Here is a 288,358-nt window from a genome sequence, read left to right on the forward strand (position 1 = left end):
GAATTTTGTCTCCTCTTTTGGTTGGAGGAAAATGGCTTACAAACTAGTGAGAATGTCTCAGTATGTCAAAACCCCTGAATATATTTAAAATAATTTGTGGTTTCAAAGAAATGTATTCTACTTGGTGGCTCTTAAAGTTATTTGAGAATTAGACTGCTTCATCCTCTAAATGTTTGCAAGGACTAGGGATGGGCCAGGCTGAAACTGGAAGGTGGGCGTCAAGGACTCCATCTGAACCTGCCCTTTAGGTGGTAGGGACCCAACTACTCAAAGCCATTGTGTGTTTCCTCTTAGGTTTGAACCATCAGGAGGATGGAGTTGGGAGTGGGAACAAGGGCTCTGATACAGGCACAGGTGTTGTAAACAATAGGCTTAGCATTTGGTGGTTTTGTAGTGGGTCCAAAATCCTGTTTGCCCAAGCTTAAAGTCCTTTCAGTAGCTATGTCTTAAAGAGCTTAAATTAGTTTTGATATTTGGATTCCTTCTGGATTATTACTGTTTTTCTGACACTTGGAGAATACTTTGAATTCTAGTGCCTTAAGTTTTCTTGTGTTACTCTCATTTAGCATTTCACTTGAGCCTTAATATAACTGGACATTGCTTTATGTCAGAGTAAATCTAAATGCAAGTAGACATCTTTAATAGTTACCTACTCGGTTTTGAAAAACTGGTCTACAAGTTTTCTAGCATCCTGTCCAATTTTCATTCTTTTAAATCATTAATACTATATTGCAGAGATAAGTGGATCAAAGCAACTAATTTAAATATTTTAAATTTATAACACATTGTACAGTTTGCTTGGTAAAATATTTATGTTCCTAAATAGTAGTTAGTTGTAACTAGCAGTACTCTAAGAAAATTCTCAATACCTGGATTTTAAAACTTAGGATCGCAAGCTGCTAGCTATGATTAACTCACAGCTGAGACACACAAATGAAATTTGTTAAATACCCTTCATTAGCTAGCAGGGAGGGAGCAGTCTGAAAACATACAAACAGCAAAACAATCAATTTGTGGTACCGATATTTCCAGAGTAAGAAGAAAGTCTTAGTGAGATATCTGTGGTGCATTCTAACGTTAGTGCTTCAGAATTTTCTTAGCTGTATTAAGTGAGTTTAAAACTTATGTTTTCGGTCTACTTGAGCTGCATTAATTTGGTTTAAATGTTTGTAAAGATAGTGCATGGCAGGCTTGTGCGATTTCTGCATGTCTTAAAAACAGAAGCTTCAAATCTTACCAAGGACAAAGTCTCAAATGAATCCTTAAATGACAGGGTGGTAGGGTGGTGGTTTGTGTGTGTGTGAGTGTGTGTGTGTGTGTGTGTGAGTGTGTTAGAGGGGCAGGTGGGAGTTGGTGAGAACAGGGGAGCAGCGATCGCAGGCAGCTGTGGGCACCCTCCTATTCCCTCTAAACTTTATGGCTTTCAATTTATCAGTCTCAGAAGGATGAAGAGTTGAGTCTCTCCTGATAGCATTTGAAGCTGTGGTTCCACAGAGGATTTAGCACTGTAGTTGCAGGGAGTCTAGGTATTTCAAATCTGAGGCTTAAAAAACTAAGCCATCCCCTCCGGCTTTTGCACTGATGCTGTGAAATCCATTTGAGAAACATGCCCATGTTTTGCTACTTGTTCAAAGCTGTAAGCGTGACTTGGCATTGAAATAATAATTCTTTTTTTTCAAATCTCCCCACTGAACTATTACCTGGGTTATCTAAATACAGGCTATTTGTTTGATTGGCATTTGCTGCTGTCAGTTCCACAACTGTAAGTAATGATTTTTGCGGAGGTTCCAGCATTATGGCACCTGTTTTTCATTTCAATCCATTTCTACTTTAATCCAGGAACACTTGATTTTACTACCTGGTTATACATTCTTGATGTTATTAGAATCATTATATTGAAATAACTGTCATCTTATTACTCCTAAATGAGAAAATAGAGCATTCTTTCTGAATAATTTTCCTGGGTCATGCCTCTAAACCATTTGTCAAATCAGTAGCAGATTGAAATCAAACTTTTTTGACTTTTTAACCTTTAAAAATAATATCAGTGAGTTATAAAGACCAAGATGACATAGAATAATGTTAGCTTGTTAAGTGATTTTTTTCTTCTAAAAATAAATTATGAACAATATTTCCAACTGGTAATTGTAATATGAGGCCACTGCTATAATGAAGTTTTCATAACAAAGATGTGGTAGATCATTTATGTTGTGGACCTTGCTTTTTATAACGATTGTTTATAATATCATGTCTTTATGAATATGATCCATTATAATAATAAAGGCCTGGAGCAATAGAACCAACTTCATGAAACCTTCCTCCATTTTAAAAATCACTTTGACATTGTGAATTAGTGCCATGCTTTATTTTAGTAAGTAAATTCAACAATGAAAGTAAAACTCTAGACTAAAGATAACTTATAAGTAATCCGTTTAAAGTTTCATTTGGTTTATCCTGATTTAAATAAAAAAATGTTCTAGTAATGAACATATTCTGTGTTAGCTTTGCAAATAATTTGTTATTTTTAGTGGGTCATATAAAGATTGAAAAGGAAAGATTGTGACAGCTGTTTTTCCATTTTTTTTAGAAAAGCTTGGGTGTTCTCTAAATGTCTTACTGAAAATAACATTTTGTTATATCTTTTTTGTTGTAAAATCTTGGTATTATAGTACTGTTCAACTTGCTTCCACAGTGCAGATCTATGAGTACAGGACACCAATTGAACCCCTTTCTCTCCCCTTGTCACCTTCTTACTATTTATCCCAAAGTTATCACAGTGGAAATATTTATTCAATTCACTGTGATAAGCTTAAATTTCTGATATATAAACTTCTGATATATATAACTTCTTTGCATGCCATTAAAATGCATGTTTTATTTATTTTTTAATATATTTTTATTTTGAATTTTGAATTATGTGGTACAATTTTACATAGGCTGGGTTTCGCCCCAAACTCCCACCCCCGACAGATTTTCCCCATTTTACTGCAATGGTGTAGTCCTTCATAAGGAGTCATAATTTTTTCAGTGTCTTATTTAAGTGTACCCCAATATTGCTGCTACAGGCAATGTCAGACAGTCCAGCATCCCATTGTCTACACATGTCCAAGAGTTTCACTGGGAACCCATCTTTTGTCTGGAAGGAGGGATGTTTTTTATTTCAGTTTTGTTTATTTCAAATAATTTCTTTTGTCGAATTCATCACTGGCTCATGGATGACACAGTGGCATGCTTTTTCCCAAGAGACTTTTGTGTTTCCTTTTTGTCACTCGTGTTGGTTACTCTGTGGGGCGTTTTTTCATGGTGCTGTAATTTGTTGTTGTTGTGACTATTCTAACTCATACCAGTTGTTGACTTTGTTTCATGGCTTCTCAATTATGGAAGTGTATAGTGATGGAGGACTGGAGTCTATCATATACAGATGTGGGGGTATAAAATGCATGCTTTTAAATACATTTTTATTGCAACAAAAGTTCCAGTTTTTGGAGGACTTTATATACAATACTAATATTGAGCGAGAACACAAATATTTCCCACATACAGCACTCCACTGTGGATGTAGCAGATGAAAGGATGATTGATGTCCCAGGGTGAATGGAGTAGAACAAAAAAATTTCCTCATACCACTGGGTATCACAGGTAATTTAAAACATTTACTTCCTGATTTTTTTCATATAGTATTTTGAAGGATAATTAAATAATTGGACTTGTGAAAACGAAACTGCAGGTAGCAAGTGATTACTGGCTCCACTTCCTGAACGTAGGATAGCATCCCTATTCCCCAGTGTTGCAACATTATTGCACAAAGGGCATTGATTACAAGAAGGTTCACTTGTTGTCCTCAGTCCTGTGGGTTTTAACACATGGAGAGTAGCCTGTGTCCACCTCTACTGTTTTACAGAGGATTTTCACTGCCCCCGAGTCCTCTTTGCTCTGCCCTCTCGGCCTTTCCCTTCCAGGGCCACTGGCAACTCCTAATTTGTTACTCACTCCAGAGAGTTGCCTATTCCAGAATGTCCTGCAGTTTAAATCATGATCTGTAACCATTTCATTGGCTTACATCACTTAGTATTATATTTAATTTTTTTCTGTACCTTTTCTTGATAGTTCATCGCAGTGCTTAATAATACTCCATTATCTAGATGTACCACAGCACATTTATCCTCTCATTGAATTAATATGATAGCATAATTATGGAGAAATTAAAATAGTATTCTGCCAGATTGTGAATGAAGGTCATTGTTAGGGATTCAAGACTCCTGCAGAGCCCAGGTTGATAATCAGAATTAGCTGTTATACTGAAAAATCAGGTTCTGATAATGATCTCCAAAATTGGGGCATCAGGCAATTTGAGCAATTTGAGCAGTTTAATTCTGAGTGACATCCTTCTTAATGTCCTACAGATTTTCTGCTATACAACATTGAGTAACTGAACCCATTGGCTTTCACTTGCATACTAAAGGCCTTCTGGCACTCAAATTCAGATGCCCTGATTTCTAGATGGCCTTCGAAGTAAAGACAGATCACAAAAACTTAAACTTTTGGGACTTCCTAGACTACTGGTTGTAATAAACCCAGATCTGAAATTTTGTTTTAGATCTTAAGTGGTTTTTAGTTACACATAACAAAAATTTGTGATTTAAAATTAATAGGAATTCTCTGTTTTTGTACCAGACAAGAAGTTGAAAGCTGCTGGCACTAAATCAGTAGTTCCAAATTCAGAAGTTTTTGTTACTTTATGATATCAAGACAGCTACCATTGCTGCAGACATTTCTATACAACTTAAGGGCAGGGAATGGAAGAAAACCTGTTCTCAGCCACATCTTTCCTTGTTTATCAGAAAAAACAAAAATGTTCGCAGGCACTCCCTGAAGAATACTGCTTTATTCTTGTTGGTTGGAATGATGTCGCTTGACCTTTTCAGTAAAGCTTACAACACTCACAGCATGTTCTTGTGTTTCCTTCTTTGCTTTGTTTTGTCTTTGGACTTCACGTCTGGATCAACATGGTATGTAACGGGAAGGCACAGGCGGAAGTGGGAGCTCAAGTTGTTAGGTGATTTTGAACATTTGAGATATATGTAAATTCTTAGAAACTTTTAAAAGAACTTTGGACTTCATTGGAGTGTAAATTTGGAGTGTAAACCAATGCTATTTAGATTTCAGGGATCAAAGAAGCCCTATTCAACATCAGAATTATGACTGTGGTGCTCAGTGGGAGTCTGAAAGGAAAATGGCAGCACTCCCTCTGGGATAAAAAGATGGTTATTTTTGAGAATAAGAGATTAAAGGAATTGGAGGAATTAATGCCTGATAATCTTGATCTTCTCAGGAATAGTAAAAGTCACCTGCCAAGATTGCAGCAGGCTTGGAATGGAATTGGTGACTAGAAATGGGTTTGGAATTTTTGAAGATTTATTATGCAGTTTCATAAAAATGGGCAATCATTGAGCAGAAACGGGTGTGGAATACTAGAGAATATGCATGTGAGATCAGACTGCCTGATATTGTTGAATCCTACTTACTTACAGTCTTGTTTTTCTCAAGCATCATTTTAAAGCGTCTAATTTATAACATTAAAAGTGGGAATTATTCCCTGTTGCTGATGGGAAATTTATTAGTATTGCTGATAATGGCACAGTTCCTATGGAGCCTTGAAAAAATAAGGATTTTGTAATAAATGATAGCAGTGTTTTCCTCCAACTGCCGACTGCTATATTCTAGACTTCAGAGGAATGTTTAATCACCAGCTTGGGGAAGGGGATCTTGGTTAGCATGATCTTTGCTTTAGAAACTCACAAGTGTCACCTTCCCTTTTCCTTTGTTTCCTTTCCTCTTTCTTTCTTTTCTCTCTCCCTGCTCTTACTTAATCTCATCTCTTCAAAATATATTTTGATTGCATGCAAGGCATCAGCAATGTTTTTGTGTGCTACAAATAGAGTAGTAAACAAATCAGACACAATTCCTACTCTGATGGCACTTACCTAAACAACCAAGCAAACGTGTCAGGTGTTTTAGAGTAGTAGATGCCATGGAGGAAAATGGGATTCTCATGATGAAGAAGTGGGAAGAGGTTACAAAGCATGCAACTATGGGATGTGCAATGACTTAACGTGGTGCAAGAGAGGAGTTACGTCTGGCACTTACATTTGAGTAACTGTCTTACAGAATGTGAATATGCAATTTTTAGGAAGTGGGATAAGGATACTCTTGGCTTTGGGCTCATCGTGATGTTTGTGTGATTTAATTACCATTGGTTTCTAACATGTTTGTAAAGGGTAAACGCTTACATTGCTCACAATGTTCTCATGAGTAAACTCCCCAGAATGATTACTGTGATGAAGTAGCTATGTGAAATTATGGCTAGTGTGCAATTACTGTCTTTGTTCTAGGAAGAGAGTGATCATGTTGACCAAGCATTAATTTTTAAGTGATCTGGAGGTAGAGAGCAAAATGGTAAGGAATGTTAGACATTCTCCTCAACTCTTTTCTGTTGAGTGCACCCACTGAATCCCAGTCTTTCTACTCCTTCACTCTAAGTTGTTTCTCTGATCACTGTGTAAAGGCTCATTTACCTGACTGATCTTCATCCCTTGAGGTCAGACTGCTCAGAAGGAGTAGGTTTGTTGCCCCTGTTTTGTCAGCTTTGTAAGGGTTCATTGTGTGAGTTTGTCCAATTACAGGGGTCAAAACTAGGAAATCTATGTAACTCTTATGTGAGGGAATGGTGGTCTCTGCTTTAGCCTTTATGTTAATTACAACAGTGGTCTTCAGGTCTCTGCATACCCTTCCTTGTTTTATATTTCAGTTTAATCAGACCCCTGGTGATGAGAACTTTTTATTGAGTCTTTTAGAAAAACTAACAGCAATAATAGTCACACCATTTTGGGGTGCAGATCTTATAGCCAAGGAGGTGAAGCTCTTGCTTGGAATGCCTGCATCTGTTCTCAGACTGCTGGCTCAAGTCTTGGCTCCTTGGCTTGTGCTCTAACTTCCTGATACTGCACCTGGGAAGCTGAAGGTGACAGCTCAATTGCTGCCACCATGTGTAACAACTAAGACTTGGATGTACTTTCTTTTCCCAAGCTTCACCTGGGCCCAGCCAGCTATTGTGGTCGTTTGTGAACTAGCAAATGGGAAATTTCTGTTTATCGCTCCATATTTCCAGTAAATAAATAAATCATAAATAGTCACATAACCTTCTGTTTGATAGCAGTTTATAGAGCATATTCACACATGTAGTGTTGTCTATGGCACTCAGTTTACAGGTGAAAAATTGAAATTTGAATGTTGAGTGACATGGTTAATTTCAGCAATGAGATACCATACCTAATTTCTATAGTGGTCTCATGTTCATAACTGCTTTGGATAGTTATATTATGGATAATTTTGTTTGTATCACTGGGGTAATACATACATTTATCAGAATTTGAAGAGAAACATAGGCAGCACCCTCTGTCAAATTATGAAAATAGGAAACTCGCTACAACATATTCTATTAAAACCTTGAACATTTGTTCACACATCTCACTTTTGAAACTTGTTAATTTTTCAGTCATGTTTGAAATGTATTCAATATATTTTCCTTGAGTTGCCCTTCATATAGCTTTATTATTATTTAAAGTGCTAGATTTTGATGTTAACTTTGTTATGTTTGGTGACCTGATGATATTTGTGACGCTAAGAAAAAATGAGTAGTAATATCCTGGTACTGTTGAAGAATTTCTATAGGAGCTGCATTCTACCAAGTACCTTTTAATTTGTCTGTCTTGGCACAATGCAATATCTATTAATTATCACAAAGTTTTAGAAGTCTCCTGCTTCACAGTGGAAACTGTGTTGCGCTTATTTTTTATGGGAAGGGAAGATCTACATGTGAGTACCCAGGAGAGTCATTATGGACAGATAGTAGTATAATGCGATGGCACTGGAATGTTTCCATGTGGCAATAAACTGTTATCTCCAGCCAAGACCCATCAACAGAAATAGAAGGAATGTGAATTAGCTGTTGAGGCTGTGCAGTTACTATTAAGAGCAACTGTGCAATCTAGTTTTTCAAGACCCATGCTACCCAAACACATTTTTCTACATTACATAATGTTATCATTTAAATATTGTCATTCAAATGTGAAGACCAGCTGTGCATATCAGGACACAGCTGTTGGGTTGAGGTGCGAATAAGCCATCTGGCACTTGGTTCTGGATGGTTAAATTCCAGCCAGGGATTTAACTTCATATCCAGCTGTGATAAAGTAAATTGAAGGCTGCATATTATTCCTCTGAAATCACTCCTTTGGGATATTTCTCAGAAATAAATTTTAAGCAGAGGTGTCATTGATTGGTTTTACACTTTCAATTATACCATTTGCCAAAATAAAATCAAACAAAAAAAAAACTGGTCAGGCATTTCATTTTCTTTGTATGAAAGAAAATAAAATGGTTAAAGACAATGAAGCTTTTCAGTCTTCTTCAAATTATATGTGTACAGGGACAATCTGGCCAAATTGCCTAGCTTCCCACATTGTAAACAAAAGAAAGATAAGGTGATGGACAAAGGCTGAGTAAGAAAACAAAGGTGGCAATTAGCCTGACTTCCAGAATGATCCATGTCTGTAAGTGTGTGAAATAGGAGAGAGAAGCCAAAGCATTTTTCACCTCTGTAGTCATCTTTGTACTTAGCCACACCCTTCCTCCAATCCAGGTGTTTTCAAGGGGAGGATCTTAAAACACTGCCCTGACCTTTTGTACATGTTGCTAAACATGGAATCTTTAAAGAATTCAAAGGCCTTGAAATGTTAGTCTATTCCATGCTATTCAGACATCTTTATGCATAAATGCTTATGTTGTTGGACTAATCTGATTGTCAAGCACTCTCAGAGAAAGTCTGTTACAATAACAGTATTTAGTGAATAATGTTATAGACATCTAAAGCAAATAACATTGGGATACATTCATGAATGGGTAGACTTATGTTAGCTGAAGAATCATTTAGTGAAGGTAAAATCACTATTCTTTAAGACTGTTTTATTCTGTGGTTTCTAATTGGAAAAACAATGTTGTTACGTCTATACAGAACTTTCTTCCAGGAGCAGCAATAAATAAATTAAATAAGAAGTGGAATGTGGGTGTGTGGTTGTACAGTATAGACATCTGTCATTTTCTTTTCAAATTGTGGAGAAATTTTTGCAGGGAAACTGTATAAGGAGACTGAATACAGTGATAAGCTTTGTAATTCAATGTAATTCAGTGATTTACATTTTAAAATTTTATTTGTGGAAATATTTAAATATATTTGGTTTTGATAATAGGAGTTGAGGTTCATGAGTTGTTTCTAAAGACTTGAGGGATTTAGAATAAACTAGTGAATGTATATTAGAAAAGCTTAGAGGAGAATGTAATTGTGGTTTGGGGATAGAAGAATTTTGCAAAGTGTTTCAGAACTCATATCAGGATTATGTGCAGATTCAAAATTTCTCCAATAATTTGAAGATTGTATTAATAGTTTGGAAATAAAATACAGCTACTGCTTAAATTCTGTTTGTGTAAATACTCTCTACCCAATTCCCAGGACCCAATGGAGCTGATAGAAACAACTGAAGCATAGAAGGGCTGTCTTTCGCATATGGAAAGTATAAGACAAAAATGAGAAGTAAAAAGAAAACTTGCAAGATTCTGAAGTTTTCAGATGTACTTATTTATTTGAATGTTATAGTTAACAGAGAAGGAACAGGGGGCAAAAGAGAGAAAGATTGAGAGATCTTTTATCTGTTGGTGTACTCCTCAGTTAGCTTCAGTGGCCCAGGCTGGGCACTAAGAGCCAGTCACTTCCTCTGGTTGTTTCTCCAGGGGCCCCAAGAACTTAGGCCATTCCCTGCTGCCTGCTGTGCCCAGGCACACCACAGGGATGGAGAGTAGAGTATCCAGGACTCAATCCAGCACCCATGTGGGATGCTAGCTCTGCAAACCATGGCTTAATTTACTGCTCCACAGTGCCAGCCCCTAGATGCTAAATGTACAATGTTTCTAGAGGCATACTGCATCTCTCCTTTTCTCTTCAGGTTTTCACTGTGGACAGTAATGTTTTAGAATCATTCTTTACATGTTCGTTTACCTTGAATACATTAATGATAATTTTATTCAATGACTTTAAAAATAACACTAATAGGATGGTGTATGCCTTTGTACCTAGACAGAAAATTAAAAATCATGGCTATGTGTTCTTCCAGATTTTATTATTTGATCTAGAAAATTAATTTTATTCAAGTCCCTGTGCTTCTGAAAACTTTCCAAGGATGGGAAGAACTCATTTCTTAAACAGAAAAAGATGCATGGGGAAAGTATAAGGAACATTATTTTTCAGTGACTTTATCCATTCAGTTTGTGTGGGGTCTGTTTTCATTGAAGATGGGAGATGAGTAAGAGTGTTATAAATAAGTGAATTTTAAGCAGATTTGAAAATAGATACTTGTGTAATTTCTATCACATATTTTCTGACTGTGGGAGAATAATGGGAATTGGTAGAGGTTACTCAAGTAAATTAGGTGTTGTATTGCAGGTCAGGGCAAAGAAGCAGACCTTACCTAATAAGAAGGGATTTGTTGTTGCTTTCTCCCTTCCTTCTCTCTGACTCTCTCTCTCTCTCTTTCTCTTTCTCTCTTCTCCCTTCCCCCTCTATCCCTCCCTTTCCCTCTTCCTCCCTCTGTTTCTTTTTTTTTTATCTGTCTTGATTCAGGCCTGAGTTTTAGTTTCCAACAGGAAGTTTATTAGGAGCCTGTGCTATAGATGGTGTGTAAATATGTCAGTATGTTATATATACAACAACGTCATAATTGCTACCATTTATCGTGTGCTTACTGTGAGCCCAGCATTCTGTTAAATGTTTAATGTGGTAATTTATTTATTCCATTCAACTCTACTAACATCCATAATTTGTACTCAAGGAAAAGAAATCCACGGAGATTAAGTAATCCAGATCCTTGAGGTTTCTAAGTCCAATAGCCAGATATATAAACTTGTGATATTTGATTTTGGAAGCATTCTTTTCCTCTATATTGCCTATACATTATGTTGCCGATATTATTTGAATGTAATCTTATAAAGAACTAGGTATCAAAATAGACCAACATGCAAACACATATGCAGCCTGCTGTTGTCCCAGCTCTCGCTGGTGGGTGCTACGGCTCGGCCCTGCCCAGTCTGCTCCAGTTTCTAGCTAATGCAACTAGTAAGTGTGATAGTCTAGCCCACATGACTCGCACTCCATCCTGGCTCCTGTACATGCTCCCTCAGAAGTCACTCCTTACCTGCCACATGCTCCCTTAGTGGTCCCACACATCTCCTATCTCCTTCCTCTTACCAATCCACAGTTCTGTGCCCAGGCATTCTTGCATTCCCCAGCCCAGCTTTCTAAAGCTGAACCTCCTGCTGGGGTAGCATGCTGGCCTAGAGCTCTGTGTGCCCACCAGGGTCCCAAGCTCCAGACAAATATGCTCACCTGGGACCCTATCCCTCCACACCCCAAGACCCAGGCCCCATCAAAGTTCCCTAAGCCCGGTCTACCAGCATACCATGCCAACATGTTAACCTAGGTCTCTCCCCTCTCCTGTTCAACCTTGCCTGGGATCAAGGACACAGGGAAATCCTCATGCTCACTCCACCTGCCTGGGCCTGAGCCCCCACATCCCAGCAGACTCCCAGAACTCCATCCCTCAGACCACCCACAATCCCATATCCCCATGCCCACACAAGTCCACTGCCCTCCCTATGGGTACAGAAAGGTAGCCTTTACATTGCACTTTTAATTCATTATATAGTATTAGGTGAAATTCTTTTTTTTCTGAAGATTGTATTTATTTTATTGGAAAGGCAGATCTACAGAGGTTAGGAGATGGAGAGAAAGATCCTTTTCTCACTGGTTGACCCTCCAAGTAGCCACAACAGCTAGGAGCAAGGAACTTCATCGGAGTCTCCCACGTGGGTGCAGGGTCCCAAGGCTTTGAGCTATGCTCTTCTGCTTTCCCGGGCTTTAAGTAGGGAGTTGGATGAAAGGTAGAGCAGCAGGGACACAATCTGGTGCCTGCATGGGATCCAGGATCATTCAAGGCAAGGTTTAGCCACTGTGCCACCAACTGGGTCCATGAAGTCAAATTCTAAATCAGTGTTGGTTAGGTAATCATAAATTACACTATTTATGGGTCAGAATGTTCTAGCCCAGAACTTACTGTAGGTTAAGGAAAACATTCTTCCTAAGAAAGATTGTGCTTATTAAGATAAAAATTTGTTATAATTTATACTCATCTCTGAATAAAAATTTCTCTATCCCTCTTTATGTATGTCTTTCTGCCTTTCAAGTAAAATGAAAATAAACTTAAAAAAATTTTATAAAGAAAAATGGCATACTCTGAAGTTTATAATCATACTATTGCAAGACTAATAAATACAGAGTTAGTGAAATAGAGCGATGCTTGGAGCTATTTTAAGACAAAAGCAAGAAGTGATCTGGTATTTTAAGCAATAAGGGATTTACTATAGTAGATTAAGTGTTGACAGTTGCTTACGTATGAGTTTATAGTAGCGCAAAAATGGAAAGTTTTTAAAGATTGAAAATTGTGAGAGAAAACTGAAAGTTGCCCTAAATGTAAAGACCAAATCTTACTTTGGTTACACGCTCCTGAAGTCTTCCTTGTCCGAGTGACAAGGCAGTCGGCTGTGGGCGGCACTGGATGCCTTGGGAAAGAGGGTGGTGATTTCCTGCCTTAAGAGATCCTGTTTTGTTTTTGCTTAGTAGAGGCCCTTTAAATTAGGAATCATCTACTCATTATTTAAAGTCACATAGCAGAAATGTATAAAAAAAAGTTAAGCAGTACACCCAGACCATTTTCCCTAGCTAATTCTGTTAGCAAATTTTAATGACTCTATGTCAGTTGACATATTTTAAATTCAGGGAGCATTTGTTTATTTTTGAGAAAGTTAAAGCTGTCTTTAATGGTAGGTGATTTCAGAGAATTATGGTAGAAACGCAAAGTAAGCTTGGACATAGAATTAAAAGAGCTTGTAACAACCAGTTTAGCTTTTTGCTAGTTTGTTAATACTCTGCAGACTATTATGGATATTATTCTGAAACCATATGAAACAACGGAGTTCCTTAGCAATTAGTATTATTATAGAATATGAAGTGGGGGAGTGGACTTCCATTTTTGTTCCAGATCCTTACCATGCATAAAGAGAGGAATTCTTAATGCTGGGATATAGAAAAGAAATTTTATTCTGAAGCTGAGAGAGCACAGGAAAATGAGTTGTTCCACTGAGAGATGCCCATCGTGAGTGGGCAGTGATCCTGAGGAAGAAAAGGGGTTGGGTGGGTGGAGTGGAGAGCAGGGCTCTCATTGCCTCCTCCCATCATGGTGTCCAGTGCCAGAGAGCTTCCCAGGTGTCAGCATCTGTTAAGATGTTGAAAGTGTGATGGCTTTTGCGTGACCCCTGCCTCCCAGGACCCTGATGAAAGAGATGCATCTTGGAAATGAGGGATTGAAAAGTTGGAGGATAAATTACACTTTGGGTAGGGGCTTGTGCCAAACAGCTACCTAGCTGCCTGCTTAGTACATACCAAATCCAGCCAAGAACTCTGCTTTTAATGAGCATTTTCAAAGTATTTACTGAAATAGGAGTAGAACATTTAAGACGTTTTAAAATGCTTGGCTTCTCTTTTCTGTTTATGCCAAATTGAAGCCTCATTTTGCCTGTTATATTGTTTTCTCCAGTGTAATTGAAAGAACACAAATATATTTTCACATATTTTTATTTAATTACTACTGCATTATCACAAGAAATATGTAAGAGTTTGGTACATTCTCTGTTAAGTTTGATAATGAATACTTTCAAAAATTTATGTTGCAAATCAGTATTGCATTTCTATAATACTTTAAATTGAATATTTATAAGTTTATAGGCTTATATCAATATTTCTGTTAGAAAACAAATCCCTAAATCCAAATAAAACCTGTCTAGAATGGGAGTCTGTTTATAACATATGGAGTGCTGATAACATTTCATTTGGGAGTTTTAATTCTCAATAGGAGACATGCATGAAATATACATTAATGGCAGAGAGAGAGAGGGAGAGAGATGACATCTGCTTTCACGTATTTCTGCAACACTTCTAAGCAATCCGATGCAGATCCTATCTGTTTCCTTCCTCACGGTCCCAGGGGAGTCTTTGCTACAGTGGTTCTCTCTAACTGACTCTGTTGCACCTATTCCAGCTTACACCATACTTCACAGATCTACATTCTGTCTGGATTTTTCATTTTTTTCTCTTTTTCCCTGCTATGAGAACTTTCAGTCTGTCAATCAGTTAACTGAAGAAATCAAGGCCATGAAAGAGAATGATGGGTTATTCTTATCGAGATGTGTTCATCTTGTTCAGTATGAAACACGTGGTTTAAGTTAAATAATAACCAAATTTACACTCTTTTATCTTTGGTATTATTGCATATTCATTTTATTTTGTGAAACCAATATGGACCTTGTGAACCATTATTTATGAAAAAGTTAAGAGAAACAAAGTGAGAGTTGAAAATATTTGTTAATTGGAATTTCAGGTTCTCTTTTGATCAGCAATTCTAACTCAGTTTTGTGAAAACAAAACATGTTTTTGTTAAGGTTATAAAAACGGTATTTTATTCTGCTTGTCTTTTGTGTTACTAGAGACTAATGATTCAGAAAATATTTTATTTCCATTTAGCTATAGCAAGTATTGGTAATATAAAGTTGAAAGGAATGCAACACTATCTGAAGATGCCCGCATCTCAAATCTGAGTACCTGGAGTAAGTTTTGGCTCCAATTCCTGATTCCAGTTTCCTGCTGACATGGGCTGCAGGGGACAGTAAGTGATGGTTCAAGCAGTTAGCCTCCTGTTATCCTATGGGAGACCTGGATGAAGTTCCCAGCTCTTGGCTTTGGTCTGTCCTGGGACAACTATTATAGGAATTTGGACAACGAGTCAGGAGATAAGAGTCTCTGTCTCTTACGTAGTAATTATGATAACAATAGCAATGTTGGATTTTCTTTTTTCCTTTCCAAAAAAGATAGGCAGTGACAAGAGCTAAAGCATCTTCATTTGAAAAATAGAGTTTTAATTGAAGGACATCATTTTCTTGTCCTAAAATGCAAAACTGCCTTTTCAAATATAATCCCATGTAGATGAATGAAAAGTTGTAATAGAAATTTACATATTAATAGTAGTTTTATTTATATAATTAAAGTAAAACTGGCAGTATTAAGTTATACAATACTACTGGACACATCAACAACATGAATTTTGCTTGGCTGTAGCAGTTGCTAATGATTGCTTTGCTTCATATGAATATGCTTCTAATTAAATTCATTTAGGAGAGAAAATACTCCACCAACCAATTGATACTAGTTCCATAAACTTATTTGTTACTATATATTTTAACTTAAAAGAACTAGGCAATTATTGTCAATGTACACAGACAATGCTGTGTGTTAATATGTACAAAAGGTGGCAGTTAAATATTTTGTTGTTAATACTAGTAATAGTCACACTAATAGATCACATTTTGCTGTGAGACCTTGGATGTTATTTGCTTATTTCCTATTCTATAAAATTATGCTGTGCACAGGTGGTAAACTGGCAATGAAATGGTAGTTTTGTTTGAAGATCCATTAGTTGAATTTATATACATGATTTAAATACAATACATTTAATACTTTTTGTTTTTCTGTTCAACAAAAGTTCATCTTTTAGCCAATGTTTCATGTGATCCAGTCAGGATTTCCCTTGTTCCTTCATCTTAGGAAAGAGTTTATATTCAAGAATTAGAGTGTTAGGACTTTGGTCAAGGGTGCTGAGCAGAGCAGATCTGAATTTAAGTGTTTGCCCAAACACTGGCTACTGAGATTAACTGTGCATCAAGTGACTAGTCTTCACCTTCTAGGTCATCTCTGAGACATGTCAAATATCCTTGGACATTCAGAAGTCCTGAGGCTGCTTGGGGCTCTCTCTGTGAAGACTCTGTTCCCCTATTTCTGCTGCAGGCATGCTGCAGTGTCAGGTTCTCTCCACCTAAGTGGACTCAGGAACACACTAAAATTTCTGACTCCACAAATCTAACAGGCAGCTTATGTGTTAAACATGATGGATTATGGATTCAATTTATAGAACATGTTTAGAAACAGAAACATAAGTGCTATTCAATTTATCAAATTTCTACCATTTTGCAAAACTCATTCCATTTTTTTGGGTGGAGGGATAGAAAAGAGGACTAAAGGGATGAGAGTGATGGTTTGAAGTTAATAGCCTGAGCCTGGATTACAGGATTCCTGAACATTGACCAGTAGACGTTAAGATCACTGAACTAAAGAAGGAATTGTAAGAGGGGAGGGGCTATAAGAATACCATGTGGTATTTAGTGCTGTGCAATGAGCAGGACCTATGATTGCTCCAGACTGAAAATATTTGTGGGGTATTCAAAGCGAGAGACCATTTCTTGTAAGTGAATCAGCTAAAGAAAAGAGAACAGACGCAGAGGTATTTCATTTAGGCTTGGAAGGTTGGATGGGATATTAAAGATAAGTTTTACAAAGAAAAACTTTTTACTCGATGTTCCTCTTATTTTTAATCCTCAAGTTTAATAAGCAGAACAGTGTTTTGGTAGTGGAAAGCTTGTAGATGTGAAATCGTCCTGCCAGTGAGAAGCTGAATAACTGTAGAAAATCAATCTTTGCTTGTCTGTAAAAATAGTAATAGCCCCTGTCTAATGGGGCTGAAAAGATCAAATACTGAATCATACATGAAGCACCAAAATTACAGGTCCTAAGATTTTGTAGCAATACAACAAATGCTATATCCTTTTCTTTCTCCCTTTTATGTCAGTGGCTTCACTGTGAAGTTTTTTTAGGATATACTGAGTTATTGACTAAAATTCTCTTGAGAAATTTGATTTTCTAAATAACTACCTCATAAAGAGAATTAGCATTTACATGGAAATACCTGTAAGATTCAAGAATCTTATTAAGCTTTGATATCCAACCCAAATTCATGTAATCAAAAACCAAAACAAAATAGCTGGTGATATCTAGAGACCAAAGAAAAAAGCCTGTTTCATTTTTTTTTAAACTGCCAACTTCAATAGAGAGTGGTTTAAAAAGGTGGTACTTATGCAGAATTAACATACAAGATTTTTCAAGTAGTTCCATTTACAGGGACACAATGTTTTTCTCCAAATTAATCTCTCAAAAATTAGGTCACATGTTAAAAATCCATTCACCCTAATTAGGCTTTGATAACATCTAATTGACAGCTAATTACCCTTGTTAGGTGTTTTCTGTTTTTATTGTGTGAAAGTTTATTTCATCTGAAGAAAAGTCAGGTCGCTCTTCTGGATTTCAAATACAGTACATTGTGAGTTTGGGGAACAGGGAAGCAAACACAACTAGCTATTCCCTGCTATAGGCCAAAGTTGGAAGTACAGAATTCACAAATGTGACTACATTTTTTTTTTTCTTTTTTTTTCTGCACTGAAGTAGAAAATGGTTTCCAGCCTCAGGAGACTATGGATGGTTTGGGGTGAGGAAATGTCAAACAAAAAATGCACTGCAAACCAAAAGAAAGTCAAAATTCTGGCTCATAAAAGGCAATCTGATTTTTTTTTTTTTGCTTATAATTTTCAGCGGCATTTTAGTGTCATTTATGATAAATCGAAATGACCCTTGATTAGCCCTAAAGATATTTCTAATAGAGCAAATAATCACATTCATAAGTAAATTGCTCATTAATGATGTCTCCACAGTACCACTGAGAATGAGCCAAGACATGTATTAAATCAAAAAGAAAATCGTGTCTGGACTGATTTTTGACTTGGTTGTTTACCTAACTAATTCACACCTTTTCTCCTGAGCATGGTTTCTTTTGACAGTACTAGACATCCATCTTACTTTGTGCTACTTAAACAGGGAGAGATAAGGACAGAGACTGAGTAAGAGAGAAGAAAATGCATCTTTTATCCTCTGCTTCTCAAAATGCCTTCAATAGCTAGGAGGCAGGAATTACAGCTTGGTCTTCCATGTCAGTAGCAGGGCCCAAGTCCTGGCCATTACCACAGGCTCCTGAGATGTATTAGCTGGAAGCTGCACCAGAAGCAGGGCAACTGGTAGTCAAACCGATGCTCCGATAGATTATACAAATATCCCAAGGGGCACCTTAATATGCAACATGGTGATACCAACCCATCTTGGGTTGTTTGAATTGATCTCTGTATTAATACACTTTTTCAACAAAGTATGGGCAGTGTTTTGGTGCAGGGAAATGGGTACAATGTTATTGTTTATGAGCACTAAGAGGGGTCATTAATCTTTGCTTAAATATTTTTCTACTGATTTTACCTGTTTGTTATCCTGATACTATTCTGATTCTCTTTTCTTGTTTGAGAGTGTAGACTCGGGAGTTATTTCCTGATGTGTGTTTATTAGCACTTCCTATTCTGTCTGCTCTTACGTGGCATTCTTTTCAGTTGTTTTTGTTGTTCCTGCTTTGTTTATTCAGATTGTGTCTTCTTCCTAATTAACAATAAACTTGAAACTTTTGGTGATTGTAATTTGTGAGACTATGGTTACTGTAACTATTAGTTATTTTAACACAACTCTATAATGTTTTACTTTAATAGAAATATTCCATTGAAATTTGTCATTAGACTTAGCCACTTAATTATTTATAAATTTTGTTTTTCCTGAATACTAAAATTTTTATGCTATTTTCTTACAGTGGTGTTGTCTATTGTTTGGTCTACATGTCTTTTCTTCTTTACTTGTTATAAAATACTGATTATTTTTATGTTAACAAAGTAGAGCTTTTGGACTCAACTGTTATTAGGTGGGCCAGCTTCTAAGAGGGGTTTTGCATTTCCAAGTGGCTGGATGAAAATAAAGAGGAAGTCTTATTTTGTGACATGCAAAAAATAGATGAAATGAAAACAATGTTTTAAATTTTATTGGAATGCAGCGAAGCTAGTGCATTTTCATATGATCTGTGGCTAATTCTGTGCAAAACAGTGTGGAGCTGAATAGTTGTGACAGAGACTGTGTGTCCTGATGAGCCTGAAATATTTACCATCAATCCTTTCCAGAAAGAGTTTATAGAATCTTCATCTTTTACAACCATATCTTATATAGGGAATACTTTCCAAAGCCTCTAGGACAGTTAGGTAAAATGTACATTAAATTGGAAGTCATTATTAATTTCACTGTTTAGACAATTGAAGCAATACAGGCAACACAGGATTGGAAAATTTTTTTTAGAATTTTATTAGAATCCAAGAGTTGTCATTGACTATTCTCATAGTATTTGTGGATTGAGATTAGCACTCGCTATAGGATAGTCTATATAAAGGTAACCCAGCCTTTGAAAATCTGAAAAGATTGGGAAGGTGAATAAATTTGAAGAACATTAAGAATTTCTTGCTGGAAAATGAAACCACTTAAGAAAATTCAAAAATCAGTTTTAAGAATAAGCAATGTCAAAGTGTAAGGATTTTACTGATGTAAAATGAGCTATGTGAATTATATAAATAAAAAATATTGATTCAAAACTAGCAAATATCTTTTTTATAACCTTATGTCTTACTATAAAATTTAATTTCTTCTCTATGGATAGAAAGAGCTGTATGTAAAATGAAAACAATACTTGCACACACACACACAAAAAAACCCAGAAACTTTAAATGCATCTTTGGAAAAGAGTAGAATTTTTCTGACAATGTTGGACACCAAAAATGTATGCAAAAATTGAAGCAAAAATAAGACATTTCTTATCCTTGCCTCCTTATCCTGATTTTATTATGATGAGGCACCAACAAAAATACTGGTAATTAGAGAAGGTCACTTATTAGAAAAGTGAAATTCCTTAGCAGCCCTGTAGCTGTTCAACTAATTTTGAATATCAGATTGTACTTTAAAATGCTTATTATAAACTTGCAAGAGATTTTACAGTCAGAATATTTCCCTGAAAAGAATATGCAAAATTTAATAAGCAGTATTTGCTAAGAAATATATAAAGTATCTTCAGAAGTGATGTATAACTTATGTGTCATTTAGACTGTATGCTCTGAAGTCCCTAAATTAAAACCGTTATTGAAAGATGGATTTAAATAACATTCACATAGTAGGTTAATGTTGTAGTGAACATGAAATTTTGCAATGAATTTCTTGGTATGTTTGGTTTAAGACACAACATACCTTTGTATTAAATGTCAGTGCTTGAAACAGCAATGAACTTGAATGGTCTTTTCAGATCTGCCCAATAATTTTGCAAGTGAAGACACTCAAAGTTAGCCTAAATGTTTTATTACCTTTATATTCTCGTTGCCAAAGCAAATGAGAGCTCAAGCCTTCATTTGTGCAATATAGAAAAAAAAAATAGAAAGGCACTGCAGCTTTTAATAAATTTTTAGAGTTTGTTAGCATTTGCACGTTGTTATTGCTTAAATGCTTATTTATGACTTACGCATTTCTACTGTTTCAATTGAGCAATTTCAGAAGAGAAATATGAAAGAGGGAGAGCACTGGGTCAAAGGCATTTGTACATTGATATTACATCATACTCATTTTTCTGCAACTATTATAAAATATTTTTGAACGTAGAACTCTCCAGGGTTTAAGGTGTAGTCACTGTGATTGCTTACAACCTCTTAAAACACTAACTTTTCTGTTGTGACATGATGAGCAAAAAAGAAAGCGTTCCTGAGAAAGATAGGAAAACATAAGAGAAATCTTATTTAGCCTAGTATAAGGAATGAAATGTTTAATCAATTTTGGAAGTGTAAACCTGTGTTGATAATAGAAAAAGTCCCTGTTTATCTTTATTGGAAAAGTACAAAATTTCTGAATAGTTGGGTCAAATCCCAAAATAGTGTGTGACTTTATAATAGGAAATGAAAACCATCTATTGTATTCTAACCATGTGTTCGGGCTAAAAGGCAATGTTAACTGGATTTCCTGAATCCAGCCTAGGAACTTTGATATCCTTCTGTGCCATGTGAGGACTTAGAAGCCTCTGTACAATATTAAGCTGCCTAGGGAGGATCATTCTGTCTTTTATCAGACCGGGTTGCCCCTTATCCAGTTTTGTTCCTATTAGCTTCTGTTGCAACTCTCTCTGGTAAAGGGACAAAAGTTAGATATTCTTTATGCTGTATCACTTTTACAATGATGTGGTGCTCTCTGTGCCTATTTCAGGAATAAATAGATAGTATGGGCCAAGAAAAGAGTAAGAATAGTATTGTGAAGTTGACCTAGCTATTAGAGAGCATTTTTCACTGTTAGCTTGGAAGAGCATCTGCTTCAATATCCTACGATATTGGAGGTCTGGTTTTGGTGGCCTCACACATCCTGAAATATATTTTTGGTAATATGAAAAAAAAATGCATGCTTAAATCCCTAAAGCTCTATGCCTTATGATTTTCATCCCTCCTCAGCCCCCATTAGAAAACTAAAATGATAGCTATTGTCTTATCTGTGCACAAGGTGTAAATGTTAATTGATGGCTGTGCTTCCTGAATTACATTTGGTCTGTTGGGGGAAACGTATACAATCACTTCAGTAATAGAATGAGTTAGGATGTAATGTCACAGATAGTGAAACTTCATGCTTTTGTGAAATGTGTCTTGGATTATTGTAATTGCCAACGGATCTCCTTCAGATATCCCACTGGAAAAGGAAAAGATAGCTTGTACAAGTGTGCAACCCCTGAGACTTTAAGCATGCAGAGTCTGGTCAACTTATGCTTCTACTCAGATTCAGGCTCTGGCTACCAGTTAGGTATTGGATTGATTGTAAAAGGTCCTGGAGATGTGTTTTTTGAAACACTGCGTGAATCCAAATGAGTTTTAGGTTCCCTATTGTCCAAGACCAATTTTGTTCAACTGTAAAAATGTTGGATTTTCATTTGCTCAAAACTACTATTATAAATCACTATGCCCGATAGCTTTTTCAAGCAGTTTTGGAATATGTTTTTTTTTCCCCATACAGAGTACAGAGTCAGTATCAGAGCTACCATGGAATTTAGGTCAAGACTGAAGTGACTTGTATAATTTGCCTTTTTTTTTTCAATAGCCCCGAGTTATTGCTGTATCTTCTGAATGTATTTGCTATGATTTCCAAAAATTCCTTCACAATTTAGCATTCTGATATTTTGGAATTCTGTTTAAAATGGACACAGTTGCTAAGATCTTGCTTAAAAGCATAGTAATTTATATGCATGCTCTGTTTATGCATGGCAAAATCAAAGCTGCAACTCCCACAGGTTTCGTGTTGGTGAAAGAGATAAAGAACATCCTGCATTTTCTTTATAATCTGGCTTCTATTGTATAGGATACTTTAATAGAATATTTCAGATATGGTTTTCATAGTAAATTTCCAAATTATCAAATTTGTGCTCATCTTATTTAAAACTAAGTTACAAAATGAACTTCTATTTGGAAATTGGAATAGTGACAAAGGCATTTATTTCAGAATGTGGTTTCTTTCTTTACTGATATTTTCCTATTTTAATTTTTAAAAATGTTTTTCTGGCATCTAGATGGGTACTTGTTACATATGTTGTCAGTATAATTACACAATTTTTCCATCTTGCTTATTGGTTTATTTGGCAGTTTTACTCCAGTTATGTCACTGGTATTGTCCATTTTAAGGAAAGGACATGGTATGAGTGACTCACTGCTTTAGTTTTATACCTCCCTGAGCATGCAATAGTCCTTAGTAATAAAAAAAAAATAGGCCTTATAGATTAAGAAATAGAAACAACATTAGGAATTGAAAAATGCTGTATGTCACTTGGACTTTTTTGCAATCTCTTTAAACTGACAGATAAAATTACTGTGTACATATTTACTGTGTACAACATATGTACAAATACTGTTGTGTTTTTTTTTTTCTTTATCTTGGCAGCACAGAGAGAGAGAGAGCTGCTATACAGTGGTTCACTCTCCTCATGCCTGCAGCAGCTGTAGGGCTAAAACTGGAAGTTGGGAGCTGGCACTTCACTCCGGGTTTCCCACAGAGTGGCAGGCATATTACTTGAGCCACTGCTGCTGTGACTTAAGGTCTGAACTAGAAGAAAGCTGGAATCGGAAGGTAGGGCCTATACCTGAACCCAGGTACTCGTGTAAGACAGGTGTCACAACTAATGTCTTAACTGCAACACTAAATGCCTGCCCCCTTATAGTTTTGAGGTACATTGAATGCACGTTATAGGATGATCAATACAGCTAACGTGTTAACTCACATAATTATCCTTTTTTGTTGAGCACACTTTGCATTGATTCTGTTAGTGTGATTTTAAGAAACAGCATATTAAGTATATTCACCATGTTTTATGCTTCTTAAATTTACTTCTATCTGAAATTTCATGTCCTTTCACCAAATTCTCCCCCTCCTTTGTTCATGATTTAATTTGTGACATGGTTATTCAAGAATGTGAGTATTAAAAGAAATGTAAAAGTACTTTGTAAGCTATCAAATTATTTTATAGTACTAGTTATTTATAGGGTTCATCTAGTGGGGAAAATGTTTTCTTGACAGAAATCAAACTATTTGCAACCGGTTTTAGTATTTTGAGGCATGGAAGTTCTTCCAAAAGCTGACCTCCCTGCTTGCCTTTCTTTTTCTTTGGCTATAAATTGTTTTCCATTTTTAAGCTTAGTATTCTCCCTTTTGTATCTATAATTTTGTTTCATAAAATTATTAGTATCAAACAATGCATGTATATGATCCCTATGTGGTGTTTTAAAAATCAGATGATAAAATTCTTAAGTATATGCAAAAATACAACAATAAATATTCAAAGTAAAGATATGCATTATGAAGGTTCTATTTCACTCTGGAAGCTCTCAGTAATAAAAATAAATGCTATGTTTCTGAGCAGTCACAAAATATATTGGCAATTTGGGGATTAATACACAACTTATTTGTATGTTTTTCTGCAATGTTTCATTACTGTACAGAAAATAAGCACTGACTTATGAATCCTAGTAGGTTTGGGAGCTATTTCTGATACTTGCTTTTAAGGTTTCCCTGGGAAGGAAGGCTTGAAATTCAAATGCCTGAACATAAAGATATATTATCAGATAGAATGGACTGCTATGATCCAATCTCATTCCCTTATTGGTTCTTCTTTGTTCCTGCTGTTTTGTGGGATGGCTCTCTCTGAAAAGGAAGGCAGCTTTTCACGGGGGCTATTGTGCATGAATTCCTTTAATTCTGTGAGCCAAATTATTTTGCAGGTTCAAGTAGACCAATTAACCTGGTCTCAGGATCAGAACCATAGAACATCTTTTTGCTTGAGCTGCTTTTTTTTTTAAGATTATTTATTTATTTATTTATTTATTTATTTATTGGAAAGTCAAGATATACAGAGAGGAGAAGAGACAGAGAGGAAGATCTTCCGTCCGAAGATTCACTCCCCAAGTGAGCGCAATGGTCCATGCTATGCCGATCCGAGCCAGGATCCAGGAACTTCTGGGTATCCTCCCAGGCCACAAGCAGGGAGCTGGATGGGGAGTGGAGCTGCAGGGATTAGAACCGGCGTCCATATGTGATCCTGGTGCATTCAAGGCTAGGACTTTTGCCACTAGGCTATGCTTCCGGGCCCACTTGAACTGTTTTAAACTCACAAACTTCTTGTTTATTGCTTCACTGTTTTCTTCCTGATCTTTTTACTGTGGAAGCTTTCTTTTTCCTATCATAGTCAAACTTATGTGTATTAATTTTTTCAAAAGGGACATTTGCTCACAAGGATAATTATCTCCGCTATGAACCACAGGTGTTTGTTGATCCAGTGCGACTCTCGCTCTACTTGACAGTGATTTTGTTTTAAATGTAACCAGACCAGTTTATTTAACTTTAAAAAGAGAATGCAGAAGGCTTTGTGTGACTGTTAGCAGCAATAATATGCTATTAAAACTTTTAGATGGGCTACCAGTATTCCCAAATTACTTCCAGTAACCAATGATTGCTTTTTTTTTCAAACTAGCTATTAATTTTTTTCCTGCATCCTTAATACAAAATGAAAGGAAAAAAGTCTAGAAAATTTACACATATAAATGTGGCTGTAAGGGGCTTGGAGGAGTGCATGCTGTGACCTAATATGGGCTATGAACCTTGGGAGTGTCCTCAGTCTTTGGGAAGGCCTGGAGTCAAGTGCCCAAAGGCATGTGCACAAATGGCCCCCTCAGAATGCTGCTTAGATGGCAGGCTCTACCACAGTGTTTCCCTGCCCACTCCCCTGTGTGCTTGCTTTTATCCTTGGCAAACAAGTGTAATGCATGACCTAGAAAAATAATGCAAGTTCATGAAAACTAGGAAGTGCTTTAGGAATACTGCCTTGCTCATTTCAGCTGCTGTACTCTGTAAACTGTATCTCTCTAACCAGAAGACCAAGTGTCCTGGTAGCCAAAATATTCCCAGGTTTGTGTGTTCTTGAAGGTTATTTAGAGACCTGGATGTAAGAAAAGCTGACAATAAACTTTTATGCCTTGGGCTCATGATACTTGGTCCCCTCTGTCTTTTTAATAAAATGGAGTGCCCTTGCATCCCAAGTCCTAAGGTCTGAAAAGATCCACACGTAGGTCGTTTTGTAGACTAAATGTGAGATTGTCAGAATGATCTTTAGGATATTTCATTTTGTGTAGAGTGAATTATCCATAATTCTGCCAATGTCCTATGCTGTAAGTCGGTATTGTTGTTTTGTTTGGTGTTTTTAATTAGACTGGTGCTCTGAATGCTGATTCTCAGTATTGTTTTAAACAAATATTTCCTGAGCCTGTGACATATGGTAGATACTGTCACAGAAGAGGTTTACATTTTCTTCCTTTGATTCAAGAATCTCATAAACTAGCCAATAATTTGATCAGAATATTTCAGTTGTTAGTCTTCTATCTGGGGATACATTCCTAAATAATAGTGAAATTAACCACTCTAAGAAGCAGGGTGACATCATAGTTAGAAGCTTGAACTCTAGTTTTAATGCTTTCTAATGCTAGATATTGATAAAATTGTTTCATCATCCTGATGTCTGTTTCTTCCTCCACAAAACAATTAAGAATCTACCTCATAAAGTTGTTGTAGGATTTAAAGAATTAGTTTTTGTACTTAAAAAGTGCCTAGAATCCAATAACTTAAACATAGTTTGCTTATGCCAAGTACAAATATTTCATTAGGGTTGCATGGTTTATTAGTCTTTGTTGTGATGTGACAGTAACTCTAATATCTGGCAGCCTAGAACAACACGCTTATTTTGTGTGTTCTGGCAGGTCTGGCATCTGTTGTCAGCTGTTTGTCTCTGACTTTGGGTCACATAGGAGGAAATAAGCTGTAAACTGGGGTGTTAGAGGAAGATTTTAGATTGACCTCTAGGACTATCGACATGTCTCTTGTAGTCACAAGCTTGTACCATAGAAACATCAGTTCCATGGTACGAGGACCCCCCTTCCTAGCCAATTTTATAAGGTGTTAGAGTGTTTGTTTTAGTTTGAAGAATGAAGTAAATAAGGGAACCAAAATAGAAGGAAAAATTTTTATGAGAAGTAGTTCATCCCATCACTTAGATTGGTATTTGACCATTTAGAAGCAATCACCAGGTCTGAGCTATGCTAGCAGGGAAGGGATTTATAGAAAGGCCCAACTTCCAATAGGTGGTTTTCACTGAGGACTATCTTTGGAGAAACAAACTGTAAAGATGATCAAATTTTACCTTATTGGTGCTGTTAAGCTACATTTACAGTTTCCCTATATGAATAGAGAAACAGAAGCCTTTTATAATCACCATAGATCTGACACTGTTTTTGAGTGTATTTCGTGTGATCACCTACTCATTTTCTCACATGTGAGATATGTTGTAATATTCCATTGTTTTGCTTTGAGAGGTACAAAGACCACTGAGGACTTCAAGGGCATTAGGTAGATGGGTCAGGGTTAGACTTTAACAACAGTTATTTTTTTCTGATTTTTTGTGTGTGGTTTGCCATGTGGATTTTGTTCTTATTCTGAGTTGTGTACTTTCATTAGAAGAGTTAGTAAAGACCATGACTTTTTAGAGGAAATCTCAGACTCCAAATACAGTGCTTCCTTTGTATTCAAGGCTCCTGCTGAATTTATATGAATAATCAGCCTGTATCATCCAATATAAAGAATGAATCAGTATTCTAAGACAAGGAGTGCTTTGATTTTATGTGGTCCTGAGGTGTATGCTATTTACTGTTTTGCCCAGATCAGTTCAATCAAACACGTAATAGAGGTTTTTGTTGCCAATTAACTAAGTTGTGTAGACTTAGAAAATGTCTCCTTGAACCACACGCTTTATGTGCAGGATTTGTGAAGTGTATTTGGAAGAGAAAACAATTTTGTTCTTTATGGTTTTCAATTAGAATTCCTGTGCTTACATTGTGCATGACCTCTTTTAAAACCTTAATTTGAATGAAGAATAAAGAATTCAGCATTCTTTAGCAAGGTCCATTCCAGCCACAACGATTCTCAATTTGATATTTCAAAAAGGTGCAGAGCTGTTCTGAATTGTAATTAGAGCGGCATTGAACTTTTGTTCTTTGGTAATGTGAATGGTAAGGCACAATCTCCTAACGTCATTGTAACAACACAACAAAAAGATGTTTCTTTTGATGAACAGAAGAAGTAGAGAAACACTCTTAAGAGATCTATTGGTTACTTTATAAAGCCTACCTTGTAAGTGTATTTTTGTTTAAAGAATTATTTTTGGTATTTTTGATTAGGCTACCTGCATACCCAGATTCTCATCATAATTATTCCTATTATCTGTGGTCTCTTAGTTATTACATTCTCTTTATTTAATCTTCACTCTATCTCTCCTGCTAACCTTTTCTATTCTGCCTTTCCCGCTTCCGATGGCTCCTTTACTTAGACGTGGAAAGCAAAGTAGAAAGTTTCTTCTGGTTATACCATTTCCTCAGGGAACTTAGCTATGATATTTTAGAACACTTCCTTATAATGTTATATGTTTTGTTTATTTACCAGGGGAGTGCTGGCTGTGATTGATGGAGGAAAGGGCCGGATAGTGAGTGAGCAAGAGCGAGTGAGCAAGTGAGCGAGAGTGCTTTCATCTACTAGTTCACTGCTCAGATGGTTGCAACATTTGAGGCGAGGCCAAACTAGACTTAAACCAAGAGCCCAGAACTTGGTCTGGGTCTCCTATATGGGTGATAGTGACCAAAGTATGTGAACCATGATATGTAGACTTCCAGTTTGCTCATCAGCCTGGGAACTGAGCCTCAACTCAAACCAAGGTACGATCCAAAATGCAGGTGTTTGACTTCCATCAACTGCACTAAATGCCTGCCCTGGGAGCAAAGTCAGAAAGAAATTTCTACTATCTTTGCTACAACTTCTACTCTGTCCTCACTTTTTTCTTTTCTTCTTCTTTTTCTTTTTTTTGTAAAGATTTATTTATTTTTATTACAAAGTCAGATATACAGAGAGGAGGAGAGACAGAGAGGAAGATTTTCCGTCCGATAATTTACTCCCCAAGTGACTGCAACGGCCAGTGCTGTGCAGATCTGAAGACGGGAACCCGGAACCTCTTCCAGGTCTCCCACGCGGGTGCAGGGTCCCAAGACCTTGGGCCGTCCTTGACTGCTTTTCTGGGCCACAGGTAGGGAGCTGGTTGGGAAGTGGAGCTGCCGGGATAGAACTGGCGCCCATATGGGATCCCAGTGCGTTCAAGGCGAGGACTTGAGCTGCTAGGCCATGCTGTGATTGAATGACTGACTACTGTTGAAATGTAATATCGTCAGCAGCCAACAATTCTCCTTTTTAGAAGTAGGTTCTTTCAGTTTCATTTTATTTTGTAGCTCTATAGTGCACTAGGATAGTGCCTATGTTTTCCTAACTGGGACATCTGTATCTCATTTGTTAATTTGAGCCCTTAAGAAGGTGGAAAGAAAGTAGTTCAAGGTGGTTTCTTCTGTAAGGAATTTAGACCTAAAAGTTCCAATGCATCATTGTACTCACACTCATGAAACAGAATTTAATCCTGTCACTCTATTTAGATGCTATGGAAAAGTGTAACTTTTTAGCTTTAGTTAAAATATTATATGCTAAACAAATAATGAGGCCATTTTATTAATGTGAAGAGGAAGATAATTCATTTTGGGAAGCATAAACACGGAATTAATGTTGACTGGCTCAGAGTACATGACCACTTGGCTTCTCACGCCTGGCATTCAGTCTGCCAAATCCCTGTGTGAATGTTGCATCTACTTCTAAAAAGGAGAATTGTTTGCTGCTGACAATATTACATTTCAACAGTAGTCATTCAATCACGGTTTCCTGTTTTCTTCTAGGGGTTTGCCATTGGCTCCACCAGGTACCTCCATTAACTGTAATATTTAAATATTAAGTGGCCCATTAATTTGTAAGACATAAGGGGCAAAAGTTTTTGCTGAAACTTTATCAATTATAAAAACCTCATATTTCTTGGATCCCACTGAAGACTGGTAAACTTATAGATTGCTTGATAATTTGTAGAAAGTTGCCAAGATTTCTTGAAGGTTGCCTGCCAAATTCAAAGAGGACTATCAAGTGTCATTTATTCTTCGTGGTCCTAAGCAGTGCAAGGCCCAGGAAAGGACCTTTCATTTTGGAAGATACAATGTAATGGTTTCCTTTGAGCGCTGATGTTCATGAGGTTTATCTTGAACCTTTTCATGTGCGTGTCGAAACTACTAGGTTGATTACTTCTACTTAGTGTGAACATTCACTTATAATCAGTACAATAGTGCAACTTGTTTCAATATGGAATAATGACACCGTCAATTCTGTAAACTAAATTATGACCCAAAGGTTGAAGTAACACAGAAGGTTGACATACTACGTAAGGCTGGCATAAGACAAGAGGGTGGAAGAAGGTCTATGCTAAATGAAAAGCTATTCTGGTGTTTTCTCCCTATTATGATGAAGAAAAGAAAATATTTTTAGTCTCAGAGCTTTTAATTTGCTTTGTTACAAGACTATTTTGTTCAGCTTCAACTTGAGTAAATATTGTTTAAGCTCTTATTAATCAATTGTGCTCCTATAAGTCTTATTGATTTCCTATACAGATCCAAAGGAAAATGGAAAAGGGCAAATGGAATAGATCAAAACCCTTTTATTATTATAGTTTTGAATGGTGACACTAGTTTAGATTCCCACCACAGATTCAGTGCTTCTTCAGGTTTTCTCTTATGAAGGAAGGAGAATGCTGTAGTCTCTTGGTTGATCTGTGCTACAATAGTAGGGGTTGCTCCGTGCATCTGTAAGCAAATGTAGGAATTTTGCCAGTAACTGAGTTGATCTATCAGATCCTGAGGAAAGTAGAATGGGCCCCCCACGAGATACACTCAGCATCCATACCGAGTTATATACCATGTTAATATTTCAGATCTCTAGAGATTAGTTGAGCCAGTATCCTAAAGGTTTCCCACAAGTCTGATTTTCTCTTTACCAATACTCAGCCATACTAGTAAATAGCCACTCTTTAGGTCCTGGTGTGGTAGCCTAGTGGCTAAAGTCCTTGCCTTGCTTGAGCTGGGATACCATATGGGTGCTAGTTCTTGTCCTGGCAGCCCCGTTTCCCATCCAGCTCCCTGCTTGTGGTGTGGGAAAGCAGTAGAGGATGGTCCAAGGCCTAGGGACCCTACACTCTTATGGGAGAGCTGGAACAAGCTCCTCGCTCCTGGCTTCAGCTGGACGCAGCTCCAGCTGTTGCAGTCACTTGGGGAGTAAATCATCAGTTGAAAGATTTTCCTCTCTGTGTCTCTTCCTCCCTGTATAGCTGACTTTCCAATAAAAATAAATAAATCTTTTTAAAAAATTAGCCACTGTTTCTTGGGAAAGGCCTGAAGGAAGAATTATATAATGTAGTTTGTTCTTGCAAGCTGTTCATTCTTGTTCTTTCAGGGGCTTTGGATTTGTGTGTATTTATTGAGATTTTATAACTGATTGAAGAGGCATGTTGAGGTTATTCAGTGTATATTTGCAAAACATAAATTTTTGCATATGTAATTTAGACCATTTTGGAACTCTTAATTAATCAGACGCTATCAACAAATCCTGTTGTGCCAGTTTATATACACTTACTACTATGATTCTGCTGTTATTGTAAAAGATCCATCTCCCTCTGACATTTAAGTGTTACTATATTGCCTCACCTGTCTCCAAGATGTGTTTTCCCACTGGTATCCAGGAATGTACTTTAATGAAGGTTCCGCTACATTTTTCTTTAGGTAGACATTTTCAAAAATGCTTAGATTTCCTATTAACAATGTGTTTCCCAGTGTCTTGAAGAAAGGACCAGCTTCAAAGAAAAAACAAAACCGTATGTTATTGGATCACACATGACTATTTTGTAAAATGATTTGTTCTCCCTATTGTGTTTTTTAAGTGATTAAAAAAATAACATCTCAGCTTTTTTTTGGGAGGAGGGGGTGTTTGTCTTCTTACTCATTTAAAAATTTTTTTTCTTTTGAATTTAATGGTCTGATTTCATAGAGTCCAGGATTTCCACCCCCAACCTCTCCCCACTCCAACTGATTTTTTCCTCACATCGTTTCAGTAGTATAGTCCTTCATAAGGAGTCTGTTATTTAAGTGTGCCCCAACATTGCTGGTACAGACAATGTCAGACAGTCCAGTATCCCCCTGTCTACTGATGTCCAACAGTTTCATTGGGAGTCCATCTTTGATGTGGAAGCAGGGATGCATATTACATTGTATCTGATATGGTAGTCTGTATTACTTCATCACTACACATTTCCTTATATGGAACGCCTTGAAATTAGGTCAGCAACCAGTATGAATTTCATTCATCTTACAAGGTTCACTGCTGCATTGTGAAATATTTCGTGCTGTTTTCTTATCTAAGTGTGATATTCTCAAAGTTTTTTTGCAACACATGGTTTTCTATAACATATCATTAATGAATTCAGTGATTAGGAAATTCAACTTATTTTGTATTTACCGTGTCCAAGGGAACCTTTTCATTCTTTGAAGCAGCTTGCAATTTTGTACATGACCGACATGTACATAGGTAATGTCAAGGCAGTGGTTTTGAGTTACTAGAGTTAACGGTTTGGAATTTTAGAAGAACTCTTAGAATTTAAGAGCTCAAAAGACAGATTATTTAACTCCAATTATTTGACTAATTTATAAAAATATTCTGAAGTCAGCAAGGTGAAGTACAGAAGGATGGAATACTATACATAATACTTGGTGAGGAATATGTACTTCAGAGTCGTTGTCGGGGAGAGATGCTGAAAAAGTAGGTCCTTGAAGCATAGGATTCCAGGAAAGGCAATGGCACGCGAGGACACCAGAACACTGTGTGTGATAGGGTGGGGAGCTTGGGCATACTTGTATTTTTGAGAAGTTCTAAGCAGATTTTAAATCTAGATAATTCATCCTGGTAGTAAGTGAGATGACAGTTTGGAGGAAAGGAGCCAATTAAAAGTGCATTACCATCAGGTAACAGAAAGATTAGGAATAATAAAAGCAGATGGGAAAGAAGAAAAGTGTGAGAGTTGTTTGTTAGGACCATTTAAACAGTTTCATGATCGGAATATAGTGAGGGAAAGAGAGGAGGGAGCCAAGTCCTCAGGGTTTGACAAATGCGACAGTGAAGAGGACAGTGTTCGAGGACATGACCTAGATCTGAAATTGTGTGAAGGTAAATGCTGGCATCATTTGTTTGCGATATGGCTATTGCTGATTATGCTTTGATTTTTTCCATTTATTTTTATTACTTATCACCATCTGAAGTGAAAGCTTGAACGCAAAACTGAATCTGTATTTATGTAACAGCTGTTTGTCACTTTATTTGCTATAGATAGCTAGAACTCTTAATGAAGACAGTATCCATAATTGTTTTAAGGTTTATTTTTACTATGAAGGCAGACTTAGAGAAGGAGAGACAGATCTTTATCTGCTGATTCACTCCCCAAGTGGCCGCACAGCGCTGGATCTGAGTTGATCAGGAGCCAGGAGCTGCTTCTAGGTCTCCCGTGCGGGTGCAGGGTCCCAAGGCTTTGGGCTGTACTTTACTGCTTTCCCAGGCTATAAGCAAGGAGCTGAATGTGGAAGCAGAGCAGCTGGGCCATGGAAGGTGCCTGTATGGGATCCTGGTGTATGCAAGGCAAGGACTTTATCCACTGGGTTACTGCACTGGACCCAGCAAACATAATTTTAAAAGTAAAAGAGAAAAGGTCAAAAAGAAAGAAGGAAAGAAAAAGGAAATATAAAACTTGCATGTTGAAATACAATTACTTGAGTCTATTGCTTTCAACAAAATGTTAGAATCGGTGTATATTATAATGTGAAAAAAGCAGATACTTGATTGGGTAATACAAGTTAATTTGAAAGAAAAGTCCATTAATTTCCGCCCTCACTTGTTTTTATGTTTGAAGGACTTATGCTATTCCTGAATGCAGATTGATTTCTTTGTTCTGACGGAGGAATGAGGGAAGGCATGCTGCAGTGGGTTCTGGAATTCTGGGATCTGTCACTGCCTTGTCATAAAGTAGCTAGGATTATATAATTTAATATCTTCATAAAAATAAATGCATAAGGACCCGGCGCGGTGGCTCAGTGGTTAAGGTCCTCGCCTTGCACACCCGGGATCACATATGGGCGCAAGTTCTATCCCGGCAGCCCCGCTTCCCTTCCAGCTCCCTGCCTGTGGCCTGGGAAAGCAGACGAGGACAGCCCAAAGCTTTGGGACCCTGCACCCGTGTGGGAGATCTGGAAGAGGCTCCTGGCTTCAATCGGCATAATATCGGCCGTTGTGGCTCACTTGGGGAGTGAATCATGGGACGGAACTTCTTCCTCTCTGTCTCTCCTCTCTGTATATCCTCCTTTCCAATAAAAAAAAAAAATCTTTAAAAAAAATAAATGTATAATTTATATCTTCTACATTCTATATCTGTTGAAGAACATTTTGATTAATATGTCCTAAGCTTTCTTCTTAATTTTTTAAAATTGCTTTTGTAAAAATGTTCTGAAATTTATAATCTTTTTTCATTATGACTGAAATATTTGCCTTGTTCAGAAAAGCTTGATGAAAGAAGGGCATGGAAGTATTGTATGGTTGCTCATGAAATGCCTAAATCAATTGCTAATATAAAATTATGCAATATTATTTATGGTTCTAAAAGGAATAAGTTTAATTTCCACCTATGCTAATCTTCAAGGACTGTTAGAAATAAAGAATGCTGAACCTCCATTAAGAATCTCTTGAGGCATTTCCATTCATAGGTTAAATGGTTAAGAGTCTACAAATAATAATGTACCCATCAACTTCTGGGGATAAAATGAAGTAAAATGAATTGCTAGCTAAATGTAATTAGAAAGCATTTTACAAGGTGGGTGTTTTGTAAATGCATGTTCATAAATAAATTCATAAAATTCAAGATTCTTGGTTTGCTTTTTATTCTATTGCATTCAATATTTTTATTATTAATGTTTATTTTCAGCATCTCATAGTTGCATCTGCCTTTAACAGAATGGCAATATAGCAAGAGCCCTGTAGATACTTTAGTCATTAGCATCTGAAGAATTAGCATCAATGTCTGCAGAGGCCAGTGTTCCTCACATTTGGCTTCCTACCCATTGCAACCTTAAATTGGACATTGACAAAATTAATTTTTAGTTGATTTAACTCTACATTTGGATTTTACTCTACATACTCTTTTAATGCTAATTAAAAGTTTTTGAAAAAAGGAAAAAAATTTTTCTAGAGGAAAATTAAATGCATTGAATGAGAGCAGTACTCATACAATGATTTTTCACAGCACATTACAATTATGGAATTTATAAAGTCTGCTGGCTATAGTGTCTTTGAGAATTCATGGAACTGTGCAATAACCAGTTTAGAAGTGAATATAGGGAAACGATGATACAGATCAGGTTTTGTGAGTTTTTTTTAATAGAGTTCCATGTATAATTCCCCACAGACTTGAGTATAAATGAAGAAATAGGTCATTCACAAAAGTTAAATTCAGTGGGGGTACTGATTTGTGAACTTATGTTTAGTTCCTAAATAACTTTCCTCTTTCCAGACCACCGTGTCCTTGAAAAGTTAATTTTGTTTTATCTCTCGTTATTGAAGGCTTCGCATGACAATGGAAGTTGAAAGCTTCCCAGGTAAAGATCTTTCAAAGAATAAGGGACTCATGATAGGGAAGGATAAAAGTCAACAGTTTATACCACTCGATGGCTTTTAAGATTTTCATCAAATGCATCCCCTGCAGTTGAATCTTACTAGAGAAGCTTCCCAGCAGAGTTAAAATCATAAAACAATGACAATGTTACCTTTGTTTCTCTGAGCTTTCAGACAGGAAAGACAGCAACGGAACTGTGTATCAACTTACTTTCTTCCTCTTTTGGTGTTGAATAAAGATCTCTTACCCTAAGGTATATGGCATTAGCTACAATTTAAGCAAAAGAGACTCAATTTTTATCAGAAAAATACAGCATTCTAGGACTGTTTGTATGTTATGTATTTTCAAATGACTGTATTTATTTAGTCAAGGACAAAATCTTCCAAAACACACAAAAATGGGATTTATTGTAATTTTAGAAGTAAATATTAACATGTAGAATTTGGTTTTTTTTTAAACTGCATGGAATTTGACTTTTAGAATTGTACGTATGAACTATATTGAATGTGTGAATAACCATATATGAAAAATAATTTAAAATGTATATATTTTGGCAGTGATCATGGTGTATTTAAATATAAGCATTGTAAAAATTCATTGGGGTATATTCTTCTTATTTCTAGGATGATGCTCGTCCGTAAGCTCACACTGGCCGTCACTTCTCAGACTACCCTGTGTAAGTAAAATAAAATTTCCGTTCCTTCTTGGTGGTAGAGGACATGTTCCTTTTTGAAGATAAAGGTTTATAGGGATGTCTATGGATGTCTTCAAGATGCACAGTAAGTTTGGGGTTAAGAACGTTAAGACCTACATTGTAGTTGTGTCACCAGAAAAACACAGATGTTGTTCAAGACTTGCTTTCTGTGATACAGCAAGCTAATACAAGCTGAATTGAATTCTTTACTATTTCTTGAATATGAATTTTGATGTTGAATTGCCTCTTGGAGATTAAATTTTGAAAGTTCTGTATTGTTGATACTAAAGCACCCTGTCATTAGGTTCATTGGCACAGACTATGCTAAACTGGTTAAGTTGTAACTGGGTTAATTACATTTTGTTTCCTTAAATGTTTCTGGGCTTTATATATTTTTTAAATTCATCTGTCATCATGTACTTAATGACATTGAACATCTGTTCCATTTCATTTTTTTAAAGTTTCTAAATTGTAGCAGTTGTGTTAGTTTCTGTGTAAGTGGTTTTGATAAGAACTAAATTTTAAATTTTGCTCATTTATATATTCCCTGTAAAATGAATTAATATATTCAAGCAAATATACTCTGTAGTTGTAATAATTCTTGAGGCTGCACTTAAACTTTGATAAAGAATGAAAACAGTGTCCTTGGCATAGGTGGTGCAGGAGTTAAAAATCTGGTATTCTATGTTGAATATTTTGAATATAAGGCAGTTAAAACAACAGCAGGTGGAAGACTGTTTTGGCCTCTTTTCAGTTCCTTAAATGAGGAGATGAAATTCCTATGTGAACCAAAAGGAATGACATTCTTATCCTCAAGGACAAAGAGTGGAGGTGGAAAGAATTCTGTTCAGACCTCATTAAAAGAGATCATCTTTTAAGACTTGCACTAATTTTCTTCTTCTTAACTTCCATTATTTATCAGATTCACAGTGGAAGTAAATGACTCTAACAGCTACTTTGGGTCTTCATTTTCTTATGAGGGTTCCTATGCTATGCAAAACTGTATGGACTAAATGTTTTTCTTCTATTTTATATCAGTTAATTCTTGAGTCAAGCTGGGATCCTAAATGGACAGGTGGAATTTTTTTCTTCTCTGCTGCATTAAAGTACAGTCATTTTCTAGTACCCATTGGAGATTGCTTCTAGGACCCCTATTCCACCACTGACCAAAATCCAAGGATGCTTAAGACCCTTGTATGAAAAGATGTAGTATTTATGTATGACTTATACTCATCCTTCTTTATTTCTTAAATCATTTTATGTTGCTTGTGATACTGCAATGCAAAGGCTATGCAAACAGTTGCTGTACTGCATAGTTTAGGGAAGAGTAATAAGGAAAATGTGTATAAATTTTAGTACATACACAATTCTGCTCCCCCTCCTACCCATCAGTGTTTTCAAGCTGTAGTTGGATAAACCTATGAATTTTTGGAGATTTACTTATTTATTTGAAAGCCAGGATCAGATAGTGAAGAGACAAAGACCTTTCATCCACTTGTTCACTATACAGAAGGCTGCAAAAGCTGGGGGTCTTCAGCTGAGCCTTTCATTGGATAGCAGAACCACACACTTTCATACTATCACCACCTGCTTTCCCTAAACTATCACTATGGAGCTTCATCAGAAAGTTAGAGACATGAACCACAGTAGAGTAGTTGAGACAAGAACCAGAGCCCATAGAGATGCCTGTGCTGCAGGTTGCAGGCTTTATAGTGCCAGCTCCGTTGCAGGAAATCACAGGGCTTTGACAGGAAAAGACAACAACAACCTTATTTCTTGGCTCACACGAAAGAATTTTCATACAGACAGCACTGAAGTTGTTCAATGTGCAAAGCAAGATTTATTTAAGAAAGTGAGAGAGAGGTCTCCTGCTCTTGTGACAGCAGCCCAGGTCTCCAAAGGAGGAAAGACCCAAGAAAACGGTGGAAGTGGTGTCTTTATTTACTAATTGGCATCAAACTGGTAGACTGTCCCATTCCAACATGCATGGAAGAGGGGAGAAGCCCGATCAGCTGTGTTCATGGGTTCTTAGCAGTGATCATCCGTTTAACTAAGAGAGCTCTGTGAATCATTCAATGAACCAAGCTTATGTCCATGCGCAATACAAATGACCCAATCAGCTGTAGTGGCATGGAAATCAAATACCTTGTTTAAACATCGTGCACTTTAAACTATCCAAGCAGCAAGAGTTACATCCCACCTAGTAGGGAAAAAGCAGAACCAGCAAACAGGTCCTTCCCATTCCATTTGCAGAAAACAGTTTGGGGGCAATCAGCTTACTGCCTGAGCTGTAAGAAGAAAGCAAGATCTCATCTTGGGATGAGATGATATCTTGTGATAAGCACTCTCACTTCCCCTTCAGAACTTTCCAAGAACATAAGATCACAGCAAGGTCAGGTAATGGACATGTCCTAGAAATGTTCAAAAGAACTAGCCTTAGTGTCTCCATTTTCTGTTTTCTGGGCTGTACAACTCTAAGTGATGGGAATTGATACTACGATTTTGTCCTTTGTTCTCCCACAGTGGAATTGAGAGGCAAAACTAGGGAGAACATGCTATTGGAATGGTAAAATTGGGTAGAAGCAAGACTTATACTTTAAAAGGTAACTTCACCAGGAGCCAGAGATCCTAACTGCCTCTTAGCCCATCTGACTTTTCACAGTTCCACTGCTTAGGCTTATAAACCTTCCTTAGATAATTCACTTAAATAGATCTGATCTTTAGCTGATCACTTAAACTTTTTATTGCACCTTCACTGAGAAGTGGGAGTTGAGATGCACTAGGGCATTACTACCAAATCTCTGTTAGCTCTCTAGTCACACACAAAATGATAAAATTATGTAATACTTGTGAAGTAAATATAGCAAAATGTTAGTCTTAAATCTGCTTGGCACTAGTCCTTTAAGAACTTAGTCTGGATTACATTATGTTAAAAGCCATAGAATCATCTCATCTCATCTCTCCTACCCATACTGTCAAGTCATCTGCAGGGTGAACCTGTACGTGTTGTTGAATTTCACTTATTATTCTTTGAAAGTGTAAAGATATGCATCAAAATATTTTCTGAAATCAACAAATTTCTAGTGTGCAAAGCATTGAATATATCAGAGGAGCTGATGTGGTAAGTTGGTTTAATTCCTCCATTTGCAATGCCAGCATCCCATATGGGCTTCTGTTTGTGTCCTGGCTGCTCTACTTCCAATCCAACTTTGGCTGTAATGATACATTTTAAATAAATAAAAATGAATCTTAGAGAATAAAGTATACCATGAAGAAATACAAATATATTAAATCTATATATGGTTGGTTAACTCTTCCTATACAGTTCTATATTATTTCAAATATTCTAAAATGAAAAATGTGAAGAAAATTGACACATGGTATCTGGTATGAAAGTATGTGGAAACAAGTTGGCCATCTTTTAAATTTATGACATAAGAAAAATATAAAAGTAACATCTGCTTCAAGCATGTGGCTTCAAGGCACAGTTGATACCTGCTTTCGCAGCAGCATCACTGCCTCGAAGCCCTAAGTGGCAATGATGTAGCCCAGGTGCAGCTGCCCTGTTGCTCCAGAGGCAGAGTACCTAGCCAGGTACGTGTGAGCCCGATGTTTGGGTCCCTCTCAGAAACGTGAAATACTCTCCAGGATTGCCAGACAGGGGTGGTTTTTAAAAAAGAAAGTGTATGTGAGGCAAACATGAGCAGAGAAAATACTAGTGGAATTTAAATGATAATGGTTAATACTAGTAATTATTGTGGCACCTGTCACTGACATTCTGAATTAATTTTAAGTGGCATCTGTCACATTCTGAATTAATTGTCACCGGAAATGAAAAGGAACCTGTTTGATTCATAGTATGCTACTCCAAGGAAGATGAAATGATGCATTTTTTTTGTTTTTATTTTTATTTTTATTTATTTATTTATTTTTATTGTTATTAACATTGTATTATGTGATACAGTTCTATAGGCACTGGGGATTCCCCCCACCCCTCCCATACCCCTCCCCCCTTAGTGGATTCCTCCACCTTGCTGCATAACCACAGTTCAAGTTCAGTTGAGATTCCTTCATTGCAAGCATATACCTAGCATAAAGTCCAGCGTCTTATTGTCCAGATAAGTTCAGTGGCCTCTTGGGGAGACCTTCTCTGGTCTGAAGGTAGAGCTAACAGAGTAAAGTTCCGGTCAGTTAAAAGCCCCAACAAAACCTCAGTATCAATATACAACATTATGGAATTAATTGACATAGTATTGAGTAAACAATATGTTAAAAATAATGCAAGTTCCATTCTTCAAAACATCTGGGTTGAGACAGTATCAATGACAGGTTCAAAAAATAACAAACAACCAAACAAAAAATTACAGGTTAAATCAAGGCAAACATGTGGTATCTAATCTTTTGGGATTCGCTCATTTCCCTTAGCATTATAGTTTCCAGTTGTGCCCATTTAGCCACAAAGAACTGCATTTTGTTTTTTTTTTAATAGCTGAGTAGTATTCCATGGAGTAGATGAACCAAAGCTTTCTTATCCAATCTTCTGCTGATGGGCATTTCGGTTGCTTCCATGTTTTTGCAATTACTGATTGTGCTGCAATGAACATAGGGATGCATGTTGGTTTGTCGTGAAACAGGTGTTTTGGATATATTCCTAGGAGTGCTATTGCTGGGTCATATGGTATGCAGATTTTGAGTTGTTTGAGTGTTCTCCAGACTGATTTCCATAAAGGCTGTACCAATTTGCAGCTCCACCAGCAGTGGAGTAGGGTTCCCTTTTCCCCGCATCCTCGCCAGCAAGCGTCGTTGGTGTTCTTGTTTATGTGGGCCAATCTTACTGGTGTTAGGTGGTACCTCATCGATGTTTTAATTTGGATTTCCCTTATTGCCAGGGAACTGGAGTGAAATGGTAGTTAAAGATGTGTTTGAGGGCCCAGCGTGATAGCATAGTGGTTAAAGTCTTCACCTTGCACGCACCGGGATTTCATATGGGCACTGGTTCTAATCCTGGCAGCTCCACTTCCCATCCACCTCCGTGCTTGTGGCCTGGGAAAGCAGTCGAGGATGGCCTAAAACCTTGGGACCCTGCAGCCGCAAGGGAGACCTGGCTCCTGGCTTTGGATTGGCTCAGCTCCAGCTGTTGCAGCCGCTTGGGGAGTGAATCATCGGATGGAAGATCTTCCTTTCTGTCTCTCCTCCTCTCTGTATATCTGACTTTCCATAAAAAAAAATGTGTTTGAGAGGCAAAGAGAAAAGGAAGGTGAGGAAGAATGAGGGAGAAACAGAGAGCAAGCACACTCCCATCTGCTGGTTCTCTTCGCAAATGTTCCCAAAGGCTAGGCCTGCTCCAGAGCCAGAGGCAGGACTGAATCAGTCTTTTTTTTTTTTTTTTTTTTAAAGATTTGTTTATTTTTATTGGAAAGTCATATTTACAGAGAGAAGGAGAGAAAGAAAGATCTTGCAAGTGGTTGCAACGGTTGAATCTGAGCCATTCTAATTCAAGGAGCCAGGAGCTTCCTCTAGGTCTCACAAATGCAAAGGGTGCAGAGTCCCAAGGCTTTGGGCCAATGTCCACTGCTCTCCCAGGCCACAAGCAGCGAGTGGGATGGGAAGTGGAGCAGCAGGGATAAGAATCCCACCCAGCATGTGGAAAGTGAGGATTTAGCCACTGAGCCATCCCTCCAGACCTGAATTAGTCTTTTGTGTCCATGGTAACAAGCCAGACACTTGAGCCATTACTGCTGCTTCCCCAGAGGCAGTCATTGAACCTGAGCACTCCACCTGGGATTTGAGTGTCTTAACCACCACACTGAATGAGCCTCTCTCGGGAGTTGCATATGTCAGAACAGTCAAGTGCAGATATTCTCAAGTGCAAATATCATAGTTTGGGTTGCCTAAACAGTACACATTTACGTACTGTAATGCTGAGGTGTGAGAAGTCTGAGATTAAGGTGTCGGCATGATTGGTTCCTTGTGAGGGCCTTCTTCCAGGTTGCAGATTGCTGTCCTCTCATTATATTCACTCATTCTGCTTTGGAACAGGATGAGAAGGCGCTCCTGAGATCCCTTTTTCAAAGTACGGATCTCATTTCTGATCGAATTACCTCCCAAATATCTTGTGCCCTAACATGAGATTGGTACAGAGGTTACGTTTTCTGCATGCCATATCAGTTATTGAGTCCAAGTGTTGGTTCTGACCCTGGATTCAGCTTCTTGTGTTGTGCGCTCTGACAGGCTGCAGGTGGTGGCTCTGTAGGGTTTGTACCAACTACATTGGCTTCCAGCTCTTGACTTTGACCTGCTTCGGCTTTGACCACAATCATATTTTGGTAAATAAATGAGTAGATAGAAGATTACTCTCTGTCTCCTGGTGTTTCAAATAAACCAAAAAAAAAATTATAAAAGCCTCAAATTAATTTAAAATTTGATAAGATATATACATGCTAGTTATGAGGGGCACATTCAGTCCATCATACGCTGAATGTTTTAATAGGATGTTTTAGATGTTATTTAGACCCTCTTTGTTCTGGTATGAGGTGTTATTCCTTTATTGTTCAGTAGCTTGCTTTCAGGAATTTTCAACAATTTAAAGCAAATTAATTTTTAGTAAAGTAACTGGCAAAGTAAGACTAGTTACTATGCAAGATAGATTACTTGAGTTTTAAAGAACAGAAGTAATAAGAGAAATTGTGCCATAGAGATATTGTACATAAATATCTGGTTATATTAAATATTAAACTCTGATTTTATCTGTCAAGGGCAATGAGAATAAAAGTACTGAATTTGCTGTGGGCTGCTACTAAAGAGTCATGCTGTTATATATGAAAAGCTAGAATAATGGAAAGCTACACAGCAGAACATGAACCAACTTGAAACCGTCAGGGACCTGATCATAGGTATATAAGATAATTGATTTTTTAAAATGTGTTTCATTGAAACCATTTACTGATTTTTGTAGTAACTCGGAGCTCTTTAAATACCTGTGAGAATTTTGTTTTCAGACAAGATTTCTATTAACTTTAATATATAAGCTTATATGTTTGAATGAACCAGATAGAAGGAATTTAAACAAATGTTATAACTACAGAGAAACCATTTTGGCTTGGTTCCTCTGTGTGTGTGTGTGTGTGTGTGAGAGAGAGAGAGAGAGAGAGAGAGAGAGAGAGAGAAAGAGAGAAAGAGAAACAGCTAGAGAGAAGGGTTATGAGTATTGGTTAAATCATGGTGTTCATAAAGTGTTAAAGTTGTAAAACCACAAGGGACATTGACTATAACTCATGATCTAAATCCTTTTCAAGCTCTAATATTGGATAAGACTTCTTGAAGCAAAGTGATAATCAGTTACAAAGTGGAATAACGTGGCAGGTGCACATAAGAAATACACTTAAGGATAGAGTTAGAACAGCAAAATGCAGTACTTTTGTGTTACAGATGTTTTTATAGATTGAATTTGCAAAGTGAAAATAATTGTCTAAACAAGGCACTTATAAGTATACAGGAAGACAGAATAATGTATTTATAAGCCTACTTATTTGAAAGGGAGAGTTAGAGATACGGAGAAAAGAGAATTTTTCCATCTGCTTGTTCAGTCCATGAGTGGCCACAACAACCAGGGCTGGACCAGATGAATCCAAGAACCAAGAGCTTTTTCTTTCTAGGTTTCTCATATGGGTAGCAGGGGCCCAAGCACTTGAGCCACCTTCTACTGCTGTCCAGGAAGCTAGATGGAAGGAAGAGCAGTGGAACCATCAGCCAGTGCTCGTATTGGATGGCGGCATTGCAGGTGGCAATGTTGTGTTGAAACTCCAGCCCTAGATACATGTAATTTTATTTAAGATTGCAGACATTTTTACATTCTTATATTATGTAACACTGGATGATGAGGCCAGATGCAACTGAATTTATGATTCTATTGAATACCATCTGTGAGTTAACTGTAATATAACATTTAAACTTTCTAATGCGTTCCAAATAGTCTTAAAATGTTCAGATAGAAACTCTGACTACATTTTATGGAAATAGGTTCCATTGTAATGACCCTGCTGTCAGTCAGCAGTGACATGAATTGTGTGTGTGTTGCAAAGAATCCTTTCAGGTTACGTTCCCCTGGGAATGGAGAAGATGAGATGTAGTTGTTAGCACTTCTGGGAAAACTCTGATATGGAGAATACTGCTATTGTTGGGAAGAGGTGAACATGATGATATAATTAGGGTAACCCAAGCAACAAGAACCCTTTAGTAACTATTTCTTAAATTGCATGCATACATCGAGAAGTGATGCACAGGATGTTTTAAACAAGTAGGTAAGAGTAGGTTTTTGGCTTAGCCTGGGTTAGAATGCCAGAGTTGTCTGGATTCCACACTGGAGTAACAGCGTTGAGCTTCCATTTCTGCCTCCTGTCTCCAGCTTCTAACCAAATTGCATGCTGAGAGATATGGTGATGGCTCAAGTCGTTGTGTTCCTGCCACCTCTGTAATAGGATTGGGTTGAATATGCAGCTCCTGACTTCAGAATGACCAGTCCTACCATCTTTAGGAATTTGCTGATAACCTGGCAGATGAGACGTTTTTCTCTCTATGCCCGCCTCCCTATCAAGTAAATAAGTGCATTAAAAAGAAATGGGTAAAAACAGTATTTCCTACTGGAAAATTAATATCACCAGGAGGTTTTAGAGGAAAAACTGATTCTTAAAATGAGTACTATTCTGTACTAGAATGTAGCATTTGTCTAACATATAGCCATTAATACAGACTTGAAAGAAACTTAATAGTTGTCGTGGCACCACTTTTCCACTTGTTCCTTTCATTCCTGTGGGTGAACAAGTCAATCTCCTTTACTCTTAAAGGGATTTGGCTGAAACCTTTGAGAAGCACTGAAATGCTACTTCACTAAATTTTTCAATAGTCCAGATAAGCTGATTTTTTTTTCAGAGTTGTGAAAACAGAGACCTGAGATTTTAAGCGGCTTGCTGGGCTTCAGAGCCAAGCGTCCTCCTTTAGTGCTTCTCTGAGAGGCTGCCTCCCTACAATTTAAAGGGGGTTTTCATTTCCATGCTTTGTTTAGATATCATATCCACTTAGCATGGGTGTTGCAATCATTCCCACTTTACCAAACGTTGGGCATGGGTAGAGGGGAGAAACTGCACTGCAATTATAATGCGACTGATTCACACAGGATGAGTGTCAGAGCTGTAATCAGCCCAAGGTCCTTGCATTCCAGAACCGGGGTTTTTCTGTTTTGTGCTTTATGATGCAGTCAGATATAACAGAATGGTGGACAGCTTTGTAACACTCACTTTAGAGACATAGCCCTTTTCAACGGAGCAGATGAATTTTGTACTGGTGGTCATATTTGCATTTTTCCTAGCTCTTTTGACTAGTATAGAAGTTCAATTCTCCAGGCAAGTCCAGTGACAAAGAGGTTTGTTCGTCCATTTAGCAGCTGATATGAGAATTACCCTTATTTACTCCTATGGAATCAGAACGCGATACTGATGGCCTAAGATAGGTAATTTCTTTTTGCATTCATAAGCCTCTCAGACTGTCATTATGACTGTCATTTGTTGAGAAAATTGAGTTTTATAGGAGTTAAATTGTAAACATTTGTGTATCTAATAAATCTAGTAAAGCTTGAAATCTAATAAGATGGAGTAGAAGTCTCTAATGCAAATATCATCTTCTTTTTACTATATAATATTTGTCTCATAACATCTGGTAAAATCTATTATTCTGCCTTGCTTGGTTCTCACAGATGTTCCTGAAACAGATGCAATATCCTTACTAATTCAGCTACTGCCAGGCAATGTGGGACACCCTTTTTTCCTTACTCCTGGGATAATTTTTTTCTCTGAGGGGAGAATTTTTCAGTTAAATCAACTTACTCATGAGTAATTTACCACTTTCTTTCCTGTCTTCTCTTTTCAGCCTAATTGTCTGTGGTATTTGAAAATGGCAGGATATCTTTCCAAGTATTAATTCCAGTAAGTCTCTGTGGTGCTCAGGCAACAGACCCAAAGGTAGAACGAGGAAGGCATTGGGGCACTGAATAATTTCTAGTGACCTAACACTACAACACACAGTGTATGAATTGTTGATGGCTTCCCGAGTTTGTATATGCTAGTCATTGACTGAACTTCAGAGAGTATAGATACTGCAAAGGAAGGATCAGGTCCACTGTATTCTGTTTAAGTGGCTTGTCAAAGGATATAAACCAGGATTACCATATTTTTTTCAACACTTTATTCTCACTAGAGAGATAATTTGATTTCAAGATAGCTATAGAAAAAATCTATAGTGCTTGTGTGTTTCAGATTTTGTGGCAACTTGTTTAGTAAGATAATTCACCAGTTCTGAACTGAAACCACTTGAGCAGCGCTCTTGGAGCACGCCCTGCATTGCGGACCATGGGACGGCTGGGAGGCCTGGTGGAGCTTCTCCCTTTGTCTCCCCCTTCCCTCGGATACAGCAAGGAGAAAGAATATGGACACAATGTTCTTACCCACCTTCCTGTAGCCCTAGACCCTTGGTGCCCTAATCAACTATGTAAAAATCATCAAAATAATAATAAAAATAATTGATTTTATGCATTTGTGAACTAGTGAGTGACTGCTGTGATGATGAGGCATTTAGTGAAGTGTCAGTTTTCATCAACCAACCAGTACTGTTACCACATTTCCGTTGTGTGTGGGAATGGAGTGGTGTAATGGCAATCTGCATGTGGACAGACTTCTGTCCTCTTTCATATTTCCAGTTCAAATTGACAACGACAAATAAGTGAATAGATAAAGATCATATTACTATATAAGTGCCAAAAGAGTAAAATAGACAACAAATGTACTGAGATATCTATATTTGATAATAATAGCAACCACATGGAGAATCATGTTTCATTCAGGTTTCAGAATAACTCTGAGGTACACTGTTGTGTTTATACTTGTTTTTACCACTGCGGACAAAAAGGCATGGAAAAATTAAAATAGCTTTCGCAAGGTCATGATAGTGCACATGTTGCAGTGTGAATGTGAATTCAGGGAGTCTGTCTGGCTTAAGGTTTCATTACGTCTGTTCTCCAATGTCTCTCCATGAGACATAGCAGAGATGGTCACATGTCTAATGAAAAGATTCAGTTTATTGTCACAGCATATGTTTTACAAACATTATATAAATGATAATTTAGTTTTGAAACATTGCTTTTTTTTCTTTTGTCGATTTCCATAAAGCAATCTATTCAAATTCTAAGAACATTTTCACTAGGAGATTTATCATTATCAGAAACACAGTTGTTAGAACAGATTGTCTTTACTTCAACCTAACTTATCTGAGACAGAACACTTTTTTTCTAATTTGTGTAAAATGCTGTTATTGAAAAATTTATCCTCATATTACTCATTTTCTTATTTCTTCATTTGCTCTGTGCTTGTATTTTTGTTAACTTTATATTGTAACCACTCATGTTTTAAAAAGTGATATTATAGAAGTGTTTTGGGGGCCTGGCACGATGGCCTAGCGGCTAAAGTCCTTGCCTTGCACATGCCTGGATCCCATATGGGCACCAGTTCTAATCCTGGCAGCTCCACTTCCCATCCAGTTTCCTGCTTGTGGTGTGGGAAAGCAGTCGAGGACGGCCCAAAGCCCTGGGACCCTGCACCCGCGTGGGAGACCCGGAAGAATTTCCTTGCTCCTGGCGTTAGATTGGTGCAGCACTGGCCATTGCAGTCACTTGGAGAGTGAATCATTGAACAGAAGACATTCCTCTCTGTCTCTCCTCCTCTCTGTATATCTAACTTTGCGATAAAAATAAAAAAAAAAACATAAAAAGTGTTTTTTACTTTTTTCTGCTAGATTAGAAATACTGGTTTGAGCATTGAGAGCTGCACCAGACGTCTAACAGATAGGTAGCAACGCTTTGATTGACACCAACGTAATGCTCCCTAAGGAGCTCTCTGTAGCTTTTGTCACAAGGAGCAATCTCTCTCTGATTTGTGATCTCTTGTGGCTAGCAAAGTGATGGGAACCTGGACCCCTCTGATGTACTCTTAAATGTACCATGTCATTCCTCAGTGCCCTTGTAACTGTAACTTATTCAGAGAAAACATGCAAGAATATCCTAAATGTTATGCTGGACTGAAAAAGTTGCCAGGCATTTGTGGCACAGTTGCAGGAGATAGCTTTGGATCATCTCACTCTATTTTAGGGTAAACAAAAGCTTCAGGATTTCCTGGACCTTTAGGCATGAAGCAGCAGACTCCTGTTGTGTATGTGTTCCTCTTGTGGAGATTTGAAGATGCTGTGTTCTGGTAGACGATTGAGAGAAGCCAAAATTTTCTAGTATTTTTTTTTTAATCCAGTGCAAGCAAAAAGCCTTTAGGACATTTTAAGAAATTATTTATTTGAAAGGTTTTAGAGAGAAGGTTTTTCAATCCACTAGTTGACTCTCCAAATATCTGCAATGGCCAGAGCTGATGTAAAGCTGGGAACTAGGATCTTTTTCCAGGTCTCGCATGTGAGTGCAGGAACCCAAGGACTTGAGTCATCCTCTACTGCTTTCCCAGGCCATTAGCAGAGAGCTTGAGTGGCAGTAGAACAGCCAAGACATGAAGTGATCCCATATGGCTGCTGGTGCCACAAGGCAGAGGATTAGCCTACTACACTTCTGTGCTGGTCATGGAGGTATTTATTTTTTAAAATGCAGACTATGTATATGGGTGGAGTACTACTCAGCCATAAAAATGAAATCCTGTCTTTTGTAGCAAAATGGATGCAATTAGAGACCATTAGGCTTACTGAAATAAGTTATGTGAAAAAAGACAAGTATGTTTTCTCAGATTTGTGGTAGCTAATACTATAGTTCAAAAAATGTAATGTGTTTGAGTGAAATTGACATCTTGAGATATGATTTTTATTTATAACCCTTGTCTATACTTATCCTGAATAATTGTATTTGTTGAATTCTTTATTTTATGGAAGATTAAGCCTGTGATTATCAAGTAAATTAAAAAATGTTATCAGAAGACTTGAAAGAAAAGGAACGAAGGATGAGGCAGGAAAGGAAGTATTCTAATGGACTTTAAATTGTATATATGAAATACATGAAATCTGTTCTCTGTTTATAATTTTTAAAAATGAAAGATAAGAGGTTGAAAAAGCACGTTTCAGTCTCCAACAGTCTCCAGCTGAGTAAAAATAGAACTCTTGTACTCACACATAATGTCATGCCACTGTGATGGAGTTTGCTTCATTTTTTTAAAAGATTTATTTATTCAGTATTTATTTATTGGAAAGTCAGATATATAGAGAGGAGGAGAGACAAAGAGGAAGATCTTCCATTCAATGTTTCACTCCCCAAGTGAGCACAACGGCCAGTGCTGTGCCGATCCCAAGCCAGGATCCAGGAACTTCTGGTTATCCCACACGGGTGAAGGGTCCCAAGGCTTTGGGCCATCCTTGACTGCTTTCCCAGGCCAGAAGCAGGGAGCTGGATGGGAAGTGGAGCTGCTGGGATTAGAACTGGTGCCCATATGGGATCCCGGTGCGTTCAAGGCGAGGACTTGAGCTGCTAGGCCATGCTGCTGGGCCCGAGTTTGCTTCCTTTTACCACACTTTGGGCCAAAATCATCTACCTACCTCATACTAGCATCTGGTGGATCTCAGAAAGAATAGTAGTAAATCAATGAGGAGTAAGTGGGAGCAGGAATCTACGTCTTGGCACAAGAAATGCTTGCACAAGCCTAGAACTGATTTCTCCTAGGAGTAATAACAGGTGTCATAAATTCAATAATACATTAGTCCCCACCTTCGCAAAAAGAATGATTGATCTATTTAGTATATGAAACTACAGGTCAGTCTCCTCTAATGGAGGATTTAACTTAGAAATTGTTATGTCTCTGTTTCTCTTCAAGAGAAAAATATTATATCTGTATTTGGAAATGTCCACTGGTTGAAAGGAATGGGAATCCTTCTGACTTCTTGGTTATGTTTGGAGCCTTCTGGACTCAGCAGGGCTGTCCTGTCACAGTGCTGCAATAGCCACTGTTTTCCTGTGCAGTGGTTTGTGAAGTTTGTGCTATTCCATTGTTTCGCTCCTACTTTGTTTTTCTACCAATTGTAACACATTGATGATTTTTCCCTTTACTTTTTACTAAATACTTGAGAAGTCAGCACATTACGAGTGTACAGTGTACTGATGATGCTCTGCTTCTCTTCGTCCTCTTTTAATGTTTGCTTTGATGGTCTCCTGAGATCAGGAGTCAAGTGTATTGGAACAATAACTCAGTGATGTCTATTAGTAAGCCAGCCTGCTGGGATGATTTCCACCTACATTTAACCAGTAATGGTTCTAAATGTTATGTGCCCGTGTAGTCTTAGACCTCCTTTTAATTATTGTATTAAGTTGCAAATTCGGGTATGATTTGGTAAATACTGACATGTGTGGCAGTGTGTTTACTGTCCTTAAATAATCAGCTCTGTCATCATTTCCTATATTTCTAGCAGTCTCTGTAGTTGTTTATATTTTTCTTAAGGAATGTTTTCCCATGCATTTGTGGTTCCTTTGTTTACACAATGCTAAGATGTCTTTATCATGGGTGAGGATAGATGGGTAAGGGATGGTTTTAACTAGTATACTAGGTGTACTTGTATGGGTGTGGGGATTTAGTATTTTTTAATGAATCTCACCTAATATCATTAGTTCCCATGCCTGGTGAACAAAAACACATTTATTTCTTGAGTGTAGAATATATGTCTTGGTTGAGTCTTTTTTTTTTTTAAGGAAAGTAAATGCAGAATTGGAGATCAGCATAGGTATATTGCTTGATGTTAGCATAAAACATTGCATTTTTGTTAATTGTGCAAGGCAGATGTAGTTCAAGGTTTAGGCACCAGAGGAGTAAGAGACATGGATGTGGACTCCTGGGGTGCTGGCTGCCTCCTGCCACTGTTCAAATGGGCATTTCCCTGTGCTGGTGGCAGTCCACCTGGGTCAGTGGATGGGTAAGAAAATGAAGATTGTACTCCAAACCTCTAGGTACGAAAAGATTTTTTTTTTGTTTGGTGGTGTTTTTCTTTTTTTTATTTTGTTTTTCCACTTTTGGTTCTTTTGCATTTTGCTATATAATTGTTAATATGGTAGGCTACAAACATGACATGCAGGCTACAGGCATGACATGCAATGAGCAGGTGACAAACCATTGAGAAAGTGTTCAAAAACTCCTGTTTGCTAACAAGCTTCTGAATGTATTGCTGTGGTCTACAAAAACGCCTGGACAGGGTGGCAAGATGTCATATCAGCTTTCAGAGCTGTAAAGTTGATGTCTCTCTGGGCTTTGAAACTTTTTCTTCTGTAGCTTATTTTAGTTTTGTTGAATCAAATAAACAAAATGATTTTTTATGGGAAAAAAATTCCAACACTGGCAATTGTAAGCACAGACTTTGAGGAAAATGGCAAAATGTGCGTTAAACTTGTAGACTGGTTTTTTCGGGAATCCATTTGGTGATTTTTGTAAGTACCTGACACTAACAGCTGTGCAGATCATTTCATACTGTTGTGTTCTTCCCAAATACTTCATTGTTGTTCCCAATTAAGTAACTGATTTTGAGAATTAACTCATACTGTGGAAAGTCTTGACAGAGATTTAAGTGTCAGACATCTCTTTATGTACAGGCCAGAGAGTTAGCTTAAGGAAAGGATTATTCCTAATTCAGACAGTATACTGTAAGGGTTTAATATATGTACATGGAAAGAGCTTTTTAAGAATAAGAAGGCAGAAACTTAACAGGAATATATGAAGAAAGCGAAAGAGAATGTCTAAAGATGGCTCTGGTGACAACTACTATATATGGGACTTCCAAAACCTCGTGGGCAATTAAGACTGGAAAAGGTATTTCTAAACACTCAACTGGACATTTTATAAGTTTTTTTTATTTTAAAAAAGATATACTGAAGTTTAAAGAAAGTGCCAGTAATTATGCTAGCCGCTTAAGAGTTAAAAAAGAGCACCACGATTCCTGCCCTCATACAGTTGAAAAATATATAATGGGAATAATGTATTAAAGCCAGCAATTACAGCGTGCCATTTCAGAAAAAAAAAAACTGTCAAGAAAAACGCAATAAAGAGCGTAACTATTTGTCAAATATTTGTTTCCCTTGTGTAGGATTGGTATTTCTTTTTTTCTCTTTCTGTTAGTTTACTGTCTAAAACAGCATAAGAGATGACTGATTTTTCATGTGTTACACTAGACCACTGCAGAGAGCAGAACTAGTTCAGAATGTTACAGGTCCACGGTAAAGGGCCATCAGAGATTATTTTGGTGTCAGTGAAGTGGGTGTCTGGTGAATTTTAGCAATCCGTTGGTGAAGAAGCTTAAGATCCAGTGAGGCCGGTTGTAGTTACTAGCAGTCAAACAAGCTGCACAAGTGTCCCCATGTCCAGCATTTTTTTTCTCCTTTTGCCTATCACTGGTACATGAGTCAGCAGTTTGATTCCTCTTTGGTGCATCAGTCTGTGTATTCACTTTTTCCCTTTGGTTCATCTGGCATGAATCTGTATGATCTGTCAAAATTAGAAAAAGAATATAGAATAATAGGAATAATTAAGGATAATTTACTGCAGTTGTATTAGAGCAAAGAAAGTGTGTAATGAATACATATTTTTAGAAGCTCTGAAGAAGATGAATGAAGCAGATTGAAAACCAGGAACACAAAATTGAATGTGATTTGTCAGTGAGGTTGCATATGACACGTGATGTAGTAGTGATTGAACAAGTTTCCCTCATTGCAAAAGCAGATCACACCTCCTGTGTAATCTATATTTAAATCTTTTAGGAATCATGGTACAAATATACCTATCCCTAATTGTTCAATTGTCAACCTACACAGTGTATACACTGGAGCTGTCACACTGATCCATGGGCAACAGCTGAGCTGCAAACCCAGACACGGAGAGCCAAACTCAAAGCTGAAAAGGAAACTGAGGTCTGGGTAGAAAAGAGTATGAAACCAGGTAGACGTCAAATATGTATCCTTTCTTGGAAGCTGAGGACCACATGGAGTTTGTAGATCAACATGGAGCAGTCTGTAAATTAAAGAAATCTTTAGTGAGGAGAGTCTACTGAAGAAGGAAACATAAGATAGGATTCCTAATTAACTCCTCACTCTTGCAAGAGTCAAAACTCCATATTTGGGCTGAGGGTAGTCGAAATGTTGGAAGCTCTGGGAAAGTATGAGAATGTTAGACCCTCATTAATTAGGTTTAACTTCAATCTCTCAGGAGCGAGATGAGTAGGAACATAATCTGTTCACCCAGGCATTGGATGGAAAAAATGAATCAAAACATAAAAGTCAGCTTCTGCTTCTACTAAGTTGTTTTTCAGAAATATTTCATAACATTAGGTCTACTTATTTTAATTCCCATTGACTATTTAGTTTAAAAGGCATGTTTGTTACAGTAATCATGTTTCATGTGTCCAAGTGTGAAGCACTATATGTAAGTTTTCCATTCTTTGAGACTTGGGTTATTATTTCCCTAGTAGGATGAGACACATGAACTTATTAATTGAAATTTACACTGATATAATCTGATAGATTTTTTTGAAAAACTGAAATATTTCTCTCTTCAATTGAGTGTATGTATGTATATGCAAATGTATAACTCCTTTATTTCAAATTTTGTAGCCTTTCTTCAGAGCAGCTTGGCATAGGAGAGTTGTTTTGCCTCTCAATTGAGGCCTGCTCAACACTTCTATAAACAGCTATTAAAAGAATGGTTATCATTTCATGCATTAAATCACCAGAAATTAGATCATACCTTGACGTGGAGACTGTAATAAGCAAACATTGCCTGTTTAATTGACAGAAAAATAGCACTTGCATCCTGAAATATTCGGCTGTTGGACCTGAAGGTTGTGAGTGCTTCCTCATGTTGGGAAATAAAACGATGAAATAAGAGCACATGGAATGTTATGCAATTCCCTATGCTGGCCTGGCCAGAATACAATGATACTTGAATCACAGAGCAGCTGCCCAACTCATTCTAAGCAGACCTCATTCTGGTGTGGAAAAAGCATCTTTTCTCTTGCTTAATGATGATTTGAAGATAAATTATTAAAGCAATCTCTATGATATAGTTTTATTTACAGCTTAGCCTCAGATTAGAATGTATTTCATATGAGAGATCATAGCTATGGCTAACCTAAAGTGCTCAATAGCTGATGGCTATAATTTTCCTTAGACAATCTCAATATATAATGCATTTGAGTTTTCCTTGTCCACTAAACTGGATTTAGCATGCATTTTAATAGCTACTGTATCTTCAGCCAATCTCTGAACTCATGTTTTGTAGTGTTGAGACGGATTTGAGTCTACACTTTCTGGTAGGTATAGCTAAGTAGAGGCAGATGCATGTGTAAACATCTCTCATGATCTAACGTTGTCTGTCCTGGATTCCATTGCCATGATCAAATGTCAGAGCAATGCAACTGTACATGCTATTCAATTTTTAAAATATTTTCTCACCTATAAAAATACTGCTTATTCCCATATAAGAAGGTTGGACTCATTCTATCACTTAATATAAAATAAAACCAATAGTTGTAATTCATATTTCGATGTGAGGCTTATATTTTGTGATTACAGTCACCTGAAATGAAGGAAGGGGGCATATTTATCCTGATTTTTGTTCCCATTAGTGTACTCATTCCTCACTATTTATGCCCCACGTAGTTGTCTCATTATTACAGCTGTTCTATTTCTGTCTTTAGCCACAACTGACCTCTGATTAAAGTAACTGCTCACTTAATTCAACATTTCCAATCCTTCAGAGCTATCTTTCGTAAGCTATCTTTTTAAATGAAAATGAAAAGCTAATATAGATTCTCTTCATTTTAAGAAAATTTAAGTAAAATTGTGACAGTGCTTCATCATCTTGGCTTATTGTGTGTTGTCTTTCATTGTAAATTATGCTATTAAAAGCCAGTCATTAAAATCTACTTCCCCAGGTTTTTTTTTTTCCCTCTGGTGGGGGTGCGTGAAGCCATTCCCTGTCCTACAACAGTTTGTGGTTTCTGGGTAAAGAAATTGCATATATTGCACTAAATATTGAATATAAAGAAGCTTCATTTGCCACTACAGATATGTTTCTCATTGCTGTTTCTAAATTACTGTTGCTTTTTGGATGTGGGAGAATGTCTTCCTTTGTCAAAGTGGCAATGGGAGGCACAAGTGACAATCCCTTTTCCTTAAGATTTGGGACTGCACAAAGCTGTCAGTTTTAAAAATGACACTGTGGCACAGACTTCTTTAAGGTGGTGCCTTTCATTTTTGACTCCTGCTGTTCCTGACAGTTGAAATGGCAGCAGGAGGTAGAAACTAAAGTAAGTTCTCTTGGCATTTGCCCTTAGGTAGAAATTAATAATAGACGAAGCAGGCTTGTGCTTAAAAACAGTTAGTGTCAGATGTCACGCAATGGAATGTGACCAATCCCCTAATGAGATGACCCAAACTGTCCATAATTTTCCAAAGATAGACTTCATTCTCAGACTTGCTTGCAATGTTAATCTGTGTTCTTATACTTGGGGAGCATTTGATATGTTCTAGAATATTATGTTCTACTCAAGAGCTATGCCACAAATTGCAACTGTATTTCTCACTACCCTCAATTACTGGGCTGCCTTGAATGTGGTAAATTGTTCATTGTGTGTGTGAGAGAGAGAGAGAGTAATTTTACTTTAACTGTGCTCTGATTTCTGATGAATTGATAGTTACATTTTTTCCTCATAATGTGATGCATATGTGATGCAAATAGCTCTGCTTATTTCAATCTAAATATGAACTCAATGGCTTTTCAGATTTATTAGAGCTATGAACTCTGAGCTGACCAGTTTATTTATGTGTTGTTGGATTTTATTGTCTCTTTCCTTTGTTTGAATCCTACCAGTTGTGCACCCTCAGCTGCTTTGTATAACATTTTCAATTCCTTTCTTTGTGGTTGGATGCTATATTCCCAATGCTTGGGATATGGGCATACAATAGAATTTAAATGATCCTCTCCCAAACCCAACTTTGCTAGCTGAATTCCCATGTTCAGCTCTGGGAATAAGCCAGGCCACTTAGCAATGTGGTTATGTATGAGATATACATTCTGTCTTTTTGCACAATAAATTTTCATATCAATTCCTCTGGTACCTGAAAAATGCCTTAGCAAGTACTTTAAATGCTTACAGAATATCAGCTCCCCCCTGTTTTCGCACAAGATGATGTATATTGATTTATTTATCATTTCCTTAGCTTCATTTTATAATCTGTTTACCTTTCCCAAATGCCTTTTGCTCAGACTTGATTGTTTCTTGTTTCTTCATACTTAACTATTTTGGTCCATTTTATTCAGGACATTTTCCTTGCTACATGAGCCTTCTAACTCTTTGGCAAGGTTCATTGTGCTTTAACAATTCCATTTGCTTTCCTTTTATATAGATTATTGATTGCATACTTAAATACTTTGAGTAATGTTCTAGAGTTTGTTTTATGTGCACTTTTTATCCATTTAATGTTTGTTGATGTTGATAGTTTAGACTTCCTGTTATTTTCCTAATATGTCATAAACATTAATAATAATTTAAATATAGATTGCTCATTTAATAAAACTTATGTTAAGAAATGCTTTCCATCATTCCTAAAAGTTACTGATACATTGTTATCTTTTACATTTAGAATATATTACCTGGGATATTTTGGTTCCTAGGAATACATTGATACACTGAGTCTCACTTCATTAAAATATCTTTCATCGTCTTTAAAAAAATTTCTCATCACTTTACATCTGCATCTTTGTTGACATATAAGAAAAAGAAATTTCAGTATTAGCTTTAAAATTAAAGCTGCAAAAATTTTTGGTGCAACAGGTGACATGGGGAATTTTGGCAAGTTTAGATTCCCTGGGTTTTATAGAAGATTTACAGATGTGAATTTCCTGATAAGCACCCCCAAACCCTGTATTTAAATCAACCTCCATTGAAGATCTTAGCTGACTCAGACTGTCAGCATTAGTTCTCCACATACATTTGAGAGCCATTTTTTGTTTGTTTGTTTTGTTTTAAGTTGGTGCTGTATGTGAATTTGAGGAGGGATAAAATAGTGGCAGAATATCTGCTTGTATTTTTGAGGAAATCGATTATGATAATTCATTTGGTTTTTAGTCTGGCCATTAGTACTGTTATTTGAAGGCAAGAATTACAGCTTGTTTACCACTATGTCCTTGTACCAGGTCTGCTTGACACATGGGAACATGCCACCTCTAACTGTTAAATGTAGCAGCTGTCTAAATTGTTTCTTTTCAGTGAACATGGATTTATGAGAACCTGTACAACAAGTGTGAAGGCAGTTTCTTTTAAAATAAATTATTTAATAATAAAAAGATGGAGAGAGGGAAAGAGAGAAGCACCTCTCTAGATAAACAGAAGCAAAGAGAAGAAAAGAGATTATAAATTGGTAGAGGAATAGGTACATGCTTGAAGCATTTGGGGAATGATTTTGAAAACATGAAAAGTTGATGAATAACAGCCAGTTGTCTTCTCAGGTTACTTAAAGTATCTCCGTGTGCTGGATATTTCAGAAAGGTACAGCCTAGAGTAGGATAGCCCTTCTCAAGGCTAATATCTTTTCATCCATTATTTCTCAATATGGACTTTGTTATGAGAAAGACTCCTTATTTGTTTCCATAAGGAGATATGGCACTAAAAGGTGCATGCAAAAAAGAAGCATTGTAGAATGGGCAATCATTTAGTTTTGTAGTTCTTGGGCCAGTAAGTAGGATTTTAGAGTGTGTGTGTTAGAGAGAGGGAAGCAGAATTAGAGTCCTGTTGGTTACTGCTTTGGTACTTCTATATCTTGATTGATGATTGATACAGGATATACGTGTGTGTGTGTATATATATATATATATATATATATATATAATAAATTGGTGATTTACTAGTTTATAGTGCAGAATGCTTTGGCAGATGTAATTCCTTCAGCATTTAAATGCTTCCCAAATTTAAAAATTATTTAAAAATGCAAATATGCTGTTATATTAACATTTGGAAATGTTAACATTATATTAAACTGTTATATTAACATTTGGAAAATATATATTGAATATAAAAATTATTTCAGTTATTACAAATTAGACTCACTGAAACTTATAGTTTATCAACATACAAATGTGTAATCTGTCAAGTAGAAATGATGTGAATAAAAACTATTACACACTCAAGGAAACCTTGAGTTTGCCATATGTTTTATTGACTCTTGTGTAAGTGGTAACATTCCTCATTTCTGTTTTCTCTCTTTGGCTATTTGGTGATGGATTAACTCATTGTCTTTTTGAATCAGAAAATTCTAATGCTGAAAATCATAATTGTTAGGGAGAATGTTCTACAATTTGAGGAAAATTATTTTTCTGAATGTAAATTCTGTTGTAATAGGTACCTGGATTCTGAGTCACCTAATTCTGCTGGGAAACTATACTTATAGATAAAAAGACGAGTCTTAAAATATTGACAACAGCCATCCTGTTTCTCCTGTACTCCATTATCCATCCCCCAAATACTGCATTTCTTCAGCCATTAGTACAAGAGATCCTTATCACAAGTTCTGAAGATATTTATTGCTCCCCTTCTAATTTATAGATCTCTTTAAAGGTATAACAAGAACAAGATCTGACACACCACGTGGAGTATTAGAGATTGAGTGTGTGAGGATTATTCTTCCTATTTGCTTCAGTTACTACAGCATGGCATTTCATTGGCATTTTCAGAAACTGAACCAGGCAATGGGAATCATACAAATCCACTGGGATTTTTTCACATCATCTGTTAATAAATTGGGGTTTAGCTTTCCTTTTCCTACACAACAGGTTTCTGGAAAACTACATGACTTTGTATTTATTTGTTAATGGTTTACAGATTGCTATTTTAAAGTAAATATTGTATAACTTCAATTTCATAGACTTCTAAGCTGTGTTTATAAATTAGCCTTAGGGATAAATGAAAATTTCTTTTTCCACTTAGTTTATTGCATTCATTGGGATTACACATTGGTATAGTTTTGTAACCATGTAACAATCTCTTACTTGTTTTAAATATGTCAAAGTGAAATAGATCACTAATGAGTTTTTATGTAAATTATTCATTCATACAAGTTTTCTGTTCCATTCGTGTTACTTCCAAGGAAAATAATCTGCTAAAATGAAAACTACTTTAAAATATTAAACATCATAAATAATAAAATGAATTATAAATGACAAATTATGTTAAATACTGTATGAAGTATAAAAACAGGCAAAAACGAATGGTGATGTTTGAAGGTAGGTAAGTGGTACCCATGGGCTGGCAGGCGCTAACTGGAAGGTGAGCAGGGACTGTTTCTGGAATGCTGATGGTGTTTGTTCCTTCATCTAAGAACTAGATGTGTATACTTTTGGGGGGCACATAGTTTTGCACATCCATTATACCTTGGTAGATTAAAATGAACACTGGGAATGATAATCCTGCTTCTTGAAGACATCGAATTTATTCAGTGTATTTGAAGAGGCAGGGTCTATCCTCAGATTATCACGTGCCAGAAGCATTGAGTGTACAAGTCTGTCATGTTCTTCGTTACGTTTTAGAGAAGTATTGTGGAATTTCTGTAGTTTTGCCTTTGCTGAAGTATTACACACACACACACACACACACACACACACACACACAGATATAAATAACAAGGGAGGTTCTGTCCTTTGCACAGTTTTCAAATTGATTGCTATTGGTAGAACTCAGTTTTTATGGAAAGCTGGTTAGAATTGTGCAGCGAGGTCTCGTTACTCCCCCTCCCACCACTGGTTCATGGCAGGGAGTATATTCCTTTTTTGCATAACTGGCTAAAGATTCTTAAATTTCTTTATTCTAATGGCTGTGGGCCTTGCCTGGAACTTTCATATATCTATTAAAATTTGCTGAAAGTGACAGAATTTGCTCATTAAAAGCAGTTTATTGCTGCATTTCTTCAAGATTTTAGACTAAGCTATAATTAATAGTAAATCAAAGAAGATGGAGAGAGTAGATCCTGGTGACTTGGAGGTGCAGATCAAGAAATAGATGCAATGGAAGAAGCAGAAAGTATTGAAATAAAAAGCAAAGTACAGCATGAAGAATTAAGGAAGGAATAATGATAAAAGGAGAGACAATCTGGTAAAGTGATTACACTCTTCATCCTACCCCCAGCCACCTTGAGTCCTGGCATCATCTCCATTTCCTCCTCTCACTTTAAAAAAAAAATTGTGTATTCTTGTATGAAACTCAGATTTATGGAAAAAGAGGCAGAGAGACCTTCCATCTGCTGGTTTACTCACCAAATGACTGCAACAGCCAGAGCTGAGCAGATCTAAAGTCAGGATTCACACATGCAGGTCCAGAGGCCTAAGGACTTGAGCCATGCTGCAGTGCTTTCCCAGTTCGTATGCAGGGAGCTGGATTGCAAGTGCAGCTGCAGGAACACAAGCCAGCACGTATGTGGGATACCAGTGCAGACCGAGGATTAGCTTGGTATGCCCCCACACCAGCCCCCGTTTCCTCCTTTCTCGTTCTAAAATGATTGGACTCTTGTAACAGACAAATTCCCTACCTTCTTTCACCACCATATCCTTGTTTTCTTTTTTCTTCCTTACTATTTTAATTCTTGTAAGAGACATGTTTTGAGGCCCGTTTACTCTGCTTGGCCATGAGGCTCCCAGGCAAACAGTACATGCAGGTCCTTCTTGCCTGTTAAAGACTGGTTCCTAGGGCAGATCTTTCTGGAGGTATGATCATCATGTCCCAGAATTCTGAGTCAGCTTCCTGTTCCTTTTGGGATGAGCCAATTGCACCAATTAATACTACTTTTTAAAATGCACAAACTTCTGAAAAACTAGGTTTGGATAAGTAAGACATGTACTACATTCCGGAAAGCAGTGAAAACATAAAAGCCACACCAACTATTCTGAAAAGTAATTGTGGGAATCATTAGTTGAGAGACCTCATGGGTCTTAGTTTAACTTTTTAAGTGTTAGAATGTTTAGCTTTTCTTTAATGTGTGACATTTGCAAGTCTAGATAGCCTTAAATTTCCAGCAACAAAATTTCCTTTGGATGAAAAACTTAGGCAGAAGACTGTCTCGTGGGATCAAGTAGAGTTAAAAACTATTCACAAATAACTTTTAGAGTACAAATAAACTGACAAACAGTACTATGTGTCTTACATAGCAACTGTACATGTGCCCACAGTGCAATAGTGGATTTCCCTAGGTTCCCCAGCATCAGCACTAGCTTACTTTTAAAAGCAAGGCTGAGCTCTTTGGGAGCACATTACTTCTTCTTAATTGTTTTTTTCTGCTATCTCAGGATATCCCATGCGATGTCCTGACTGCATTAGAGACCTGGGCAACTACGCTCCATTCATCATCATCAGAGTAAAAAGAAATCTACACATTACAGCCAGTTGAATGTGTTTCTTTGTTTCTTTTTTATGTTGCAGTTTAAATCAAAGTCAAAGTGGTATATTTTCACTATGCTTTTAGGTCTGTAAAATTTCTACCAATGTCTAAATAATTTTCTGTTACCATTTTATAGTCATCTTTATTCCATGATAATGAATGGGCATAAACAATAAATAAAAACATACAACAAATAAAAATAAAAATAGCATAGTATTATAGTGAAAGATTTAATTTTATGCAATTCAATGTTACCTCTTAACTATTCTTTTTACATGATAGTTTGATGCAGTTTACCAGTGGAGTGACAGATAAATATTCTTTTGATAAGTTATAGGAACTTTTAAGTCAATGTAGGTAAATGTATATATTAATGCATGCCTATTGGAAGGAAGAAGCTCTGTTCTCTGTAAACTTCTAGTGCTATGAATGAGGCTATGTAACAGTTCCCTTTCTCACTTAGCAAGAAAAATATAAGGAAACACACAATTTTTAAAAATTTTGTTTTATTGAAAACACCGATCAAATTTACAGAGAGACAAAGATCTTGCATCCACTAGTTCATTCCTCAAATAGCTACAATGGCTGGAGCTGAGTTGATCCAAAGCCAGGATGGGTCCCCCACATGGGAATAGGTTCCAAAGGCTTTGGGCCATCCTTTACTGCTCCCAGGCCATGAGTGGGAGCTGGATGTGGAGTCGAGCAGCTGGGACACGCACTGTCACCCATGTGGGATCTTGGAGCATGTAAGGTGAAGATTTAGCCATTAAGACATTAAACCGATACCTGGAAATACAAAATTTAGTGATTAATTAAATAACATAAATGTATTTAAGGAAGGCATAAGAGAAGAGCCATGAGGAGTGGAGATTTGATCCAGTATTGTTTGATTACATCTAGTTTAATGGAAAAAGAGGAATGTCATTTTTTTTAAAAGATTTATTTTTATAATTTTTTGATTGGAAAGGCGGATATACAGAGAGGAAGATCTTCCGTCCGATGATTCACTCCCCAAGTGACTGCAACGGTCCGATGCTATGCCGATCCGAAGCCAGGAGCCTCTTCCGGGTCTCCCACGCGGGTGCAGGGTCCCAAAGCTTTGGGCTGTCCTCGACTGCTTTCCCAGGCCACAGGCAGGGAGCTGGAAGGGAAGCGGGGCTGCTGGGATTAGAACCGGCGCCCATATGGGATCCCGGACGTGCTAGGCGAGGACCTTAACCACTTGCGCCGGGCCCCGAGGAATGTCATTTTTAGCAAGCCCTAAAAATCTGAGACTGAATGTGAAGCAAAAGGCTGTGTGAGAATAGCAATTGAATATGTTCAGTTACTGTAGCATATTGAGTTGAATTAACAAATATGATGAAATGATTTTTTTTAAAAAAACTTGATTATAAAGGTTTATAGATGCCAAAAAATTAGAGGTAGACAAGGACATGAGCAATTATTATGTATTATAAATCATAGGAAGTATTTATGAGTGCTATTTATCATGCATGCAAAGTGCTATTCTAAATTTGAGTTTTTATAGTTTACATAAACTCAGAGCAACCCTAGTGAATGGGAATCATGCTTTTTGTTTTAAAAGCAAAACAATTGAGACACAGAGAAGTCGCACCCTGTTTTACACAAGTGATATGTGGACAAATCATGTTTTAAACTTGGTCAATTTAGCTATCAGGTGCTTCTGTTCAAATACAGTGCCTTGCAACATAGAAAGCCCTCTAGATCTGAAAATGTATGTGACTTGATGAAAATAGGTGTTATTGCTTCTCTTCAAATTGATATACCATGTGTAAGAGCTACAGGTATGTTAACTGCAGTTGAAACTTCTACTTATTTGAAAGCACAATATCACCTTGACACTTTCAATAGCAATAAAAGGAAAACTATCTGGTATTGTTTCAAACAATAATTATAAGTAGCAATTATGTGTGCCAACTATAATGGGATATGTTGAAGACTAACAAGAGAACTTTATAATGGTTAAATATTTTATTCATAATTCTACATTTGCCTATATATACTTTGATTACTGAGCTACTGATATTTCTTCTATAGTAGATCTCCGTTTAATTCAATTTATTATGAACTCAGCTTAACCATTCTTTATGCTTAATACCCCATGAGGAAAACCATGAATTTCACCTTCCTGTCATAAAGAGTCGCCCATTCTGAATTCTGAGTAGATTCTCAAGTAATCAGGAAATTGAGTGTTGTCACACCATTGCTATCTTGACAGTAGACATAAAGGGGTGTATTTATACCATAGATACAGTTCATCATTGCCCTACTTCCACTTTATGAGATTTAAAACATTTTTTGTTGTTGTTGTTGTTTTAGAAAAGAGGGAAAGAAATCAAGAGGGAGAGTCAGAGTTCCTACCTTGCAGTTGAATGGCCAGGGCCAGGGCCAGGGCCTTGAGGCAGACGCACACAATAGTTATTACTTCTAGGTTCTTTTAGAGTTCCTTATCTGGAAATGTTTCACAAAGTAACACATAGATTTTCTACTCATGTATTGATTTTGTAAGTGCTCGAGAAGTAACTGGGTCCCAACTTGATAATGAGAGGCACATTGGCTTCATGTAGAAGTGAAGAGCCACACATATGGAAAGTAGAAGCATAGAAAGCATTGCTTCTCTTCAGTTGTGTTTGCGTGGAACTTTTGGAAAAGCAAGTATTGGCTTCTTGACAGTCAAGAAATAGCATCACATTCTACAAATTAGTGGGTTTATTTTTGCCTTTTTTTTTAACCTGACAGATGGGGATAATAATTTTTGTCAAGGTGATAGGTTTCAGATTATTTGAAGATTGGGTTACCAAGCTATGTGTCTATTCAATTCTTTTTCTGGATACTTTACTGCCATTAGAATTCTGAGCCCAATATTGTTTTTGTAAAGCCTAAAAGTGGACTTTTCTCTTTATAATAAAATTTTTATTTACATGGAAAGTAAACATGAAGCCGCATGAAAGATACTCCAGTAGTCAAGTTTTGCTTAAATTTGTTAATGCTCAAAGGTCCAATTCTCCCAATCAGTTCTGTTATTTATTATTTAATCAGTACACTGTATCTGTTGAACATTTGTTAAACTTTTTGGCACCTATTATCCTCAAATATAGTGTAATGTTTGTAGACTGTCTTACAGTGTTGGATGACTACAGATAATCTATTGTTTATCATCTCTTTGTCTAATCACCTTTTCTTTATTATTTTTAGAATCTTTAAATTTGAAGCTGTTTGTACCACTTTTTGATTAGTTCTGTGGCTTCAGTACTGTAAAATCTCTCATTTTCTATTTGTTCCTTTAGTTTTTTTTCTACCTGAAGCCCCATGTCAAGTTGATAACCTTCCAAAAGCTTCCCAGTCCACATTTTCTGCATTAGAATACCATTTTCCACTCTGAGTTCAGACATAGCTTATCCCTCTCTTCCTTGATTATTCTTGTTTGTACCTGTAAACCCTGTGGCACTGATTACAGTGGTGCTTTGTGCTTTTGTGTTTTCTATGCATCTTTCTTTTTTTACCCTACAAAATCCTTGGTATGGGAAGCAGTGTGTTATAACTCTTCATAGATTTCATGACATCAAACAGAATTTTATGCACCTGGTTCCTCTCAAAGAACAACCACCATACCATGAACTAAAATTCACGATTCTTTCATTAGTACTTAGGATAGGACCCTGCACATGTGAATATTTAAGAAATATTCTTTCTTTCATTTCTTACCTTGTAATTGTGATATGTGCAAATACTGCTACCTCTGCAGTAACTTTGATCCATTTCTGGGCTTGAACAAATTCTCATGAAAATTACTAAAACAATCTTTTTTTGTTTAAACTGTATCCTTGGAAAATTCATACGCATTTAGTTTCTGCCTCTTAGCAACTTAAAATATGACTATATTCAGACAGGCGATACCTCAATAGTTATTACAGGCTTAGTGAAGTAGAAATTGGCTTAACCTTCGATGCCACACTGGCCCCAGTAAATACAATCTTAACTATCTAATTAAACAACTTTTAGCTCGAGCATTTAGGATCTTACTATATTTACAATGTATTAGTTAGAATACAGTTGTGCTGCTAAATGCCTTTACAGTGAAGAGCTGTATCATTTCTGAGTGTTTACAAGCACGTGTGTATTAACCCAAGTAGTAACTGATGAGCATTTTCCTTGTGAGAGAAGAACATACGTTCATATACATTGTCAACTGTCCTGGGTCACTTGAGTCCCTTTGTATACCTCAGTCAGTGGGTCTTGAATTATGTTGTTAAACTAATGAGGCAAATTGGCTGTGTTGTCCAATGCTGATGAATGCTCTAAATATGTGTTTAATAGAGCATTTTCCTTTTTAATTACCATATTTTCCTTCAAAATTGGAGCTGCAAAACCAAGGACACTCTTTCAATGTCATTTCTGTGATTTGAGACTGTTGCTGTTACTGACTTTAAATTTTGTTTCCCAAGGGGGCTGCAGAACCATTGCCTTTGCACATTGTGAACATCTAATCAGTTATAATATGCTAATAAGTTTTAATATGGTGTGGCTTTGTTTTTATAAGCACAAAACTTATTGTAAATGTCAGGATAATTCAGATCTTAATATATCCCCTGTAGTGATACATTAATAAGGGCCAGAAGAGCAAGTACTATAGGTGGTTATTTCTTAATGGACAAGAATCATTTTGCTATTTGATTTGGAGATTAAATCCAAGAGAGACATAAATTGCCAGCATTTTTTTTAAGATTTCATTTATTTTTATTGGAAAGTCAGATATATAGAGAGAGGAGAGACAAAGAGGAAGATCTTGCATCTGATGATTCACTCTCCAAGCAGCCACATGTCTGGAACTGAGCCATTCGGAAGCCAGGAGCCCTTCTTTTGGGTCTCCACATGGGTGTAGAGTCCCAAAGCTTTGGAACATCCTCTACTGCTTTCCCAGGGCACAAGCAGGGAGCTAACTGCCAACATTTTAATTTTAGAACATCATATTTGTTTTTCAATAGCCAGAGAGAACGTCCTTTGAAAATCTGATTTATTAATCCACCAAGAACAAGACTTTTTTTTTGAAGTGTGTGATTATTAAATTAACAAATATATTATAGCCATCACTAAGTTATAATTGTATAATATCATCTCAAAGGAAGCTTTGAACTCACTAATTTATCACCACTGCTTTTCACCTCAAAAAACTGAAGTCAAAGAGTTAAGTTGTTTTGAACTACACCTAGACCGTGTCTAGGATCCTATTAATGTCAAAGCCCAGTTTTAATTTGGGGGTGAGGGTGGGGAGATGTTTATACTAGTTGTAATGACAATTTAAAGAAAGGAAGATCTCTCTAGTTGGTGCAATTTCTTTTGTTCACGTAATGCAAGTAATCCAGTATTTACATTTGTGAGTCTGCATGAATCAGCCTACAAGACAGTTGGATCACTAAATCTTAACCAAGATGGACGTTAGAGCAAAGTGTAACTCCATGTTAACCACATTGTCACAAATGCCGAATTTTCTTACAACTTACTAGTTCTCATTGTGTCCGTCCCATATTTTCCTTTTGTAGTTATCCACTGGTGGTTGTGAAGGTTGAGTCCATATCTTGGTCTTGTAACTAAGGCTGCACTGAATATGACAGAGCAAATAGAGTCTTCAGCATCCAATTTCCTGTCCTTTTGAGATTTGCCCAACGTGGAAATGTCACAGTTCCGGTTTTAGTGCTACGAGAACTTCCCTACAGAATGGTTGTACTAATTTCCACCTCTACCAACAATGTGTAAGGGTTCTTTTTTCTGGGCCAGGCATGATGATCTATCAGCTAAAGTCCTTGCCTTGAACATGCCGGGATCCCATATGGGCGCTGGTTCTAATCCCAGCAGCTCCACATCCCATCCAGCTCCCTGCTTGTGGCCTGGAAAAGCAGTCGAAGACGGCCCAAAGCATTGAGACCCTGCACCCGTGTGGGAGACCTGGAAAAAACTGCTTGCTCCTGGCATTTGGATCAGCGCAGCACCAGCCTTTGTGGTCATGTGGGGAGTCAATCATTGAACAAAAGATCTTCCTCTCTTTCTCTCATCCTCTCTGTATATCTTACTTTGCAACACAAATAAATGAATCTTTAAAAAAAGTTTTTTTCTTATTTTTCATTGTGATATATAAACCAGCATAATCATCATATGTGTGCATGTACATATGTGTAATTCTGCTTAATTTTAGAAAATAAAATTTAGCTGACAATCTAGGTGTGACAAAATTAAATTTTTATTTTTGTATTACCACCAGGAGTCAGCACAGCTCAGCAATTCAATGATTATTCATTATTTGATTTTTAATTCATGTGACAAATGGGTAATTTTTCACCAAAATCATCCTATTGAAGAAGTTGTCAAACCCCTCTCGTGTTTCTGTACTGTTACTTCACCGCACTTGTCTTTTATCAAATGTGTTGGAACTATGATTTAGTGATCCTAAGAACCATGGCTTCAAAGAGCGGAGAGGAGTCCAGATATGGACCGCTGTCTCCATCACCAGATACACAATATCCTGGTTAATGGAACCTATTCTGCCTTCTGTCTTCATTTCACATAGTTGATGCAGCTAACCTCACAGAAAATAATTCACTTTTCAGGTGGCATTTGGCATGAAGAGCCCAGGTTTTCCCATGAGTTGTGAGATTTGGGGTTGTTGGCCTCAATCTGTGTTGGCCTCAATGTTGTAGCATGTCAAGTAGGGGAGATGTGTGAAATATTTTTCTCCTTGTGATATCTTTACTGAGGTAGTATACTGTGCTTCTGAGAAAGAACTGGCAAGAAAAACGTGAAATTTCCTAAAGCAATGAGACTGACAGAAAATCTTCATGCTTCTCCGTAGTCTGACTCCAATAGGAGAAAGGAATGACGGAGTCAAAATACATTAGTTCACAGAGAAGGCACAGATTTCTAAGACCAGGAATGATCAAGCCAGAATACAAACTCGGGGTTTGCACCTCACATTGAGTGTCAGCATCTCCAGAATGCCCTTCAGATCTGTAGATTTTGAGGTACTTTGATGGAAGATTATTTCTGATATTTAGAAAACTGGTAGGCTGTCTCCAGGAGATTTGTAGCTGCTGTGATTGACAACTCGTTTCAGATACATTTTTTTTTTTCATTTCTCTGGTTAGGTGTGAGTATATATCAATGAATTGCTGAGAGCTATAGAATAAAAGTGAGATTTCTCTACTTGTGTGATCTCTCAAGATTTTAAAGGAATCATGTGTAAAACAAATTGACTAAGTATAAGAGTTTTAAGTGAAGTGTTTTTATAAAACGTGCACAACAGAAACTTGAGAATTAAACTAGAGGTATTTTATATTGTATTTTTAAAATTTATATATTTTTCTTGGAAAGGCAGATTTATAGAGAAAAAGGAGAACCAGAGAAAAATCTCCCATCTGCTGGTTCACTCCCAAGTGGCTGATATGTCTGGAGCTAAGCCGATCTGATCTGAAGCTAGGAGCCAGGACTTCTTCCAGGTCTCCCACACGGTTGCAAGATATCAAAGCTTTGGGCCATCTTCCACTGATTTCCAGGTCACAGCTAGGGAGCTGGAAGAGATATGAAGGGAACTGCTGGAATATGAACCAGCACCCATGTGGGGTCCTGATGCGTGCAAGATAAGGATTTTAGCTACCAGGCTACCAACCCATGTCTTTAAAAGTGAATGTCTGGGGCCTGGCGGCGTGGCCTAGTGGCTCAAGTCCTCACCTTGAACACGCCTGGATGGGTGCTGGTTCCAATCCCAGCAGCTCCACTTCCTATCCAGCTCCCTGCCTGTGGCCTGGGAAAGCAGTCAAGGACGGCCCAAAGCCTTGGGACCCTGCACCTGCGTGGGATAACCAGAAGAAATTCCTGGATCCTGGCTTGGGATCGGCACAGCACCAGCCGTTGTGCTCACTTGGGAAGTGAATCATGGGACAGAAGATCTTCCTCTCTCTCCTCCTCTCTGTATATCCGACTTGGTAAAGAAAATAAACAAATCTTAAAAAATAAAAGTGAATGTGTGTTAGTTTTAGTATAGGGAAACAACAGCAAATCATTGATTTTTTTTTATTGTCTGTTCTAAAACTGATTTATTAAAGCCAGCAGGTGTTTGTTTTTTTCTGATACAACTCAGATGGGATGAAGTTATGCGTACCTCATGTCAATCCTGTATTAATCATTACTTATATGCATGGAACTTTCTTTACATTATTACCATTGTTGTTTTCAGCAAGTATATTGGAATATTAATGTTCTGGACCACAATGTTAAGACATGTTTCCTGATTTAACTAAAGATTGTAAAAGTACTACCTTTCAAGCTGAACTCATATGTTTTAATATTTTCAGCGCTTGTTTTCATGAAAATGAATATATAAAAAAATGAAGAACCAGAGGCCCAAATCCTTTCTATTTCCATGAGGAATGTTTGCATTTCATTAAAGAAAGAGATTTTTCCATTGAAGTACGGTAGTGTTTTTTTTTTTTTTTAAGATTTATTTTTATTATTTTTTCATTGGAAAGGCGGATATACAGAGAGGAGAGACAGAGAGGAAGATCTTCCGTCCGATGATTCACTCCCCAAGTGAGCACAACGGGCCGATACTATGCCGATCCCAAGCCAGGAGCCTCTTCCGGGTCTCCCACGCGGGTGCAGGTTCCCAAAGCTTTGGGCCGTCCTCGACTGCTTTCCCAGGCCACAAGCAGGGAGCTGGAAGGGAAGCGGGGCTGCCGGGATTAGAACCGGCGCCCATATGGGATCCCGGACGTGCAAGGCGAGGACCTTAACCACTTGCGCCATCACGCCGGGCCCGAAGTTCGGTAGTGTTTTTAACAAGCAGTCAAAAGACGAAACTTTTCTGTTTCTTTGCCACTGATCTTCGAAGACTAAATATTTACAAAAATATAATTGCCAACATTTCCTTATCGGTTTCTCACTGTGTAAAGGTAGAGGTGATTATACAGTGATTTTTTTTTTTTTTTAGTGTGATTTTGAAGACTCCAAAATTGTGTTTTTTTCCATTGGCATAGAGCATCCTGTTGATGATGTTTGCTTTGGCTTTCCTATCTTGGCCAGCGAACCAGAGCTCTGCCAGCGGGGAAGTGTATTACAGTGCTTCTCTGGCAGGGCCACACAGCTCCTTTGGGAGAATTAACTCATGGTTATCAAAAAGATAAAAGATCAATGGGGAAAAATGCACAGTCTCATGCAAATCAAATGCATAGTACAGAAAATGCTGGTTTTAATGTTAGATGCTTGATTAGGTTTGCAAATGAGCAAATCAGAAGGAACAATGTGACAATTCTCATTTTTTTTCATTGTGTAAGACTTTAAATCTACTCCTTTTTTATCCCTTTTGAAATCATTCAGTGCCTTAGTTCAGCAAGATTTATTATAGAGTCGTTCTTCAACAGCTAAATGATGAGATATGTTGTTATGGAAAATGTAATAGAGCACCGTTTGTTTAAACATGCAACCTGTTGCAGAACATATGTTGGATCTTGATCTTAAAACCCATGGCAAATGAGCACTGATATACAAAACTCTCATGATATATTAGCTTGTTTTTGTTTTTTGGTGGCAAGAAATTTAAGGCAGAATTCAGATCTCAGGAAGTTCAGGTGGTAGCAAGTGTATAACACCGGAAAATAAGCCAATATTCGTTTTTTAGGGTGAGTTTGTACATTTGTTTCTTGCAAATTCCTTGTACTATTGTGGTAATATTTGTTGTGTACAGCTTGAAATCTTCTAATTAAAGAACAAATCCCCTCTGTTCTACCTAACAAAACAAGGGAACAAGTAAGATCCTCCCCCCACCGCGGATTTGGTCCTGGGACTGCTTTCTGATGCTTACTGCCACCTGCTGCTGTCTCCCCAAGCAGGCTGGAAGCTGGCTGGCTTTCTGCTGCTGGACCTCTTCAAAATCATGCTTTTGTTCTTCTGTCCCATATCCAAATGCCTGGATTTTGCTATCTCTTGTTTCTTCCCACCCCTTGAAACCTGACAAAATTGGTGTCTATTTGGAACTTTGAGTTTTGAATGTTCCTTTTTGTATTTTCTTGATGTGCATCATGTACACAGAGTGCTTTACTCAAATGACAATCCTTTCTATGGAAGTAACAGCACAAGCAAGGGTTTGGGGACTAGCAATGTATTTAACGCTGAAAGCTGCAAGTCAAAAAGATTTTTTTCTGCCAATGAATGTGAATTTTGCTATAATCTGACTCCCAGTTTTATTCATTAACTGGCAGAACATTTTCAATGATTTTGTGTTACATGTGTATGAACGTAAAGTGAAGAAACACTGGAGAAGTAACAGAGCCTCAAAAGTCTTCATGAGTGTTTATGGAACATCCCGGGAAGCTCTTCTAAGACAACATGCCTGCAAAGGCAGGTATGATGCGTTATTAAAGCTCCTTTCTTCTTTGGTTAAAAATCTCTGTGGACTTCTGTTTTCAGGAGGTCCACAAAGATTTTTTTTAATGATGTGTGTCATTTGTCAATTTTAACATTTTCTCATATCACACCATAAAAGATTCAAAGTATAGCACTCAGTTTTGATTTAAACCACTTAATAATGGAATTATAAGGAAAAGACTTCATTTTTTATTTTCTAAAGGTTTTACTAAAATTATAAAACTGAAACAGGTACAATTTAATATATTTTTAACCAAACATCCAAAATGTTATTTAATATATGAGTAAAAAATTGTGGCATATTAGATTCTTTTCATTTTTTTAAATCATTATGGAACTTCTCAATACTTGTGACATTTCAAGTATTTACAAGGTGTATGTATCTGCTGATTTGTACGTGATAATTCTAAAAGAATGTGTGGTTGTCACAACCCTTGTGTAGCACCTTTAAAAAAACTGGAATATTTCAAATATGTTTTAGTGTTTGGTGATCTTTGGATGGTTGGGTTATACATAGGCAGTAAAATTGTTTTCTGTTAGAAAACTTAGAGGTCCAAATTTTTTTCTCACTTACGTAGACATTCCTGTAAGCAGAGATCCGTATGCTGGTAAATTGTTAAAAATCCATCTCCACTTCTAGTAGATAATGGAGATGAGGTTATTTGAATAATTCCAGTAATTGTTTACTTTCAAAGATGCTATTTGGGCAACTGACACCTCTGTTATCATTTGTCACAATATTTAGCTTTAAGCATATGTTATGAAAATTAAAAGTCTTCCCAGGTTTAAGTTACTACCTTTGCAGATTCATTGTGTAGAAACTAGATGATAATTTTTAAATCGGCCTAGGGTCACATTTTGCTTTTAAAATTAATTTGTAGGATAACACATTTAAATGTAAAATTAAGAGAAACTACAATGGTGCCTAACAAGGAGTAAAAGTCAGTCACTACTTTATTTAAAGGAAAGTAGAAAACATAATGATAAAATTCCTTAGGAAAACCACACAAGTTAACATCTTATTCTCCCCAAGTAGCATGATCTCTTTAAAAGCTCTCATCTCATTTTCAAAAGGAAATAGAAAATCAATGAAAACATCAACAAGTAAAGTAAGCCAGGTGCTTCAAAGAGGAAATAGAAAATCAATAAAACATCCACCAAAGTTAAGTACTATGGTAATATTTGTAAGGGAAATTAATACACATTAGGAGGGAAAGTAGGTGTGTATGTGCATGTGTAGAATCACTTACCCAAACATTATAGAAAAGTTAATTCTTCAGAGAGTTCATGCTATGATGCCTTTCTTGGTTTGTTATTGAAGTCAAGAAGGGTTGTAGCATCATGGGACAACTAGTGATAGGACATATTACTGCAATTTAATTATATGCATTCCTACTGATCCTTCTCATTCTGTACTTTGGATTGAGGTTCAATCAAAAACTAGATAGAAGATGCTGAAATCTAGAAATTAATTCTCAATTTTTCAAGACTCAGACCCATTCTGACATGTTACATGTGTATTTTTTTTCTGTTTAGTCATAGTATAAATCTTACCACTCCTTTATCTAAATATTTAAAGGACACAATGCTAGCTTCCTAGATTTCACTTATTTATAGAACTAGCTTAATATATGAATGAGAACCTAATTCCTTTTGAATAAGTTTTAATCTACATAATTTATAAAGACTTTTAAATTACCTCTAGATATTTTTAAATAGTAAATCCTTTAGAATTATTAAATCACATTCTAAGTTTAATACGGTTAGGATTTTGTTACTTTGAAACTACAGAATAGACAAAAAAAATTTTACCATGAAAACATTCTTAATTCCCAATTCAATCAAGAGAGTGTGAGATACTAAGAAGATTAATTTGCCATTTAAGTAAGTTTTAAAGTCACATGCCATTTTCAGATGAACTGTGTTTTAAAGGTTTCTGCATGAGTAAAAACTGTGAGGACATTGCACTGGGTTTCTACATGTCCAAAATCCAGTTTTCTCTGTTAACTCATTACTATATAACTTTTTAACCAATGGGCAGATATTGACACATTATAATTTAAATCTTTCCAATTTTTAAATTTTTAACTAAAATCCGTTTCATATCCCCAGATTCCATCCAAGATACAACATTAGAGTTGCCACCATACCTTAACTTTCTGAAGATTACTGGTTAATTTTATAGATTGCCTCTCCATATAGATTATCTAGCGATTTTTCTCATGATTAAAATGACAAAAATTAAAATGAGATTAAACATAATTTGGAAGGAAATAAACAAAAAGTACACATTTCTGCCCCTGTCATTACTTTGCATCTTCCCACAGATATTTTTATTTTGCCAGTCAGATCCTATTTAAACTAGTCTGTGAAAGTTCATTTCTTTTCTGACCCAGTAATTATTTAACTTGTTAGATTTTTTTTCTATGTGAGCATTTTCTAACAACAAATTCAACATTTGAGTTGCTACTTCAATAAACATTGATTTCTACTTGGCTGTAACTAGATGTCTTCTCCTTCTGAGAGTCCTGATGATGGAGTGTCCTCCCTGGGGCTAATGCTGTTCTCATGATAGCAGGTGGAAAACAAGACAGGCTGAGCCCAGTGCAATCACATTTAAAGCTTTCTCTTGGTTGCAAAAGATGTGGTGTGTACTCTCATCCTAATGGACAAAGTCTTAAATCAGTGAGCCAGACTGGGCTGTATCCTGTAGGAGGCACAGGGATGTTAAGTGAAAATGGTTAGGAATGTAAATATAGGTTAAAGGAAATGAGAGAGAAGTTGGAAACAATTATCCAGCCTCTCAAACTTTGAACACTTAAGTTCCAGTGTTAAGTTCAGCTGCACATGTCAGAAAAACAATAAAAAGTGGCTCAAAAATGGTGTAAGTTTACTTTTGTGTAAAAAAAAAAACCCAATTAGAGGGTGCCTGATCGGGATAAAACTCTACAATGGTGAAGCCTAAAGCTCTATGCTGTTTCTCATTTGTATTGACTTAAGAGAGTTCTTGACAATTGTACGGAAAAAGTGATGAGAAGGTACCACACTAGGTATTTTCCAAAGGAGGATACTGCTGAATAAGTTTCCTTTACAGGTTTTGAACAAGAACACATAGACAGGTTAGAGAGTTTGGCATATGTAATCTTTAACCTTTGTGTCTCTGTGCCCAGCAACATTTTTCATTATGTGCAGAACGAGGAATGAAAATGCACGAGACTTGGAGTAAATTTATTTGAAGTAAATATAATCCAGAGTCTAGAGAAAAATAAATACCCACATGAAAGGCAAGAACAGCTAAATTTTTTTTTTCAAAAAGTAATGATTGACTATGATCCAAAATGCAGTGAATCTGCACAGACTTTGAACAGAGGAGATGCATAGTTGGAGAATGTAATAAAATTTGCATTTTTGAAGGAAGTGGTTTCAGGGAGATTTTCAAAACAGCTACAGTTGTTTTTTCTGTTAAATTTGTGACTCATCTGAGAAACCCTAAGTTAAAATAAAGTGGTCATAACCTCCTTTCAGTTCTTCTTAAGAGCCTTGATTTTTATTTAAGTAATTTCCTGTGTCATTTTAATCAAATTGTTTAAAAGGAATCTTTAAGAATCCTGAGGTATGCTTAACTATTCAAATATTTTCTGAACAAATTAATGGACTTGCAAATCAGGTGAGAGGGAGAGTTAAGCTGAAAACTGCATTATATGCTGTGTAAACCTGGAGAATGAAAAGGCACTGTGTACAAGACATGGACTTCGAGCAGTGAATGAGAATACATCTTCTAGTAGAAAATATAAATGCATGTTGGTTTAGAAACAATGGTAGCATATCAGAGCATAATGGGAATTTTATGTTCAATCTCACTTATTGTATTTTATTTATCAGGACAGTCATACTACATATACTTATGGCTGATTTTTACAAGTGGTATTAATGATAGAGCCTATCTTAGGAGTGCTCAGACGTATTTTTAAAGGGTATGTGTGGAGGGATACACGTGTTCAAATCATATACTGGATTTTACATTATGCTTGAGAATGGCATGCAATTTCAGATGGTGAATATGAAGTCACTGCTTTTTATTTAGTTGGTTTTTGAAAAAAAAAAGGTGTGATTACTGGATGCATTCAAGCAGTTATCGAGTAACTTATTGAGTTATTGTTTATTTTGTAATGTTTTCTTTCTTATTTTTATTTTGAGTCTGGTCTTCTTTTAGTTTATGATGTGTGGGCAGAACATGTCAGCATTTTATACCAAGGGAACCAACTATGACCTTTAGGAGTACAGAAGGAATCAAGGGAAACCTATGCTATAAACATTTGATAACATCATACCACAACTTAGTGAATATTTTCATGCTTGTGTAATATGAAAATATAGCATTGGGACCATGGTTAAAAAGTTGAAAACCACAAAAGTTGAGGACAATATGGCCTTGTAAATGCCTGCACTAGTGTTTCGTGAGGCATTTGGTTCTACTTCTTTAGAATTGGGGCTTATTTAAACTGTTGTTATATGGTGTGTATCGTAGAAAGACTAAAAACCAATTACTTAATATTTCAAATCACCATACAGTTTAAGAAGCTTTTTTAAAAATTTATGAGTTCAAATAAAACATTATTATGCTAAATAGTTTTATAGAAGCAATGTTAAAAACTCAAGTTCTGTGTTTTAGAGTCTGAATGAGTCCTTTTCACCTGGATGTGCTTTAGGAAAATTTCCTTGCCCCCACCCCCTTTTTTTTCTGCTTCTCTGACAAAGGTGTAGAAAAATAGGCTGCCTCCTCCCCTTTTCTTTAAAACCTGTGCTCAGGAAAATGAGCCTTTCTCTGTGCCTTTGTTTTTGCAGTTATTAACAGCAGAAGCTTGTTAGGTGTACAACACATAGTGTTGTTCCAAATCCCTTCTCCAAACATCTCTATTTGCCAAATGGCTTTGACTTTGCAAAAACATTACATTGCTGAGGGGGAAAAAATGCCCACTATTTATCTTTCCCAAGCTTTTGTTTGAGAGGCAGATGCTTAGAGTAATGGTCAGGGACATTTGTTGTTGAAGACTTTGCCATCTTCCATGCAGCCCACAGATTGTCACCGTTTGCCAGAATGCCAGCACAAGACTAGCTTCCTTTGACAGCAGGAAGAGCTCTTTGGCTCACAGTTCTCTTCTAAACTTTAGTAAAACTTAAGACTAATTTTTTCCCTGTCTCACTAAAGCTTGTGGTGACATGCTGAGTTAATAATCTATAGACGATGATCTGATGATCTGCTTTTCCATCAGGCTTGTTATCCAAACTTTAACACTGTCCTCCCCACCCCACGTTGGAAATCTGCTTGATAAGTTTTCCCAGGGAGGTTTCCTAACTACCCTCCTACAGGTTACCATCATCATTGCTTATACACTTGCACAACTCCCTCACAGCACATTGACTATATTTGGAAGAACTAATTGGTGGTTCTGGTGTCTTTGTTAGGAAAAAGCGACACTTTCTGAAGTTAATAAATCTCTTCAGCTACAGTCTTTTATCTGATGTACCAAAACATTGTTTGAACAGATATGCTCTCAGTAGTAGTGACAGTTCGTTTCTGCTTCTCCACCATCAACAGCCTAGCAGAGAAGATGGTTGGAGAAGCTCCTTAAAGGCATAGAATTTATTTTGTGAATAATGGTAGAAAGTTGCTTTGCTAAACAATAAGTCAAATTGGGTCATGTCAGCATTTCTTTTTTTTTTTTTTAATACTTATCTGAAAGAGTCTGAGTGGGGGAAGGCAGAGAATGCATCAGGGAGCAGAAAACACAAGGACTAGGGTGAGAGCAAGGGCAGAGTGAGAGGCTATCTTCCATCCCCAGGGTGAAGTCAGAAATCTGGAGCTTCTTCCAGGCCTTTGCTGCAGGTACCAGATCTATTCTAAAATTCTGTTTATCCCCATTTTAAGTGTTAAAACATACATGCTTTTTCACGGAAAAAAAACCAGAATAGAATAAATTTAATCCATTGTAAATAGTGCAACAATGAGGAGATGACTAGGGGAGGCACCAATCTCTCCCTTTTCCAGGGTCCTTAATTTCTGTTCTCAAGTTCCCCTCATAAAAATGGAGGTAATAAATGTAGGTTGATAACTTTTAGACTTTCATAAGGAATTTGAATGCTAATACTACTACTTATTACTATTCTCATTTATATATATATTGTAATTATGCTACAATTTGGGAGTTTTGTTTTTTTTTTAAATTCAGAGCAAATTTAAGCAATAGTAGAAAATATTAAGTGATCTAGTTTTTTGCCATTTTTAACTTAATAATCAGCCAAATATAATTCAGATTTTTTCAATTATCAAAAATGCATTACCATATGAAACCTGTCTATGGAACAAAATCTGAAGATGGAATTTATGTGTCAGGTATACATAGTTAACTCAGTAAAATGTAGAAAACAGTTATAGCAGTTCACATAAGCATAACTAATGACAATTTGGAATAGCAACATTTTACTGGTAATTTTTGTGGATATATTTCTAAAATATTAAAAAGTAAAAATTCTGAAGTTGAAGTGGGATTATCAAATTTAAAATACGGAAATCTGAAAAATATATTTATTTGAAAAATTTGTTAATTACATTGTTCACTAAGCAAAAAGTTGGTGATTTTTTTTTCTATTCCAGGTATTGAATAAGCTTTAAGTGTCATTTCTTTCGTTATTCTTACACCATTACAGCATGTCACAATTCAAAAAATGTTAAAGTTCACTGAAGGAAAGGCACAGATAGAGAGGTGTAATGGCCCATTTGTTTTAAGAGAGTACACTAAGCATTTTAAGTGTTTTATTGTATCTTTAAAAATTAAACTTTTGTAGTGCATGACAAGATGTTAAGAGTTAGAACATATACTATTCAACTCACTAGAGATTTATGACTCAGCTTGTTACTTATTTCTGGTGAGTCAAAAACTTGTATTTTGAGCTTATCACTTGTTTGGACTCCTAAACAAATGATTTTTTAATCTTCATGGGCCTTATGAGTATTTCATATATTATAAATGATTTGTTCTGAAGTACTATTATTGAACCAAATCACAATGTTCCCCATGTGCATTCTTTGCTAATATAAATGAAATTGTAAAAATCATTTTAGTTCTTGGTTGTTGAAGTTGAAACTAAAGAAGAAAACACAGATTATGGACTTGAAATAATCTAAATGTATAAATATGAAATTGCAAGCTTAGATCTTACTGAATTTTTTTTTTTAAAAAAAAAAGAACCTTAGAACTTTCTTTTGGAATGAGCCAGATAGTAAGTATTTTAAGGTTTACAGGATATGTGTACTTAAGGTGATTGTAATAGCGCGAAATCTGACATTGATGATACACAAATGAACAAAGATATGTTCCAATACAACTCAATTTTCCTAACAGTGAAACTATTTGGGAATTGAGAGAGATAGCTTGTTACCGTTTTATTTAAAATTTACATTGAGAGGGTAGGCAGTTACATTGTTGGTGTCAATCTGTCTTTGTTGATAAGCCATGAATGTCAAGACTGAGATCAGTTTACTGTTGTGAAGGCAGAAGCTGCTTGTTCCTGAACTCTGTTTTAAGGAAGTAGATTATACTCTGCCTACTTTCTCAGTTAGACAAAGTTCTTGAGGCACTTGCAGTCCAAATTGTACTTCTTCCTGCATCAATTCTTCATCCAGTTCTTTGTCTTGTCATAGCATGTATGGAAAAGGGTAATATTTATGTAACATACTTTTATAACTTGATAATGATGATCGCTCATGTGGTGGCGATCTCCAATAGAACTCTGACTTCTGAGTCCCGAACACTATATATCTCCAGGGTGCTCTTTGGGCTCAAAAACTGTAATTGGAAGATTTGTTCTAGAAAGTAATGAGGGACGTTTTCAAATAATTGGTTATAAAATCTGCTGAAATTTTGAGTTTTGTCTGGAAAATGTGAAGACTTCTGCCTACATACTCCCTCCCATTTATTTTCTGTCTGGTTGTTATGGGTTTGAATCCCATTAAGCTTTCCAGGAAAACAAGCATTCTGTACATTCTCCAGGAATTCCTATAGACTCCTGGGAGGACACGAAATGTTATGTTGAGATAGGCACTGCAATTTGATGTTATTCTAGGTTGTCATTCTAGTTTGCCTTCAAGAGCTTAAGTGGTTTTAAACTGTTGATTTAAATCTATTGAGTATCTCTTTCCATTGTAATGAAACTAGGAAAAATGTTTTCTATGATGTTAATCAGTAACATTTATATGTTATATCCACCTTCTAAAATCTGAGATAAGGCTATTTATCTGGAGTCTTCCTGGTCTTGTGAGCCTCAGTCTCTAGAGAACTGTCATATGTTAGTAAAGCAGTAAAGTCAATGAGCTCAGCATGTACTGGAGGAAAATGGTATCCCTAAAACATGAAAAAAAATGTATAGTAGCATTTTAGTTCACTAACACTGAGGAATCGTGTCACTCATATGAACAATATATGCTGTGGAAACTGCCAGAGTTTCAGCGGCTTGGGAAGTAGGAGTGTTTCTCACGAACATTCTAGCCAGTTGATTGAAGTGATGGTGGACTCCTGTCGGAGGTGCTCTGCTCCATGCCCTGAAGGAAGCGGCTTCTGGGTCTTGAAGCCTTTCACAGATGAGGGAAGAGGAAATAAAGTATTAGGTCTGAAGTTTGTATATTCTAAAATTACAATTCTTTGACTAGGGACACACTTACATGGCCCTCTACAAGCATACACTGAGATATATAATCTATATATTTGCACAAAGTAAAAAGAAGCAGGACTTGGGGAAAAGACAACAAAACAGGTTTCTCATGGCGCTGCAGTTTGTGGAGACATGTATTTCCTGCAGTGTACAAGATTACTTTCTCATAATCAAGGAGAAACACAAGGAAATATATACATAGACATCACAATAAAGTCACAGAGTTGATAAAACACTATTATTGGGAATAAAACTAAGCTTGGGTCTTAAGACTACAATTGCATTTGTCGCTGAAATTCAGGACAACAAATATAGGATGCTGTGGATAAAATTGTATTAGATTTTACAGATACATTATTTGTATCAGATGCCAAACCTCTGAATTTTAAAGAAAAGATCTGTAATAGGTCAAATGAAAATGGTTTTAAAGAGAACGTAATGATGAATAGATATGTATTTGATTGTTTAGTGTCCTGATATAATGCATACACATGCACAGACATATCCCTTAGTCTCCTTCTTAGGCTTTCAAACCCAATACGCACATGAAACGTTCTTACACATTTTCTTTCTTTCTTGACTGTAGTATTTATGATATGTGATATACTGGGACCTTTTAATATAAGGCTATCAGGGACATTTTGAGAATTACACATAGAAGCAGTGAAATAGTGTTCCTTTTTTTTAAAAAAAGTTAAACTGTGAGTTAAACTGTTGAGCTGCTTTTTGTAATCTTGTTGCTTACATAAAACAAAAACGGTATAACCAAATAGGGACAGTTAAATGACCCATCATTTATCTAATTACATTTTTTAAAAAAAGATTTTTTAAATTTTTGTTGGAAAGGAAGATTTTACAGAGAGGATAGACAGGGAGTAAGATCTTCCAGCTGTTGATTCACTCCCTAAAGGGCTGTAATGGCCAGAGCTGAGCTGATCTGAAACCAAGAGCCAGGAGCTTCTTCCTGGTCTCCTAAGTGGGTGCCAGTCCCTAGAACCAAGGTCATCCTCTGCTGCTTTCCTAGGCTATACAAAAATAACTGGATTGAAAGTAGAGCAACTGGGACATTAACCAGCACCCATATGGAATGCTGGTGCTAACAGGTGAAGGATTAGCTTGCTGCAACCTCACCTTCCCCCACCCATCACTTCCTTAACAGTATTTTGTATTTATGGCACATCTGGTAGTCATACAATTATTACATTTCTCAATCTAAAACATGAGTTCTAAGCTCATTTGTTTTATCTGTTGCCATGTGTTTGAATCATTTTCTAGGGAAAAGATGTTATCACTGAGGTACATGGAGTATAACTGTGCATTACATAGCTTTTAATAATCTGTGAATCTATTTTATGATATATTAATAGCAAAGGTTATCAGACAATATATTCATGTTCCTTTCCAGAATAGTATTCATAAGTCTCTCTCAAATTGATTTCTAACATAGTTTTTATTTGTTGGTATAATACAATGCTTACTGGAGTTTCACAATGCAGAGATAGCTCAAACAATGAGAAGAAGGAAGAAAAGGACAGAGGTGAGAGAGAGAGAGAGAATGAATGAATGGAATTTCATCCTCTGGTCATTCCCCAAATGTTCTAACAAGTAAGGATGGTGAAGCCAGGCCAAAACCCAGACTCAAAAATAGATCTGCCATGTGGGCAGTAGGAATACCAGTATTTAAGTTATACATATAACTTATGTATGTACATTTTAATTAATTTATTTAAATATATATTTAATTTTTATTTTGAATTTTAAAATTTTGTGGTACAATTTTGGAGAGACTGGGATTCTCCACCATCACCAAAACACCACTCCCCTGACTGATTTTCCCCGTGTTGTTACAATAGTACAGTCCTTTGTAAGGAGTCATGATTCCATCAGTCTGTTATGTAAGTGTGCCCCAACATTGCTGGTACAGACAATGTCAGACAATCCAGCATCCCATTGTCTACATATGTCCAACAATTTCATTGGGAGTCCATCTTTGATGTGGAAGCAGGGATGCATATTGTATTATATCCCCACATCTGGGTATGGTAGTCTGTATTACTCCATCACTATACTTTCTCTTAACTGAAAAGCCACATAATAAGGTCAACAACCGGCATGAATTAGAGCAACATTACATATCTAATTCGAAGGAATGAATCCATGATTATTTTACCCAGTACTATTTGTTTAACCATCACAAGAAATTAGTCATCTTTTTGTTCATAGAACAGTGAAGTTACTTCAACTTTACCTTGATTTAACTAGACCTATGTGATGACAAGTTTTCCTCACCAAAGTGACATATTTGTAAAGAAGATAAACTCAGCAATCTGTTACTGCACACTGAATCAACTCCTATATGATACTTAGTATTTATTATTACACTTAATTTCAAATGCGTTTTGAAAAAAGCACAAACCCTTAATTCCTTTTGAAGTCTTCCCAAATCCTTTTGAAAACATAGTCATAAAAGTAAACATATAAACTCACTATTGAATTATACTTTTACTTCCCAATTATACTACTTGAGTTATATGCTAAGGAAAATTTTACCTTAAAAGCAGATCTTTGTTTGTCATTCAGTTGTACATTGTGCCATTCATTTTTGTATGAATGCAAATGAATCTACATAAAGACCAAGAACATCTTTACAGAGGATACTTCTCCAAAAGTTTACCAGAAATGTGTACATAAGCAGGAAGAAGGCCCGAAGTCTTTGTTTTCACTATGTACTTTCAGGATAATTTGTCGCAGTTTTCACTTTTTTTTTTTTCCTTAAAAGTCTGTCTGCTTCCATTTTCTCTTGCCTTGTGCAATAGTGAAATTCTGAATTCTGGCATTGTTGCTGCTGTACACTGTGAAATATAATTTTCAGTCTTGGAAGGGCCAGATTTGTGATGTAGAAGGGAAAGCTGCCTCCCATGGTACTAGCATCTTACTTGGGTGCTGGCTCATGTGCTGAATGCTCCACTTCTCATTCATTTCCCTGATAAAATGGCCTGGGTAAAGCAATCAGAGATGGCTAAAGTTCTCGGGATCCTGCCACCCATGTGGGAGACCTGAAAGAAGCTCCTGACTCTTGCTTCATCTTGGATCAGTCCTGGCCATTTCAGCCGTCTGGAGAGTAAACCAGCAAATGGAAGATTTCTATCTCAGTCTTTGCCTTTCTTTGTGTAACTCTGTATGTCAAATTAAATAATTCTAAGAATTTTCAATCTTTCAATCTGAAATTAGTATAGTTGGCTAACCCAGCTTTATGGTTTTTTAAAAACAGAATAGTACAGTGTAGAATAGAATTGAATGTAACACAATAGGAAATACCAGTACACAGCAATATAATAAGGCTATATATCATTTCCTTAATTACTTCAATCATTTAATAGCTGTAAAATATAGGTAACATGGAGTCAGAAAAAAATATTGCTATAGATTTAGGATTCTTAACAAAAACTTATGATAAAATCTTTAGGGTTTTCATAGTCTTATAAATATTGTTAGAACCTGTACTTGTATGTATATTTGTGTGTCATGAATATATAATGAATATTAATATATCAAATGCACATTGTATACATATATATAATATGCATACATATATTTATATGTAGTTTGTTTTTAGGGGCAGAGCCATGGCTAGTGGAACACTTTCTAATTGGACTTGCAACTCTTAAATTTAGGAGCTTCAGCTCTAAAAGGAGATATTTTGATGAGAAAAGTCTATGCATCAGGAATTGTCAAATTGCATCCAGTTTACTTTTGGCCATCCTCTCATATCAAGGAAGATTTTATTAGCTTATTTCTGTTGATTACAACTATTAAAAGGTGAATGGATTCATTAGGTTATAGGAGAACATTTCTTCTTGATAGATAATTCCTTCTTTGTGACTGACAATTCACTTAATAAGAGTACTATTGGGTTATCTTTCATGTCTAGGTCATATAAATTTGATTGAGATGAACAGTTTTATAATGAATACTCATTTATATAAGGTTTGGGCTGCTAAACATAATTGTAATTGAATTCACAGGCGATTTTATCTGGTATTTACAGACACCTAGAGAAGGAAAGATTATTATCTAGAGAAAGATAATGCAGGCTTACTGAGTTTAAGGGATACATTCTACCAATTTAAAGACAAATCCAGAAAGCTATGTATTTCTTTAGAAAATTCATTTACTTGAAAGGCTGGCAAAGGACATAGAAATCTTCCATCTCCTGTTTCACTGTTCAAATGGTCACATCAGGGGCGAAACCAGAGCCAGGAGCTTCATCTGTGTCTCCTGTGTGGGTGGCAGGGGCCCTAGTACTTGGACCATTCACTGCTGCTTTCCCAGGCATATTGACAGTCATCTGGATGAAAGTGGAGCCACCATGACTCAGATTGGCACCCGGTGTTGCAATAAGCAACTTACTAATTGTGCACTGTGCATGCCACTGAATCTGAATGTTCTGAATGTAAGTGTAATGTGTTTCTTTGGATCCATGTATACCGAGCTATTTCTAAGGAAGCTTTTCCTGAATTGTGACGAGCATGCTATCTTATGCTCCATGTTTGCACTGTTGGGCCAGGAGGAGGCTCATTATACTTCCTGTAGCAACTTCAAGTGATCTCTTATGTATTGTCTACACTGGTATACAATTGAATGTGAAATGTTCCTCTACTAAGCATTCACTATGGTTCAAAGCAAGCCAGCAGAAATTGTTACCCAAAATGGCACTTATTAACAGGAAGGCAGGTGTAGCAAATTGTGTTTGTGTCATCTTTCTATGGAAATGAAAGCAATTTTCTCTATCGTGTTTGTATATGAACTGATATATGAAGCTGTGTAATTTTCTTTTGATGGTATAATTTCTGTTTCACTATAATGTCACTTATTTCACTATGATGAGATAAAGTTCCAAAATGCTATAAAAATTTATGTGTATGTGCATCTAGTTCTGATATATGATCATCATATTCAGGAATTCTGCTAAATGTAGATACACAGTTTTTTTTTGTTTTGAGTGATGGAGAGATGGAGGAGAGGAACAGGTAGGTAGATGGAAATCTTCCATCTCCTGATTTACTGTCTACATAACGACAATGGACAGGGATGAGTCAGGCCAAATTCAGGAGACAGAAACTTTCTGGGCCTTTTACATGGATGGCAGGGACCTGCATTTAAGAAATCTGCTGCTTTCACAGGCAAGGGCACTGGGTCGAAAGTGGAAGCAGCTGGGACTTCAGCCAGTGTTCAGGCTGGATGCTGTCCTCACAGGCAGTGCTTTATTCACGAAACTGTAACTCAGGAGTCATGTATTTTAAGACACTGGTTGAACAAGAATACTTACAAAGTATATATAATGTGACTATAATATATATCATGATGGTATTATGTGGAAGTGAATTATGTGGAGTACAGAAGTAGGTTTTGGTCTGTATGACTGGATAACTTTGAAATGCCACGCAACCTTATATCTTTAGATCTGAGATTTACTCATTTGTAGAGAATATACAACTTTTTGCTAAAACCACTCACAGGAATATATATAAATACTAAATAAGATATTATATAAGCACTTTGGAAACTATGAGTGTAGTTATATATGTGTATTTTACTTACATGCTACATTTTTGATAATTCTACATTCCTGTGTAAACTTTGAATTATTTTGCTGTGCAGAATTTTAAATCACAAATTTTATAATGTGAAATTAAAATACACAAATAAAAATTCCTGATAATTTTTTATTACCTTTGATATTATAACACAGTTTCATAGGCCATGGGATTACCCCAACTCCTCCCTGTACCTGCCTCCATGGTGGATTTCTCCACCTAGTTACAGTATTACAGTTCAAATCCAATCATAATTCTTTCATTGCAAGCATATACTTTGCATAGTGTCCAGCATCTTATTGTTCAGATAAATTCAACAGTTTCTTGGGGAGACCATCTCTGGTCTGAAAACACAGCTGGCAGAATATCATCCTGACCAATTAAAAGCCACAACATAACATCAACAACTGTTCACAACCTTATGGAGTTAAATGACATGGTATTGAGTGACCAATATGTTAGAAAATGCAAGGTCTTAACCACATCCTGTGATTACTTCATTGACTTTCTATTTTAGTTTATACACAACTGGCTGCTATACACCTTAAAATGGCTATAGGGTACTATTCAGCTGTCTCACGTCTATTTTCATTTTTATATTTAGTAGTTTATAGTGTTGAAGCATAATTTTTACTGAGCTTGGTGGATTTTGGGATAGTCCATGCTGGCTTATAACTCTAACAAGGCATATGTCAACAGTTGAGGCGCAGAACAGTTTTACGAAGGGAGTGCAGAGAAGTCTTCAATATTTTAATGAGGAGTAACTTATGTTCGTGTCCTATCTAGTAAGGTATATGTGAGTCCAGGCTAACCGTTTCCTGTTTTCTACTAAGCTTTCCTTGTTCTCTATCTAATTTTTTTGGAGGGATGGGCTTCGGAGCAACCTTGATGGTCATTGCAAGAGAGGATGGGGATCCAAAGTTGAAACTAAGTAAGGACCAGAGAAAACTCCTCTCCCTATTCCCGAAGGAAGTGTACTGTTCTGTTTCTGAGGACCACTCGGGGCTCCTGGCTGTTGTTGTGATGACATTGGCCCCTGTGGGGTAGGATTTGGGCTTCTTTCATCCCATGTGGGAGATCCAAATGGGAGTGGATGACCTCAGAGTTATCAGTCTCTGAGGGCACTCCAATTCTCCGTGGTCTCCTTGGCGGTCGGGATATAGTCGTTGGTGCCCATGCTGATAGTCCTTGGTGTGAATCCGGAAGTCTCCAGGGTTGGGATATAAGCCACCTCCTGTCTACCTGCTCTACTCTAGGCGCCCCTTCTCTGTGCACATGACCTCCTGTTAAAAGGTTGTCAGGATTGCTCTTGATTGCCCCCGTACATCTTTATAGTTTTGCTATTGTTTGATGCTGATTTGAGTCTGTTGTCTATAAGTTGCCTGTTATGTTCTTATAGGTTATACTTCACTTTGAATTATTTTGCCGTGCAGAATTTTAACTCACAAATTTTATAATGTGAAATTAAAATACACAAATAAAACTTCCTGATAATTTTAAAAAATCACCAGGAGCAGTAAATTGTTACTTATTCTGTGGAGCTGTTTTCTAAAAATGTCCTGAAGATGGCACAATAAGTACATTTTGATGCAGACATTATTATAAGAAGTGATTCTAAGAAAAATTTGTTAGAAGTTAAAGTACTAAAATTAAAACAAGTCTTTCCTAAGTTTGTAAAAGAGAAATTTTGAGCCTTTTAACCAATGCCCATTGTTTTAATGTGCTGAAGTCATTTGTTTTATTGTGCCTTAAGGAGTACTATAAACAGGTAGTTAGTCAGAAAACAGATATACTTAGATGTTACTGACAAATGTCAGGTTAGTTTATGTTGCATAATTTTAGCAATAGATTTATCCTTGCAGTGGTGAAACACATGATAAGCTCATCTGTTATCTTCCATATAATGTACAATCTACATCTAAATGCCAAGTTTTTAAAGATGCTTTATGAGAATAAGGGCTGGCAGAAGAGGAGATTAATTGACCAATATCTGTTGTATTAAAGCATAAGTATGGTAAAGCCTATTAGAGAAAAATATTGACAGGCTCCATTATTTCTGTGAGTTCATAATACAAGATTCAAAATAGATATCTGTATTCTTCTTGTGGTATATTCTGCAGAGCTGAACTAGAATTCATGAAAATATAGCTAGTAGAAAAATAGATTCCTTGGGAAGGACATGAGTGTAAACTATAAGTAGAAAATTAGATTCATTGGAAAGAACATGAATGTAAGTATATATATATATATATATATATGTTTATATTTATTTGAATATCTGAAGTCATGATTCCCACCTATATTTTCTCATCACTTGCATATTCATTACTAAGTGTATACAGTGTTACCTCTACATACGTAAGAGTGTAAGATCTAAATAAAATCAATAATGTATGTATATGCATATAGATGTCATATTACAAGTTAATGTATGTACATTTATTATGAAGTTACATTTAACTCATAGAATGTTGAATAAATAAAAAAATGTTTTTCTAAGTTATGAGTAATTGAAGACAGATTTGTTCTTTCCATAGGCGTTAGCAAATTGTCTCTCATTAGAAAAGAATTTCCCTCTTGGTCATTGACAAATAAACTTTAGTCTCAAGCCTATTATTTGATGAAATTAGAATTCAGTGGTTTATTACTGTGTTCTGACATCACTGGGATACTGTAGCAGTATTGGAGGTTTTGATAGCTAATTATAAATTTGGTCTGTGCAAATAACCCAAGACCTCAAAAAAGTGTAACATCAATAGTGCTATTATTTTGGCAATCACTAAGTCTTATAGCAAAGTCTGTATGATTTCAGATAAGATAGATTATTTAAAAAGCAAACTGACTGGCAGTTAAGGCATGTAGAACTTATCAGTTGGTAAATTAGGAACTGAACATTTTACCATATACCTCCACATTTTCGTACTATGATTTCTTATTTATATAAGATGATATTTGCTTATTTAAATTTCTAATAGACCATTTGTGTTCTCAGTTCTTAGTCAAACTGGCATCTACTTTTAGAAGATTATAATTGCGATGCTTACAAAGGAGCTGTCATTAGTTATCAAGGAAGCAATAGGTGGTTCAAAAATGTGTAAATGCTTATTAACTTGATTGTCACTAATGTCTTGCTTTGAGCTATACAGGTTAGACAGAAAATGTGCACTTAAAAATATCAAGTTGCAAATTCCTAAATATGTTGCATTGCTTCTGTTGAAAATGATTTAAAAAGTATTCATAGGTACGTTTAGCTGAGTAATATTTTTTGCTGCATTTTCATTGGTTGTCTGTTTCCTGAAACTTTTATTTTAAATACGTGGAGTAAAGCTGATGAAAAAATGAACCAAGCAAAAAATAAAGAGGAAAAGTAGGGAATTCAAAGCTTACATTCTACTTTTAAGTTAATCTGAGAGAATCTCAGCGTTGACTTTAATATTGCTTTCGATTCATAATGTCCTTTTACACAGTAGTCACTTTGTAAACCTGTCAAAGCTGTAATGCTTCTCTACCTTGATATAGCATGGAGTGCAGACATTGCAGTGGATTGATTAGTCTCATCTTTCAAAGCAGTCACAAACATGCCATAATGTATTTAAAATGTTCTGAGAGCCACAGTCTCACATGATCATCACATTGTATCTGTATTACAATGGAAGGATTTCTGTTCATAAATGAAGTGTTTTGACTAAATTGTCAAATTATAAAGAGTTGTTGAAGTAACAGAGGATCATTGCGATGGTGGTATTGCAATTACTTGGTGTTTTGTTGGTTGGATAGACTTTGAAATGTGATTTCTCTGTGTTCCAGAGGTGATGGTATTGAATTATATATCTACATAGTTATTCTCAATAAAGTCATGTGCATTTATTCTTAAACATTTAATGATCTAAATCAATAATATGTAGATACCAAACCTGAAAGATGTGATGCTGAAGACTACATTAGTAATCATAAGAGAATAGAGCGAGTGCAGAGTTGTGTAAATAGCATAGTTATTGCAGCTGTGAAACCTTCATGTACTTTATTAAATCATTATGTTACTAACTGTCCTCTAAAGGGGTAGATTCTACTTAGCCCTGGGTGAGGTACTATAAATCCCCAATTTATAAGGCTTCACTGCATTTGAGGCACAACAAACTGCAGTTTTGACTCCCTTAGCCATTAGTTTCTTATTGAGATGTGCATACATGGGTAAAGCCATGTTTGAGTTTTAATTTGAAATTTGAATGAATATTGAACAGTTAATAACTGGCACACATTTACGATACAAAATCATCCCTTGATTCAATTCTAATTTGCAGTGCTGTTTTTTTTTACTGTCCCTCACACAAGTATGTACAAATATGGGAAAGAAACACATGGGTCTAAATAATATTGATTATTTTCACTATTATGCTGAATAGTCATATTTGAGTATAAATCAGTTATTCTCTGCAGTTTGAAAGATTGCTTTAGAATCCCATGTTCTGATTCCATCATTCTAGAAAGTAAGTTATGCCTGATTTCTGAATAATTTAGAGGGAAGTTGCTACCTTTTCCTACTGGTGCTCAAATGAGCAATTCTGTTTATCAAATTTCTGAATTTTTTCTGATGTCACCAATTTCTTAAATTGGACTTAAGGAAACTTATGAAACCTGAGTAGCTAGTGGAAATCATGTCTCCCAGCTAAAATACTTTGAAAGGGTCCTACTTGTTTTTGAAAGTATGGGAAATAACAAATCCCAGGAAGTCCTAAAGAAGCTTAGTGTGGAAAGGCCTGGTACGCTAGGTTAGACTCCCAGGAAAATTTCACATGTTACTAGAGATCTTAAAAGAAAAAAAAATCTCATTGTTAACAACATCAGTACCCACCTGTTGCTTGTCATATATACCAAAGACACTCAGAGATAAGAGGTACAGTTTTACCTGTGTACAGCTATATTTAACTTCCAAGGATATTTCAAAGGGCTATGCTTAGACAGACTCAGGCTCTGAGGGTTTAACAGTGTCTAAAATGAATATTTTCAGTTTGTCCTACAAACTTTTGTTCTTATCTAAATGGTAATAAGTAAATTGCATTGAAATGTACTATTTTTTAAATGTACTATATTTTTTAAAACCCAGGCACTTTAAGAGAAAGAGGAAATTATTTAAATCTGAGGGTTAAAAGTAGAAGATGATCTCTAAATTCATTTCAGATTACATGAAAATCTAGGTATAAAATAATGAGCACAAGTGAAATTTTCTCAAGGGAAGTAAATAATCAGTATCCTCCTATCCTATAATCAGCAAATCACATGGGTGAGAAAAAAATCTACCTGGCCTAAAGCACCTTCTTGCTTCATTGCTTGTAAGGAAAAATAAGTTCCATGTTGCTCAAAGTTTTAGGGTCATGTTGTTAGAAATGTGTAATTCTATTTTTATGAACAAATTAATTAACTTTAAGTCAGCATAGTTATTTAAATGGGTTATCTGCATACTGGGCAAAGCTTATGTCTTTTCATTAGCTTCTTTGCAGTTGAACCAAAGTATAAGCTATAGCATGTGACATGGATGGTGTAGAATTTTTAGGAGGCCCTTGACAAAGCACACAGGTTCAACAGCATTGAACAGAGTAGATTAGGCACGACTGAGCAAACCTTAGCCCACAAGTAAAACTAGAAACCAGGAGGGAGCAGAGGTCATGCCGAGCTAGGCTCTTGTACCTGCTGGTCTGTGGGAGCCTGGGACGCTAAGCCACAGTGTCTAAGGCAGAGTTCGGGACAGGGGAGGGGTTGTGCCAAGCTGAGTCAGAGCATCCATTGGCAGGCATGTGATCTATGCCTGGGAACGGACCCAGTTGGGGAGCAAAGGGGACAACCCTAGCTGGGCTGAGGTTCCCACCAAGAGGCGCGTGGCCTGGAAGGGGGCTGCGTTCTGATCTGGAAACAGTTGTAGTCTCCCTTGGCACAAGTGTGGACTGGGATTGGATGCACCGAACCGGGCCGGACCCCGACTCCCCCTGGTGTTCTGGAGGACCAGGGCAGATGTGGGATGGACTAGGCAGGGTCTCAAACCCCTACTGAGCCATGTGTGAGCCATACGTGGGTATGGACAAACCATGGCTGGGCTGGAACATCCAACAGCAAGAACCAGATTCGGTTGAAGGCCAGTCAGGAAAAGCCACAGTTCCTGCTATGACAGGAGGTGGACTGAGTAGGGTTGGCTCATGGACCCACTGGTAAGCGTGAAACCTGGCATTGGGAGAGGTTCTGATGGAGGAGCCTGGGCAACTCCTCTGGCAGGACACAGACCCAGCAGGTAAACGCAAGAAACATGATAGGAAACAGCCCAGAAAAGGCCATGGAAACCTACCCACTGGCATACAGTTGGCAGACGTGGGGGCAAGACCAGGCTGAATCTGTCCACATCATCCACTGGCAAATCCAGGCACCAGTGTGGGTCGACCCAGGGTCGGTCGCAACAAAGACTAGTGCACATTATGGAATGCCGAGGTGAGGTTGCCTGTACCAGAAGGGACCGCAGCGCCCAACCAGCCTGAGAACAAGCAAGGAAGTGGGCAGAGCTGGCAGGGGAATAAGGGAGGGTTCGTTTGCTGGACAGCTACTTCCGCAGGAGAGCATGGGCTGGGATGGGGGCAGACCAGACTAGGCAGAGCTACCACACCTGTGCGCCTCATGTGGACTAGATCAGGGAAAAGCCAGGCTGGGCAGATTATTCCTACTGGTGCAAACAAAATTAAAGTGGGCGAGGTTTGTTTGGGCAGCATCAACTGGAATCTGGGAGTGGGAGAGGCCTGGGAGGGAAATAGTGGGCTCATCCCTATTGGGTTACCACTTCCACGGGAGGACATAAAACTAAGACAGCGGCTGGGGTGGAATGGGATGTGGGACAGACTGGATTACTGCTACACTTACTGGCAAACCAGGGTAGGGGGTGGGCCTGGTTGGGGTTATTGTGGGTCGCTCCAACCTAGGCTACAGCTCCCGCTGGTTTATGTGAGGGCCAAGTATGTGCTGGGCAGAACCAGACTGGACTGCAACACCCATTGGCTCCAGTGGAAGACGGGAGTGAAAACAGAACCAACCCAGGAATTGCAACCACCAGCTGATTGGAGCGATGGACGTAAGAAGAAAACTGAATTCTATAGTTCTTTACCTTTTTAATTTTTATTCAAGCTCTTTGACATCTTCTCGGTTGTTGTAAATAATGCCTTTAGAAGTTGATGAATGAGAATAGTCCTTACTTCCTTGTGACTAGGAGGCATGTATAGTTTATGAATCATTTTCCCTAACACATGACTCTTTGGGATCATTCACAACTGATGTTTTTTATGATCAGGAAAATCAAAACCCCATGTTCTGCTTGTGTTGAGCGTTCTCTTTGTCCTCAGAATTTAACCATTTATTTTCAGGAAGCCAGTGTTCAGGTAGGATCCAATACCTGTTTCAATGTAAGGAAAGGTATAAAAATTCATTTTGTTGCATGAAATACATTTCCCCATGAGCCAAGGAAACTGCAGGATCTTCTTCAGATTTAGTTTCTCATTCCCCCGCCTGATACACAGTAACTCAACAGAACTCATCACCTTAGAATTCCTCCTGTGCTTCGTTTGGGATGTCATCGTCTGAACTGAGTAAATTCACTTCAAATTCTACATTAAGCTCATCTGATATGAAATCTCACTCCTCCAATTGCCTGAATGTTCACATAAATCATTAACATGATCCAGAAAGGATGGAGTCTCTGTCAGTTCACTGTTGTTACTTCTCTCACAGCCATCTCCCTTACTACATAATCTGGCTTTCATCAAAGGAAAGGAAGTCTGACCAGGCTAGTGGCAGTTCCTTTGCCATTCCCCAGATGATTCATCTTTAGATGAAGTAGATGGCAAAGAAACTGGATGATAATGAGGATGGAAGGTAGTTCCCAGACAGGATCCTTTTACTCTCTCCCACCCTCAAGGGCACATCAGCTCTCATTCACAAATGTGACTGTCTGACATTTCCTGAGTAGCAGCTATCGCCATGTTTCTGTACATTATGGTTTTTCCTTTATTATCCCCTAGAGAAGCTGAGCACTTCAAGCATGTCCTGAAGCTCATTTGAACAATGCGGAATATATTGTTTCTGCTTATTAAAGCTTTTTTATACAAAAAGATAAAATTCTGACCTTTTCCATGGGTCAATTTGTGCTCTGATACAACTTTTTAAATTCTTTTTACAAATTGTTGTATTTGTTGGAATGGCAGAGTTAGAGGGGGAAAGAGAAATAGAGAACCTTTACCCACTGGTTTACTCCTCCAGACAACTAAAATTGGGCCAGTCTGCAGCCAGCAGCAAGGAGCTTCTGAGTCTGCACATGAGCGCAGGGGCCCAAGCACTTGGGTCATCTGCTAGTGCTTTCTCAGGTGGATTAGCAGCAGGCTGGACAGGAAGTCAAGCAGCTAGGGCATAAACTGGCACCCAAATAGGTGGCAGCTCTGCTCACTGGTCCACAGTGTAGGTCCTAATGTTAACAACTTCTAAAGCAATTGTTTTGGATTGGGCAGTGACTCTTGTTTTTAAGGTGAATTTCTGGTATAGAAATCTTCAGGATGTCTGTCAGAGGAGGCAATCCAACACTTAGATTCAGTTTTGTGTTCCTTCTTCATTTCCAACTTCACAGGGCTGCATAAGCACCCTTGGAGCAAGACTCATTGATAACTGTGATATGCACTCATCTGTTCTAGAAATGCAAATCTTTAATATCATGCTTTTCTAAAATATTTGTGGTGCTCACACAAAGTTATGTATTAAAGTCTTTTAAGACATTTGAAGAGAACCAAGATGGCAGAACAGGGGAAGGACACGTTTACACAGTAGCCATGCTAATGATTTAGATGTGATGTTATATGAAGTGGCTGTATGCAATACAACTAAAGATTTCTTGTAGATTTAATGTATGGTTTTTTGAATGGAGTTTGGGGTTCTTCAAGCAGCCATTATCAGTAGACACACAGGAAATTTTAGTTATTTGAAAGAGAAGAGAGATGAATGGAGGGAGAGAAGAAGGGAGTGAGGATGGAAGAGGAGAGAAAGAGAGAGAAAGAGAGAGCGAGATTGAGATTTTATCTGCAGGTTCATCCTGTATTTGACCACAACAACCAGGGTTAGGGTAGGCTAAAGCCAGAAGCCAGAAACTGCTTTTGGGTCTCCCACGTGGATACAGGGTCCCAAGTACTTGGGTCATTCTCTTACTGCTTTCCCGGGCTGTTAGCAGGGAGCTGGATTGAAAGTGGAGAGACTGGGACAGGAACTGGAAATCTGGGATGCTGGCATCACAGGCAACAGTTTAAACTGATATATCACAATGCCGGCTTTGTAATATTGTAATATTTGTAATGGTAAGCTTTGTATTATTTTGCTTAAATAATCAGTGTTACCCTAAGTGAAGCTCTGACAACATCAGTGTTATATCCTTGCAAGAACTAGAAAGCAGGAGTGGAAAGAAAGGGCATCCTACATTTGTGGCAATGTCAGAATGCTCAGTAAGTGGGTTCAGGTTTCAGATTTAGAGATGGTTTCTTTTCTTTGTAAAGATTCTGGAACGCTTTCAACTGCCTCTAGTAAAATTACCCAGATGGTATTTATAGATTTCCAAATATTCATAATACACTCAGAAGGGGCAGTTTCTAGCATAGATGGTCCCCTACCCAAACTTATGTCATTGGTGGTTTGAATGTGTGTTGCTGTGAATAGTGAGGACTCTGCTGGGCTGTTTACTCCTGGCCTCTTTTGTCAGTCCTTCCAATGCATGTTTCAATCAAATGCTGCCTGAATCTTCCTCAAACATAGCCCCTTTCATGGCTCATTATGGGCGATAGTTTCTTTAGATCTAACCAATACAAAACATTTAACTTAATCTATTTCCTTTTTTGTTAGAAGAAAATGAAGAGTAAAACTTCCAGCACAGCCAAGTAATTATTGCCCAGCTGTTGTTTCAAGTAGTATCTCTTCCATTTCATTAAATTTGTTAAGTTCCTAGGCTAGGTTTTATTTCTCAATGACTATTTTTGAGTGTATTTTATGATGTATGCCATCTTGCATCCCTGTAAAAAGAAGTGAAATGTAATTCTTAAACAAACAGATCTCAGGATTTTGCTAAAGAACTTTCCTGGTTTTCTACTGCGTTAGTTCTAAGTTTTGCTGTGTGATTTCCAAGATTCTCTGCTCTACCTCTTTAAATCTTTCCTGTGATTTCTCAAAATGTACTCTGCACTCCAGTTAGACCCATTTCCTTAGGGTTCTCCGAAGCTGTCATGCTCATTCTTACCTCACTCTCCCCACAGCCCATCATCTTGCTTTTAATGTATTGTTTTTCTCCCGACTCCAAATAAATGCCAGTCCCTGTCTCTTTTTACACATCCACCTTCTTTTGAAAACGCAATCTAATTCTTTTTAAAGCTCTTTTATTAAAATTAGGTTTCAGTTTCTGCATTATTGAAAAAGAAGCACTTAAGTAATAGACTGATGGAATCATGACTCCTTATGGACTGTATTATTGTAATATGGAGAAAATCAGCTGGCCGTGGGATTTTGGTGGTGATGGGGGAACCCTAGACCCTATGGAATTGTACCATAAAATTAAAAAAAAAAAAAAGTGAGCTTTCAGGGCAACATTGTGGCACAATGAATGAAAAAACCTTTTGCAGTCGCAGCAGCCATATGAGCACACACACACACACAAAAGGAAATATCAAACAAGCAACTTAAATCTTGATATATTTTCCATCAATGCCTTAACTACATGATAAATTCTATTAGAGTTTGTGTCTTATAATTCATATGTTTTCCAACAATGTCTAATATGAAAATGAGGATTTCTATTTTGTGTTAAAGATTTGACTTTTGATAATTCATTTTATAATAGATTTTTAAATGTCATGTCTTTTAGCTTAGGTTAAATGAGAGAAGTAGTGATCACCTATGTTCCGTTTTATTTTTTAACTTTCTCTAGTTTGACAGACAGATACAAACTGAAGTTATCCGCCTTCTGCTTAACTTGGAATATTCTCAACAGAGCTGGGAGCTGGCTAGGCCAGGCCAAAGCAAGCAGCGTGGAGCTCAGTCTGGGTCTGCTGCTGGAGACACAGGGATCCAACCTCCTGAGCCATCTCTTGCTGCCTCTCTGGGTCTATCTAGGAAGGAACTAATTGAGAGTAAAAATCGGACTTGAACCCAGGCACCTCAATATCAGATATTCAGTTGAATTAATGCCTGTGTTTCATTCTGCTTCCATTGTCTTGCCCTGCATCCTGCTTGGTATAATGGACTATGAGTAGACATAATATGTCACTTTCAGCAGACATGAGCTGCATTGTCTCTCCTAACATCCTTCCTGTGATTTTTGGATGCTTATCTTCCTGATGATAGAGTTGCAGGATCAAACAGGATTTGTATTAGATTTCAGAGAAGCAAAAATTTTACCTTTTTCTTTTTATTTTTTAGCAGTGGAAACTCAGTTTGTCTCTGATAGATACTAAATTTTATTATTCTCAGGAGGATGAGTTTAGAGATTATTTTATAGGCTTCATATAAGTTTTTTTTTTGCCTTTTTGCTTTATATAATCTTAAAGGATTGTTTCAGAGATTTGTATTAATAAAGACCTCAAGAAGCCTGCAGTGTACTTAAAAACCACTTCAAATTAAATAAAAACTGTTCATGTCTGTAGCAAAAGGCACATTTTAATGACTTTCTCTTAATGCTGGCTTTGACTGTATTTTAACATTGAACATAGTTTATTATTTCTGAATCTATTGGAAAGCTGTAATCTTAGTTGGAAATATTATTTGGGGTTGGTCATAGATTTTAATGCTAGAGTTTGGGATTATAATTATTCAAGGCTCTTTTCAAAGCTAAGAAAATGTGGCTCAAAGATCTTGTCTCATTTTAAGTTGTGATAAAGGATAACAGAAATATAAAAATATTCTAAATTTCAAAAAAAGTTTAAGATTATGTAGCATAATCTGTATAATGAAAAAAATGTGGATGAGGTGAGGAGAAAGTTAAATATGATATTCCATAACTCCATTATTTACTCAAGCTATATATTCCCTTTTTAATAGCCAAAATAAAGAACATTCAAAATATTTTGGAATAAGCCCTGCTTTTGTAGGCTTCTCATTTTCAAAAACAATTTTAAATATGAAGTTTTTTGGCAATAACCACAAGTACATGTGGTCATAGTAGGCTTATTGAGAAGTGTTACTAAATGTGAACTGACTAAACATTTTAGACTTATTTTTGTGTGTTAAAAATGCAAAGTTTAATTATGAGAATAAACTTACCCATCTAATAATTTAAAAATGTAGATGCGATCTTAAGGGATGCCTGTTCTGTCATATACTGCTGGAAGGAATGTATTCTTCATGGAAGTGATTGAATGCCCTATCACATGTGTATCAAGATACCCAAATATGTTTTTTTTTATAATCTCATTTTGCAAGCTCTATGTAAAGGAAATAAGCAAGCAAATATCACTAATAAATTTTATAGTGCCTACAGTGCAAGGCATGAGTTGGCATACCATGGTCTGTTTTGATGATGGCATATTTTGCAGTAATCATATAATTTTTGAAAGGATTAAAATATTTTATGTGGGAGTGTATTTTTAAGACCAAATCAAAAAGAATGCAGCTACATACACTTAGTGATTTTCATTTGATTAAAAAGATAGGAATTTCATTGAGATGACATAATGTTAATAAAAATAATCAAAAATATATGAAAATACTAAAAGCAGTCATGGACTTACTCATGATTTTTAAAATTTACGTATTTCTGCAGGAAGGAATTTCTACATGTGGAAATGAAAAATAGAGAAAGACATGTTGAAAGTAATATTAAAATAGGCAGTGATTGTGTTGGTCAGTGGACATTTCTAAATTCTGTTGAATCATTGAACCTGTTAGATTGTCTTACTGTGCCTGAAGTTGTTGTTACCTAAGCAAAGCACAACGCAGATCTTTCATCTTAGTTTTCCCCATTAGATTCTAGTTTTCTGTCTCTTTCAGTAATGCGCTTAATCTTTAGGCATAGTGCAAGGCATGCAAATGGCACTGGGTGAATGTTTGTGGATTGCTCAGTGTTTACAGTTAACTCATGATGGCGTGTGCCTGCAAAGGGAAGAGCGTTCTTGTGGCAGGTTACATTAAGTTCTTGGTGTGATTTTTGTTCTGAAGTTCTAAATATCTCTGTCAAGATAGTTTAGAAGCTGTATATTTGTATACACATGTACATTGGCTCATGTCAGAATTTTGTATAATTAAATCATGCATGAAAAGGAAGTTATAATTCAAAGATATTTTCACTGATAATTCTGAGCTTCTACTCAGTCCGATTATCTAAATTGAAACTTTCAAAAACAAATGTTAATTGTAGTATTTAACAAATTTTACCACCTATTTTGAATCAGTTATAAGGTACATTGATACTAAACTTCCCAACTCAAATTATAACAATGTTTCAAAATTTATTTGATAAGACTACTCATTAATTTGTGTGAGAAAGATGGTTGTCATGGTAATAGCTTAAAATGAACTGAAACGCAATCCTGGTCACATTTACTAAAGCAAGTGAATCTGCTCTATTGCAGTGTATTTTCCTAGTTTAAATATATCTGAAGTAAGACATAAAAGGAATTAAAATATACATTTAGGAGTATTTCACTATATAAATACAAAGATAGTTTTGAAAATCCCCAAACTTTGAGACTCAGTCTGGTTAGCATATTCAAATATTCACATCACTGATATTTCATAAAATACACAATTTTATACAGAATTATTCAAGGTAGTATGACTGGGCTTTAGTGTGATTTTTCAAGTTTGAGATAATAAAATGGCTGAGATGTCTAGAGAAAAATCTAGACAGGTAAGATTACTTCTATAGACAAAGTTTCTTTGAATTGCTACTCAAGTAGTTTGGCTTGTTTTAGCTTGCCATTGATAACAATTAGATGACAGAATGCATGTACTTTCATGATAGAATTTCAAATGCTAAAAATAATAAAGATAATACCTGATCTTCAGTAATTTTATTATTTTATATTCAGATAATTTTGAAATCTGAAGTTCCTGCTGGGAAACAATTTTCCCATGCTGAATGGATCATTGAAAAGTCCATTTACTATAACAAAATGCTTGTTTTGAATGTGTGTATATATATGTATACACATTCACATATATATGCATTATTTAATTGATAAAATTTGAAAACATGAAGCATATTTCTTTATCTCTGCTACACAGGTTTTTTTTGATACTTCTGTATTTAATATTTGGCAAAAGTCATCTATAAACTTTTCATGTAAGGAAATAATATGTCTATCAAAACTGTTTACTTGAACATTTAATGATATTATCACTCTCTTGAGAAAATAAATTCAACCACACCTTAGGATTCATCTGTTTTGGAGCTGAATCTGCTAAGCAAATCAGCCTTAGTTAGCAAAATACGTGCATATTTTAACTGCTGCATAAAACACAAATGCACATGTATTTTAAATGAATACAATCCTTTAATGCTACAGTAGCATACCAATTACCAAGTTCCAAAAAATTATGAGTAAAAATAAAATTGTGAACCAAAAGTCACTTACATTTTTTAAAAGAAAATATTTATTCACTTTTATTGGAAAGGCAGATTGACAGATAGGAGGAAAATGGAGAGACATCTTAAATCTGCTTATTCACTTTCCAAACGACCGTAAGAGCCAGAGCTGTGCCAATCCGAAGCTGGGAGCCTTTTCTGGATCTCCCAATGGATATAGGGTCCCAAGCACTTGTGCCAACCTCTGCTGCTCTCCCAGGCCATGTGCAGAGAACTGGATCAGAAGTGGAATACCCAGGATATGAGCTGGTGCCCGTTAGGGATGCTGGCAGAGGATTAACCTGCTGAATCACAGCACAAATACCCTGTCATTTGCATTTTAATTATAAGAAAATTTAAATATCAACAATACACCTTTGCATATGGTAATGGAAGATATTTTGATATTTTAAAGCAAGTACCTAAAATCCCAACATATTATTTACATATAATCTTATCCACATGACAAAATAAATAATTCTAGTACTAAGTAAGTGTAAGTTCATTGGATGACATGAAATTGGTAATATTTAGTAATATCCAGGGAACTGGCTCAGTTCCTTGTGTCTGGCATCTCATGTTTCATGTGGAAACATAGGACATGTGTTGCAACACTGGCACCCATATGAACACTGGTTCAAGTGCTGGCTACTTCATATTAGATCTAGCCTCCCTACTCAGGTATATAGGAAAGCAATGGAAAAACCCCAAGTACATGGGCATATGCCACTTATTTGGGATATACCAGAATGGAGTTCCAGGATTCTGACTTTGGCCTGGCCAAGTCCTGGTTGTTGTGGCCATTTGGTGAGTGAACTAGAAAGTGGAAGAAGTTAATGCATTCATTCACCCCCATCTCTCTCCCTTTCCATCTCTCTCCCTCTCCTTGTCTCCCACTCTGTCTTTATAGGTTTGCATTTCAAAATAATAAGTCTTTGGAAAGTATTGAAATGGAGGGATTAGGAAGGAGGAGAAAGAGAAATAGTATATATGGATGTGAGAGAGAAAGAGACAAAACTTTCAGGTTCACAGGTTCACTCCTGAGATGCCTACACTATATCCTGGACTGCTTGGCTGAAGCCAGGAGCTGAGAATTCAGTGAAAGAATTCTACATGGGAGGCAGGAATTCAACCACTTGACCCATCACTGTTGCCTCCCAGAGTATGCACTGGCCACAAGCTGAGATTCAGGAGCCTGACCTGGGTGTCAAATCCAGGTGCTCAGATATTTCACAAAGACATCTTAACTTTTAGGCTAAATATCTGCTTCCATCATGTGTTCAGTTTTTATCTGAAATATTTCACAAAGTACCTGAGAAAGTATTAGAGGGTTTTTCTATTTGTTATTTAAAGAATGAATAACTACTTACAATCAGTGTAATTATCAGCAACAGCTGAATGCATTTATTCTGACAATACACACTCACCTCCACCAATACATGCACATATTTCCACTTGTATCTTTGTTCTTGTTATTACAAAATTTTGAGATGTAATATTCATTAACATTAGTATTCTGTGTGGGTGGTAAAAATCCTAACTATCCTTGAATAACTAGAAAAAAAATGACTTCTTTCAGCAAAACATACATATTGAAAATCACACATTATCTCCTTTGCATATCTGTACAGTTGACATATTCACTCAGATTCCTAAGTTCTGTTTAGTCGGTAAATTTAAAAGGTTGAAACATTCTGTTTCATGACAGTTTATCTGTATTTTATGAAGAATGCAAACTGAGGTTTGCATGACTATTTCAGACTTGATTCATTTGTTTTATTTTAAAGAAGGTGATTTCTTTTTAATATCTCAGTACTTGCCCTGGATTCAGTATTTAATAATACTTTAGTATACCATTGAAAATAATAGAATGTGATGAAAATATGGAAATGCACACAAATTAATATATTTTGGGGATGTTTCAGAGTATTAATAAAACATGACTGGTTTTATATAGATTATTCCAAATTGCTTTCTTAAATGTTTTGAATTACTTACATTTGTTTCAATTTTAACCACTGAAGAAATACATATCCATGGGTTGTTAGAAACTGTGGCAGGTTTATCTATCGTATGCCTTATTTTAATGTGAACACAGAAAGCCATAGAGGTTATTATTTTTTCCCTTTGGAGATAAAGCAGTTGGGTAATGGATAACAAACCACCTGTCCTCTGTTTAGACAATGTCCCCTTGTTGCTTTGTGTTCAAAGAAGCCCTCCTGGTACCCATTGCCATGTTCTGTGTTGTAAGTTAATAAAGTTACAGTCTAATGGTCTTTTTGACTAAAGTACACTTCTGAGGCTCTTTTACCCAAAGGGTGCACACTATTAGTAAAGTCATTCCCAGGCCTCCTTTGATATTTTGCCTTTCTGTCCTTTCATGTAAATGAATTGTAAGAACAGTGATATTAACTGTTCACTTCCAATGATGATTCCAATGCATTCTGTTTGGCAGGCAGAATTAATAACTGCAAGCCAGGTCCTGTTATGTTTATTAATTCTGCAAAAAGAAAACAAAACATCAAATCTCATTTTATTAATGAGTTTTAATGTATAATTAATTATGTTTAATGTGTGATTAATTACAGAATTAATTGTAATACTTTTGAGCTTTACTCTATTTTTTATCTTTTCCTTGACATGTTCTTACTGTGGAATAGAAATTTATTCTATAGGCAGAATATTCATGTTTCAATTATGTTATCAGTTAAATAAATAATTGAATTTTCATGTTCGTTTTTCTCCGTAATTTACCTAAATTTGTTAATTCCTCGTGGTTTACAAGGAGTCATTAATAGTTTACTGAATTTGTCTTATCTAATTTTAATCTGATTCTTATTTACTCATAACTGCTAAATGTATCCAACTCTTATCACTGAGAAAATGCTGAAGAATGACACAGCCAAATTTAGTGTACAGTTTTATACAATCTGCTTTTCTTGCATTTCTTCTTAAAATTACTTAAAATCTTAATATTTTATAGTTATTCAATTGATCGTGAACAAGGGTAGTGATTATAAGGTGGTTTCATTTTTTTTTTCCCTTTTAGGACACATTTCTAGGTAGGCAATATTCATCTTTTATTAAATGACTTTTTAAATTAGCATTCCTTCCATTTGGGATCTAGTTGGCATTTCTTCACTTTGTTTTCATGATCCATTTCATAATTACATTCCATGTACTCTATTCCTCTAGGATATTAACTACTACTTAGAATATAAAATAAGGATTATGTATTAATTGTATACTAAACTCCTGTGTTTGCCACTGAAAAATAGCTTGATATTCACTCATGAAAATATTTCTTATTCCAGTTTTGAATATTACCTATATAGTTCTGACAATATAGGTTTCTTGCATTTAATTTTTACTGTTTTTTTTCCCAAAGATTTATTTATTTAGTGGAAAGTCAGATATACAGAGAGGAGGAGAGACAGAGAGGATCTTCCATCTGATGAGTCATTCCACAAGTGAGCGCAATGGCTGGTGCTGTGCCAATCCCAAGCCAGGAGCCAGGAGCCTCCTCCAGGTCTCCCATGAGGGTTCAGGGTCCCAAGGCTTTGGGCCATCCTCGACTGCTTTCCCAGGCCACAGGCAGGGAGCTGGATGGGAAGTGGAGCTGCCGGGATTAGAACCAGCTCCCATATGAGATACCGACTTTCAAGGCGAGGACTTTAGCCACTAGGCCACGCCGCCAGGCCTGATTTTTACTGTTTACTACAGATTCTCCCCTCCAATATAGGATCTATGACACTTTGGAGGTGGATGGAAAGCCCTTCTGATCTGTTCTCCATCTGCTCTCATCCTGTCAGGCTCTCAGAGATTGCATAAATCACAGGACTTCACATTGTTTTGCTCCTAATCTTTATGTAACAATTACCTAATTTCCTTCCTTTTCCATGCTAAGAGCCACATTATGAACTGCTAATGCCTTATCAAAAGTTTGAACTTCATCTAGAGACTCCTTAACCAATGCGCATTGCTCTGCTTTGGTGTTTGCTTTTTAACTCAGGGATGAAAGCTTTCTCTTGACTAATAAACTTTCTGAACTTGAATGTGCAAAACTAATAAAGGTGAGATTATTCTCTTTGTTCTTTTTGACATGCAGCATTCTTATGCTAATGGTTCATTCATTATTGGTTCTTCTTTATTTTGGGAACTGTTGTATTCTATAAGAGAAAATGTATCTTCATAAGAAGTTGCCTAATTCTGCATCATTGTATAAATGAACACTTCAACAATAAAAAGGAAGAATTTCCCTTTCTTGTGTTGGTAAATAGTTATATCTTTACAGTGAAGATTTTGGCGAACACGTAACAATGAGATGGTATCTGAGAGCAGTCAAAATCCTGAATTGTCAGGATGGGAACACGTCTTCTAAAAAAGCTTCCAAAGTTATTCCAGCTCTTGGCTATCGTGCCTGAGAGCTTTGGTAGCTCTCATAGCCTATATATCATATATTTGTCCTAATTTCATGTTGTCTTGACTCTTTTCATATGTGTTAGATTTACTTTCTGTAGTAAATGATTGGTATTTTAAGGAGAGGTTGTGTCATTATTTGTACGTTCCCTAAGTTAATTTGTTAAATACAAGATTCAATTTGTTAGTTACTAAATAAATCACCATAATTGTTAAAGAATTATTTTTTTATTTATATTTATATTTTTTGTGTTTTTTAAAAGATTTATTTATTTTTATTGGAAAGGTGGATATACAGAGATGAGGAGAGACAGAAAGATTTTCCTTCCAATTTTTCACTCCCCCAGCGGCCGAAATGGCTGGAGCTAAGCTAATCTGAAGCCAGGAGCCAGGAGCTCTTTCATGTCTCCCACACGAGTGCAGGTCCCAAGGCTTTAGGGCATCCTCGACTGCTTTCCCAGGCCACCCTCGACTGCTTTCCCAGGCCACAGGCAGGGAGCTGGATGGAAAGCAGAGCCGCTGGGATTAGAACTGGTGCTCATATGGAATCCCAGTGTATTCAAGGTGAGGATTTTAATCATTATGCTATCACACCGGGCCCTAAAGATTTAACTTTTAGCAATTCCCTAAAGGCAAAAATGCATATTAATTTAAAACTTAATTTTTACAGATTAAAGGATCCATACAAATTAAATGAACTTTGAACCATCACATGACAAATTTTTTGTGTAGCTTTCGTGAAATATTTAATATTTTCTTCATTATTCATCTCTTTATTGATGCATCAGTAGAAATTCTTTTCCGTTTAAAATCTTACTTAAATATGTACTTAAACATGACTTTGGCACATTTAAAACATGGAACCAAAAAGTACTCCTTTTTCATGTAACAGCAGCATTTATTTAATTGATTTCTACAGTGATGGTATTGATATATAATTTAGAATTTATAACCAAATATTACAAGGAATTAAAACAAAATGTTGCCTTAAATATATTTCTATGAATTTTACAAATCCTCCATATCGGTAAACAATGCAATAACTAGCTTGTCTAACAGCCTATCTTTTGTTTGTTTTGCAAGCAGATCCATGTGCTGTTTGCAAACACTGAGTGAACATTTCAATGAAGAGTTAAAGGCTGTAATTTAAAATATAAACTAAGTTTTGTGCCCTCATGGAAAATGCAAGTGCGCACTGTACCAACATAAACCTCACGGAAATGCCCTCTTGCCTGGCTCGCCGTTTGTCCTCTCACGTCACCTTTTCACTGAATTCAATGCCATGCCTTAATACTGCAGTTAGACACTAAGCAATGATCTTTTGTTCATTAACTAGACCCCTTGATGTTCAGCACTCATTTACACAATGTCAATACGCTTCTTCCAGTTCTTTTTGCTCTTTCAAACAAACTATGACCTTTAATTGAAAGGAGAAAATTAGTTGTAATATTGTAGCGAGAGATATCTAATGGGATTTGGATTTACCAGAAAATGTAGTGGCTGAGAAAGCCGGAGCTAGGGGAGAAATTAGAAATGCACAGAACAAATGTGACAAGTGCACCGTATTTATAATAGTTACTAAGTCTACATAAACAATAGATGAATAATGCCTGAATAGAGCAGTCATTGTCTTCTATCTGATTCTGACCGTCAAGGACTGACAGTAAGCAGCTTGTGTGTAATGCTGAGTGGCTTTTCACACTCCTTTTCTTGCTGATATCATGCTGTTGGTGACTAATTGTAAAATGCTATGGATTCCTTACATTTGTTCGTACAAAAATGTAAAGGATACAAGTTGTGCTGATTCACACTTTGGTTTATTTTTCCCAAACCTTTACAGACTCCCATTGTTCTGCTTCTGGACCCAGTGAAATTATTTTTTTAAAACTAGGCTAGTTAAAAAAAATTGTCCTTTTCTGTCAACATGAAGATTAAATGGTGTTACTACATGAAGAGACTGACACAGACAGTGATAATAAAAAGATAAAAAGGAGTAGAATCATTGCATGTGAATCACTCTCAACTTACCTCATTTTTTAGGGACAAAAAAGACAGCTTGCCTTTTCCCATTTTCTGCTCTCACAATACAAATGAAGGCAGATGACAAAAGTGAGATCAAGTAATTTACAATTGGGAAAATGATTTTGAGTTGCTTTTCACATCAATAAAAGCTTTGGGGGTTATTGGTTCTGAACAGCAAAACAGAGAACACACAAATAGAGCAGACCTGTTTTTGATAATATTTACAAATGTTGTGTCTCCATGAAGCCTATCCTAACTTTCCTAGGCAGAATAAATAATATAGAAATCAATTTTAATGAAAGAATTTTAGCCTAATATCTGATGATCTGAAAGATCTTGACATGTCAGTTACTGAATATTTGAAATAAAAATCACCTGAAAATACTGAAATGCATGATCATTATATATTTCATTCATCTATTGAATCATGACAAAACACTCCAAAGTTAGTATTATAAAATGTCAACCCCTTCATTGTGCTTAGACCTTTTGATTTAGGAAGAATTTCTTTTCTAATGTTCAAGACCTCACCTGGGAAGTCTTGATTGGCTGAACGTTTGTCAGGGTTGGCTCATGTGCAAGTCACGTCACCTATAATGTAGGTTCTTGGCCTGGGACTGTCAGAGAACTTACTCCTTTGCAATGATTGTTGGGATTCCCACAGGATGGCTGCTGGCTTTAAGGCACTGTAATCTGAGAAGAAAGACTCCAACAGCAAATATTCCTACAAAGAAGAAAGGTGGTTAGTGTAGGGAGACAGCTGCTGACCCACTGATAACGGGGTGAACGTGTGTATTTCCGGTAGACCATAGCTAGAATGTTTAACATGGTGTTGGAATTGAAGGACTTTAAAAGAAAGGAACTTGGGCCCGGCGCAGTGGCGCAAGTGGTTAAGGGTCCTCGCCTTGCACGCCCGGGATCCCATATGGGCGCCGGTTCTAATCCCAGCAGCCCTGCTTCCCTTCCAACTCCCTGCCTGTGGCCTGGGAAAGCAGTCGAGGACGGCCCAAAGCTTTGGGACCCTGCACCCGCGTGGGAGACCCGGAAGAGGCTCCTGGCTTTGGATCGGCATAGTATTGGCCCATTGCGCTCACTTGGGGAGTGAATCATTGGACGGAAGATCTTCCTCTCTGTCTCTCCTCTCTGTATATCCGCCTTTTCAATGAAAAAATAATAAAAATAAATCTTTAAAAGAAAGGAACTTTTCAAGGAAACTGCATCAAAAAAAGTCAAGGAGTGTGTTCAAGCTCTGGGATAGACATTGAGTGATTGGATCAGCAGGTGACAGATTACAGCGACGGACATCACTGAGGAATCTATAACAGCAAAAACAATAATTTGATATTACAACTTACTTCAGATTACAAAAAAATGTTTTACATTAGAACAGAGAATGGTGTTTAGATAGTAGGCTGAAAAGGATGTTTATACTACGCACACACACACAGAGTTCTTTTTATTGGCCAGAATGGTAAGAAAAAATGTGAAAGCTGCATAGTATTTATGCAGGAATAAATAAGAAAAGTTCAAAAAATGAAAAGAGCAATGGTAAGCAAAAATGTATAGTTCCGGTTTGTATTTGCCTGACAAATCTGCTTCAAGTCAATTAGAAAGGATAGAAATACCAAAAAAGTGACTGAAAATTATGTGTAAAGATGTTCTGCTTTTTAACTAATCAGAAAAATGCAAAATAAAAATAAAATATTCTTACCCATTGAATTTGAAATGAAGTACTCATTCATTTGGTAATCAGAATGTGGAAAAATAATTGAATCTATAGCTTACAGGCTTGTACAACCTTTCTAGAGGAAACTATATTACATAATATATATTACATAATATACATATATTAGCAGGTTTTACAATTGCTTTTATCTTAAATGTTACAGTTCTTTGTTGCTATATTCCAGGAAAATATAACCCCCAGTTCCAAGCAGGAATATATCTGAGTATGTTTGTGGTATTAGGGAACTAGAAGCAACTTAGGTAAAAGCAAGTTCTTTGTTTTTACAATTGTATCTGATAGCCAAAGAATATATGTAACATTTATCATCATAAACTATAAGGCCTGCCCTGAAACTCTTTCCTGTACCCTGAGACTATCGCCCACCTTAACAATTCATCAAGGAAAAGATTGGAATAGACACTTCCTTGGACAAAGAATTTTTTGAAGGTTGGGTACTCCTGTTTACGCCAGGTGAGGAGAGCTTTTTGAAAATATCTTGATAATATTGACATGTATTCACTGTGCTTCTCTAGGCATCTTGACTTTTATGGTGCCTGACTCAGGTGTAAGTCACAACTTAGTTGTTTATTGTCACCGAATAAAAGCAAAATGGGTGACTTAAATGCAATGGTATATTTTACCATCATGTCTGAGCCTGAAAACCTAATATTAACTGAAAATATGAAACAAAAGTATTTGTAACACAATATTATTTTTAAGTACTTTTACAAAACATTATTTTTGTTTTGAAAAGAAATCTTATCGCAAAAAAAAGAGATAATCTCAAAACGAGATCAAACACCCATTACAATGAGAGATGATGGAGATAAAAATCAGGGAAGATTATAAGAGTTCTAAGATAAAAGGAAAAATAAATTTAACTTTTGAGATTGATAATGCATCTTGTAGCTTAGATAAAATGTTCAAGTCATTGGAAATGTGATAAAAATCAAATGAAATTATCCCTGTGCATATGCAGATTTCACATCTGTAGGTTTCCCTGATTAGAAACCATGGATAGAAAATAGTAGAAAAAAGTCTGGGTGTGCAGATGTTTCTGCTTGTCATTATTTGAACAATGTAGTATAACAACTATATGGCACTCACGTTGTTTCGGAATATAGAAATACCTAGAGACAACCTAAGTTTCCTGAGAGGATTCATGTAAATCAGAGGCAGATGCTGCCACGTGCATGTAACAAACTTTAGAAGCCCTGGCCTTTACTGCCAGTTCAGCTTTCTTGGGACCATTGTTGCCCAAATGAGGAGACAGCCATGCATTAGGAAAATTGATCATAGAATTGTAGACTGTTTAGTATTTTTAATTGGTATTTTCTGTGTATGACTTCTAAGAAAAGTATTTCGACCTAATATTTCTGGCTAATTTATGGTGAAAGCAATTTCTTTGTATTTATTGTGGTGTTAGATATCCAAAGAACATATGAAACATTTACTGTCATAAACTGTACCACGAGTCTGCTATTCTGTATTTGTAACGCTAGTGTATATTTTTACTATGTGAAACTAAAGCATTCCGAATATAGGTCAGATTTACCACTATTAACATTCTTTTGTTTTTTTTTTTTAATTTCCAAGAGGTTGTAACTTTGGCAGTGGCTTTTGTGCACAATCCATAATGATTCAGCTTTCCCTCCCATTCTCTGTTTCATTATTGTTGTCTGAATCATTCATTTGCAAATATTAAGAAAAAATTTCCAATATATGGTACTGGGAATACTATACAATATTCTTTATTATTTCTTGCCTTTGAAGCCGCAAAAGATTTTGGCCTTTACCTGATAGGAACTCTGACTGTGTTACTCATTAATATGGAGAAATACTGATTGTGAAGGTAGTACAGCATAGGGCTAGGGACCCTCCGGGATATCCCACTAAGTAATTAAAAATGAGTTTTATAAATGTGTGAGTGATACTTCTTATCTAAAATCCAAATTTAGGGCCTGGCATGGTAGCCTAGTGGCTAAAGTCTTCCATTAACCAGGATACAATATGGACAAGGGTACCTGTCCTGAATGCTCCACTTTCCTCCCAGTTCCCTGCCTGTGGCCTGGGCAAGCGGTCAAGGAAAGCCCAAAGCCTTGGGACCCTGTACCCATTTGGAAGACCTGGAAGAAGCTCCTTGCTCCTGGGTTTGAATCAGTTTAGCTTTGGCCACTGGTGCTTCCTGGGGAGTGAACCAGTGGATGAAAGATTAATTTTCTGTGTCTCCTTCTCTCTGTACATCTACCTTTCCAATAAGAAAACAAACATTTTTAAAAAATCCAAATATAACTGGCTGTTAAATTTATTTCCAAAGGATCAGTCTCATTGTATAATGATCCAATTAATATGCTACAGTATCCACAGAAGTAGCTAATAGTCTTATTGGTTTGTGATATTTATTACTAACAAAGCAATAAATAATATCAGGTGACCAGTAGCTAACAATATTTGTTTTTGATAAAACCTACAATTATTCTTGTTTCTTTTCTCAGAGAAGAAGGGAGATGTGATATTTTACTGAATTTAGCTTTCATTGAGGAGTTCTTTTAGGAATAACAGATTTCACTTAGACCTTTCTGCTGCTGTTTTATGTTTCTATAAGATAATTTTTAAATAGCAGGAAAATACAATTTGTTTTTCCTCATTAGTTGATCTGCTTAACATTCTGTCAGTCTTGAATTCTTACAGATTATCCAGATATGACTGGTATATTTTGGCATCTGATTTCCCAATATCTTTGTTGGTTTTTAATATTGATATATATTGTTTCTTCCTTTCTGTCATTTCGGAGCTTCAAAATACCAGCTTGTGGTATGTCCTTTGTATATTATGAATTAAAATATTTAGCATTCCTTAAAATATCAAGTTATCCATGATTCGTCTTCTGTTAAAATTAAATCAACATAACACTATGAGCGTAGTCTTATTTTGTCTTCACCCAAGTATTTGACGATATAAATCAGCGTAGTAGGTATTCTTTCATGTTGCTAGCACAAATAATTGGCTTTCAAATGATTTTTAGTTGTAATTATAACAATAGTTCTACTTCTCCTGATATTTTTCCCCAGGTATTCTATTTTTATCCTGACATTTTTGTCCATCCTATGAATTTCATCATGGGGAAGAAACAGCAGTTTGTCTTAGAGCAGCTCAATTTCGATCTCCAGGTGACAAGCTGATATTTCTTTCCTTTGAAGAAGCTTTTAATATGATGGGTTAAATGTCAAGGAAAGAAAATCTCATCATATATTGGACCTTGCTAACCTCATTTCTCTTAATATTAATGACATATTGACACTTGCTTTTTTTAAAAAAAGTTCTTTTATATTTTAAGGTATAAAGATTAAAAAGTGCTTTTATCAAAGGAACTTGACCCTTAATACAAGTCATTTATTGTGTTAACAACATACTCATATATTTTAAATATGAAAGAAACCATCAGTTTAAAGATATTTACTCACCTTTAGCTATACTGTTAGTTTAAAAAATTCTGTCATAGCCTCTAGCATTTTACTTTTAAATATTTAATCTATTACAAAAAACATGGAGCAAACAGACTAGTAGAGCTGGAATAAAAAATAACTTTATTAGATAAAAGAAAGTGAGTTTTATACAGGAACATTTAAAAGTGATTTATCAAATGTTACTGGTTTCTTAAGATTCCATACAGTGTTTTGAAGATATGAATACTTAAATGTTGAGAAAATACAATGTTATAGTGTTTGTGTTCTGCCTATTCACCTAAAACTGTTACTTATACAAGAATTACTAAATTTAGTAAGCTTCTTATGAAGCCTGAAATGTCATTTTTCTCTGCATATTTTTACAAGCACGTAGGACACAAAATCAGGTGCTGCAACAAATACGATTTGTGACATTCATATAACTTTATTCATTTATTTATTTGGAAAAAGAGAGTGAAAGAGTGTGAACTTTGACTCACTGCTCCAGCCTAGACATCTACTATAAACATGGTTCAGGGAACTGCGTATCAGGAACCCAAGCACTGCAGCCATCACTGCTATGTCCCAGGGTCCCTATTATCAGGAGCTCCAGTAGATGGGAGCGAATCATGGAGCCTGGAGTGGAACACAGGCCGAAAGCTCATCCCTCACAAAGCTGTAAAGGGGGAAGTTGAAAGGCTTTTAGCCCATTATTTTAGCTTACAGCACTCTATCATTTTTCCAGTTTCTCTTAAAAACAGATTCACACAGAGACAGACAAATTATGAATACAATTTAAATGTCTAATATTTTCAGTATGGTATCCACTACTATTTAGATTTAAATTTTAATGAACTGAATTTTTAAAAACCCATTTTAAAAACCATTTTGTGTTGGTTAGCTTAAGGTCTTCTAAATGTACAAATGAAACACCAGCATACATTAAGCAGTAATCATTCCATAAAGGAAATAAATTTCTTGGAAAACAAAATTTCTCGGCTATTTTGTAAATGAATTTTTTGTGAATCATTTTTCTTGATTTGTGCAAAGGCAGGCTTTTTTTTTTAAATGCCTTTAAACTTTTACATCTGAATAATCTTTCTTTATCCTGTGTTATTTTGTAATTGCGTGAGAAGTCTGACATTTTAAAGAATCCTTTGAAGGAATTAACTTTTCCTAATCTGAAAAATTCTTCGTAATAAAGGCCATGGTGATTTCCATTTCAGCAGGATATTTATTACATTAAAACACAAGGGGCACAATTTACAAAGCCAGCATGATATAGTAGGTGTCATTTTAAAATGAGTAAGTACTTTAATCAAAAGTTATCCTAAATCAAGTTAATTCTCGATCAAAGTAAATAAGTTTGTCTCTATGAGGAAGAGTTGGAGTGTGGCTTAGAGGTCCTGATTGCAGAGTAAGCACCCCATCTGTGGTCCCAAATCTACATCCAGCTTTCAATGCCATTATAGCAGTGAGCTATGGGAAACCAGCTTTTACGAGCCCTGACTTGTCCCATTTGATGATTTTTATGATGTAAAATACTCACAGCACAGCCAGTTTTATGTTGCCAACAGTTTAGCAAGCAGCTCACAAAACTCCCATAGACTCTGTTCAGTCTGAATGACTTTAGCACAACCAATAGCCCCTGCCTCTGTAATAAAGAGGCAAATTTTGAATGAAGGGAAGTAGATTCTATAAAACCTAAGAACATATGGAAATTTGGCCTGCCACTATCCTCTAGCCTGATTTTACTGTATGATATTCTCAACGAAGTAGATCCATTTTTTATTCAAATGTGGTTGCTACTAAATATGGTTAAAATGTTTTGCTCTTAAATTTTGTTGCATGATAGGAATCCTAAAGGAAAAATTGAAGTATTGTTTCATTTTTCCTCCCATTCAATTTGATATCCTTCTTCTCCCAGCAATCTTACGTCAAACTGGTTGGTGATTATTATTTGATCATTATGATGAAAATCAGCATAATGACCCTTCCTGTATGATCACACCAAAAATGTACAACATTAGGATTTTGCTCTCATAATAAAGGAGATGCTTCAAGACTCACCTGATCTTAACATTAAATGTCTATCAAAACAAACAGGATAGTACTAGTTATAAAAGTTAAGATTAGTGTGTTATTTATTACAGATGCTTTCCAAATTCCATTTACCAGTGTTCAGTATTCCAAATTTTTCTGTGCACAAAGCCGTGTAGAAAGCTTATTCAGTTTTCTAGGCCTCATCTCCAGACATCCTGAAGAGCTGGTTTAAGAAAAGGTTCAGGAGAGCCCGCTTTTTTGCAGCCATGCTATGGAATTTTGAGTTTAGTATTCTTAAAAAGTAGAATTCAGACTTAAGAAAATTACTGATTTTATCTTTATTAATTTCATTTCCCTAAACACTTCATAATTTTCTGTGTCTTAGGAACTTTATATCGCTTTGAATATACTTCCTAAAATCCTCTTCTGTTAAATTCTGATTGCATTTCAATTCATCCTTTATAATGAATTTTGTTAAACCTCTGTTGATCGACCCGTGAGTAAATTTACTTCTCTTTTTGCTGTGGACATGTACCATGGTGCACACTTAGTCTTCATGTGTTAAGCTCACATACCCTTTTGTTTTGTTTTGATCTCGTCCTGCTGACTTCTGGGTACAGGGATTGTGTTCACTTTGTGTTTCCTATCAGCAACTCATTAAATATGTTGAATGGATGACTGAACAAATCAGCTTACCTGCTACAGAAACTGCCTCACTGAGTTCTGCTTTATTGTGAGGTTCTTAAGCCGTGAAAAACATCCTTGTGCATATTTTAAAGACACAGCTATTGCAAAAGTCACCGTGATGTTTGTACATGTTCTTTGTATAAGGACTTATGGATAAACCCCTCTGTGAAAAGATGTATTCCTCTTAAGATAGCTGCAGCATCATGAACTCAGAGCTCTGCATACTCAGGTGTGGGTTTGAGTTCAGATAGTTTGTCGAAAATGCCTGTGCATCAGTATCCTTACCTGTTAAGTGGGGCTGTTCTCATAACTATGACTTAAATTGATTGAATTAACACATGTAAATCAGCAAGAATTAAAAAGCTATGGATTTGGGTTACTATTTTCAAAGATTTTGAAGCTTGCATTTTTTTACATTTTTATCTTCTAGTCTTATAGAACATCTGAAAATAGTGTTAATATCCATCACGGTAACTGACATCATTAGTATAATTATTTTCTTCCACTTCTTCATATTTTATTATATTTATCTTATGATATGCCTGCATATATTCCTTGAACTTTGTTTTAAATTGTCTTGAATATCTTGCAGGGCATGTAGAGAAAGAGTTATACTTACTCCTCCATATCTGTAGGTTTTACGTGCTTGAATTTAACCAGAAGTGACATATATTTTTGGTTGCTTTTCAGAATAATTTTTAGTTGCTATCATGTATTATAAGTGGGTGAGCTTAATAAATAATCATAAATAAAAGAAGCGTTAACAGAGTCCATGCATTTTTAACATCTTATGTTATTACCAATGCAACACCTAGAAAAGTACAGATAGCAGATTAATAGGTTATATAATATAATACATTTGGAAATGTCATCAATAGGTCATGAATCAATAAGCTAATAAAAATATTGTTTCATGGGCAATGAAAACAGATCACACATCCAAAAAACTTTCAGTATATTAAAGAACTTCAGTAAGACTAATTGTTAGAAAAGAGAACATAAGCCTCTAATTTTCATTTTCCATTTTTAAAAGATTGATTTAAAAGATTGATTTATTTTTATTGATTTATTTTTTATTTTTATTTTTATATATATATACAGAGAGAGAGAGAGAGAGAGAGGAGGAGAGACAGAGAGGAAGATCTTTCGTCTGGTAATTCATTCTCCAAGTGACCACAACGGCCGGTGCTGCACTGATCCGAAGACAGGAGCCAGGAACTTCCTCCAGGTCTCCCATGCTGATGCAGGATCCCAAAGCTTTGGGCTGTCATTGACTGCTTTCCCAGGTCACAAGCAGGGAGCTAGATGGGAAGCGGGGCTGCTGGGACTAGAACTAGTGCTCACATGGGATCCTGGTGTGTTCAAGGTGAGGAATACAGCCACTAGACCACGGCGCCGGGCCCAATTTTCCATAATTTTTGTTGATGAACTTTCAATCATTGCTTCAAGCACCCTGATACTAACAGTGTTCTTGTTATGTTTCCTGAAATTGCCTTCTAGGCCATCTTTAGAAATGGGACAGCTAGTGGACTGAATATAGGCTTAGTTGATGTATAAATAGGTCCAATTGTTTAACAAGAGAATTTTGCACTATAAAATAGAATATGTGAATGAACTTAGGCCATTAGACAAAAGGAATCAGGGAAAGAAACAAAAAATTGTATTGATTATCAACCAAATGGTTCTACATTGAATATTTTAAACAGAGTTATGTATTATTTAGCTAGAGGTGGATTCCCTTGTTGGACAAACTGGAAATCATCAGAAGATATCTAGAATGAAAGCTTATGGTATCAATTCTCTGTCTAATTAGATACTTTCCTTGCAATATGACTATTGGTTATGGGACATAACAGTGTCAGGTGTGGATTAACAGGCTCTGGATACTTTCAGATTGCCCAACTCTAGGACTGAGTGTGTTAATCATGCCAGCACTTAAGATGGTGAAATAACATGTACCAGGAAAACTGTCTTTGAGGAAATGCTGAAAATATTCCAAATCAACATTTTATCCACATTTATTCCACCTATATTAACACCCCCAATAAATTTCTAAACAGTTTGTTCTCAAGAAGTTGTAATTTGAGAGCTATTATTGATTTTGATGAATCTGTATCCATTCTTATTCATTACCACATTATTGTACAAATCTTGGTCACTGATTTGTTCATTTATCATGGCAGAACCTTACCAGCTCTTTCCTAGGTTGTATTTATAATTCTTAAGGATAATGTTATTTTTGTGAAGTGAATAATATGCTTGTATCTTCTTAGACATCTGGGATCTTATCTTTCCTCGGTGAGTCTTTAAATGTAAGAGGCAATGACACTGAGATTTAATCGGTAGTTTCTGAGTGCTCTAGAGAAGATTTTATCATATCTAGTATTACTTGCAAGCATGTAGCTTGACAAAGTAGTCCCATACGTGTTAAGCTACTGTGTGCAGTTGCTTGGCTGTCAGTGTTGAAATTCATGTGAGCTCTGTGAGAACACTTAATTCCTTTTAAGAGGAGCAAACCAAAGGTAATTTAAAATCTGGTGTTCAGGATTCTCCCTTCTATTTACTTGTTTATGTCAAAGTAGTGGTTAATTTCTTTTGGAAGCCTTGTACGCTACTGTACAATCTTAGTGTGTTCAGATGTTAGAAAGCGTTGTAGAGGATTGGGTGAGATTGGGAACGAGGTGTTAGAGCTAGATATTTTGCATTTAGAATGTTTGCCTTGTGGTTGCTTGTATGAGCACATTTATGTTGTGGAAGTCTGTTCAAATTGGTGAAACGTAGACACAAGAGTACCTGTGCCTCGCATACTTCAAACATGAGCTGCAATGATTGCATTTGTTAATGCAGAAAGCACTTTGAGTGATTTGTAGCATTCGGTGGGCAATATAAATGTTGATGTTTGTTGAAATATGTAAAGGCTTCACAAAACTGAAAAAAATAGAATTGATAATATTTGTTTCATAATGTGGGGACTTATTGCACATACTGCAGGCAGGAGGGGGTGAGCAGGTCAGGTGGGGGATGACTGAGGCTGCCAGTAACACAAATCTTCCTGAAACTTCTGGAGTACAGCCTCATATGTAATAATATTAGAATAGATTCCCTAATATGTACATATATACATTCCTAAAGCATGGTATTTTAGTTTTGTTGTGTGTTGCTGCTTATCCTGCATATTTCCATATGTATTGCAGACATTTAGGAGCTAACTAAAAAATTAATGAGTACACTTCTCATAAAAATATAAACAGAATACATGCTAATATGTTGTCTGATTACTGATTAAGGAGAGAACCAATAAGATATTAAAACTGATTTAAAGGAAAATCCAGAAAGTACACAGGTTCCCAGAAGGAATGGGTAAATACATTTTCTTGTTCATACAACATATTTAGAGATGTATGTGTGTATGTTTATGTAAGATAATACATTTCTATATTAACTATCATTTTTCTTGAATTTTTGCTATTCTATATACATTATTTAATTTTTCTTGTCCTCAGTCTCAGGGGTCCCTCTAGTGGGGATCAGGGCTCGAGGTGTGACATCCACACCTAGAAGAATTGAAATACAGGGCATGCAAAGATGAGATGAACCAATGCACATTTTATTGAATTTTACTGGGCAACTTACACTATAATTCTTGCAGGGCAAACAGGTAGATAAGGGTTACTAGCTAACTAAACAATAGCATACAAGCTACTCTAACTATAGATCATAAGGGATTTGGAAAACTATCACCCAGTCTCAGGCAACAGGATAAGTAAACATGAGTTATAGGAACCAATATCAGTAAACAAACAGATCTAACTAGAAAAGAAATCTAACAGAACTTTGCCCTCCGATACGTTCAGCCCACAGTCACTAAAGCAGGAAGATGATAGGATGGTGGGATGCCTCACACCTCTCCAGGCAGGTTTTGTCAACAAAGTGGGCCCCAATCTCAGCAGAAACCCTGCCTTCTGTTGTATTCTCAATCTGCTGAGTACGTCTGAGATTGAGTGTTCTTGGACATTGGGTGGTCTGGTTTTTAGGGGCAAAACCTTCAACACTCAGGATCCTTAGAAACCTCATTGTAAATTTGTCCTCATTTTTGTTTTGCGTAGAATAATTGCAAGACTGGGGGAAGTTATTCTTTCGTTAATCTGGGTTCCTGCAGCGTAGTTTATTCCTTGCTAGTTCTTCTGTTTACAAATTTACCTGCTCTCCTTTTATTCCCTACTAATCTGTCAAATACTTTGCATTTGCCAGCAGTTGCATTCTCTATGGAAATTTAGTTTTTCTTTACATTTTCATTAATTTCATGTGTAAATCTTGTTTTTCTATTCTCAGAAAATATTAAAAAAACACAACTAAATTATCCTATTGTTGCTGTATTTTTGGTCTGGCCAATATGCTAAGATAAATTGTTGAACCCCTGCAGGCCATACCAAATGGCCCTTTAGCAATTTTCTAAGTCATAAATTTCTTGAACTCCCATGTAGTCTCTATCGTTGATACATCTTGACAGATGAAGTTGCAACAGATTTGAGGCCTAATTAGCATTTTTGGTATTATAGAATTGAGCAAGACCTCGTTCTATACAATTGAATGAGTAATTCAAGGAATTAAGCAGAAAAGACTGGCTTTATAGACAGACAAGCAATGAGTGAAGAAGAAACGCATTAAAAAACAGATTGATCATTTCAAGCTTTCTTTTCCTTGAAGATTTTCCTTAATATGCTGACTAGAACTGGTCCCTTTGGAGACTTGGCTATAGACTTTTTCTACCGATTTCTTGGTAGGTCAGACAAACTCTTCTTGACTCAGTGACAAGGATCTTTAGAACCAATGACTGGTTTGGTCTGTTGGCCTTGTGCTGGGACTCAGTTCAGACCGTAAGATACTATAGATTTTATTTAGTACACAGAAGCAGTATCTTTTTTTTTTTCTGCTTTTTCTAGTGATCTTTGAAAGATGGCTTAACACAGTTTTATTACTCATTATCATTGCTTTAATTATGTATTCCTATAATTCTTTTGTGAATGTGATTAAGTGTCCTCTTTTCTCATTATTGTTCTCTGCTACAAATTCTAAAATCTGCATCAGCTGATTGCTTTTTTCATCACTACAATTTAAAATCACCTCTTGACTATGCTCATCATTCACTGAAATTAGTTCAAAGCCCCCTCCTTGGATTAATGACTTTTCCTTACATTGTTCTGTGCTCTCCTTTCCTTGGGAGATAAATAGGTAAGTAGCCCATCTCATAGTCATCAAATCATGAGATTAGGAGATAATACTGGAGGTTATTTAGAGTTGATCCCCTAGTTCCAGATGGGAGGGAGGATACTAAAACTTTTCCATTCTGATGGTTGTATCTTCACAAGGAGATTTGGGAACATCTTATGTGAATAAATTTATTTCCATGCTATGGTGCACAGTTTTTGAAAGTGCAGGTTCAATTAACAGCTACAAATTCAAGTAAGTTTAAATTACATTACTGCCAATTATCCTTTGCTGATACGTGCCCAAGGGGAATAATAACCAGAAAATTAGCATGTTGAAACTTTCATTCATATACAAATCAAATTCCAGCAAGATGTCTCCTCCAAGGATAAAAAAACAAAGCATGTATTCTTCGTTAGCTTTGTAGGACAACTGATTCAATGAGGTCCATTGAAAGAAAAAAAAAATTCTTTACTGCCTAAAATTTTGTATTTGTTTCATAATAGTATTGAATACTAAGAAGATATATATTGTTTTAGATTTGTCATGAGTTTTCTATATACTTAAAACTTATAATAATTTATTTGCTTATGACATCTACAGAACAATTTCCTGACTAACCATCTTTCTTCTATTTTATGATATCTCACACTAAATTGAATGTAGATTAAAAGCAATTAAAAATAAACAGAACAATGTAATGTATTAATTAATATTACCAAGCAGTCTCACAGCTGCTGCTTCTGAGTTTTTATTAGTGCTTCTCCTGCAATATATATCATATCCTGTTCACCTACCAATGCTTTATGACTTACATGAACTGTCACCTTCTCCAGGAAGTTTTCCTTCATTCTCTGAATTTTTTTGGCAAATCTGTCAAACTGAACTGTCTCTTGACCCATTGTGTATACTTCTCAGTGCACTTGTAGTTAGGATGGCTTGTCTGTAGGTCAGAATGCTCCTCTGAGTTGTGAAACCTTTAGTGTGTTAAGAATTATTCTCAGATGATTGACAATACATCAAACATTTGATGAGTAGAATTGAATTTGACTAAATATAATTTTTTGTTATTCTCAAAATACCATTAGTCCGGTAAAACCAACATTGAGTATGAGAAAAAGCAGCATACAGAGCATATTGATTTATTTTTTAAAGATTTATTTTTATTATTTTTTTACTGGAAAGGCAGATATACAGAGAGGAGAGACAGAGAGGAAGATCCTCCATCCGATGATTCACTCCCCAAGTGAGCACAATGGCCGATACTATGCTGATACTATGCCGATCCAAAGCCAGGAGCCTCTTCCGGGTCTCCCACGCGGGTGCAGGGTCCCAAACCTTTGGGCTGTCCTGGACTGCTTTCCCGGGCCACAGGCAGGGAGCTGGAAGGGAAGCGGGGCTGCCGGGATAGAACCGGCGCTCATATGGGATCCCGGGAGTGCAAGGCGGGGCCCGCAGAGCATATTGATTTTAAAAACAAAGAGCAATAACAAAGTAAACAGAAGCAAAAATTATTAAAATAAATGAATTTGTTAACTCCTTTGTGAACTGTTACAAATTTTTGAAAAAGCATTTAGTTATTCATTTGCTGGGAAAGTTGAGTGAGAAAGGAAAAAGAAAGATCTTTGATCTGCTGTTTCACTCCCTAAATGCACACAGCAGAAGGGGTTGGGCCAAATCAGCATGTAGGCAGGAACTTTGGATCTCCTCTGTGGATGACAGGAACCCAGATACTTGAGCCAACATTTGCTGTTTCCCAGGCAAATTAGCTAGAAGCTGAGTTGGTGGAAGTATGATCAGTTTTGTTTTTTGTTCAGTGAACCTCTCATTGTCAAAGGAGCTGAGCTGTATTTACATACTGGTTATACGCTGGCTTTTTTTTGGTTCCACCAGTTAAATTTTTGTTTGAGAAACACCCATGTTCACAACACGAAATCTTTGGCCCATGTACAATCATATCTTAAAAATATCAGATTTTGAAAAGTCAGTGATCAAACCTAAAGCAGAAAGCTAGGAAACTCTCAGAAAATGGAAAAAACCAAGAGAATTTTAAAATTGAGACATCAGAAGGAAACTCAGTGAAGAGGGATATCAACATGATTCATGTAAGACCTTAATAGAGAGTGAGAGTGGGATAACTGATTCTCCGGCAAAGCTTGGAGCAACAGGGTGAAGATTAGATTCAGACATTGTATAGGGTATCAAAATCCCATTTAGATTTAGGCCGGGAGGAGTATGGATATAGTGTCTGGACAGAGCATAATGTTTGATGGAAGGGATATGGCTCTCTCTTCCTGCCGGACCTCAGGCGGGGCTGAGACCTGATGATCCTCCAGTAAACGTGCTTCGACAATGCTACTCCACAATGGCAAGGTTCCATCCCTTGGTAATGTGACCCCTGCTTTTCCCTTCAATTCCTCGTACTTTTAAAAAAAAGTGAGAAGTGAATTTTAGTGATAGAATGATTATAAAATTACTCTTAAATTAAAACCGCAACCATAAAAGTATCAAGTGCCACTAAGAATAAATATTGAGGAAGATTAGCAAACTATAATAGGAAAACAAGCAGAACCCGAAATACACAGAAAGTGTGAATAAATGTCTAACTATGCAGGTAATGTGGGCTGGAATTCAGAAGCTGCATTTGACTCCAGTGTGTGGTTCTCCTCTAAAAATAAGTGTGAAATTATAATCAGTAAGGAAGTGAGCAGCATCTTTGAGACCGGCATTAGAGTTTAACATAAAAAGAATGCAAAAAAACCTGAAGAAATTTAAAAGGAGTATCACAGTGACATTCAAAGGATTTGGTCAGTTTGGGACACTTTACCTAGAGATGATCAAGTGAAGGTTTCCAGAAATTTGAAATCTGTTTTGGAAAATAAGACAGTTATGAAACAACATAAACTATAGGTAGTCATTCCTAAATTTGTGAGGTTTAAACCTATAGCTTAGTATCATTTCAGAAGTCAGGCTCCATGGATTACGATACAAGTTGCCTTATAGGAGGAGGGATTTAACCTAATGTAAGACATGTACATAAATTTTAGATGGAGGCTGAGGAGTAGTGTGTATTGGACTATTACACATAAGAAATAAGGACAAATGTAAACATTTAATTTGGCATGGTGATTGTGCTGTTGGATATTTTCCAGTTGTTTTTGGTGATATGTAAAATGCTACAGCAGGTGAGGGGAAGAAACTTTTTGTCTCATTTGTCTTTCTTCCATTGTTACAAGAGTTCTGGTTACCTCTGATTAAGTAAAGAATTCTATTTCCCAGAGTATTTTGTATTGGTTTGAAAGTAATTAATCCTAATATTCAGGACTCAAAAATATTCTAATTTCATGGTAAATGATTGGTTTTTGATGTGGAATAAGGGTGGCAGTCTTTTAAAAGTTATTAATATTTTCAACATTTTGTAGATTCTTTCTTTTAATTAAGAAGCTCACCAGACATTTTTTAATACTGTCCCCTAACTAGGTCCCTTATGTCTCTGAATTGCTTGTATTGTGTGGGGAATCATCTAATACAAGCTTATTAGACAACTGAGCAATGTAGAAATTCCCCACTAGACCTTTCCGTAAGGTTTAATCAACCAGGTAAGACCCTGATGAGGCTGGCAATTAGACTTTCTGTTTTTTTAAAATGGAGATGCTGAGTTTCAAAATAGTAAGATGCTATTTAAATACAATGATGACAAAATAGGAGGTGCTATCACAGTTACAAATAAAAATCCCACCCACGCCATCCTTGTTCATTAGAGTGCTTTGCTGAATTTTAGCATTAATTTACCTCTGATTGCTATTAAGAATATAGCCTGATTTAATATTGTCATGTGTAAGGGAATGGTAATTATGGTGCTAACAGATATTGCACTGGATCAATTCAATGGTTTTTTAACATAACTTATCTTAAAAAGAGAAAGAGAGATCCAGATAGATCTTTCATTCCGATTTACATCCTAAATGCTTACGACTGCAGTGCCTGAGCAAGACATAAAGCAGGAACCAGAAGCTCCATCCTGGTAATCCTTGTGGGTGGCCGGGACCCTAGTACTGAAGCCATCACTGCTGTCTCCCAGGAAGTGTATGTAGGAAGGTTTGTTTGAAGTACAGCAGCCAGGCTTTCTGAATTGGTATTCTGAAAAAAGACACCGGCTTTGGTGATGGCTTATTGTGCCACATGATATAGCCTCGTTTTAAAAACTATCTCTAGACATAATTAACATTTCTTTCTTCTTTTTAAAAATGTGCATTAAATGTGTTTACATACATAAGTGGTCTTCAGTAAGTTCATAAAAATGTGTATTATTTCTTTGCGAACTTTTTTTTTCATGATAATTACATGGTTGATCGGGGGCGGGGGGGGATCAAGGGTTAGGGATATTTGGGTGAAATCATTATTTCCAAATTCACTGTTTCTTGTATCTGGGAGAAGAGGAGAAATAAAGGGGGATGCCACAGCTGGCTTCCCAAATGTCCCGTTTCTGAGGGATGGGGAACTGCCACCAAAGGTCCCGGTGTGTGCCTGTTGTGAGGGTTCTGCACAAGTGATTTGGATACTGAAATGTTGTCGATTTCACCATTCAAAGAATGATACAGCTCTCCCAATGACCATTGGCTAATATGATCAACCTCAAGTCTGTATTCACTTTGAAATCTGCCTGTGTATATAAGTGTACAAAAGGCACATGTAAATATCTGTTATAAATGTGCATGAACATAATAAAATTCAAAACATATAGATATTTATTCATCAGATATATATGTGGCAAGTGTAAAGCCAAATACTAACTAAAATATTAAAGCAACAGAAGACATTTTCCCCTTTGCTTTATTAGGGCTTTTACTTTAGAAACCTGGTGCTATCCCTTCTCGGCCTTTTGGCTAAGATCACGTGTAGAAAACTGGTGCTAGTATGTTAATTCCTCCTCTCTCTGAAGTTACATAAATCCTAAAATGATTTTAAAAGTTTTATTTATTTCAGAGGCAGAACAGAAATGCTCCATCTGCTACTTGATTCCTGTCCACATGCCTACGATGGCTGGGCTAAGCCCGAGCCAAGATCCTTGATCATGTTGTAGGTCTGTCCTAGAGCTGTCAGGAATCCAATTACATAATCGATAATCATTATCCCCCAGGATCTGCACTGGCAAGAAGCTGGAGCCAGAAGCAAACCAAGGCACTCCAGTGTGGGCCAATGGCATTCCAATCAGTGTCTGTAATTTTTTATGTAAAATGTTGTGAAAGCTACATAAGCCTTTGAGAGCCTTTTACAACTCAGGAATGTTGTTCTGGAGCACCTAGAATTCATTTCTTGGAAGTATAATTGTTAAGGAACACAGCTACCTTATTTCCCGGTTCCTAGGCAAGGATAGAAGGCTGTTTTTAGGCACATCTCACTCCCCATTGAAAGACTGCATCTTGCCCTAAAGATATGATGCATTTATATCTGTTGGGCACAACCAATTAGAAAAACACTTATAATTACCCAAAACTGTCAAGTGAGTTAAGAATGAACTATTTGACAAATGGTGCTGTCAAGAACTCTTTGTTGAAGATTATTTTGTTTTCTTGCAAGCATATTTGATGGCTCGTATCTGTCTTTGATAAAGGAGGAGCTTTGTGGTCTTTTAGGCAGTTTCATTCTGATCCCATGGTTATCTAATGATAAAGCTGTTAACTTCCTCCTCTAGCTTTGTGAAGAAGTGTTTTGAGTTAGTGGGGTATTTTGTTAGGTTTCTTTATTACAAGTAACAGTCTTAGCTCTGAGTTTTAATGGAGGGAGTGCATGCATTTAAGATCCCAGATGTGATGAGAATCTAATGCCACTTGTGATGCCTGCATCTCTTTTTGGAACACCTGCATTTGAGTTCTGCCTCCAAGTCTAGGCCCCTGCTAATGCACATCTTGACAGTCAGCTGGTCCCTTCCACCGAAAATGGGAGAGTAAATTTAGTACCAGGTCCCTAACTTCAGCCTGGCCCACTGCTGGTGTTAGAGCCATTTGGAGAGTGAATCAGGAGAAGGAAGGTCTCTGTCTTTGTTCCTGTCTCTCTCTGCCTTTTAAGCATATTAAAAAAAATAACGAAATATGTGTACCTGTTCAGTATAAAAAACGGAAGGCATAAAAATATCAGGTAGTTACAGGATTCATCAAGCTGATTGGAGAGTCTGAATTGGAAACTAGCATAATGTGAGCATTCCATCTGGGCAAGCAAGCTTTCTAGCTTGAGATTGTGGAAAAGACAAATAATGAGGGTGGTTTTTCCTCATATCAGTTGGTCAAAGCAATCCATATCTTCCATCCTTCCACCTTTGTATCTAATGTCCATTATTCTTACATGTAGGCAATATTAGGCAATATCAGTTATGTAACATATAGATCAGCCATGCACGTGCAGGTAGCAAAAACAAGTAGCTATCTCAGATACTGTCTCCTTAGGCTTTTTTTTTCCTCAGAATATGAGATGCACATATTAAAATGTAAATGTGCAACTCATATAATTATCAAAGCTAAAATTAATGCAATCACAGCCCAAGTCAAGAAATAGAAAACATGGCTAAAATCCTCAAACGCCTGCACTGATAAATCACTTTTCTCTGCTTGTGCTTGTCTTCTAATGCATGTATTGATGTACCTTAGAGCTCCCTGGTGTTAGTAAACACAGACCTAGAGGGTTATATGCAATGATTATAAAATAAATAATTTGCTAATGTTTTACAGTAAGTCAGTGGAGTGATTTTGATAGAGACACAAGTAGATGTTGAGTCCTGTTTCTACTAGTTAATAGTTTGACTTGTCAAAATCACATAACTTCCTTGTACCTTACTTGCCTTTAGAGAAGACTCATTCATATATAAGGCTCTTATAAACATTGCTTTACTGACTATTCCTGAGTATATTTCTTTGTTTAAATGTGGTATATAGATGGGTGAAGAATTCCAAATTAAAATATTTATTCTAAAAATGTATCAATTTATCCTCCCATAAATAATTCATAAGACTTCTTGCTTCACATTTTTGTTAGTAGTTAGTAGAGCAAGCTATCCAGAATTAGCTTTTCCTTGTTTTGCCTCTTAGCATTATGTTGTTTGTTTCCTTAATAATTTAAAGGATCCCAAGGCTTTGGACCATCCTTGATTGCTTTCCCAGGTCACAAATAGGGAGCTGGATGGGAAGTGGGGTTGTCAGGATTAGAACTGGTGCGCGTATGGGATCCTGGTGTGTGCAAGGAAAGGATTATAGCCGCTGGGCTACTGCACTGGGCCCGGCTTCTAAGGTTTTATTCTAATGTAATCAAAAGCACAGATTCCCTCTTTGGTTTTGGTTATGTTGCTGGCTTGCATACTTATCTAAATACCTTTCACAGTTCCTCTATTGTTAAACTTAACTCTTGAGAAGAAAGAAAAAGTGATGCATTTAAGTGTTTGTTCAATGTTTATATATATTTTATTAAAATTGGCTTTCTTTAGATATTTTACATTTCTTTTGGAATTCCATTATTTTGAATTTTCAAAAAAGTAGTTTAAAATCTGAGAACATATAGTTTAATGATAAAAATAGTGGGCTACTTGTCTTTGAATTAGGCTGTAGTTCTTACAATATTTTTATTTGCTGATATCTAGTTTTAGAACTTAGAGTCCTGAGTTTAATTCTGCATTCTGTCAGTCGCATAGCTAACTTTATCCAAGTCACTTTTCTACACAGTGCATGTCTATAAAAATAGGCATCTAATCTCACTCTATTGGAAACCCTACAGTTATGTTTTCAAAGCACTTTGTATTCCTAAAGCAGAATGCACTATATAAACCCAGTTTCATTTTTTCTTGAATTGAATTGAAAGGGGGTAGGGAGAAGCCAACCTCAAGTGTGTGATGGAATTTCTTTTTTCTGCATAAATAATTAAAATAACATTTTACATGAGGTGCTCTAGGGTCAACTGAAAACGCCACTAAGTCTTTGTTTAATGTTAATTCCCACAGGTGCCTTGAGAGCAGTACCTGTAGCAGATTGAAGTAATTTGCTTACTTAGCTTTAGATATCATTTTGCTATTAGTGTTTCATATCATAAAATACCAGCTCATTAAATGAAGAAAAAAAAACTGAACGTGGTGGTATTGTTCACCGTAAGCAGAAGCCTTGTTCTTTGGATGGCATAGGCTGTAAATATTTAAGTCATATTGGATTATAAGACTCTCACTTTAAAACAATTTCATAAGCATATTCATTTTTTAGATGCTGGTGAATACAAAGTTAGGCCTGAAAACAGGAAATTAATTTTTATGTTAACTTCTGCTTTTCCAGGCCACAAGCAGGAGCTTAGTAGGAACTGGAGTAACCCAGGCATGAACTAGCACTCAAGGGGACTTTGGCACTTGCAGACAGGCGATTAGCCAATTGGGCCATGGTGCTGGCCCTGGAAAATATTTAATACTTCAAATGTGCACATATGATTTGCTATCATAAATATCCATTGAGCACGAGATACAAAGTGTAAAATACTTTGAATGAAAGGAGATTGGCAAATGAAGAATATTGCAATCCAGTGTTGGAAAAAAGAAAGTCTAAGAATGTACTTCCAGTTAAGTTGCTCTATTATTCTGATATTCCTTTTTTGATCTTGGAAGTTATTCTTTTGTCAATTGAATGTGATCTTTGATCTTTTAAGTTTTAATCTATTTTTTCTGGCCCAGGGGGATAGGCTTATTTAAAAGGCTAGCAGTCTTGGGGCATGACCACTATATTCTGTAGTTTTATGCTGTTCTGATTTGCGAATTGTAGCTTACATAATTAAGTGTAAATACTAAGTGTTAATATGTAATGACCACTTCTTGTATTATATTGTTAGGATTCCAAGGTCGATGAAGACAATCATCATGTTATTTGTATGCTAAACATCATTGCTCCACTTCATCTCTCTGGCAACATTCCAAATCTTTCAGAGACCCAAGTATAATTGTCTGCTTTTTACTCAACCTAATCTACTACGTAGGTTACTATTCAAACTCCTCATTGTCTTCCCAATGCTTTCCGTAAAGGTTCATGTTTTTAATACAGCCAGGGACATGGCATTCCATTTTCAAAGCTGGACTCCTTGGCATTTTGTCCACATGTTCCAAAGCCAGGGTAGACTTGAAAACAGGAGACTACAATATATCCAGCTCCAATTGCCATTGGACATTTAGCCATTCTCCAGCCATCATCAACATTTTTTCTTTTATGTTTTGATGAACTATGGTCTCTAACCCATGACTTCACCTTTTCCTGAACAAAATTTATTTCATTGCTCAGCAACTACAATTGTGTTCTGTGTACAAACTCATTCTCCACAGTGTTGGGAAACTATCCTTTGATATCACATTATTGGTTGTTGAGTGGTGACAGATATGGTTGACTTGCACTTGAAATAACTTACTAGCATATTTCTTTGAAAGCTTTTTTGGTGTGTTTCCCAGAATAATTCTGGTGAAGATTATGTATTTTCATCATGTGATTCCACTCTTTCTTCTTCTAGCAAGTATTGTGTGGCAAGTTATGTAATTGAAGCGATTGAGTTCAATTGAAAGTCATACTATTTAATACAAATAGATTCTCAATGTACTTCACAAATCACTTCTCTTTAACTTTTGAGCAAGAGCTGGCCCGAACTTTTGTTTCTTTTAAGATGTTACTTCTCATTGCATAACTTTTCCGTCTGTTATTATAAAATTACCAAGACTATTAGTTTTTTTCTGCTATGTCTTAAAATTTTCCATCTATTTTTGCCTCTATGCTTATATCTGGAAAATCCATCTAGTCTTACTTTCAAGACCATGATTTCTGTAGTAGTTGTATAGCTAACCATCTATTGAACGAATAACCTAATTCCTCCAGTTTTGTGATGAATCAATAAGAGTGTGAATGATCAAAGTCCTTCTAGACTTTATTCACCTCTGTTGTGTTCTGAACTCCATCCTGCCTTCCTGGTTAACTTCTATGTAGTCTTATTTTGGTAACTTCATATTTCTTCTCATCTGTGTTCATACTTTCCAACTTAGGCTTACAACTTCAACATGTTGAAATAATATTTCCCCTAGTGTTCCATCATAAGATTTCTCTTCCCTTTATCCCACTATACTAAGATGTAATTATTATTCTACAAGTTTATTGCTGTGATGTTACCTCCTTATGTGGAGATAAAAATCCACATATCCTGCTTGCAAGTCACCCTATTCAGGTGATTTATCTTTCAGCAGAAAATAGAAATGAAAAAAGTAAAGATTCATAAGGCATGCTCAACCTAGTTGCTTCATTAAGCTAATCTTTTATCTTTGTTGATCAGTACGCCACATTCTGATTACTTGGAATGTTCTTGGATAGCTTCTTAACATTAAGAGTAAAGCTACTTTCTAATAAATTTATAATGCCAATCACATTTATTCAGGATCAAAATGGAAACTGTTATCTTCATAAGTGAAACTAGCATTTTCAAGATTTGCATTTTGAAGATGTGTTGATCTCCATCTGTATGCATAACATGTGAAATACCAGCTTTATCACAAACTAGTAACATTCAGTACAGAAAAATTTTAAGGACAAAGTATTGATGATGATTAGCCTCTGCTTTTTCCTTCTATATCTGAGATGACCACTGGGGGACCCCAGAGTCTTCATGTCACTTCCCTTCACACAAGATCCTGTTACTTTACCTTGGTCTAGATGAATTTGAGTCTTGTTTTTTTGTTATGTTTTGTTTTAAATCTTAGGCAATTTCTGAATTCCACATAACTTATCTTGGAAAAGTTATATGCTAGTGTTTAGACAAAACTGTACATAAAATATTGTCTAATTTTGTGCTTGAATAATAAATTTGTAATATAACATGTTTATCAGATGATATCAAAGACATAACATTAATCTTTCATCATGCTGACATGAAGGCAGACCAAAAAGTAGTAGTTTAATACATTTTTAAAACAACTTTAAGAGTGTATCAGTATGTAAACCAGTTTTTTTTTTCCTTTAAGGAATTATCTATCTATTTGAAAGGCAGAGTTACAGAGATAGGAGGGCAAACACAGAGAGACAGCTCTTCCATCTGCTTGTTTATTCCCCAAATGGCCAGAGTAGCAGGGGCTGAGTCATATCAAAATTAGCAGTTAGGGACCAGGAGCTTAACCAAGTATCCCTTATGGGTAGAATGGCTCAAGAAAGTGGACCGTCCTCTACTGATGTCCTAGGTGCATTGGCAGGGAGCTGGGTCAGAAGTGGAGCTAACTAGACTGGAAGCGGCAACCATATTATCTGCTGATATTATAGGTAGCAGCTCTGTCTGCTAGGGTGAAACACCAACTCCAAACACGATGGTTTGGTCTTGGATCTTTGATTATAAATGTGTTCATATATTATCTTCAAAGAGCCAAATGTTTGAGTAGTTTATAGCTATTTCTTTTAAAGATTCATTTATTTTTCTTGGGAAGGCAGAACTACAGAGAAGGAGATACAAAGAAAGATTTTCCATGAACTGCTTCACTTCCCAAATGGCCAAAATAGCTGGAGCTGAGCTGATCCAAAGACAGGAGCCAAGAGTTTCTTCCAGGTCTCCCATAGGGGTGCAGATTTCCATGACTTTGGGCAGTTCTTCTCTACTGCGTTCCCAGTCCATAAACAGGGAGGGTGCCAAGAAGTAGAGCAGCTGGGACATGAACTGGTGCCCATATGGGATTTTGGCATTTCTAAGAGATGACTGGTCATTGAGCCACTCCACTGGCTGGGCCCTATTTATTATTTTCAGTGAAAGGTGAGCCCTTCAAAAATGTTGAAAATATAATAAAGTTAGTGATGATTCAGTAGTTAGTGGTTCTTTTCTCATCTCATGTATCTTAAGATGAGAAATGTTACATGAGAGTCTAACATCACTCTAGGAACTAACTTACGCACATTATGTAATAGTATGGTGCATTCTCATACAGAGAAACAGTTACTTGCTACTCAGAAATACATCTTCCTCTAATCTAAGGATCTCAAAATCTGCACAGGTTATTTTTATTTTTAAATTGAATTGTTTTCCACTTACTTTATAGACCAGATATTAATCTTCTAAGCAAACATTCACTGTTAAAAATCCCCAAATGTGATTCACGACCTATTCACAACCTTTTACCTCATTTGTTTTGGAAGGATTTTTTATGTGGAATACAAACACCAGTTTACAAAAAAAAAATGCCTATTCAAAAATATATTTGGATTCCAGAACTATATTCTCTTTTAATGTAACACAAAATGGACTGTGTATCTGGCTTACCTAACCCAAGAATTTGAATATAAATTGCTTTATAATATTGCCTAAGGTATTGTATCTAATGGTAAAATAGAATAGAAGATACTGTTAATTTTAGCAAAATTAACTTTGTGCTTTGTGAGTGTTTTAGATTTCTCTTTATATTTGCCCCAGGGCATTTCTGGTCGAAATGAGGTGCCTTATTTGCAGTCAGGAAGGGTGCACTCCAGCATCAGCTGATAGTCCTATTGGTCGAGCTAAATAGCTCCATGTTTGTTCCTGGGAAAACATTAGATACTCCTTTGGGCATATTTCACATTTTTATTTTTCATTTCAAAACTATATGTAAATGTAAGCATGAACTCATTTTTGTGCATATGAATTATTTTAATCAGGTGTCCAAAGCATTTATCTGACCAGACAGTGCTTATTGTACTTAAAATCATGTTTGTGCATACAGATTAAAAGTAGCCACAAGTAGCAAAGACAAGAGAGCACTTCTCATTTAACACAAAGGACTCTTTTGCCTTCCTCAATTAACTGTCACAGAGTGTAATTTTATCATAGTTAAAATGAATTCAGGCCTGTTTCCCAATAGTAATAATTATGAGAAGTTCTAAAAATTAATATTCTTCAAAAGCCAATTAATAATTGCCTAGGAATAATTTGCATAGGAGATGTTACAGTCTTGAAGCAATTATATGTTATGTAACTAATTTAAAAATCTATTTTCATTATTGTTTGTAACTATGAGATGACAGGCATGTCCACTCCAAATGGGAAAACAAAAGGCTAATGCCTGAGGGATCATTCAGCCTCACTCCATCCAGATGATCTCTCAGTAAGGTTTGTCAATAGAAGGAAGAAAGGAATGGCATGTAACATGGAAGAAGGGAGTACAAGCTCGTGAAAATAGTAGCAATGGTTTCTTATCATAAGATTTGTTCTACCATAAACTAGAGAAATTTCCAAGTACATTCTGTTTGAGCTTGGTTCTTTTCTGCACTTTAGCACTGTACCATGCGTCAAGATGAAATCTTGATAACACTATAAACTTGCATGCAAACAGGTTCATTATATAAAACATATTTTAATATTAGCAGAAGTAACTTTCCAACTTTTCATTTGTTTTGATGTCAATTTATTATAAGAAACTATTGCCTGGAAATAAAGCTATTGTGTTGTTTTGCTGAAAATTACTTTACATAACAAACTAAATATGTTAAATTTGTTTGACTTATTGGTAGACACACCAAAGAAACACCATGTAAAATGGCATAATTCTTAGCAGACAAGATCTATTTATTATTTCTATTATAATTATAGGAAAATATTGTTGATAAATCAAACCAAAATAATTATTGTTTGAAAAGGAAAGGATATTTGTAGTTTTCTAGCAATATGAAAGATGCTGTGTGTAAAATCTGTTTGCTTGCTCACTTAAATTCACTGGGACAGCCCAGTAATATCAAATGCAACTTTCCACATCATTTCCTCCTCCAAACTTCATTTTCACCATCAAAAGTGATGAAATTACAGGCCTTCAAACAGAACATATGGAACAAAAATCATTTTATCAGAATGAGGATGCAACATCAACCCCCTACTCCCATATCAAGCAAACCAAAATGAGGAGTTTTTATAGCTCTGAAGACAATTCACAGGAGACGAATCCCCCCCACCCCAGCAACACCCTACTGAAGAGTATGTGGTAAAAAGCATTTCAATTTCCAACAAGCTGAACATGAGTGACAACTCTCAACATACTTTTTCCTCCCAGGTCTCTGAATATGTAGAAAATTACTTTAAGAAATAACTATCCAAAATAAAAATGCAAAAGTCAGCTGTTGGAAATAGAGCACTTTTGAATAGCTTGCTCAAATAACTTTGGCTTATTGAAATTTCACTAATACATTGTTAGTGGACTCCATTTTGGAAGTTAATGTAAGATAATATAACTGCTTGTAGTTGTTGCTAACCATGGACGTCGAGATACCAGAAAGGACCCATACGGGTGGTTCAAGAGTTGTTTTGTTTTGTTTTTTTTTAACCACACGTGAGAAGAATCTTTTGGCTTGAGGAGATAGTTGCTTTTGGCTTATTCTCTTTTGAAAATGCCCAAGGCCTTTGCTAAATGTGAATGACCTTATTTCTGATTGCTGTGTGCCAAGTTGGTCCGTCTGCTGTTTTTATTTCCCCAAAGTTGACAGTCGCTCTACATCATTTCAAATTATGTTTCTGTATTCTTAAAGCTTTTCTTCAGAGTGCTATCCTTAGGGCCATTGTAGGGCATTCTTGGAGTAAAGCACTTTCACAATGTTACAGAATTTAATAGAGAAGATACAAAAATCACTTCATCTTCCACACAAAGAGAGCATTTTCTTAAAAATGACTCTAAAGAATGTTGCTGAGTTTTTGCATCAAGAAAAATCTCTCTAATTACAAGACAGGAAAACAATGGTTTTAATATTAAAATAACAGCTTAGTTTAGCATTTGGATGAACAATCCCCCAAAGAAACTAGTATTCTTACTAAAATAGACAAAAAAAAAATGCTACCACAAAAATGCCATATCTATGCTACAAAAGATAATACAGTTCCTAGTTGGCAGACTTGGATTCTTGGAATTATATATAAAACATCATTTAGAAGAAATAATGTAAACTACAATATAGAGCTTCACTTTAGGAATGAAAGGTTTTAAGGTATAATTCATTGAGTTTTCATACTGTTTTGAAAGATTGAGTCATGAGTTTTGTATATGTAGGGTTTTACATCTTTTAAACTTTTAAAAAATATTTATTTTTGTTGGAATGTCAGAACTACAGAGGGAAGGAGAGACCAAGGGAAAGATCTCCATCTGCTAATTCTTTCCCCCAAGTGGCCACAACAATCAGAGCTGACCAGAACCAAAATTAGGAGCTAGGAACCTTCTCTGGGTTTCTCATATAAGTACAAGGCCCCAAGGTTTGGGGGCATTCTTGGCTGCTTTCCCAGGTCACAAGCAGTGAGTTTGGTGGGAAGTGGAGCAGTGGGGACACAAACTGATGCCCATATGAAATCCAAGTGCGTGACAGGGGAGGATTAGCCAATTGACAGTGCATCAGACCCATAATTTTTAAACTTGTATTTATTAATTTGAGAAGAAAGAAGGAGAAAGAGAAAAACAAATATCCCATTTTCTAGATAAGTCCCTAATTTTCTATAATATCTGGCATTAGAGGGAGGTTGAAGACAGGGCCCTGGGGTTCATTCAAGGCCTGAAAAGAGTGGCTAGGACCAAGCCACTTGAGCCATCAGCTGCTGCTTCCCAAAATCTGCATTGGAGGGAACTAAAATCAAGAACCAGAGACAAAACTTGACTCCAGACATTCTGATATTGATCACAGCCATCTTTATTATTATTTTAAATTTATTTTTATTGGAAGAGCAGATTTACAGAGAGAAGGAGAGACAAAAATCTTCCATGCACTGCTTCACTCATTAGTAGCCACAATGGCTGGAGGTGAGCTGATGTGAAGCCAGGAAACATGAACTTCTTCCTGGTCTCCCACACAGGTGCAGGATGGCTTTGGCCCCTTCTCCACTGCTTTCCCAGGCCATAAGCAGGGAGCAGGCTGGGAAGGAGAGCAGCCAGGACTTGAATAGCTGGCATCCATATGGAAAGTCAGCACTTGCAGATGGAGCCTGTTCAGACAACATGCAGGCGTCAGTCATTGGCCATGTTAGCCACTAAGTCATGTGCTTTCTATGTATTTAAAATATCACAGGTGGGCCCAGTGTGATGGCGTAGTGGTTAAGGTCCTCACCTTGCACGCCCGGGATCCCATTTGGGCACTGGTTCTAATCCTGACAGCTCCACTTCCCATCCAGCTCCCTGCTTGTGGCCTGGGAAAGCAGTTGAGGACGGCCCAAAGCCTTGGGACCTTGCACCTGTGTGGGATACCCAGAAGAAGTTTCTGGATCCTGGCTTCTGATCAGCATAGCATCGGCCATTGCGCTCACTAGGGGGGGTGAATCATTGGACGGAAGATCTTCCTCTCTGTCTTTCCTCTCTGTATATCCGCCTTTCCAATAAAAATAATAAAATAAATCTTAAAAAAAAATCACAGGTGAAGAATCATTACTATGAGTTCAGAAGTGGTTTCACAATAAACATGCACAGTTATGTCCTACTTAGTAAGAGTAGGAAATTCAAATTGTTTTCCTCCCCTTCTGACTTAGTTACTGAAAGCAGGTAGATTAAGTGGTATCTTTTAGAAAGTTAGGATGTTACTTTAAAAGCAACAGGTTTAATTTAAAAAAAAAATAGAAAAAAGTAGAATCAGGAAATTCTGACTTCTCCTTTTGGAAGTCAACATGCTTCGCAATAGGGACTATGTGATAGGCATAGTGTGCATATTATAGGAATTTTTATAACATAAAACGTAAATATATCATAATATTTGGTAAACTTAGAGTGCTCAGACTTTCTTATTGTGCATTAGATGGGAATTTGACACGAATGAAGTGCACAGAAGACTTAATTAAACCTATTTCTATGATCTAATTTTCCTTTCAATTGCCTTAATTTGGTGATATAATATACTGATATAATTTAAGTGAACCAAAGAGTTAAGCAAATCAAAAGCATAAAAACAAACTTCATTGAACTCTATAACAATTATGACATTTCCTTAATAGGTTTTTCAGGAATATAAAATATCAGAAATTAAATTACAGGGTGGCTGATGGTTAGCATCTACTTGATAGCTTCCTTAATAAAAATTCTCAGGGAAACTCCACTCATTGCAATATAAGGAGGTTTGCATTTGACAAATATATGTAATATTTCATATTTACTTTTATCTGTCTGATTTATAGTATATACTTATCAAGAATCAAAAACTAAAAGATAATGAGCTTATTGGATTATGGGTGAAAAACCAGATTTGAATTTCAGGTGTCTAAATGTGTATTTGCAGTAGAGTGTGAAAAGTGTAGGTAGAACAATATCTTTTATTGCTGTAGGTGACAAAAATGTTTTCCAATACCAAATATTAGTCTCCTGAACTTTAATGCCACTCTATGTTCCTCTAAATAAATTCACTCTGGGAGGCAGTAAGCAATGGCTCATGTGGTTAGACATCAGCTATCTGTGAGGCAGACCCAGATGGTCTCATGACTACTGGTTGCAACCTTGCACAAGCCCTGGGAGGTAAGGCATTTTGACAGTGAACCAGTGGTGGAAAATGCTTCTCTCTTTCTCGCTCTTTCCACTTTTTACTTAAGTAAAAATAAATGGGCAATAGAAGAAAATGATTAATCAGTTTAAAAAGAACTATCACCCTTGACATTCTGATTGCTCTCATTAGCTGACAGATTTTCTTACCCACCACCATGCTCTAGGTGAAGTCTGGTTACCCCAGCAAATCTTCAGCAAGAATATTGTTAGATCAGTTTAATTAACTGCTAGAAAATACTGTTTGATTTTATGATGAAATATTCATAAATAATATATAAATTCACTTTCAACATTAATCATGTACGAATTCTTAAGAATGCTTATAAACCTTGTGTGGGCACTGTTTATTGTACTGCAGTTGAAACTCAATCACTATATACTACAGATATGAGCTCAAGTCTGCCACTGAACTTCTTACTTGAGCTTACTTTGTAATGTGAAAATCATAGTAGTCTTCTTGCTAAGGATTTTTTTTAGAAGATTCAATATAAACTTTTAATTTGGTGCTGATACTGTGTAAATACTGTATGGTTAGAATATTTTTACTATATTGAATATTGAGAATAGACACATATAATCAATTTCTAAATATTGCAGAAATGATCATCTTCAATACGTATTATATCATTTCCATTAAATCCTTGAATTACTGGAGCAATTACAGGTATATTTTATGGGTAATATAGCAATATAGATGTATAGTATAGGAGTATATTTGAAATTCTATGTATGTTTGTATAAAAGTATACTTCTTGTAGTAATAAACCTACCAGCTCCCTTAAAAATTACTTAACGGCCCTGAGCAATGGCTCAATGGCTAAATTCTCAGCTTGAAAGCACTGGGATGCCATAAGGTGCCAGTTCATGTCGTGGCTGTTCCACTTCCCATCCAGATCCCTGGTATGGCCTGCAAAAGCAGTAGTAGGATGGCCCAAAGCCTTAGGATTCTGTATCCAATGGGAGGCTCAGAGACGTCTCCAGGCTCCTGGCTTTGGATCAAATTAGCTCTGGCCATTGTGGCTATTAGGGGAATGAAACAGTAGAAGGAAGATCTTCTCTGTGTCTCTCTTTGTCTCTAGTTCTGCCTTTATAATAAAAAATAAATCTTTAGGAAAACCCAGAAGGCTTACTGGTCCAACAGATAAGGAAGGAGAACAAATATTCTCTTATTCTATTTATTAAGAAAAATACATGCTAAGATGTGATGGCATGGAAGGGTCAAATGTGTCCAAAAAAACCCATGATATTTGATAAGAGGCCAGATATGTTTGGGACAGTGATCAGAGATGATGCTGAAATGAAGGGCACAAATCACAGCATAAATGACCATGTCTTGTGCACTGAGTTTGAATTACATGCTGTAGGTGGTTAGGGTCAAGAAAGGATTTTAACTGGGTTATGACATGATCAGATTTTTGTTTTAGAGGGTTGACCTTTTAACTGTTCTTGAGTGAATTACTGACCAACGGTATGTGATATTTCATGTCATGTTCAAACTAGACTCAAGAATTTCCTCTGTCCCTCTACACAGAAAATGATGAGAATACATCGTGATGGTGAAACAAAACTTGTAGTCTATCTCTGCAAGAATTAACTACAAACTGGACTGATACATTTTTTTTGGCCTATTCTTGCCTACTGAGAAATAAATAGGAAACAGAATATTTTTATTGGTCTCTTTTCTGCTTGAGTTAAAATGAATGACTGCAAAGATAAAGTCATTATTCTGGATTGGCAGATAGACAGGTAACACATCACCTCTTATATATTGTGCAGTTTTTTTCTTCCTAAGGAGGCATGATAAAGATAGTTTGGGTACCACTGGTCTTATTTTGCCCTTATTCTCCTTTCAGATCCTTAAAGATGAATATAAGTCAGTGGCATAGAATAGAATAAACACTAGATAAGTCTATATAATGATAGACAAAAGAAATGAAACAAGTCTGATAAAAGAAATAAAACAAAAATATAATTAAGAAGGTCAACTCCAAATGTTAATGGAATAAGACTTTACTAAAACAAAAATGCTTCTAAAACAAAAATGTTTTCAGATTGTGAAACTAAGTCAGTTATATGGTGGCTGTAGTGGAAAAGCATATGCTTGTACTGAAAAATATTGAAACAACAGGAAAAATTTATTAGGTGAAGATGAAAGATTAGCAGCAGTTGCATTAGTAATAAATAAGAACTTCAGAGTATAAAACAGAATCCAATTATCAATATATTGATATTCTATTTACGTTGATAAAAGGTATATTCGAGAGAGACATAAAAGAGTAGTATCTCATTTCAATGTGAACTTCTTGGGGTTAGTAATTAACAGTTTGTCCAATAATGGCAGTCCAAAGCAGTCATTAAAAAAAAGCTTATTAAATAAAATAGGGAAAAGATGGTATTTTTGCTTCAGGGAGTATTAATTTTATGCTGTGTGGCAGGCATTATGCCACACTAGCTATATGTACTAACTTATAAAATCTGTGAGGAAGACAACTTCATCATAAAAATATAATAAGTAACACAAAACCCAAATATGTATGAGGAAAGCAATTGCAAATATGGGGTAAATTGTTAAGCATAATTAAAATTTTTAATAATTCTCATTAAAACAAGATTAGATATAAGAATATGGAGAAGAAATTGGAGATCTGAATTGCAGTTTAATAAATATAGTTAACATCCATAATATTTTGCATACTACACAAAACTCAAATTTATTTGATTAATAGGTAATTGATCATATTGTCTGTAGAAAAAGAAAACATGAGATCCTAAGCAAGTATAAAGTTTTATCTAGAGTTTTGATATGGCTTCCTCCTTCATCACCTCAGGGCTATTAATGAAGGCTTTTTTCAAGGAAGGACTCATTTTTCTTTTTAACAATTTAGTTTGCAATTCATGGATATTAGTAAAAATTGTGTTTTCAAACCACTGTAAGAATATTTAAGGTCTAGTTGGTGTTTATATACATTGGGAGGTTTTTTGTTGAATGCTAAGTTTATTGTAAGAGGAATTGGTTAGAGTTTAGCTATATTTTTCTTATAATAAAATAGAAGGCATTTTCTATAGCAACTCAAGAGACAGAGGTAGAAATAAAAGAATATATGAAATAATTGAAGCATTGTGTTGGCTAGCTAAATAGTGGGAATAGATAATGATGAGTAGGACAGAGATTAGGAAGATAAATAGTGGAATTGAATGCTCATTGTTAGGGTGAATATGTACTTTGCTTATGGTATAATCTCAATTTCCTCAAGGGTTCAGTAAAATGTATTTCCCATTGTACAGTTGTGCTTTTCATAAGTGAATGTAATAGAAGATTGTGTTCAAATTTGAGAGCAGGTATGAGAGCTTCAGAAACACAAGGAAACAGGGAGATTGAAGTGATGTGATCAGGTACCAGCATAAACACAGTCAGAATACATTAAGGAATCTTCAAAAGAAAAACTGAGTCTAGATTTTTATAGCTCTTTCGTTTATTTTGCCTATGTTAAAAATCTTGATAAAATATAAAGAAGTCTGTGAATATGTATACTCAGATGAATTAGGAATTTCTTGGGAATCAGTCAGAATAATTCCCCAGTTTTAGAAGCATCCGAGACAATTCTTTATGCAGTTGGAAGCCAGAATTACTCCTTGCACATGACATGAAGAAATCCCTTGTTCTCTGTTTCCAGGTCATCTGTAATTGAGCAGTTGCTGTAAGAAGAGTAATTAAAAAAATTATAATCTAAAAATGATTCTAGATTTTGTTACTGGGCTTTTGCTAAAAGGGAATATTTTCATTTTACTTATCTAATATGATATATCCAAGCTTGTTTAGATTTTAGCATTAATTTCTAATAATTATCTTTTATAGAATTTAACTTGTGAATTTATTAGAACTTTCTAAACTTGTTCACCCTCAGGGTATGTAAGAATGAGCTTCTGCATTCCTTGTAGCAAATTGCACATCAGCATTTTTAATGCTGCCTAAGATCCTTTGTGTGTGTGTGTTTCTTTAAATTACCAACATAGATCAAGTTTATGTTAATTGTATGAAAAAGCAACAGAATAATCAGTAACATTTACACAACTTTTAAGTAGTTAACCTACTTCTGAAGCAGCAGAATTATTCAACAGTCAGCACCTTAAAGTAGGTAAAACATATAATAAAGCATTTCATTTTACTAGAATTGTTTTTCTGTTTTTGTTTTTTGTAAGCATTTCTGGGTATACCTGTGTAGATGTTGTGGTTGGAGGACTCTGGCTTAAATTCAACTCAAACCAAGCATTCTTCACATGTGGTAAACAGTTTACAGTGAATCTCATCTTTTTAAAGGTTTCTTGTTCTTAACATGAGTAGGTGTGTGACTAAAGTGACAGTGCAGAACAGGCACAATGATTTCTTTATGTAAAATTGCACATAAAAACTGTGGAATAAAATAGTTGTGCTTTTACAACTTAAGAAATCGACCTTCATTGATTGCCTAGCTCTGCCCTTTATTGACTGAACAATCAGGCCCATAGTCTTCTTGAAAAGCAGGCCCCTGAGTAATGTGGCAAAGAAAAACAAATCCAAGAAAGGAGTTAGTCTATATTTCCTCCGGGACGTGGTAGCATTTTCTTTGTTAACTGCATTTCTCTACATTATCACATTGTCTTCAAAATAAAGGAATGGTTTAATCATGAAAGGTGAATAATAGTAGTTTTTCTTTATCACATCTAAGGCATAAAAGACATAGGTCTATTTCAATAAGACCAGGAGTATTTATGAACATCTATAATTCCTCACAAATCTGTGGGGCCTTAACATTACAAGTGACCATGTAAGGATTAGAGTCTCGCTCTCACTCTACTTCTGCCTGTCTTCCACAATGCTGGAGCTCTCAGAACCGGTGCCCCGCTCACAGACCGGCTCCTATGCCCTGTCTCAATCCCACCATCATTCCAGAGGTTTCTTTTTTCTCTAAGACACAACTTGTTATGAAAACAATAGAGACCGTGTCAAATGATTTTACTTTGTTTATTATGATACAGAAAGCAAGTGGAAAGAAACTTTCTTTTCTTAATGGCTGGGTTATCTTACTTAGAATATTTTTATTCCACAGTGAGGGGGGAGCTGTAACATGATTTTGAATAAGGAAGGGATATGATCTAACATTCCTCTTTAAAACAGTGAGTGATATTGTGCGAAGAACTGTTGGAAGTTTGGTTTGGAGTGGGAATGATGAGATAATAAAAACAAAATTCTGTTGGGGCTGTATTTCAAATGTATATTGAACTAAAACTTGCTAGTGAATTGTATGTGGAAATTGGATTTCTAAGTTTTTGTTTGGAGAAAGCAGGTGGATGGTGGCATCATTTACTAAGATGGATATACTAATTATCAAAGGAGTAGGAGAAATAATTATGAGTATGGAGAATTTAATGGATGAATGTAATTCAAAAATAGTTTATTTTGATGCAAGCCACTTGAAGTCCATGTATAACTTTTACATAACATGAATTTTCCATAAATTTTCTGAGGACATATTTTCTTTCACATATTTAAATGCAAAAATATTAGGCAATTGAATTTATGAGTATTTACATTTGAGAAGTTGGAACAGAGACAGAAGTTTTGTAATGATCGGAATACATAAAATGTTTGAAGTTTCTGTCCTAGAAAGATTCTAGGAAGAGAATAAAAGTTTTCTGATGCATAGGCCTGAGCCATTGAATATCTCATTAGCACTGAATATTGACTGCAGTATGCGCCTTCCAGGTGATAGTTTATCCCTTACCAAAGATTTCAAGAAGAAATGATAAGCATGAATCCATTTCAGATTTTCAAAAAATCTTTCAAAATGAATATTTGTCATCTATAATACATTACTTTCTAGTCACATTATTTTTTAAGATTTTTAAAATTTTTATTGAAAAGTCAGATATACAGAGAGGAGGAGAGACAGAAAGGAATATCTTCTGTCCATTGATTCACTCCCCAAGTAGCAGCAACGGTTGGAGCTGAGCTGATCCGAAGCCAAGAGCCTGCACTGGGCCCTCTAGTAACATTTTTAACTACTGTCTTAATCAACTACCTGAAGTGATGAGTTGTTCTCTACAAAGGCATTATGTTTTTAAATGTACTCCATGGAATATTACTCAGCCATTAAAAAGAATGCAATTCTGGGCCCAGTGTGGTAGCATAGCAGCTAAAGTCCTTGCCTTGTAATCACCGTGATCCCATATGGGTACCAGTTCTAATCCTGGTAGCCCTGCTTCCCATCCAGCTCTCTGCTTTTGACCTGGTAAAGCAGTCGAGAATGGCCAAAGCCTTGGGACCCTGCACCCGTGTGGAAGACCTGGAAGATGCTCCTGGCTCCTGGTTTTGGATTGGTTCAGCTCCAGCCATTTTGGCTGCTTGGGGAATGAATCAATGGACAGAAGATCTTCCTCTCTGTCTCTCCTCCACCTCCTCTGTATACCTGACTTTCCAATATAAACAAATAAACAAATGAACATACAAACCTTTAATGATACCAAAAAAAAAAAAAAAAAAGGAAATTCTATCATTTGCAACCAAATGGTCCCAATTAGAGAACTCAGTGAAATAACTTATGTCCTATTTCTACTTCCAAATCAAAGGTGACCGTGTTAAATATATCTTGACCAAAGGATTTTGAACTCTGCCATTCTCTACACCTACAATGTCAGGATAAGCTTAATTAGCATATTGATGGACTTACGACAATTGTCTGAAGGACTAACAGTGTAATATAATAGGGGAAGGGGAAGTCCCAGATTCTTTGAACCTGTATCATACAATAAATAAACTAGATAATATCATAATAATGATAAGCCCGAGGGAGGAGGGGGCTTGTTCTTTTGGCCCTTTGGCCTTTTGGCTGTTTTAGGTGCTGCTTCCCTCTCAACCTCTGCCCCTGTCTCTTGCTTCTTGCAGGCAGATTAAAAAAACAAAATGTGGGAATCTTTTCTCTTAAGGAAAAAAAAGTATCGATTCTCTTTCCCTTGCCCCTTATCTGATTCATAGTTTATGTCAGTTTGCACTCCTCACCCTTTGAATAAATGTTACTACTTGTTTAAAAAATAACTATAAACATAAATATTAATATATGTGTATATTATGTAGATGCATATGTACATATGTATACACACATGCACAGAGCAATGTCCTCAGTGATCCAAAGAGTAATTGTTTTTGCCAAGACTGGTTTGTGCTCATTTACAACTGCTAAATTTTAGGAAGTTAATGCCTCCATATGGTAGAGATGGTAAAATTTATTCTCTTTGTACAAAATTAGGGAAGAAATGTGTTGGATTTCCATTTCTTAGAGAATTCATTTACAAATTATAAATTCTTTCCCCATATTTGGAAATATATGTTAATAAGGCTGACAAATGGAGCTATCAATGTGGTACAGTAGGTTTCGCTGCTGCCTGTGAGCCAGCATTCCATTTGAGCACCAGCTTCCACTTCCAATCCAACTTTCTGCTAATGAGCCTGGGAGGCAGTGGAAGATGGCGCAAGTGTTGAGTCCCTACCACCCATGTGGGAGGTCGGGATGGATTTTCAGGTTCCTGGCACAGCCCTAGCCATGGCATCCATTTGGGAAGTGAATGAACTCGCTGCTGTAAAACTCTCCCTCCCTCTGTCTCTCCTTTCTTCTACTCCTCCCTCTCTTCCCCCTTACCCTTTCTCCTGCTCTCTCTCCCTCCCTCCTTTTCACTGTTAGCCTCTCCTTCCCTCCATCCTCCTCCTCCTCCTCCTTCTCTCCCTGCTCCCCCTTTCAAATACAAAAATAAATCTTTAAAAAACTGAGCAAATTTCAACTTCTAGGATTAGGGAATGTTTTTTGTGAAGAGCCTGAGAGTCATCTCTTGGGAATTAGTAATCAAGAAAGAAATCCTCTCCGTTTCCCAGTTTGAGACTAATTGGTGCTTTGAGATGTAAAACTATCTCATACATCAAAGGGAAGCTTTTCCTCTTCCAGTCACACCCGTAGCACGTGTCCTTTGGATAAAGTCGCTTAGAAACACATTGGCTACCTTAACTGCTAAGAATCCAGGATGAACTATATGCAACACACAGTGCTTTCACCTCCGTGTTTGAGAACCAGATTTGTTTTGAAAGATTTATTTGAAAAAGAAAGTAAGCAGAAAGAGGGAGGTAGGAAAGTGGCAAAGGAGGGGGAGGAGGAGAAAGAGAAAAATATATTTCTATATTTATAGAAAATTTCCATATAGAAATATTCTATATATAGAATATAGAAATATATTTCTATATATATATGGAATATAGATATAGAATATAGAAATAGAATATATTTCTATATATAGAATATAGAAAATATATTTCTATGTTCTGAAGTCTATATTTGACTTTCCAAAGGTCAGAACCAGGAATCAGAAGTTCCCTCCTTGGGAGTGGTGGGAGTGGTGGGGGCCCAAGAACTTGGGCCATTTTTCACCCTCTGAGGCACACAAACTAGATCAGTAGCTGAACAGCGGGAGCTGGTGCTCCCATGTGGGTTTCTTGCATTGTAGGCAGCTCCATGTACTATGCTACTTGGCTACTTGGATGACTAGCTTTGTTTTAATCTTCAGAAGCTGAATACAATGGATATATCTTTGCCATTTTTTAATGATCAGCTTTGATGCACATCGCATTGATTCAATAATACTCAGTCAATAAATTTTTAAACTTTCTTTACTGTCTTATTTCAAGGTTGTTCATGATTGGGAGATTTTGTGGTTAGATAGATTTCTCCAAAAACAGGTACCTTTTGGATTGGTCAGTAAATGTTTTTATTGGTGAAACCTGAGTCCAGGAGAGGTAACTGACATATTAGGTTTCACAAAACTGAGCGGGCCAGAGGCGTGATTAGAAGCCAGTTCCTACTTTAACCGAACTGCACTTTTCATACTCCTCATAGTTCTTGTTCACATTCAAAAACCTAATTGTTTTTGAATGTTCCCTATACGCACAGTTAATAAACCCAAAGTAATAGTTTTTTCCATGCTTCAGTGGAAGCAAACCGGCATGGTTTAACTTCTAAGGTTATTGACATTTCCTAAGTGATAGCTGCTCATTGTAATGTGTGGCAAATTATTTAGCAAACTTAATGAAAATGTAGTTACTTCTGCATTTTGGATTGCTAATTTAAGTCAGGGGGAGTAAGAAAAAGAAGAGGTTTAAAAACAGTAGTCTATTGGGATATGACATGAACCAGATATGCAAGATTATAATATATATGTGTATTTTAATTAGAGGAAAATCAAAGAAGCGATGCATAGCTGCAGGATTGAACAGTAGCAAAAGTAGATAGTAATAAACGTTTTGCTACAATAAGTTTATGGCTCAGGAGAAACAGATACGGAATAAAAAAGACATGGGCAAAACAATATAACTTGTAATATTATATGATGTAATTTTAGCAAGTGAATAGCTGCTTTCTACAGTAGCGTAGAACAAAGAAATGTGAAAGTCTGTTGATGAATTACACCCTACTAAGACAAGATATGTAAATGTTTTTGTGTTCAATTAATTCTCATAAAAGTAAATCTTACAAATGGAATGAGGGTTCCTAGTTAACAAAAGAAAGTAAATTTAGATTATAAGTGACATCATTCTATTTCAAATCCTAATCTTACACATGTTAAAAAAAGTTTAAAGGGAAAGAATCAATGACTCCAGTAGAAGGCGATTCTTTCTCAATTAAGTTACACCGATTGTAAATCTGTGAAATTGAGCACAAATGAAAATAATTGGATACTTTTAGGGGGAGAAATAATGTAAGAGTAAAGATAATAACCTTACTTAAAGATACAACCAAAATGTCCTGTGTAATCTTTAATTGCAATATGTTTGCTCTAAACTAATCATAAGTGATGCTTATTCAAATTAGTGATCATTATATAAAATGGAAAGAATCAGTGATCTGAAAAGCCGTTTAATTTAAAACTGCATTTGTATTTAAGCAAATGCAAATTAGTTTGGTACCCCACCCTCTGCCTGCTTAGAAAATACTTTTATTATATTATATGTTCATAATTTAAAAGTTAAAAGTTTCAACTATAACTCAAGTTTCTTAAAGAATGGTTGAACTAATTTTAATAAATTGGAAACGAAGATGTAACATTTAAAAAAGATTAAACATTATTTTGTTTAAGCATCGATTACTGGGCACAGTTGGAAGAAAATATAAACTGTGAACACTTTTAAGAGATGTGAATGTCCTGTAGCCTTTACCTTGTTTATTTCACAAAACTCATTCATCTTGATAACAGAAGCTATAACATAAGATACCAATTTCATAGTAATTTTGGTAGAGGAAAATGCCTGCATTGTCATTTAAATGAAATTGAATATAATTCTTCATTCCAGAATTACGCTTTAATAATTGCAAAGTAGCATAAAATAGACAAAATGATGAAGCAACTGTACAACGTACAGGAAGCCAGGTTCCTGCATAGTATGCATGATTATTAGATACCAACTGTAGGAAAAAAAAAAGGAAATTTTAAAGTGACTCCATATTTACAAAAGACAGCATTATTAGCCATATTTTCATTTTATGCATTTTCTGTCAATATTTTTTGTATACCTAAAATGTTGTCAAAACACTTTAAATGATGATTATTTAAAATGGTGTTTCACAAAGATATATAACCTACAATTTTTGATTTTACTAAAAGTTTGACTTTTTACTTTTATCCCACTGTAGAAAATATTGTAATGCAGGTTTCTTTTATATTTAAAAAAAGTATTTACTGATTAATTTAAAAGGCAGGCCTACCAAGATGTGGACAGAGATCTTCCATACCCTGCCACTCCCCAAATGGCCACAGCAGCTGGGGCTGAGTGAGCTTGAAGCAGGAGCCAGGGAAAACAATTTGGGGTTCCCATGTGGATGGGAGGGGCTTAAGCACTTTGAAAACCTTTTCCTGCTTTTGTGGGATCATCAATATGGAGCTGCATTGAATATGAGGCAGCAGGGACTAAAATGAGTACCCATAAAGATGCTCCCGTCACAAGCAGTGGCTTAACACCCTGCACCAAAATGAAGACCCTTGTGTACATTTGTTGTATACAAGAATATGCTGTCCTGAGATATCAAAATTAGAATAATTAAATCAAGGTATAGGCATTTTTATGTCATGTAATGATATGTGTAAATCAATGTACTTTTCTATAGCTACATGTGAGAACTGGATGATACTTAAAAAATATTTTTGATAGTTAAAGATGTTACATTAATTGCTCTAATAAAAAAGATGAGCATTTTTATATATTCAATAGTCTTTTTCCTTTGTCCAATTATTTGATATTATTACATAATCCCATTTATGACATTTAACATTATGTTACAATGTAAATATGCATTAATCTCAGTGTATTTTCCAATTCTACATTATTAATTTTAATTTTATCCTTTTATACTAGGAAATTTTAATTGCTTATTCATATCCATCAGCATTTTCTTTTGTAATTATTTTTGTTGTTTTAATAACTAGCAAATTACTTCCAATTCAGTAAGATAATATTTTCTGTTTTTCCACAATTTATTTAAATTTTCACTCTTGTCTGTTCAAAACTGATTTATGCTAACAGTATTTTTTACATGCTCCTTTGCCATTGGTTCTGATAGTTCTATCAGTATAAAATAAAATATTCTGCATTGTAGAGTCCAATTTACTGTATGTCACTGTTTCCTACCAATTTTCCTTTTAGATCTAGGATAGTACCAGCTCTTACTACACTTTATTATTATACCCAGCTTTTATACAACCAGCTTTTTATAAATTCGTAACTTATAAACCAGTTTAGTATCCAAAAAGACACAAATCTGTCCTTTTGCAGTTTTCTACATATTATCACCTATTTAGTTTTTCAGATGAAAGTTTAGAAACATCACAAATAACTAATAGATATATTGAAAATATAGACTGTTCTAAAAAGGGATGCCAATGTTTGATGTCGTTATCTGGATACCTGTTTATTGTTATGAGACTGTTGTCATCCAGGAAAATAGAATTTGTGTGTGTGTGTGTTTTCCCTGGTCTATTGTTTTAATAAATGTGAATGACTCTTTTACACCTTTATATACAAAAAGCACTAAAATATTACAGTAACAATTACTGATAGTTTAAAATGGTACTTTTCATCTTGGTGAGGTCTAGATAAAATTGCTTCTAGATTTTTTTAAAACAATGTCTAATTTAAAACAGCTATATTCAGGTGTATCTGATATGATTACAAAGGGTCATCCATCTTTCCATCTCCCCTCCTTAAGCTCTGTTTACATTGGAATCCGTTTAGAACCTTACTGTAACTGCTGTGTTTTCTCACATGCTATTCTGTACTCATGAAATGTGTTTTCCATGCATCGTCTTTCTTTTTGAAGACATTGCTCAAATTTCAGCTACTTGTTATCTCTTAGGTAAGCTTCAGCATTCTTCCATATGTTGAATCCCCACAGAGTGCCATGTACCTCTCCTTCATGAGGTTTAACGAATTAGGTTAACTTTTCTGATCTTTAATTTTTATATCTCCCATTTGTAGCTATTCTTGTACACTTAGAGACCATGTTAGTTTTATCATTATCTCCTCAGCACGGTCATATTTACTCCAAATAAATACGGATTAAAGGAATGAATGAGAAACCTGCCCCTGTGCAGCAATTTTAGAGTCCTTTGTTAGGCTGGTGACTGTTCTGATCTATTTTCGATTCTCCTCTATTGTTTCCATCAGTCCTGTTAAGGAAACTAATGTGCCCAACATAATCCTTTAAAATATACCTAATGCACAGTACAAAAAAATGTAATCTTATTAAACAGGAGGGGCATTTGAGATTTGAGTATTGTTTATAGCTTGCATTTTAAATGATCATTCTGACTGCTATACTGAAAATAGACCAGAGAAGACAAGGATATAAAGCAGGTTGACCTACTGGGAGGTCTTTGCTGTAAATGCCCAAGGTAACACCAGAGGATCTGAGTAGTAGCTGGATTTCAGATATGTTATAAAGGGATCCCAGAAATATTTCCTGATGGGTTGTATATTCTGATTCTGTAAACCACAGTCTTCATTTCCTCATTGCATTTGAAAGGCAGAGGTGAGAGAGATTGTGCATCTACTGGTTCCTTCCCAAATGACCAGAACAGCAAGGGCTTTTGCAAGGCAGAATCTAGGATTCTAGAATTCCACCCAGGTCTCTGATATAGGCACCAGGAATATGGGTGCCTGATCATCTTTTCTTTCTTTTTTTCTTTCTTTCTTTTTTTTTTTTTTGCCTTCTATGAAGCATATGTACAAGAAGCTGAACTGAAACTGAAGTCAGGATTGAAACTCAGCCCATGTGAGGATGTACAAGGAGTCAAATTAACTGTTGAGCCAAATGCCTTCCCCCAGCAAACATCATTCTTGTATTTTAAAATGTATTTATTTGAAAGGCAGAATGACAGAGAGGAGGGAGGCAGGGAGAGCTATACCTCCCATCTATGGGTTCCCTACAGATAGCTGCAATGAGCTGAGAGTAGGTCACATGGAAGGCAGGAACCAGGCACTGCATCTGGGTTTCCACGTGAAGGTTAAGTTAAGAGGTGCAATCAGGTAGCAAAGTACAGGCCAAACTGAAATAGTTTTATAAGGTTTATAAATTGTTTCAAGAAGAAAAATCTTTTTAAAAATTAATTGAAGAATAGTTTAGATAATTGTCTACTAAATTATTGCTTAAAGTTCTTGGTAATTTTGTTGCTTCCTGTAAGTCTTCATTTCTGTACCGGTTTCATTTGTGCTTCATGATGATCAAACCTTAGAGTAGAACTAGAGAAAAACAAAATAGCATCTTACTGTTACCCGAGACCCTCCTTCTAACTTACAATTTCCACTCCACAAGTTGTCTTTTAGTGATAACCACAAGAAGTGTGTCTTTACCCTGGGCAACCCAGACATACAAACCACAAGACATTAAACTTGGTATCTGTATGAGATACACAGATACAACAAAAGATTGGGTTGTACTTTGTTTTAATTTTTTATGTTTCTTCAGCTGTGATACTTCTATGAAGACTAAGATGATTAACTTATTCTAACACCTTATTAGTATTAGCTTGTCTTCATAGGTGATTATTGATATGCCTTTTTTTTGCATGTCTCTGAAGAACTAGTATACATTTCATTGCAATGGATCTTGGAGACTGGTGTAACCCCATTTATCACAGTGATAAAAATTTTAATTTTATTATTTTTGAAGGAAAACAATCTAAATTTTTAATGCCAAGTATTCCAATGATTAGCAATTTAAGACCACAAATTATTTTTAATAAATTATTATAAATATACCTATATGTATTAAAATATTTGCTTAATGAAGTAAATTCATCTACTTTGGAAACATCAGGTAATTTAATAGCTCTGTAAGAGTATTCTGAAAAAAGTATCAGAGTTCTACTTACATAGTTTAATTTTAGGATGGTTAGTAATGGTTGGCTAGCTACATGAGCTACATGAAGTTCCTTTTATAAATATTCTCTTGAAAATAATGATGCTGCCTTACATTTTATTACTTTGTAGCATTAAAAATATAAAAAACACATGGGAATATTATTGTCTGAATAAAAGCATTACTATTTTCATATTTTTAGCTAAAACTGGAATGAAAAAGTAAATGTGCCTGTCCTTTCCATGTGAATTTGTGCAGTTTCTAATTCAGAAACAAGCCTTAAGACTTTTTTATACAGATTACTTCCATGTGAGAGAGAGTCCTTGTCTGACAATAAAAATGGGTATCTTAAAAGCAAGTGTTTCTTAGCAGAGGGAGGACATGGAGCTGAAATGATTCTTGGGAACTGGAATCTGCACAAGAGGTTGAGTATGCCCTGAGGCGTAAGGATACTAATTTTGTTTTATTGGATTTTACTGTAGCTATTAATATGTTTTGCTAGAGATTTATGTGATCAATTTATCTATGGCCTGAACTAATTCCCTCAGTATATTATATCAAAATATGAGACTTTTTCTAAATTTGACTTTCTCATACTTTTTCACAAATAGAAAATAACCTATGTGAACATGTTAGTTATCAAGAATTTTTTGAGCATCTATTGATAAATAATACCCAAATTACAGGATTGTCTTTCTTTACTATTTGTCTTTTCTCTCCCACAAATAAACCAAGGGTTACACTCTGGCAGGTCTCTGGCTTTATTGGATTCTTCAAAGAAAAACAAATGAATTACATTTTGGTTAGATGGCTCTCCTTGCCCTATTGCACTTTTGATAATATTTGCCTGTGACAAGTAGTTATTTTTCATTAATGCATTTCATCATTGGTAATAAAATATTTTAATAATGGTGAATATGAAATTGATTAATAACCTGCAGGTATGGCAGTTGGACAGGCTTGCTTTCCATCTCAAACGGAAAGAACATAATTCTGTCCTTAGTTCTGAATTTGCATATGAATGACCAATCTGTATGAGGTTCTGAATAAAAATCATTTTTTGAGTAGCAGTCTGCATGGGCAAACTGTACTTATACTCTGCTTACAGTTATTTCATAATGTGTTAGTTATTTGACAGCTTTAATCAGTAGGAATTCTTTAGTTAGGAAACCCTTGTAATGTGTTAGTAGTTGACAATATTGAAATATTTGTGTAGCATACTTCATAATTTGGTTTAAAGATATGTGATTTTGTGCTTATTGATATATAGCTATGATTTTGGCTATACAGCTAGAACTTCATTACTTTTCTTTTCCCTATCACCCTCCTGTTTCTCCTCTTCTCTTTTTCCTAGGATGAAACATATTATCCTCAATGTCAATTAATGAGGGACAATAAAATATTGATCTATTTTTTCGAATCTATTTTAGTCTATTATTTCTGGATGTCACCCTCCAGAAAATAGAAAAGCTAATGAAAGAGTTGAAGGACTCTTTTACTTATATTCCAAATGCCTATTTAAACATGCCATCATCTCTTCTAACATGTAGGAAATACAGAGTTTTGGGGCCTGTAATTCTAAATTATAAATCAAGTATTTATATTGGTTCAGCTCCTATTTCTTTCAGTGTTATTAATTAGGGGAGGAGCAATAGAGAACAGGAAAATGACAAACTGGTCAGCTGAAGCCCTTCCTGGCAGGAATATGAAAAGGCTTTGATTTTTACTGTAAGTGACAAGGACAATTGTTGAAGCATTGTGAGCAGAGGAGTGACATGATCAAAAATGACATTACAGAAGCATCAGTCTGGTCACTGGATTGTGAAGTTGCTGTTAGCAAGAGGGTAAAAGAAGACACTGATATTAAGGTTAATAAAATAATTCAGGCAGGAGATGAGGGTATCTGTCCGGCACCAGAATTGTTATGTGCAGATGCTAAGAAATGGTTAGATTTTGGATGGATAGTTAGGTGAAAGAGGCAATCTTACTGATGTATTGAACATATAATATTAGAGAAAAGGGAAACTTTGGGTGTTTTCGAGGATTTGTTCTTAACTATTGAAATAATGGTATCGTAACATAAAATCAAGGCAAATTGTGAATAATATTGGTTTTTGCAAAGAAGGTAAGCATTTTGTAAACTTGACCACTTACATGGGAGTGCCTGGGTTTGATTCCAAGTTCTTTTCATTCCAGCTTTCATTTACTGTGCTCCCAGGAGTATAGCAGGTGCTGGCCCAAGTGACTGTGTCTTTGGCACCCACAAGAGACTCAGATTAAATTCTGAACTCCTAAATTCTGCTTGGTCCATGCCTGGATGCTATGGGCATTAAGGAATGAATTAGCAAGTGGAAGATCTTTGTTCTATATTTATCTCTCTTCCTTTCAAATAAAATAAACACAAAATAAAACTAAACACATTTTGTTGAAGATCAAATTTTCCAGGTTGGAAAAGAACTACAACCTGGGCCTACTAATAGGCTTTTCTTTTTTAATGAAAGATTATTCATTTGAAAGGCAGAGTGAGGGAAAGGGAGACACAAAGAAATCTAACCAACATTCACTGGTTCATTCATTGAATGTCCTGGATGGTCAGGGCTGTGTTAGAACAAAGCTGGCAACCTAAATTCCATCTGTAACTTGCACAAGGGTGTCAAGAGCCAAAGTATTTGGGATATCTTCCTTTGCTTTCAAGATACATTAGTAGAGAGCAAGATGGGAAGCAAAGCATCTGGGACATTAATTGGCCTTTCTCTGTGTGAGGCTAGCATAGCATGACTACCACAAATTACAACCAATAGCCTTTAATGTGGTAATTTCAAATAGGTAGTCAGACATGTGAATTTTAAGTTCAAGGTATATTTCTTTATAGAATTTGGAAATCTAGGAAATATCTATTAACAATAAATTTGTGAAGCATTATGTGAATGAAATCTAAAATGATTGGAGAACATAGATCTAAACAGTGAATCTGTGAGCACCTCACTCTTCAAATTGTGAGAAAAGGAAGGCTGTCCTGAGCCAAAGGAAGCAGTGAAGTTAGGGACGCAATAGTGTGTTGTGATCCAAGTCAAATGAAAACGTTATTCCTTAGTGTTGATAAGCCAAATGGAATGAAGAATTTGACTTGATCCAATCTATTATAGCAATGTACAGGTTACTAATAACTTCTATGTGTCTCATAAGGGTGGAACAACAAACAGTTATATATTAATAGAGGCATATTTAAAACTCCATTTTGCTCTATTATCATATCCCTTGTAATTCCTTTTTTTTTAAAGATTTTATTTTTATTGACACTCAGGTTTACAGAGAGAAAGATTGGCAAAGAAAAACATCTTCCATCTGCTGGTTCACTCTCCAAATGGCTGCAATAGCCAGAGCTGAACAAAGCTCCAAAAACAGGAGCCAGAAACTTCTCCTGGATCTCCTTCATGGGTGGGTGCAGGGTCCGAAGCATTGGGCCATCCTCTATTGCTTTCCCAGACATAAACAAGGAGCTGGATGGAAGTGCAACAGCTGGATGGAATATGACACTTGGAGGTGGAAGATTAGCATGTTGAGCCATTATGCTTGCCCTGTCCTTTGTAATTTCTAGATACTTGTTTCATATATTGTCTCCTGAAAATAAACTCTGAGGTAGAACCTTTTACTATATATTGTATGTTCAGATTTATATTATATTCAGATTTCTGAGGAAGTTTCTTACTGTCTTCCATTGTGATTAGGAAAGATACATGATATGATTTTTTAAAATTTGCTGACACTTCTTTTATAATCTACCTTATCCTCTATCCTTCAATAAGTACAAAGTAAAGAATATGTATTCTGCAACAGTGAGATGGAATGTTCTGTAGAAATCAATTGGGTCCATGTGACCCACAGTGTAGATTGCAATAAAAATTAAATCTTAAGTTCTGTTTTTTTTTTTTTTTCAAAGTCAGATATACAGAGAGGAGAGACAGAGAGGAAGATCTTCATTCTGATGGTTCACTCCCCGAGTGACTGCAATGGCTGGAGCTGAGCGAATCTGAGGTGAGGAGCCTGGAGCTTCATCCAGGTCTCCCAAGCAGATGTAAGAACCCAAGAATGGATGGGAAGTGGGGCCTTTGGGATTAGAACCAGTGCCCATATGGGATCCCAAGGCGAGGATTTTAGGCACTAGGCTATCATGCTTGGTCCCTGTTGTTTCTTCATTGATTTTCAGTCCAGTCAATCTGAACATTAACAAAAGTGGGTGTTGAAGTCCCTTTGTTATGATTAGATTGAACGCTATGCTTCCTTTTAGATCTGTTAATGATAGGTTCAAATGGTCAAGTGATCTGGCATGGGGTGCATGTACATTTAAATGTAGGCACATTTCTTATTGAATTGATCAATTAGTTATTATTCAACGTCTTTTTTTGTCTCTTAATTTTTGTGTCAAGCTTATTTTGTTTGATATTATAATGGCTATAACTACTCGATTTTCCTTTCACTTGACATACAATATCTATCCATGGTTCTGGGTGTGTCTTTGTTACTGAGGTGTTTCCTGTAGGCAGCAAATAGATGAATAATGTTTTTAAGTCAATTTAATCAATCTATAATTTAGGCCACTTTCATTCAGAGTGGTTTTTGAAAGATCAATTCTTGTTTCCGTTTTTCCATAAATATTTTCATTTAGATCTGGCATGGTACCATAGTGGCTTAAGTCCTCCCCTTGCATCCGTTGGGATCCCATATGGGTGCTGGTTTTAATCCAGACAGCCCTGCTTCCCATCTAGCTCCCTGCTTATGGCCTGGGAAAGCAGTGAATGACCACCCAAAGCCTTGAGACTCTGCATCCACATGGGAGACCCGGATGAAGCTCCTGGCTCCTGGCTTCAGATTGGCTCAGCTTCAACAGCTCTGGCCATTTGGGGCGTGAATCAGTGGATGATAGATCTTTTCTCTAACTTCTTCTCCCACTATATCTGCCTTTCCAATATAAATAAATAAATCTTTTAAAAATGTTTTCATTTTTTGCTTTGGATTTCCAATGTACCAATAATAGGGGATTTCTACCTTTTGTATTTGTTCATTATAGTGATTATAATTTTTCATTTCTGTATATCCTTAAACATCACTTATAGGGTGATTGGGTGTCCAATTTGATGATTTGGAAGGCCTTTATTTCTCTTATGTATAAATTGGATCTTTTCAGGATGAAGACCTTCTGATGGTAAGCTTGTGATTCTCTTGTGCAGTTTTTAGAATCATTTTTTCTTTTGATGTTTTCCTGTTGAAGGTTTGCCTACCCACCCATGCCAGCACATGCACCATGCAAAAGATCTCTGTGTGCCCAGAGATCCAGGTACACATTGAACACTTACAGTCACAGAATTCCCGTAATGACAGGTAGCTGGCTTCAGTTTGATCCAGGCTATTTTCAGGGAACAGTTAAACAAAAGAACATAGTTCTCTGTAAACTTGATAGTGTATTAACTCAGATTCCATCCCTTTCAACCTGTTCACTTTGATCAACTCTCATTTGCTAGGCACACTTAAAGATTTAACAAATAAAATTTATATCTTATGTAATCCATCCTAGTTCTTCTCCTGATCTCCCTAGGTTTTTATTTCTGTACCAACTTTCTAAAACCCAGAAACTAGAACTCTGGCTTGGGAACTATAACCCTCTTAGTCTTCTCCTATCTTATGCCCTTATTCCAGAATCTCAAGGCAATTCATGTATGATAATTACAGCTAGAGTTCTGGTTACTATTTATAGGTGGCCTTTGTTCCTATATTCACCAAATGGACCTAATTGTCAGTAATCTGGATAGTTACTGCACAAACAAGGAAAGCATGCAGACACTTAGAATGGACTGAAAGTGCCTTACCTCTTTCCCAGTTTATGTGGTGATATGTTTTCATGGATTTCTGAGTTGAAGTCCTTCTGTAGGAAACCACACAAGTAATGAATAAATATATACTGTTAAAAATGACAATATGTAGGGGACTAATGAGTGAAGGACTTTCTATATACACGTATTTTTCCTAAAAGGGACCATTATTAAAATTTGGTGTATCTCCATTTTATATTTTCATAAACAGTTGTGTATTTTGTTTTTATTTTTGTATAGAGAAGTTACATTTACATCACAATAGATGTATAGGAGCTTACTAATACTTCCCACTCTACCACACTCCTGCCCACATTCCCTATTCACCTACCATTTTCCGTCCTGATTTCTCTCTTTGGAGGAGGAGAAGCAGTTACAATCGTTACATTGATTTCATTTTGTAGTCACAGATTAAGGTAAAGGTATTAATGCCTGACAAGCATAAACAAACAACAAAAGTCATACCTGTTATTCCTCTACTGTGTAAACTAGGGCTATATACAAAAAATCAAATCCCAGAATGTTACTCTCCCACCTATAGATTGCATTTTATACTGTGTATATTACCTGTTACAGGTTTGGGAAAGCATGATATTTGTCTTTTGGGGACTAGCTTACTTCGCTAGGAGCATAATGGTTTCTAATGGTATCCATTTAGTTGCAAAAGATAAGATTTCATTCTTTTGTATCGCTGAGTTGTATTCTGTAGTATATACACACATATATACATACATATATATTACATTTATATATGTGTTACATTATCTTTGATCTGTGTTTGATTTCACATTAGGTATTGTGAATTGAGCAGTTATAAATATGGGAATACAGCTAATTCTCTCACATGCTGACTTCATATATTTATATGAATTCTCAGGAATGGGGGGGCTGGTTGGGTCATATAATAGACCAATTTTCAGATTTTTGAGGAATCTCCACACTGTCTTCCATAATTGTTGCACTAGTTTACATTCTCTCCAAGAGTAGCTTTTCTCCCACATTCTCACCGGCACTTATTTGTATTTTGATCTCTGTGAGACAGCCATTCTAATGAGATAGCATGGTAGTTTTAGTTGCATATGCTAATGGCTAGTGAATAGGAGCATTTTTTCATCTTGGCCATTTGAATTTCATTGTTCGAAAAATTTCTTTTCATGTCCTTTACTCATTTATTAGCTGAATAGTTTTGCTGTTGAGTTTCTTGAATTTATAGATCCTGAATCTTAATTCTCTATCAGTTGCATAGTTTGCATATTTTATCTCATTTTGTTGGTGGGCTCATTTCCTTTGCAGTGAAGACAGTTCTTAGCTTGATGTTAATCCTATTTGCTTATTTTTGTTTTGACTGTAGTTCTTCAGAATCTGTTTAGGAAGTCTTTGCCTACACCTGTGTCTTGAACAGTCAACTATAGATGTGCAGGTTAATTTCTGGGATTTCTATCTGTGCCATTGCTTTTTGGGTCTGCTTTATGCTTATACCAAGCTGTTTTGATTAGAGCTATCTGTTCAACATATTGAAGTCAGGAATGGTGATGCTTCCAGATTTTTTTATTATTGTTTAAGATTACTTCAGCTATTTGGAGTCTCTTGTGTGAGTTAGCATTTTTCCCCCCTGAGTTTGAGAAGAATGTCATAGGTGTTTAAATATGATCACAATCAATTCTGTAAATCCCTTCAGTGGTATGCACATTTTGATGATATTAAGTCTAGCAATCCATGAGCATGGATCTTATATATTTTTAGTTTCAATATCGTTTATGATCTCTAATTCTAATTCTTCCTAATTCTTCCTTTCTACCAACTTTGGGCTTGGTTTCTTGTTTTCCTAGTTCCTTGAGATGTGCTGACAGACCAGATATTTCATGAAATCTGATGTCTTGATGTAGGCACTAATTGCTAGGAACTTTCCCTTAAATTTTGATATTTTTAGCTGTCATCTTCATGTTTCTAGAATTTTTTTAAAAAAATGTTTTGATTTCTTCTGCAACTCCCTGTTCATACAGTATCATGTTTTTTGGTCAGTTTCCAAGAGTTTGCATATTCCATAAAAATATTTTTAGTTGTTGATTTCCTCATTCATTCTATGAGGGTAAAAAAAAATACATAGTATGATTTACTCTTGCTTTTTTTTTTCTTATTTTGCTGTGGCCTGCTTTATGGTCTAGCATGCAGTTCATCCTTTAGGTTCCATGAACTCATGAAAATGTGTGTTCTGCATCTGTGCATGAAATATTTTATATAAACTATGTCTCTATGATCCATAGAATATTTTTTTAAATTGTGTTTAGTTGATTTGTTCTATGGGGAAATAGGTGTTGAAATCCTCCATTATGAATATATTTTTTCACTTATTGTTGAACTGATCCCTTGATCATTATGAAATGCTTTTCTTCATCTTTTTTTTTTTTAATTTTGTTGAATGTTTATTCTATTTGATATTAGAATAGCTAAACCTGTTTATTTTTCCTTTCTGTTGTCATGGGATATCTTTTTCCAATCTTTCACTTTCAATTTGTAAATTTGTATGCATATTTGTTGGTGAGGATGTTTCTTACAGCAAACAAGTGGATGAATCTTCTTTTTGTTTTTAAATTATTTAGCCAGGCTGCACCTTTTAACTGGATAACTTATTCCTTTTTATTCAGAGTTATACAAGGTAATGACTTGGTCCTACCGTTTTCTTCTAAACATTCTCATAGTTTGTTTTAGGTGTCTTGTATGCACTTAGTATTTTCTGCCTTCACTGTCTTTGATGTTTTGTGATTACCCTTCTCTATTTCTTGTGTGAAGCACATCTGTAAGCATCATTCATAAGGCTGTACAGGTGGTGGCAATTTAAACATTGAATACTTGAACTGTTCCTATTTGTACTGTACAGATGAATGACTATTATGATCTTTTAGGTGTCGTCAGATGGAGTGGAGTCAGAATGTCTAATTTATCATAGGAAGTATCACCATGAGAAGCAATTTCCAGATGAAACAAAATACATGAAAATGAATATAAATCTCAGGTTTAGTTTTGGGTTTGGAAATCATAAATCAAGAACAGAATTAGGAAGCTGTAAGATAATATTTCAAGATTGCTTGTTTGTGTCCTGTAAATCCCAAACAGAGCAAAGATCCTTTTTTGACATAATGTCATAAAGCATCATTTTCAATTTGTGTCTTTTTCTATTCTCCCATGCTGCTATTGTAACACAATTTGAAGAAATCTTAAAATAGTCAAGTTCATGAGAAGCTTTGACAAATATGTTCCTTAATTTAAACTTCCTCACCTTTCATGTACCATTTGTTATCTTTTTTATTATCTATCTTGCCTAAATTCTCTGGGTGCTACTTGTAAAATTAAAAAGGAGATATTGAGCATATCAATAATGTTTTAGTGCAAGCATTAAAATCTAGTGGAGTGCAGTAATAGATTTTTATGGGGCAGATTATTCAGCATTCTTTCATTGCTTCTGGTTATTTTTTCAAGTATATGAAAAATGTTTTCTAAAAAGATTCATATCTCAAATCCAGTGCAGGGAACACAAAAGAGGTGTGGTTATCATCACACATTTTATTCATTTATTTGTACATCATATTTTATAAGCTACCTTGGGAGACCCACTTTGATATAATGTAGATGTTAGTGATGTAGTTTCTGCAATAATAAAAATGGAGTTTTACCTACAATGTCTGAACCTAAATTGCTGCTTTGCTGCTCTTTTCCCAGCTTATGCAGTGACTGGTTCAAATCCTGTCTCCCATTACTGTATTCCAAAGTGTCTGGAGAGAGCAGATTTTGCCTCAATACTGCATTCCTTATCTGGTCTAAAGACCTACATAACGTGCCAGATGACTCCTAACTACTGCATGGTCCCACCCTTGCTGTTGTAGGCATTTGGAGAGTTGAACGCACAGATAGAAGATTCTTTCTGTCACTCTGTCCTTAAAATATAATGAATTGTGGTGCATCAAAAATGCTGCATAAATATTAGCTGTATTTGCTGTTTTAATCACATGGATGGTTACCAACTTTATTCACCACATGTGTCTGGCAGGTAAAGCTCAGCTCATCGATATGCCATTTAAGACTTCTACTTTCGGATCAAATTTTTCCGTTTCATTTTCACTGTATAATAGAACTACAGTGATGTGAATAAATATTGTGCACTTTTGAATATAGGTTCACAGTATTATCACCAATCAGAATAGGCTTTTTTCTAAATGTGATCATCTATTTGCATCCAGTTTGCCCACCAAGATCATCCTGTTTTTCCTAACTCACATCCCAGGTTTAGTCCTTGACTTCTGCAAAATTTCTCTTATCTTGCCACTTTTCATTAGTTTCTCTGTTGTCTTTTTAAACGTCTTACTTGTCTTTTAGTGCCATCACCATTACTATGGGTATATAGTAAAATACCTTTCTCTGCCACAAAATTGTTAATTATCCATGAGCTTGAGGACCTCAAGTTTCTGTGTCCTGAATTTATATTATTATTCCAAGAAAACATTAGTCATACAAGTTTTTCTCTCTCTCTGTCTCCCTCAGGAGGAAACAAAAGCACTGAAATTAAAAAATAAATAGACATCTCCATATCTTGTCAAATTTTTAGAAGTATTCTTATTGGACGAATGATCATATCTTGCTCAAATTGTTCTGTTGGATCCTTAACTATGATGGTGTTTGGAGGTGGGAACTTTTGTAGAAATTTCGTCTAGATGAGATTTTGAGATTAAGTTTCTCATTGTGAGATGAGTTGGAATAGCAAGACAAAGAGCTTTCTCTCCTCTCACAAGCAGATACCGAAGAAAGGCCATGTGACCACACAGTGAAGTGTGTTCTATGCTAGCAAGAGCCTTCTAGCCATGTGAGCTTGGGCTTTCCAGCTGTCAGTTTTGACAAGTGAATGTTTAAGTCACCTAGCCTGTGGTGTTTTGTCATGGCAGAAATGATAACTGACACAAACATTACTTCATATTATCTAAGAAATGGGTTTTTTTTTTGTTTTATTCTCCTGAGATAGTCTCTAATTGGACTGTAATTGCACTTTTAGAATTCTATGTTTTAATAAAAATGAATATAAATAGAAGTAAACAAAATTATGGGTATGTAAGTGGTTCATGTAGGCTGAGAGAGATTAGAATCCAATTAATAAATAGTGTGCACTGGTATTCCTATATAAATGACTGACATTGAGTAGACACATTGGTTTCTACAGGCAAACCAAGCAGGCTGCCTTCATGGAATTTCAGTATTGATGGGAGATGTGTCAGTTATTAAATTTTTCTACTGAGTTAGTCTGGTCTTCTGTCAAGTGAACAATAGGAGGTTAGCTGCATTAAATGTGTGAATTCAAAACTTGTACATTTCTATGGTTATTTCACACATGAAATTTTAGTAATCTAGTGTTCTAGCCAACAATGCATTCAGGCAAATAATACAGATTTCTCTGAAGCTCCAAAGAAAGTTGATGGCTGTTTTTTAAATGAGCAACAGAATATTCCAATTTCAGGGAAGTTGTCTATGTGTGTTTGTGGCTGGACACCGAGGTTTGGCACAGGTAATTAATACTGAAAATGTACAGATCTAATCAACTATTCATTTACTTACATATTCATTATTCAGGTCACTTGTTTTAATCAAGTTAATACATATTATAATGATTATTTGCTATTTTACAGAATAAATTTTTATTTCATTTAGAAATTATCAAAAGTATGATAGATATTTTGCCTGCATAAATCTAGCTACATTTAGTTTGTGATAAAAATACAAATTTTTTCAGTGTTTGGGGTTGTCTATTTCGTGACATGGTGAACACACAATAGCTACACTGTACATATCTCATACAATCTTTCAAAATCTGTTTGAACTTGGATTATATTAGCAATTTTTATCAACTCTACACTTAGAAGATAACCTTAAGGCTTGTATTTTAGGAATACTGTGTTACTTTGAGCCTCTATGCATAACTTGTGCCCTTAAATTTGCATTTTAACCTCATAAATTTATGCTTTCATTCATCTTTCTATTTTTCCTTTCATAACAAAATCACTTCATTCAATACTTCCTATATCCCTGCTGTAAGATGGAATATCTCTATGTGTTGCTAGGAAAAATGCAGCTATAATTCAGTATTTATTGCAGGAATGACAACTGAGGATGGAAATGCTTCTAAAACTACATACAAATAATCCCAGATAAGGATCATTTTCATGCTTAATAAGTAGCTTTATTCACTATAACCTGTTTTGTTTGTTTCATTTTTTTATGGCAAGGCAGTCTTGCAGTAATTTTCGGCTCTAAATAATGGTCTTATTGGTTTTAATAAGACATCAGCTTGCTGTGAAACTGAACAGATGCCATTTAAAGTGCAGATTTATCTTACAGATCCCCATAAACTTCCATTCCTATTTCATTGGAATGAAAATCCAGTGCAATTGTAAGTAAAATAGTCTATTTGGAAGTTTTTATGCTTCAACATTATTACCTTGTCCAACTTCAGAGTATACTTTTTTATAACAGAATTTCCATGTTTTTTTTAAAAAACTGAAAAAAAAAACAAAAGAATTGTCAAAAATCAAAGATTTATTTATTTTTATTACAAAGTCAGATATACAGAGAGGAGGAGAGATAGAGGGGAAGATCTTCCATCCGATGAGTCACTCCCCAAGTGCTGGAGTTGAGCCAATCTGAAACCGAGAACCAGGAACCTCTTCCAGGTCTCCCTTGTGAGTGCAGGGACTCAAAGCTTTGGGTCGTCCTCGACTGTTTTCCCAGGCTACAAGCAGGGAGCTGGATGGGAAGTGGAGCAGCCGGGATTAGAACTGGCGCCCACATGGGATCCTAGGACATTCAAGGCGAGGACTTTAGCCACTAGGCCATGCCACTGGGCCCAATTTCTGACAATTCTAAGCACATTTTTTACCATAAAAAATTTAGCATATTCCACCAGCTGAGAGGAAGTAAAAAAAATTTTTTTTTGCTCAATGAGCTGTTTTAACATGTGAAATAAAGATTCCTCTGTGTGATTTTGTATGATGCTAGCCGAGTCAGAGGCACTTCACATGGTTTTTGGATGGTAGATTCCAGCATTTTTAAATCCAAAAGGAGAAAATGGAGCCTAACTAGAGAATTTGAAACTGTAACACAACTTTAAATATTTGAACTGTCCTCAGATGACAAATTCACCAAGATATCACAAAGACCATTCAGGGCATACATTGTGGCACAGCGGAATTAGGTTTTAGATTCCTGGTCTCATATTGGATGCCACTTGCAGCAGCTAGATGCTCTGCTTCCCAGCTGGAAGGCTGCAGTGATGGTACTAGTACTCGAGTCTCTGTATCCATGATGCAGCTCCAGGCTTCTAATACAGCAACTCGACTCAGTAGTCACAACAGCATTAAATATTTGGGGTATACTTAACAAAAGATCTGCAAGTCCTACAAAGTGAAAATTATAAGATACTAAAAAAGAAAATTGAAAAGAAATTAATGGAAGGATCTCTCATGTTCATAGATTTGCTTTTATAGAAGAATGAACATTATCAGAATGTCCAAAATAATTTATATATTTAATGCAATTCTCATCAAAATTCCAATGACATTTTGCTAAAAAAGTGCCATCCTAAAATTCATAAAAGAAATTCAAATTTGTTTTGGATATTTGTGGTATTTGTATCAGAAAAGCAAAGTTGAAATCCTTACTACACCAGGTTTCAAAGTATACTACTGTAATGAAAACAGTGTGACACTGAATAAAAATGGATAAAGAATTAAATAAATGGACTTGCTTTTTAATCAATTATGGTAACAAAGAAAATTAGGAAATTGAAAAAATTCAGTATATGTTGTAGTGAGTGGAAATTCAGAGATGCATGGAGGAAATTAGGAATACACAGGTATCACAACAATCCTAAAATTTGATAACTTTAATAGATCCAATGAGAAAAAATACATTTTATCCTGTGTTTTCCATGCATATATTGATGATCAAATGGTTTTTATTATCTAGTTTATCAATGTGATATATTTAGTTTTTGTGAATATTGGGCAATTCCTTCATAAGAGAGATAAATCCCAATAGGTCAAGTTGTTTGATCTTTCTGACATATTAATGGATTTCATTCTGTAGCTTTTGAAGATTTTTGAAGCTATGCTCATCAAAGATATTAGTCTATAGTTGTCTTTCTCTGATAATGTAAAATAATTACTCAAAAACATAAACCTTGCCATGGCTAAGAACCTGTAAGATCTGTCTCCTTCACAGAAGCTAAGCAAAGTTAAACATAATCTCCACAAAAAGAATTATTAAATAGTGAGAAAAATATAACTCACACTAAAATATATGGGGATAATTAGTGTAATTAAAATATCCATACTACCCAAAGCAATTTACATATTCATTGTGATTCCAGTCAGAATACAAAAGAGAAAATCACCTTAAAATTCATATGGAATCACAAGAGACCATGGATAGCCAAAGCAAACCTAAACAATCAAACTAAAGCTGGAAGCAGCACAATATATTTTACTGAGCATGTATAACCAAAATAGGTTAGTATTGTCTCAACAACAGACACATCAATCAATGGAATAGAATTTAGTCACAGAATTTAATCCACAAATCTGTAACCAATAATCTTTGACTGGCAGCCAGAGTCACTTCCTGGAAAAAGGATGGTCTCTTCAACAAATTTTGCATGCATAAAATATGAAAAAAAGTCCTATCTTATACTCTGTAGTAACATCAACTCAGTGGATTTGGGATCTAAGTCTCAGCCCTGAAATGATCAAATTATTACCTTTTGTCAGTGTTTTGCAATGATTTCGCTAAGATTTCTTGGATAAGATACCCAAAACCCAGGCAATAAAGGCAAAAAAATAGACAATGGGATTATGTCAAGCCAAGAAGCTTCTACACAGAAAAAGAAACACTCAAAGAGGCAACCAAAAAGTGTGGAAGAAAATATTTGCAACCATGCATCTGATAGGGGTAAATATCCACAATATGTAAGATGTTTAAGAAACTCAACAACAACACAGCAAGAAAAGTTAAGAAATGGGCTAAGGATACGTACAGGCATTTTACAAATAGTAAGTATGTTAGGAAAAGATATTCTAGTACACTCCTGGTCAGAATGTAAAATAGCACAGCCACTCTGGAAAACAGTATACAGATTCCTCAGAAACTTGAAAGTCTAGGTGGCTCAGCCATTCCACCCCTGGAAAGTTAATGAAATTAAATCAACATATGAATGCATTATCTGTGTTCCCATGTTTTAGCTATTCAATTCAAAATAGCTAAGATATGGAATCAATCCAGACGTCCATCAAGTGATTATATTTGGTTAAGTTATGATGCAAAGAAATATTACTCAGCCATGAAAAGGATCAAATCTTGTCTTTTGCAACAAAGTGGATTCAATTGGAAATCATTATGCTTAGTGACATGAGCCAAAAGATAAGGTTTACCTCCATTTGTGGTAACTAAAACACAGGCTGTAATAAAGTCTCATGTGTATGAAAGTAATGGAAATTTTGTGATTTATAGCTCTTATATATACACTTTAGTAACAGTGATTTTTCTGCTTGTTACTTAAGTTTTTTGTTGAATTAACCTTGTAGTTATAAATGCAATTGAAAATATGTCACTGTAAAAATTAAAAGGAAAATAAGGAAAGGAGGAAGGGTAGCAGTTCTTAAAACTATTTATTTGAAATACATAAAACTTGTTCTCTTTTTATAAATAAAATCATTCCTAAGTATCGTATATGGAATTACTTGAAAAGGAGGTAAAGATTAAAATGTTGAAGTGGTGTAGATGAACATGACTTTTGTAAACCCAGCGGCAGCTGAGTTTTTACCAGAAGCAGTTAAAGCAGGATCGTCAAAGAATAGTTTTTATAAAGTGCTGCAAAAAATAATTTCCAACTTATAATTCTATATGATGCATATATTATGCCAATAGTGGGTTTTAAGGTGAGGAAAAAATTAAGCATAATATTTCAGGAAGCTATTACAATTCTGATTGTGTGCAGTGACAGGTTAAGAACCGTAAAGGCATATATGGTTGGATAAACTTGTATTGTTATCAAAATTCCAATCAAACTAATTTATAGTATAGTACTGAGTACTAATAAAGTATATATTTCAATAATGGAATGCTTAATAACTATAATTAACATCCAAAGGAAATTTTATCTCCAATGATCATTTTGCAATACTTAAAAGTCATTTTGAATTTCATAATTTGAGGGAATAACCATGCAATTTTTACTGAATAAAGATAGAGATCCTGCTAAACAAGGGAGGGATCTTAGTGGAGGGTTATCTCATTCATAATGTAAATAATGCTAAGATTTAAAAACTTGCTATATAACAGTGAAACAATATGTTTCTGCTACTACAATCAACATTGAGATAAGCTTACAACATAAATATGCTTTGACTACTGTCACCAATTATAAGACAATGTGGCTCGTACAGTTACGTGCTTGATAGTTTACAGGCATGCCCGAAAAGTTTTTAACACAATTCATAGGATTCATGATTGATTCTCCAGTTGTTTCATAGTTTTAAAATTACATTGAGATTATTTTATATTTTCTGTTCCGTGAAAGGAAAAATTTCACTGTCTTTACTATTGATATTTTAGTTACACAGAAATTACAGTGCTTCCTATCTATTCAAATGACTGCAAGAGTATTTATACATTTATTAAGTATATTATGAGCTTTTTAAAATTAAGATCCCTTATTATCCTGGATGAAAAATTATATAACCACAAAAATCTGTGAGTCGCATCCACTATTTTAAGAATGATAAATTATATAACATTCTTTAATATAAAAGTAACATATATTGCATTTGCAACTCAGTTAACTTCCATTTCTTTATGTAGAAAAATATTTAACATCTTATAAAGTTAAAATTGTGGAAATATTTTTTAAACAGTATGTTATCTAAAGTGGATACACATTGGAATAGATTTAATAGTAATTATGTTACTTTAAAGTACAAACTAGATATTTTAAAATGGACTATGCTATCTTTTATAAGAAGAAGAACTGGAGTTCAAGTTTGATTTCGTTAGTGAAAACAAAAATTAGTATTTAACTATGGTAAGTACAGTATTTAGCTATGTTTAAAAAGTATAAGTATAATGTAGAACTGTAATTGCATATTTTAATTATTTAATGCCAGTTATTTCTTGTATACTTAAAAAAAATCTGCTTCTCAGCCCTTAGCATTTGGTTGATGATACCAAGGAGAATATGCATAATATTCTTTCACGCATGGCCATTTGTGGAGGAAGAGCAGAGACTTGACTAGCCAGAGACTGTGTCCAGCCATGGTGAGACCCTGCTGAGGTCAGGTGAGGCTACTTCACGTATGTCTAACTGTGGTAAACTGGACACAGCTTAAATACTTTGAGACTTTATTATGACTTGTTCGTAATCGATATTGATATCTTTCATCAGATAATCAGGCAGTGCAATTGAATGTTAACTGATACTATTACATTCCATAGCCATTATTATACAGACAGTAATAAATCCATTGTCCCAGGCTGTGTTTTTGTTGCTTTTCCCTTTACAAGTTCATAAGCAAATGACAAGTATTATACTGACCACGTACTATTTGGTAGGACCATGCACATAGTTCTGCTGCAGTTTGGCCATCCTTGTCTATCTTATTACTCAAGTATAGCCAAGCTTAAGCCTAGTTTGAGGATTTTGCACTTGTGTTCTTTCTGCCTGGTGGTCTCATCACCCTAATCTGACTTGATTAGATCTTTCATATCATTCAGGTTTGCCTTAAGATCTTCTCATCCTGACAGCCTTGCCTGGAAATCTAAAACATCTTCTAATCTTTCTTTCATCACATCCCCTTAATTTCTATCTTCTGTTTTACTGCTGTGAAATTTTCACTGGATTCCTTCTCTACCTAGAGTATAAACTACAGGGATTTCTTTTGTTTTGCTCATCATCATTGAGTGGGTACTGTTCTGGGTATATCTGTGTAATGAATGAAATAAAGTCTATAGTAATATGCTATACACACAAATTCACAATCAATAGGTTTTAGTATCTGATTTTTTCAGAAAACTAAGACAAAAAATTGTTGAATATTTATATGAGTTTATTCAGTTTTGAATGATTATAGAATTATGCAGCCTCTTGTACCTTCTTCTTGTACCTTGCTCATGATATTTCATAGCATAGAGTGCTGCTGGCTTACATGTCACTGCCCCCCTAAAGTTACCTTGCATTTCACAAATGCTGAAAATGGTGCACTTCATGTGCTGTTTTCACCAAACCTCAACTCTGTTTAAGACCTACTTTTCTGGAGTGGTTCACCTCCTTCTCTCTGGAAGATAAGTATAGGTGCTAGAACAGGGACCATTCTGTTTTTCAGACACATCATTTCAGTGTCTTTGTCTTCCATCACATGCCATTAAAGTGATAGGGAGTCTAAATCTCTTCATTTTCCCTTCATTCAAGGACCTTTCAGTAGAAAATATTCAACTGACACAGTAATACATTCACAGATTTATCTAAGAAAGTATTGAATAATCAAACACTGTTCTTCAACAGAAAAAAATTAAAAGCAAGCAAGCAATCCAAAACCTGTGTTAGTTTAGGTTCTCCAGGCATACTTTAGATGCAAATTATCTGTGCCTGGTGTGATAGCCTAGTGGCTAAACCATACCCCTGCATGCCCAGGATCCTCTATGGTGCTGATTTGTATCCTGGCCTCTGCACTTCCCTTCCAGCTCCCTGCTTGTAGACTGGGAAAGGTTTGGAATCCAGCACTCATGCAGAGGACCCAAAAGAAGCTCCTGGCTCCAGATCGGCTCAGCTATGGCTACTACAGCCACTTGGGGAATGAACCAGCAGCTAGAGGATCCTCCTCTCTGTGCATCTGCCTTTCCAATAAAAATAACTTATTTAAATAAAAAGTAAATTTCCCCTAGGAAAAGAAGATATGGAAAAGCCATGGTAGAATGGAATAAAGTGCTTTTGCTTAAGAACAAAAGGGCAAGACTGCTGCTATGCCAGTGCCTGCTTATTTTAAACACTCTTGAAAGTATTTTTTTTAAAAATTTCAATCTGACAAGGTTCTAAACTATTACATAAGTCCACAATTGTGGAATTAGAATACTCCCAATATTCTTATCACAGATAATAACTGGTTATATGCACTTAGTATCAAACCAGATTAAAAATCATGTTAAAAGAACAAGAAGTAAATACTTCTTGGGGAATCAAAATATTGCCTTTATTTACATGGTATAAAATTAGTAGTACTGAATGATGTTTATTTGTATTGATCATATTTCTAGAAGATGGTCTTTTCTTTGGATTTTCCTGAAAAATTATTCAGAGATTATTGAAGGAGAAGCTCACAGTGAAACCACGTGTGCCTGGGGACAGTGGTGAGAATTTACATGGAAGGCACAACTTATAAAAGAAACTGATTTACTACCTGCAAAATACATCAACCTCTCCAAGGAAATTGCATGTAAGTATTTTACTTTATATATACTGCTAATCTTCTATACTGTTATACTGTCAATATTTGGTACTCTAGGAAATAAAATATGTTTCTTGGTTGGTATTGAGCAGAGGGAGAGGAAGGAGATGAAGAGAGAGAGAGGAGAGATTAATCTTCCATGTACTACCACCTCAATTCCCCTATGCCCACACAGCCAAGCTTAGGCAGTGTTGAAGTCAAAATCTAGGAGCTCTATCCAGTTCTCCCTCATGAGTGCCAAGGCCCCAAATACTTGAACCATCACTTGCCATCTCCTTGGGTGTACATTTTAAGAAACTGGACTGGCACAGAGAACACAGAGCTGAAATAGGCACCCCAGTATGGGGTGTAAGTAACTCAAACTGCTTTACTGGGTGTCACACAATGCAAAATTTATTGAATTAAGTCTACCAAATTCTAAAATTACCTTTCCCTAATATCTCCTATGAAATGCCCATTGATTTCTTTGCTGTATCAATCCTTATATCACAAACTAAAATAACTTTAATTTCTTCGTTTACAAGCATGTTCTTGGTTGTTCAACTGGTTTCTTTTGTATTTAGTCATAAAACTATTAATTTAACTACAGAAATATCTTGAAATAGAAGTAGATGAAATATGTTGCCATTTTAGATTTTCATTTAAATGACTAGAAAATCCTACTAAATTATTTAAAGCAATTCCCTCTTTATTGCTTTTAATCAAATCTAAAGCCTAGTGAGTAGAAAAATTAGACATTTTTAAATGAACACATAAAGGGAAATATTTATAAGAAAATCTTTCATTTTAGTTCCCATTTAAGAGTTCCAGCAAGGGCTGGTATTTAGTGAAGGAGTTCAGTAAGATGCCCTGTCCCATTTGGAAGTGGCTGTTTGAATCCCAGCTCTGTTTTAATTCCAGGATCCTATTAATGCACACCTTGGGGAGCAGTGGCTCATAAAAGCTGGGTTCCTGTTGCACAAGTGGCCTGACACATCTCAGAATGTCCTGGGCATTTGTGGATTCAGAGATAGATTCTCTCTTTCCTTATTAAAAGTAAGATAATAATTTTGATTTAATAAATTAGAAGTTCTGGTTACCAGAATCATTAATGAAATTTATACTTCTTACTGCCTTCATGTTTTTTTAACTGGCATGGCTGCATTTACAACCTCTGATTTTTTTTCTCAGTGATGAATCCCCTACCCATATGATCACTTCAACAAAAGAAGTGACTCTAGTAAGTGTATATGGCTGCAGCGTTAGGGCAGCTGGCCATTTAAACCAACTGCTAATGGATTTAGAAGGAGACATGGACTCTCATACAATAAGAAAGGGGGACTTTAACTGCAAAGAAACAGAACAAATCTATACTAAGGACGAAATGATCCATTTAACATCTACAAATGTTTTCATCCCACAGTTGCAGAATATATATTCTGTTCATCAGTGTGTGGGTCTTACTTTATTATAGAATGCACACTAGGCCGTAAAGCAAGCCTCAGCAAACTAAAACATGAAATCATACCATGTATCTTTTCTGACCACCATGGAATGAAGCTGAAACATCAACAGCTTAGTAAATGCTAGAAAAAATTTTAAACACATGAATCATTTGGAATTACTGCAAATAGCCATATGGCAATTAATTGGAAATTGTAGATGAACTGGATAGATTAACACATACAATCTGAGTCATGATGAGACAGAAAACATAAATAAGTGAATTACTAATGTGAAGTGAGTCAGTAATAAACAGCCCCCCAATAGAGAAAAGTACAGGCCCAGATGGCTTCACAATTGAACTAAACCAAAATTTTTGAAAACGAATTTCTATTCTCAGCCGATTTATACCATGCAATCACTTGTTTGTCCTATACATAATATCCTTTTTTAAAAAATGTGTTTATTGATTATAATATCTGCAATTGTCAGGTGAAGACTCTCAGAACCCCAGCCTAGTCTTTCAGAGGGCAGCAGGGAGCGGAGCTCTCATTTGTTGCCTTCTGAGGTGCATAGGCAGGAAGCTGGATCAGAAGCAAAGTAGCAGGGATGGAAATACACTGTCTCAAGCTTAAGCCACTGCATCATAACACCTGAACCCTACATGATGTCTTGAAGTTTTGTCTGGTCTCAAGGGGTTTTTCCAGAAACTGCAGGCTAAATGCAGAAGGCAAGTCCGACCTGTAGGTATTACCACATTGCCATCATTAGTTCCTCAAGCCAGGAGCTCAGGGCTGTGCACCTGGCAAAAGGCACTGTGGAGAGTACTAGGAATGTCTGGCTCTTTGGTGTCAGTTCTAGCTGCACACGTTTCACTACTTCGTTCACTGATGTTGAAATACACAAACTGTATATGTGTTTGCAGAATTTTCTTCAGTAAAGGTGTTTGCATTGAAAACTATATACACATAAATATACAATATTTTATAGCTTCAATATATCATTCTTTTACCTTTACATTAGTGACACAATCTTTAATAATTAGTATTTAGTGAGACCTCAAGAAGCGACTACAGACTGTTATGCACTTAAATATCTACATCCTGGTAAATGACAAGCGTCAGTGTCATATGAAATACAATGAGAGCTAGAGCAAGAATAACTAATTTTAACTGAAAGTTTTTATAAAATCCATTGTTGATGAAACTATTTTCCTGAATTCCTCATTGATGCTAGAGGAGTTGAAAAAAAAATTTTAATGAGCTTTGAAAATTTTTGCACTTTTAAAAACATTGCAAAGCAAGAAATAAGATATAGATTTGGGACAGTATTTTACAGTCTCTGCATGCTTAAAAGCCTTGGGTTTAAAAACAATTTGTTTCCCCATCAATGGCTTATAATGAGGGTCAGCCTTACTGACCCCAGGCATAGCAAATTAGCCGTAGCTTTTATAATTAATTGTTGTGATTTATGGTCCTCACACTCAGATATAAATAAGCTATAATTTTGTTTTCTCTAAATCAATTCAGTCTTTGACTCTGAATCATTATTCACTTGCATCATTTGAAAAATCAGACCTTGACTCTATGCTAATTTTTTACACTACCCAAAGCCCTTGATGTGCCCTGTTGCATCATTGAATGGCCTTCCAGTTATTTCTTAAATAAGCAAGGTACTTTCCCTCCTACCTGTGTCACTTGCACATGCCACTCTCCTGACATTTGTTCTTCACGCAGTTCCATGTACCCTGCACACTTGGGATTCCTCAGTGTCATCTTAAGAGCACCATGTTTCTCCATAGTACTTGTCAACATCTCAATACACTGCATTATGTTATCTCCCTTTCTTCATTTGCCTACAACTTCTTTTTCAGCACCTAGAACAACTTCTGGCAGAGAGAGATGGTACACGCATACCTATGGAGGGAGTGAATGAAAACTTACGCAGCAGCAGTGCATCTCAGGTATTAACTGCAGGCCCTCAGCCTTTGATTTGCAGCATCCATGCTGAGATATCCCAGTCTGCAAGGTCCTCAGAAAGCACAGGTTAGTTTTCTGCAACCTGTATCCAAACTAATGATTGCCTTGATGACATGGGTTCTTCTACAAAGGCATTCCTCTCCCTATTTCCTGTAGCTGCCCTAGGAACACCACTTGGAAGGTAGTTTCACTTTGCTTTTAGTTTGCAGAAATCTCTCTTCTATTTCCTCTCTGATTCAAAGGGATTCCCCTCTACTGTTTACACATCTTAATATTATACCATCGAATGAACATGTAAACTTGATCAAGCTATCATGGATACATCATGCAGCTTAACAGACATGATGCTTATTTTACAAGATTATGGATCTGATGGTTATTCTGATGCATTCCGATCACTGAATTTTACTTGTCCTCAATAATCTCCTGTGTGCAGATCTCCCATCATATACAGAAAATTCTATTTTTATGCAACATCACCATTAACGTTTACACACAATAAAGTCAAATTTCAAAGTAATGTGATTGCCTCACTATCACCAAGGCAGCAAATAGTTTAAAATGTGTTTTAAACCTTCTTCTGGTAAGATATATCACACAATTATCTTGAAAATATCATAAAAGGGGAGTTGAAAATGTTTATTTTGGTGTAAAATAATTTTGAAAGACATGCATAGTTTTTGCAAAATAAGAATTTCCCATGAACGTTTTGGGGCTTCCTCAAATAATATTTTTTAAGGTCTCCTCAGCCTATGTCACACCGAATGTTCAATGATTCAGCATTAATTTATTTTCATAATGTCTTTAAGGAGAAACTTTATAGTGTTTAGTATTTATTTATTTAAAATATTTATGATTCATAAATCAAAATCTCTGAAGGAAACAAACTCCAGAAAATTTGGTTTCTAACCTTGACTGTCTTCAAATTGTGTACTTTTTCATATTCCTTATGCATGACCATTTAAATGATTTGGAAACACATTCATATATGTGTGTGCATTTCTATTCTTACATAAATAATGGCATCTTATACACACTTCAATCATAGAAATATAATTTCAAAATGACTTCATAAATTAAGTATAAAATGCATCTTATTCTTTTTCATTGCTACCTAGTATATATTTATATGACTCTAGTATGATTTATGTAACTCTTTCCTGAAAGTAGGGTACACAGAGAGGAGGAAAGAGAAAGGAAGATCTTCTGTCCATTGATTCACTCCCCAGGTGGCCACAATGGCCAGAGCTGTGCATACCTGAAGCCAGGAACCTGGAGCCTCTTTTGGGTCTCCCACGCAGGTGCAGGATCCCAAGGTTTTGGGACATCCTGGACTACTTTCCCAGGCCACAAGCAGGGAGCTGGATGGGAAGTGGGGCTGCCTGGATTAGAACTGGCATCCATATGGGATCCTGACATTTGCAAGGCAAGGACGTTAGGTACTAGGCTACCACACTGGGCAGTTTCCTGGTCTCTTTAAAATTTATTTTTCTTGAAAAGTCAGATTTACAGAAAGAAGGAGATACAAAGAAAAAGTTCTTCCATCTGCTGGTTTGGTTCGCTCCTCAGGTGACCACAATGTCCAGAACTGAGCTGATCTGAAGGCAAGAGCCAGGAGCTTCTTCCGAGTATCTCATATGGGTGCAAAATTCCAAGGCTTTGGGCCACCCCCTATTGCTTTCCCAGGTCCCAAACAAGGAAAGCGGAGCAGTTGGGATAGGAAACAGCACCCATATGGGATCCTGGCGCATCCAAGGACTTTAACCAGTAGGGTACTGAGCTGGGCCCTTTGCTGGTATTTTTGTGTATGACAAAAAATAAGCATACACAAATAATACTAATTTAAAGATAAGACAAAAATACAATAAACAAGAAAGACAGAAATACTAACAAAATTTTCTGCCAACTATAATTTCTCAGAGTTTAGGATTCTTTCTGGAGTTTACCAAATTATATTTGTGTTATTTTGGTTGTTTAGAGCTGGAATTCTCTTGATATCCTAAATTAGAGGCTACTTTAACTATTTGATATGGTGAATGCACTAGTGAAGATTGAACAATCCTGCGCGTGAAGGGCAGGGCATCTGATCCTGCCAAGATGCTGAGTTCCAGAACTACACATGGTATGTATCAGATCTAAGAGGTTCTAGCTAATGTCGGTTTCCCAGTGGAGTAGCTCATGATATTTATAATCCTTTTAATTACCTTCTCAAAGCAGTAGGTGAAGGCTAATTATGAATTCTGGCCTCAAACTTCTTTTATATCCTTTACATATAAAGAAAAAATCCTGTTTGCTAGTTCTTAATTTATATGGATGAAAACTTGTACAATTGGTGAGAAATTCTTTTCAAACAAAGGAACTTTAAGCAGGGATTTAAACATATTACTTTCTCCCTCCTTATAAGGCTAGATGAAGGCTGCTTTTTATAATGGGACACCAAAATTTAGCAAACCTTAAGAACTATGGTTACGGTCTAACAATCCTATTACTTTTTGCAAAGAGAAACAATTTTCTATGGTCTAGTTAAGTTTTCAAGCCCAATGTGAAAAACTTTTTGAGAATCTTACATAAATGCTAGTGGAATAGAACGGTTTTGTGAATCCAATCTTCATCAAATTCCTATGTAAAGGAGACTCAAGTGAGCCTGTTCACAAGTCCCCACTGGAAAATATTCAAGTTTTCATATTAGCTGGATTTACATGTCTAATGCAAGCTTGAGAAAGCATACATTTATTATTTCATTCTTTTAGGTGATAAACACTGAATATTTTTCATATGGAATTAATTGCTATAGCATCAGTGAACTCTTACATGCAGGAAATAATTTTTTAATTATAACTCTTGACTGCTAATGTTGAAATATTTTACAAAATAGAAGCTGAAAACTGGAAATGATAATGTAGTGATATCGCATTTAAAATTACTTTATCTCTGAAGAATACTGTGTGTGTGCATCATGAAATGATCTTTTCTGCTTTCCAGTTCTTTGAAATTATCCTTCTTTTGAGTACTGTTTTATATTTTAAGAATGCAACATTTTTGTAACTAGATGGGATTTTTTTAAGTTTTAATGTTGAAAAGCTATAAAAACTGCAGAACAATTCCAGCATTCTTAGTATAATTGATGATTCTGAATATCTTATGTGCTTATTATTGTTACACTTTTGCTTTTAAGACCTAATTTATGTTATCTGATTCACTAATAAATCAATGTGCTTATTACCAAAGGAGATATAGTATTACAATGTCATTGTTACTGATGACAAGATTAATTTTGCTTTGTATCTTATAACACTGTCAAAATCAGATCAATTTATTTTAAAGTTGATACATTAAGTCTATTTTTCTTAAGAATATTTTTCTTATATAGCTTAATGACTTAACTAAAATTTACATGTAAGAGAAAGTTTGTATGTATTGAAATATTTCAAACTATGTAAGCAAAGTATTTTTTGAGGTTGTCAGCTGAAAAAGGATAAACTAGTGAATAGATGATTTCATTATACACATAAATAAATTAGAACAAAATGAAGTATTATCAATCTTGATACACAGTGCAAACTGATAGAGATTTTAGTGCAATGACAGTAAATTATTTGGTTGTGAATCAGTGCTGTTAGATTTGCTAAGATGTACTTCAGAAATACTGACCAAACAATGAAATGCTGGTTCCCCCATGAGTGTAGCCCACCCTTTATTTGACCACAAAAACAAGTGGAAGAGCCTTTGCATACAAAGAGCAGTTTCAGTAAGAGGCAATTAATGATCTTGTAAAGAAGTTCTGTCTTCAGATATAGCTTGCCTTAATGATTTCATTTTTTTTCAGAATGAGAGCATATCATGGGTAAAATGGTACAAAGCATTATAAAAATATCTACGCATTGACCTAATAGTTTTACAGAAATAAACTATTGAATAATTTTTGAACATCAGGTAAGTTTAATAATTTTTCATAATTTACATAAAATAATAAATACTATATTACATTAGTCTCACTAGTTTATCTGCTAGGCTTTCATGAAAAAGTTTGCATTTAGCCAAAAATTCATGAAGTTTGTTTAGGGTTTATTTTTTTCATTGTAAAGCCTTCTCTCTGGAATTCCACTCTATAAATTCAAAATATCTCAGAAATGATACACACTTTTTCTGGCATTTCATCTATTTAAGTTAGACACGTGGAAAACAGTATTGCAAGTATTTTGACTTTGTTTCTTAAAAGTAGAATGTGAAATTCGTGGATGGAAGCCACTATTGCTATCGGAGAGGGAAATGCAGGGACACCCTCAGCCTCAAGGGACTATACAGACTATACACATGAGTTAGTTCGCTCTTTACAATATATTAACCTTTGTCCAATTCAGTATATAATGAACAGAATTTTCTTTCTGTACTTTTTTTTTATAAAGGCCCAAATATCTAGTGTTAGCTAAAATTTTATGCTTTTCTAATATGAAGATATTAATTTCTCAGGCCCAGCCAGGACACTAAGAGGATGAAGGATGGGTTTTTCTGCTCTCACATCGTTTCCCAGACTCCAATTTATTTATCCTCACTCAGTCACACAGAACTGAGTTTGACTTCAGTTTCTCCACACAAAGTCGTCAGACTTGCCTCTGGGCAGGGAAGTCAGTTGATGAAAGAAGCTATCTTTTTGATTTCCCTTTCAGTACTCAAAATGCTCTGTCACAAATTTCTAAGTGTTCTTCTAATTTTGTGATTGTATAATATTCACTACACATTTTAAGTGAAGATTCATTAAAGGGCAAAATATCTATTCATAAGTACTTCTGGTTAGCAGCTTCTTCTCCTTGGGGCAGGGTTCTAAGCTGTGTCACCACAGGTCTACAGTTCGATTTTACTTACTGCAGTTGGCACACAGCTCTTTGACCAATGGCTGATTTTATCACTAGGTACTCTGTAGATGGTAATTCCTGTAAGAGCTAAAGCTAATTGTTTCAGTGAAAAGTCTCTACTGCTTCTAAATAACAGCTGCAGACAAAACTAGGAGCATTATATGAATAAAATATGATCCTTTTAAATGCCGATAGAATAGATAGGAATGCCCCTGAGTTCTGTTTACAGAAGTTTCAGGCAAATTTCTCTACATTGCATCTTGATAAAGCCATTTATCTTCTGAGTTAATAATTTTATTTTAAATCTATAGACAAAAACTTGAAATATTTCAGACACCTATCACATTTATGCTTTATAAACAAATAATTGGCTGCTGACATTAATAGTGTATTAGGAAGCACCTAGTGGATATTAGGACAGTGCATTAATTTAGGTATAATGTAAAGTTCTCCCATTAATTACAGCTTTAAATAAACATTTTAGGAATCTTTGGGGGAATCAAGATGGTGGACTAGGCTAAGGACACGTTTGAACAGAGAATCATTAGCCAGGATGAAACAGAAGGCACATTCCACGAAATAGGAGAGGACAGGAAAATGTGTACTTTTCTTCCTATTGATTTTGTTTTCCTGCTTTTCAGTTCAGAGGATGTAAGTAACTGTGTAATGAAGACTGTCATAGCCAGATGTGAGGACACAATGCAGTATGCATCTCTGCTTCCAGATCCAAGTTGGACTCCCATTAAAACTGTGAAATATATCTTGACAATAGAATACTGGATCCTTGCCATTCTCCATGCCTATAATGATGGACGTTTGACTATTTATGAAGAACTACACTATTGTAATTATAGGTGAAGTTAGCAATGGGGGAGGGGTCTTGGAGCGTGATTCAGGGAATCTCAGAGCCTATGGAACTGTATCATAAAATAGTAATCGTAATTATGGTAATAAACTTTGCATTGAAAATAACTTATAAAAGATATTCTTTGAGCCCAATCAATTACTGTACACACACTTGCCATAAAAAGCTAAACTTAATCATTCCTAGTATTTCTTTCTTTGTATACAAAATTATTTGAAATTTTTTTGTGGGAAAATTGCAAATATACTGAAGTTATTGGTATTTCTGATTCACCAATTACTAATGGAAATATAACAGTTGTTTAAAAAAAAATCATTTGGAAAAACTTTGCTTTCCTAACTTCTGTCTTGCTTACTGATCAAGAAATCGTAATAGGGCCTGGCGTGATAGCCTAGTGGCTAATGTCCTCACCTTGCACGCACTGGAATCCCACATGGGTGCCAGTGCTAATCCTGGTGTCCGCACTTCCCATCCAGCTCCCTGCCTGCGGCCTGAGAAAGCAGTCTCTTACAGGTCTTCATACGTTAAAACAGACAACTCCTAAGACAACACTGTTATGAGCCAACCTAGCACTTTTCCATTACTGTTGCTAAAAAATACCATTTAATTCTTAAACTTGCATTTCTATTCTAAAAAGCACTAGAAAATGAATGCCTTTTCAAAAAATCTTGTTTTTTCCATATGGATTTTATATGTGAGCCGGCTTTAGAATTTTCATAATGATTATGAGTGTGACAATTATCTAGATTTAATAAGTATTTGAGGATTTTAATTTCTTAACTTTTTACCAGTCAAATATGTTTGTAAAAACGTAGTAACACAAAAGTTGTTCTAAAAATCTACAGTTTTGCAATTGGTAACATTGTAGATAATGTGTTATATTATGTAAATTCTTTTCCCACAGAAATCCATTGTCTACATCTTTCTGCTTTACAATTGTCTATTGAATACTTTTAAAATTTTAATGCTGTGCAAAACTTATATGCTCATATATCTAACTTTGTCCCAAGTATATATTATCTAGCATAGTGCAATCATGTAAAAATAGTTAATTTACATCTTTGAGGAATAGCTCACTGTGAAACTGTCTGCTAAGACATCCAGATGTTCCCAATATTTTATACTCAATTCTACCAAAGGTAGCTGCATAAAGCTTAGAACAATCACAACTAGCTTTAGATTCAATTCCTACCAATTTGGCAACTAAAGTAAACCAATTTTCATTTTTAAAAGATTTACACAAAAGTGCTGTAATGTACATTTGAGAAGTGTTAATCTTACTAATGTTTTACATTTTAGAATGATTATAATATATAAATTCTGAACTAATTTTTTTCCTTTTTAAATATTAGACTGTTAAAATTAGTTTAGAATTTGTATATTATAATCATTCTAAAATGTAAAACATTAGTAAAATTATAGAAGATGCAGGATACACAACATATGGTGGGATTTTAATTGCACTTTGAAAATCACAGTATTTGCAACTTAAGAAGCTATTTTAAAGAATTGTCAAAATATGAAAGTAGAAAATAATAAAAAGCAATATTTGTTTTCCCTTTTAGATCACAGTCTGTCCTAGAATTTACAGAGTGGGTTAACTTTACAAATGTTTTCAACTTAAGGAGATGTCTGCTCGCAACACTGAAACTATTCTATTTCCGTTGAAGCATTTTTTGATCTGATACCCATAATTGGCCTTTTCCTTATAAATGTTTAATTTAAAATAACTTTGCATTTCCTCTCAAATAAATATGAACATCTGCTTCCTGTAAAATTCATCTCCTTAAATAAATTGCATTTTCCTCTACCTCTACGCTGCTAGTTGCATGTCCACTGTGGAACACGTCCCTTCATTAAAAATGATTGTTTGCATGTTTTACCTCTGTGTGCACTGAGCCTTCAGGTCAGTGTTTCCTTCTCATTCCTTGCCTGCATGATCTGTACAAGACAGGAGTATCTTAACTTGCATCTGCTGAATTAATGTGTGTGTGTGGGTAGGGGTGGACGAAGATAGACGGAAGAGGATCCATGTGAAGGTGCAGTTACATGTAGTTAACTGTGACTAATTTGGCAGATGGTAATGTAAGTTTTATTCAGTATAATGTTCTTATTCAGAGATGTGCTTTTTTTGAGAATTGTCAAGTATCTGCTATAAACCATAACAGATAATCAAGACTCTTTAAGGTCCATCCAAATATGTTTTCAGTATTTGCCTTTCTGTTTATAAAAGGATCTCTTAATTGTGTATTTTGTTATAATTTCCACCTTTCATATTATCTGCAAGTAATAGTCCTAATTCTTGCTGTAAAACGAATTTTACAAATGTAACTGGGTAATACTAGAATTGCTAAAATGAATTTAAACCAGGAATAAAGAGTGTTTTATTGATCATTTTCCCCTTTCTTGGTGAGCAAATTGCTTATTTGTCTCTTGAAACCTTACAGCACAGGAATAAATTTTCAGAGAACTTTCATTGGTAGGTTTTTTCATAAACAAGATCACAGAGACATGGCTTCATGTTTGCTACCTGTTTTTTGGCACAAAGTTTAAAGTACAACTTGAAATGTATGGAAAGACCTTGCCCAAGGCTGCAGACACAAATGATTGCCTATGCAGAGACGTATTTTTAATCAGTAGATTATCCAACGCGAAGATAAAATTCTTGCTTGTTCAGCAACTTCACAGAACATTTCTGTATGTTATTCTACCTACAAATAGTAAAAGTATATTTCAAATTTTCCCCTGGCTTTTCTCATTACTTTCAACATGCATATGTGTATAGGAAATACCCATTTTACTAAAATAAATGATACTATAAATCTCTTGATTGGGTTTATTTCCCTAATACACTGAAACAATAGATAAGAACTAAAAATATAAACCTGTCTCCTTATTTGGAAATGATAGAATCATTATATTCTGAGAATTTATAGCTATGAATTACAATGAATCTGTTCTCTTTATATTAATACCACATTAACATGAGAATTGAGAAAAACAAATGATAGTTTAAGACATCAGTACCTGTTTTTCAAGTGACAGGCTTTATAATTAAGATACAACGCACACATCACTTCCATACCTGCAGTGATGATACGATGACTTTGTCAAATTTGTTTTCAATTTTTAAAGCTTTCCCATTTAGTTTGAAAGGCAGAGAGAAGAAAAGAGGTATGGTGGAAAAGGAAGGAGGATAGAAAATCAGCCTCTCTCTCTGCTTTTCGCTATCTGCTGGTTCACTTCCCTGATCCCCATGGCAGAGGTGACTGAAAAAGGCTGTGCAGGAACCTGGGACCCAGAGCAGGTCTCACGCTGGTGGCAAGACCTCACGGACTTGAGCCACCATCTGCAACCTGTCCAAGGTACGAATTCGTGGGAAACTGGATCAGATGTGGAGGCAGGAATAAAACCGCAGTCTTTAATATGGAACATGGATGCTTCAACAGTGGCTCTGTACATTGTACCACAATGTGTTCTCCTACTTTTTCATTAACAAGATTTCATAAGTATAATGCAAAATTTCAATACATGTATACAATGGCATCAATAAAATTAGGACAGTAAACCTTTTCATTGATATCACTTTACGATTGGAATCTTGGAGTATCGTATTTGCTTAGAAAATACAGTTTATTGTGAACTTTTCTTACAGTGTACTATTTAGAAACAGAACTTAGCTTTTCGATGTAATGGATCCAAGCAATCTGCAGATTATTTCTAAAATATTTCAGAATGGTGAATAAAATAGTGTTGATTTATAGCTTAGAAGGACAATGATTTTTGTTCAGAAGTCAATTATTTTATTGAAATTAATTACTATCAGTTTTACTTGCTAGCAATTTCTTTTAAAAGAAAGCATTATGCTTTTTATCTAACTGTGAAACTGATTTACTGTCTTCCCTGGATTACATGAATGTATTTCAATTTTGCTAACAGCAAAGTATACATGATAACTTAAGATCTGATATGACTTCTGTGAGTGCCTATTTAAATGTTCTTGAAGACTGGCAAACATATACTTTAAGTATGTTGCATTGGCATGAGGATTATTAAAGTAATGGAGGTACTGATAAATAACAGATGCAAAAAATACACTGTAGTATCCTTTATTCTAAAAAACATTCATGTTAAGGATGACCTTGCACCATCAGAGAGAACTTTCCTGTGATGAAATGGCACAGCTATGAGAGTTAGATGCAAATAGAACTTTAAAAATAATCCTTATCTTCCCTTAGCCTCTCCATATAATTGAATTACTTTTGTTCTATTGCCTCTCCTTTCTTCAGTTGTACATAACAGCATTTAGATCGTGTTGCTTCCTGGCTTTCCATTTCATTATGAGGACTCGTGTGTCACATAAAGCTGAAATGCATTTTATTTTATACTATCTATCTTCCTGATAACAAGTTAATTTTCAGACCTGTTGGAAACAGTAAAAAATGATAAAGTTCTCCTTTCCCAACTGTACAAAAAAAAGGTTATAAAGAATAAATGTAAAGGGAAGTGGAAGTAAAATTATTACCCGCATAGTTTTTGATTAAAATGCTTAGTGTATAGCTTTGTATGGTGTAGTCCCTGGGCAGGATGGGGATTGAGGATTATTTTAATTTTAGGAGCTACAAGAAACTTCTTGAAACACTAAAATATAGTAACATGATTGTTGTATATTGCAGGACACTGACAGAACACATGAGTCTGGATTAGAACATGGAGGACTAATGAGGTGTCTATTGCATTAGCCCAGGATAGAGTGCAACTGATTAGAAAGGTACTGGCAGACAGATTCAAGAAACATTGGGGGAGATAATGTTGACGGAACACTTTAGGCCTTTACAACCACTAATATTTTCTAATTGGGCCTGAACTACTTGATGGTTCTAATCACTTCAAATGGTAATGACTCATTTTTAGCTGCCCGTATTAAAACACAATAAATAGAAACTTCCTCTTTAAGATCAACGTCCTTTCTTCGGTTGTTGGCTAAGAAGGCATCCCTGTTCTCTGAACACTGAGACACTGTTACTAGTTTTCTATTTGAATTGCTATGATGACTTTAACTTTTACATCAATTGACCTAGTTAATGCTATCCCATTCCTTAAAGGCATGGATATCTGAACACCACACTGAAAAACTGTGCTTATAGAAAAGCATGTTTTGAGAAAAAATATATACCACAAATCTGTCTGGTTTACAACTAATAGCCCATGCTACCTTCCTAGCTGTGGTGACATTTTCTGCTTGGCTTATGGCAGTAATATTATCAAGTAAATGATACCAACTAGTTAAATTGTTCACAACATAAGTTCAGAATTAGCTATTCACTTATGTTAAAACAGTAACTGGTAAAGAAATCTCCTCATTCCTAAAATAGAATGTTGATAGTTAAAGAATGCTAGCTTGTCACATTAAGATTGTAAAAACAGAATTGGTACTGTGGGATATTTTAGTTTCTACAGAGGGGATAGATACTTCTCTGCTCAGAAAGCAGCACATTTTGAGAAAGATGAATACTGCAAGGAATCTAATTTGCAGCTGTTACTGTGTGTTACCTTCCCTCTGTTCTCATTTGAAACCTGAAAACACAGTGCCACAGGCAATTCCAATGCTGGGTTTGACGTCATGGACTTAATCCGATTGGTAAAGTTAGACCTTGCACGAAAGCTGCTTTGCATTACATTTTATTTTTTAAATAAAAATATCTCTAGCACAGCAGTAGAAACCTAACTAGGTGCCCATATTCCATGTTGAAGTGCTAAGGTTTTAATGTCACCCCGATTCCAATCCAGCCCCCTGCTCATGGACACTCTGTGGTGCAGCAGGTGAAGGCTGAGTACTTGAGTCTTCCACATCACGTATGAGAAACCAGACTAACTTTCAGGATATTAAGGCATTTTTTGAGTTAACCAGTCAATACAAGATCTCATACTCTTTTTGTTTCCATCTCTGTCTCTAATCTTTTTTCAATGAAGACAAATTAACAATAGTAAAGGAAAGCTAAAAACTCAAGATTTTCTGTCAATACTTTTGTGCACTAATTTTAAGTACAACAGTTTATTCCTGTAAAGTCAGCTTTAGTAATCGTTTTTCACTGGCATAATAATTTTCTAGTTTTAAACTATGCATGTGTATTAAAGTAATCCAGATTCCTTGTAGAATAAATGGTGCATTTATTACAAAGAATAAAAGGCACCCCCTAGGTAACCAGTACAGAATGGCTCCATGGGGGTATTCTAATATATTTAGCTGTGAAAATATTTAGTTTTTTTATTTGTTTACAGAAATGAAATCTTGTAATAAGTTTGTAGCATTTTTTCTTCCAACGGTGTGTAGTGAACTTTAGTTAACAAGATGTATGCATATACATAATTACTTAGTTACTATGTGATTATCTTATGTTAAACAGATTATTATTGACCTTAGGTGAATTCTTTAATCATAGATTTATGTATATCACACAGATTATTAATATTAATTTTAGGCGAATGCTTTATTTGTAATTTTGTGCAAATGTCTATCACATTGCTACATAATCTTCCAAAAGGCATGACAAGTGGAGAGGAAGTACAGATCAATCCTACCTGAAAAGCAATTTTATCAATAATTTCTAGGCCACATCAAACTCTAATAGCCAATACTTGGATGCTTGGATTAAAAAAAAAGTCAGTTATTGAATTATCCTGATCAGCTTACCAATTGTTATTTCTAACATATTTTACTAATTAGGAAGATTTTATTTTCTTCTTCCATTTAGTTGGCTATTATATGTTAACTTAAAAAAAAAAGTCAAATATTCATTTGTCTGACTCAGCTTGCTCCACTTCTCCTTGTGGAATAGTTATTCCTCCTTGTGTATTTTTAAGCTAATAAACAACCTCCTTCAGAACAGACTTAATCACTACCCTAGTCATTTAATTTAGGAACCAGATTTTAATCCACTGTTGCATTTTAAAAGCCTTAAAAATGTGCACACAACAATAATGTGTTTATGAAAGCTGAAGATTCTCTAAAATTTATACAGCTTATATTCAATCACCAATATGCATATATAATTTTACAATATATATAATTTAGTGTGACATATTGCCAGCATTATAAGGTCCCAAGTGTTGGCCTTTGCTTAACCCCAAGATTTTTTCTTTGGGATGCTCAGAACTCCATATGATCTAGGAACTAAATACTAAAGGCTTTATAATGAAAAAAAATGTATTTAGGACTACTTGCCTGCTCCAGTATATTCTCTGTATAGTTGGCGTATGATTTCAATATTTCTCTCAGGGCTCCATGTTTTGGAAGCTTCGCCCAACAAGGTTGGAAGCATTACATGAAAGATGGTAGAACTTTTATGAGGTAAGGTTTAGTGGGAAACAATTAGGTCATTAAAAGCACTGCCCTAAGTCAGAACTGATGCAGTTTTATGGGACCCAGGCCAGTTCTAAAGGAAGAGGTGTATAAAAAACTAAGCATATCCCTCCCTGTTCCCTCTGGTTTCCAATGTCACCAGGTGATTTTCTTGCCCCATTGTACATTGCATCACCAAGACTTCAGCAATCAGTATTAATTAGCTGAAACCCACTGGAATCTGCTCAGTGTGACCTAAGGGAGAACCCTGATGCAGCCCATGTCTACGGAGTTACACCTGCCAGTATAAAATCTCCTGTTTGCATTTTTATCACTCTGTAGTATCAGAGCGAGTCCAGTTCACAATCCCCAGTCCTGAGACTAAGTTGTTGCTCTAATGTGCTCCAGCACCATTTGCCCTCTACCAACAGGTCCCGAAGAAAGGGTCCATAATACCCCACAGTCCTAGAGCCAGATACATTATTGTCACAAGCCCCTGCATCATTCAAGCTTGCCAGAGGGACACACAGAAGGTCCACTTTATGTTTCTCAACATCACCAACCAGACTCTGACTAGTACCATCCCAAATTCTCTAGAAACAAAATTCATATTCACCTTAGAGTCATAATTCTACCCCTACTGCCTTCACCACTGTGTCACTTATAAATATGATTGACTATGATTAAAGCTAAAGGGTTTACTAAGAGGTGACACATTTGGACTCATCTAAAGCCAAGTCTAAGTAACAAGTTATAAGCTGTTTTTCATATAAGCCATAAATTGTATTAAAATAAATTTTTTAAAAAAATATTGGACCCAGTGCAATAGTGTAGTGGTTAAAGTCCTCACCTTGCACTCCCGGGATCCCATATGGGTGCCGGTTCTAATCCAGGTATCCCTGCTTTCCATGTAGCTTTCTGCCTGTGGCCTAGGAAAGCAGTCGAAGATGGCATAAAACTTTGGGACCCTGCACCTGTGTGCGAGACGTAGAAGAAGCTCCTCCTGGCTCCTGGCTTTGGATTAACTCAGATCCTGCCATTGTGACCATTTGGGGAGTGAAATCATCGGAAGAAAGATCTTCCTCTCTGTCTCTCCTCCTCTCTATATATCTGACTTTCAAATAAAAATAAATAAATCTATAAAAAATATTAAAGAAGGGACCTGGTGCAATAGCCTAGTGGCTAAAGTCCTCATCTTGAACATGCTGGGATCCCATATGGGCGCCGGTGCTAATCCTGGAGGCCCCACTTTCCATTCATATCCCTGCTTGTGGCCTGGGAAAGCAGTTGAGGATGGCCCAAAGCCTTGGGACCATGTACTCACATGGGAGACCCAGAGCAAGCTCCTGGCTGCTGGCTTCAGATTGGCCCAGCTCCAGCTGTTGCAGTCACTTGGAGAGTGAACCAACAGATGGAAGATCTTCCTCTCTGTCTCTCCTCCTCTATGTATATCTGACTTTGCAATAAAAATAAATAAATCTTCAAAAAATATTAAGCAAGAAGGGACTATTGTGCCAGATTCATGGATATCACATCAACAAAGGGAAGCAGGTAATATGCAGAAGAATCCTCTCCAGGATCAAGATTATATGGAAACTCAATTTGATGCTAGAGAATATAGGTATATGGATTAAGGAAAATGAGGAAATGAGCAAGTGTCATGAGTGAAACCTCACTAAGGAGAGGGAAAGCAAGAAACAAAATGATTGCTTCAGTAACAGGATATAATCATAAATATGCACACACCAATGTAAGCCACCCAGATACATGAAGACAATACTGTTAGAAATTAAGGAAGATCAACTGCAGGATGATAATAGTGGGCAACTTCAACATCACAGCCTTATCAACCGACATATAATCTATAGAAGAATATCAATAAAATGAACGGCACTACCAAGCACACTGACCGAACAAGCATTTATAGGACACTTCACACAATAGCTGTAAAATATATATTCTCACCAGCACATGGATTATGTTCTAGAATAGACCATGTATTTTCCCAAAAACCAACTGTCAGCAAGTTTTAAAAACTTGAGGTCATACCATTATCTCAGGCAACATTGGAATAAAGCTTAACAAAAAACCATAACAAGAAAACTAATACAACCTTCACAAGTACATGAATAGTAAATAACATTCCACTGAATGATCATCAGGCCATTAACAATATTTAAGAAAAGAAATTTTCTTAAATAAATGAAAACAGGACATATTCAACCCATAGGATACAGCAGAACAATTTTTTTTAAAGGGAAGTATGTAGCATTAAGTCCAATACATAAAAACAAGAAATATCTTAAATTATCTATGATGTATCTCATAGAAGTAGAAAAACAAGAATAAACCATACAAAAATTTTAAAAGGCAAGAAACAATAAGAATCAGAAAAGAAATGAAAAAGAAAACAGAAAAATACAGAAGGTCTACGAGACAAAAGACTTTGAGAAAATAAAATGAAGAAACCTTTAGAGGGACTAACAAAAATAAACAACATTAGGGTTGAATACAGGGACATTACAATCAATACCAAAATACAAAGGATTGTAATAAACTACTGTGAAAACTATATGATAAACTGGAAAATATCAAAGAAATACATCAGTTTCTAAATACATATGATTTGCTGAGATTCAATAATGAAAAACAAAAGAAAACCTAAACTGACTTATAGCAAGGAATCAGATGAAAGCCATTAATCGTTTCCCCATTAAGAAAGTCCAGAACCTGCTTACTGAATTCTACAAAACATCTAAGGAGAAACTGCAATGTGATTCCAAAATACTGACTAGGATGGAAATCTGTCAAACTCTGATTATGAAGCCAGCAGCACTTTGATTTTAAAGCTGAAAGAGACACAACACACACACACACACACACACACACACACACACACACACACACACACACTACAGAACTTTATTCCTGATGAACGCAGAAAAATTCTCAGTAAAATATTAGTAGGCCAAATCCAAAACGGAATTTACTATAGAGACATAGGACAGTTCAACACTAAGAAGTAAATGTCATAAATCATATCCAGAGAATGAAAAACAAAAATCTTGCTCATTTCAGCATGGGGTGGATAACGGAAAGTAAGAAGGTTGGCAAGTTCTTGGTTCTGAGACTGCCTTTTTTATGCTTCAAGGCTCTCGGTACATTAGAACACCATACATTGGGGTACTGTTTTAATATGAAATGATGAAATACACAATGTGTTGAGGTCAAGAGGCAAGTACCCGAATGGTTGGTGACTTCAGATGTTGGGAATCCGCCGGTATATAAATATTTATACTCATTTTAGAGTGTTAGATGCTTATGGGTCCTTTTATTATTTGGTCTTTTAAAACTTCAATATAAGCTACAACCATTGATTTTTATCACTCTTTGGTACTGAAAAGAATTCGGAGATTTAGTTGTGTATTTACACAGGGACAGACAATCTTGGAAAAAATACCTAATTGTATCACAAACTAGCGTTAGATCATCAGAGATTTTATAATATTGTTGTAGCTATTCTTATATATAACACTTTTTAAAGCAGTTGTATCCACTTAGGTTTTCTGTAAAAATGTTTTAACAATAGTTCTGGCATCTGAATCATCTCTATTTTCGTTTATATCACCGGATTTAGTGTGGCCCCTGCAATGACTTCTATAGAATTTAGAATAAGTATGAGAGGGACAATGACAGGACAGTGGCATGAGGGAAATAGAATTGAGGTGAATTGGAAATAGTAATTAATTCCTGGATTACTGAAATTTCCTTTAATATTTATTTTTACTTTTATTTGAAATCTAGACAAATCTTCCATCTGCTGGCTCACTCCCCAAATGGCTACAGCGACCAGAGCTGAACTGATCTGAAGTCAGGAGCTTTTTGCAGGTTCAATGGTGGTGGGTGCCACAGTACTTAAGCCATCATCTGCTGCTTTCCTAGACCAAGAGCAGGGAGCTGGATTGGGAGTAAAGCAGCCAGAATGCAAATCAGTGCCCATACAGGATGCAGGTGCTTGGCATTTTTGTAATTTCCTTTTCCTAAGCCATATTGCTTCACAATGTTCTATGTGATTCATGCAGAGCCGATCCAGTATCAAGAAGTGGTCTTCTTTCATGAATATGATGTGGTTTGACTATGCTCTCCTTCCCCGGCCAGTCTCTGAAACAGACTCCAGTGGGTGGAGGCACCTTCTACATTATGAAATTTTCTCAGCAGGAGGACTTGATCACAGAAAGATAATGTGATGATAATTATACCTTAATTTCATTAAAATATCTGCTGGAACACAAATATTGCAAGTTTATTGGTAAAAAAAATATAGAAAAGCAGTTTTGGATTTTGCTCATGAAAAAGCTAAAAATATTACACTGATAGAATAAGTGAATCACGCATGAAAAGAGGAAGTTGTGTAGTGACAACCCATTGGAAGAGAAGATATGCTACCAGCTCCACTTTCAGACCAAGGATGGCCTCCCATGAAACAGCTGAATTTATCTGGACAATAAGACACTGGACTCTCTACATTGTCCATGCCCACAACGAAGGAACCCTGATCAGATATGATCTGTACTACTGTAACAATATGGAGGAATTCAGTATTGGGGGAGGGATTGGGGAGGGGCTGTGGGAATCCCAGAGCCTATGAAACTGTCATAAAATGATATTTAAAAAAAAAAAAAACAGCAAGGAGTATAGAAAAAGAACTCTGATTTTCATTTTGTTTCTTAAAAGCATAACTGTGACTACACTAGGAAATATGTCCTCCTTGTACCCGAGGAAAAAAGCCTCCATTGTTGTACTCAAGGATGGGAGGCCAAGGGATCTGCATAAACATACCATGTTGAACTAATCCTTACGATCCTGCTCCCTCTGCATTCAGTTAAATGTCCTAACCAACGTCCTATGCCTTAATCACTTGTCTAATTCAATATATACATAACTAGCTTCTTTGGGTCTTCATTTCCTTATGAGGGTTCTTCTGCCACATAAAATGTGTACTAAATTGATTGCTTCCTCTTAATTTATTTTGTATTAGTGTGATTTTTATATCAAGTTGAGCTCTCATGTGGAAAGAGGTAGAAAGTCTCCACTCCAGAATCATATTACTATTTTTTTTTAATACAACACTTAATTTCTAATTATTTCCTCGGAGCATGTCCTACATCCAGGACCTGGGGTGGATGGGAAACTGGGTGGGGCTTCTCCTTCAATATCCCCCTTTAAACATGAAGGAAACAATATGGAAATAATAGTCTTACCCACTTTCCTGTAGCCCTTGAACCTTTTTCCCCTAATTAACTATGAAAAGATTGTCAAAAATATAATCAAAAAATAATTTCTAATTATTTCCTTAAGTCTAATTGATTCATATAACTTTCCTCTTTTTGACACTTTTGCATTTAAAATATTGAAAAATTAAAAAAAATTTTATACCCACAGATGTTCATTACACAGAATTGTCAGAGATACAGTCAACATTTCTAGGCACCAGGAATATTCAATATCTAGAAAGCAATTGCTAAGAGTAGTTAAGTATTAATTCTCTATATTCTCCTATATAATTTACAAATTTATAAAGTCAAGCTCACTAATTTTTTAAGTTGATTTAGCTTTCCTAAAAAAATAAACAATTGCAGAAAATATTCACATCACAATAAATTAACGACATACACACATTGTGCAGAAGTTATTATCTGATACTATTAAAATATTTTTATTCCAAGACATGGTCCAAATCATATTACTGCTAGAGTAAAATATGTATTTAATAGTTACTAATTTAGAGTAATAAGTCTTCAGTATTTTCTGTGAAATCTCTTTACAAACTCATGTGTAGTGTTATGAGATATTGTTGAAATTTTTAATGAAAATTCCTTTTTAAAAAAGATTTATTTATTTTTATTCAAAAATCAGATATACTGAGAGGAGGAGAGACAGAGAGGAAGATTTTCCATCAAGCGTTTCACTCTCCAAGTGGCTGTAACAGCTAGAGCTGCACCAATCCAAAGCCAGGAGCCAGGAACCTGCTCTAGGTCTCCCATGTGGATGTACAGTCCCAAGGCCTTGAGCCATCATTGTCTGTTTCCCAGGCCACAAGCAGGGAGCTAGCTGGGAAGCAGGGCCACTGGGATTAGAGACAACCACCATATGGGATCTTGGTGCAAGGCAAGGACTTCAGCTATTACGCTACCATGTCAGGCCCTTCTTGAAAGTTTCTAAGAAAACTTACCTATTCTTGATGACACCTGATTTCTCTTTGAGATAAATTATTTTTCAGAAACTTTGTGAAAAAAAATAATTCCAATCATGAGAGTATTGTTTTCGTAACAGTTTTTTTTTCACAGAGAAGAGAAATTAAGGCTGAAGTTTGAATTTGTTGCTGCTATTCCTCCTAAAGGACTCTGGGTTATACTTGAATGATATTCTTCAAAACACTTGATATTTGGGATACAAATTCATAGATTATTTCAAAAATACTTGTTTCTAGAAGTCACACTTTAAAGTGTGTGTTTAACAGCCTCCAAAGTTTAAATAGCTGTCTTCTGACGATTCAGTTTAAGATGGAAAATCTACAAAGTAATTTTATTTACTCTTGTGTAAAATAGTCTTATAAGCTTCTAGCTTCAGCTGCAATTTGTATATCATTTTTTTATCTTTTTGCTTAACGAAGTATTTTATAAACTGCATTCTGCATTTTATTTTAATGACCTAAAAAACCTATCAAACTTCATTTTTAATTTGCTCTAAAAATATTTAAATCGGAATTTGCATTTACCACTTCACTGTGTTGGTAATAACCAGTAAAATGAAATGGTAAATACTAAGAAATACATCTTATATGGTTGGATAAATCCATCAATAGAAACAAAAATCAGCTGCCTCTCATTTTTTAATAAGCTTGAGAAAGCATCTGTCTTACTATAAACACTGTTCTTCAGAAAACACTTAAAAAGTTATTTCTGTTGTCATGATTTAGTTTGTTCAAAAATGGCTGTGACCCACTTGAAAGTTACTTATTGTTCTTGTTATAGGAGACCTTCTTTATAGAAATCAATGGACTGCAACAAATAATTTTATAAGATAGTTTCTAAAAGCAGTATTTCTCTATTTCAAGAATGCTTCAATTTCATCAATGGAAAGCTCTTTAAGAAAACTAATGACTTATAAAAATCCTTTCAATAAATGTATAGTAGAAACAGACTGAAAATGCTGAATTCTTTGCATCTAACTTTTTATGGCTAAAAGGAAAATAGATCTAGCTGCATTAAGAGTAGGAATTTTATGCAACTTTATTCCCCTCATGGCAAACAGATAATACGAAAAAAAAAATACATTGTTCAAAAGAAGAGTGTAGGTTTAATGTAAAAGAATTCCTTCAAATTCCTTTTGAGTGTTAACTATTTTTATTGGCATTAATTCAAAGATTTTGGATTTGCCAGGTAAAACGGTTACATATATGTTAGGGTATATTTCAGTGATTACTATGAGAGGAAAACTTAGAAGTGATGTAACGTTTAGACTTATTCTGAGAAAATAAACGTTATACTGAGTGATCGGGCAGGAAAATACTAGAAATATTAAATATGACCATGAACATGAAGGGTTACTTGAAATATAATATTTTTGTGATATTGATTTTAAAAGAGAAAATTTGTTCAAAAGGTAAATGAAATTTGGACACTGAAGGACTTAGATATTTAAGCAGGAAAATACTAGTCAATCTGGCAGAGGGGAGAATAGATCAGCTCTCTACGTCAGTGATTTAAAATCTATGTGTAAATTCAGAAGTTATTCTATTGGTCAAAAGGCAAACAAGAGTCCTATTTCCTCCACTCTTACGGTTGAATATTGTAAGAAGCAGTTCACCTGAATGAGCATGTCTACACAGCACCACCTTACATCTTTCTAAGATCCCGCCAAGTCTTTACACAGTTATATGGCCCTCTGATCTTTTTAGAGAAACAATTCCTTTCTGCAAAACATTCTGACAGCCCAAGTGTCCAGCAATAACTATCGATCTTCTCTTTGAAACTAGCAGAACACTTTACATTTCCTTACTATCCTATTGGATAAGTGGGTCTACCACTTATTTAACAGTACTACACAGGAACAGAAACACCCAATGGCCCCTTCTACATGGTATCTATATGGTTGCTCATCTGTGTCTTGTCTGTTAAGTTATTGACAATGTGGGTTTCCCCGTCGCTTCCTGATACTTGGCACACAGTTGCTTCTTTTTCCACAGTTTCACAAATCCCTTTGTTAACATTCATAAACCATTTGGATAGCATATTAGGTTTGGTTAATAGTACCGATTTGCCACTGATGTCAAAGACAATATCACCTTTTTTCTATGATAAATACATTTCCTACAGAAACATTTCAAGCACTGATTTAGTATCACATATAACGCTGAGTAAAAGCCCCACAAGTTTTAGGGTTTTTTTTTTAGATGTTATTATTATTATTACTGTTATGCTATTATTATTGTTTCATGATACAGTTCCATAGGCTCTTGCTTTTCCCAACCCTCTCCCCAAAACCTTCTCCCATTATTGATTTCTCCTTTAGCATTACAATGTGTGGTCCTTTATGCAGTCATTAAGTCCATTATTCAGCATTGAAACATTTTCTGACATTGTAGGTATGGACAATGTCACATAGTCAGCATCCTACTGTCAAGGATATTTTCAACTGTTTCACTGGGAGTCCATCTTTGGTCTGGATGCAGAGACATACTGCACTGTGTCCCCACACGACAGTCTCTGCTGTCCTTCTAGTATACATCCCCTGAATGCAATGCCAGAAAATGCAGTCCACAACAGGAAGAAAAACAGAAAATTTTCATCAACATGAAGTTAAGGAACAGGCTACAGAATTTGGAAACTGATGATCATGATTACTGTGACACTGTTTTAACTAAAGTAAGTCACATTTCAATCAATCTTGAAACAATGGAGAAATAGAGCATCCGTCAGAGAATGGGTAAACATTTGGTACAGCAAAACTATATACAGGGATGGGAAAGATTGCCACAAAAAAACATAGCCTGTAATTTATTACAAGAAATAAATTTGTTTATGATTTTCTAGGTTATATCAATTCAGAGAATAGAAAACAAGCATGAAAGTTTTAAGGTCTGGTGGGGGTTATGGGGAGTCGCCCCAACTAGGCTGCAGCTCCCACTGGTTTGCGTGAGGACCAAGTATGAAGTGGGTAGGTTCGAGCTGGACTACAACAACCATTGGTTCAAGTGGAAGACAGGGCTGGAAACAGAACTGACCCAGCAATTGCAACAACCAGCATGTGCATAAGCTGATTGGGGTGACAGACTGCACCAGACCCTGTACTGGCAAGCACACAAAAGAATCAGGTCTGGGATCACCTCAGATATAGTTTCTTTGGAGATCCCTACAACTGAACTGCTGATCTCAGAACCCCAACCATGAAGAGAATGTCAGCCAGTGGATTTTGAATAGGTTTCATCACGTTTGGAATGGCGAGACTGGCAGCAATTCGGACCTGTTGAACTATCAAATCTGCTTGAGCAGGACCCTTGGAGTATGCCTAACATCAGGGACCTGGGATGGGTGGGAGGCTGGGTGGGGCTTTTCCCTTTGTTTTTCCCCTGACCCCAAATACAGGGAAAAATGATACTAGTGTGGAAACACTTTCCCCTAGCCCTTGACCCTTTGTACCCTAATCAACTAAGATTATTTTTAAAAATGTAAAAAAAGAAAATTTTAAGGAAACTGCTGCAATAGCTTGGCTAAATAAACATGTTTAAATAAGGTAGAAAGATTTTTAAACAGAATGACAGCTTGAATGTAAAATATACACTTAATAAAACACAATAATTAATCTAGTAGTAGAGGAATATGACAGTTTCAGCAGTAGGAATGTCTGAATATTATGACAATAAATTTAGTAGGAAAATAAAGTGTTAAGACTTTGAAATTGATACCGGACTTGATGTGTACTCAACCCACTTGATGTTAGAACTGAATGATTACTTTTTTAAATTCCTTTTAGAATACACAAATAATGAAAGTCAGTATGGAGAGTGCTCAGACAACTGAAAATTGATCTACCATATGACCCAGATGTGCAACTCTTTGGAATATATCTTTGCATGAGGAAGCAAAATGCACTCTTATATTTACAGCATGATCCAAAATACTGAAGACATGGAAACAACCCAGATTCCCATCAAAAGCGTAATGGATAAAGAAACTGTGGTACATCTACGCCATGGAATACTACTCAGCTATTAAAAATAATGGAATTCTATTATATGCAACAAAATGGTCCTATGTGGAGACCACTATGCTAATTGCTACAAGCCAATTTCAAAAGCATGAGTACTATACGTTCTCTCTGATATAAGTCAGGATTAATGCAAAAATGCAAAACAAATAGGTATACAAGCAAATAATTACATATATTTTCATTGATTAACTGTATAATGGATACTAACATACTGGAAAGTGTAGATACATTGCAGTATGAATCTCTACTCCTGAATAAAACGAAGACTCTCAATGAAATTGTTAAAAATATCTTGACAATAAAATTCTAGATTTTCTATCTTTGTCTATACCTACAATTTTGTGATGCAATTAAGTTGGAGAATGTTAAACTTGTACCTGTGGAAAAGACTATGTTATCATAGTAATGTTGGGGGAAATGGTGGGAGGGAATATGGGAGAGGGCGATTCCCTGTACTGTCAAAACTGCACCATGGAAAAAAATAAAAAATAATTTAAAAAGAACACACAGATAGAAGAAACTGTCCTAAAATCTGACACTAAAAAGAATATGCACATGTAACTGATTAAACACAATGAATTAATATAGGATCATATGGGTAAATGACAGAATCAGTAAACATATATTATATACTAGGAGATTGTTACATAGTCAGATATACAATAGACTTGACTGGTGCTATGATGCATCTGGATGTTACAAAGGAAAAAAAACACCACTTTTTCAATTAAAATTGTTAGAAAATTCTTAATAAGTCATGCTTAATAAAGTATATGTTTACAAACATATGTATTTGTAAATATGTATGAGCTAAAAACTCCTATGCAAATCTATACACATGGTAGTTGGAAAACTCTTACGTATTTCATGATGAAAAAGAGTAATCGGCAATTTGCTCAGAAATTAGATACTATACATTTAACTTCATTTTTAATCCTGTATTAACATTCTCTGTATGCATTTGTTAAGGTGAAGACGGAGAGACAAAACAATATAACAACTATTTCTCTAATTCAGTGAGTATAGGAGCTAACAAAATCTAGGTTTGTTCAACTAAATAGTGTGATAGGGTCTGGCAGTGTGGCCTAGCAGCTAAAGTCCTCGCCTTGAACGCACCAGGATCCCATGTGGGATGCTGGTTCTAATCCCAGCAGCTCCACTTCCCATCCAGCTCCCTGCTTGTGGCCTGGGAAGGCAGTCGAGGACAGCCTAAAGCTTTGGGACCCTGCACCCGTGTGGGACACCCAGAAGAAGCTCCTGGATCCTGGCTTTGGATCGGCATAGCATCGGCCGTTGTGTTCACTTGTGGAGTGAATCATTGGACGGAAGATTTTTCTCACTTTCTCTCCTCCTCTCTGTATACCTGACTTTCCAATAAATAAATAAATTAAAAAAAAAATAGTGTGATATCCAGGGCATCAAGTTAGGTTTACCTACTAGTTCAAACCCATAGCTATTCTCTAAATTTTATAGAGCATAATAATAATAAGCATATTTGAGTGCTGCAACCATAATATCTATATGAAACAATCAGTGAAATGTATATTTGGAAATAAAGAAGAAAACTTACTATGATACATTTAAGTCAAAATGAAGATGGTTTGTTCACAAAATGCAGGTGTATATATGTGAAGCACGTATTAGATGATCTTAAATGACTATTTTGCATAAATATTCAACACGTGTTTATAAACTGATTCCTCTTTTCAAGCACTGTTCTTATCATGATAGTTAAAATCTGGTAGAGAGGTAAACATTCACTGTTTTCTGGTTCATGAATTGATAAGTTTGTTGCACATATTTTTGCATAAGCACAAAAGAGAACAATGCACACATGCCATACACCTAAATGAGCAAACTAAATACCAGTCAGAATTGCTGACTCAGCAAAGGCTCCAAGCCGACCCTTGGATGTCAAGATAAGGAAAGAATGCCTTTCAGTGTAAGATCACAAAATGTTGTTCAGACCTTAAAGGTGTTAAGAGGTTCTAAATGAGCTCAGAAACTATAACTTCATGTTTACCCTTAACTGCAGTTACTCCTCATTCCCCAGTGTTACAAACTGTGGTCATGTTCCATGGGAATGACTGATAGCATGATCTGTCTTTATTAACTTCATAATTTAAAAAGGAAACTGCATCATTGAGTCTGCTCTACTGAAACAAGTCACCCTATTAATTGAGATTATGAATTGTGCACTAAATGATTTGGTTCTATTTCTCTGCACTCAGAGGTTGAATATTTTACCTGGAATCAAACCACAGAGCCCTTGATTTAATAACTACTCTACAAATATCTCAGAAATAAGAACTTAGCCAAGGCTACCCTTGATATCAGCCCGCCCTTTCTTGTTAGTTATTCAACAATGTTTTTATGCTCTGGTCACTATCAGTTTTGATACTGTCAGAGTCACAAAACAATAGTGACATAAGCCAAGCTGCGAGGTGGAGATGGCTGTGAGAATAGAATAGCAAATTGACCAACCTAAAATAATTCTGAGCAAAATACAGAAATCAAATCAAGGAGTTGGATTTCTAAAACTAACAAAATTATAAACACTTTAAAAATCTGGGGCTGGGCCCAAGACGGTAGCCTAGCGGCTAAAATTCTGTGCCTTGCACAAGCCGGGATTCCCTATGGGCACCAGTTCTAATCCTGGTGGCTCCACTTCCCATCCAGCTCCTTGTTGTGGCCTGGGGAAGCAGTTGCAGAGAGCCCAAAGCCTGCACCTGCACGGGAGACCAGAAAGAAGCTCCTGGATCCTGGCTTCTGATCAGCTCAGTAACAGCCATTGCGGCCACTTGGGGAGTGAACAGTGGATTGAACATCTTTCTCTCTGTCCCTCCTCCTCTCAGTTTATCTGCCTTTCCAATAAAATATAAATACATCTTAAAGATCTCGGGGGCCCTGCGTGGTGGCCTAGTGGGTAAAATCCTTGCCTTGCACACACCAGGAACCCACATGGGCACCTGTTCTAATTCCCACAGCCCTGCTTCCCATCCAGCCCCATGCTTGTGGTCTGGGGAAGCAGTCAAAGATGGCCCAAAACCTCGACCCTGCACCTGCATGACAGACCTGGAGGAAGTGCCTGGCTCTTGTCTTCAGATCGGTGCAGCACTGGCCATTGCAGTCACTTGGGGAATGAATCATCGGAAGGAAGATCTCCTGCTCTGTCACTCCTCCTCTCTGTGTATCTGATTTTGCAATGACAACAAATAAATCTTAAAAAAAAATCTCGGGCCAATGTGATGGCTTAAAATGGCTAATCCTCAGCCTACAAGTCTTGGTATCCTTTGTAACACCAGTTCATGTCCTGGCTGCCCACTGTCTATCCAGCTCCCTACTTTAGGCCTAGTAAAGCAGCAGAGAATGGCTCAAAGTTTTGGGACCCCACACCTTCACAGGAAATGAGAAATGGCTCAGTTCATGCCATTATGGCCATATGAGGAATAAACCAGGAGATGGAAGATCTTTGCATCTCTTCTTTTCGCTGTAAATCTGCCTTTCCCACACAGGTGCAGGTGCCTTTCCCACACAGGCTTTGGGCTTTCCCAGGTCGCAGTCAGGAAGCTGAATGGGAAGTGGAGCATCAGGGACATGAACTGGCTCCCATATAGGATCTGGTTCATGCAAGGTGAGGAGTTAGCCACTAGGCTACTACGCTGAGCCCAATACATTCTGATTACTAGTTAGACCCAGGCCATGCTGAAAAGTACACCAATACAGCCTGAAAGCCTACATACACCTAGAAAAGAGGACTAAAATGGAAAGGAAAATCACCAGTGGATAAAATTAAGAGGGAACCTTACTGATGTGAAGTACTGCACTGTACTGATTTGAAGATGAAATTAGACATCAAGAGCATTTGGTGTTAGAACCTTCCCAAGAAATGGGATCAGGACATGGCTTTGTATGTCAGCATTTGGACTGCAGAATGCCTGGGCAGCCAGCAATGTAAAGGGGGAAATTTCACTGGACCAGCAAGAAGATTAATCTTTGGACATGTGCACCATACACATATCTTTCTGTGTCTCACATCTGACCACCAAAAAAGTATCTCTAAAAAGATGAAAACTCCAATTGACTTTTCATATGTAAATTGGTTAGCATCTTGTACCGTATTTGTGTGCTGAAAAATCTCATAGTAGGAAAGCTATATAAACAAGTTGATGAAATTCCTGTACCTACAAAAAAACAAGTACAAACATCTTTGGAGGAATATCCTCAGGAAAGAGGGCGGGATGGGAACTCTGAGGGGAAATTTGCCACAAGGTCCGTGTGTTAAGTAAATTTCAGTCAATGCTTTAAAAAACACCAATCACAGGAAATTTCCATAAACAAGAAACAGCAGGTGTAATAAGTATCAAGGCAAGAACAATAAGCAAATAATAGTATGCTTTACATTTCTATATTTAAGAGCCAGGTACTATGAAAAAATGATGGGCAGATTAGAAAAGTAGTATAAACTGGTTAACATTGAAACAGCAGTAAAACTGAGACAAATTAGTTAAAAGAAGCTTAAACACATGCATCAACAGAATTCATGCATTTGCAAATAGAAAGGCAGATGCGGGGCCCAGCATGGTAGCCTAGCAGCTAAAGTCCTTGCCTCCATATGCCAGGCACAGGCTCGTGTCCCAGCAGCCTCACTTTCCCTCCAGTGCTCTCTGCTTGTGGCCTAAGAAAGCAGCTAAGGATGGCCCATAGCCTTGGAACCCTGCACCCATGTGGGAAATCTGGAAAAAGCTCCAGGTTCCTGGCTCCCATCTTTGGATTGGCTCAGCTCCAACCATTATGGCCACTTGGGGAGTGAATCATCAGATGGAAGATCATTGTGTCTCTCCTCCTCTCTCTATATCTGAATTTCCAATTAAAATAAACAAATCTTGGGCCCGGCGTGGTGGCGCAAGTGGTTAAAGGTCCTCGCCTTGCACGCCCGGGATCCCATATGGGCGCCGGTTCTAATCCCAGCAGCCCCGCTTCCCTTCCAGCTCCCTGCCTGTGGCCCGGGAAAGCAGACGAGGACGGCCCAAAGTTTTGGGACCCTGCACCCGCATGGGAGACCCGGAAGAGGCTCCTGGCTTCGGATCGGCATAGTATCGGCCCGTTGTGCTCACTTGGGGAGTGAATCATCGGACGGAAGATCTTCCTCTCTGTCTCTCCTCTCTGTATATCCGCCTTTCCAATGAAAAAATAATAAAAATAAATCTTTAAAAAAATAAATAAACAAATCTTAAAAAAAAAAGAAAGGCAGATGCAGCCTAAGATTATGGAGAAGAAAATGATTCAATAAGATGTCATACTATATTTCTACAAATGTAAAAGAATTGGAGAAAAAGCATCTAAGAAGGTTATGACTGGTTTTTGTTTTTACGTAATTTTGTATCTTAGCTTCAACAAGCTCCCTGTATCTTTAAAAAGAAAATTATGTACATGCATAGGTAAAGTACCAATGCAAAATACGAAAACAAATATTTCTAACATGGAATTCTAGGATATCATTTAATGCAAAATTCAAATGAAATCCCTTTGAAAAAACGAAGCAAAGACTAAAAGAATTTGCCATAAAGAAATTTAACAACTGCTAATTGAACACTGCTTCAGAAACAGGGAAATCAAATTTTGTGAAAGAATAGAATGAATTCAAGACACTGTGTCAGTGAAGTAATTGATACATGCTGGGGCAGATGGAATAGCAGTGGTGGCAAAAATGTTGCTACGTCTTGTGAGTTGAGAACTCTTCTCTGTTCAGCCTTTCCCAACACAGGAAGAATCCAGGGGGTGAATTCTGACACCAGTAACAGACGGCCATGATGTACGTTGGCACTTGGCTTTGTGTTAGAGCAAGTGTCCTGAGACTGAGGATTCTTCTGGCTAGAAAATCAAAACACCTCTGACTAGGCCCAGCTATGTATACTATGTGTTTGTATTTCTTACGGCTCTTTTTTTCTTTTTTTTTTTGCTCTGATTTGAAAGGGCCAGAATTTGCAGGAGAAAGGAAAAACTAGAAAAAGGACCAAGGAGTGTGGAAAACTCTTCTGCTAACTCAAGTGCCTCGGGCTAATGAGTGAAGTGTGCACGGTGTTTTCTATCTTAGCACATTTAGAATGATTATATTTGTACTCCTTGAAAGTGAATATCGGTAGCACACAAATGAAACTGATAAGAAAATGATGAGCTTTTCCTGTGATGACATCAATTTGGGACAAGGACTCTACAGTACGTGTCAAGAAACTAGCGTGGGGAGAAATGTGTTTTCCTGCATGGGGACACATGTCAAGGATCTGAATTAATTATAAGCAGAATATTTTGGGTTAACAAAGATAAAAATTAAATAATCGTTTATATCATTAAGTTAAAACTAACCTTTGGAAAATTAAGTAATTTGCAAAAGCATATATACAGAATTTGGCATTACATAACTTGGCATACAAATACATAAACATTAGGATTCCAAAATATTATAGAAAAACTAAAATTAAAAGATGTTTATTATCGGGCCCGGCGCGGTGGCGCAGTGATTAAGGTCCTTGCCTTGCATGCCCAGGATCCCATATGGGTGCTGGTTCTATCACGGCAGCCCCGCTTCCCTTCCAGCTCCCTGCCTGTGGCCCGGGAAAGCAGTCGAGGATGGCCCAAGGCTTTGGGACCCTGCACCCACATGGGAGACCCAGAAGAGGCTCCTGGGTTCGGATCAGCATAGCATCGTCCGTTGTGCTCACTTGGGGAGTGAATCATCGGACGGAAGACCTTCCTCTCTGTCTCTCCTCTCTGTATATCCGCCTTTCCAATAAAAAAATAATAAAAATAAATCTTAAAAAAAGATGTTTATTATCATACAAACTCTTAACATCTACGTAGGTTTTTTTTTTTTTTACAGATTTATTTATTTATTGGAAAGTCAGATATACAGAGAGGAGCAGACAGAGAGGAAGATCTTCCGTCCGATGATTCACTCCCCAAGTGGCTGCAACAGCCGATGCTATGCCGATCCAAAGCCAGGAGCCAGGAACTTCTTCCAGGTCTCCCACACGGGTGCAGGGTCCCAAGGTTTTGGGCCGTCCTTAACTGCTTTCCCAGGCCACAAGCAGGGAGCTGGATGGGAAGTGGAGCTGCTGGGATTAGAACCGGCGCCCATATGGGATACTGGCACGTTCAAGGGGAGGACTTTAGCTGCTAAGCCATGCTGCTGGGCCCAAACATCTATGTAGTTTTTACATAATGTTCATCTTGTAAAGTTTTTGAAGACCCTTTGTATGTAGATTTTTTAAAATGTGTTACACTAAGCATCTTTTATTCTTCAAAGTGCAGCAAATATATTACAATGTTTAACAAAATACTCCAAAATATATTTACATTGTAGCTTTCCACCATGTTAGTTGGTATTATGACAGAAGTTGATACTTACAAAAATCGATAATATTGTAACTATTTTAACATTGTAAGGTACATTAAAAATCTTGGTTCTAATGCAAGTCTGGTTCTTTCTAATGATAATACAAAACTTACTACTGCCTACAAAATGAGAAAAGCTTTGCAGTCTGATGCATTTTTAATAACAGAGCAGTGCATCCATCTATGGTCCATTTTTTTTTATACACGGAAGATGATCATAACCGTTACCTGTCATTGATTTAAGCATTTATCAATGCAGTGACTGTAGTCTCCATAAACTGTTACTTATTTAGCCCTAAGTTGTTAAAGTCAGTGTCATATATAGTTGTCATCATTTTATTCAAGGAATTTGTTGATAATAAAATCCACTCATACAAATCACATAAGGTCAAAAAGACCATTAAAAATTCTACATTTTGAGTTAAATTATCAGACTTAACACCTTTTTAGCTTTAATGCATTCTAAAGATTCATGCACTCTAAACTTTAAATTATCAAAGTTTTTAAAAATAATTTATTTTGCTTGTACTTTCTAGAACTCTATTTCTAAGTTCAAAATTTCAAAATGAGATTGCATTACTGAAGTAGAACAATATTGTTATTTATATATTAATGGTATTAAGTTTTTTACTTAAACATTGAATGTAAAATATACTGAACTTATTTTATGTGAAATTGATTCAAAAGCAAATTTAGTAAAACTAGCACAGAAAATTAGCAAGTAACTTCCTCATAAATGCGTCCTTCATTGTACAGATAATGATGCATATATAGAAGTTAAAATGTTAAATATCAAGAACAATTTTATGAGATATTTGGGTGAGACTTTTGCCTAAGTCAAGCTTATCACATCTGCAAAATCAAAAATTGTGAACTCAAGTTTAATATTCATTTATTCTTGACAATGTGTCACTTCAAGGGAAAAAAAAAACACCTATACAAAAGCCAGTAAAAAAATTTATGTTAAAACAGTTACTTCATTCTTTTAACTAAAATACTAGCTTCATTAATATATTGACACATTATCTGACTGAAATATTTATATTAGAGTCGATTCTAGCTGCAGACTTTGGGAGATGGTAGGCTGATTAAAAATGATCTTACAAGAATTAGTAACAAGTGTTGGATCAAATGCTTGCTACAATTGGCTTAATATTATTTCAATATTATTTTGATATTTATTGCACTCAGAAATTTTGATCCTGTGTAAAATTGTAATAATACATTTTGCTGTTTTTCCTGTGCTATTGCCTATCCCTTTATCTTTGTTTATCGTGATGGGAAGTAGAGCAGCCAGTTCACTAAGTGGCACCTGCACTGGGTTGTCAGTGTCACAGGCAGACACTACTTACTACAACCCAATGCAGTTCCCTTTATTTAAAGCATTTTCAACAACAGTGAACATTTAATCAAATTATAGCCTTTAAAGTTGAGTAAGCTCCTGGCTTCTGATCCATTCAACTCCTGTCACTGCATTCATTTTGGGAGTGAACCAGTAGATGGAAGACCTCTCTCTCCTTCTCTTTGTAAAATATGCCTTTCAAATAATAAATAAATCATTCACAAAAAGATACCATTAATTTATCAAAGGATAGATTATGTTTTTTATTTTTTATTTAAAGAGAGAGAGAAGAGCGAACAGCGCAGTGAGGGCGTATAGAGGGAAGAGAGAGTTGGAACACAACACACCAGCTCCATTCGTTGATATCTTCCCCAAATGCTAGCAACACCTAGGAATGGGTCAGGCTGAAGTCAGGACCTGGAACTTATATCTCTCACATGCTTGCAGACACCCTAATACTGAACTATTCTAGTCATGACTTAACAGAAAAGTTAGATGGGCTGGAAACAGACATTGAAGCACTCTGACATCAGAGACTCAGGTGTTCTAGCTGGCTTTATTTCCAGGCCACATGGCTTTAGTATTTTTGGTAAGTGATGGAAGCCAGAATCAAAGTTACATATTACATAATTAGACTTCAATTTGGAAAAGCCAAGGCAAGACCAAAGGGAAGAAATATGCATGCATATTAAAAAAAAAAAAAAGACAACTAGGGTTTCAGTTTGGGATGAGAAAACAGTTGATAATGCCTATCTAATCACATAAATGTAATTAATACCATTGACTTATTTACATAAACAGGTAAAATATGTTTACTGTTACATATGTTCAAGCACATATTTTAAGGAGTATAATTTTATATACACTTGCCTGGATCTTTATGGCTTAGTTACTGTAACATGGTACCCTCACTTTCTTTTGTTACTGATTATAATTCTTAGAGAAAAATTGAGAGGCAGAGAGAAACACACACAGATCTTTGCAGTTCCCATTTGTTGGTTCATTGCCACAGGTCCTCGAAGATCAAAATTGAAAACCCAGGCCAGGTCCCCAGATGGGTGTAGCCTCTCAGTCATTTTTGCTATCACTGCTGCTTCCCAGGGTCCACAGGGCAGAAAACTGAAATTGGAAGTCAGAGTCACATACAAAACACAAGTATTCTGATACGGGATTTGGCCACTTTAACTGTTAGGTCAAAATGCCGGCCCATATTGCCTTAAATACCATAGATTTTGGAGAACACTCACAACTGTCTAGTGCATTTGAAAATTCAAACAATAAGATGTATATTTCACTTGAATTGGTAGAACATTCCTAATCCAGCAATTCTAAACTCTGAATTCTCCAAAACAGGCAACTTTCAGAAGTCCATGTGGTATTGTAAGCAGAAAACCCCACATATGACCTCATTTGATGGAAGGCAGTCAGAAAACATAGGCATTAGCAATATTGTACAAAATTTGCTGTGGAGGCAAGCTGTATATGAAATATCAATGAATTTTGTGTTTTGGCTTGAGTCGTCCCCAAGACAGATACTAGAAACATTTCCCTAACCTGAAACAAAATTGTTTTTTTCTGGTCCAAATTCTTTTCAATAAGTAATACTCAACCAACATTCTATATTTTTATATAAACTCCTTTATTAATAAGTGTAACTTGATTTAAACATCAATATTTATTTATATTTTGGTTTATTATCAAGATTACTTTAATTGCATACCTGTGTGGTAGCCAGGATTGTGCAACATGCATCTTCTGTTGTTTGGAAGGTATCAACTGCCCATGACCCAGCCACGTCCCCTCTAAATTCACAGTCACGTTCCTGTTGAGGCTGTGCTTCACATAGATTTGTCCCAATCCATGAGCGAATTGGAGAGCTCCCACTAAGGCCCATTGCTGTGAGACAAGGGTGTCTTCTAAAAAAGTTACTTAACAACTCGATTAGCTTGATAGGAACTAACAGATCATAGCTGTAGTCTGAAAGTCTTTTTCCCAGTCCTACCCCTATTCCTACTAACGACAGAACTTCATGGGGCTGAAGCCTTTCCCGGAACTCCACTGTTCCATTGTCTCTGTCTTTCATAGACACGGTAACCCCTTTCCACAGCGCGTACATGCCAATACACCAAGAACCTGAAATTATACCAAACACCGAGTCCTGTTTTTTTTCTTAGACTTTCATTCCTATCAGAAAATTTTGTTAGGAGGAGATTAACAGCCGAAAACAATTACAATATACTGTAATAGATCTTCTGATTGTTGCCTTTCACTCTCTTGGCCTTTCGTAGTATTTTATTGCACTGTATTCCATCGCTCTATGATGATGTGAGATGATACATGCCATGATGAAATGAAGTAGGGTGAATGACACCGATATTGTGATATATTATTAGTCTGCAGCTTAAGGGTTATTTGAACATGAACACTATGTTATCATGACAGTTGCTCTGACAGCTGAGATGAGTTAGTTACATAGTGTATGCTGCATGAATACACAGGAAAAGTGAAGGGTGCATCAGTTTTTTGATTACATTAACACTAACAGAGTAAAGTGGTCCACGGTATAAATGAGAGGTGGCATAGATGCATTCCTAAAAACAGTATTTTAATGTTTGCTTTCAGCTATTTTTCAGTTATTATGGATTGCTTTTAACTATCAATGGAGATATTTATATCAAATTTTTTTTTTCATTTTCAGAGTTAATTTTGATGTGTTATTTTGTGATTATTTAAAAATGATTTGTTAAGACTAATGTATAGATGGCTTGGTTGTTAAACTGTTTGAAAAATCTATTTCATTAGTTGTATATAATGTGTAATAATTGATTAGCTATGTAATTAGCAGGACACAAGCTTTTACCCTCAAACTGTGACGGTAGTTCACTAACTTTCTGTTGCATGAAAGTTTTTCCCAGTTTGCAACAGAATCTGATGAAAAGGAGAATCTGTTCCAATTTATCTTTATGTGTTAATAATTTCTGTGTGTCTATACTATAATTTATGTACAACATACCCACCTACCAGTGATCTCTGCAGTAGGTGCCCTATACATGAAGTTCTCTTAAAAGGAGTTCTCAGTGAGCACCCATGAGCACTCATGGGAATCTATGGCTGGAAGTCACTCAAATACTTATCACATGCACATCAAACTCATCTCATCAGAGAAAGCTTAAAATGATTTCAGCAATACTGAGTATAATAAAAAAAAAATAGGAACAACAATGACCTGCTCACTAGTGTTAAGAACTTTTTATTTTGAAAGTCAGAGTTACAGAGAGAGACACACAGAGAGGTAGGTCTCACATCGCGTTTCCCTGCTGAGGATGATCATAGTGACCTGATTGGACAAGGTCAAAGCCAGGAGCTTCATCCAGGTACCCCACAGGGGTGCCAGAGGTTCAACTGCTTTAGCTGCCTTGTCAGGCCAGTAGCAGGGAGCTAGATCAGAAGAGTAGCAGTATCCATACAAGATAGATGTGGATATGAACTGGCATCCAAGTGGGCAGCAGCGTTATCTGATTTACCATGTTGATAGTTCCTGGCTGTGACTTTTGTGTAGGCTATCATTCGAAGCTGAAAAACTTAGTATTTTCCCTCAAACATGAATTTGTCTAAACTACTTAAATGCAATTTTAACCTCAGAGAAATTTTCTTTTGTGAACTCAGAGGTGAAAATTTTTACAAAGTGAATACTTTTATCAATTAAATAGAATTCTTCACTTACTGCTAGTGTTTGAATTTGTAGTTTGACCTCATTGCAGTAACAATAAATCTGTATGTCCACAAACTTTCATTGAAAAATGTATAACCATTCTGAACAGGTATATGAAAGAAAGTTTGAAAATGTTTGTATGCTTTTAATCTGTTGAGATTTCTAAAAGCATAATTTCTTAAAAAGAAGAATCTATGATGAATATGTTTAAGTAAAGGTCAAATAAAGCAATTTAAAAATCTGTTAAAATATTTTTCCTGAATTGACAGTTTCTAACAAAATTTAATTATAGACATACAGATTAACTTTGGGTGTTTCCATTCTAGTCTGTTGAGCCACATTTCTATTTTTCTGTTTATCAGGCTGTTATGATTATAACTGCCCTGCAGCACATCTTGAAATCTGATCTTTTGATATCTGGCTTTCTTTTGGTTGTTTCGGGATTGCTCAGTCATTCAGCATCACTTGTTTCCAAATGAATCTTAGCATTATTTTTTCTAGATCTAAAAAAAAAACAAAGAAAAATTTTTTTGACTGGGATCTTATTGAATGTGTAAACTGCTTAAGAAAAAGATGTTTTAAAGTCAGAGTTAGAGTTAGAGAAAGAAAGAGAGATATTCTATCTACTGATTCATCCCTTAAATGGTAGTCATGGGCAGAGCTGGGCCAGGCCGAAAGTTTCTTTCAAGTCTTCAACATTGGGTAGCAGGGGCCTAATCGCTAGAATTATCTTGCTGGTTTTCCCCAGCCAGTAGCAGAAAGCCGGGTTGAAATTGGACCAACTGGGACTTGAGCCAGTGCCCACACAGAACAATGGCAGTTAAGGTACTGCTTTATTGAAATGCAAAATGCCAGCCCCTGGTAGCATGAGTATGTTCATACCAATTCTCCCACTGGACACACATGGAAAATATATTTCCAATTTAGGGGTCTACTCTTTTTAACAATACTGTAATTTTCCTTGTAGAGATCTTTCACATCCTTAACTAAATATTTCCCTAGCTATTCTGAGTGGTATTAACGTTGCAAGCTATTTCTTAGCTATAGGTAAGTTGTTTGATATGTTTATATATATTTTGAACATTGCTTTCAGTTTTTCTATTTTTTCTTCCTTTTTTTTGTCTTTGTGGAATATTTCCAGATTTGTCTCATGGCTTGGCTATTTCTCATTCTCAGTCTGTTGGTAAGGCTTTCTGCTGTATATTTTGACATACTGTCTTTTGCAACAAAGTGGATGCAATTGGAAACCATTTTGTGTAGTATAAGAAACCAGTCTTTTAAGCAAACATATTTGTCTCAGAAATATAAATATGTATTTTCCGTGATTTGTGGTAACTAATATACAGAGGACAAAATTAATGTGTAAGCGAGTAACTGACATTTTCAGATTTGATTATTCTTTATAGCCGTATGTATACGCTAGAAAACATGATTTTCCACTTACTACTTGTTGAATGTTTTATTTAGCAAAGAGCTTAGCTTATTCTTTTATAATGAAAATAACTAATAATGAAAACATGACATTGTAGAAATAAAGGAGGAGGGGAGTGAGGGAGCCGGAGCAGGAATGATGTTCTGGTGAAAAATGCTCTTCAATCTGCAAGTATGAAAAGCAGGAACCTTTCTGCCATATATAAATTTTAAAAAGTAAAATAATTTGTATGTAATACAAATGAAAGAAAGTATTTAATTTTAAGGAAAATTCATGCTGAGAATAAATATGATTTAGCAGTATGAAAATATAAAATTTATTCTAATGAACATTAGATATTGAGAGAAACAATAAACTTATATCATTTAGCCAAATATAGCTTTGAAAATGTGTTTTCTATAAATTTATCTTTTACTTTTAGAATTTAATAATGCTTAATTCGTCACATTTTGTATATAGACACTACATACATACTATTTTTCATTGAAAGCCATTATTAATATCACAAAGCTAAGGGTTAATGTTAGTGATACTTCTGACAAGAATCATCTTTTGCGGGACTCTAGGGCAAACAGGTCACCAAGTCACATGCAGAGAACAAGAGACCAATAGGAGAGCCCTAGGCGTAAACCAGGGTGGGGATCTAATTGTTCTGAAGAAAGACTGGTTGGCCAAGGTCATTTCTGTGCTCCTGAACACCAAGTGCTCTCCTGCCCCTGGCCTATGGGATGTGGCTTCCACAGCGGTGCTAGTGATGCATAAAATGCACACATTTCCTGATCCTAGTTACCATTGGTCCTTAGTACTCTTCTGTCCCTGGAATTCCTGGAATTTCCTGCTTGAGGCTGCTCCTTGTTCCTATAACAGTGGGTGTTTGCCAAATAAAATGGAACTGCACTGACAGAACCCCTGCTGCATCTGTTTTTCTCTCCTGCACTAGGAAGCTAGGTGGCAGGCAGTTGGCTCACTTGCTCCGACAATGGGCAAGGGAGAGTTAAATCTGTGTGTGTGTGGGGGGGAGAGAGGGGTGAAGACCAAAAGGCTTTACTAAGAAAAACTTAAAATTTAAAAAATGCCCTTTTCTCTTGTCCACACATTGCTAATTGTCACCATAAATCACATCATGCATTGATAACAAAGATTATCACCTCTATCAATAGTGGGAATACAGTTTTGCTAGAAATAAAAAATCTTTTGGTACGTTTTCCTAATTAGTATACTTTCTAACTTAATTGATTAAAGCATTTCCAGAGACTATTAGATTGTGTTTTGTGGTTTGAAAAATAACCACCTATCACATTTATATATCAATGATTATTTTAGTCAAGGTTTTGAAATATCAAATGCATAGTTTAGTGTGTAGAACATATCATGTGCTGGAATGTTTTTTACAGCAGATGAAAGATGACACAAATCCTGTACTGGTACTTCCACTGAGAAATGAAATCTCATTCATTGATGGTTGAGTCTGGGCTGGTTTTAGTGACTTGTATGAATAACTGCAATAGAAGTCATTTGGGGGTATTTCTGAGGCTAGGTCATAAAAAAAACAAGCTCAAAACCGGAGCTTTCAGCATGACTTCCTAAATGTAGTTATTTAATGTTCTCAACTGACAGTAAAGACATCTCTTTTTAAAACTGATCTCTAAGGCTTCAGATAAGGGAATGATTTCATCTTGAGTGCTTTGGATCATTCAGCCCCCCCAGTGTCTAGTGCCCTCCATATGCATTAGGTAGAAGTGAATTGCAGGCAGACTTGTACAAATTCCTGTGAATTAGGATCTTATTCCAGGTACCCTGCATGGGTACAGGGGCCCAAGGACCTGTGTCTTCCTCTGTTGCTTTCCTAGGTCATAAATGGGGAGCTGGATTGGAAGTGGAGCACCTGGGACTGGAATTTGTGCCCATATGATATTTTGACAGTGCAAGCAGAAGATTAGCTTGATAAGCTACCATACTGGTCCCATATCAGTTATGTTTTTTAAATTTATCTCTTGATTATTGAGGACAGAATATGTTCCAGGTATTGTATCAAATTTTAGATTCTACTGGGAATAAGAAAAAAAAAATGATGTAAAGTAAGACAAAGCAAAAAAAAAGAAAAACCAAGTCTTTGCCTTAAAGGTAATGACTCACCAATGAGAGAAATAGGGAGAAAATGAAGTAGAAAAACAATTATCAACCATGGAAAGTACTGTTAAAGAAATAAAAGTCCCATGTAAATAATGATAAAGGGAGTCTGTACAATTGAAAAGGGAAGGTTTAGAGATATTAGCTTGAAGAATTAGACAGTGTTAGGTTCCTAGGAAATAGGTCAGATAAGAAAAAAAAATTAAAAGAAAGCAAAACTTTGGGAATGGGTAATTAAAACAATCCAATGCTCTGAGCTCCAGGTCAATATTGTCTGAAGAAAAAGCAGACTGATGCAGGAAGAGTACCTTTTTTAATTCAAAAATTAGATTGTGCGGTACAGAACATAATTTCCCATTTATTTTATTTGAATGACTCATTGCCAGGGTTGTAAGAACGAAGGTTTCAAAAGGTCAAGATATTTGAGATGTCTCCAGCAGAATTTTGATGCAGCAGGTTAAGCTGCTGATTAAGATACAGACCTGGCCCAGTCTAAGACAATATGATCACTTGGGGAACGAACCAGTGGATGGAAAATTTCTTTTTTAGTCTCCATCCCCCACTGATATTCTCCCATTCTAAATGAATAAATAAACCATAATAAGAATCCATAGGTTGAAACCATAGTACTAAGTAACTGAAAATCTGACTAGACTTACAGAGCCTCAAAGGATGTTAACAAATGAAAATGAGGTCAGTAGAGTAGGCTCTATTCAAATCGGTCTCACATCCTTGTCAGAAGAGACCATGACATCTACACATCTCAGGCATCTGTACCAGAGGAAATAACAGAGGAGTATGGCCATTGGCAAGCCAACAAGAGAGGCCAGGAAGTCACTGATGCTGGTAAAGCTTTCTGTAACTTCTACTCTGAAGATAGGAAAATAAATGTCCTTTCTTTAAATCACCAATTGGTGGTACATCCTAATGGCAATAATAAAATTATGCTTTAGTCCATTGCATCTTGGTCTCTGACATCTAATATTTCACTCAGATGTGGTAAGAAGGAACATTAACAAGTTAAATAGGCTTGGCTTGATAGCTCAACGGTTGAATCCTCACCTTTTAAGTTGGGGGATTTCACATGGGTGCTGGTTCATGTTCTGGCTGCTCCACGTCCCTTCCAGCTCCCTTATTATGGCCTGGGGAAGCAGTAGAGGACAGCCCAATGTTTTGGGACCCTGCACCCATGTGGGAGACCTGGAGGAGGCTCCTGGCTCCTGGCTATTCTGGCCATTTGGAATCAGTGGATGGATGATCTTTCTCCCTGTTTCTCCATCTCTCTTCAAATATGATCTACTTTTCCAATACATATAAAATCTCTATATAAAAACAAGTTAAGTGACATGACTTTCTTACTCAGAAATAGGCAGTTACTGATGGTAGAAATCTAGGACTCACAGAAAATTAGTAACCCACGACAGGAAGGTCCATAGTAGCTAAGGTTTTATTTCTATGTGCCGCAGTTACCCAGTTGAAAAGTCCCTAGAAAGCAGTCTGCCCAGGATTTGTGCTCTGTGAGAACAGAACAGCCTGCACTAAAACACTGTAGGACACTTTGTCCTAAGAGGGACACGAGGGGGGCCTATCATCACCAGTTCCTCATGTCAAGATGTCACATTCCCAGCACATTCTACAGTATTTTTAAGAATTACAACTGAGAAAGATGAAAGTACTGGGTGTGTCCAAGACCACCTGGAGAACTGTCCTACACATTTTTCTGAGACAAAACGGTAACTAATATTTCTGTAATCCCTACCATATTCTAAACCTGAGCAGATCCACATCAATTCGCACTTGGAGAGAGTAAATACATGTACTGTATTGATTCTAACGAAGTCTGTGTTATTTACCTGCATTTCTCAGCTATTTGAATACAGCTGTGACCTTGAGGTCCAGACCATTCCCACTGGGTTACCTCTGTAAGGACCTTAAAAGCACAATTAGCAGGAGTAAGCCTAAAAGCTAGGGTTAGGGAACCAGACGCCCACATCAGCTCTCCACATACATGGACACACAGACTTTGAGTCACTGAATGTTAATGTCTAAAACTCAGACTCTGCTCAAAAACTGATATTACACTAGTTCAATATGTCTCCAACTGAGACTGATAGAGGGTGAGGAAGTGCATAAAATGGTGAGATTGAAGCAAAAGGTGTATTAATTCATACTTTATCTAAATTCAACTTCTAAAGTATGAAACACTAATTTATGATTATATAAAGTAAAAGTATGGTTTTGTCTCCTTATGAAATGATTGAATTCTTCAAGAGAAACTGACATTTCTTTGAAAGCATAATATGTGCTTCTATGAGACAATTAAAGACTAAAGTTACAGTAAATAATGTACAAATCTTAAAATCAAGCTTGTAGTAATTACATTGTAATTCATGAGATTTTTGGTGGAATCCAAAATGCTAAAGTTTCCATCTGATAATGTGAGTGTGTGCACTCGTATATAAATACAGGGATTCTGAATTTATTGAATGTATGAATTTTTTAAAGGCAAAACGGTTAATAAGCCCATTCAGATTTAGAGCAGAGCAAATTGTTTCAGAAAGATAAACTCAAAATGCTTGCTTAGCATGACTCAATGGCATTGAAAGACCTTTTGTGTTCTGTCAGTGTAATAGCATTTCTACTGAATAGAGGATGAGAATCTTAAATTGGCCTCTTGTTTTTATTAGTATTTATAAAATAAAAGCTTAACGCTACTGAAATACTGGTAAATACCAGCTTTCCAGATTATCTTGTGAGAAGCACCTTTCAAACCTGGAGATACCACTTCACATTTTATTCATTTCATACCAACTGAATCTGATAAGATCTCTCATTATTTGAGGTTAAGAGAGCTTGCAACTCCAAACGGGTTAGAATTCAAATGCACCAGCCTGAATTCAGAAATGTGTTTACGCACAGCACCTATTTGAATGAAGTCAAGTTTTATATTTATAAACAAAAATTGGTTGGTTACACTCAATGAATGCTGTCCCTCAGTATTTGCTCCCATGTTTTTATTAACATACATTAGCCTATGTTCATAGAGTAGCTCACTGAATACTACATGAAAGAACTTAGCTGTTGAATACGAACAGTGAGATAATATGACTTTTATCTAATTTAAGTCCCTCAAAAATTTAGGATTGATTCATATTAGGCTATTATAAATGTGCTATTTTTGTTTTTTTGTGTGTGTGTTTTTTCTTTATTCAGAGTAAATTTTTTCTTGTTGATATTTTTTCCCATAAAATACGGATGAAAATTATTTTTGAAACGTAATAGAAATGTCTGTAACATGGAAAATGAAAAAGATGCTATCCTACCTAAGGCATTCTGAGAATTCAACTATGAATAGAACTAAAAATACTTTACTTCACAAAATCAGTATCTTGCTGTTTACCTTGCACTGGTAAATATTAAAATAACAATGAACAGTTTCGGAAAAGCAGGACTCCAGAGGGTTAACAAGGCTCTGGATACAGATGTTCCCCTTAGAGCAAAGGCTGAACATCAAATCTAAGATACTTCCTCTTGGACATAAAGGATAGAAAGCAATGTCTAGGGATTAGCCATGGTGACTGCTATTAGCCAAGGATAAAAGTTTATCCATGCCATACATTTGATCCTTGATTGACTATTCTTAGTAATGATGAGCTTGAAATATGATAAATGAAAGCAAAGACAATGGACTGTTCTTCCAAATTTTGACATAATCCATGAAAAGAATATAAATTGGTCCTTATAAAGATTTCCATTCTAGGACCTGGTGCAGTAGTGTAACGACTAAAGTTCTCACCTTGCACACACAGGCATCCAATATGGGTGCTGGTTTGTATCCTTGCAGCTCTGCTTCCCATCCAGCTCCCTGCTTGTGGTGAAGGATGGCCCAAAGCCTTGGGACCCTGCACCCATGTGGCAGACCTGGAAGAAACTCAATGCTCCTGACTTCGGATCTACTCAGCTCTGGCCATTGTGGGCACTTGGGGAGTGAATCAATGGACGGAGATCTCTCTTTCTCTCCTCCTGTTTTAATCTGCCTTTCCAATAAAAATAAATAAATATTTTAAAAATGATTTCCATTCTAATCTTCAGGTTCTAGTTCATATAAAATCTTTAGATGTGGTAAAAATTATTTTGAAAACAGATTTCAACAAACTGACAAGAAGAGCTTTATGGGTTATGTGTGCTGTCAAAGTTTACAAAATGCACAACTAAAACATGGCAAGAGGAAGCAGGAATAATCAGTAAATGTATATATTTATAATGTTTTATATATAATTTATATGCTAACATAATAATTTATATAAATTAGCAGTAAATGACCCTGGTGAAGACTTTGTTAACTACATAATGCAATTAAAGTTAATATTTTGCATATATTTTACTTTCAAAATATTTATGCAAGCTATAACTTTTTTAAAAAATGAATGTTATTTGAAAGGCAGAGAGATAGAGTAACTTTTCCTTACAACAATGTCATAAAAATGACTAAACAACTCTTCTGACATAAGGTCTTTATTTTTTCCTTCCCTGTATATCACTCATTGGTGTGGATGAAGGATAGTTATATATTCACCCATTATTTACCCATTAATGTGTATCTAATCTGTTCTCATATTTTGGAATCTATTTAAAATATTGTGTTTATGGACAGGTTGTTATATAAATGTAATTATTCAACTCTCTAGGAAATAACACCCTGCCTGTCATGGCTAATTTATGTACTAAATGTATAATTAGTTTTTTTAAATGAAACTGTCAAGATTTAGAGACATTTTACCATTCGTGTATCTAAAAATGTAAGAAAACACCTGTTAGCAGTTGTTCTCATCAGTACTTAGTATGATCATTTTTCAATTATAGCCATTCTAAAGGATATGTTATAGTATGCTCTAATAACTTCAAGTAGTATAGTATAATGCCAATTATGTTTAGAATTTTCTCATGAACTTATGTTCATTAATTTTTATTTTTTCAGAAATAAAGATAAACAGTGATATCTTCTCTCAACAGTTTGCTTCTCAAATACAATAGCCAGAGAAGGCCCAGAAACTGCAAACACTGCCATATTCTTTCATACTTCTTTGCTATCACTCACACACACACACACACACACACACACACACACACTAAACTTCCTTTCCAGTTTTGTCTTTCTAAAACAAACAAACAAAAAAAACTAATCAGAAACATTTCTCACTGTTTTGCTGGAATAATTCTTTAACAAGTCATTTTTCGTAAGTGTGAGTTGCATTTGCCCCATCTTATCTCAGCTGGTTACATTTACATTATCCAATAAGTCCAAGTAAAAGTCAAAGTTAGAAGGTCTACATGAAAGCAGCTCGAGCACGCGCTCAATGGTTACAGGAAGAGTATGACAGTATGAAACAGAAGTCAGTACTTTTGTAGATTATTGAATGCTAGTTCTTTGAATAATTCGAAGAAACATTTGATCACATTCAAACTAAATCATTACCAGCAATTCTAACTTTTGATAGCGGACATTATACAAAAATGATCTTTTCACATAGAAAAGTTTAAGTAGCTTGGCAATGTAATTTTTAGTGAAACATGTATGTCCAACAACCAAATTTTGGGTACAGAATTTTTTTATAAAAACATTAGAAAAGATATTTAGGGTTACAAATGGTACAGAATTTAGTTTAGCACCAATTGATACTAATTCATAAACATATAAAACATTAGGTAAAGTTATTTGTTGATATTTTTAATAATATTTCAAATTTATGCTTCAGATATTCTTAAAAATTATAATAAAATTTCATTCAAAAAATTTTGCAAAAAGCAGCTAACAGTTAATTAAATCTACAGAAATGTTCTCATTGCTATGGTCATTAGACTTGAATAAAAAATATAACTCACTATCCCTGTACAGTGTTATAGAAGCAAATATGATGTGTTGAGTAATAGACAACTTTCTAATTGAAAGTAAATAATATCTTAGAATAACAATCTGTTAGAAATGTAATTAAATATAAAAAATAAGAAAAATGTCATGGTCAAATTTTTAGGCTGCAAAAGAGTATTTATGAATTTTATTTTCATTCTGGATGAAAGTGAACTATCAGTTGTTTTGATATTTTAATCCTAAGAGGGCTATGACACAGAAAGTGTAACAAACATTTTGAAATATTTGTAACTTAATATAACGGGATTATGTACCTATAATGTCTGTATGGATTTATTTATTGTTATTGCAAAGGCAGATTTACAGACAGAATGAGAGATAGACAGGTCTTCCATCCACTCTTTCATTCCCCAGGTGGCCATAACTACCAGGAGTGAGCTGATCTGAGGTCAAGGGCCAGGAGTTTCTTCCCGGTCCCCCACATAGATGCAGTGTCTCAAGGCCTCGGGCCATCCTCACTGCTTTTCCAGACCACAAGCGGGGAGCTGGAAGGGAACAGTAACAGCCAGGATATGAACCGGTGCCCATATAGGATCTGGCACATGAAAGGCGAGGACATCAGCCACTAGGCTACTGCACCAGACACAGGATTATCTTTTTATCTATCAGAAAGCAGTATAGACAGAATCGTAACTTGAGTAATTACACATTAAGGAACAAAAACTTTTCCTAGAATCTATTTTCTTCCCAGCTTATGGAAACAACTTATGTTATAATGGACTAAATAAATATTGGTAATGAAGTAACTAAAATAATTACTTGGTTATATTGATATCACACAATGTTCATGAATGTCCCCTTGAGAAAACCTCTTTAATTTTGTAATAGCATTCATTAAACCAATATAATCCAGAAAATAAATGAAAGAAAGAGAATGGGAAAGAGTTGAGTTTCAAATGTAGAAAAGGAATGATACTGCTGAGAGACTCTGAGGTGGGTGAAATTTCTTTCAATAGATTTATTTTATTTTCGTTGGAAAGTTCAATACAGATTGAAGGAGACACAGAGAAGAATATCCTCCATCCGATGATTCATTCCCTAAGTAGCTGCAACAACCGGAGCTGCGTGGATCCGGAGCCAGAGGCCTGGGAATTAGAGCCGGCACCCACACGGGGTCCCAGCGCATTTAAGACGAAGACCTTAGTCACTAGGCTACTGTGGGTGAATTTTTATGGAACTGCCATACCAAATAACTCCAATAACAATATGCACAATTAACACAATAAAAATATGGCTTTCAATGTTGACTGGGACAAACATCTCAATCCAATGAATAATATGCTTTCACTGGCTCTCTGGTTCATCTTCAAATTTTTTTTTAAAACCTCTCATGGTATGACCCTCAGATCAAAGTGCGTGTTTGTGTATGTGTGAGATTTTGGCAAACAAATGCTTTTAACACTTCTGATTTCTTACATTATTCGTAGGGAGGGAGAACTGAGCTCTTTTCTTCAAGATGTTTTTGTAATTTCATATGTATGTACACATTTATTGGTTTACTTTAGGAGTGTTATAGCTTTCCTATTGAATTGATCATTTAAGCCCATTATAAACAATGTTTATGGGCCTGGCACGATAGCATAAGGTCCTCGCCTTGCACTCCCAGGATCCCATATGGGTGCCGGTTTTTAATCCTGGCAGCCCTGCTTCCCATCCAGCTCCCTGCTTGTAGCCCGGGAAAGCAATTGAGGACAGACCAAAGCCTTGGGACCCTGCACCTGTGTGGGAGACCTGGAAGAAGTTCCTGGATCCTGGCTTCAGATCGGCATAGCATTGACCGTTACGCTTACTTGGGGAGTGAATCATCAGGCTGAAAATATTCCTCTCTCTCTTTCCTCCTCTGCGTATATCTGACTTTCCAATAAAAATAAATAAATCTTTAGAAAAAAAACCTGTTTAATTTATGTAAATGAAGCAGATTTCTTAAATCTCAAATATCTATAGTTTTAGGAGCCCAATGATATTTCCACCTTCCTTCCCTCAGTTTCTTCCACCCTCCCTTCTCTCCTTATTTCTCCTTTTCTTTTTTAAAAGAACACACATTTCAATTTACTTATACTATAAGTTTGAAAATGTTTCAGATATTAAATGTTCATATTTCATGTGTACCATAAGTTGATTATTTCAACCACCCTTTCTAGAAGTCAGCAGACCAATTAAGATACTGCAATCCATATCAGAGTATCAAGGTTGAGATTCCAACTTCCTATTAACATAGGCTGGGGAATGCAGCAAGGAATGACACAGTGGTTGGGTCCCTGCCACCAGCGGGAAGCCAGGGATGAGTTCCCAGATACTGGCACTGGACCCAGTCCTCACCCAGCCATTGCTTGCAGTTGCAAAAACACCAAGGATTCCACTCAGGCCTTCCTGTCTTCTTGTTTTTTTTTTCTTGAATAAGTTCAAATTTAGCTTAATTTCCTGGGGGAAAACCTGATGCTATAATGTATCAGGATACCATCTATTTAGTGTACGTTAAAGTGCTTAAATTTTACTACATTACACTTTCCATGGATACATTTTCTTAGAAAAATCAATTTGGATATTTATATATTACACAGGTTTAATGTATGCGTTATCAGAAATAAAACATGGATGATGAAACAGTTCATGATGAATATAAACCACATACATATTTCCAAAGGAAATGATTTAATGTAAAGAGAAAACTAAAACCAGAGAATTTGAGTCTATTAATTTCCAGAGGGGGATTACTCAAGAAACAAAACTTAAAATTAGCAGGATTCTAGTACACAGTTATTCATTTTATTTCACATTGTCAGAGAAGTTTCACTGATCTCAATAAAGAACAATCAAGAACCTGCAATCTACTGCTTTGTACACTTAGCTTATTCTGAATTTTCTAAAATATTTCTGCTATCAATACTTTCATTTTTAAGAGGATACAAAGCTACAACTCAGCTAGCACTTTTCTTGGGGAAAAATAAGCATGAACAAATGAATACCAGAGAAAAAGCAGAATGAAATGAAAACAACAAAATTTCTGTTTACTCATGTCACTCTCCTATTCTAGAAGAGACAAGTGGTGTGTTTCTGGGCCTGGAGAAAATTCTTGCTGTGAGCTTTGAAATGTGAAGTATAATTAAGACAAAGTATTCTTTTTAGCACAACAAAAGGAATAGATCTTTCAAAATAACTGTCTCTTAAAATCAGAGAGCAAAAATACTCTATCACATCTGAATAAGCCTACCATGTTAAATCCATTATCAACTTCAGCATGGCTCAAACTTGATATATTGTTTAGTTGGGTCCCCAAACATTGCCCAGTGTATACATGCATTTAATAATTAGTGTGACTGGATACAATGTAGGACTTAAACATTTTAAAGTTTTATGATATCTTCCTGAGCATTTTTCAGAGAATAAAACAATATGCTTATTAGTTTGTTTTCTTTACGAAGAACTAAGGAGAAGCCCTGGCATGCAATTTGTAGACCATCAAAATCTCCACACAAATAGACATATCACCAAATTTCTACCCAGATATTTCACCAAGTTTCCACACACATTTATCATAAGGATTGCCTTACTAACTACAAAGTGCTATGAGCTTTATGGTTAAATTCCAGTTTTCATTCATTGTCATTCCTTTTAAAGAAGGTGTTTTGGGATTTTATGTCCAGGCTGTGTGTTTGAAAGGTTGGAAGGTTGGAAGGAAAGAGTGCATAGAGTTGGGATTGATTTAGCTTCAGTATGAAGTTTTGAGAACTTGCAAATTTTCTGATGCTCTTGGTTCTATCCTATACAGTGGTAGGACTTTCTGCAGTTTTTCCTTCTGTCACAGGCTAATCTTTTCCTTATGATCTGTAATCCAATAGAAAAAAACTCAGAACTGATAAATAATTTAAACTGAATTGAAGTCAATGTATTCTGCTCCTAATTGTAATAAATACACAGTATCAGTACATGCATGCAAAAGTGGAATACAAATCCTATTCTTCATGATTCTGTCCATATGTGTTCAGGACTGATGTTCATATGACACAGATAACGAGGGCAGACCAGCCTAGACAGCAGGTGCAGAAATTGTACACTGATTTGCAAATGATTTGGAGGAAAGATGTTTTGATGTTTCAACATTCTGAAATAAAATGAGTTAGATCTCCTTTTTGGCACTAGAATGCAGAGATAAATCTCCTTATAATCCACAGAATGAAGTAACCACTTTTTGTGCCAGTTTTAAAATTATTAGGTAACTCTACAGAATAAAAAAATACATCCCCAAGCAATAAAGGCTGATTAATAGTTCTAACAGAGAATATAAACCTTGAAAATATCATAACCACCCTTTCAAATTCCATGACTCACCAATGTCAATTCTGTATTCACAGCTAGCAATGATTTCAGGACCCTGGATAAATATACCATGTGCGCATCTTAACTGACTCATCTGATATTTGTTAGTCATTTATTTGGCAATAGTATAAATCCCAATGAATATGCTAGCTGTCAGATTTTGTTTAACTTCTTTATAGTATATTTATGAAGTATATTTTTAGAGGATATAATGCAGGCATATAGACTTTATTCTCAGCTTTTAAACTCAGTCCCAACTCTGCACAATTTGAAAATCCGTTAATTTAAAAATGTTCTGTCCTTTTTACAAACGGAAATCTTTTTATAACTATTCCATATTAATGAGTTTTTCTTTTGCAAAAAAATATTTTGCCAGCGTACTAAGGAAAAATCCATCTGTCTTTCAAACATATTCATAGGTAGAGAATATTACAAATGACAAAATTCGTCAGTCCAAATAGTATGTTGACCCATAACATAACTTGCTAAAACGTATAAAGTAACACCATTTCTAAACTAAGATAACTGATGGATGCTAAGACACACTTACTTAAATTGATTATTTGAAGAACTGTATTTGTTTTCCAGTTAGGCTTGCATATAAGCATAATTCAACATTATATGGAAAATGAGAGAAGTGCAGGTATACCTTAGCGATGTACCTGTAATTTTTTAGACCTGACCATAAATAATTATAAAGGCTTTACCTGTAAAGCCTAATGGGGGACATTGTCCTCTCCCTAAAACCTAGTGCAAGCCTCTGTGGTTCAGCATCTAAGCAGAGTTGCAATCAAAGATTTGAATTCCCTTATTGGTCATTCCTTTCACAAATGTAGACCCTGTCTCCAGCACATGCAGTTATCATTTTCTCCAGGTTTAGGGAGAGATTTTTCTCAGGGACCTTTGCTGAGATCTCTTTACGAGGAACAGAGAACATCCTTTTCATTAAAAGTAACACTTATCAACTCTCACCATTCAATTCTAAAGTCATTTCTCTATCTTGCCTTTCCCCAACCCCATGCTCAGCAAACCTGCCTGCGTCTTTGTTAAAAGCTCACTGAAAAGTAAGACAACCCCCACCTCTGATTCTTTTTTTTTTTTGTTTTTGTTATTAACATTGTATTATGTGATACAGTTTTATAGGCACTGGGGATTCCTGCCACCCCTCCCCCCATAGTGGATTCCTCCACCTTGCTGCATAACCACAGTTCAAGTTCAGTTGAGATTCCTTCATTGCAAACATATACCTAGCATAAAGTCCAGCATCTTCACCTGATCCACTCAACTGGTTCTGTTCCCGGAGAAATAGAGCAAGGAATCAGGTTCTGTGGTTAGCATCTTGCTCACACTATTACTCTCAGTGATTCAAGGTTCAATTCTTTCGGCTTGCTTCAATCAGCTATTTTGGCAGCAGGAGTTCCACTGTTTTTGCAGCTCAGCTGAGCTCCTAACACCATGCAATAGAGAGTCTGACTCCAATTTTTACTATTGAACAGTGGATAGCTATCAAACCTCACTCATTTATCTCACCTGCCCTGGGTCAGACCAAACCAATCAGAAGCCCAGGTGTCCCCTCCTTTGTTGCCACCTAGACAAGCTAGGCAAAACTCTGTGTGTGACAATCATTCCCTTGCCCCATCCTGTCACAACTAATGAGATAAAGAGGGATGTCCTAGCTCTTTGAAGACATTTTAAGGCGTTGTGGGGGGAGGTTGTTACTTTTAGAAAGCCTGGTTATACATGTAACAATACTTTCACACTCCCGTGAGGTATGTGTGCATGGTGTCATCCACTTTATAATTCAAACAAAGTTATCTCATTTTGGGCATCCCCTTTTCATAGAGTGCCCATGACAGACTAATAAAATAAGTAATACAGGCCCCAGCATGGTAGCCTAGTGGCTAAAGTCCTCGTCTTACACGCCAGGATAACCATATGTGTGCTGGTTCTAATCCTTACAGCCACACTCCCCTTCCAGCTCCCTGCTTGTGGCCTGGGAAAGCAGCCGAGGACGGCCCAAAGCCTCGGGACACTGCATCCACATAGGACACCCAGAGGAGGTTCCTGGCTTCAGATCAGTGCAGTTCCAGCCATTGTGGCTGCTGGGAGAGTGAGTCATTGGATGGAAGACCTTCCTCTCTGTCTCTCCTCGAATCTGTATATCTGACTTTCAAAAAGAAAAAAATCTTTAAGAAAAAAAGAAGTGAGACAAGTGGTTATGCAACATTACATTCATTCTGGATCTTCAAGGAGCTATTCTCAGTATATGCTGAATCTTGGGTGTGAGAGCTGAACTGCACAGTAATGAAGGAATGTTTTAAGCAGAGTAAACATTTGAAAAACCTCATGAGCCAGGACTGTGGCACCACAGGTAAAGTCACTATGACTCCGGCATCCCATATCCAGAGTGGGAGATGGTGGGGCTGGGTGCTGGGGAAGGAGAGGATTAGGGAAAGAAAGAGGTTTTCGCTGTTACTGGTTCCAGTTACAGATAGACGCAATAGCAATGGTAGGCCAAGGCAAGATCACGAGCCAGCAGCTTCAACTCGGTCTGGAGTCTAAGTCCAAGTCCTCAGACTGTCTTCCACAGCCGGCAAGGGAGCTGGATGTCAAGCAGAGCAGTCAGGACACTAATCAGCATGAGATGCTGGCATCACAGATAGTGGTTTTACTTGCTATGCCTCAACACCTGTGCTTGAAGTTTTATTTCTGTAACAGCTTTATTGATCTACATTTCCACAAGGTGCAGGCATTACGTTTCTTCTGCATCTTCTCCATCACTTGTTATCTGTTTGATTAGCAGCCAATCTAACAGGTGTGAGGGGGTATGTTTTATTTTGACTTTTCTTTGTAGTTTCCTGATGACTAGTAATGTCGAGTATTTTTTCATATATCTGTTGCTAATTTGTATGTCTCATTTGGAGAAGTATCATTCAGGTCATTTAAAAGTTTATAAATTCTAAGTGGTTTGTAGGTACAATTAGAAGAACATCTTGTTACTTTTGTTAACTGGGTTATTATAGAGTTGCTTGATTTCCTTTAAATTTTCCTTATTAATTCTTTCCCAGTTACATGGATTGCAAAAAAATTCCTCCTGTTCTTTAGAGACTCTTCACACTTTTGATTTTTTTTTGTAAAATGTTTTTAGTTTAATTGAATACCATTATCTGATTTTGCTTTTATTTCCTATTTTTTGTTGTATTAAAAATTTATTTTGCAGTCACTGCAGTGGCACAGTATGAGTTTATTTCTAGGCTGTGTTCTGTGTTTTATTGGTCAGTGAATATGTTTAATGGCAGTATAATTCTAATTTGATTATTAAAATTTACAGTATGTTTTGAAGCCAAGTGGTACAATGCCTTCAGTTTTGTTCTTGCTCAAGATTATGTTGGATATTTGAGGGATTTTAGGATTACACAAAAATTTTAACGTAATTTACTCTTTGAAAACTGCCATTGGAATGTTGATGAAAATTCCATTGAAGTTTTGGATTATTTTGTTACATGAATTCAGGGATCCAGGATGGTTTAAAATACATAGTCAATAACTGTGATAATTACACTAGGATAGGAAAAAAACTCCAATGTAATAATCTCAATAGAAACTGAAAATATTTGACAAGTATCATTTCAAAATAAAGACATTGCAACTCATTATTTTATTGTTAATACGTGGAAAATCACAGCTAATATCATATTCTGTGGTAAAATTGTAAAGTTGTTCTTCCAGATCAAAGAATAAGATAAATACAGTCTTAATTCTTCCATGTAACACAGTGATGAAAGTTCTAATAGAGATTAGACAAAAGAAGAAAGAGAAGGCATTTATAATGGAGCTGGAAATTTTTAATTCTCATATATAGAATATCATACTTATAAACATGGAAAGTTCTGAATATAAAAATGATTAAAATACTCAAATTATTCTTGTGTATGAAAACAAAAAAAAATCAGTATTTCAGTACTCTAAGAATGAAATACACAAAGATGAAAACAAGAGAAAGCCTCATTTATAATAGCTTTCACAAAGATTCCTAGGTATAAATTTAAAAATTTTAAATGCATGAGTACTAAAATTATAAAATATTGTCGAAAGTAATAGATGAAGTAAATTAAGGAAATGTATCTGTGTGAATTAAAAAAATAATTGTGATAAGACCATTTTGGTTCATATAATTAGCCTTTTTTACATGCAGCTTTTACAGTTTGGAGTGCTGTCTGGGTTTGGGACACAGACTGCAGCAGTGACTCACATGAAAGGCCAAAGAAGGAAAAGGAACAGCTCCGAGGACAGAACTGTAACTAAGAACAATACTATTTAGATTACAATGGAAGACTCAGAATGGCGAGAAGAAATGAAATAATGTGATCTCAAGTAAGTTAAGAACTGCTCAAAGTGACTGAATTGAGGTCATAATCAGCTGTGCACTCTATTTGCAGACAGAGATCTTAAGAAGTTAGAAAAGGTTAACTGAGGGCAGGAGATGAGAGGAACCCTAATCCAACTGGGCACTTACACAGAAAAAAGAGAAGCCATGCATTCTCTCTCCAGGGACACACAGGAAAAAATGGTCTTAAGAAGGCACAGCAAGAAGATGCCAATCAACAAGAAAGAGATTACCCAGTCAACCCTGTGATGTTAGACACCTAACCCTCAGAAAGGAGAGAAAAGAAATGCTTATTTTTATGCCACCTAGTACCTAGTATTTTGTTACGGTCAAGTAAATCAAAACAAATTTAATTCAGTTAAGATGTGGGGTGAAGAAAGTGCTGGATGAGAACAATCTTGTGCTACAGAACAGTCAGTCACAAGAGGAATCAAAACATCCCATTGCTGTAGAACTGAGAGTTTATATGCAATGAACGATGAATAGAAGCAGTTATAGCAATGGTTTAGGTCTAAAAACCGTATTACCAAGAGAAAAGTTAATAAAATGAGTCAATTATAACTGCCCAAAAAAGAAGACTAAGGAAATAGAAAAAACAGGCAACAGGAAAAGTTGATGAAAGGTTTCTGTTGATTGCAACTGACTTTTGAAGATATTTAAATGTTTATAGTTAGCCCCACAAATGGAAAAATGTTAAAGAGATTCTATGCATTCAACTCTTACTAGCTACATAAAGGATTAGTCTTCATAATTTTTAGGTAATTCTGGAAATGGACCTAGCTTCTGTTACATTGTTTGAATACTCTGAGCGCCTGGGATCTAGCCTTATGTTATATACATAGAGATGACCTTAAATTTAACTCCATTTGGGCTTTGATCTTTATTGTTCTTGCTTATATAGTTAAATACATTAAAACTAATCAACACTGCAAGTTAAAATTAGTTATATTTTCCAATACATTAAATCTCTTCAACAGAACACATTTAAATAAAACTTTTCTACCTGAGGAACAGAGATGGCACATTTGTGAGATTTTTAGGTGGTTCTTGAAGTATTCAGGATCAAAGCAGCTATTGCTTCATTACAGAGTATTCCCCAAATTAGTTGTTCTGTAGAAAATCTGTAATTTGGGCAGGTTTTGAGAGGGATAGCCAATTTTTCCTAGTGTCAGTTAATTACATAGTTAACTATCATTTCGAAAAAAAATTTTTTTTGGAAACTCTGCTTTTAATATGTGCCATTTACAGGAATTCCAAACTGATGGTAAACCAGGAGCTTGTGCGAGATACTGGACCAAGTTCTTTAGATTATTTTTTCTGTGGCAATTTCCCAGCAAGGTCTGACTCCCTAAAACTATGGTCGTACTATCCAAAATATGACTAGCAGATGATAATTAGAATCCAGAAACTTTTTAAAACATTTGGTTTTAGAAGTTGAACAGCCTTCTTTATTATGTTTTATTACCAACAAGTTATGGAGCTCAATTACAAGGGAAGTTACAAGAAATTTCAAAGACTTTTTTGGACAGATTTTATAAATGTCAAAATTCACAAAAGCCATGGTAAGAGCTTAAACAACAAATGATTGAAATCACCTTTGTTCCTGGAAATATATGTTTCTAAAGAAATACATTTATTTAAAAAGCATATAGAATAAATATTGCAGTAAATCCTCATTAAGAGTAAGCATTTTTGTTGATATGTGTACATATGCATAAATGTGTATATTTACATAAGTTTACATTCACTTATTTCTTTTAATATTTTTATTGTATGTTGGATGTTTATGAATTATGTTTTGCTCATAATTAAAAATTTTGTAAGACATAATTTTAAAATGTGAACAATTTATGAACACTTCATTCTCAGCTGCCCTGCACATAAAGTTTTATGTCTATGATGGTTAACTTTGAATGTCAACATGGCTAGATTAAAGGATGTCTAGAAAATCAGTATCTGATTGCTTCTGGAGATACCTGGAGACTACTTCCAGAGAAAACTGGCTTGTGGGTCAGAAACCAGGTGGGCAAGATGTTGGCTCATTTCAAGTGAGTTTCTTGCCATTGGCTGAGGCTCTTGTGTCTGGGAATTGCTCCCAGCATCTCTCCAGGGGACCTATGGTCCTGGGGCTGCATCTTTGGCTGCCTCCCTCAGAAGCCAGCTTATGCACTGAACCCTGATACCAGATTCTCTGCCTCTGTGGCATGCAGGTGGCATCGTGGTACTTTTCACCCTGTGTCATATGGACTGATCTAATACAGAGGAACACACACTGTCCATACATAAATATGATATATACTATTAAACATAAAATTTGAACATATCCTTGGTGAACTATGTTACCATCAAGGTTGGCCTCGAGTGACATGAGTGTGTAAAAAATCATGTTAAATACTTTACACACAACATAATTACAAATTTATGTATTTTTGATAGTGAACTATAAAACGATTTCAATATTATATATTTATATATTTGAAAAGAGTAAAGACAAAGTAACAGGAACAGAAATTTTTCTATTCACTAGATCACTCTCCAGCTGCCAACAGTTATGGTTAGGCCAAGTCAAAGCCGGGAGCCAGAAACTAGATCCTAGTCTCCCACAGGGGTAGCAGAGATCCAACTATCAAAGCATTTACTAGCAGAGATCCAACTATCAAAGCATTTACTCCCCCAGGGTAAACACAAGCATGAAGCTAAAACTAAAAGTGGAGCTAAGACTCAAGTACCAGTGCTACACTATGCGATTTGGACATCCAAGGACTGTCCTGACTCTGTTAAAGGCCCACTCCACTCTCCAGCATATCTTTTATGGAACTGAATTTTTAAGGCTACTTAAGTAATCAGTAACTAAGCACTTTATTAAAAAAAAAAGTTTTAGTTTTGTAATATACATAATCAGTGAGATTTAAAAAAGTGAAGCCCTGGAAATGTCAAAATAGTCTGTTGAAACTGTGCTCACAAAAGATTAAGCCAAGTCAATACACATGAGTTTAAGAATCTGGTATGATGCTTTCTATATCACACACAAAATGCTTCTGAATGCTATGAAGTCTACAGAATGAAATTTGCCTTCAAATATGCTTTTAGCAATGACTTTGGCAAAAGCCTAGAGACATGCAAGTCATTTAGGGACTGGCAGTGTTTAGCCTAGCAATTAAGAAACCTGCATCCCGTATATAAAGACCTACTGTAACTGCCTCCAGCTTCTGCATAACAGACTACGGTACTTAAAAGTGATGATCCTGCCACCAGTGCGGGAGACCAAGGTTGAGTTCAGCTCAGGATGAACTATTCATCTCTGGCCAGTCCTGGCCATTGCCGTAATTTAGGGAATGAACTCTTGTTCAGTTTCTCTCTCTCCTCTGTCTCAAACACACCTGTTAAATAGAAACTTAGGTCATAATGAAGATTTTCAAGGGTTCTGATCACAAACGCTTTGCTACTTTCCTTGGTATATATTTGAAAAAAAAATTCATGTAAATATTTTTCACATAATTTTTGTCCTTCACGTCCCATTAACACCAAGATTTTACATTGTAATATATAATTTTTTTTTTAGAAATCTATGAATGTAATAAACTTTAGACTCTAAAATAATATATCATGAGGAAATAGTTTAAAAGTTCAGTGTGGACAATTAGCTATATAGATTTTTAGCACTTATAACAAAAATTAATAGCTTTCAAATAGAAATAATTGAATATGATGAGTATGATAAAATGAGGAAATTATGAATGTTAGAAAAAGTTCAATGAATTATTGACATTTAATAAACATACATTGTATTGTATATGTAGATGAAAATGACATCTTGCAAAGCTGTCCATTTATTAGTACCATACTTCGGTTTCTCTTTATTTACAAAAATACATAATATATCAAGCAAATACCGTGAGTTTTCTCTGGTATGAATTCACGTGCTGATGTATATTATCAAAGTGTTTGAAATTTAAATATATTGAGAAAATCAATATCTAAAGTATAAAATTGATTGTTGTGATTCGCAAAATTTTATTTTCAAACCTTGTGTTTATGATAGCATTTTTTCATGTTCTTCCAAATGAAGAATTGAACATGAGATTACATTACATTTATTAAATTCATTCCTTTTTGATGCCTGTTTGTTTTGTCCACCACCTTTTGAAATAGTTTAGCTTTCATTCCTGGACTAGATATTAAAAGGCATATTAATAAAATGTTATATCTTTCATCTTCTTATACCCTAAACTTGAGATTACATCAAGTGCATTATGCATGAGCAGTAAAACCATTCTTTTCTCTTAACAGATACAATTTCCTTGATGAATCTAATGTGAAACATAACAGAATTAAAGCTGGAGCAATTACAGAACATACATTAATATCTTTTCCCTTGAGTTTTAATTAAGTATTTAATTTAATTATATGTTCCAATATATTCACCTTTCACCTCTTTCTTGGAACCTTTCCTTAAACAAAGCAAGATTAAAACATCTGCATTCAAATTCATTGTCTTCATCCTCTTAATCTTCTTAAATATCACTCACATTCTGCACTGCAAGTATAATTAGTATAATATTGTTATTTCCAACTGGTGTCAGTTCACCTTCTTGGGTCACATTTCTCTAATTAGGAAATTGCTTGGTTAGTTTGTATTATTTCTGTCCTTGCATAGTTGGTGATAGATCTGGGACTGAAAATGTGCAAGATAAATGTGAACAACTTGTCAGACCAGAAATCTAAAAGTTTCAGATTTCTAGGGCAGAATTTACAGGATATAACAGTTAGCTCTGAGGTTCTCTGACCATAGATGGATAAACTCGACCATTAATAAGCAAAGTTTTAGAAATAAATGGAATTCAAAAATATGTTGATTTTGAAAAATCAACTTCAGAGATGTTAGGAAATATAATTATTACTCTGAAAGCTGGCAAATGAAAAGATATAACTGCTTATCCAATTGTTTCCCAGATAATGGACAAAAAGGTTTAGAAAGACTGAAAGATATAACTTTTCATATGCACAGTCAAGCATTAATAATCATAGATGACTGCTCATAACACCAAAAAATATCAGGACATTCACACGTATTCAAGCATAGGTACAAAACAGTATTTATAATACTTGATTTTTAAATAATCTCTATCTCAATTTATTCAAACCTGTAGAGCTATGTACAAACTTTGATATTGTGAGAATGTAATTAGAAAAATATAGGTTATGGAAAACATAAAAATTGACCAACCTCATTAATTTTGAAGTTAATAGCAGATGAATTTGAAGCTTACATTATATTTTAAGAGACATAAAATATAGCTGAAAAAAATATGTCAACCTCCAAAAATTATTGCATTTGTGTAACACTGATAGGTTCAAAGTATTAGTATTTAGGTGAATTTGAATTATCTTTCGAATAGGATCATTACAGTCCTTGTCTATATCCTTGAGGAACTACATAGTGCTTATTGAATTCTTTAATAGCAGAGGATTACACATGCAATTATTAAATAAACTGAAAGTCTGTCTTTGTAAAAATTTTAAAAAAAAGGAAGGAGAAAGGAGGCTGTGAACCTGGATGACAGGATGGGTAGAATGGGAAGTATCATTATGCTTTTTAAAATGTATTTATTTTATTTTTACTGAAGAGGTAGATTTACAAGAGCAGGAGAGAAACGAAGATTTGCTATCTGCTGGTTCACTCGCCAAGTGGGTACAATGACCAGAGCTAACCTGATCAAAATCCAGGAGCCTCTTCCTGGTCTCTCATGTGGGTGCAGGGTTCTCCAAGGCTTTGGGCCATCCTCTATTGCTTGCCCAAGCACAAGCAGGGATCTGGATGGGAAGTGGAGCAGCTGGGACACAACTGGAAGCCATATGGGATCCTGGTACATGCAAGGCGAGGATATAGCCACTAGGCCATTGTGCCAAGCCCTGTCACTATGCTCTTAAATCTACATATGGAATCAAATGTATGAATACATGAAATTTGTTCACCTTATGTAGAATATTTAAAAATAAAAGGCAGGCAATTGAGTTAGTCAGTGATTTCATTTTCATGAGATGTTAGAATACTCAAGAAATAAATGAAGGTAAAATGATACAGTAAAAAGAAACTCCTTCTGAATGCTGGGGATGTCTTCGGAATGGTCAACACATTATGAGTACAATATTTTTAGATAATACAGCATTCTCACAAAATGATCATCACCATGACAATGCAATCACTTAGTTCTAATAATCATCATACCAAAGTGATACTTGAAAAGGAATTGCATCTCAATAAGAAGTAACACTCTTCAGGCATATTCTTATGTTAAATACCTCTTATGCATAAGAAATTTCAGAATGAAAGAAAAAAATAACATGGTTTTGATAGTCCATTTAAATTGATTTTAGTTGAGAATTCTAAATTAAGTTTTTGAATTTCTATAAATATCATGTAAGTATTAACAAATACTGACTAGGTGAAGCTAACCCCTATTTCAATAGTTTGGCTGACTCCCCGTATTCATTTCAGTACAGGTAACCTCCCACCCTTCTGTCCAGACTTTGAATGCCCTTTTCCAACTGTAATCACAAAGCCACCAAAGATGTAAAAGGGGGATTCAAAAGGATCGGTAAAAGCAACAACAACAAAAGTAAAGTACTTATTTTGGGTTAAAAATTAAATCCACTTAATTTTGTAGCTTTTTCATAATACTATTTTTCAATGAACTTTTGAAGACCTCCTTTCACTGGAAGAGAGTACAGGAGTCTAAAATTCACACAATACAACAATTGTTTGCAGTTATCAACATCTAAAACAGCTACTAAAAGCTCTTGGTGAATTCAGTACTTTTAACACAATCCTCTGAACAAGTATACATTGTAACAGTTGCAATTGTTTTGGAAATTAGTGTTATCTGAAACTTGTAAATATCCATTCTACTACCAAGGATTATGAAGAATAACTAGCTGTTGGACTGACTTTGAAATAAAATACAGTGAGAAGATACCACGCCTCTCTCCCCCTCCCCCAAACAGGACAAGAACAAGAGAATGAGAGTTCACAGACTGAAAGGAAAACAAAAATTGCTAATACAGAGCTGAAATACGGAAAGAATACAGTCATAAATATGAATTGAGACAATGGCATTTGAGGATAACAGTTCAGCCAAATCACTGGTAAAAAAAGATGTCAGTCTGTATATATTATTTGAGGGCAAATTCCAAATGCAATATGGTGGTTCGGAGTAAGTTTCTAGATCGAGGCTGGAGGTTCCAAAAATCCATACAGATACATTTGTTTCAGAAATCAGAGACACTATTATACAGCTCTGTTCTGGTCTTGTTTATTATGCATATATTATGAGTTCTGAAGCTTTTCGCTGACACTTCAGACACTTCAAACAATCCATAATCCAAATTACAGTGGCAGAAAGACACCAATTACAGTTTTATTTAATGTAGCAAGGATATGGCACGTTTGATTGCCCACAGGCTTGGCAGAAATGCTTTACCTCTTTCTAGTATGTTTGTAATGTGTGATAACTGGAACGAAATAATTGACTCTGTCCACCTACATGTGGGATCAGAGAGTAAGCTGCATTTTGGGAAGAAACAGATCCTAGAATACAAAGCTGAATTTGATTAAATTGTGTGGCTTTTGTCTATCTCTTCACTTACTAAACTGTGTCTTTGACTTAGGCTTTCTGTATTCACATATACATGCATAATTTATGAATCCATGAGAACTACACATTTCATAGACACCCACCTATCTCAACTGCAAAAACTATCACTCTGGAAACTAAATTCACAATGAATCAACTAAGTCCCCCCAAATCCCAGAAGTTTTATGTGGAATTTTAACCCAGCTTTTCCTCATGTGGAGGCTACAATTGTTTATTTTGCTAGCTGGTGTTTCACTTTGATCCTATGGAAAACACTGCTGTTGAAATAAATATTTTATTCTGTCCAAATCAAATTTTTTCTAGTACCTGATATGACCTCATGTTTAAATGTATAGTTGTACCATCATTCTTTTTTTTTTTAAATGAAAACAGATTCGAACATGAAAACTACTAGTTCTTTTAAAGTTTTTGAAGTTTAGATTTGGATTTTATTTGACTATACTTTGAGAAGCTACAGATTTTCTTTTTAAGGAAATAAGCTAAATTTATTGAACTTTTTGTCAAGGTATTTCAGTTCAACATTAAGCTCCTTTATAAAACAAAAAGAAGTGAATACTCATCAAGCATTTGAAAAATGTAAAATGAGTCTGTCTTTGAGGGTTGATGTATTTGTATTTGAATACAACTTCATGACTTTGGCCAAAGTATTTCAACCCCTTGTGCTCTGTTTTCAACATTTTTGAAATGAGTATTAATTTGTAAAATAGCATTGGTTACTAAATGAAGATCTGCACATGGGGAAGTTGATAGAGTATAGCTTCAGATATTAAAAAAGAAAAAAAAAACAAATGAAATGAAACAGAAACAAACAAAAAACCCTTGGCTTTCTCTTGTGTGTGTACAAACCAAAGCGAGGGTATCTTAGATCTGCATGGGTGGGAGAATATCTGAAGTAATTTGAATATACATGAATAGTGAAAACTTTGGACACTTGCCAGGGGTCCATGGAGTGCCAGGGGAATGGGAACAGAGAAACACATAATTAGCAATAGAAAAAAAAAAGGAACAGTAGGGAGAAAGCTATGGCTCACAAATTGCCTTTCCTTCTGTTTTCTCAGAGAATAAATGGTTTTAAATTTGTAGGGGACTCCCAGGTCATTCCTTGTCAATAAAACTATTTTTCTAGGTGCACTGATTAAATTCTCATTAAAATATTATCCTTATAAAGAAGAAAAAAACTTTTTTAAACCTACTGCAAAGGATAGGAAATTAAGACTCAGATAATGTCGCTGAAAAATAATAATACCACTACTTATATTCCTGTAGAACTGGGTTTCCCATGAAATTATGCAAAGAGAGCAGTGATATATTATCTGAAAATATCATATGAAAAAATATATATTGAGTTGTTATATATATGAGTCACAATTTTTGTGCAAAAATTTGATTTAAATTATATGGCTATTCCGGTACAAAATTTTAATTTTTTAGACATATCTTTTCTACCAACATCTTGTAATCATATGTGCACATCTTGTTTTATAATTATTTTACAATCAGTTAAAATGTACAGTCTTATAGACCACAAAAAGTTAAGACCCTATTAATTTGTCGGTATTAAAAATATTTTAAAGGAAAGGATAGAGAGGTTGAGTAGTTGAAAGGAGAAATTTCCCATCTTTTTAGTTCATTTTCTAAGTATCCATATGAGTCAGGTGAGACCATGAGCTAGGATTCAATCTGGGTCTCCAACACAGATTTTAAGAATCCAAGTATTTGAGCTATAACCTGCTGATTTCTAGGATGCATGTTAGTAGGCAGCTTGGATAGATAGTGGAGACTGAAACCAGGCAACTCCAACATGGGTTATGAGTATCGAAAGCATGGTTCATCACTGTGCTAAACGCCTGCCAAAGTGCTGTAGAACTACTATGGGATACTGGCACGGTGAGCAACTTCTCAAAGGCCAGGCCTACATAAGGGCTCTTTTGAATTGGCTGTGTAACACTTTTCTAGTCTCTGCTTTTGTTGCCTTCTCTCAGATACAGAAAATCCTGTGAAAAACCATTTGGGTCAGTGTAGTTATTATTACTTAATATTTAGATATGCAAGATTTAGGAAAACTAGAAAATGAGGGAAGTAGAGTTCTGGGTTGGAACTCCAGAAGCAGACATAATTGTTTAACATGAATGCTTGTTAGGAAATGTGCGAATCAACAAGTTGATAAAAAGTGAAAGAGATTTGAGTCAAACATCAAATATAGTGGGTAGCCAAAAACTGTAGATATCTTTGCAGAAAAATTAGCTGACCAAGAGCAATATCGAAAAATACACACACACAAAAGGAATTTGGGGTATTGGAAATATAAGGAAGAATAAGATTAAAAAGAGTATATATAATATTAGTGCCCATAAGCAAAACCTCCTCTGAGAATGTATCCACACAGTCCAGATGACAGTTTCAATTTATTTGTCACTCTAACGCAGTGCTAAAAATTGCCTAAATGCCACTGACAAAATCAAGTTCACTTGAAAATTCAGCAGAATCCAATTAAAGCGTAACAGAACACGGATAAAGAAAAATAAAAGGCTAAAGAGAAATAGATGATCTGTGGCACAATTTTAAATAGAATATATTGACAGAATACATTCCCATACTAGAAACAACAAAAGAATGAATTTATGCTACCAAATCAAATATAACAGCTCAATCATGACAGTTTTAAATTGACATGTGCAAATCTACCTCACTACAAACACATAGAAAGGTTGATTACAATAAAACATGTACATAATTCAAACAGTATGAGAGAATCTCTTTGAGAAAAGAAAAAGGAAGAAAAAAAAATCAAGGCAGTATTTAGGAGAGGGTGTTACATTAGTTCATGATGTGGATTTGTAGTTTGTCTTGTTCTATTTTTCAGCTGTGAAGACTTGGATAGTCATTCTAGAACTCACAGAACTAGAGACTCACTTATCTGGTGAACCGATTTATGAAAAAACAATTGACAGCAATAGTCTTTGGATAATGCAAATTAAGACTGCAGATGAGATACTGTGTCACCTAAGCTTAAATGGCTATAAGCAAAAGGAAAAAAATGAAAATTATTGAGGATAAATAGAAAAAAAGACACTTAAATACTGTTAACAGGAATGGAAATTAGCATAGGCACTATGAAAATCATGGTAAGACTCTACAAATAACTAGAAAAAAGACTGCCACAGTATACAGAGTTAATGTATCGTATCCCCATAAACATGTGCAAGTCAAAAAATGTAGAACCTTCACATGAATTTGGGTATGTAAAAAGTGATCTGGTTTGGTTTATTTTCCCCAAATGATAGATCAAGGTATTTTTCTATGTATGTAAATATCTGTAGCTGTATCTATCTATAAAGAGCTAATCAGGAAGAGAACTATGGCTCAAATTCTGTAAGAGTTTGACTCACGGATATGAGACAATTGTTATGGTCCCATTACCAACCCCCATATATACCTGTTAATTCAACAAGCAATTTACAGGATACAGGACATAGCATGATAAGGGGCAATATTTAACAGGAGTTTGAAGAACAGGAGAAAAGGAACTTTTAAGTATGTTTCAGTTAGTTGTAGGGTCTTTGAAAAAAGAAACCTAAATTGTATTTTGGGTCTGATTTGTGTTTTCAGTATAATCAGGATATTTATTACTATTTTATTCTTCTCCCCATTGGCCATTTTGACAATACATAAAGAAAAAAATGACTGAAAAACCAAGAATAGCTTTTGTTACAAAAATTCAATCACTAGTGATCTGAGCTCTGAAGATTATATAGGTATGAAATAGCATATTATATTCAATAGTTTTTGCCTGCTTAGTATTAGTGTGGTGAAAATAAATAAAAAAGATGATTGTGGCCAGTGCCATGGTGCAGAAGGTTTGGTTGTTATTTGCAATACCCATTTTTCTCCTATACTGTAGGCTTTGGTTTCCACCGTGATTTTATGCCTGCATATTCAGCAGCTGATGGCCCAAACATCTATGTCCCTGCAGCCCATGCAGGAGATCAGCATGGCCCAACACAGCCGTTGTGGCCTGTTGTGAATTAATTAGCAGAAATGACTTCTTCTTTGCCTATCCATCCCTATCCTTGTCTTTCTGTCACTCTTTCAAATAACACAGTATTTTTTAAAGTGTATCTGTATGCCCGAGTTATAAAATACATGCTAGATCTTGAAGTTTTAACATTTCACAAAAAACTAAAACATATTTACATGCAGAAATATACTGAATATATTGTTAATTAAAATATCAAAATAAAAAGGATCTCTTGAATACTTACTGTTCTCATTTTTGATTTTTATTCTAAAATCCATTAAATTAATCCATTATTGTTGATCCTGATCGAAAAACCCACACGTGTACAGTAAGTATGCTGACTTTCCTGGAGATATTGATATTCAACATGATGTGATCTATCTCTATTTATACACTCACACCCACCCACACACACACACACACATACACACTCCCACACAGTCAAGATTATTATAGACCTACTGAGCAAATGGCCTTTGGCTTGGAGAAAATTGGATCCTGGGATAGCTTGCTGAATTTATTTTAGATTCAAATAGTCTTTAGTATGCACAAATCATTAAAGCAAATGCCTGGGCCTGAAGAGGGTTTCTTTCAATATTTTATAGGAAGGATTTTGATCTATGATTTATCAGTCAACTGACAGCAGTAAGGGCACATACTTTTTTCCCATTAAGATTCAATTCTTCTGGTAGATAGATTTTTATTTCCATCCTCATTCCAACCACTGAAAAAAACTACTTTGGAATGTGTCTGTCACTTTGAGTGACCAGGTACAGAAATAGTGTGAAATGTAGCAGCTTTAAACCTGCAGGAAGTATTGAAATGTTCCTAAATACATAAAAATGGATAAATAAAAAGTACCACATACCTTTTATATTTTGTTGGTGTTGTTGAATGCAAAAAGCATTAGAGGAATGCATTTTGTTTATCTAAGGCTCATGCTTAGGTTTTATGTCTACATATATCTTGTCAACTTACATGTTGATTAAATATGCTAGACAAATGCAATTATATATTTCTCAAAGATCTGTGGTTCTTGTCTTTAGAATTTTTTTGCTCAGTGTCACTTCTTTGTATCTTGTGATTGATTTCAAGTCATGCTAGTCAGTTTATTTTTCATTCCTCAGCTATGTGTGACTGAAATTGAAGTAAATTTTTCAGTCCGTTTACACTGATTTGAAAAGCAAATATTACAGAAAAAAAACCCCATCAAGTTTTACAAGAAGATGTATCATGGTACTATTTATTTCTGCAAATAAGCCTAACTGTAAAAAAAAAAAAAAAAAAGCTGGAAGGCAGAGAGCTGAGTGGCAGCTGCTGGCCTAAGTGGATGTTACGTTATTTGGAAATAGTTTACTTAGAGTAGCCTTCTCCTGTCTTAAAATTAAAGTAAAAAAAAAAAAAACAACCTTTCATTGTTTCAGAGTGCTTTCCTGAAGAGTAAGTTTACCTGCAGGCCATCTTGTAATTATGAATTGGAATTAAAAGTGCTACCTTTGGTGTGGAAAGATTGCAAATGATAGTCTTTCTTTAATGAGATCATTCCCATTAATAAAGCATTTCAATGTTTTTAATGGGATGTATAAAATGACTGGTATTAAACATAACAAATGTGAAACTTTATGTATTTATAAGTAATTCAAAGCTGTCTCTAATTTATATTAGGGAAATATTTTTCACAGTTAACTTTGACTCTAAGGTTTGAGATGCAAACTTTTAAAAAGTCCTATAGTACAGAAATATAAACACTTATTCCTCCCTTTTTAGTTTTGATAGTTCTTATTTTTCACATGCTGAATACTTTATCAGGTGTCTCTGTTCACAAATCACAAGTAGAAAGCAGTAATATCAGAGAATGGAGAAAAATATTTTCAGGCAATTGTGGTCTTGGGTCATTAGTCCCCTCCCCCACATGATTTTTTTTAATTGTTTCCAGCTTTTATTATATTATCAAAATGGATGTTCCTTTTCATATTCTAAATGACTAGGTAAGAGTACTTCATTAATACACACACACACAGTAGTTCAATATGTTTACCCTAACTCCACTGCAGCTTGACAAATGTTTTTTGAAAGTTTTTTCAAGACAGGGCATGTTCTTTCAGCACTCTTTTTCCACTCAGCGGGCACCAATGTAAAATAGGGCTTTGTTTGCTGTATCTTTAAACTGCCACTTTGCAGCAAAACCCCATGTTGTTTACACGTGGCATATGCAGTTCTGCATATTTGTGTTAGTGTGAGAAACATTAATATTTAATGTATATGAATGGATAGCTCTGTGCCTCCTCTGGGAATTACCATTTGGTTCCAAATTGAGAATGTAATGCCCAAATATACACTAAGATAGATCCAGCCTAAATAAAAGTGTCAGGAAAGAAGATGATATTTAAAAATTTAGAGTATTTTAGTCTCTCGTGAATATTATTTTCATGCAGTGATGGGGGGTTTAGCTCAGCTGGGATGATATATTTTTAAAAAATAATGATGAAAGGGAGTAAGTAGAAAAATGGGAAAATAAGCTATCTAAAACACAAGAGACTCTGACGATACTCAGCAAATTTGAAAATTGCTAAAAAGGATCTAGTAAGATTGATGACACATTTATTTTGTATTTCAAATTTGTTAATGGTGAATGATTTATAGTATAAAATATTTAACTGGAAATATAAATTTATTATATTAAGAAAAGATACTCTCATAAACTGGGTTGTGAATAAGTCATGATTGTGAGAGGGGTGAACTCCTCATGCAGACACTGAGACACAAGCTGTAAGATGCCACTATGATATGAGCATGTAGGTCATTCTGAAACTGCTGTTTTGAAATATAATTACCATTGCAATATTTCCAGAAAGTGATGTCTATGCAAGGTAATTATCTCACAAGGGAACATAATTCAGGCGTGGGACTTGTGCTCTCATGAGAGAATACTCTGAGGATCCTTACTCTGTGTGCATTTAAGGTCACAGTAAGAAGGTGTCACACTACTTACAAGTCTACAGGCTCTACATTCCTCTCAGAAGTTGAGCATTTTGTCAAAATGCCACTGCTAACAATCTGGTCATGTTGCTAATGACTTACTAATCACTAAATCACTGAAACACCTAAATGTTCCCCTACTGACTTTAAAACATAAGTTTTTATAAGCTGATCCAGTTTGAATGTCTTCCCTCCAAAACTCTAGTAGTAATTCAATTATATGGATACAGTGTTAAAGAGATGTGACAGTAATTCCAATTGGGGTCCTGATTGTTGCCATCAATCCTATTCCCATTCCCATATTTTCTGAGCATCTCACTTCACCTCTGCTTTTTCTTGTAGGCTATCACAGTGGGAATGGCCTGGCCAGATGCTGATGCCACAGAATTCACAACGCCTAGAACCATAAGCTAAATGCATTTCAGTGGTTCATAAATACCCACTTTCTGATACTCTGTTAAAGCAATGCACAATGAACAAGAATATCCTATAGATACTTACAATGCAATCTCTCAGAGTCCCATTGTTTTTATGCACAATTAGTTATATAAGTGCTTACAGATTATAGAATATATGTTCTTTGGAGTTTTGTGTTTTCTTTTGCTGCTATTTAGACTTGAATTGCATTTTTCCTGGTTCCATTTCTTTTAAGCTACTATTAAGATGTAGTTTAGCTGACATTATTCTTGAAAGCTTCTTTTCAATGCCAATGCATACACCTGGGGTAATGTTATCTAGGTGTGCTGCTGCCATAATATGAACAGCCATGTTTTATAGTCTGATAGTGTGTTAATTATGGTATGTCCTTCCACAAACTTTCAAATTTCCTAACTTCCAAGAAGTCTTTTTATTCTTTGTTTTCCTAACAATTTCAGAGCCTAAGAAATAATGGATTTTAATTATGGGATATATGCAATGTAATACATAGGAAATAATAAAATGATCTGATGAAAGGTAAAAGAAAGAAAAAAGGAAAAGGAACAATGAAAAAATAATTACATAGATCATTCCTTAAAATCCATCAAAAGGAACTTCACCATTGCATGAGAAAATAATGCCAAGATGAAGGGCAGAGCATTCATGTACAAGTGCTGCAAACTCTTCAGGCTCACCCTCTGTGATGCTGAAACAACACAGGTCCATCTTTCCACCCCAAAGCAAAGTAAGAAACTTTGATTATATTTGTATACGTGCCTTATATTTTTAAAATGGAAGCACAACTACAAAGTCCTGTTATTGTAAAATACTACACAAAGAATAAAGATAGTAAATGCACATATTTAATTTATGTAGGATATCTGTATATTAATTTTATTTTATAACGCTGTGAAATCACCATGGGATTCTGATTTTAATGTATACCAAACTAAATTGTTAACTATAGAGCAGATCTCTAGCATTTGATCATTTTGTTTAAGGTTTCATGTCCATCAGTTATTAACTCCTCAGTTCTCTTTTCCCCTAATCCCAGAAATAGCTACTCCAGTTTTGATTCTATTAATTTGATCCCTGACCTGAAGGTGAAATCATGCAGAATTTTCCTTTTTGCAACTGACTTATTTTACTTGGCCTAATGTCCATAAATTTCATCCATTTGGTTGTATATTACAGAATGCTGTCTTTATTTTAGTGTTTGCATATTCATTCTATCATACTTTTAATAAGTAATACTTTCCTTTTTGTAAATGTTATATATTACCTAATTTGAAATGCACTATAGAGAACACTATTGATTTTTACTAATACAGGCATTTTCATCAAACATGTTGCTATTCTCTATCCTCTAATTTTAATTTACTTGCCAAACATCACACAGTTGTTAAGCCAACATCAAAAACATTTTTGGCTGTGATAGTATTTTACATCTTGGGCAGTTTTGTTTTGCTATCTTAACAAATCCACTTTAAAATATTAATGGCTTACAACAAATGTTTATTCTTCTCATGTAGGCTAAAGTTGTTGGCAGTTCTGCTCACGCACCATTTTAATTAATTTTCATTATGTAATGAAAAAGAATTATTCCATATTATGACATGCTGCCTTGTGCATGATAGATTAAAAACAACAAAATGGATTTTTTGATGTGAAGTCTTGTTGATGGAAGTATGTACAGCAGTGGTTGCCAAGAGAATTACCCTGTGTATATCTTCAGTGCTTCTAAGACAACATAGGAAGTCCCCTCCATGGAGTACACATCTCTGACAGGTGAGTGAGAAGAGGTCCATTCTAGGAGAGGCTCTGGTGATTCATGGGGAACACTATTTGTGTCAGAACTATTCTGTGAAACACTACAAGGTAAATGGCTATAACTTCATGATCAACTCTGACACAAAGTTGTCAAAACTTCCTCCAACAAAACCGTTAGAGACAATGAAATTCAATACAAGTTCTGAAGCTGCATAACTTTCACACAGATGGGCTGTACAACTTGTACAAATCCATCTATAATCTGCAAGGATATTATCCATTCTAGCACCTTTCATGACATAGGAATATCTGTGATATTCTTGTTGAGCAAGCATGCTGTTGCCAGTTATCACAAACATTACTTTGGTGTGGAGATGTGTACTTATTATCATTATCTCTCCTAAATGTACCTGGGGACAATGCCTTGTGCATGATGCCTCTAAGCTAAAGGTCTACAAGATTAGGGTTGGTTGGTTGAGTATGTATTTTAAAGATTTATTTATTGGAAAGTCAGATATACAGAGAAGAGACAGAGAGGAAAATCCTGTGTCCATTGATTCACTCCCCAAGCGGCTACAAACAGCTGGAATTGAGCCGATCCAAAACCAGGATCCTCCTCTGGATCTCCCATGTGGGTGCAGGGTCCCAAGCCTTGAACTGTGTTTGACTGCTTTCCCAGTCCACAAGTAGGGAGCAAGATAGGAAGAGGCGCCACTGGGGCCAGAACCTGTGTCCACATGGGATCCCAGCACGTTCAAGGCGAGGACTTTAGCCACTAAGCCACTGTACTGGGCCCAGAGTATGTATTTTACAACCTACAATAACTTTCAAAGATTTCGTGTTTAACAAACTAATGGCACCTAATTGACCAAAAAGAAGCTCATTGCTGCACTAATGGATTAAATAAGTATGTGTTTCCCACTCCTGCTATAGGAAGGCACTGTGAATCCACTGCAAGATTCTGATACATGCTCATTTGGGGCTACTAAATAAAAAGAATTAATTCATAACCCAAAAGCTCTGATTTTTACTTCTGTTTTGATGAGCTCTATAATACCTCACTAATTTCTTACAGTTTTCTGTCTTCAAAATATATTGTATGATTTATATAACAAGCTTTGTGCTCATCCTTGATGTCTTCATTTTCACCCAGTTGCATGTCCCTATAACGTTCTATGTATGGACTCAGCTGTACCTAATTACTTTAGGCTGACAGCAAATCAGAGACAAAATTTACAATATGTATTTGTCGTGTGAGTGCCAGTTATTTCAGTGGAAATTAAGCCTCTTCTTGAATAGTTGCAGATTTATTCAAATTTCTGATTTTCTGCTCAACATTTATTTATTAGCTGGTTTCCAGCAAGCCAATTACTACTCACGCCCCATATACGTATGTTAGTTTCCTGCGGCAACAGGACATCTCAAATTGCAACAGCTTCTCAAACATATGAAAAAACCTCTGCATTAGTCCTTTGTGAAGCTGCCATTCCACCACCTGCTCAGCTTTTCCCTAGACATTTGGCTTCATAAAACACAGACAAAGTTAGTCTTCCGTTTACCTTGGACATTGAAACTTCAACTCTAATCAGTCTGATAAGTGTGTTTTACCCAAGAAACACATGTTCCCATTTTAATGTGATATTCATTATTTAAATTAGCATATTTTAGCTAAAATTATGTGTATTTTGAAGCTTTAAGTCCAATTATCTACGACTAGTGTAATATTTGATAAAATATTCAGGTTTGTGTCAATGACCACAAAAAGGCTTTCTATGTGATATAAATATAGTGACCAAGTAGTTTTTACTATCAGAAGCTTAATTCACTAATGGAACATTATGATTCTGAAAATACTGCAGGGATCTTCAAGAAGATGAAATAAAAGATTAAGAATCTATGGGCCCTGCACGATGACCCAAGTGGTTAAGGTCCTCGCCTTGCACTCCCGGGATCCCATGTGGGCACCGGTTCCCGGCGGCCCCCTCTTCCCATCCAGCTCCCTGCCTGTGGCCCGGGAAAGCAGTCCAGGACAGCCCAAAGCTTTGGGACCCTGCACCCGCTTGGGAGACCCGGATGAGGCTCCTGGCTTCGGATTGGCATAGTATCGGCCGTTGCACTCACTTGGGGAGTGAATCATTGGACGGAAGATCTTCCTCTCTGTCTCTCCTCTCTGTGTATCTGCCTTTCCAATAAAAATAAAATAAATCTTTAAAAAAAAAGATTAAGAATCTATGTGTATTTCAATTGGACCCAGGATGATTTTAACGTTACTTAACACTAGCAGTTTTCTGAAGCACAAAATGTAATTATTCTTGCTATTGTATAACTGATTATTTGACATCTTTAAATCATGGGATAAACTAACAGCCAAAGTTACTTTTATCCATTCGTGAATGAATTTTCCTGACTCAGAAAATCCTATAACCCACTGTCCAGCCATAAGCTCTGACACTTATATTTTTATTCCTGCCTAATAGGGAATGAACCATGTAGCAAGTTCTCAATATGAGAGTAAAAGCTTGCTCTCATGCTTTGTCTTGGTCTTTCTACCTTCTGACCAATCCTAATGCTTTCTGCATATGGTTCCATTAGCTTGGCACATTTCACTTGCCTATGAGATAATGAGAAATATAATCTTCTTTCAATGGAAATGTCTTCTTAATGTTATCATGTTGTTGTATCTATGCTTAAATCCTGAATACATTTCGAAATAGGATCACTGTTGTGAGGACAGTTAGCTGACCATGCAATGTCAATGTTTGCAGTGAACATTGCGTTGAAATTCAAAATGTACTCAATATATTAATGAAGTCTGCTCTCCTGTTATCTTAAGTTCAAATCACACAGAACCCTTAAAATCACATACAATATTATGAACAGTCTAGGTAGTTGTTAGGTACTTTGCGTGGTCTATCAGATCAGTTTTGGAATCCAAGAAGTCCAGGCAAATATGTTGACTAGTGTGTATTAACTCCTATGCTGCTATCTCTGTTTCCACAACAACCTGGCAGGCCCGAGTGGCTGGTGCATTCTCTGCTTGTCAGAGAGACTAGAAGGCTGATACATGTTCTGCTGTGTAATTTCTTGGCTAGTGGTCACTACTGTGGAAACCCCCTATAAAAGCCAAGCCATAAACGGTTGGACTGTTGCCATTGTCATTGCTGCATCTGGTGTGCTAGCAGAATAAAGAATATCCCATCTACCTACAGCTCCTGGCAACACATGGCCAAGGTTTGATCTAATGACCACTTAATTATGTTTAATTTTCTACCAAAGTCTTACCAGTGAGCATTTGGCACAAGAGTTAAACAAGTGAAGATGCCTCCTAGAAATTCATCTATCTTTTTTTTTTTCTGTAAATCTGCCTTTCAAAGAAAATATACATAGATCTTTTAAAAATTAAGTTATTTTAATTTGTTAGATTTAAAATTAAAATTTGAATAAGTTAAAATATAAGCTCACATTAAGTAACGCTTTAATTCCTCAAAGCTCTATTTTGTGATCTGGTGAATTTTTGCTTATCTGCAAAAACCAGAAAATTCTTCTAAGAAACTGGAAGATCTTGGTGCTGTTTGTCTGTCTGTCCTTCTGAAAAGATGAAAGCCTCATTGATTACATTCATTTTATTTACATTTGCTTTTGTACTTTTTGTATTTCCCCCTCACCTGAGATATCCTACAAATGCTTTGCTCCTACTTGCTTGTATCTGGTTGATAGACACATCTCCTGGTGGGGTTATTGTGAGCCGTTCTCATCAGGATTCAGCTCCCATTGGTTTAGGTGAAGACCGAATAAGTGCTGTGCAGAACCAGGCTGGACTGCAACACCCATTGGTTCCAGTAGAAGGCGGAGCTGAAAACAGAACCAACCCAGCAATTGCAACTACCAGCTGACCGGGTGATGGACTGTGTGGGGCCCTGTGCTTGCTGGTGCATACAAGTATCTGGCCTGGGAACACCTCAGACAAAGTTTCTTTGGTGATCTCCCCAATTGAAATGCCAGACTCAGAACCCTAACCATGAAGGGACAGAAGATGGAACAAGTTAATCAACCACCTCAGATATAGGTTGGCAACAAAATACCGGGCAAATAGAGACGCTATGATGGACAATGTCAATGGATCTTCCAACAACCTCATCGTGTTTGGAGAGGCAAGATTGGCAGCAATTTCAAAGCTGGTGACTTATTGAAACCACTTCAATGAGTATCTCAGAGCATGCCCTACATGTGGGACTTGGGGTGGGTGGGAAACCGGGTGGGGCTTCTCCCTGAATATCCCCCTCTACCTCAGATATATGAAGGAAACAATATGGAAATAATAGTCTTACTCACTTTTCTGAAGCCCTTGACCCTTTTGCCCAAATTAACTATGTAAAGATTGTCAAAAAAAAAAAAGACATATCCTATGTAACACTGCATACACTTAATGAAAAGAATAATCCTAAAATCTTACCAGCTGTGAAGATGCTAAACAGAAATAGTTATGTTAATAATTTATTACTTCTGAATACATTTGTTTTAATTATTATCTTCATGTTAATCTTAGAAAGGACTATCAAAACCGCTATGTAAAGTACAACTTGAGGTGACAGTTCTTAAAAATATTGTCACAGATGGATCCTCTAAGTACTGAAGATTATAGAAAAGCACACCACACCCACGAGTGCACCACTCCCTTTTAAGCACTCTGTCTTCATTCGTTATTTCACCACCAAGCTACTTGAAAGAAGCTCAGTATTTCCACTGTCTCAGCTCCAACTATATTTTAAATTATTCATATACAGTTTCATGTGTTGCTCTTGAGAGTCTCATCACTGATCACCCAGGATCTGGTTTGTAAAGTGGAAGGCACGTTATCCATTGCTTTAGCTGAAATTATCCTGGCACTTACACTAACACCTCCGCTATTTACTTTGCTACAGATAGAATTTCTATCTTTGAACATGGCATATGTACATTCTGCTGACACCTAGAGCTTCAAAAGTGAAAGCAGAACATATTATCACCCTTTCCACACCTGCTCTGACTTTATTTTCTGTATCTCCAAGTGACATAATCACTGATCTACCTAGAATTTCTAGGGTGAATGTCATCTTTTTTCATTTGCAACAAAAAGTTTATTATCAGATCAGACTTAGATTACCTGTTTATCCTCTTCCTTCATGTCTGCCTATGTCTTGGTTGTCAAAATCTGATTTAAGTAATTACAGTAGCTTTCCTCAACATCTTTCCACATTTTCTATTTTAAAAAGCAAAATTTCATTTTTAAAAACCAAATCATCTGCCTATAGCTTAAAAATATAGACTAACTCAATGTGTAAGACCTTGTTCTGTTTGACTCCTATTTATTTTCAATTAAAATATCCAGTCTTTCACCTGATGACCATATTTTTCTGCCCATTGAACTACTTTGCAATTCTCTCCCTCTGCACATTTTTTCAGTTACACATTGCTTTTAATGACACTGAACTCTCTATCAAACTTTTATGTCACCAAAATTAAATACATGTTCATCAGGTGAAATAGTTCACGATCCTCTGAACAATTTAATTACTCATCTCTTTTTCCCATAGCACATTACTCACAGATCTTTTGTGCCCTTAGTCAAGATGTATTGTATTTGATCTACTGATGTAAGTATTTCCCTAGGCTAACTTAATCTGAAAATTCTTTGAGCACATAGGAAATGGCGATTTACATTTGCTTCTTCATCATCAAACACTTCAAATGAACTGGTTTAAAATGTTCAGTGGCTACATGCTGCCTACAAAGCTTTGTCTGAACCCAAGTCCTTGAATCTCCATGGTATATTCCACAAGTAGGTGTTTGAATATTTAGATCTGATGGTTGCCTGATTGTACAGCATAGGAATTATGGTTAAATAGGCCTATGCTACTTCGTAACAGTCACTAAAATTCTGATTAGTAATGCTGCCTATATAAAACTTGGTGCAAGTATTTTATAACAACTCCATCTGCCCCTACAATTAATTTGTCATACAACAGTCCCAGGAAAGTAAAAACAAAAAGCTCTTTATGATTCATTAGAGTGGATTATTAGTACTTAAGTGAACATCAATAAAATTTCCAAATAAAGTATTTGAAGATTAAATAACATAAAATACATTTTAATAATTAAAACTTATTGTTTTATTACTATCTGATAATTCATTATTTCTTCCTTTGAGGTCATGCCTGTTGCTGGAACACACTGTAACACAACTTCTCTCAATGTTGCTTTTAATAATGTCACAGATAACACAGATTTGCAATAATGGGCATATTTACAAAACAGCAATCAGCTCTATAAAACAGACCTTGAGTTGTGTCACTGATTGCTTAAAAAAGAAAACAAAACAAAACAAACTTTGGAAAAATGATGCACAAACTCATTCTGCACTGTAAGTGCACCAGGTACCATTTGTGACCTCTCCATCCTATGCTGAAGGAAAATGTTTGTGTCCTGACTGCTCTTCCTCTGATTCACATAATGACGTTGTAACGGTTAACAGATGATGTCATATTCATTGCCCTCTCCCACTCCAGTGAGAGACCCTAATGTTGTTTCAGGTACCTGGGTTCCAATATGCACAGCAATGACTACGGCAAACGCTTAGGGACTAAATAAGTGGATGAAAGATTTTCATTAGGCTGATTTTCAATTAGATGAAAACAAACTTTTTAAAAAAAATTGGAATTACTATTTCTGATTTTTGAGGTAATTAACTAAAAAAGTGATTTATGCATATTATTAAATTATGTATTTTCAATATATTATTTCTCTTTTTCTCACTCATCAATATGAATACAAATATTAACAAAGTTTCCATTTGAACTACATTCACTCATCAATTGCAGACATTATTGGCTAGCTACCCATGATAAATATCTAACAAAATAAAAGATGATGATCAACTAATTACATGTAAATGAAAATCTTTAAATTTTATTTAGAAAATGTTTTATAAGTTTCAGTAAAATTATGTGTCCTTCATATTTTTCTACACAAAGCTATGCACTAATATGCACTATGCAATGAATTTAGAGAATTATTTGTTGAAGACTTACTAGGTCATCACTGACATAGGCATCAACTGCAAAAACCCTTAATACACTTGGAAAACGCAGAATAGTGGAATTGAAAAGAAGATAGAATTTTACATTTCATAATTCAATATCCTGCTAAAATTAATGTAATTTAGTATAGAATTTATGGTTAAACTCACTTTTCTTGCTACTGAGTACCATCTCAGATTTAGTTCCGAGGATTTTTCCATTAATCTGTATGATCTGATGCCAATCCTTATACATCCTGTGACTACTGTGTCTTCATCAATAAAAGACAGCCTTCATAATGATGGATTTTAAAAAGGATATATTTCAGATACCATCTAATATATTATCTGGCATTCTGAATATACTGTCGGAATTGATAATGAATTTATAAGATGTAGGTCAAAGTCAAACCTTTACTAAACCTATGATTATGCATAATATAAGGATTATTGAAGGAAAAAATATTAATAATTATTGGTTTCAAGAAAAAATTAGCAAAGTTGAATTAGAGACAGAAAAGTAAACTTGTCAAGTTTCTAACAGGCATGCGATAAAATCCGGGGCAGTTCAGTTGAACCACATTTGGGAATATTGCAGTTTCTCTGAGACATCTCTACCAGTTCTTCATCAATCTTCAGGGATGTAAGATTCTCCTTTATCTCTTAGTTTCTTTGCTTCTGTTATTTGGGAACAGTTGTACCTGATACCAAACGACTTCTACTGCCTTAAGCCAAGGGCCCCTGAGAATCTAGTAGTTACAGTAACCTGACTCAATTTTCTGGCAAACAATTTAAAATTCCCTATGAGAAAGTTACTCATTACACTCTTCTGGATGAAAAGAACACACTTGCCTGATAATTATTCCTAGAGGGTCTGAGACGTCCTCCCTACGGCCAAAGGTCACACCTAGATGTTCCTCATAAACATGAGAGAGATTTTGAGATATTTCTGAGCAACTTTTCTACTTGTTTTTAAGCAGCTTCACTATTTTCTTTAGCAATGTATTATCTACATTAGAAGCATATCCCCAAGAAAGGATATTTTCAAGAGTAAGTGATTCCTTTTCCAGAGATTCCTAATACATCCTTACTTGTATAACATTCATTTTACATTTAAAATGATCCACACAAAAGTGCCAATGTACCTGGAAGTATTCTTTAGAGCCTAACAATTGCAGATCACCACTAGCGCATATACCTTGTGAAATTTGAAACCACTGTTAAATGTTATATTCATTTTCTATAGTGCAAGACGCAATCGTAAGATTCCCCACAAATAATAACAGCAATGTAGTAGCAAACATTTAAAATGTTCCTGAGTCAATCATTTCTATAGTGAATATTACAAAACAAATCATTTACTTTCACTGCATATAAAGAAACAGCACATGCTCTTAATATTCCAAGGATCAGCAAGGTATGATAACTACAAAACAAGCATAGCCATCAAACCTAACAAATTAGGGATAGGCAGGCATCTATACCATTTAGCATATTATGAAATCCTAATTATCCAAGAGATCACCAAGTTGTTTATGGAAAATATATATCACAATGAAGTTACACAGGAATTTTCATAAATCATTCCATTAAAATAAACTCATATTAACTTGCTATTATCTGGCTGAACAGGATCTAGTTTTAAACACTACAAAAGAAAAAAACATTATTTTGAAAAAGGCCACAATATCAGAGCAACAATAATCCTACTAAAATAAAAAAATAAACAAAAATCCATCAAATGCATGGCCAACACTGAGTAAATGAATGGTGCTCTATAAAAATACAGGAAAAATGCCACACAGGATTCAGCAATTCAGGAATAGAAAAAAAAAATTTCCTTTGAATAGATGAGTGTATGTTGAAAATGAAGTCATCAATAACAAGCATCCACATCTATTTGCAAGGAAACAAACTTACCTGTACTCTCCTTGTGCAGTAAAGACGCTTGACAGCAAAACCACCAACCAAACCATTGACATCTCAACTGATCCAATTGACATTTTTCTGACTGTACATGAGCAAACAGTCTATTTAATGACCACAAAAATTGTTGTACACAGATTAGTTCTAAATGAGATCTCAAGTTCCAGTGGAAAATTTAACAAATAGAACCAAAATCTTGAAGCATTTCTACAAACTCTGGAACATGAGATAAAACCTGGCTTACCTGGATCCTGGAGACAGCAGTCAGTACCACGCAGCCAAGGGTTACCAGGAAAGCAGTGTGGTCCCTTCAGTGCCTGGACTCATCATGAGTAGAGATCACGGCAGTAGGTTCCTTGGAATGTTCGCAGAATTTGTCTTGATATTTTTCTAGAGCAAAGAATAATAATCAGAATTTATTAGAAAAATGTTTTATTGAAATTAACCAAAGCTCTCCTAGAACACCAAGAAAATGTTCAGTTTTTCTTTTCCTGCCTCTCATCAACCAAAGGCAATATGGTTTTTCCATTAAGAATACATCTTAGCACTGAGTTGGTTACCTCTTTTTTTCACAAAATTAAAAAAAAATATTTTAAGAGCATTAATATTTACCTAGTTCATAATGTAACAAAAACAATAATGCACTGATAACATTTAATTTCCAGGATCCTAAACAACTAACTGATGAACAATGAATTCTGAGTTTCTCAGGGGTGAACTAAATGACTGACATCATCATTGGTAAAAGTGTTCTAAACTTGGACTATCTGCTAAGAGATAAGCTTTATGGTTTTGTTTTTTTAATCTGTTACATTATCTGGGAGCTTTCTTGAGTCTCCTTATAGTATATCTCTGCTTTTAAAATATATTCTAAGGGCCCGGCATCATAGAGCACCCGCGATCCCATACAGGTGCTGGTTCATATCCCAGCAGCCCCACTTCCCATCCAACACCCTGCCTGTGGCCTGGGAAAGCAGTCAAGGACGGCCCAAAGCTTTGGGACCCTGCACCCGTGTAGGAGAACCAAAAAAAGCTCCTGGCTCCTGGCTCCTGGCTCCTGGCTCCGGATTGGCTCAGCTCCAGCCATTGCGGTGGTTTGGTGAGTGAACCATTGGATGGAAGATCTTCCTCTCTGTCTCTCCTCTCTATATCCACCTTTCCAATAAAAATAAATCTAAAAAATATATTACTATATATTATAAAAAATACATGAAATGCTGCAGGTTTGGCATCAGAGAGTGAAGCATTGGATGAGTTGCCTAGTTTTCTACTATGCATTTATATGCTGTTAGCTATGCTTATTATGATTTTGTACTTGTCACTAAACAGGCATATCCATCATATGAAAATAGCTGGTATCTATAATGAAAATTCAGGAGTAGCAGTAGTTACTGTCTACTAAAATTATAACCCAACTGTTATTTTACAATTTCAGGAAACTCTGTAGGGTTGTAATAGCAGTAATTTACATGTAAGCTGATACAACTGTGTTATTTCACCACCAATTACAGTCTTCCAAGTATTTTCATGTCACTGTCTACATCTGAATGTACAGTTAATATGTAGGTTTATAGTACACAACTAGTTTTCCCAAGAAAACATGCAAATTCTGTATTTCTAAAGAAAGAATACACATTAGCAAAATATTAATAGAAATAAATCTAACCAGGTGCTTGTCTAACAGCTTAAGTTATTAAAAGAATAATGGTTCATAAAGTAAATGAAAATAAATACATTGTATGACATATAATGTATTCTACCTCTTAAGCTTATGAAAAACTTGATTTTATGTTTCCTAGGTTTTACAGGAACAATCATTTAATGAACATTTAAGCTGCCAGATGGATTTTCAGATACATACAAGAATCTCTGAATGATTCATCTCACAGCTTCTAATCATCCACCAGGAAAAAACCACACACATTTTCCCATAGATAAAAAACATGACATATACTGAATATATTTTTGAGAAAAAAAGCAATGAAAACAAAATGAAACTTTTGAAGCTGGTTTATGATCATATATATTACTTTTGGCAGTTTTCAACATAAATAAAAATATAAGATGTATAGCTATTAAATATACAGGTATGTTCAATAGTAGTCATTCATTATTTTTTTGAAATTCAACTTACTGATAATATTATATGAGAAATTTAAAAGTTTTATAAATAAGTAAATTTAATTATCATACATACTTATACCACATATTAAAGTGTGGTTTTGGTATATCAAATGTTAATTTTCCATATGACTCCAAATGGAAATTTTCATTATAGACAAGGGTGCAACCAGAGGTGGCTCAGTTAATTTATAGGGTCATTGGAAGCCTTTCACTTGCCTGGGTTTAAAAAAAAAAAGTTGTCTTACTGTGCTTTACACAGTTTAATGTCAACATTACTTATTGATTATTTGTGCAATAAACGGTTTTTGGAGCAATGTACTTACAAGTTAAACATTTTAATGTAAAATATATCATGATTATTATCTTTAATTCTGTTAGTGTTGACTATCACTTTTATGGATTTGCATATATTTAGCCATCCTTATATTCTAGGGATACACTCAGTCAATGGAGCAATCTCTTAATATACTATTTCACTTGAAAAGATTAAATTTTAAAAACATATCACTCTTATATAATTTACAAAAGCCACAGACACAGAGAGACCACTTCCATCCATTGATTTATTCCACAAGTACTTGGAAAATCCAGGTCTCCCTTGTGACTGGCCAGGACTCCCTTCTAGAGCCATTATTTACAGCCTCCAAGAGTATGAATTAGCACATCAGGATTGAAAGAGGAGGAGCTACAACTCAAAATCAGGCACTCCATTACAGGATAGGAATATGCCAAAACAGAGTTTTAGTCATGGTATCCAATGCCTGCCCCAGCTAATGTTTTGTCAATGTTTTTACATTTATTTCATCAAAGATATTAACCTTTAATTTTGTTTACATGTAATTTACTTCTCTGTTCCTGGTATCAGGAAAATGATATATTGTACAGTGAATTTCATAATTCTTTACCATAATTTTCTGGAAAAAAAAAACTGAAAAACACCTGAAAGAGAATGGTGTTGCCTTTCCTAACATGTTTGGGCAAATACAGTTGTAAAACCATTTATTTCTGAAAGTTTCCATGTGTTTTTTGATTAGTCATTTAATCTGCCTACTCATTATTCATCTATTTAGATTTACCTATTTCTTAATGATTCAATCATTGTTTTCTCTACAAATGTACTCAGTTCTTCTGGGTATTAAATTTATTGGAACATAATTGTTCCTAAAACTTCTTCCAATGCTTTGTATTTCTTTTATATCAACAGCTATTTCTACTCTTCTATGTACAATTTTGAGTCTTCTAATTTTTCCCGATTAGCCAAGCTAAATATTTGTAGTTTTCTTTCCAAAATCAACTCTTTGTTTTATTGGTTTTTATGTTATCTTTTAGTCTCTGTTTCTCTTACGTCTTGTCTGTTCTTTACTGTTTCTTTCCCTCTATTAAATTAGAAATTTGTTTATCCTCTAATTCTGAGTTACAAAACTCATTTGATATCCCTCTTCTATTGCTTGAGTGGTAACACATACACACAGCATTCCCATCTTTTGGTTCATTCTTCAAATGGCCAAAGTGGCTGGGATGGGTATGGACACAGATAGCAACCGGGATTTGATTCAGGTCTCCCACAAATGTGGCAGGAAACCAATTGCTTCAGACATCACCCTGCTTCCTAAGGTCTGCACTGGCAGGAAGGTGAAATCAGAAGCCAAAATTGTGGATCAAGCCCATCGTCATTGTAAGGAATGAGCAACTTACTGTCTTTACACGAAACTCTAAATTAAAACAAAAATAGCATCTAAATTTGACTAAACATCCAAAATATTCATGTAATTTAAAAAGTTGTGTATTGACATTTTATTTGTAAAATGGTTATATTCTAATGGAGGCACATCACACATTCCTGTAAAACATTTATAATATTTACAATTTTTAAATAAAAATGTGTAATTGTTAATTTCTTCCAGTCTCTAACTGAACTGTGAAGACGTTGTGTTCTCAATTAAAACCCTGCAATGTATAGGAGACACATGATGTAGAGAAACAAGAACACAGAAACATATGCTTTGGTACAACTGTCAGTTGCATCAGGCAATCCCCTGATATAAATGTAACAATGTGTTTTCCTCAGTCCTGGCTTCTACCCATTGGATGATAGCACTGGTACCCACGTGGGCACTGGTTTTAGTACCACTGCATCCATGTGGGAGACTCAGAAGTAACTGCTGACTCTTAGCCTTGGACCTGCCAATCTCTGGCCTTTGTGGCCATTTGTAAGCCACATGATGGAAAAACTAACTCTGACTTTTGAGTAAAATAAATCTTATAAACAAAATAAAATCCTCTATTAATAACAGCAGATCTTGAAGCCATCATTTCTTTCCTTATAGGCCTGATAAATATGCTCTCCTTTAGCAATCACCACTTGATGATCTAACTTTCACATTCTGCATCATTTACTTAGTGGCCTGGCTCAAAGTCTTCATTTACAGAAAACATTCTCTTTGTAACTTAACTATTGTCAAGGCTAGACTTGCATGTGACCCTTTGTGGATCAAGTGGAACCAGGATGGATTCCATTACATTTGTAAGTATTCTTCCTTTCATTCACTCTGTTAAAGCTGTGCTATATCCTCCCACTTATCAGGTATATTATCCTTGTTAGATGTTGTGGGTCTGCTTCTCTGTGAATGACAAGGTGGAAATGCAGTACGATCAGTCTGTGGGAGGCTGTTATTCTGTAGCTTTGCCATCTGTGAAGTGAAAGCAGGATAGTATGAGGATTGGGTGGGAGTCATTTTTTTTGTAGTCAAGGTAAATGCAAAAACCAGCTGTTAGAGTTGCCCCCTATTGTGAAGGACGGATGTTGGTCAGTGTTGTCTTGGCTGCACTAACCTTGCTGTGTTTAGGCATCGTCTATGTGAAGCATGGGGATAATACGTCCTTGGCCTGAATACAGTGTCTGTGACATGTTCAACTCTACAGATGCTGGAATCTGTCCAGTCACAGCTTTCTTCACAGCAGACTCAAGTAAAAGAAAATCTATGAAAAGCAGTTCCACTATCACTTCAGATGACTTCCTTAAAGGCATTAATAGTTTTAACCTCCCTCTAAATACTTGTTTTGTTATGCCTGATTTGTTTTGAGAGCTGATTATTTGTATTAGTCTTTGTGTTCATATTACTAAATTTTTACATTTATAGTTTGTTTCTAAATCAGCTATATTTTGCTTAGAGATAACTCATTCTGACAATATTTATGGAGATGGGATAATCACGAAACCAATGTGTTTTTAAATTTTTGCATTTACTGTTCTTTAGCATATCACAGTGATATAAATTTTATTATTTAAATATGTATATAGACTTGCTGTTTTTAAATTTCTAAACTATCAATTACTGATGGACTTGAAATTTACCTCTCTCAAGAATGTCCATTATTCTTCCTGGTGTTTTAAATGCTAGTTAGCTGGCACAGCTGCTGTTCAGGTCCAAACACATGTACTCACCTTCGGACTCCAGCTGCCGTTTCCAGGTTTGAAGATATTTTTCCCAATGTTCTGTCTTTATCATCTACTTTTTGGAAATCATTGACTTTTATTTGCCATTCTGTATCTCCTTTTACAGTCTTACAGCTTCTAAACCATCGTAGAGTTTCACAATCATAATCAGTTGTAGATTTGTTTCTGTCTAGTTTGGAATACTTGTTTTTTTCTTTTTAGCTGAATTGCTACTGATTCTGTGAAATATTGGCTCAATTTCATCTTCTAGGATTGAGTAATTGCAATTAAATCCATTTTAAGTTTTTGTTTTAAATGATGCATCTTGCATTCTCATTTACACCTTCCATTTTATTTTTATAACTTAATCTTTAATACTGTCTAATCTGTTGCATAAACCATTTTATCTCCAATCTCAATATATACACTTGCACACAATTCCTAGAACATTTCTAGATATTTTTTGTTGATTTCTAAAAATCTGCTCATTGTTCATAGGCTCTTACATCTTAGTGTTTGGAATTTTCCATAGTTATTTCATTTGTTTTGCCTTGTCTTAAATCTTCGCAAATCTAATTACAAAGTTACTATATCTACTAAAAGTAACCAATGAGGCTAATTTTTTTCAATTATTTTTGTTTTTTACAGATTAAATATGACTCAGAGATACAATTCTAGTTACATAAAGGCATCGCCTCCCCTCTATTTTCATCTCCTCCTCCTCTCAGCTCTCCCCATCACTCTCTTCCTTCCTTAGTTGTTAACATATTATACTATTATTGACAATACAGTCAAGGGCTTAGGCTTCTACAAATTGAGAGCTCTATGACTTACTCATGTAATTTTTTTAAAAAACATGTTCATTTTAGCTCTGTCTTCAGAGACTTGTAAGTTCTGGGTGACTGTGATCCTCTTTCAGGATTGAATTAATTTGTAGAATTATCACCAATACAATGAAATTAAAAAGTAAGCAATTTGTTTATAGCTTATTAATCCAATAATATTTTAACCTGAGATTCAAAATTCACAGGACGGATGTCTGTCTTTGAAACCATTAATCACCATCAAACCTGAGACAAATCTTATTCCTAAAATTTTCCCTTGTCAAGGAATTTTATCAGACATGCATTTTATATTCTTTGGTTGATTGGGGAGAGAGTCAGACACAGGGCAGAAAAAACAGATTATTTTCCACTGACTAGATCACCGATCACCCCCTGAGAGCTCCAATGCCCAGGGCTGAGTCAAGCAGAGGATCATAGCCTGCAACTCCATCCAGTTCCCCTAAAAGGTGCTAGGGGCCAAAGTACTTGAGCTATCATCTGGTCCTTTCCCAGTCATAGCAGCAGGGAGCTGGTTCCCAAAAGCATTTGTTGAGGAGACCAGGCTTTTCCTCTGGATTATTTTCAGTTCTCTTGTAAAAGAGATGATGGGCAATCCAGATGTCCATCAAAAAAGGAGAGGATAATTAAACTATGATAAATCAAATCCATGGAATAGTACTTAGTCATTAAAAAGGATGAACTTCTACCATGTGCAACCAAATGATCCTAACTTGAGACCATAATGCTCAGTGAAATAAATCAATCTCCAAAGGACAAATATAATATGTTCTCTTTGATAGAAGGCCACCTTCATGCAAAATACAAGATCAATAGCTGTTTCTACAAAAACAGCTATTGACATTTTTGCTTTTTATTTTCATTCAGTCAAAAAGCCGGGTTTTTTTTTCTCATTAATTTTTTTCTTCACTGACTCATAGCTCACACAGTAGCATTGTTAGCTTCAAGAAGCTTTTTTTATTTTGTTTTTCGTTTATTTGTTTTGAATTCATTGGTCATTCAGTAGCACGTTATTTCACTTCACACTCTTGTTCTCTATTCTTTTCTTTCTGTTGTTGATTTTGTTTTATGGATTTTCATTTAAGGGGACTGCAATGGAGCCTATCATATCCAGATATGAAGAAACAAGGCAGTATGCATCTCAACCTCTACAGCAAGATGGACTCCCAATGTAACCTTTAAAAATACATGTTGACAAGAGGGTGCTGGCCTCTTTGTCGTTGTCTATACCTACAATGTCAGGATACACTTAAAAAGCAGAATGGCAGATTTCAGACTGATTATGAAGGACTATACAATTGTAATGAAGTAGGAGAAATCAGTGGGGAGGTAGGGAGTTGAAGATTTGCAGAGGGGGGAATGGAAATTCCAAAGCCCATGGAACTGTTTCATACAATAAATAAGTAAATTTAATATAGAAAAGGAAAAACATATGTGGTAATCTTATTTTTGAAGTAATTTAGGTTTCTCAAGCTTTTTTCCCCATGAACAAAAGATTAAATACAGTGACACATTTTTGCAGAGCAAAATTCATTCTGTTATCAGAAATGAAAAAAGTTTCCATTATTTACTTGGGGAAAAAAAGACAAATGTATATGCTGATATATTCCCCAAATGCCCATAACCATTGAAACTAGCATAAAGGTTGATGCCAGGAATACAGGCCAGGCTTCCCTGTAGGATGCAGGTATCCAATTATTTGAGCCCACACTGTTGCCTCTGATGGTGCTGCCAGGAAGCTGGAGTCAGGACCCAAGTCAGATGCTTAACCCAGATACTCCAATGTAGGATACAAGCATCTTTAAATGTAGTCTTGGTCAAAAAGCTAAATGTGTGCCCCTAGAAGGTTTCAAAACTGAAGGTTTTTTGTATGAATTTATTTTTGATTTTAAAAAGTGGGTTTTTAAACAAAAGATTATCTTGCTAACAATGCTAAGTTTTAAATATTTATTGTGATATTTTAAAATAAAACTTTAAAATATTTTGAAGTTTCTCACTTTCTTAGAAAAAGACATTTTTATTAGGCAAGGCAGAGCTGGAGAAGGTAAAGAGAGAAAGAGTGAGAGAATTGTCCATTTGCTGAAAATGGCTATTTCCAAAATTACCAAAGTGGCTGGAACTGGGCCTAGTCGAAGCCAGGAGCTCCATCTGGTCTCCCACATGAATGCTGGGGCTAAAGTACCTAGGCCACTCTCCACTGCTTTCTCAGGCACATTAGCAGGGGGCTGGATCAGAAATAGAACAGCCCAGACTGGAACTGGTACTGATACGGGAGACTAGCATTTGAAGGTGGCAGATTAACACAGTAATCTAAGATTGCAAATGCTTTTCACTTGTAAGACATAAATGTTGATATATATATATATATATAGCATATTTTTAACACAACCTTTTTGGATCCCTTCAAAGATTTTCAGAAGATAAATTTTGATCCTAAATAATTGAAAACGCTAAAACTCATAAAAATTAATTTAGAATATTTTGCCATTGCAAGCATAAAAATAGCAATTTATGTAAAGAAGGTATTCCTTTTGTAGTATTGTGAAAACTATAAATGTTCCTAATTGACCTACTGTAATAAGAGTGTAATGCAGTCTGCCAAAATAAATGAGATTACAAGTATAGAGGAAGTCCTTTGAGTAAAATTTAAATAAAATAATTTAGAAAATAAATAGGTCATGATCGAACATACTAAAAATAAATTAGAAACTGGAGCTAAATGTAGAGTCAACAGATATAGGGAGGGGTTAGCAGTCCACCATCCGTTTGGTATATTTAGCTTTTTAAAATGATCCCTATCTCAGTATGGTGTTGATTCTTTTGCTTATAAGCAGCATTTTTTTTTTTACAATTTTCTCTAATATAACTGCACATATTTAAATCAGAAAATTTATCCATATTCTCTACAAGTAATAGCAATCTTGTGAAAGGAAGCAGTAGTGCTAGGTTTGAGAATGGAAAAGAGGCATGAAAAGTTATACCAACCTAAAATGCAACTATTTTCACTAAAATGACATGAAAAGCAGAAAGGGTTTTTCTGATAAATAAAGTGTTTGCTAGATTACTATTCCCCTCAGTTGGGCAATGGGCTTTACTTATTCCATCTGCATATGATAGCAGGTGGAAACACTCATTATTCCAGTAACTACCTTCCAACAAAAACCCAACGGGTACTCTTTCAAAAGCTACAATTATTTATACATTTCCTGGTACAGTAAATAATGCCATGATACATTATTCTACCAGAGATTATAATTAAATAAGAACTGAAGTAGTTTGCACATAGACATTTTTCATCGATACAATTTATATAACCTATAGGTTTAGGTTAATGAAACTCAATGAAATTGAAATAATTCATTTCTGTTTTTAAAAAGTACAAATAATGACGAAATTTAAAATATTCCATTTGTGAACTGTGTAGTATGAACTAGTTCTCTTTATGGAGAAAATTTAATAAAACAGCTTATTCCATTTAATGCAAGAAGTTTAACAAAATTGGAACATACTGAGCAAACTATTGCTTTAGTAATGTTTTGATACTGTTTCAAGTATAAAAATAAATTGACTACTATTCAATGCTATTTGAAATGTAAATTTTCAGTTTGAAAGCTCAGTAATTTATTGGCCATCACAGAGTCAGGTCTGCTCATTCTCTGATGTACATTTAGTGTAGTTTCAGCAAATAAATGAATGTTACAGTGAAACTAGAAAAAAGTTAATATATAACCCTGTGTATAACTTTATCAAAAATGCTTGAATAATAGAGAAATAACTTCAATGCCTTTTTTATTTGCATTTATCTAATGGCTACTGATCCTGACACGATCTTTGGTCAGTTCTTAACTGAATTGTTTATTTTGAAATTCAGTTTTCTGGCCCTTTATAGGTCCTGGATGTTGATCTTTTACTGTACAATTTGAAAATATATTTTCCAGTTCTATTGGCTGCCTCTTTGTTGAATGCTTTTGCAGTGCTGAAGTTTAACTTAATGTAATCACATTTGTCTATTTTTTTTTTTGTCTTTATTGTCTGTACTTCTGAGGTCTCTCCAAAGACCTGGTATCCCAAGGTCTGCTGGTATCCCCAAGTGGCTCCAATGGCTGGGTGTAACCCAATCTGAAGCCTGGAGCCAGAATCCTCCCCTGGGTCTTGCATGTGGGTGCAGGATCCCAAGGCTTTTAGCCATCCACCATTGCTTTCCCAGGCCAAAATTTTAGTAAATGGCCTGAACTTGAAAGCACATGCTTTCATATCAGAAATAAAAAGTATTACTTACTACTTTTAATAATTTTCACTCTTTTTAATACCCTATCCAAGCCAAATCACATTGATATCTTCCTGGCACTATGTTAAAAAACATTAAATTTTTTGTTAAATTTTGTAACTGTAGCTGATAGCATCTCCTGCATTTTGCCTCCATATCATTCCCTGATCTATAGCAAATGTAGATCTTTATTAGTGTAAACATTAGCATTCTTCCTCCAAATGCCTTTTGCTATTCTTAATGACTACAGCAGCCCTCCTCTGGATTTTTAATGATGTAAGCTTCTCATTTCTAATATATATTTTCTTCCACATCAACTTGCGTAAGCAAGCTCTTGTTATCAATATCTTAACACTTTTGTAACCTTGTTATAAAAACTGGGCACTCATGACAAGCTTCTCTCCTAGCTCATGACAATTATTTAACATTAATTCAATCCACTGACATTAATTCCATGAAATGTATGTTCCTCACATGCCGTATTTTATTTCTTATATAACCTAAATAATGTAGATCAACATTTTAATCATGTATTTAGGCACCATTATGTCTCTTTGTCCTCCTTTCCCTTGTAGTTCCCACCAAGTAAAACTGCAAATCTGCTCGTATTATCGGCCTATTCTGCAGACTTATGAAAGCAGCAACGTTCAAGCATTTTTTTTTAATTCGTGGGAAAATGCTGACTTGCCTCATTCAAAAGTAATGAACACAAATTTCAAAGCTCCTCTTAACCTTATCTAGAATTCCTTTTATAAATCCTTGCTACTTTTTACTCATCACTTCATTGTTTGATTCTTAACTATATTTTCCCTTTCTATAACCTTACCTCTCCATTGATTGGCTATGTATTTTAATTAGATGAAAGCAATGATTCCCTACTCAGCTGACCACGAATTCTAATGAAATCTTGCAGCCATACCATATTAAGACTTCCATTTATGCTTTATATATTTTACTCAGACTAAAAATATTATCCTATGATTATATATTCTAAATTACACTATTTATTTTGTTTTAAAAACTATTCCAAATGGGAAGTGAATTTATTTTCACTTATCATTGTATTTATAAATCAAGACAATTCTAACACAATAACATTTCTAGTCTCCAGAAAGGAGTAATTTTCTTCGTTAGCGAATGTTGCCTACAAATTCAGTTTCAATGGTAAACAGAGCTAATACATTTTTAAGATCTGCAAACCTAGGCAGTTCACCATCCTATTTTCCTTCCCTTCTCAGACCAGTTGGAGGTACAATTCCTAATCATGCATATGTGTATGTTCTGACTCAAAGTCCAACTTGGAGTATACAGAAAATATTATATAGTTACATCCTTTTGTCTCGTATTTAGAGAAAAATCCATAACCAATCATTATGTATAAAAGGGAAATTTTAGGTATATTTCTGACACTTGTATTATTTTTAATAGATTTTCTACTTTTGCAGAAAATACTATCTGACAACTGTCCTGACATGAAAGATAATTCCATCTATAAAACAGAAAACTCATTCAAGATTCCCTTCAAGTTACTGCCGCAATATTCTGCTCCCTTTTACCATTAAACATTTTAATCAAATCTTCTCAACTATGATCCTTTCTGTTATACTGTAGTTTTACATCCTTAATCCGGCCCATTCAATTACATTGCCTTGTTCCTCATTTCTTGGTTAGTATTTCATTAAATCACTATGGTATATATTGTGACATTTTAGAAAAACATTCCTGTGTTAGTCTACTGTAATAATTTCTTTATTAACATGATTATTTAATATCCTGTAATAATTCAATTTTTTTATGTATGCACATAAGAAACAATAGCATTCTTGGATAATAAAAGGTACTGTGCTGGCCTCAGGGGTTAGCTCGGCAAATAAGAAACACAAATGTACAATAACAAATAAATAAAATTATATAGGCTAACAAAGTGCCATTAAAATACGCATTAGGGAGTCATCTGCCATGAAAACTGTGACACCCATAAATATTGAGGAGTGATGAAAAGAAATATTTGAGGAAAGATTTAAAGAAGGCAGTAAAGTGATGCATATAAGAGATTAATCCCTATTTACATAGTCAGAGATGTGCTCTAGACAAAAGGTGTATGCAAAGCCAAATCTCTCAAAGCAAGAACATATGTCATGTCTGATACATGGGCAGCATGACTGGAGAAGAATCAAGAGGAAGAATGAAAGAATAAACCAAACCCCAAATTACTATGAGAAAATAAGTAACGAAAACTAGAGAATGAACCAAATTAAAAAATGAAAAGATACAAAAGATCAATGAGATGATTTATTTTCTTAAAAAGAAATAAAATTAGTACATCAATAACTAGCTAAAAAAAGGGGGTGGGAGGATACCCAAAGTAATAAAATTAGATATATAAAATGAGATGTTATAACAAATACAGGTGTTACATTTAAAACAATCATCAGGGATTACTACAGAAAGATAAATGTCAAACTGGAAATTCTAGAAGAAATGAATAGATTTTGGACACATAATGTATCAAAATTTAGTCATGAAAACGTTAAAAGCCCAATTGGCCAATAGCAAAGACAGGTTTAATTAGTAATAAAGAATCTCCAAAGAAAAGCCCTGGACCAGATGGATTTCTGGTTTCTGCCAAATTTTAAAGATGAATAAATTCCAATTCTTCTCAAACTGTTCAAAACAATTGGATAGGAGAGAATCCTCCCAAATCCCTTCCACATTCCAAGATCAGTAAAAAGATGCAATAGGAAAATAGAGACTAATTTCCATGATGAATATAGATAAAAATAATCCTCCACAAAATATACCATCTAATAAGACTCAAAGAAACAAACATATCAAAAAGATCATTCACCTGCACAAGGTGGGATTTATTCTTGAAATTCAGGAATGGTTCAATAAATGAAAATATATGTGATATGCCAAATTAACCATTTGAGTAAAAATCATATGATTATCTCAAGATGCACAGAAATTACATCACACAATAAAACCGCCTCTCTTGATAAAGACTTTAAGCAAACTGGGGCTATAAGCAACATGCCTCAGTGCAATCAAAACAATGTAAGAAAAACTCACATGACCTATTGTACCAATCAGGAAAAGTGGAAACAGTTTCTAATGAAACTCAGAACCAGACAAGCATGTCCATATTCACCATTCCTATTTAACAGAGTTCTGGAAGCTTTGCTGGTGACATTAGAAAAGAAAAAGAAATCAATGACATACACTGGGAAAGAAGGAAATCATTTATCCATTTTAAGAGGATCTGATTCTATGCACGGAAGAACCACAATACTCCCAAAGAGATTACTGGAATTAATAACAAAGTTTGGCAAAGTTGCAAGATATAAAATTAACATTCAAAAATCAACAGCCTTTGTATATGCCAACAATGGTAATATGAGAAAAAAACCTGTAAGATTAGATGCTTTACAATATACTTTGGATATAAAAAATACCTAAGTTAATTACAAAGCTTTAAGAAAAAGAAGGTATAAAAGCCTGAAGAAGTTTCCCATGTTCATGGACTGGAAGAATTAACTTCTAAATACCCATAATATGCAAAGTAATGTATAGATTCAATATAATTACAGTCACGATAACAAAGCCATCTTTCTAGGATCTGGAAAAAAATGACTGCTAAATATTCATATAGATTCACAAGAAAAGCTGAATGTCTAAAAAATTGAAAACAATAATAAATTTGGTTGCATCACAATCCATACTTCTACAAATATTACATGGCAGTTGTATCCAAAAAAGCCTGATATTGGCATAAGTATAGACATGCATACAAAAGGAGCAAATTAGAGACCCAAGAAATTATCCACAAATCCACATGAAAATAACCATAGAAAACCAAATTGAAATCATTCCATACGGATAATATCTCTTAAAAAAAAGGTGTTTGGAAAATTGTATCTCTGTATGCCAAAGTCTGAAACAAGACTCCTACCTTAAATCTTATACCAGTTTCAACTAACAGAGGTCTAAATCTAAGACCTGAACTCATCACAGTAGTAGAGGTTGACTGCAAAAACGCTGGCAGAGGCATTGACTTACCGGGTAAGACTCCACAAATGAGGCCACTAGTGCTGTGCCATAGCAGGCAAATCCTGTGAGGCTGGCATTCCATATGGGTGCTTGTTTGTGTCCATTATTCTCCTTTCCATTAGCTCCTTGCTAATGGCCTGGGGAAAGTGCTAAAACATGGTCCACGTAGCTGGACCCCTGTGCACACATGGAAGAGCTGAAAGATACTCCGGGCTCCTAGGTTTAGTCTGGTGCATCATTGACCATTGTGGCTATCTGTAGAGCAAAAGAGCAGATGGAAGATCTCTTTCTCTCTGTGTAACTCCAATTTTCATAAATATATACACACACACACACACACATATATATATACACATACATATTTATAAAAAGATCCCTATAAGCACACGCAACAGAGGCAAAAATGGATGGATTAAATTCTGTATCTGAAAAGCATATGCACAGTAAAGAGAAAAAAAGAAAGAGCTAAAGAGGCAGGCAACAGAAAGGGAGAACATATTTGTAAACTATACAGCTGATAGAGGACTGATATCCAAGTTATATAAGGGGCTCAAGCAAGTCAACAGCAAAGCAAACAATCCAGTTAATAAATGGAAAAGAGATGCTAACAGGCATTTTTCAAAGCATGAAGTTAAAATGACCATCAGATATATGAAAATACTCAAGTTCATAATAAATCATGGAAATGTGGATGTAAAACACAAGGAAATTTGACCTTACCCCAGTCAGAATGACTATCATACACATATCAGATATAATAAATGCTGCTGGGGGATAAAGGGAAAAAGTACCATAATATACTTTTGGGGATGTATGTGCATTTGTACAACCATTATGAAGGACAGTATCGGAGTGTTGCTTAGAAATTAACAATATATCTATTATGTGATGATGCTATTCTACTCATGGGAATTTACCAAAAGGAAATGAAATCAGCATATGAGAAAATTATATAACAGCTAAGACATGGAATCAAGCCAGGTGTCTGACAATTGATAACTAAATAGATTATATGCAAACACACACACACACACACACACACACACACACACACACGGATACTACTCAGCCACAAAACAAAAAATGGAGTTCTCTTAAAAAAACATATGCAACTTGAGACCATTTTGACTAACAAAATTAGCCATTCCTCAAACACACACACACACACACACACACTCCCCATGAGTTGTAGTAACTAATACATTGAGTACAAAAGTAATGTATATGAACATAACTAACATTTTGAGACCTGATTATTGTTTTTAGTCTTGGCCATACTCTTGAGGAACGGAGTCTCTTTTTAATAATCAATATTTATTTTAACTGAAAGTTACAGAAAGACTAGAAGTAGGGAGAAGGAAGGACAGGGGAAGGGGAAAGAGAAAAATCTTCCACCAGCTTGTTCACTCCTCAGAAGGACACAAGGAGCAGAGCTGCTCCCATCTGAAGCTGGGAGATAGAAATATCTTCAGCGTCTCTCAAACGGGTGGAGACCTAACGCCCTGGGACATTCTCTGTTGCATTTACAGTCCATAAACAAGGGAGCCAAATGAGAAATGGAGCATCTGAGACTCAAACCAGCATCCACGTGGGAGACTGGCTCTACTGGTGGTGATTAGCTTGCAACGTCACCACACACACACTCCTTGTGTAATTTTTTTGCTTACTGAAGATTAAGCCTGTGATTATAAAGTTGAAAAAAAAGTCATTGCAAAAAATAAAAACCAAAAAAAAAAAAAATGAAAAGGAGAGAGATGGGACTGAGAAAAAGTAGGGTGGGCAGTATCATTATTCTTCTAAAACTATTTAAATTAAATGCATGAAATTTGTTTCCTATGCTTAAGACATTTACCAACCACCCTGCAATCAGTATCTTGAAAATGGCCAATAGGTTCTTATCCTTTAAAAGCATAACTAAGCTATTTAAATGAGGAACATATTTTTAGATAGAAAGCAATTTCTGATAAACCAATTGTAATATGAAACAAATTTAAACTGAGGCAAACAGGAATATGAATTATTCAAAGGTGTCTTCTAAAAAATTTAACTGTAAGATCCACTATTAAGCCAAATTCTTCACTATAACTATGCTATTAAAATTTGATAAAATATATTTTAAATGCTAACATGAAATCATTTAAATTATGTTGACCTTATTTAAACTGTAAAAGAGCTGTTTGTTGCTGTAATATTTAAAATATCCTACCTTTATAGTAAAAAAAACATATTGTTTTGGATGATTTTCTTCTCAGAGAGGTACATCTATCTGGCCGTGCGGGAAGAAATAATGAATATATGCAGCATCTTCATCTCTATGCAGATGAAGAAGAGTAAGCCCTTGTCCTGGATTTAACATTCCCAGAAAATCAACCAACTGAAAATACAACATGAAAAATATTTGTGTCAGCATTTTTCAGTGTAATTGTATATTTCAATACAGCAGTCTACAATCTAATGAGAACTCCTTCAAAATAAGTCATTATGTTAGGATACTTTAGGAAAGAATAGCTTCTCTTTGAAAAGTTACAAAGACTGAAAGTCATTTCTGATGAGTTATAGAGACCTTCACAAAGGAATGAGATGTGAACATGGTTATCTTGTCTGAATGCCCCCTTTTGTATTTCCAATCATCCATATTACAAAGTTATTATAGTCAGCTTGAAAAACAACATTAAGACCAAAAATCTGTGGCCACAGAAACAGGATGATTTGATCTGCTCTTCAGCTCAGTTATTGATGTAAACAATCTTCAGTGTTTCCAAGGATGTTTGTTTATGTATATGTAGACTTTTTTTGCCTGAACATAATATATTTATGAAGCCAATCAATTCTCTGTAAATAAATACAAATGGAAAACAAATACTGCCAAAATCAAGTATGAGTGGATTTTTGTTTTGATCACCTAAATTTTATCTCTGCTTTATTTGACTTTTGAGGACTGCTTTGTTATAAAGCATAATTTATGCAACACTTGGGCAAACTTGATTTCTGTTCTGTGTCAAAGTTATCTGTTGTACTTAAGAAAACAGAATGCACAGATTCTAACTCCCATTGTCTTGACTTTGACATTTCTTAATATTACTATGAGCTATCAATGATTCCCAAGATTACACCTAAATTACCTAAAATGTATTTTAAATTGTTAATCAATACACCTATTAAGTTACCATCCAATTTATAACAAAATTTGACAAGGCTAGCCATTAGAGCATGCTATAGAACAAGGCACTAGGGAAGCCACATTTATTCTTCAAGCATTTTGGCTAGTATATATATTTTTTCGGCTTTGTTTCACACAAAGTTGAGAAAACAAAGTATTTTAGGTTTACGGAGATGTTCTTGATTATCTCCCCAACTATAACCAAATCATAATTTTTTTAAACTGACAAGGTTTATTCCATATATATATATACATAATTATAATAGATTTTGCTATATTAAGGATTCAGATCCCATACTGCAAATTTTATATTTTCTCTCAAAATATACATGAAATTCACATTAAAATATTCTGTCACGCATTTGCAAATAAAAATGCATATGTATACATAACAACAAAGCAATAGACAATGTCCCAGATACCTGGTCTATAAAATATGAAATGCAAATAGAATATTTATATAGCATAGAACTCTGCATAAGAAACCTGTAGGTTTTATCAACTAACTCTATGCTTTGCTCATCTGAATTGCAACTGGAAATTTTTAGTGTCTAGCTTAAATATGATCTTTTCATGAGACTTTGTAAGGTGATTTGCATAGTTCTCAAGCAAAATATGGATGGATAGTCAATGAGAGATCCGTAATTTTTAAAAAATATTTTATTTTGAATTTTGAATTATGTGATAGAATTTTGTATAGGCTTGGATTCCGACCCAAACTCCCATCTCTCCATCAGATTATTCCCATTTTGTTACAATAGTGTAGTCCTTCATGAGGAATCATAATTCTATCAGTCTCGTATTTAAGTGTACACCAACATTGCTGGTAAAGACAATGTCAGACAGTGCAGCATTCCATGTCTACACATGTCCAACAGTTTCACTGGGGTCCATCTTTCGTCAGGAAGCAGGAATGCACGTTCCATTATACCACCATATCTGTGTATGATAGACTCCAGTACTCCATCACTATATATTTGCATAATGGGAAGCCATGAAATAGGTCACACAGGGAAAATAATACCAGCTTTGGCATCTGTGGGTCAAAATAGGTCTGGGAGGCCCTCAGACCTAATGATCAGCAGGTCCCTGTAAGATCAGCACCACCAAAACCTAGTTATTTAGGACACTTACTGTCTCTATAATTTTGGGAACTGCTCAAACAAGAAGTGGGAGAAAGGTTGTACAGACAACAATACAACAACAACATAGGATCACAGGAGGTGGAGTGTGGGGAGCCAGGAGCTAAGGTTACAGAGACCATTGTGGACATCTAACACAAGAATTTAGACCTGAAATTTGGTGGAGAAAGTAGCATAAGCAACTGCAAACAAAGAATGGGTGCCAACTGCAATCAGTAAAACTGAACCGTGGACCTGTGGGTGACATAGCACATTTTTATAGGGCAGGTCTCTAAGCTAAGCAGAAGTACAATGACCAGGAGCTAAAGAAGAAACAGAGGTGCAATGTGTATTACTGAAGACTTCCCCTTCAAAGGAGCAAAAGCCTTTGACAATGTCAGAATTTACTGAGTAATACATCTTGAAGTGGGGAGATGAAGACTCTAAAAACTTGTTATTAAGCTTCTTCAAAATAATGAGAAGCACATGAAAGAATTTAAGGAATATATCACATAGGAAATAGCAACACTGAAACAAAATCAAGCATAATTATGAGAAATGTACCAGCAATGTCAGGACACAGTTAAGTAGCAGACTGATAGACTTAGGACTGCTTATGAAGGACTATACTATTTTAATATAGGGAAATCAGTTCAGGGAGAAAGTTTGGGGAGGGGCTAAAAAAATCCTAGATCCTATGTGCTTGTACCAAAAAACTTAAAATTTAAAAGAAAAGACACAATGAAGCAAATTAAAAATTCAGTGGACAGCTTCATTAATAAAATCAAGGAGCAGAAGAACGAATTTCAGAATTGGAAGATATTTCTTGTCATAAATGGGGGGGACAATCAAAAACCTGGAAGAAGAGCTGCATCAAGCTAAAAAAAAGTATGCAAGAATTAAGAGACACTATTAAAGGCCAAATGAAAGAATTATGGGAGTCCCAGAAGGCACAGAAAGAGAAGCTGGGTTTGAAGGTGTATTCAATGAAATAATAAACGAGAACTTGCCTCATCTGGAGAAAGAGTTGGGAAACAACATCCAGGAGAACTCTCAATAGGGTTGACCAAATGCGATCTTCACCATAACACATGATAATCAAACTGTCTTCCATCAAACAGTAGGAAAAGATCCTTAAAGGTGCACATGAAAAACCTCAATAGACCTCTAGAGGGATGGCAATCAGACTCACAGCTTACCTCTCACAGAAAACTGTAGAGGCTAAAAGAAAATGGAGCAACATATTCTAGATTCTGTGAGGAAAAAAAAATTCACTGGCCCAGAATAGTGTACCCAGAAAAGCTTTCTGTTGTCTTTGAAAATGAAATAAAATTCTTGTACAGTAAAGAAAAGCTCAAAGAATTTGCCTCTTCCAGATAAATGATCCTTGAAGATGTTCTCTTGAAACAGAGAGAAGTAATGCCAAATACTTCTCTCCCACCAAAGCCAAAGCCAAATACGAAACACATCCAAGTAAAACAACAAGAGAAGACTAAAACAATAAACACCCACTGCTAAGATGACAGGACAAAGTTAATACCTATCCATATTAACCATGAATGTAAAAGGCTTAAATCCATCAAATGTCATAGATCAGCAGACTAGATTAAAAAAAAAAAACATTTATTTGTTGCCTAAATCTCACCAACAAAGATGAACAGAAAGTGTATTTCATGGATTTTGATTTTGATTTTTTGTTTTTATTTTCATTTTTTCAAAGCAGTTTTTCTCAAATTCTTCACTAACTCACTGGTCATGCTGTAGCATTATTTTCTCTCTTTCTCTTTTTTAAGATTTGTTTTTATTGCAAAGTCAGATATACAGAGAGGAGGAGAGACAGCAAGATCATACATCTGATGATTCACTCCCCAAGCTGAACAAATCTAAAGCCAGGAGCCAGCAACTTCTTCCAGGCCTCTCACAGAGGTGTTGGGTCCAAAGCTTCGGGCTGTTCCTCCACTGCTTTCCCAGGCCACAAGCAGGGAGCTGGATGGGAAGTGGAGCTGCCAGTATTAGAACAGGTGGCATATATGGGATCCTGGCGTGTCCAAATGAGGACTTTAGCTGCTAGTACATTGTGCCGGGACCTGTAGCATTATTTTCTTAAGCAGGTTCTCATTCTCATTTCTTCAGCGACACATTAATCATTCGGTAGCATGTTATTTAACTTCATGGTACTAAAAACTTTAATTTTTTTTCCTGTTGATTTTGTTTTGCGACTTTTCCCTTAAGGGGACGTACAGTAACTGTGTAATGAAAACTGTTATATCCAGATGTGAGAATACAATGCAGTATGCATCTCTACTTCCAGATCAAAGTTAGACTCCCTATAAAACTGTTAAATATCTGTTGACAATAGGATGCTGAATTCTCTGCCATTGTCCATACTCACAATGATGGACATGAAATTATGTATAGCTTATGAAGAACTATACTATTATAATTATATAAGGGAAATCATTGTGCGGGGCAGTGTTTTGGGGGGGGGGTAAGGGAAATTCCAGAACATATGAAACAGTGTCATAAAGTATTAATAATAAAAAAATGGAACAAAAGCATACAAAATGATATCATAGTGAAGATAATTGCCTTTTGCTCTTGATGAAAAGTATGAAATGTTTGTAGTTCATAAATTAATATTTTGTTTTCATTACCCAAACCTGTTAGTTTATTTTAAAGTTATCTCATGTCATCATATTATCTTCCATTCTTTGGTATTATACATGGACAATATTCCCACTACATTCAGCCAATGTTTTTCCTGGCCTAATAAAACTTTGCAGCTATAAAAAAAGTAGTTATCTAACATAATATAAATAATTATGTAATAAAATTATAGTTATTACTGAAAGGAACAATTTCACATTACAAAAGAATCTATTCAACTATCAAATAAATGTCAGATTTAGTAATATGAAATCTTCACTGAATTCCAGACACAATAATTAGAAGCTGCAACTCTAATAAATAGTCTTTTTTCTGTGCAAATCATAATTAAACATCAAGCAATTTATCATAAGCAATACGAAATTCAACCTTTCCATATAAGCATCAGTCACCATTTTGAAAATTGTTTGAATAGTCATTTTAATATTTAAAAAATGATAAGCAAATAATTACTAAGTCCAATTATTCCTATTCTTATTTATATTACAACTGACAGTTATCAACTAATACATTATTGTCATTCTTATCTAGTGTTAATTAAACTTTACAAATTGCTTTGAAGAAGGTGAAAGAAGGTAATACCTTGCCATTTCAGTTAATAAAGAGAATCTTCCTGACAACATTTTACTTATTACTATCATAATTTTAGAAATCCTCATATTCCTCATTAAGCCTCCTTTGATACACTGTACTATTACATTACAGATTATGTGATTTTTCACCAAGCACTACTATACTAACATGCCATTAGATTTGCTTGCAATAATTTGCCCTAAGCGAAATCTGAAGTGTAACATTAGTGCGTTCTGTGCTTGCCACTATAAATAAACTGCATAATTGGAGGTATTTTAACTTTAAAATCATTACTTCTGGCAAGAAAACAGAACAGGAAGCTCTTACACAATGACAGAAATTTAAACTAGTATAGTTACTATGAAAAATCTTACATATTCTTAAAAAATATAGAACTGCCATATAACGTAGCAACCTGACTTCTACAAATATGCGTGTTACACTTCTATACCTTAAGAAACCATAGCAAACAGATATCTGTTGCATCATGTTTGTTGCTGCTATTTACAACAGGCAAGATAAGAAGTCAACCAAGTTGCCAATCACTAGATGAGTGGAAAGAAGATTGTGTGGGGGGTATGTATTTATCACCTTTTTCTCTCATACAAAATAATTAAATCTTGTCATTGTCAACAAGGCGATGCGAGTAGGAGGTCATCATGCTAAGTGCAAGGATCAAGATACATATATAGTATGCTGTCTGTTGTACATGGGAGCTAAAGTTACTGTTGATAAACACGCTAGTATTGTAATGGTTGGTGAAGAATACCACATAATCTGTAACATAATAGTACAGTGCAACAAAGGAGACTTAATGAGGTATATGAGATTTCTAAAATTACAACAATAATTGGTAAAATTTTGTCAGGAAAATTCTTTATTAACTGAAATGTCAAAGTATTACCTTCTCTCACCTGCTTCTAAGTCATTTGTATGACATATATAGTATACAAATATAATATGCTCTCCTTTGGAGTGGGAACTAAACTGTCTTTGAACACAGAATGGAGATTACTAGAAGCTGAGAGCACTTCTGAAAAAGGCAATGCTTACACCTGCTTTTCAGATTGGAGTGCCCAGGTTGAAATTTATGTTCTATTTTTAGTATAGCCAGTTTGGGAGAACACAAATGAGCTATTTTAGCAACAGATTTTTGATGTAAGTTTCAAAAAGTTCACTATGATCCTTCAAAGTTTTATTACATCATAATATACAATTATCTGAGAGTAAGTTAGAGGAAGTTACGATTTGTTTCATAAGATCCTAAAACAAAGTTAACTGGTTGTTTATTTAGCAATATTAATAAGGCAATTTAGCGCAATGATTTTAAATGTTAGACATTTTAGTATTTCATTTGAGACACTGATGAAGCATACAATATACAAGAAGGAATTTGAATATTCAAAAAGGAGCTCTCATGTTAAGTAAAATCAAGTTAATTCAATAGAAGGACATAAGGTACAAACAGCCTTAAATGACATCTGCCCACCTTATATCACACATTTAAAGCGTTTAGAAAAGTAGGCAGCAAATATGTTACTTGATTCCAACTAAGTGGATTTACATAAAAATTTAGAGAGAAGTTATCAATGTTGGAATAAGGAATACAATGTTATTTATAGAGTACTAAATGTTAGATGGGAATATGTATTTTTTATGGAATCAAAATACAAATTTAGTGAAAACTTCTGGTGGTCTTTACACTTGCAAATGTGTATTCACAAAATGAACACATATTCAAATTTTAGCTGACTCATGAAGTCAAAAGCATATGTATTATCTTGATAATCTTAGAGCAGTCATAATCCCTTTCAGCTCTGTTAATGCTGAAAAATCTTCATGAGTATGTCTCCTGAAAAATTCAACTCTGGCAACACACTAAAAATAAGAATGTAACATATTCTTCTGACACGGTAAAAAAAGAACTATATTCCTAGGACATTGAGTGTTGTCTTTATACAAGAACATTGGTTTTCAGGCCCGGCAGCATGGCCTAGCAGCTAAAGTCCTCGCCTTGAACTCACCAGGATCCCATATGGGCGCCGGTTCTAATCCCATCAGCTCCACTTCCCATCCAGCTCCCGGCTTGTGGCCTGGGAAAGCAGTAAGGACAGCCCCAAACCTTGGGACCCTGCACCCATGTGGGATACCCGGAAGAAGTTCCTGGATCCTGGCTTTGGATCGACTTAGCATCGGCCATTGCTCTCACTTGGGGAGTAAATCATCGGACAGAAGATCTTCCTCTCTGTCTCTCCTCCTCTCTGTATATCTGACTTTCCAATAAATAAACAAATCTTAAAAAAAAGAATGTTGGTTTTCTTAAAATATGCTCAGTATGTGATTTGTTAAACTTTGGTTTCATCTTTGCATTTCATGAACATATTTTATGTAAAATAAACTTGTAATTGGTGTCTAGTTATTTAATAAATAGAACCCAATGGGCTCTAAATATGATGGCACCTACTTTATTTACTTTTAACACATTGGATGTTCATGTTACTGTGAAATATATTTATTTTTTTATGGTAAAAGCAGCAATATTCAACTTTAAAGCCAGTTAAGGTTTACAGATAAAGTAAAACTTGTGAAAACATCAAGAAGCCAACTGTGGGTAGATACAGTATCTGCCAAGGAGACAGTAGATGATGGCTCAAATGTTGGTGCCTGACACCCATCTCAGAGCTGGATGGGGTTCAAGCATTCCAGGTTCTGCCTTGCCAGAACTGGCTTTTACAAGCATTATCATCAGATGAGTGTGCTTGTTCAAGCTCTGCCTTTAAGTTAAACGGAATAGACATTTTAAAAAGTTAAGAATGTAACTTGATCTGAAAACAAATCTATTTTTGTTTGTTTGAAAGGTAAGCTGACAGAGGAAGCTTCTGGCTCCTGGCTTTAGGCGGCCCATTGCTAACCTCTGGGACCATTTGGAGAGTAAGTCAGTGGGTCTTGTTTACTCCTTCCTTCTTTCCTACCTTGCACCCCCTTTCTTCCTTCTTTCTGCCCTGCTTTTTCTTTCTTTTTACCAATCAAATAATCCTTAAAACAAATACGATACAAAACCAAACAAAATATCTGCTAGACATATATAATTTAAAAAATAGCAGTGATGAAAGAAATCAAAGAATATACAAGTTATTACAAAGTTAAATTTAAAAACTTTTAAAAGCTAGGGAAACTTTAAAAAGATTAGGTTATAAATTATCCCTAAATTAACTTAAAATTAATTTTAAGGCAAAAATTTTAGATTTTATATATTTAAGTTTATATGGAAGTGAAAAGAAACAAAATTATGAAAAATAGCTACAAAGTGACACCAAATACTTGATTTCAAAAGTTACTACTAAAATACAATAATCAGTAGAGCATCAAAAAAGAAATATTTGATATCAGAAAGCACAGTATAGACTCTGGACTCTATGTGATCATTAACTGTTAACAAAAAATAGCAAGTCATAAATAGCATTTGTTATCCATCAAAAAAAAAATCTTACGAGAATGGTAAAACTTATGACCATATAAGTGTTAAAGAAAAAAAGAGCTAGAATTCTAAATTTAAATCCACTATGCAGCTGTTTCACTTTTTAAAAGATTTTCTTTAAAGACTTCCCAGAGACTATCTCATCCAGATGTAAAGATACAATGCAGTATGCATCTCTACTTCCAAATCAAAGATGGACTCCCAATGAAACTATTAAATATACGGTAACAATGGAATGCTGGTCTCTGCCGTTGTCTATACCTACAGTGTCAGGATGCACTTCAATAGCAGAATGATGGACTTATGACTGATTATGAAGGACTATATCATTGTAACGATATAGGGGATATCAGTGGGAGTAGGGGAAGGGAAATCCCAGAGCCTATGAAACTGTATCATAAAATTTAAAAATACATTTAATTAAAAAAAAAAGAGGCAGAAAAGGTCTTCCAGCCATCGATTTCCACTCAAAATGGCCACAATGTCTATGGCTGTGCCAGGAGCTTAGAGCTTTTTCTTGGTCTCTAACATGAATACAGGAACCTAAGTTTTTTGGGTCATCCTCTATTGGTTCTTTAGACACATTGACAGGGAGCTAGATCAGAAGTAAGCAGTTATGTCTTTAATTGGCATGCTGTTGTAGGAGGCAAGTGAACTACACCAAAGTACACTATTACATATTTTAAATGAGAACACTGGACAAGCATTTGTAATATACAGACTTATAAGTAAGATGCAAAATCTGGAATTTTGGAAAATGATATATTGTAATTATCTAAATAAATGCATCTGACACTCAAAATTGATAGTTTTGAAAATATATTTAAATTTCCTGATTTATGATAAAGGAGTTTTATTACAATGTGTATTTTGGTTAATGTATTTGCAAAATCCATATTCAGGGCCAATACACTGGTGCATTCGACTACTTACTGTGCCAAGATCCCATCTGAGCACCATTTCTTGTCCCAGCTACTCCAATTCCTATCCAACTCCCTGCTTGTGACCTGGGAAAGCAGTAAAGTGTGGCCCAAAGCTTCACCCAGGTGGGAGACTCAGAACAAATATGCTGGTTCCTGGCTGCAGATCAGCTCAGCTCTGGCCACTATGGCCACTTTAGAAGTGAACCAGAGGTTGAAAGATATTTCTCTCTTATCTCTCCTTCTCTCTGTAAATCTGCCTTTCCAATTAAAATAAATACTTAAAGAAATATCTAGGGCATATAAAAAATTCTGTAGGAGGAAAAAATACAAGACATCTCAGTAATTTTAAATGTCTTGAATTGGTACTTTACCCAAGTCCGTAAGTCCATCTAATTTTATTGGAAAACATTTAAGTACTGAAAAGGTGTTAAATTCATAATAATGGACACAAACTTCAAAATTGAAACTTCCTCGGGATACTCACATTTTATAATTGCCAACAAGCACTGTCAATCGTTGCCTAGATGAGAATAGTAATTTTTAGTAAAATATCTGCCAATACCCAAAGTTAAACACAATTTTATGGTTTTAAACCCAAAAATGTTATCTAGGTTAGATCAGAACTTAACTACAAAAGTCCTCTCCTGAATATGTGGCTGGTAAATAGGAATCTCTGTGGCCTAATCTTGCCTTCTGCTTTTGCAGTCAGTTTTGTTGCCATTCCGTCATGAATGATATTCTACTTAGTTGCTGCTTCTGTACTCTAATGACAATGCTCAGTGGTTGCCACTGCATGTGTATTGCCAAGTAGACAAACCCCTTAGTATTTATCCTAAGAAAAATGCTAAACTTCTCTCGGCAACTATTACTTTGGCAATACACGGTGCAAATGTTGTTAGCACGCTTAATGTTAGCACATTAAGAATACTAACCTGTATAGTATCAATGTAATTGGTACTCAACTGCAAGATGTGTAAATATCAACACAACGAGGAAAAACAAAAAAAATTAATAAAAATCTTTTTATGAAATACTACTTCCTATATAACTGCATTAAGATATACAAATATTAAGTAATGATCCATGGACCAAGAGCCGCTATATGATAAAGTTGGTACTTGTTACCAGCCCAACTGAATTCAGACCTGATGAAACACTTAAGTTGTACTCAAAATGTTTTCTGGAGTGCATCATTTAACCTTTCTATATTTTAAAAACCATTCTTCCTTTATAAATTATTTTCCTAAATTATTCATAATTCATATAATCAAGCACAATATTTCGATCTTATAATTTTGATCCCATATTTTGAAAGAGCAGATTAATTCTCTACTTTTTGGTAAGAGTAAGAAAAACAAAAGTTTAGAAGTATGCTTTTCATTTGTTGAAGAAAATGTGATGAAATTTCAACTAATCACATTTCTAATCTCAAACCCTGAGATTACAGTTTTATTGTTTTTCTAGAAATAAAAAGACATCATTTTCTTAAAAAATAGTGTATGAGCAAACATTTTTATATATCTAGTGGGTATATTTATGCTTTTTGCTTCCATGCTCATATTCAATATATTAAAATCCAAAACATAAGCCAGACTGTATTTATTAAAATTTAATACTGCCAGAACTGTTCAGTGTTAGTCTATGACATTATAGACTAACTCTGATTAATCTATAATTTTTGAATCCTTTTTTTTTTTACAGCATGCCCAAAACTTCCAAAATTTCCTATGAGTTAGTAGGTGAATGTCAACCTATGATACTTAAGCATATTTCTCAGTTAATCAAATGACCTGAGGATAAATTGGAACCATTGTGAAGACTCTCTGTCAACCACACAATAAAGATTTAAAAGGAAGCAAGATTTGTGGGAATACATTGCTTCTTTTGAACATTTTACATACGGCTGCATATGTGCTCTTTCTATAAGGCTAAATTGAACTTGGGGGGGGGGGGGCGGAAAGACATTTGGAAAGCAGAGCCGTGTAAAGGGAGCAACAGAGAAAAAGAGAGCAAGCATGAGTGAGCAAGATGTGCGATAATTCATACACCCAAATAGCCGAAACAGCCCATAGAAGTCCAGGGTCCTCGAATTGTGTATGGTTCTGCCACCTATGTGTCAAGTACACACAGTTGTTCTGTCTCTATTCCATGTTGGAGTTCTGTCTATATGGGATATTGGAGTTCCAGGAATCAAATTATCACACATCTACTCCATATCATGGAGGAGGCAGTTGTTGGCTCAAGCAGTTGAGTATATGGCACTTCGGGGAAGCTCATATTGAGCTCCAAGCTCCTTGCTTGATTGCTTAGTCTCAGCTATTTAAGACTTTGGGCAAATAAACTACCAGATAGGAATACTGGTATTCTTTCTCCTTTCCTCTGCCAACCTCCTCTCTCCCCAAATAAAAATAAGGTAAAAAATATTCATTCATTTTAATTTTAAGAGATTATTTTTTTTGTCAACATGTCTATGTATAATGTTGAAGATATGTCTGTCCTATGAGAACAGAAAATGCATGTGTTAGAGTTGGGGATGACCAGAATAAATGAAATCCTTAGGACGAGTTTACCTCCCCCACTTTTTCTTCATCAATTGAATTGGAATTAACACAGCAGCAGGACAAATTTACTGAAGGATCTTTTTAAGCCCAAATTCCCACAACTGAACTGAGTTTCAGCTTTGCATTTCTTCCTGTCCTAGGTAGAAGTTGGATTAATTACTTTTAATCAACCTGCCTAATTACCATAAATAGGATCAATGTTTGTATATTACAGAATGAAGATCTAAGTAGGTTTTTGTTGTTATTGTTTTGTTTTTATTCCTATGTGTCTTCTCTTGGCAACTCTCTGTCCTTTTAATCTTGAACTGACTGGTGAGTCTGGTCTGATCATCTGCAGGATCAAATTATACGGTGAAACCACATGCCATCAACTGCACTGGCTTCTCTTTCCATCAGATGTCCATCTTTGTTTTTCACTGACAGAAAGGTGGAGTCCTTTGATGCTTTTTGTTTGCTATACTTCTGTGTAAGACTGTCTTAGTCTAGCTATCTGACATTGATACACACCTAACCACCTGTTAGTGCTATGTTTTAAAAACAAATTTTGCATAGCACTGATATTTCCCTATGAAACATCTTATTTCATTTCACTTATTTATCATTTATCTCCCTTCACAGTATCTCAATTGAAGTCATTGATTTGTTTCTAATTTAATTAAATCCAAAGATTCAAGAAACTTCAGCCATACATATAAACTGAATAAACTGTGTTATCACTGATTAAATATATATTTCAATAATTGTTCAAATTCCATTGTTATTTTATGCTATGTTATTTTATGTTATGTGCATACTCCTGACTGCAGAGGAGCTAGGCGACTACATAATATTTTAATTTTAGAACCTACCTTACCATCTCTAATTGGCTTGCACTAATTAAAAAAATGCTAGACAACATTAAAAATTATACAAAACTCTGTATCACTAAACTCACTAGCATGCAAAATTTACATGATAGAAATGATCTAATTTCAGTAAAACTTTGATACGTTCCTGTCAGCAGTTAATAGGACTTTTTTTTTTTATAAAAATAGGACAAAATGTGGAATAGAAGGTGAAATATACAGTTTTTTAAAGAATACACCTGATTTTGTTTTATTCGTTGACTGGTATTTACATACACAAACCAAAATTTCTTCTACAGGTGTGGTCTTAGAAACATTTTAAAATGTAATATAAAGATGATGATCAAGACAAGCTTTTGAATATGTTGATTTTACATTTGTCCCTCAGGGACAAATACCCTTTGGGGCTAAGTTTCCATAGCTTTACTTGCAATCCAGCTACCTTTATGTGCCAAGAAAGCAGAGGGAGGTGGATCAAGTCTTTGGGTCCCTGCCACTCACAGGGGAGTCCCTGAAGTTTCTAGTTCAAGCCTCTGACTTGCCCTGTTCTGGGCAATGAGGCTATTTCAGGAATGACTTAGGAAATGGAAGGCTTGTGTGTCTCTTCCTCTCTGTAGTGCTGCCTTTTAAATAAATGAATACACATATATATATTTTTTAATTGCTCTTGAATTTTGGAGAGAAGAAATTTTCAGTCAGATATAAAATTAACTGTTTGGAAAATCTGGTCTGGAATTTTAAAAATCAAAGAAAAGCATTTTCCCCAGATATATCACATTATGTTAAAAATGCTACTCAATGGCTTGATTTTTAACATTACAATTGTAGTTTGAAAATTTTTATTCATGCTATACACAAGTGATACTTTGTATTTTAATTATTCTTAACAATTAAATGCCAAAATTGTTTTTCCTGTTTTCAGTAAGATAATCTGAGAAAATGATCAAAAAGTAACACAGATGTATTATTTCCAAACTTCTCTCAAAATTAAAGTTTGATCATGTGTGCCTTATATTTTAATAACATTAAGACTTTAGTTATACAGCAAAACTAAACAGGAAGTAAAGCTTTTTACATACACTCTCTCCCCCTATAAATGCATTAACTTATGTTATCATTCTCCCAACAAGGTCGTGTGCTTCTTAGTTGATGAAACTGCATTAATGCAATAACACCCAGAGTCCACACTTTGTCTCAGGATTCTTTTCTTATGTCTTCCCCTTGAGCTTACAGATTTGATAAAGAAAAATGTGTTATAGCAGTTTCACCAGCCCCAAATTCTGAGGGTTCCATGCACCCATCTCTCCCCATAACTCTGAAAACTACTTATCTTCTAACATCTTTACAGGTTTGCCTTTTCCAGTGTTTCACCATTGCAATTCCACAGTGTGTAGCCTTTTTAGACTGACTTCTCTCAGTTGGTGGTATGCACTGGAGTTTGGTTCATGTCTTCTCAATCTTGATAGCTTATTTCTTTTATATCAATGAATACTATACTGTACTATATCCAAACTGTACTATATCCAATTATCTACTGAATTTCATCTTGGTTGCTTCTAAATTTCAGCAATTAAGCAGGTGGGCGAAGCCAAGGCTTGCCTGAGAATTTTCTCGCTTCACTTGAATACACTGTGAGGCAGCTCAGATCCCTAACTCCACCCACTGCCACCATCTGGGGTTGGGGGACGGGTTAGGCGAGTTCGACCTCAGGGCTTGGATGGACAGACCTAGGACCTCCCGGCAGCACAGTGGCTGCTGGGAGCATCTGAGCCAGATCGGACTCAATGCTTGGGGCCCTAGCTCCAGCCACAGCTGTCAAGGACTGAGCACCTGGCAGTGAGCTCTGGGATCTCCTGGGGGTGGAATTACTACTCAGGGACCTCCATGGGTAAGACTGCTGTACGTTTACGTGAGGAATGAATCCTGAGGGACTCCCAACAACAGGGCCACTGAGCAGAATGAAACCTGGTGGTTTGAAGGGCAGAGACTGGAAGCTCTGTATGGGTCTGCGATCACCTCAGATGAAGTTTCTTTGGGGATCCCCACAACTGAATCTCTGGAGTCAGAACCCAATCAGGTTCCATGGTCTGACTGTGGAGTGCATATGTAAAAGCGGGACTCCTCAGTAGCTTAGATGGAGCAGTGGACAGCAGATCTACAAAATAGCTTTCTGGGATTTTTAAATTCGATTTCACCGATCAAAATTAGAACAGATTTGAAAGAATTGTCTCCTGGACAATCTTGAATATTCCTATGTCTGATCTTGGAACGTTTCTCCATTATTTTTCAATTTCCTGCATTCAGTATTTATAGTTTGCTTCAAGTAAATATTAGCTTTTGAAGATTTATTTATAAGTGTATTTGAAAGAGACTAGGAAAGATATAAAGTACAAGAAAGAAAGAAAGAAAGAAAGAAAGAAAGAAAGAAAGAAAGAAAGAAAGAAAGAAAGAAAGAAAAAAAAAAAGAAGGAAAGAAATCTTCCATCTGCTGGTTCTGCTGGTTCCTTTTCTAACTAACCATAATATTCTGACCTGGTCCAGATGACAAATGGGAACTGCTCAAAGCAGCTGAGGAATAACCAGAATAGAAATGTGTATGTTAACTTCCACAGCAACTACCAGAAAAAGACTTAATAAAAAGTTTACTCATTGTCAGCTGCTGACAATGCTAGATGCTCACAGCTAGCAACGCAAGGCAAAGCCACCTCCCACACAGATGCATGGGAAAATAAAACCGAGAAAGGAAAATGTACCTGCGCAACATGATTCTCTTCCAAACAAATTAACTTTGCTCACCATCTTCTGGTCCCTTTCCTCTTCATTTTCTCTTAGAGTTATCCTAAGCAAGCTCCCTCCCAAAGACCTTCTTTGTTACCGACTTACTTGGGTCATGCCTTTTCAGTTTCCGTTGCTATTGCTGATTCCTAATCTTATCCCTCTAGTATAGTATCACATCAGTCTGTGGACCAATTTTTGTTCTCCATCTCTCACATCGTCAGTAATAGCTTCCTGTCTGGTGATTCTAAATTGCTTCTGTAGCTGCTCTCCGTTACTAAACTGAGACATCTTAACTACTTACTGGATTTCATGCTGCTATCCAGAGGACATTTCAGATTGAAAATACACACAATTCCTTAAACCCTCTCTTCAATATCTGTTACAGATACTTCGTATAAGAAACTCCATTCTGAAGTTGCTGAAACCACAACAGAGGTGTCACCTTCCCTTCCTATCCCTTAAACACAGTGGGAATAAATTCTTTCAAGTTGTCTTTGCAGAAGTATTCAAAATTTGATGAACTTTTGCTTTATTACCAGAGTTCTCTTTTGAGCCAATCTAATTTCTCATCTACTGGATTGTGTGTAGTGCGCGTGCCTCACACACGTGCCGAAGGACTGTTCTAAAAGGCAAGTTATGTCATGGCATTCTTCATTCACGAAATCTCAATTGTGCTACAGCCCACAGAGAAACTTTGTTTTTTCTACAGTGGCCTCGTTTTAATTATGT

General features: G+C 35.7%; 1 long non-coding RNA gene across 1 annotated transcript; it reads left to right on the forward strand.

The window, feature by feature from the left end:
- Positions 1-22,917: 22,917 nt before the first annotated feature.
- Positions 22,918-179,377, forward strand: LOC121146828. Its single transcript, XR_005882253.1, has 6 exons — positions 22,918-23,149; positions 35,855-35,907; positions 171,418-171,596; positions 174,904-175,075; positions 176,988-177,131; positions 178,836-179,377. It is a non-coding gene; the product is annotated as an uncharacterized LOC121146828 (long non-coding RNA).
- The last annotated feature ends 108,981 nt before the right edge of the window (positions 179,378-288,358 follow it).

This window comes from Ochotona curzoniae, unplaced genomic scaffold (assembly GCF_017591425.1).
Source record: "Ochotona curzoniae isolate NIBS_2020 unplaced genomic scaffold, NIBS_Ocur_1.0 scaffold_4505, whole genome shotgun sequence".
Lineage (NCBI taxonomy): Eukaryota > Metazoa > Chordata > Mammalia > Lagomorpha > Ochotonidae > Ochotona > Ochotona curzoniae.